This window comes from Phoxinus phoxinus (genome assembly GCF_949152265.1).
Source record: "Phoxinus phoxinus genome assembly, chromosome: 15".
NCBI classification, from domain to species: domain Eukaryota; kingdom Metazoa; phylum Chordata; class Actinopteri; order Cypriniformes; family Leuciscidae; genus Phoxinus; species Phoxinus phoxinus.
Window position 1 is genome coordinate 17,414,210 of NC_136890.1, and position 247,510 is coordinate 17,661,719.

The window sequence follows — 247,510 nt, forward strand, 5'->3', positions numbered from 1 at the left end:
ATTGGTGTGATTGTAAAGTCTGATGCAGTTTATGACCGGTGAATTATTTTAATCTTTTATTATTGTTTGCAGCTCCACAAAAGTTGTTCAAATACACCATTGACATTAAAATCAATGCTTCAAAAGAAGCCGTGATAGAGCATTTGAGGGCGTTGATTCATGGACAGAAATTCCCCATGTGTGTCAAGAAAGGCATTAAAATCTCCAGTGCAAACATCACTACAGGTAAGAGAAGTATAAGTGGAGTAATACCTTTGTGTTCATATTCACCAGAATTTTTTTTTCTTCGTATTTCCTCTAAAATCTGAATTATTTGTTTCATTTTCAGTGTGTCTCTCAAATTCGAGCAAAACTGAATGCAAGTGTGAGAATCGATACACTTGGCCCTCTGAACAATGCTCTAAACATGGCGTTTGTGGCCACAGTCAAAATTGTACGTGTGAATGCATCTCTTCTCTTCCAACTGAAGGAGCGTTCTGCCGACCACCACCTGGTAAAGAGTCTCTCTTTATTTTAAATCTAAAATGGAGATTGGTGTGATTGTAAAGTCTGATGCAGTTTATGACCGGTGTATTATTTCCATATCTTCTTAATGTTTGCAGCTCCACTAAAGTCATTCAAATACTCCATTGACATTAAAATCAATGCTTCAAATGAAGCCGTGATAGAGCATTTGAGGGCGTTGATTCGTGGACAGAAATTCCCCATTTGTGTCAAGAAAGGCATGAAAATCTCCAGTGCAAACATCACTACAGGTAAGAGAAGTATAAGTGGAATAATGCTGTTCTGTCCACATTCATCAGAATTTTTTTTCTGTATTTCCTCTAAAATCTTAATTATTTGTTTAATTTTCAGTGTTGTCACTCAAAGTCTGATGCAGTTTATGATCAGTATATTATTTTCATCTCTTCTTAATGTTTGCAGCTCCACTAAAGTCGTTCAAATACTCCATTGACATAAAAATCAATGCTTCAAATGAAGCCGTGATAGAGCATTTGAGGGCGTTGATTCGTGGAGAGAAATTCCCCATGTGTGTCAAGAAAGGCATTAAAATCTCCCGTGCAAACATCACTACAGGTAAGAGAAGTATAAGTGGAATAATACCTTTGTGTTCATATTCACCAGATTTTTTTTTTGTTTCCTCTAAAATCTTAATTATTTGTTCAATTTTCAGTGTGTCTAACAACTTCGAGCAAAACTGAATGCAAGTGTGAGAATCGATACGCTTGGCCCTCTGAACAATGCTCTAAACATGGCGTTTGTGGCAACAGTCAAAATAGTACGTGTGGATGCATCGCTTCTCTTCCAACTGAAGGAGCGTTCTGCCGACCACCACCTGGTAAAGAGTCTCTCTTTATTTTAAACCTAAGTTGGAGATTGGTGTGATTGTAAAGTCTGATGCAGTTTATGACCGGTGAATTATATTAATCTTTTATTATTGTTTGCAGCTCCACAAAAGTTGTTCAAATACACCATTGACATTAAAATCAATGCTTCAAAAGAAGCCGTGATAGAGCATTTGAGGGCGTTGATTCATGGACAGAAATTCCCCATGTGTGTCAAGAAAGGCATGAAAATCTCCAGTGCAAACATCACTACAGGTAAGAGAAGTGTAATCGGAGTAATACATTTGTGTTCACATTCACTAGAATTTTTTTTTGTGTTTCCTCTAAAATCTTAATTTTTTGTTCAATTTTCAGTGTGTCTATCAAATTCAAGCAAAACTGAGTGCAAGTGTGAGAATCGATACACTTGGCCCTCTGAACAATGCTCTAAACATGGCGTTTGTGGCCACAGTCAAAATTGTACGTGTGAATGCATCTCTTCTCTTCCAACTGAAGGAGCGTTCTGCCGACCACCACCTGGTAAAGAGTCTCTCTTTATTTTAAACCTAAAATGGAGATTGGTGTGATTGTAAAGTCTGATGCAGTTTATGACCGGTGTATTATTTCCATATCTTCTTAATGTTTGCAGCTCCACTAAAGTCATTCAAATACTCCATTGACATTAAAATCAATGCTTCAAATGAAGCCGTGATAGAGCATTTGAGGGCGTTGCTTCGTGGACAGAAATTCCCCATTTGTGTCAAGAAAGGCATGAAAATCTCCAGTGCAAACATCACTACAGGTAAGAGAAGTATAAGTGGAATAATGCTGTTCTGTCCACATTCATCAGAATTTTTTTTCTGTATTTCCTCTAAAATCTTAATTATTTGTTTTATTTTCAGTGTGTCGCTCAAAGTCTGATGCAGTTTATGACTGGTATATTATTTTCATCTCTTCTTAATGTTTGCAGCTCCACTAAAGTCGTTCAAATACTCCATTGACATTAAAATCAATGCTTCAAAAGAAGCCGTGATAGAGCATTTGAGGGCGTTGATTCGTGGACAGACATTCCCCATGTGTGTCAAGAAAGGCATGAAAATCTCCAGTGCAAACATCACTACAGGTAAGAGAAGTATAAGTGGAGTAATACCTTTGTGTTCATAAATCACCAGAATTTTTTTTTTCGTATTTCCTCTAAAATCTGAATTATTTGTTTCATTTTCAGTGTGTTTCTCAAATTCGAGCAAAACTGAATGCAAGTGTGAGCATCGATACGCTTGGCCCTCTGAACAATGCTCTAAACATGGCGTTTGTGGCCACAGTCAAAATGGTACGTGTGGATGCATCGCTTCTCTTCCAACTGAAGGAGCGTTCTGCCGACCACCACCTGGTAAAGAGTCTCTCTTTATTTCAAAACCAAGTTGACAACTGGTGTGATCATAAAGTCTAATGCAGTTTATGACTGGTATATATATTTTTTGTCTTTTCTTAATGTTTGCAGCTCCACTAAAGTCGTTCAAATACACCATTGACATTAAAATCAATGCTTCAAAAGAAGCCGTGATAGAGCATTTGAGGGCGTTGATTCGTGGACAGAAATTCCCCATGTGTGTCAAGAAAGGCATTAAAATCTCCAGTGCAAACATCACTACAGGTAAGAGAAGTATAAGCAGAGTAATACCTTTGTGTTCATATTAATCCTATAATTAATCCTCTGTGTTTCCTCCAAAATTTTAATAATTTGTTCCATTTACAGTGTGTCTCTCAAATTCGAGCAAAACTGAATGCAAGTGTGAGAATCGATACTCTTGGCCCTCTGAACAATGCTCTAAACATGGCGTTTGTGGCCACAGTCAAAATGGTACGTGTGGATGCATCGCTTCTCTTCCAACTGAAGGAGCGTTCTGCCGGCCACCACCTGGTAAAGAGTCTCTCTTTATTTTAAACCTAAGTTGGAGATTGGTGTGATTGTAAAGTCTGATGCAGTTTATGACCGGTGTATTATTTCCATATCTTCTTAATGTTTGCAGCTCCACTAAAGTCATTCAAATACACCATTGACATTAAAATCAATGCTTCAAATGAAGCCGTGATAGAGCATTTGAGGGCGTTGATTCGTGGACAGAAATTCCCCATTTGTGTCAAGAAAGGCATGAAAATCTCCAGTGCAAACATCACTACAGGTAAGAGAAGTATAAGTGGAATAATGCTGTTCTGTCCACATTCATCAGAATTTTTTTTCCGTATTTCCTCTAAAATCTTAATTATTTGTTTAATTTTCAGTGTTGTCACTCAAAGTCTGATGCAGTTTATGATCAGTATATTATTTTCATCTCTTCTTAATGTTTGCAGCTCCACTAAAGTCATTCAAATACTCCATTGACATTAAAATCAATGCTTCAAAAGAAGCCGTGATAGAGCATTTGAGGGCGTTGATTCGTGGACAGACATTTCCCATGTGTGTCAAGAAAGGCATTAAAATCTCCCGTGCAAACATCACTACAGGTAAGAGAAGTATAAGTGGAGTAATACCTTTGTGTTCATATTCACCAGATTTTTTTTTTGTTTCCTCTAAAATCTTAATTATTTGTTCAATTTTCAGTGTGTCTAACAAATTCGAGCAAAACTGAATGCAAGTGTGAGAATCGATACGCTTGGCCCTCTGAACAATGCTCTAAACATGGCGTTTGTGGCCACAGTCAAAATGGTACGTGTGGATGCATCGCTTCTCTTCCAACTGATGGAGCGTTCTGCCGGCCACCACCTGGTAAAGAGTCTCTCTTTATTTCAAAACCAAGTTGGAGATTGGTGTGATTGTAAAGTCTGATGTAGTTTATGACCGGTGTATTATTTTCGTCCCTCTTAATGTTTGCAGCTCCACTAAAGTCATTCAAATACACCATTGACATTAAAATCAATGCTTCAAAAGAAGCCGTGATAGAGCATTTGAGGGCGTTGCTTCGTGGACAGAAATTCCCCATGTGTGTCAAGAAAGGCATGAAAATCTCCAGTGCAAACATCACTACAGGTAAGAGAAGTGTAATCGGAGTAATACATTTGTGTTCACATTCTCCAGAATTTTTATTTTTTTCATGTTTCCTCTACATTTTTTATAATTTGTTCCATTTTCAGTGTGTTTCTCAAATTCGAGCAAAACTGAGTGCAAGTGTGAGAATCGATACACTTGGACCTCTGAACAATGCTCTAAACATGGCGTTTGTGGCCACAGTCAAAATGGTACGTGTGGATGCATCTCTTCTCTTCCAACTGAAGGAGCGTTCTGCCGGCCACCACCTGGTAAAGAGTCTCTCTTTATTTCAAATCCAACTTGACAACTGGTGTTATCATAAAGTCTGATGGAGTTTATTACCGGTGTATTATTTTCATCTGTTCTTAATGTTTGCAGCTCCACTAAAGTTGTTCAAATACACCATTGACATTAAAATCAATGCTTCAAAAGAAGCCGTGATAGAGCATTTGAGGGCGTTGCTTCGTGGACAGAAATTCCCCATTTGTGTCAAGAAAGGCATTAAAATCTCCAGTGCAAACATCACTACAGGTAAGAGAAGTGTAATCGGAGTAATACCTTTGTGTTCACATTCACCAGAATTTTTTTTTTTTCGTATTTCCTCTAAAATCTTAATTATTTGTTTCATTTTCAGTGTGTTTCTCAAATTCGAGCAAAACTGAATGCAAGTGTGAGAATCGATACACTTGGCCCTCTGAACAATGCTCTAAACATGGCGTTTGTGGCCACAGTCAAAATGGTACGTGTGGATGCATCGCTTCTCTTCCAACTGAAGGAGCGTTCTGCCGGCCACCACCTGGTAAAGAGTCTCTCTTTATTTCAAATCCAACTTGACAACTTGTGTGATCATAAAGTCTGATACATTTTATGACTGGTATATATATATTTTGTCTTTTCTTAATGTTTGCAGCTCCACTAAAGTCGTTCAAATACACCATTGACATTAAAATCAATGCTTCAAATGAAGCCGTGATAGAGCATTTGAGGGCGTTGATTCGTGGACAGAAATTCCCCATTTGTGTCAAGAAAGGCATGAAAATCTCCAGTGCAAACATCACTACAGGTAAGAGAAGTATAAGTGGAATAATGCTGTTCTGTCCACATTCATCAGAATTTTTTTTTCCGTATTGCCTCTAAAATCTTAATTATTTGTTTAATTTTCAGTGTGTCGCTCAAAGTCTGATGCAGTTTATGACTGGTATATTATTTTCGTCTCTTCTTAATGTTTGCAGCTCCACTAAAGTCGTTCAAATACACCATTGACATAAAAATCAATGCTTCAAATGAAGCCGTGATAGAGCATTTGAGGGCGTTGATTCGTGGAGAGAAATTCCCCATGTGTGTCAAGAAAGGCATTCAAATCTCCAGTGCAAACATCACTACAGGTAAGAGAAGTATAAGCGGAGTAATACATTTGTGTTCACATTCACCAGAATTTTTTTTTGTGTGTTTCCTTTAAAATCCTAATTTTTTGTTAAATTTTCAGTGTGTCTATCAAATTCGAGCAAAACTGAATGCAAGTGTGAGAATCGATACTCTTGGACCTCTGAACAATGCTCTAATCATGGCGTTTGTGGCCACAGTCAAAATGGTACGTGTGGATGCATCGCTTCTCTTCCAACTGAAGGAGCGTTCTGCCGACCACCACCTGGTAAAGAGTCTCTCTTTATTTCAAAACCAAGTTGACAACTGGTGTGATCATAAAGTCTGATGCAGTTTATTACTGGTATATATATTTTTTGTCTTTTCTTAATGTTTGCAGCTCCACTAAAGTCGTTCAAATACACCATTGACATTAAAATCAATGCTTCAAATGAAGCCGTGATAGAGCATTTGAGGGCGTTGATTCGTGGACAGAAATTCCTCATGTGTGTCAAGAAAGGCATGAAAATCTCCAGTGCAAACATCACTACAGGTAAGAGAAGTATAAGCAGAGTAATACCTTTGTGTTCATATTAATCCTATAATTAATCCTCTGTGTTTCCTCCAAAATTTTAATAATTTGTTCCATTTACAGTGTGTCTCTCAAATTCAAGCAAAACTGAATGCAAGTGTGAGAATCGATACTCTTGGCCCTCTGAACAATGCTCTAAACATGGCGTTTGTGGCCACAGTCAAAATGGTACGTGTGGATGCATCGCTTCTCTTCCAACTGAAGGAGCGTTCTGCCGGCCACCACCTGGTAAAGAGTCTCTCTCTTTATTTCAAATCCAACTTGACAACTTGTGTGATCATAAAGTCTGATGCATTTTATGACTGGTATATTTTTTTTTTGTCTTTTCTTAATGTTTGCAGCTCCACTAAAGTCGTTCAAATACACCATTGACATTAAAATCAATGCTTCAAATGAAGCCGTGATAGAGCATTTGAGGGCGTTGCTTCGTGGACAGAAATTCCCCATTTGTGTCAAGAAAGGCATGAAAATCTCCAGTGCAAACATCACTACAGGTAAGAGAAGTATAAGTGGAATAATGCTGTTCTGTCCACATTCACCAGATTTTTTTTTTCGTATTGCCTCTAAAATCTTAATTATTTGTTTAATTTTCAGTGTCGCTCAAAGTCTGATGCAGTTTATGACTGGTATATTATTTTCGTCTCTTCTTAATGTTTGCAGCTCCACTAAAGTCGTTCAAATACACCATTGACATAAAAATCAATGCTTCAAAAGAAGCCGTGATAGAGCATTTGAGGGCGTTGATTCGTGGACAGAAATTCCCCATGTGTGTCAAGAAAGGCATGAAAATCTCCCGTGCAAACATCACTACAGGTAAGAGAAGTATAAGCGGAGTAATACCTTTGTGTTCACATTCACCAGAATTTTTTTTTGTATGTTTCCTTTAAAATCCTAATTTTTTGTTAAATTTTCAGTGTGTCTATCAAATTCGAGCAAAACTGAATGCAAGTGTGAGAATCGATACACTTGGCCCTCTGAACAATGCTCTAAACATGGCGTTTGTGGCCACAGTCAAAATGGTACGTGTGGATGCATCTCTTCTCTTCCAACTGAAGGAGCGTTCTGCCGGCCACCACCTGGTAAAGAGTCTCTCTTTATTTCAAAACCAAGTTGACAACTTGTGTGATCATAAAGTCTGATGCAGTTTATGACTGGTATATATATATATATTGTCTTTTCTTAATGTTTGCAGCTCCACTAAAGTCGTTCAAATACACCATTGACATTAAAATCAATGCTTCAAATGAAGCCGTGATAGAGCATTTGAGGGCGTTGCTTCGTGGACAGAAATTCCCCATTTGTGTCAAGAAAGGCATGAAAATCTCCAGTGCAAACATCACTACAGGTAAGAGAAGTATAAGTGGAGTAATGCTGTTCTGTCCACATTCACCAGATTTTTTTTTTCCGTATTTCCTCTAAAATCTTAATTATTTGTTTAATTTTCAGTGTGTCGCTCAAAGTCTGATGCAGTTTATGACTGGTATATTTTTTCTGTCTTTTCTTAATGTTTGCAGCTCCACTAAAGTCGTTCAAATACACCATTGACATTAAAATCAATGCTTCAAATGAAGCCGTGATAGAGCATTTGAGGGCGTTGATTCGTGGACAGAAATTCCCCATTTGTGTCAAGAAAGGCATGAAAATCTCCAGTGCAAACATCACTACAGGTAAGAGAAGTATAAGTGGAATAATGCGTTATTCCTACATTTGAGCTGCAAAATCTTAATCTTTTCAAAATCGAGCAAAACTAAAGAAAGTCTGGTAACACTTTAGTTTAGGTCCAATTCTCACAATTAACTTGTTGCTTATTAACATGCATATTACTAGGATATTGGCTTTTTATTAGTACTTATAGAGGACATATTAATGCCTCATTCTGCATGACCATATTCTACATCCCTTAGTCACCCAATACCTAAAATTAAAAACTACCTTACTACTATTAATAAATCAGTAATTATTAGGTTAATGAGGCCAAATTTATAGTTAATAGTTAGTTAATAGTGAGAATTGTACCCTAATCTAAAATGGGACTGAAAGTGGGAAAAGTGGGACTAAAGTGGGACTGAAAAAAATCTATCCTGACAATTAGTGTGATCATAGAGTTTTTTTTGACTGGTCTATTATTTTTGTCACCCCTAGTAAAGAAGCCTCTCTATATTACTAGTCAAAACTGACATATAATGTGATCGTAAAGTGTTGTGCAGTGTGTAGCTTTTACATCCAATTACATGAAAGCCATCTGGTATTTTTTCACCTGGTTCCCATCATAAGGCTTCTCTTTCATTTCTATGTTATTTTCCACTGTTTAGATGGAACACTAATTTGACTTTTACTATTACTTTTGTTAATATTACTTGTATTTGTTTTGATAGACAGCAGTGTTTACATTGATGAATAGTATTTGACAATAAAAGTAATGTAATCAGATTAATTTCTATCTTTGCTTACCATAGGCTGTCCAATACCTCCAACCACAACCCCAAACACAAGCGTATCTTCAACATCTACACCATCAGTGCCAACAGCAAAAAGTACAGGTATTACTTTTTGCAACGAGCTTGCAACATACTCAATATGTTAATTTGTAAATTTGACTTAATTTTTGTAAAAATTTTAGTCATGTGTAATATTTACTAAAATGTACCATTTCAGAAGTGTTTTAGCAGGGTGCCCACAATGGTTACTATGTTCCCTAGTTGTTAATTGTATAATCACGTTAATTGTTTTTCTTAGACAACTGATAATTCGTGAAGAATCACAAGTGGTTTGCTAGTACATACATTTTTTCTTAATAAAATGTATAAAACTTCACATTATATTTATATGTAAATGTAAAAATCACATCAGAGCTTAAACACTCTTATCAACGTTTTCTATTACAATTTTAGGTATCGTTCTTAGACAGTGATCTATTTTTACATTTTTCTTATCTCAGTTTAAATTTGATTTTTGATTTTGTAGATGTCACAAGCCTTTCAATCCTGACACCAAGCACTAACAGTACAACAATAACAAGCGCTCCAGCGTCTACTCCAACAGTCGAAACAGCAAGTGAGTGATCATAATATTCAGTTTACATGGCATCTTTGCTAAAAAATAAAATCTTCAGAGGTATGTTTAACACTTACCTTGATTTTGTGATGTTCCCTATCTGTCAGTCACTTTGACGTTGTGTCGAGACTGACATATGAGTCACACTTGGTAGCCCCAAACACCTCTGATAATTTGAGAAAAGGCCAATGAGAATTGGCATGCAGGATTTGCATGTGCCACTCTCCCAAACGTACGGGTATAAAAGGAGATGCCGTGCATCATCTCATGAACTCACTTCGGAGCCCTGTGTATGTGTTTACAACCATCATTCATTTCATTCACATCTATACAAGGGAATCTTCTACCAAAGCTGGTGTACACAGCACATTGCGACGGTCTCTCTCCCCCCTCTCTAAGATTTCCCTAAAAGAGCAAACACAGACGGAAAACTTCTTTTTAAAGTTGCTTCCAAGCCTGTGTGTTTCTGAATGCGGTCCATACCTCTCCTCCTCGAACAGCCATGATTGCTGTCTTAAGTGTTAGGGCCGTTCCCACACCAAGACAGCTTTTGTTGATGGTTCATGTCCTCACTGAGAGAACATGACCATGGCAACATTGCGCTCACAATTCTCTTTTCTTGTTTGAGAGAGTCACCTCAGTTGCTCCTCTTCCCGGCCTTTCTGCTACGCACAACAACAGGCAGCAACAATGGAAGCCTTTCCGCCGCGTCAATCCCCACGGACCTCCAATTATTTGTCACGCACTTTCCACCCAGTCGAGGCCGCCTCCACCCTGCATGCCATGTCCATCCTGCATGTCCATCAGGCCAAAGCTCTAAAAGAGCCAGGATTTATGCAGGAATTTTGCTTGGTGACCAACTTTGCTCTCTGAGCGACGAAGGTCACGTTGGGGCTCCCGGCCAGGCAATGTCCACCATGGTGTTCAAGAAACACCATCTCTTCCGCTTAGTCATCATTCCCTAAGTCTGCAGCTCAGGCATACTGGTTGCAAGATTGTCACCTCCTCATCTGCGGCCTCGACTCACACAAAGCCCCACACAGGTCAGTGCCGCACGTTCAGGCCTGGTTAGCGTTTCCCAACCCATCATTCTGGCACAACAGGACAGCCAAACTCGGCTATGCGATTCAGTTTGCCAGGCAGCCGCCCAGGTTCAACAGTGTCCTTTTTACTTTGGTGGCAGGCAAAGATGCCCCGTCTCGACACAACGTCTTGTTCCCTCTATCAGGGAACGGAAGTTACAGTAGTAACCGAGACTTTCACTAGTTACCAGACTATCCTTAATTCTTGACCATCAAGCTTGTACTTGTTCATCAAAACCTTTGCTTTTCATAGAGTTTACTATCCCTTCAGCCCCAAACACAACTGAGAACACAACAGCCGTGACAAGTGCTCTGATGTCAAACTCAACACCAGTAACAAATACCGGTAGGTGATCCTACAAACCTCTTCGTGTAGGACAAATGTTACTGTGTGTGCAAAATCAGACTTTTTGTTTATTTCACATTATTGTTCTTATTTGTATTGCTTGTAAATGTATTGTTAAAATGGTAATTCCCCACAACAAATGCACTTACATCTCCAAATGATTTTATGATGTGAAATTAATGTAAACACAGTCAATTATGTGTTGGACAATTATGTGTTGGACTATGTGTTAAAATAGATCTGTGCATAAGTGCGAATGCAACTTATTAGACCTGCTGCTATGATGTTATCAGTAATACTCAAATGGCAATAATGCTGACAAAAAGTGAAAAACGGATCAGATCGTGAGATGTGCCTTCATAAGTGGCTGGAAACAAACTGGAGCTGACGTACATGTACTCTCTAGTTACCTCGGGCATCCTGAGATAAAGCAAATGGAAAATAATTAGCGTAGATGCTGTTCATAGCATTAAATAAAGATAAGCATGTGCATTTGATCTGATATAACTGGAGTACAAGGTTATGATATGCATTAGGTGAATGCTTAGCTAAAGAGATGTGTCTTTAATCTAGATTATAACTGTGAGACTGAGTCTGAGCCCCAAACATTATCAGGAAGGCTATTCCAGAGTTTAAGAGCCAAATGCAAAAACGCTCTCCTCCTTTATTGGACCCACTGTAAAAAATTATTCTCATTATTTGTAATCACAACTTTTTATCTTTTGTCAAATCAACTTAGATAATTAATGTAGTTCAGATAACATAATATTTTGAGTTTCTATTAATTAAACCAATCTCCATTGCATTAACTCAATTATTTAATTTCAATGAACTAACATTTTTCCCGTTATTTTAAAGGCAACCAGGTAACTTACTTTTTGTAAGTTAAACCAACAATATTTTTTTTCACAGTGTAGAATAACCCACTGAGCAACAGTTACGCTACAAAAAAATATTGTACATTTCAGAAATACTATTGTCATACTTTTAAGCCCAACCTCGTTTCAACTGAATGACACTGAAGTTTAATACGTAATATTCTATATATTTTTAAGGATCTTGAGATGTTTTAACTGGAAAACTACTGTACTAATTATGAAAATGTTTCAGCTCAGAGGTTTGTCCCCTTACAGAGCATGATGGATTGTAAGGCGATAGAAGATTGGTTAAATACACAGGACCTAACTGTTTAGGGCCTTATAGGCCAGTAGCAATATTATATATTATACATTTACACCTGTCCAGTTTCGTCTGTAATACATCTCTCAGACCACCTCCTGAAGTGGTTGTACGGAGTGATCGGATTTAAATAAAAAGCGCATAACATAACCAGGTGTAACAGTCCCATTAATGAGAGGCTTGCACGGTCTTGGGACATGCCTTAGAGGTAAAGACGAGTTAATAATATTAAGAAGAGGCTCTTCGATCTCTATAGGTAACAACTCTTTCAGTAATTTTGTGGGTATGATTTAATAAACATGTTGCTGTTTTAGATGCAATGATGAGTTTAACTCTTCCTGTCCTATAGCCTAGTTGTAAAACAGTGCAATTTTTTCTTTATAATTGAGGCTGAATCATAAAACGCTGTCAAAGGCTGTACATTACAATTGAATTTCTGATGCTTTCGATTTTATCAGTGAAGAAATTCATAAAGTCATTACTACTAAACTGTGATGGAATATTTAATTCAGTTGATGTCTGTTTATTTGATAATAGCCACTGTACTAAATAAAAGCTGACATTAATGATGTCAACATTGTTGATACTTATTAGTGGTAGAGAGAGACTGTACATGTTAAATGCATATCCTCTAAATGCAGATTTTTTCTTTGTTTTGGAGCACAAACATATTCATACTAACAGCCAGAAAATTTCAATTTTAATTTCAGGGGGACAAAATTTTACTTTAAGTTTTTAATTACATATTTAATATATGGAATGTACTTATTTTAATGGAAAAATAAACCCTCTATTCTTAGGTCAATCTACCACAACAAAACCACCAACAACTGTACAAAAAACAAATGTATCAACAGCTCCGCCACCAACAACAAAACCAATAACAACAAAGCCACCAACAGCAACACCGGCAATACCAACAACAACAACACAAATGGTTGGTAAGTACCGATTACACCAAAGGAAATCTAAAGACAACAAAATTTATTCCATTATGAATGTTATGAAAACATATACAGTTTAATGCCTTAAATTAAAAAGATTTCTGAAATGAAAATAGGGTGCTTGTGGTTTGTTGGTGCAGAGATTTTTTTTATTGAATATTGATTCATTTGATATGAATTTTCTCACTCAATTGTCTGACTGTGAATCTTAACATAGTTGAGGTAAATCTCGCAGTCACAGGAAATATCATAATCTAAGACAACCCATTTTGTGTCACTTTTGACTAAATGTTAAAGATTTGTCATTGAGCGAGATACAGAAGCATCACATAAGCCACTTTCTCTAGCAGAAACCTAATTGTAAAAAACCTGTAAATTACTTTAACGACTGGAATGAAATTTTGTATGCAACATCTTTGACAATAATCCTGAGTGAGTATAAGGACAATATTGGAATAAAATGTCTGCCATCGTTCAATCGGTTTCAACAGCTATATCTATGAGATCAATATGGTACAGATCAATATTACATTTAATAATACTTGTTTGCATCAACATTTTGTTATTGCTTTTTCTTTTTCTTTTACTCCAGTAAAACGTCAGTTATCACTGTCAATAGACGAGATTTTTGATGCTAACCTGAATAATCAGACCAGTGATAAATTCAAGAAATACAAATCCGATATTGAGAAAGCGGTAAGTGTTAAATAAAAACATCTTGTACCAAATGCAATTTGAATGAAATATAATCAATGTTCTTGTGTTAGGGTATTAATTCAGCCATATAGTAAAATGCTCATTTGTTTTACTCCAGTGTCATTTGTCAAGAGACTGTAATTAGATGAATGTAAAGAGAAAAGTGCTTGAAATGTTAACATTTATAAACAAAAACTGTAAGAACAACATTGTAATAACACTATTAAAAGAAATACATTTTTGCAATTCTGACACGGCTTTGTCTCATGTAGATCAATAGCAGCTACAAGGATGAAAAAGGTTTCATTTCTGCTATTGTCACTGGTTTTAGGTATGATATTTTTTCTCCCTAAGATTTTTGCTTTGACATGGTCATTGTACTTTTGTTAGTTCAAATGCATAATAGACATTTTCTCGTATCTTTTTGTGCTTGATCAGGCCTGGAAGTGTGATCGTAGACTTCCTTATTACGTCAGATGAGGGGATAAACATTACTGAGGAGATAAACAGCGCAATTTGCGAAAAAATGAAAGTGTTAAATTTCAAGGTTGATCCAACTTCAGTCGCTGAAACTGGTAAAAGATTATGCTGTGCTTTTTTTTGTAGAACAAATATGAAAAATTATGTCAGATATGCAAGAGACAAAAGACATGTTGTTCAATGGTATATTTGAAAATAATCTTTTTTTAAACATGTAAACACAACAGTGTTTGTAGTATATGCTTATTGAAGCTCTAACTTGTTCATATCTGTCCTTGTATCTTCCAGATAACAAAAACCTATCAAACCCAAGAGGTCCTGTTTTTCCTGAACAAAATCTACAACTCATCTGCCCTGCCACCAACTTCTCTGGAAATGTAGACTGGAAATTTCAGGGAAAAATCGTACAGAATAGCAGCCGTTATGCGTTAGATGGTCTCAACCTCACAGTCCAGAGTGTTACCATCAGAGATAACGGTGAGTCTTCGCGCCCATGGCAGATCAAAAGCTGCTGAAATATATAGTATATTATCTCAATCACAAAAGAAACAGCAACATAAATTTAGCTCCCTCTCTCTTCCTCCACTGTTGGCGCTCCTCCAGTGTGCTTCGCAGGTGTCACTCATTTGCACTCATTCCTCTGGTCTCTCTCTCACAGCTCTCTGCTTGGCACAATTCAAATAATATTTTATTTTTAATAATTACTATTAGTAATCTGTATATCCAATTCATCAACAACAACAAATCGATTTTTAAAATCATTTTTAAATGTAGCTCTACTTGAAACTTTGAATAAAAATCTGTTTGAACCATTCTCATGTTTGAAACTGAAATGAAATGCATGTCTGTTTTTGCAGGTCGTTACGAATGTGTGTACAATACAACCACAGGGCTGCATATTACTTGGGACAGGATTGACTACATTAAGCCATATCCTAGTATGCGAGTACCTACTAATAAGACATACAAATGTGAAAATAAGGTGGTTTATCTCGACTGCTGTGTGCATTCTGATTACTCCGTTCAGTGGGTGCAGGACAAAAAAATGCTGAGCAGCAGTAAGTATCAGAAATGGAAACCGCAATGGGACAATTTTATTCATTTATTTTTAATTGAAGTATGTTAGTAACCACATCTGTGATGTCTTTCGTCTGCATCTTGTATTTCCAGAAACTGATTCACTGAAATGTATTACACAACAGTTTCCTATCTTCAGTGGAAGTTCATGTGGGAAAAAAAGCACATTCACCTGCAAATTGAACAATACAGATCTACTTGAATTCTCATACAGCTCAATGGCTGTGGATCTATTTGTTAACAATCCTCTACCCCCAGGAAGTAAGTTCATTCTGGGCCGTCACTGAAATGTACAGGGTCCAGAGTCCCATAGATGTGGTGCTCGCTTTCATCCACCCACATTGACGACTCTAGACCAACATGTTATCATATTATTAACTCGTATAAAATATTATGTTTTATAAATCAGTTATTAGTATAGGCCTGTGCATAATTGTCCGCCTCTTTTCATAGCTGTCGCATGCTTTGATGAAGTGTATGGTTTTGGAACATTTGGTGATCGGCCTGCGGTGGGAGACTGTGAGAAAAATCAAGTTGGCCTCAGAGAAGGAGTGTGTCAATCCAATGGCGTTTGGAAAACTGTAAAGGACAACTGTGTTCTTCGTGTCATTTATGACCTGGAACAGGAATCAAAGGTTTGCTTTTCAGTTTTACTGCCTGCCATGTTGCTTATGTAACACCTCCGGTCCAACTCGACCCGCTCCAAACGGGACTCGAACTGGCAGGTGCGCTAACAAGTACACTAAAAACAGCAGTCTCTAGTGTCAGTCGCTAATGCGCCTCTTGAGATCAGGGGAGTGAGGTTTACACCCACAGCTCTCACTAGCTGGCCTCTGTTACACTTATAAAGCACAAGAAGTCTATTACCCATAAATCACAGTACCAGTTATTTGGTGTAAAATATTAGAGAAATACATAGTTTCACTGAGAAGAAAAAAAAAAAGTGTTGTAGAATGTTTTTTCACTCAGAAATTGCTAGTACATTTTACAAATAATTAAAAAGAATTGGCAAGTAACACATTGCATTAAATGTGAGATTCTAAAGTAAAAAGACATTTTTTTAAACTCCAATAATCATTGTTTTATTTCAAACTTCTTAAAGGTCTTTAAGTGTATCCAATTTTTGTAAATACTTGTATGTTGAGTAGATTGGAAAGACGAAATAGGGAAAGTGATATTTGTTAATGACACAATTATCGCTCAATCCCGGAATTCAGACTCCATTAGCAAAATACAGCAAAACCTTTTTTGTTGTTGTTGCTTAAACCTTTTTTTGTTTTCTTTTTCAAAAGGTTGTGGATTCTGCAACTTTATCAGAGTTTATGATTAAAGTGAAAAATGCCACCACAGTCTATATCGGAGACGCGGTTCAATCTCAAGCTACAGTTTCGACAATTGTGGGAATACTAAACAATATCGCAGCCGTCTCCCAAAGTTTTATGCTGGATGAAGTTGTGTTAACGGTAAGCTCAAATGTATTGCCGTTATACTGTTGTTACTTGCATGACTGTATTGCTGTAGTTCTATTTAGGCCACACACTAGTTGACATGAGCTTTTAAAGTGGAAGTGTCTATGAATCCACTATTTTTTATTTCATGCAGGTGTCTTTATTTAAGAAGAGAAACTTCAAAAGCTAAAAACAAGCCTATAATATGTATTTTAGGTCATCTAAATGGGATGCCTTTTAACATTTTCCAATCTTACATCATTTATCTTCCAGAATTTCCTCAATATCGTGGATGTCATTTCATCAGAGTCAGCGAAACTTGCATGGGTAGAGTTAAATTCAAATGCCGCAAGCCAAGGCGACAGCTCTCAACTCCTGAATTCCATTGAAAATGTTATAAAAGCGACATCAGACACAAATTTCAACATAAAGAGTCCATCCAACTCATTCCTGTTCAAAAAAGTAACAACATCCGTAGACTTTAGGGATGTATTGAGGCTCAACTCAACCGCTGAAATATTCATCCCAGATATTACATCCAATCGTACAAATGTTACCATCACAGCAGTGGCCTTCTCTTCCCTGGGCAACGTTATGCCTGCAAGAAATCGTACAGATAACCTAAATAAGACTGAAAATATCATCAATGGACTCATTGTTGTAGTGAAGACAAGCAAACCTATCAACAACATAGAGCTGAGCTTTGAAAAACGCAGTAATACGGTAACTCAAAACAATAATTCAGTAAATTTAGGGAACCCTCAATGTGCTTTCTGGGACTTTAACCTTTTTAATAGGACTGGAGGATGGGACTCAACAGGATGTGAGGTCATACAGATAAACGGCATTGTCACTTGTCATTGTAATCACACCACTTCATTTTCAATATTGATGTCCCCTTATTCTCCTGAAGATCTTGCCTTGTCTGTCATTACGTACGTTGGTGTTGCTATTTCGATAGCCAGCTTGGTTGTGTGCCTGATCATCGAAACGATCATTTGGAAGGAAATATCCAAAAACTCTACGTCATATATCCGGCATGTATGCTTAGTCAATATTGCTCTTTCTCTCCTGATCGCTGACATATGCTTCATTATCGCGGCTGCTATCGCAAAGCCCGGGGAGGACTACATTAACTCGTGTAGCGCTGCAGTGTTTTTCACCCACTTCTTCTACCTGGCGCTCTTCTTCTGGATGATGGTCTCAGCCTTTCTGCTCCTCTACCGCACCATCATGGTTTTCTCTCAGATTTCCACATCGGTAATGATGGCGATTGTCTTCATCGTGGGCTATGGCGCACCTCTCCTCATCTCAGTTATTACCGTCGCCTCCACCGCCGGAAGTCAACAATACGTCACACAGAATGGGACATGCTGGCTGAACTGGGACATTTCCAGGACCCTTCTGGCTTTTGTCATACCAGCTGTGGTCATTGTGGTTGTCAACATTATTGTCGTGGTTATAGTCATGGTGAAAATGCTCAGGGGAAGAGTGGGAGAGACCAACAGAGAAGAAAAGAACATCTTGGTGGTCATTCTCAGAAGTGTGGCCATTTTGACGCCCCTCTTCGGCATCACATGGGGTCTCGGATTGGGCATTGTGATACAGCCTAAAGCTTTGGCCCTCCACTACTTGTTTACAATCTTCAACTCCTTGCAGGTATAAATGATCACTTAGATAAAAGAATCGATTCATTTAAAGATATTCTTGGTTCAGTAGTGAAGCTCAATTGATCTATCTAGTGTTGATTACCGCAAAATTTCAAGCTCACCCTCAAGTTGTTCCAAACTTGTTTGTGTTTCTTTCTTCTGTTGAACACAAAAGAAGATATTTTAAAGAATTTTGGTAAACCAAAAAGTTGACGGTAGCCATTGACTTCCATAGTAGTTAAAAAAAATACTATGGAAGTCAATAGGGGCCATAACTCTCTGGTTACCAATTGTTTTTTAAATATGTTATTTTGTGTTCAACAGAAGAAAGAAATGCATACAGTTTTGGAACAACTTGAGGGTGAGTAAGTGATGACAAGTTATGTTTTTTTTGGGTGAACTACCCCTTTGACGTGATAGTGTGAAAAAATATTTTGTGCGAAGTTATATCAAGGTTTACACCTTTGTTGACATGATAACATGACAATGCTGTAAACCCTAAAAACCATAAAACAACTGCTAAAATGATCATAACTTTTTACAATCGACCGCAAGCTCGTATTCAGTTCTATCTCCTTCCAATCAACAACCGATAGATTGAGTCCCCACCCTAAAAATATATATGTTTTCATAATTCATTACACTCAGATGTCATCGCAACTTTAAAGAATTCAACATTATGCCACAAATGCTTGTACTGAACCTGGAATATTCCTTCAAAGAGTCATACATTTCACATTCAAACATTATTACAGTTTATTAGAAAACAACAACTAACTCGTATGGCCTGTTCACTGATTTCAGGGCTTCTTAATATTGGTCCTTGGATTACTGATGGACAAGAGGGTAAGAGCCGAGTTTCTTGCTTTATGAGCTGTTCTTGACATTACGTCAAAGTTTGTTTTCTGAGATGCTTTATTTTTTCCCCAAAAGGTTCGGGAGACACTTAAAGCGAGACTCGCTAGACCCACTGGACCCCGTGCCACATATGTAAACACATTTTCCTCATTTGTTTTCTTCAAGTTTTTCCATGCAAAAAACTTTATTGAAAAACACAATGCCATCTTTCCTATCACAGAGCGTTGAAGACTACAGCCACAGCAGTTCTTCCAACAGAACGACTTTCACAGATGTTTTCAACACCATTCTGAGAAGAGGGAGGAGTAAGTTGAATGTCAATGCTCTGTTGATTTCTGGTGCATATTGCCTGAACTTTTATTGTAATGATCTTATGTTTTTACAGATGCTGGGGCAAATATAGGCTCCTCACACAGCTCTCAAAGATTTCTGAACACTTAGCCGGACAGACGGCTTCATTTCCTGTCCGAATGCTTCTCTATCGCAGTGCCTCGGGCACAACTCCTTACTGAGAGTGTTTGGTTTCTGTCTAGACTTCTTTCCACAGTCCCTTCCTGAATACTACAACATGAATATTCAGTACTTTCCTGTTTTCTATTGGTCGACCAGATTGGCCAAGTTAGATTAAAAACATCTATTTTTGATCTGTACACACTGTTTTATGAAAATGGAAATTAAATTCTGGTTTCTGTTAGAACACTGTTTAGTGTACCAACACTTTATCCTTCCTCTCTCTATTAAATCCATCAATGAATATCACTTGTTTCAAATGTCATTATTAGAGGTGCTTGCCAAATCAAGCATCCTAATTATTTTTTGGGGAAATCTGATTTGAAAGTTTTCCTTTTTAGAAGAAAGAAAAACATTAATCCTACATAATAATTTTTTTATTAAAACAATAAGGCATGCTTTTCTTTTTTTCCTCAAGGAACTCACGGCATGAAAGTTCTCTATAATCCCAATTTGGTAACACTTTATAATAACTGCATGCTATGAATCATTAGTTAAGCATTAGTTAATTCATTATTTATAAAGCATTAATATAAATTAATAAGCAGTTTATGAATACAGCTATACATGCTTTATTCTTGATGTATAAGCATATATATATAATGTGTTTAATAATTGTATTTTCATACTTTATTAATTATCAGTTTGTCATTTTTAAATCATTGCATTATTTACAAACCTGTTATTTAGGAGTTGTCAGTGGTTCATAAAATAATTTAGAAAAAGCAAGTAAAAGATTAATAAACTATTTAAAGGCACATTTATACATATTTTTATTTAGACATATAGTAATGGTTACTCAGTGTGTTAGTTATAAAACATTTAGTAGTTGTCAGTTCACTTTTTGTGAGCTCATCTAAAGTGAGGACTATTTACTAGCTTTTCAGAGCTACATTTAATAAAGCATTTATTAACACGTAACATTAATAAGATGTATAAATGTGCCTTTAAATAGTTTATTAATCCTTTACTTACACTTTCTAAACGATTTTATGAACCACAGACAACTCCTAAATAACTGGTTTGTAAATAATGTAAAACTTAATTTAGATAAATCAAGAATAAAGCATTTGTAGCTGTATGTATTTACTGCTTATTAATGTATATTAATGCTTTATAAATTATGAATAAACTATTTACTAATGCTTAACTAATGATTCATAGCATGCAGTTATTATAAAGTGTTACCCACAATGTTTGAGTTTAATGTGAATAATGTTTGAGCTGAGTTTAGAAAGTTCATCTCTACATTAATACAACAGTAATTTCAAACAAAATACATTTGCATTCATTTTTTTTTATTTTAGAAGCAAATTTTATACAAATCTGTCAATAAATAAACATCTTATACAAATACATTATGGTTTAGATATTCTATTTAGCAGTATCATGCTTATAGTTGTGAAATAAATAGCCTACCTATGTGCGCTTACACAGTACATTCATTACTGAGGCAGCATATGACATTTATGGATAAACGGAAATTCATCTGATTGATAGTTCTACATGCAGTTTCTTGTAACCATTTTAAATAAAAGTAAATGATAAACAATGTTACAGTGCCCATGTTATACTAGTAGCTATAATTACAAGTATCGAGAAGCACTCGACGCATGTAATTAATATAAAATTACTTTGTTGAACAACGTGCATTTTCCAACTGTGACTGCTATTGTATTTTATTACATTAATAAGTCATTTGCGGATCATGGAGAACTTAACGTGTCACACTATGGTGGTCACACCGTGTTTATTTGCCGTTCTCGCTCTGTCCTCTAGAGGGAGCTGTGCCTCTATGTCAGTCTGGTCTGTCTTGCTTGAAGAGTTTCGTCCTTCTTCCGGTAACGTATATCTATATCATATCTAGCTCAATCAATTAAACAGAGTTCGCAGAGCCATAGTTTTTGTAGGGTGGAGATGACTTCCGACATCTGTGAGGTACAAGAAAATAATATGTAATCATCATTCATACAGTGAATCCGATATAGTTACGCAATATTGCAAATAAACAAAGTGTTACTTATATGATAAAAGACTAAACGCTGTATTCCGGATTTTACCTTTTCTGTAAGCAGAAGTACATCAGTCCAATGATGGCTACCAGTAATAAAACTACACCACAGCTAATTCCAATGAGTTCTTCCGGACTTGAAAACGTACGGCTGTCCAAAAGTAAATGTTGACAGCGCACACCACTGTACATGTCCTTGCACCTAAAGACAGTGGAAATCATGTTTGTCAGGAAGGTCTCTGGATGTAGGAATCATTTTGAACAGTATAAAAAGAGCTTGTTGACTATATAATTATTGTCCTTACACTAAAAAAAAAAAAAAAAGCCATTTTTACTCAGTATTTCCAGGTAAAATTCACAAACAGTTAAAAGGAAATAGCAGAAGTAACATGGTATTTTCTTGCAAACATAGGCCTACACCAATAATCTGCTTCATTTACATCTTCGAAAAATCTTCTCTTTTTTTTTGAAATATCCAAAGGAACATCCCATTTTGGAAATATCTACAAGGCTGTATTTACATGACAGCCACAACCCAAGCTGTGCAACTTGCTAGTTTGCTAAACAAACTTGAACCAGAAAATCAAGGGTTCATCAGGTTCAAAATGATGTGGTCTTTAATGTACGATTATAGATGAACTGGTTTTGGTGGCTGGTCTCACCGGCAGATGGGGGTTTCCAGTTCGGTGGAGTAGGAACACACACCATTGAAACAGTATCCTTCATGTTCTGGACTGCAGGGCGTTTGAATAGCCAAAACCCGTGGTTGCTCTTCACTACCTGCTGATAGACACACACACCCAGACAGTTTTACTGGATACAAGTGAAAGGATTGCGAGTTTAACTGACAGGTATTTAGACTTGTGTCCACATGCCAAAGAACACAATAACACAACAATTTAGCACCTGAAATATTAAGAACGACTACACAGGAATGAATATATAATAATTTGAACTTGTATTAATATTTCACAATATTACTGTTTTTACTTGGACTTCTTTCAAAAAAACATTAATGGTAACACTTTACAATATGGTCTATTAGTTAACATGAACTAAGAATGAACAATACTTCTTAAGCATGTATTAATCTTAGTTAATACGTGAGAAAACTGAACAGCTGTATTTTTATTAACTAAGATTAATAAACACGGTAGCCTAACAAATGTATTGTTCATTGTTAGTTCATGTTAATATATTAACTAATGAACCTTAAAGTGTTACCTCATTGATATATATATATAATATATATATATAATCTTTTTAAGGAGTACTTACCACCATGTGTTGTGTTGTATTGGAGCACATCATCTGAAATCTCCTTAGTGTCTCCAAGTCCAGAGAAGAGGACTAACACCATCAATCCAAGTACTAAAGGAGTTTTAACAATACATTGAAGTAACTATAAATGTCACCTTTATTGTCTTTAGAAAACAATACATTTGTTGTAAGATCCTAAAAAGAATATATTGGGACTCACCCTGATAGTGCAAACCCCTGTTATCCACTTGTGTCATGCTGTGGCCCGAGTACTGATTCGATTCGACAGGAGATTCTGGGTCTGCTTGGCTTTCGTCAAACTTCTGTTGCTCTCCGGATGAAAGGTGTTTCCTCACAATTTATATCATCCTAATCCTTTTGTTCGTCACTAATGGTAGCCAATCATTTGAACAGGTCGCAGGAAGTGAAAAGAATGCTGACTCTTTTAGGCATACCTGTATTGCTCTGCATCACCACTTCCTTGTCCAAAGGCAAGCAGCTTGCACAGACATGTTCTTGTTTTTCTTTCAGTGACCAAAGTATTTTCCAGCAGCTGCAAAAACAGACTCTTAGCTACTTACTGGCTTCAAGAGATATTAAAGAAAAGTCTAATAACAGATATTAAGTGTTAAATCTGTTTAACTGACTGTCATATTCCATTACCCTCCTGAACCATAATAAATAGCCAGGGGTATTCCAAAAGCATCCAATTTTTACGTTTTTCTTCTTTTACTCTGTTTTTATTAATAATTATAATTAGTAAGTAATTCATTTGTATCTTTCTAAACACTGCAGTCTACATTATATTTGACTGTTACTGGTAATTATCATATTTAGCTGTTGGACGCACACAATTGGCTAGACCCTTGGAACATCGAAAAAAAAAACATGTTTGATCATTTTAACTGAAAAGAGTAATTTATTATTTTAAAGCATTTATGTGGGAGGACACAATTTAGCAATGATTAAACGCATATTTGAATGATTTTACTTCTATCTCGCCAAATTGGATGTTATAAAGTATCAGATAAGCATGATTCTTAAAATTTTGCATAGAGATTTCTCTAACTTCTAATACAATCAAATAAAAACTATATGAAGATTTGATATGTTTGGTACATTATCCATCACAATGTTTTCACCCTATTGTTCATCTTTCAGGTTACACTTTAAAGGGAAATCATTTCATCATCATTATGCCCATCAAAGCCTTTCTTCTGCAGGACACAAAATATATTTTGAAGGATGTTGGTAACCAAACTATTTTTTTGTTATTGGCTTCCATTTTGTGGACAAAAAAAAGAAAAAACCTCCTTAAAATATCTTATTTTTAGCCAGTTTCACTGAGAATAGTCCCAGTCTAAAATGCATGTTTGACCTGTTTGACTGAAAGCAACTTGCACTCGCATATCTTAAAATATATCAGTGCCATTGTTTTGTCTCGAGATGCACATCAGTAGGTTTTTTTTCTAAGGAATGTTTTAAAAAAGCTACTTAAATCCCTTAACTGAACTAAGGCCTAATCCTGGCTTAATCTAAGATCTGAGAAACTGGGCCTTTATGTTCTACAGGTTCTACAGATACATACCGGTATACGAGTCTTACAGGTTTGAAACAACCTAAGCGTAAGGAAATGATGACATAAATGTCATTTTGGGGTGAACTATCCCTAAACTTTCCAAGCTACAAGAACAGTTTCAGTAACACTTTGTTTTAATGGTCCACTTTAGAGATTCTAACTATAAGTAACTTTGCAACTACTTGTCATCTTTTTCTACTAACTCAAACCTAGCAGTCTACTAATACTCTAAAGAGAGTTAGTTGACATGTATAGTTGTACAAACTACTTTGACATTACTTTAAATCCATTTTTATGTTTCACATCCTTTTTACAGGAAAAAATATGTCCACCTTATAAAATGTTATATGGAAGCATCAGATATATTTAATTCAATGTTTTGTTGTTTCGTTTTATTGGCAGTGTGGATGTAAATGACCCAAAATGCAAAATAAATAAATAAAGAAACTGTTCGATGACAAGAACATGCCATACAATATTTGATGGCGACACAAATTATAAATACGAGCTATATATACAAAAACACCCATTTCTGCGTAATAAACAATATGTATAAATAATCCCTTAAATAGGTAGATGAATAAATGCATATTAAATACAGCAGCATCCTTATGTTATTTGGTGCCATTTTGTGGTTCTGAATTCACATTGTTAAAATAATTTCCTGAGAAAACGTGTTAATGTCCTTTAATACCCCACGTCTCCCTCAGTGTGGACAGATTCATCCGTGGGATATATCTGGGACACCTGTTGAGCAGCCGATCAAGTGCTACCGAAACTCTAAAAGACTTCCGTCTCCACTGATGCATTGTCAGGGTGGTAACATTACACTGGCACGATAAAACCCTTTTTTTTCTCAGCAAAATAATAACACTGTAGCAAGGACAACGGCGACGAGGCATCTCTATAATCTTTTACAGATGTAAGAAAAGAATTAGGGTGTAGTTCCCGTCATAGACATGCATGGCTGCTGAGCCTGCTAAGAGCCTGTTACAGCTTGCGGATGGGCAGGGAAGGAAGACGTAGGGGAAGCTTGCAGGGGCTTGTGTTTATAAGCAAGTTATGGACAAATAATGCCAATTAAAGTATCCAGACGGTGAAGTGCTTGCATCTTGTCCACCTAATGACAGGTTTTGTGTGCGCTCAGTATGTTGGGGCATTTTTGGCAGCTGTGACTGTGTTTTTCATCACCATGGCTATGGTCATCGGGCCGACTCCTCCAGGCACAGGAGTGATGAATCCAGCCTTCTCCTTCACAGCTGATTGGAGAGACAAAAAACAAACCGCGTCTTAAATAACACTGACAACTCTGCTCAGCCAAGTATTTATTTTGTACTTCTAAGAGAGAATTAACTATAAATCGTGTTGCTAAGTACTGTAGCCAACGAACACACAATGAGCTCGAAACAGAGCCTAGAGGGATTGAGAAATATCAGATACATCAAATGACGTTCATGCAGAATTCTTCTTAATTTTAAAGGAATAAATCAGTTAAAAAATTATTCTGTCATTCCATTTCCAAGCCCATTTGACTTTCTCACTTCCTTTTGAAGGGAGCTTTGTGTGAGGAAAAGTCTGAATTATAAATGGTTATTGACAGCAAACCTTGACATCAACCATAAATCCAATTTATGGACAAATCCTTATCTTTTAAAAATCGCCTGACTCACGGTTCATAAAATTTGAATGGTTCAAATCCCATTTCCTTCACTTCAGGTGAAGACAGGTATGCACTATTTCACATGAAGCCACATACACAATCATTAAAGGGTGTGCTCGCTTAGGCAGTTACTTTATCTTTTTTTCTCTGGAAAGTGTCACTTTGGTTTTCAGTGGCATTGCATAGATGTGAAACATTTATTTGTAGTACATATTATGCACATGACAAGGTGTGGCAAAAAGAGTTGAAGTGTCGCCTACTTAAGAGTTACTACAGTTATAGTTAACAAATGATAACTTGCGTTGTTTTGTGTAAACGGAATTATGAATGAATGTACCAATATTTTAATTCTTATAGGCTATTCAAAGTTCACCCTTTTCGATAAAGTGTAAAACGTATACAGTGTAATTTCGGTCAAAACAATAACAAAAGCAGGGTTCTCTCTGTGCTTTCTTCCGTATCCGATAATCCATTGCTTTAACCCAATAAATGCCGCAGAAAAGGAAAAGAACAGCAAATCACAACTATTCCGTTTAACTGTGGCGCTACCGTATAAACACTGATGTAGAAGTAGGCGTTGATCTTCTGCAGAGGCGGTCTTTCTTCGCACTATGACGTAATAAAGAGACAAAATCTGAAACGAGGCGTCTTCTGAGCTTGGTTTCAATAAAAGCAGTTTTTGGACTAATGAGGAAGTTTTGAATTATGAAACTTACTGTGCATTCACAACACCGCCGGTGAGAGCGCCAAAGTGGCAGGAAGTCATTCATTTTCAATGTGAGCCGGTGGCGAGCTCGGCGAGGGCGGCGTGGCGCGTCTTGGACGACGAGGAGAAGTTGAAGTCAGGTCAACTTTATGATAATAAGCTATGATGCGGTTCGGCGGCAACCAATCGGAATGTAGAAGTGCTCCCCTTGAGAGGATTCCACAGAGAACGCAGCCAAGTAAACTTTGGTTCCGACTACATTAGTCCCCAAGCAAAATAGAGGAGAGGTTGATCATTTGAATTTGATAAGAAGGCGCGCAACACTATTTAAAGGCAAGATTTTCACGCTAGAACGCATGTTTTTCAGCGTGAATGCAAATAAGCCAGCAGCCATATCACCCTGTAGCCCAAGACTGGTTGCCCACTGAAGCTAAGCAGTTAGTACCTGGATGGGAGACCTCCAGAGAAAACCAGGTTGCTGCTGGAAGAGGTGTTAGTGAGGCCAGCAGGGGGCGCTCACCCTGTGGTCTGTGTGGGTCCTAAATGCCCCAGTATAGTGACGGGGACACTAAGTCATTTTAGGTCACAAATCTTTCTATTCTCACCGGGTGTGAACGCACGGTTAGGCTACATGATATTTTTTTTATTGTAGAATGACCTCTTATATGTCAAAAGATCAAGGAAAATTTGATTCCGCAATTCATGGCCCCTTTAAAGTTGCAAAAGTTCTGATGTGATTTATCGAGTTCATTTTTTACATCACAAAAAAACAGCTGTTTCAACAGTGGTGTGTAGACTTTTTAAATCCACTGTAACTGAAATAAAATAAGTTGAAATACTAAAATGACTTAAAGATAAATAGAAATATTAAATTAAAATGATAAAAGCATGTAACATGTATGCTAATGCTATAAGTAAGGAATAATTGACGACAGGCCGTTGAATTATTAGAAAAATAATGCACACCCGAGGTGGTAATGCGGTCACGACGCGAAGCGGAGTGGCCGTTACACCCTCGGGTGTGCATTATTTTTCTAATAATTCAACGGCCTGGAGTCAATTATTCCGCTTATACTACAGTTACCACACCTCGAAATATTGTTCAGATGATGAATTTCAAGACGTTTGTAAAGTTTTGGTCATTAAAACGCTCTTGTATGTAGGACTAATTCCTTGCGCATCTAAACCCATGCTCCGTTGCTAATTCCAAAACGTCATTTTAGAGTTAGTAACGGAGGTTTGAGCCGCTGATAGCAGTCTAATGCTGGACCATGGGTGCTGGACACACTTAACGACTGACACATTCTCTGACTGTGAATGCAGCAGATTTTAAACACCGCTGTGAACACAGAACGCACTGAAAACGCGTGCATGATCAGTCATATCAAATCACACTCATAACCGGCCTTACAGTAAGTGTGTCCCCGGCTTTATGCAGTTATTAATGCAGTTATGAGAGAGAGAGAAGCATGTGCGTCAATATTATTATTTATTTATTTATTAAATTCGTTTTAATTAATTCGTTCATTCTTTTTTTCTATTAGTGACAGTCGACTAGCCTAATAAATTAAACACAAAGCCCTTTTAACAAGTATAGGCCTATCAATAATGATTTATTTGCTATATTATTTGCAATAATTAGGAAAACCCTTGCAGCAGGACTATCAATTTATTTAAATATTCAGTTTAATTTTCTATTGATTATATATAGGACTATACTTTATTTATTAAAATTAAACTGCATGTTTCCATTGATTGTGAAGTTAGACATTGGAAATTGCAGATCAAGCGCATGGGGCTGCATGGTTTTTCTTGTTATGAATTGTATCCTATTTTCCGTTATTACAGTTGACTACGCGAAGTGATATGGAACTGTAATGCGGTCGAGACCTGCCGGAACTACTTTAGCCGTGCGGTTCCCTGAAAATAATTGCACACCTCAGAACGTTCGTCAACCAATCAGATTCAAGCATTCAACGGCCCTGTAGTATAATAGTATTTAAATTATACTAAGAAAAAACACAGAGCCAAATTGTAAAGCAGTCATGTGTCACATACCTTCAAAATCCACGTCCCCAACCAGACGAAGTTTACCAGTGACAGGGTCCTGCATGCGGTTGATGCCGACATCAATAACTGCAGCTCCTTCTTTTACCATATCTGCCGTTATTAAGTGAGGAACACCTGTTGTTACAAATTTAAATAGGCTGTTCAAAAAGACACATTCTCTAAAGAACACAATATTTTCTTTATCTTATTCAAATATGAATATTTATACAGTCTACATTTTTTAATAAAATACAGATCATGTTCAAACTCATTAGTTTTGTATTTTTGTAAAAATATGTGCACATCTGACTTAATATGTTTCATAACCAAAATCTAAGCAAGGGATAATAAAGTCAGCAAGTCATTATTACAAAATGAACGACAACAAAGTACAGTTCTTATCTTATCCCGAAGGCGTTTATTTTGAGATAATGACCAGCTTAATGTCCATTATCCCACGACTAATTACCAAATAAATAAATACATGGACGTAATAATAAACGAACAAATTAAACAGTTTAGTAGTAATTACACAAAAATATCTGACCGCAGAATGCAGCTATTGACCAATAAGAATCAAGTATTTTAGATGGCCGTGCAATAATATTACAAAAAAAACCTGACCTGCAGCCGCAATGACAATGTCAGCCAGACTGGCAAGTTCCTTCAGTCGTGGTAGAGGAGTGCATCTGTGAGCCATGATAACTGTGGCATCACCTGGGAGATATACACATCAGAATTAGTTCTTCATTAAATGCACTGTAGTAGGCCTTAATGTGAACATCACATACTATAACATCATAATTGTGAAGGCTTTGTTTCCTGTACATCACTCGTGTATATGTATTAAGCAAATAATTAAAAGTGCAGTCCATTTGTTTTCCACATTAATGTTCCACATTAAATTTTGTTTTAAAAGTGTCTCCTACAATAGATTTATAAGCATCAAAAGTAAAAAACAAACAAATAAAACATTACTTTTCTCATAATATACCTTGTACATCATCTTATTTCTTGAAAACGAGAGTCTGAAAACGGTTTGTCCGAAGATTCAGTCTCTTTAGACCCCTCTTTTCCACGGGCCTACACTGCTCTGATTGGTCAAATGGCCCAGTCCTAGCCAAAGAAGACCATAGGCTGCCACTATGCAAATCTGTTCCATTGTTACTTAGGTATGTAACAGGAAGTGAGAGTGGAATTTGCTAATGACTCATTTCGGCAGTTCAGAATCTATTCTTCTTTTTAGGAGACAATAACTTTGATCTTTAAAACTTTGCAGACCTTTTACATTCACAAACAGCTATATTACACACAGCATGAAAGGTATAGGCCTAATATTTGAAAAATAAAAAAATAAAAAATAAAATAATAGGAGCACTTTAATTTCTAAAAATCTTCCTAATAAAAGTTGTTGTTAAAAAAGTTAACTAGTACAATACTAATCACTTTATCTCAGTAAACCCGTTATTAAAAATCAGATTTTACTAGTAAATACTACTTTCACTAGTTAAATACTGTAGTTCTGATCTAAAATCTGACTGCCATGCACATTCCACCTATATCTAAAATCAATGTTTTAAACATTTCATTAGCATTTAATTATGTGCAGGCACCAGGAAACTCAAACCACTTCAAATTGTTTGGTTCATGACACATTATTCGCTTAAAAAAATGTGAATGGTGGCTGGTTTCTGTCCACCAGGAAGATTACGAAATTCCTAAGCAGACATTCCCAGAATGCGTAACTGTATATTACCACATAAAGCAAAAGCTTTGAAATTTGGCTAATTACAGGTTTCATTCTGTGGAATTGACTGCTACAGTACTGTGTGGAAATAAGCTTACACTGGATTACTGTATAACTAAAATCTTACATATAATGCAATGATGATCACTGTCTCACAGGACCTCATCATTAGACATATCTGCTCCAAAAAAAAGTTATTCAGGTAATCCCAATTTCACTTTTTTACTTGTAAGGCTGTGAGTCACACATAAAAAGGAAGCAAAACTTATTCAGGGCTGTTTCTCTCCTTGTGTAAAGAATTTCCTACATGTTAGAGCACACACCTACTATCAAAATGATTGATTTCACAACTCAATGGAAGCATACCTTGCATTTCACCTGTTGAAATCATCTTGCACAAGCATAACCTTAATCTTTGATATCTAAATAAATGATTCCCTTCTAGTAATTATACAGTTCCAGAAAAAAAAGCATCCGGTCTCTGACCATGTTATTGGAGATATGCCAATGCTAGTGATGATGCAATATTTAAAAAAATTCGATGACATTTTTTTTTTTTTTTACTACTACTCAAAACTATTTAAGCATAAATATGTACAATATTTTAATAATTTTTAAGGACAATGCATTGCAAAATAATAGAGATTTTTTTTTAAAAGAACGTATATTCTATAAATTCTATTTTTCACATGAAGTATTGGGTTTTAAAACCTATTATCTATTTGGTAACACTTCACAATAAATGTATCATTTGTTAACATTAGTTAATGCATTAGTTAACATACACTGTAAACCAAATAAGTTGGCAAAACTCAAAAATGTAGGTAATCAGTTACATCAACATGTTTACGTTTAATAAATGTACACTTAAAGTAAGCAGAACTGGCAGATTATTATTTTGTACTCATACATTTAAATTACTCTTAACTTAATTAGCTTACTCTTAATATTTGAGTAAGCTAATTCATACATTTAACTTAAAATGATCATGTAATCTCAACTTAAATATTATTAGTAAATATTAAATAGCTAATTCATAGAATTGATAGCATTAGCATAGCAGGGCAATTGCTGAGTATGTACAGCAATATAGAACATTTAACAAATAACTGTCCTGACAACCCCCAACCCCCATTATAACAGAAACTTCTAAATTAGCATAGCTAAACATAAACACAACTAAATTGTATAAAACATTATATAACACTTAATTTTAGCATTTACTCTTCCGTTTGGGTATCATGGCAAAGCAACCCAGTTTAAGTTAAATTTAAGTTTGTCTGCATTAAAAAAAGACACGTTCATAAAACTTTAAATGTGTCAGTTTTGTGAACTCAAAAGAAAAAGAAAGTTCTAAATAATCATAAAAGTTAATTTGCTTGAAGTAATTTGTTTAATTTAAGTTTACCCCAATCCAATTCATTATTTTGAGCATTAGGGTTTACAGAACTAACTAGAAACATATTTTTACAGCATTTATTAACCTTTGTTAATGTTAGTTAATAAAAAATAAAATTCTTCTGTGTTTGTTCATGTAAGTTCATGGTTCATTAACTATTAACAGACACAATTGTTAATAGATACTAATGTTAACAAATGAAACCTTAGTGTAAATCTAGTTTATATAATATATTATATAACTAGATGGTTAAGCACGAAAGCCGGTTAGTTTTCCATTAATGCATGAGAAGGTTATTACAGGTTACTAAAATGTCAACATTTATTTTTGATAGTAATGATGTGACTGCTTGCATCACCAGCCGCTACATCCAGGGTTCATTCTGTGAATTTGTCATTTGCAAGGATCTCACTCCCCTTCAACAAGCAAGGTGACTGGGTTGTTGGTTTATTGATCGAAATTCTGAAATCGTCACAATGACAAAACAGCTAAATAAAAACAGCTTTTTTTCAGCTTTTCGCAGAATGATCAGTTCTGTACACTGAATGATCAGTGTTTGCAGTAACTACTTGTACTTTCAAACCAAGCATGGTTGATAAATAACAATGCTACAGTCTAGTCATAAAATCTAGCTTTGAAAACAAAAAACTCATAGCAACTGGGGCATCTAGGGCTTTCTCTTGCAACCTTATATTTGGGAAATATAATTACCATATTGGTGTAATTTATTTAACTTAAAAGTTCATGAATCTTGTAACAAGAAAAATGATTGTTTATCAGGTTATCATTAAAGCCGGCATGAAATTGAAATTGGTGTAGGGTGCGTTTCAATCAGCTCACTAGCTTCCCTAGGTGGTTAATGAATCTGGACACTGGTAAGGACTGGTAAGGCTCTCTACGCATTGGGACACTGATGACTCTATTTCCAGCGATGCGTGACAACGTCCTTATTGTACATTATCACTAGTACTGGCATTATGGACATACATGTCTATGAACTGATATCTTTCTGACATTATGTTTTTATGTTATGTAAATCACTAATAAATCCTTTGCTTGTAACATATACGTGCAACATTTCACCCGTAAATAAATTATAAATGTTAGCTAGATTATGTTCATTACCTGTCTATCGATGTATGTTTATGCTGGTTTGTATGTTAAAAAAACATCTATTGCTTGTCATTATGTGTGGTGAGTTAGCTCACGTGTTTTACGCTTCAGAACTTGCGTTAAGGGAACATAGAGAGCATCGATGCTCCCTGGTTTTCATGGTGCATTGTGGGACTTTTTAGGAAGTGAACGATTCAGTCCTTAAAGTAACGGACTCCCAGATCAGTGCCCTTACTACTGAACGAGGGAGTTGATTGAGACACACCCATAGTCTTTCTTGCCTATTTTGTCATATATCCAAGTGCAATGGCTTCTTGAACAAGAAAAACTGTAGGGCAGGACTTGATTTTGTCCATGAGGAATTGATTGGATCCTTGGATTATTCGGTTTGCTATTGCTGTGACCTCATGTGAGTGACAGGTTGTCCCGGCCTCATAGTAAACACATCATCAGAGAAGAGATGTTGTTGCAAGAGGGAGGGGATGTTATTTTGATTAAATATTATGAGGACACATGAATTTAAAAATAATAATAATAATAATGTGCACCGATAAATCATTTATAATAACTACAGCAATATTCCATTAAAAAATTTATATATTGATTTCATGGTGACTTTAAGTATAATGTAATATGAATTGTGGGATGCTACTTGCGGCTTCAAAAGGGTGTAAGTCGCGCTATTTTGGTCCAATGGGGGTTTCCAGTAGCACGGGGAAGGAAACGCGTGTTCGAGTCTCTCCAGCGTTTTAAAGGAATTTTGGTTAAATAAGACACAGGTTCTCATATGCAATTATCTCGTTTTAATCTGACTCCATGAATTAAATAAAAGTTCAATGTGCAATAAGGTTATGTTTACACTTAAATAGTTACAACATGATGTAATGAGAATTTAAATCATTTGTACCCAACATAAATGTTACCTGAGAGAGAGAGAGAAAGAGAGAGAGAGAGGGAGAGAAAGAGAGAGAGCGAGAGGGAGAGGGAGAGAGCCCTCTCCCCAGCTTCGCATCCAAAGACAAGAGAGTGAAGAACATTTGCCGTCCTGTTTTGTCATCTCTCCCCCGACCATCTCCCAACACCTAGGTGTGAAATATTCAAACTGACCAATCAGACCATCACAATTTCGTCCATTGTTCCCAACCTCCGGCCCACAGGCCCATATCACTGCTATGCTGGAAATGTCTTAATGAAAAGCAGTGTCTTTGTTGCATTGAAATAATCTTGGATTATTTCCAGCCTTACAAGGGCAAGTACAATTCAAGAGTGTGTGTCCACGGCACATGTATTTATATACTCATGGGAAAACAACAATAAAAAAACACCTGTTTATCTGCAGGCAATTACAAAATAAAATTAAAGCTGCAAGCAGCCTTTCCGGGGCCAAGCCTTCCAATGGTCCCATGGGTTCAAAAAGTAGTTAAATATACTTTGCTTTCAAAACTTTAAAAGAAACTTTAATAACCAAACCATTCTTAAGTCACAGAACAATTAGAAGCAACTTTTCCACCACTTAAGGCCACAATACTTCTTGCGGTCTGTTCATGTGCCACACAGGATTCGAACCCACAAACGGAACGGTTTAGGATTCATGACACGTGGTTTAGCAACTTGCGCCACTCAGAGGACGTATACTACAAAGCTGCAGAGGAGAGGCTTCAGTGTAAGAATGAGCACACAAAAGCGGGTTAACCAGATTAGCATGCTAAGCTAGCTTAATGCTAAAGTAGCTTATGACGTGGTACATCCAATCCTGGCAAAATAGATATCCTCGGATTCGACATGACGCAAGGAATCGATAGACACCAATTTTATGATTTTGCGACAAACTGTTCACAAGTTACAGCCTCTGAACCAATGTTGGGTCGAACTTGTTAAATTTGCGACATCATAACTTTTTTTTTTCCAGTATAGCAAAAAAATCGGGGACAGTACTTCTGTGCGGCTCGGTCCGAAGATCATTTGAGCAAATTTTGGAAAATTTTGGACAAATTTTGAAGGAGGAGTAGTGAAAAAACTGTTTTACATTCGCTCCAATATGGCGGCCAGTCACATTGTTGAAAAATAGCATATGAGATATCGTTGAAATCGGCATAAGCCAAGGAATATATTGACATAAAGAAATCAAATTTCAAGCAATGTTAGCAAAAGTTATAAGCGTTTTTTCAAAAAACAATGATATCTCTGGAACACTAGGTGGCGCTGTGATCAAACTTCTCAGGTACTTTCGGGCCATGCTATTGATGATCCATACCAAATTTTATGAAGATATGTCAAATAGTTTAAAAGTTATAGCAAATTATGACAAAATTCAAAATGGCGGACACGTGGTACATCCCATCATGGCAAAATCGATATCCACGGATTCGGCATGATGCAAGGAATCCATAGATACCACAATTATGATTTTCAGACAAACTGTTCAAAAGTTATTGGCCAAAATAGCAATTTGTCATATCTCATGACCTGTAGGTGGCGCTATTCCCAACTTTGGCATTGGACCTCAGAACATGCTTCCAATAAAGTGTACCAATTTTCGTTTCGATTGATCAAACTTTGGCCGAGATACAGCCTCTTAGCCAATTTTGGGTGGACCTCTTTAAGTTTGCGACATCATAACTTTTTTTTCCCAGTATAACAAAAAAATCGGGATCAGTACTTCTATGCGGCTCAGTTCGAAGATCATTTGAGCACATGTTTGGAGAAAATTGGACAAAATTTGAAGGAGGAGTAGCAAAAAAACTGAATACTGTACATTTCAAAATGGCCACTACTGTAATGGGCGGGTTCTTATTGTAAGATATTGGTTGTGATCAGCATGATCAGTGGAATCAGGTGTACTAAGGTTCATGTCTCTAGATCAAAGGGTTCAAAAGTTATAACCATTTCAATGTTAAAATTTTGAACTGGTGGTGGCGCTATAGAGTTGGTCCTAGAGGGTCAAAAATTGGTCCAATTACTATTCATTAGCATCACTACAAGTGTGCCAAATTTCATCATTTTCCTATGTACGGTTCATAGGGCTGCCATAGACTTCCACCGGGAAGAATAATAATAATAATAATAAAACTAACGGATACAATAGGTGCCTCAGCCCCTTCGGGGCTTGGCCCCTAAATATGTAAATGACACTAATCTCACCTCCCGGCCGTTCATGGTTTCTATCCGAATGCAGAAGCATTGCAATAGGCATTCCTACATTCTTGGAGCGTCCAACAACAAGCACATTACTTCCAACTGTTTCAATGCCTGAACAAAAAAAAGAGACATACAATTTGAGTAAACATTATTAACTTACTTTTCACAAATGCCCATGTCATGTAAAACCCTAAAAATACAGATACAATTGCAAAACAATGTTTTCAAACGTGTAAGTAATGGAGTACTGTTTTTACACCTGCTGCTATCTAATGTAATCATATACAGCCCAATAACATCTCTGCTAGGGATGCAATACGAGAGGGCTGAGAAACTGACTGTATTTACATCTTGAAGACAATTTGAATCTCAATTTTATGAAAGCTGACCCGTTCTTCTGATGATTTCCCACACTGCCGCTGCTGTGGCGGGCACCATGCACCTCTGGTCCAAGCAGAGTTTCCCAATGTTTACTATGTGGAATCCATCAACATCTTTTTCTGGGGCAACAGCGTTGCATATGGCCCTCTCGTTGATGTGCTCTGAAAGAGATGCATTCAAGAAATGTATCATAATTGAGAATCTGAACCAGAAAAATTCAGCATGCTGTTTTTATTATACCAAAGGAAATAACTGTAACATTATTAGAAAGGCAACACGCACGAATAGGAATTCTCTAAATAGACTGTAATAGCACTACACTTTACATAAGATAATAACCGACAAGGGACTAAACAAAACAGGGAGTTCAAATACAAGACGAACTAAATGACTGACAGGTGAAGATCATACATAACAGAAACAAACCACAAATCACAACAATATATCAAAATAAGAGTCCTAGTCCATGACAATAACTGTAGCACTTTCACCATTTATAATTACTGACACATAATACCTGGAAGAGGGAGTTGAACCAGCAACCCACTGATGCTTTTTTCTCTGTTGAATTTGTCAATCAATTCCAACATCTCATCCTGAGACACTGATGATGGCCTGAAGATTGTACTGCTCGACATGCCTTTTAAACAAGTGCCATTAGTATGGAAGAAAATTAATGCCAAATGTATTTGAAACAAAAGCTTGTTGAATTGTACTAATAAAAAAAAAAATGCATTGCATCAACCGTGCTTGTATTAGAAGGCACCCTAATATGAATGCACCTTAAACACTCACGGTCTTCCGCACTTTCGTGACATAATGCCACTTTGACTGTCGGGAAGAAGTACCGACAGTCCCTCCAGTGCTGCGGAGCTCACACCAGTGCGGGCTCGACAAAAGTGTGCATCGAGGGTGCATATCCACTGCAAAGGGGGCGCTCGTGACGTGAGCACCCTTTTGAAACCTAAAAAGGCCCTGTCCCAAATAGCACACTTCACACTTTTGGTCTTGTGGACTTACAATGGCTGCCGCGTGCGTGTGCCGTTAAGTCCGTGAGACCGTAGATAGCACACGTACATCACGGAGACGTATATTTGATGTGCGTGTTTACATCTGGAAGACGTATTTTTTAGAGTGTTTGTTCATCTGCAATACGTCTATAGGACGTTTCCTGTCAGATGTCAAATAGACGTTTAGAATATGTCTTTAAGATGTAATGATTTAGAATGTATGTTAAACTGACATCTTAAAGATGTCTATCAGATGTTAGTAAACAGCAGATGCTTTCCAGATCAAGTGATCTTTAACAGACATCTTGCAGACGTACGTGTGCTATCTGGGTCCCATTTGTCATTTTAGGTCTCAGAAGGGTACTCACGAGCGCCCCCTTGGCAGTGGATATGCACCCTCGATGCGCACTTTTGCCGAGCCCGCACTGATGCGCTTCCTGGTGTGACGCGTGCGCGAGTTCTGGCTTAGTCTGCGCAAGCGGCGGAAAGAAAACATATGTAATTGTTTTCTTTTATGTCGGTTTAACCATCCCGGATAAGTGCAAATTAGTACCATTTCTATTAGCCGTCTTACCTACAATCTCTGTTCTGTGTAAACAATGAGTGACGTACACGCACGAGAGATCACTTCCGGCGCTTTCCGGCGCACACGTCACTCACCCGGAAGCGCGCGTGCCCTCAGATCACTTGGTCGTGGTTGTGTACAAGAGGTAAAAACAATATAAATACTGTTCGTTTTCTCACACAAACCGCTCGTTTCGTGTCTTAGGACATCAATGTGTACTTACGATGGGGAATTGTTTAATTTCGACTTCTCTGTGCATGCTCTATACCTGCATTATATGACTGACAGACAAGAACGGTTTGACCTAAAAATATAAAAATTTAAACTACTGCGGAAACAAAGACACCTACATCTTGGATGCCCTTGAGGTATGCTAAAACATACCAATTTCAAAGTGAACTATCCCTTTAAAGGAAAAAACTTTTGCTGATAATTTACTCACCCCCATGTCATCCAAGATGTCCATGTCTTTCTTTCTTCAGTCGAAAAGAAATTAAGGTTTTTGATGAAAACATTTCTCCATAATGGACGTCAATGGGCACCAAACGGTTCAAGGTCCAAATGACAGTGTCAGTGCAGCTTCAAAAGGCTTTAAACGATACCAGACGATTAATTAATAATTAAATCAATAATTTAATTAATTAAATTAATAATATTAATAAGGGTCTTATCTAGCGAAACGTTCCGTCATTTAAAAAATAAATAAAAAAGTTTAAGTTTTATAAGCACAAACGCTCGCCTTGCTCTGTTCTGTGATGCGCGTTCGTGACGTCACGTAATACGCGATTACGTTGAAAAGGTCACGCTTGACGTACCGAGTCAGTGTTTACACATGTGAGGAAGGAGGACCATATACACATATTCAAATGTCTTTGTGTCAGTTTATCGTTTAAAATGCCCATTTCGTGTGCGTATCCTGGGTGTTGTAATATTAAAAAGAAAAAGAAAAAAAGAAAATTTTCGTCAGGACAGACATTTTTTACTTTTCATAGAAGCGTGACCTTTAAAACGTAATTGCGTATTACGTGACGCCACGAACGCGCATCACAGAACAGAGCAAGGCGAGCGTTTGTGCTTATAAAACTTAAACTTTTTTATTTATTTTTTAAATGACGGAACGTTTCGCTAGATAAGACCCTTATTCATCGTCTGGTATCGTTTAAAGCCCTTTGAAGCGGCACTGACACTGTCATTTGGACCTTGAACCGTTTGGTGCCCATTGACGTCCATTATATGGAGAAATGTTTTCATCAAAAACCTTAATTTCTTTTCGACTGAAGAAAGAAAGACATGGACATCTTGGATGACATGGGGGTGAGAAAATTATCAGCAAAAGTTTTTTTAAAAGTGAACTAATCCTTTAAGTACTGGTCTTCATCAACACGCGCTTGCGCCACCTGCTGGTGAGATAGACTAACAGCAGATGGAGATCATGCATCGGTACTCTACTGCTATCCCTGCAGTTACCGGATGTGCAATGTTGAATTTTCTGTCAAATTTGAACCACTGAATTTGTGTAAGCGAATTTGTAAAAGCGAAATAAAATGGACCAAAACTTGCCTGTCGAATATAATAAGTTGTATTTTTAACCAGACCGCATATCTTGGAAGTGAAATCTGAAAGGTGAACATGGATTATTGAATTTTTAATAATGAAAATGTTTGTGAAATATTTTAATTTGAAATATTCACAGCATAAATATACGACCATGTTGAAGTTCACCCCATAAAAATGCAATGCCTATTTTTTATAAATTAGTGCAATTCAACAAGATTTTTTGTTTCAAATATATTTGACATTAATTTTTTTCCATACATTTGAAAGCAAAAAAAAAACATTAGTGAAAATATGCTTCTTCATATTGTAATGTAAAATCACAGTGACTTTATGTAACATTCTATTTTCAAACATCCAAAATTAGGAAAAGCATTAAATGCTGATACAGTTGTCTACTTTTTACAGGCTCTCAAATTCTTTATAATAAATAAAAATATAGATTCAAAAAGTTTGAGAACCACTTTAAGTTAGCCTATTTTTTTAAGATATGGCTGCAAGAGGGGAAGTTATTTTGATTATGAGGGCCCATTGAGCACGGATAAACAATTTATGATAAATATTACGTTAAAAAAATAAAAATTTATTCATTTTTATTTCATGGTGACATTAAGACTTACTGGGGCCTCCCCCTCCTGGAAAAGTCCACTTGCCCCTGGTTGAGAACCCCTGTCCCCTGCTTTAAAATGCTGAAGTTCATGTTGACTTTGTGTTTTGCTCACCAAGCAGTGAAGCCGTCCGGGTTTTGTTTCTCACATAAGTGTGGCTGGCGTGATCCTTTCCCACCAGGATAACACTCAGATGGGGTCTCCTGTTGCCTTGGGCCACTAGTTTTGCTATATCACTCTGGATTTCTTTATGGATCTGCCAAGCAAGTTCTGTCCCTGAGACCACAGTGGCAACATATCTATGTGACAAACATAACATATGTAACAATACACCGCGCAAGACACATGGTAGAGGTATCCACTAAATTAAACCCGTATTTAAAAACCTGCTTGAGTATCTGTAGTCAGTGTCTAACTATGACACCCACATGGTGGCGGAATATTCAAACGTACGAAATGTATTTGCTGAATGAATGACCTTCTGAAACAATGACTAGGCTATGCCCTGTGTGTCCTGTTTATATGGATACAGGCTAAAAAATAAAATAAAAAATAACATGATTATGTGCTGCTCGGTAAGAAAACACGCGTGCTTTGCTTATAAACGCATGCAACCTTTGTTTATCTGAACCAGGGGGGAATAGAGTCCTAACCTTTTCAGTGACTGACAAAAAGGGCTTCTCCGGTTGATTGTTTTCAGGTTAATCCATCGTTTTGATCGCCGACAATGCTGGAAATATGATGTTAATGTCTGTATTCTAATATAATTTACTGTTAATGCAGTGGAAGCTGCCATAGTAACTGATCACCTGCTCCTCCTCGCTCGCGCATCTCGACGCGTCACACTAATAACAAAACGATTTCCGGTTCTGTGTTAAAAAGGTAAAACGTCTCCAAAACACAATTTCTGCTTGTGTCAGTTTGGGATATAAAACTCCAACATCCAAATTATAATTTAATGAATGCACGTCTATAAACAATACAAGAAATTCCGTAAAATCGGATCTAAAAGCCAGCACAGATCTTTACACAGTCTGAGCGTGCAGAAAGCCAGGCATGTGATATAAAGATCGTGTGTAGCCTATATCATTTTTCTGTATAAAGATTAGAATAAATTCTAACCCAGAGTGATAAAGTTTTAAAGTGAAACTTTGTTTTGTAGATAATTTCAGTCTTAAAAGAGATTATTCAGCCTATTAATTAAACTTATATTATAAACTTAATTTATATAGGCTAGGCTAGGTTGTAAATATTTTAATCATTTGCGTGACATGGAGTAGGCTACACAATTTTAAAATTCTCCCATATTTTTAATGACTGTGGGAAACTATTGTTTTATCTAAACTTTAACTCTTTTCTTTTGTTGTCTTGCACTAGTTTTTCCTTTAGGAAATGCAAATCTGGATTGTATTATACTTGAAACTCAATAGGCCTTCAGTGTTCACTTTCCAGGCCATTTACCAAAGCATAAAACCTGGCATGGAACAAAGATTAGTAGCCTATCTTTTAAACTGTTTGTTGCTCTAAAATAAAATATGAGTGCTAAATACACAATATGTTAATGAATGATCCAGTTTTGTAAATGTATTTGACCTGTAACACTAACCCAAATGTATTGTTGCATATCGGAGCAAATTGCAATATACCCTGAAACAAGCATGTTGTGCACAGGCGTGTTATTTTAGTATTTTTGATTTTTTAAAATATATTAGTAGTTTATAGTTTATTATAGTTATTCGATTTTTTATTAATATTTTCAATCAGTTTTTATTTATATTTTCCATTTTATTTAAATTTTAGTTAAAGTTTTAGTAATTTTTTTGTGTATTTTTAAAATAGTTTTTGTTATGTCTATATATTTTTTATTAATTTTTATTTCAGTTTTTGTCAATTTAAGTTAAACTAAATTAAAATGAGAAATGTTGTCTTGTCAAAAATAAAATAAGTTCAAGTTTTTATTTAGCCTGTTTCTATTATTTCAGTTAACATTTATTTTATTTCAAGTAATAAAAAATAAATGTTATGGTTTTAGTTTCAGTTTTAGTTAATAAACCTGATGCACAAATTCATATAGGCCTAGCCGTCGCATTCTATAAGCTTGCATGACAATTAACTGTTGCAAATGCTAGGCTATACATTTTTTAATCTGTTAGTCATTTTTTTCTCTTTCATTTGATGAAACACTAACTAAGTTACTAGGTCAATGTTTTTGATGTCCAAATGCCCAACTTCTATGCCACAGACAGAAAGTGGTCGGTGAATAATGTGTTTTTGTTAAGCCCTATAGCTCTTTAGTATGCAGCCCTTGTCTTCTATGCACAGGCTTCATCAGGGTGTTTTCTAAAAGAGAATCCACTATATAAATGGAGGGAGGGGGCCAAGCTTTTTATATGACCCACTTGGATTTCACCAACATCCAGGCTATGTTCTAATTTTATGTTTGCCAAAATCATCTAAGTTTGTCCTCTTGACACTTCTGGACAATAGTTGCCCATTAATGTTTCATCGCATAAGACATTTGTTGTCTTATGATGGAAAAATCAGTCTTTAACAACTTGTGAATGTACTTATTTATTTTTGGAAATTTCAAACATATCTCTGTGACTAATATTAGTCACGGAGATATGTTTGAAATTTCCAAAAAATACATGTAAAAATAAATGGCTACCCCAGTGAATATTTCTCAGAGAAGGTTTGTTTTTGAAAGTTCTTAGAAGTGTTGACAACATATAACTGTATGCCTAAACCTAAACCTAGGCAAGGCAAGGCAAGTTTATTTATATAGCACATTTCATACACAATGGTAATTCAAAGTGCTTTACATAGAAGAAATTAAAATAATCAAAAGAAATTAGAATAATTAAAACAGTTTAAAAATAAAAAAATTAAATAAAATACAGTGCAAACAGTCGGACGCACAGTGGCACAGTGCTCATTCAGTAAATGCAAAGCTAAACAGATGTGTTTTGAGTCTGGATTTGAATGTGGCTACTGTAGGAGCACACCTGATCTCTTCTGGAAGCTGGTTCCAGCTGCGGCTGGCATAATAGCTAAAAGCGGACTCTCCTTGCTTTGAGTGAACCCTTGGTATTTCTAGCTGATGTGATCCTAATGATCTGAGTGATCTGTTGGGTTTATATTCAGTGAGCATATCTGCAATGTATTGAGGCCCTAGGCCATTAAATGATTTATATACCAGTAATAATACTTTAAAATCAATCCTAAATGTGACTGGGAGCCAGTGTAAAGACCTGAGGACTGGTGTGATGTGTTCAAATTTTCTGGTTCTGCTCAGGATCCTGGCGGCAGCGTTCTGTACGAGCTGCAACTGTCTTATGGTCTTCTTGGGAAAAACCTAATGAACATTTCTAACATTACTGCCTAAGAAAAAAAGAGATTTCATTGAATACTCATTGACCACATCTGAAAGAGAATAGTCCTACTGTTTATTATTATTGAGAAGATAAATAATAATCAAGCTAAGAAGTGTTGTTAATGTGGAAGTTAGTTTTTAATAGCCTAATATTTTTCGCCTATAAAAAAATATTTATTCTCAAAAACAAAATTATACCAAAAAAAAATATATATATACCATCATATTGCAATTTTAGTTTGGCGTGACAGAATTCAGGACAGTTTTGAACAACGTTTTTGAAATAACAACCAACAAACATTTATCAAAACCTAGACAGACAGAGCCCCGTCTCCACTGCATTGTAAAATCTGAACAACAATTGCCCCCAATAGACTTTGAAACAAAAACATCGCATGTTTGTCTATATTTGTAAACAAGCACAGTCATGTGCAGTGCTGACGGCTCGTTAACCGTTGGTATGCTCCGTGCGTCAGTCAGCACGAGACCCGGGAGGCATAGGGTTAACAGTAGCGTGAGAATGTGTGCCAGTCTTTGACAAACTTACAACTCATTCAAACGTATATGCCACGCCCTCGAACGTAGACGCGAGGGCTTGACCAATTAGAGAGAAAGAATTCTGTCGTAGATATCTGCCGATGGTCAGATGACTGAAAAAAAACTATTTAAAACTCTAATGAGCAACCTGATACAGGTTCATACACTTTCCTGGCACCTCTCAGTGAAGGGTTCATTTGTAAAACTTCCTCAGTTACTAAAGTTTGTCAAAATAATAACGAAAGTCTTTTACAGCTCTGAACACTATGGTAGAAAAATCAATAAGAATTGCAATTTGCTTATGTTTTATCCTGTGCCATTCATTCAGTGCAATAGCAGCTGCGCCCGACGAGAACGCTCACTCGAAAGGTAAGATAACTCTAAGTCTTATTTTCACTAAATAATTGCTGTTAACGGATTTTAAATAAGCGTTTAACGTTACTTCAGTGTGCAAAAATTCTTCATTGATTTATATTTTTAAGCTTTTCTGGTTACAATCATTCTCTTCGTGGACAATGGCCAACATTCACTCCGGTTTCGTTCAAACTGTTGAGAAACGCGTTTTCTCACATTCTCAAAATGATTAACTTACGTGAATGAACCTGTCAATGAAAAGAAAAAGAAAAAGTTGAATGACATGAAAGTTTAAATGTCCGCTTTCTTTGACGTCGGCGAATCACAAAAGCAAAACCCGGACAAACCACTTTCTTTCGGATGTGCCCTTTAAACAAACGCCCAGATAAGTCCACGTTTTATCAACGATCTGCGTTGTCGACCGCAGTGACTTTGTGCTGGAAATATGACAAACGACTTCGCTGCAGGAGCGGGGGATTTAAAAATAAACAAATAAAGCAATACTTTAACGTTTGTGAACAATGGACGTTTGGAATACAGGGAGTGCATTACAAAATTTGATTAAAGTGTGCCTCCGTGTTTCTGCTCGATTTTGTCAAATTACCAGATTTTATGTAAAATTACCAGATTTTATGAATGTTAAGTTAAAAGTAGGTTTTAAAAATTACCTACACACATTAACCATGGTTTTATTATAGTAAAAGTGTAGTAACCATGTTTTTTAGTGGATCAATTACCATTTGTATAGCCACAGTTTTACTACAAATACTATGGTTAGTGTATCAAAACCATGGTTAATTTGTGGTTACCATGGTTTAACTACAATAACATGTTTTTTATTTGTAGTAAAACCACTGTTAACATTCATAAGGTGTGTAATATGTACACACACACACCAAAACATAGGCTAACAACAGCAACTCTAAAACAATAGACCCCCTGTTTGTAAGCATGAGTCTTGTTCGACATTTACACAAAGACGTACAACTTCTATCACCTCACAAGGATTGTGATCATGTACAGTATGCGATTTCACCTCTGTAGCTCATTTCTAATTGGTTAAACTGATGGTGTTTCAATACTCCAGCAATTTTTCAGCCCAAGTAAGGGAAGGAAGACCATGGTTTCATCCTCTTGAAACTGCGTGGACTGTTTGTAAACTTTTAAATCCCAAATCAAGACTATTTTTGGCGTTCTTCTAAAGGTCATCTGGTTCATAGAAAACAAGTTCTGCTCTTTCTACAGTAGCTCAATTGTTCAAGCTAGTCATTAAAACGAGATGTTGTCACAAGACTTGCCATGAATGAACTCAAGCTCAACACCTTATGAAACAATTAAGCTCTTTGAAATGCCTTAAGCACTATTTTTCCAAAATTACATGTAGAGTTTAGCGATTTTACATAAACCTAATTCATCATTTTATTCATCCTTCTAGATGATGCTAAAGACAACTTCTCTATGGATCCTGACCGACTTCATGACCGAATCAAGTACAACATGCGAAAGTCTTTTGATCTTGATGATGACGGCTGTAACCTCCAACCTGGGAAAAAGGAAAGCATTGAGGAGTGTGGCTTCAATGCCACAGTCAAGACCATTCTGATCATCCACGGCTGGACGGTGAGACATTCCAGATTGTCATGTGCCTATAGTTTTAAAGGGGTGATGAACTGAGAAATCAAATTTTCCTTGAGCTTTTGACTTATAAGAGGTCATCATACTATAAGAATATCCTGTAAGTTTCAGAACTGAAATCTTCCTTGTTAGTCCATTAAAAGCTTGTATTGATCTCAGGCACAGCGTATCAAACACCGCCTCTGCAGAAGATCAACGCTTACTTCAACACTGCCTGTTTAGCCCCGCCCATAGATTCACATTATTCGCATTCGCAATACATGGAACTCATTATAATAAGCAAAACTGTTATCCAATCATAGCACTGGGCATTTACTTCCAACTCTTTAATGCGGCACGCCCATAAAAAACGGAGCTAGTTTCAGGAGCTAGGCTTAAAACCAGGGTAGAAAATAGCCTATTACTTATTCATTTTGATGTTTTTGAATGTTAAAAACCAAGCGAATGTCATAAGTTGACAACAATATAATTTTTTTTTTTAAAGCCAGTTCATGACCCCTTTAATATATTGGATTCGACTTTTAAAGATTTTGACACAAGCGTCCACAGCCTTAATCTTCAGAAGGTTCCAAATATATTTATCTTTGAAGCAATGATAGAGGTTTACCAGAAACTTTCTTTAGTGTAGCAATACATTCACTTCTCGGGTGTTAAGCGAATATTGGAATTTCACACGTGATTGCTGGATCTTTGCTGGTTTGGTAAAGGGTGTGGTATCTTTCACAGATGAGTGGCTTGTTTGAGAGCTGGATGCACAAGCTGGTGGCTGCTGTTCAGAGGCGAGAGTCTGAGGCTAATGTGGTGGTGGTCGATTGGCTGAGACTGGCCCACCAACTTTACCCTGATGCCGTCAACCATACCCACCGAGTTGGGCAGAGCGTCGCTACCCTTTTGGACTGGCTCCAGGTACGTCTATATTATACATCCCGCTGGGTTTGTTTGTTTCTCTTTGTGTGCATTTGAGAGAACTGGCAACCGTGAAAACTCTGCTTGTGGCCTTATACATTGGCTCTTTGTTGGTATTATTCATCTTTTCTTAGGACAGCAGATGTCCTGGTGAAGTACAATTTGTCTTTTCCAGATGGGCCCGTTTAGTTTTGTTGTTGTTTGAGATGTTGGGAATTAGCCCATGGCATTATGGGTGTTCTCATGGAACAATACTTATTCATGCATCAAAACTGGGTTCCTTAGACTCTGAGGAACTTTACACAGGAAAGATGCAAGCAGTGTAAATGAGCAGCTGAACATATTAACCCCCCACACACGCACACGGATGCTCCAGCTGGCTCTGAGCATGGCACCGCAATCATGTGCAAAAAGCATAATTACTTTTTTTACATCTCAAAGCTGCTCTCATCAGCCTTGTGGCGTCTAAAAAATATTTCCCTCAGATAGTCTTTTCTTTTATAGCACATTTTACATTTTGAAGGAAGTTAGACAAAGCAGGCAAATGCATGATTTATATTCAACAATATTTCCTATTAATATATGTTTTGCAGGATCTAAAAAAAAACTATTCCGAAGTTTGCCTATTGGATAGTCATTTATTTTTTAGAACATTTTACTTTCTGACTTTAGTTAGACCAAGCAAGCAAATAAATATTTGGCCTATTGCATTATAATTTGTAGAATTTTAAAATTTAGTTACATGAAACAGATATAAATGACAATTAATACAATTATATTCTATTTAATATTTATTAACATGTATGTCTATATTTGATAGGAAGAAGAGAAGCTACAGCTTGAGGACGTGCACATGATTGGATACAGTCTTGGGGCTCATGTTGCTGGGTATGCTGGAACGTTTGTAAATGGAAATATTGGACGTATAACTGGTGAGTTTTTATTTACATTTTTTTAGGACATCTTGACTTTTTGAAACAAAGCTTTGGAATTGCTTAGTCTTTTTGCACACATTGAGGCCTAGATATCTAAATTCCTGTCCTTTTTGAACAGGTTTAGATCCAGCTGGCCCCATGTTCGAGGGGACGGAGTCCCATAAGCGGCTTTCTCCGGATGACGCAGACTTTGTTGATGTCCTGCACACATATACACGGGGAGCTTTGGGAGTCAGCATTGGGATCCAGGAGCCAATTGGGCACATTGACATATACCCCAATGGTGGGGATGTACAGCCAGGCTGTTCTTTAGGAGATGTGCTAACCACTGCTGCTGCAGGAAGTAAGTACATTAGTTTTGTTGCTGTTTTGGCCATTTCCAACTCTTTTCATGGTTGCCAACCATCATTTTACCACATCTGTCTTGTCACCACGCAGACTTTGTGGAAGTCATGAAGTGTGAGCATGAGCGGGCAGTGCATCTCTTTGTGGACTCCCTCATGAACAAGGATCACGTGAGCTACGCCTTTCAATGTACCGGCCCTGATCGCTTCAAGAAGGGCATTTGTCTCAGCTGCAGGAAGAACCGCTGCAACAGCATTGGTTACAACTCCAAGAAAATGCGGAAGAGGAGAAACAGCAAGATGTACTTGAAGACTCGCGCGGACACGCCTTTTGGCGGTATGTAATTCCAGCGTCCTTTCAAAGTCACATGGTGTAATGAGTCACTTTGCTTGTTGCAATATTAAACTGGTTATTTTCTCTACAGGTTACCACTACCAGATGAAGATGCATGTGTTCGACAGGAAGAATGCAGATTCAGATCCCACTTTCTACGTCAAACTACACGGATCCCATAATGATACCAATAACCTCAGCGTAGACATGTAAGCGGCTCATGATTAAGATTATATTGCAAAAAAATATTCTCCAATTAACTGGTAAACATGTATATGGACTCTTTTGAATGTGAGGTTAAAATCTCTTTTTTCACAGTGCTGAAGGAGTTGGTCTGAACCTCACAAACACATTTCTCGTCTTCACGGAAGATGACATCGGTGACCTGCTAAAAATTTCACTTCGCTGGGAAGGTCCTTCCGATTCCTGGTCGTCCGTAATTAAACACCTCAAGTCATCATTCTGGTCCTGGTCGAGTAAACGGGACAAAAAAGTTGTGGAGGTTCGGAGGATCAGAGTTAAAGCAGGAGAAACGCAGAAGAAGTAAGTCTTGGAGCTCATTGGTTGCAAATTTGTGAAATGACTCGTTTTACACTTTAAAATGAAAAATAAAAAAAATGTATACGGTGTTCGTTAATGTTGTAATTGTTTCGTTTACAGGTTCACCTTCTGTGCTGAAAAGACTGAGATCTCGCCAGGGGAAGATATTACATTTGTGAAATGTCGTGATGGGTGGGAAGTAAAACCTAGGAAACGGTATGTATGCATGTCGACTATCCTAACCTTATGCATTATTCTCTGTGTGTGTATATATCTGTTTATATTCATTCATATTTATTTTTGCAGATTGCACTACTGAGAGGAAGCACTGTTACCCAGGGACCCAAGGTGGCACAGGGCCTGAGCACTTTTGTTTGATTTGATACACATTTGGTGGGATAAGACATAATGTCGGCTTCGGTGGATAGAACACAACTCATGCTGCTCATGGCCAGCTCAGATGGGGGATGATGGCTGGTTACTGGACTTGCTCAGGGCATTTTCTTTTTCTACCAGTGGGCTGTTTTGGATGGTTTGAGATTCTAGGTCTTCATCTTTTGATACTATTTGTATGTTTTCTATTGTTGCATTCAGAACATCCGTTTTATGGATCTCGGACTCTTCCTTAACATCGCAATGCTTGTTATATATATATTTTTGTACGTTTTTAATTTATGAAGAAAAAAGAGAAAAAAGCACTGTAAAACCAAGCTTATTTATCAACCTAATGCACACCTTGTACCAAGGCATAAATTAATTCTCTCCCAAGTTATCTGGTGACCACTTTTACATGTGTATGTGTCTGTGGATTTCAATAGACGGATTTTATGTGAATTCACAGTATTATTTAAGGTCAGAAATGGAGAGAGCCGCTCTGTTTGTCTTCGTAAAAATGTTGTACATTTTTGTGCCTTGTTTTGTACATGTTTTTGTGTAAATAATGTTTATATAAATTGTAAGAATAATAGTTTGTAATAAAATTACCTTGGATCCACTTGTCATTTATAGGTGTTATTGGTATGATGCGTTCTATTAACAAACGTGTTTTGTAAGGATGGTGTGGTATTGATACCATTCATGTTGAATGCTGAGTTGTACTTTAGCGTAAGTTTTGTATAACTAACTTACAGTAAGCTGATTTGTATTTATGCAACTTGAGTTACAAAATATGCTACAATCCAGAGTCTGCAATTTGCTTGCCTAAAGAACAGCCGCTGTGCTGGAATGATAGTGAAACATGACATAGCAACTTCAGCTTGTAAAGAATCTCATGTCATTCCAAACCGGTACGACTGACTTTTTTTCTGTGGAAGACAAAAGAAGAATTTATAAAGCTTGCTAGTTGCTCTCTGTAATTACAGTGAATGGAATGTGGGCTGAAGACATCTTCTAAAAGATTTAAAAGCATCAAATGTGCTTCACATTCAGATTCTTGCTATCCTTTTATGCAGGATTTTATTTAATCCTGCATCAGTGAGTTAAACCTGAGAATGTATCAGACTGGTTTTGTGAACTGGATCTGTCCTGAAAAGATCCAACTCAAAAGAATGATTTGTTCATGAAACAAACATTGCATTTACTATACTTTTATGGTGGTTTAGCATCCTTTTTGATACTTGAAAACTTCAGACCCCCATTCATTGAAGCCGCATGGAAAAGAACAGTGGTCGTCCAAGTTTCTTCTTCTATAGGAAATTAAAATCATGCATGTTTGGAAAAACACGAGTATTAATCCATTGTTACAATTTTCATTTTTTGTGGCCTTGGGACCAGTCCTTATTAGCTGCCATAAATACTAATATTTATTGGAAACAAAGATGAAGTTCTCAAAGTGAATTCATACCTTCACTCTAGAGGTCAAACAACAAAAAATCAAGTCAGGAATCTTGGTGTGTCTCTAGAGTCAGACCTTACCTTCAGTAGTCATGTCAAAGCACTAACTAAATCAGCATACTATCATCTGAAAAATATTGCAAGAATTAGATGCTTTGTTTCCAGTCAAGACTTTCATCACCAGCAGGGTGGATTATTGTAATGGACTCCTCACTGGCCTTCCCAAAAAGACCACAAGACAGTTGCAGCTCGTACAGAACGCTGCTGCCAGGATTCTGAGCAGAACCAGAAAATATGAACATATCACACCAGTCCTCAGGTCTTTACACTGACTCCCAGTTACATTTAGGATTGATTTTAAAGTAGTATTACTGGTATATTAATTACTTAATGGCCTAGGACCTCAATACATTGCAGATATGCTCACTGAATACAAACCCAACAGATCATTAGGATCACATCAGTACTGTATTTTATTTTTTATTCTAAACTGTTTTAATTATTCTTATTTCTGTTGATTATTTTAATTTCTTCTATGTAAAGCACTTTGAATTACCATTGTGTATGAAATGCATATATAAATAAACTTGCCTTGTCTTGCCTAATAGTATCTATTATCTATATCTATTTTTTTTTTTTAAGAATAAATAGACTAGAAGTTTCCTTCTCTTCAGAGGAGGGATCTAAAATCTTCTTGCTGTGCCGTTTGTGAGTGCTGCTTTCAGGAATGCTAAACCAGTTGAGTATTTCTGGTGAAAAACCTCTCAAAAATGTTGCAATCTTTCCACACGATTTATCAGTTACTGTGAAAGGAAAGTGTCAAAACATCAAATAAATAATTGTGAATGGGGTGATAAGAGATAGGAAATGTCTGTTATCTGACACAATGTTTTCAGTGGATAATGCTGGTACGTTACAGTAGGAACATTCTCACTGCATCTCCAAGCAAATGACGTATAATTTATATCAGAGTAAAACAATGGCTTTTCCTATATGCTAATTAGGAAACACACATGGGAAGTCGAACCCTGAACCTAACCTTAACCCATGTAGTTACCTTTAATTACCAAGTATGCACGTACTATAAAATAAAGTGGTTAAGCAATGAGAACGGTTTGGCCCAACGGTGGAAAACGGTGGGTCTCAGTTTGTTCAGTGACAACATGGTGGGGTACATTGTAACATGACCGTGACAGATTAAAATGTTATCTGATCTAATAAAAAATATGTATACAAGACCAACTAAAATATTTTCTCAATAAAATACAATTATTAACTTTTTCATATGAAATAATGCCATTTTCTTAATAATGAAAAATAAATAAATCTTTGAGTTTGACAACAAACACACCGCACAACACAGCTATACATAATCATTTCTGAACATTGACTCTCAGTCTTTATTCGCCTTTCTTCTCAAGGTTTCTCAATATAATTCATAAAAGTAATAGAATAGCATTGTTCTAAAACGTTCCCCGTCTGGGATTCAAACCTGGTCAGTGTCTTCTGCTTGTTAGCGAAGCATTAAATAATGATCTAAACTGTTAAATAACAGATTGGAGATTAAAATAATATCAGATATGATTATGATCATATGCTATGATTAAATATATGTTCAGTGATATCTTCCAAAGATTTCTGAATTTTAGTTCCATTTTTTTTCTATATGTTGATACGGCAACTGGTACATACACTAAGTTTCGTCATGCTAGCATGTGTGGAAGTATTTCAAATAAGTGTGTTACAACTAGCCTGCGTTAGTTTGTGCCCCGCTCACCCCTATGTCAGCGGTCAGACAATTTCCAGCACCCTTGAGATAAAGCTTGAACTTCCTAATGTAATTGTTGACAAAACATGCAGTGCTCGTGTGATTATGTATAGGTTATAAGCAGAACATGCTCCATGACTGTATACCCTTTGATGGCAGAGAGCAGAATGTTCCATTCAACCTTCTCCGAATGCTTTGTAACGTCATGCAGCAGGGCGTTGTGCAAACATGACAAGAGACCTCCTTGTCCAGCTGTGTGCAGCATGTGCCTAAAGCAGAACTGACCTGCCGAGAAACACACGTGTTCTCAATGACATTTTAAACCTGTGAATGTGTACACAACATATATTGATTGACTGGTCGTCGTAATGCTACTCAAACTATTCGAACATAATACACTTGGCACGTTACCTATTGCTCACTGTATGTGGGTGCAGAATTATGTATGAAGGAGATTATTGATTAATAATTATTCTTTGTGCTGTATGTATTACGTTTGATGGCTGTAATAAAGCGCACAACGAAAGGAATAGGGAAACAAAAGTGTCTTTATTAAATCTACACAGAACACTCAGGAGATGGAAGCAGAAGGATGTAACTTAACCACATAAACAATGACGACTTATCAACTTGAACGTGGGTTGTGCCTCGGCACGGCATGAATCCATTGTTTTGAGGAGAATGTGCGGATGTCAGTCACCGCCATAGTTCGAATTACGGGGGGTTATTGGGGGAATCCGACCCCCAGATGAGACTTGGACCCTTCCAAAAGGGATGAAAATAATAGTTTGGGGGGTACTTAAATTTTTTAAATAAAATATAATGTTAGCCTATCCAAAATTGTATGCATTTAAATGCAGTATTACCATCATGTAACAAATAGGCAGGGACGAAGCAGAGAGAGAACCCACATGCAAGCACTACTTTAATAATAATACAAAAAGGTAATCCAGGGCAAACAAAGAAACTCAGGACAGGAACATGGAACAGCATACAGCAATAACGACCGACAAACAACAACTGAAGTACCGAGGTTCAAATAGACTGGTTAACAAGGGGCTGATGAGGGACAGGTGTTGGTAATATGTCAAGGGAACTAATAAGTGTAACTATGGTGACAAACAAGGTACAATGCAAAACAGGAACCAACACAGGAAGTGAACACAGAAACAACGGGTTCTACCTGTGCAGGGGGCCAGAGAGGTGCGGTCTTTGAGGCCTTAATCAGGTACCTACTGCCCCTCCTCAAAATTTTCTCAGGCGTGGCGGCCATCTCGGGGGGCGAGACTCAGGCGTGGCGGCCATCTCGGGGGGCGAGACTCAGGCGTGAATGCGCTGGCGATCGGTGTAAGTACTGGAGTTACCAACAATAGAGTGGGCATGACAGGCATGCTACATTCATCCACTGGACTCCCACAGTGAAATCAGAGCCGCTTAGCTGTAACAAGTCAATGAAATGTTCAAAAGTCCAGAAAGGGTCATGCAATTGCAATAAGGAACTGAGCGGCTCGGAAAGTCCTCCACAAAAAAAGATCATGAGACATACCTCGTCCACACAGGTCAAGTGAGCCAGCTCCAAAAAGCCCATTACAATATCCTCGATGAAAACGCCTGAAAACGCTAAATTCACCTTTACTGCGCATGCGTAAAACCCCACAAAAGATCACTGAGAGGATACAGATGGAAAAATAAATAACAAAATTATTGCGCAATTCTTCTAACAGGATAATTTTATTTAGCAAAATATCTCACCATTCACTGATGCGTCCAGGTCGCACTCAGTCACCATATGAACTGAGCTAAAACGCAACTGCTCTCCTGTATGCCGCAGGACAGCAAATGTGAGTATATTTACTGTCATCTTTGCAGTAGCCTACTGTGATATGAAGTGTGTGCAAAGTAACATTTTAGAAACAGTGTAAAAGTGAATAGCACATAACAGGCACAATACCGGTAAACATGAATTCTATTGGTACAACATGGATCACATGACTAAACTTACATCATCGGTTTTAAATACCTCCGGCTTCACAGTCCACACTACAACGCGAAAACAGCATTTTCAAATGTATCTGCTTTGGAGAGCGTGTTTTCGTTGACTTAAAACGCCATCTGTGGACTGAAGGCCAAAACGGATAGAAAAATATACGTTTTCAAATGAAAACGTATTAGTGTGGACTGTGGACATGGCCTTAGACTGGTTAACAAGGGGCTGATGAGGGACAGTGTTGGTAATATAAAGGGAACTAATAAGGGTAACTATGGTGACAAACATGGTAGGCTACATTGCAAATAATATTCAGGGAATTTCAAATACAGATTAGGGGTTCTCATGTGTGTGTAAACCTATAAAATGGAGAGTGACGTCACCAGTCGAAATAGCTGTAGCCTACCCCACGAAGCTCACGGTATAATTCGAACACTGGTCACCAACGGTGTGGATACCGTCATTTGGAATCACAGATTCTACTTTTTGGAAGTAGGAAAATGTCATCTGAACAAGTTCTGACTTACCAACTAAGGGAAAAAAAGTATTGCAGTAAATCATGCTGATTTAATCTAACGATCGCTTATATCACGTCAAACCGTGCAAATACTTTGTTTTCAAATTGTTATTGTTAACAACATCAGCATTGTGTGACTATAGCCTATACATTGTGTATTAGGGCTACTTGTAGTTCAGTAGTCTACTCCATAACTGTATGAATTAAGCAAACAAGTGCGTTACTGTTACATAATTTAACCATTGAAATGGTGACACCCTTCAAAACACGGAGTTCACTTCACGCAACCTTTCAAAAGCCCTGCCGATATTAGGCTATCCTTGTTTTCGCATTAAAGTTACAGACTGCAGCTTTAACTCAACTTAAACTTATTTCAGTTTATTGCCAATGCAACATTTCTAATTTACTGTTAGTTCGAGTTTTTTCGAGTTTGAATTCGAAATTTGTATTTAATTTTATTTCAGCTTTACTTCAATTAACATAAATGTTTTTAATAGTTTTACTTTTAGTTTTAGTTAACCATAATAATCATGCTGTATCAGATAATTTAACATACATGTACAGTGGCCCCAAATTATGTTTGGAAATTTTGGCCCAATAGAAAAATCAAGACAGATGAAGGGTTATTCAAGATATTAAAGTGTCAAAAAGAAATTTCCACTCACTCACTCACTCACTCACTCACTCACTCACTCACTCACTCACTCACTCACTCACTCACTCACTCACTCACTAAAAAAGAATTCGGTAGCCCTGAAGTGGCTCTCTTATCACCTCATTAAGTTGTGAATGTGGTGATAAGTGAAAGGAAATAATCTATTATCTGACAGAGGTGTCACCTTTCTGATAAGACTGAGACATTGCATCATTCACATTAGTGTATTGTATCTCCATGTGAATTACATAATGTCAGTCTATAACTTTTGTAATCTTTATTTTATTTTATATATAATTAATTTTAGGGACATTTTCATTTAAAAGAAACAACAAGCAAAAACCCTTTACATCAAAAGCTAAATTAAATCAGTTAATTGAAATGTGTGTATTACAGTGTCTAGAGCCATCATTAGACCGGCCTAGAATAAAATATTATGAAATAGATGATGAAATGTTAGATATGAAGAATTCAACCAATTGATGAGCTTTAGAGCTCACTTTCTGAAACTGACTAAAAATACTTTTTGAGAAATCTTTCATTTCCTAAGAAGGAGATGAACTATGTCATTATTAGTATTATGATTAATATTAATATTATTAAATAAAAAATGGCCAAGTGAAAGTTAGGCAATTAAGTCTTTTGTAAAACGGATTGTTCACAAGAATAGAAAAATAGATTTTGGAATGTGGGTGTGTGAAAAAAGAACCTGAATGTCAGTATGGGTGTGAGAATTATATGGATTCCTGCACAAAATACTTGTATCCTTTGTGCCACATATAATGTTTTAAAAAAAAATATTTACTAACGAAATAATAATGTAAAAAAAAGTTAATTGTTTTAATAAAGGGAAAGTATGGTCTTTTCTTGTGAAATAGACATTTATTCAAGCATGTTTCTTCAGTTCATTGAACTCGCCTGAGTGGTTCTCGAAAACTGTGTAGAAGTGTAACAGCCATGCATCATGCTGCTTTCAATAAGTCAAGTACAAACAAGCAAATATTTAATTTCCCTTTAAACTTCTGGGAATCACAGCTGCCGTCTCCCCCTCACCAGGGCTTTTATTTGATTTTCTCTGACCTGCTTACCTATGAGCACAGCCTTAGATCTTTCAGATGGTGAAGGTTGATTATATTATCCAGCATGGTGTACATTTCAAAAGTCAATCTAAGGATATTTTGTACATTTATCATGTTTTGGGCTCCTGTATCTAAAATCTAACTTCCTGTTAACACACACTCCTTACAGTGATTATGTCAGGTAAGATTGAGTCATTATCTCACCCGGCTCTACTAACACTTCCTTATAGCACATGCATTATTATCTGCTTAGAGTTGAATTACATGCATTCATAAACAAGGTAAAAAAATAAAATTAAATTAAAGATAAGAAATGGCAAGTATCACATTAAATTAAATGTGAATTTTTTTAATAGAAAGACTGAAATAGTATTCTTGTAAAACATACTCTAATACACTGTGAAAATGATTAATAATCTATGACAACACATGTTTTTATATTGCTTTAACTCATCAAAATACGTTAAGCAATTTTCAACTTGTTTTATAAGTAAAACAAGATTCAACTAATTTTGTTTAAGTCAGATTAATGTAATGTAATTTAAATTAAAATTACTTAAAGGGTAACTGTCGCCAAAATTGAACCTAGGCTCTTTTTGTTAATCTAACTGAGTCAAACTTTCGTGTAAAAGCATAATTAGAATGGAAACACCACTTTTAAGATTGACCGTATTTTCGTTTAGCTCAAAATGCCTTTTGAATGGGAGTGCTAGGGGCACTTTGATAGCATTTTTAAAACACTAAGGCTCGACACAACATAAAACTGTGCTTGAAGTATCACCAGGGGCTCTACACATGTTTGTGTACACAAAGTTTACTAAAAAGAAAGGTTTTGTACGACTGACTTTATCAGTTAGTGTTTCCGGTGACTGGAATGTTGTCAGTTAAAAGTAGTCGATCTCTGAATGCAACGCAACGAACTGACTCCATATGAGGAAATGTCATGAAATTGAAATTCCAATGAAAAGCATGATAGACACTTAGAATGTATATGGAAATAAGCTTTAGGAGCTTTCCATCTTTACTCTCCTCATGTTACATTGCATTCAGAGGTCGACTACTTTTGACTTACAAAATTCAAGCCACCGGAAACACTGATAAAGTGAGTCAAAACCTCTCGTGGATGTGTTGCTTATGTTGCACAAGTGCCCACTACTGGCGGAACTCTTTCATGAGGTTTAAATGTAACGCACTAAGCCCTTAGAATTCACCATGGAGCTGATTTATTATTTAAACCCCATTTTACTTTGTTTTATGCACCATTTATACGCATATAAGTTGTTTGAGAAAATATCTAATATCCTGTAGAAATGTGAGCGGTTGGAGAACATTTTAAATTACCGTACACAAATGGAAAAAATATATCAATAGTATAAACTTTGTGAACACAAGATGTCTACAAGTATTATGCGATTAAATCTCAACATAATTAATATAGCATACTGTTATGCGATTAATTCTCAAAATATTTAATATATCATACATTTGAAGTGCGATCTGCAGTGACGTCACAATCAAGTTGAATTGTCGGATATACAGTAGAGCTGCTTGAAGTGTACATCAGAGTAGACTCGCTCCCTCTGTCAAAATTGAGGGGTCGAGGACCTATCCACCTAAACTTCCCTCACCCACCTGACAAAGTGGAACAAACTTCAAAATGGTGGCAATTCCCCTGAGGCGAAGTTGGCGAGTGTATAAGTGGAATGCACCCTAAAACTCCCCCTTCCCAGAATGCCGTAAACATAAACTAAACCTAAGTGGAGGGAAAGGGAAAACAGAAGAGTGGAAAGAGTGGGTGTGTTTATCTCAACTTTCAGACATACACTCGCAAACTTCCCAAAACACTTCCCCTCAGTGGAATCCCCATCGCCATTTTGAAGTGCGTTAAATTTCGCCAAGTGGAAAAAGTATATTAACATATTAATATATTTCTGATATATTTAAAATGATGACGATACAATAATAAACTATAACTGTGTTACAAAAACAGTCAGCTTAAGGTAGCTACAAGTATTAAATGCGGTTAATTGTCAAAATAATGGCAATATCTCACACTAGATTTGTGTGGGGTGGAAGTGAATTAAAGGGGTGGTAAAGTATGATTTCACTTTTCCAACTTTAGTTAGTGTGTAATGTTGCTGTTTGAGCATAAACAACATCTGCAAAGTTACAACCCTCAAAGTTCAAAGCAAAGGGAGATATTTGCTTTTAAAGAAATCGTTTTTTTAAGGACTACAACAAACGGCTGGTAGGGACTACACGACATTCCTCCGGGTTTAGTGACATCAGCAAGTCTAAAATGTATATAAACCCCGCCCCCGGGAACACACAGTTGAGGGAACAAGTCAAATATTTGTATTTGTAATATTTGTATAGTATTTTCTTACAGAAGTGAGTCAGCTCAAACTTTAGCATCCATCTTTTCACATGCAATCGAAAGTCACTCTGTGTGCATCTCACATCAGTTCCTATATGAGCGATTTATAGATTACCATGACAGAATATGCTAATTGAAGATAGTTAACGCCACATCAGCAACATAAATTCATCAACTAACCTTTCAGAGACGTCCTGTTGCATTCTACATGTTGTCTCTCCATCTTTGTCTGACTCCGTTTTGACATTAAAGACAGAACAGTTTCTGTCATTTTAGTGTGTCTGCATGAGGTAATAGAGCATCACAGTCCCGCCCACAGCCGGTGCCGGAAGTAAAAATTCAATACAATTTCTCCATAGACATTTGGGGTATAAGCCATAAAAACGTAACCATACATGGTAGACTTAAAACCAGCAACGGCTGTACTAAGCGATTGTATATGCTCATATAAACGCCAAAAGTTCATGGGGCACTAACCTTGATTTGAGATAAATGCCTTTTATTCGCGATGTCTTGGATAAGTACTTCATTACCCACAATCCTAAACAATCCCACAATCCCACAGTGATGCATCTGATTGGTGGATGTCGTGTAAACCCCGCGAAGGTCAGAGCGTTGCCATGGAAGCAGGATTCTAACAGTAGAGACCAGAGCCCGTCTCCGTCTACATTCTCTGGTAGAGACTTGAACGGACTGTTTTCTTTAGCGGAAGCCATATAAATCGTTTTTAAATCAATACATTCCTTTTTAAATTAATATTTTGTGTCAAATTATTTATTTATTTGGTAGGTAGCCATGTAATAAGCGGGATAATGTATAGCGAGTTGGTTGTTATAGCGAATACAACTCCCTTCAGGCTTCGCTTCGGGCTCATAATCCGCCTTTCGCGAGTTGTATTCGCTATAACAACCTTTACATTATCCCTTACTTATCGTTCACTTTAGATAGGCTACTGTAGCCTTCATATGGTATGAGTCATATCAAGCATTTTATGATGCCACTGTCAAAACAATATTAAGCCTAGGCATACCTCTTCATGCATTTACTGAACATTTGTGTAATAATTCATGGCAAGTTAATAAACTGAATATGACGGTCCAAGAGAGCATATGCACCGGTCCATGCATCAGACCGGTGGCGCTGTGCACTTTCTGGTTTGCTGACCATCACTTTTTAATTTTCACTTGTTGTGGATATTAAGAAAATACATTAAATGTTATTACAATTAAGGATGAACTATAACATCATGAAAATGAGCATGGACCTCAACCTGTCCTGTCAGCAGAGTGTCCTGTGTCATAAAGGGCTTTGAAATAAACACACAAACTAACGTTACACACTGACTGAACACACGTGTGTTGATGACTGAGCTGCACCATGTTGCTAACGCTATCGTTAACCGCTTTCACACACGCACACAATATATTATTATTTTTATTTACACGATTATTACTGAAATAACTGCTATTAACTACACATTTACTATATAAAATTCACTCAAAAGGCTCTTTTGCGGCTGTGGCTTCAGTCGACTTCAGTGAGGCGCGGTGGTTTATGGGATGAGTAGTTCCTTCGCTCGGAAATGAAAATATGTACACAGTCTTGTACCTTTGCCTTTTTTTGGATTTTCTCTTCGTTTTTTTACTCGAAATGATATGTTGTATGCTTATGAGTTCAGCCATAGCTGGTTATCCTCAGACATGCTCTAAAACTCTTTAGATACGGATTTTTCCAAAAGTCAATGGGAGAAATGAATGGGAAATTTACTTCCGGCACCAGAGCCCTCTCGGGCTGTGGGCGGGACTGTGATGCTCTATAGCAGCTGCTAACACACACATGAGCTCTTGAAACCCCGCCCTCTGCAGCAGCTTATTTGCATTTAAAGGGCCAGACACAAAACGGTGCGTTTTTGCAAATCCTCAAAAAGTGAAAACTTTAACATGCTATATAAAAATATCTGTGGGGTATTTTGTGCAAAAACTTCACACACACACTTCTGGGGACATCAGAAATGTATTTTACAACTTGTGAAAATGGCATTTTACCACCCCTTTAAGCACAATCTGCTGTGACACCACAATCGTGTTGCATTGTGATCTATGGATCTGCCTGAAGTATGTTGAGTAAACTCGTTCCCTCTATCAAAATCTAAGGGGTCAAGGGTCTGTCCAAAAAAACTTCCCTCACCAAATTGACAAAGTTAAACGCACTTCAGTTTCATTTTTTCTGTGGGCATATAAACTTAATAAAGCCTGAACCTCGTCGTTGGTCCATCGGTCGTACTTTTTAAACTCCATTCTTGATTCAAATGGCGAACAACTCTTACTGCACGCACAGCAACAGACTTGAAATAAAATGCTGCGTGGAGTCAACCAATCAAAACACTGCATGAACTCAACCAATTAGCATGTTCAGACAGCACCCAAGTCCCACCCCCGAAAGGAAAGTTCCTAAACTTTGAAAAAGTACTACCTTACGAACAGGGATTTTTACCCGGAACTTCATTTAGACCCTAGTCCCAGCATAAAACCCTGGGTTTTTATGCTCTAGTTTCATGTTGTCATGTAATTCCCTGTTATAGTCATGTGATCCTGCCACGTGTTCCCTTGTCTGATGTGTCATGTTTCATTGTTTCATTGTACACAGGTGTCCCTTGTCTAGTCATTCGTCCTTGTGTATTTACGCCCTCATGTTTGCCATGTGTCCTTGTTAAGTATTGTTTGTGTAAACACTGTTGGTAAGTTTTCTGTTCATGTCCATGTTTTGAGTTCATGCCACGCCATACCACGCCACGCCACGCCACGCCTTCCCACTCCTTTGTTTTATGTTTGATCACATTTTGGAAATAAACTGCACTTGGGTTCTCTACAAAATTGCCTTCAGTGGACATCCTTACATCCCTACGGTCGAAAACACACAGAGTACCACCCCAAAGTGCTAGGGAAAGTTCCTGCGGTGGAAACGGGCTTTAGTAAGATGTGTCAACATTTGAACCGCTTTAAAGGTTTTTTGTTTGTTTTGTTTTTTACATTTGTATCGTAATTTTAGATATTTGGGTAAGCTGAAACTCAATACGTTTAAAAGTGTAAATGGGAATTTCTCTCAAAAAAGTTTTGTCACTGGGGCGCAATGAATTTTGGGGTAGGATCCATCTGTTGTATTCTTAATTTCACAGGAAATGAAGGACGCATTTGGAGGCTACATTTGAAGGTGCCTTCGGATTGGGACAGCCTTTATCATACCGCGATGACGCAATTAGCGAATGCGCCCTTCAACGGTTGCAGCTTCTCAATTGGGAGACACAGCATTTGTCTAAAAGTGGATTTAAACTCAGCCCAAGGAGGAGGTACTTGAGGGAGGAGCCAGAGAGGAGGCGACGAATAAGTTAATCAAGTAAAAATATTTTAAGAAATAAAAACACTAAATACATAACTGCAGTAGGCTAACAAGTTCAAAACCATTATGTAGGCTCACTTGGGCATCATAAATGGGAAGACCCTTCTGCAGAGTGTTGACAATTCAGTCCAACTCCTTTTTAAAGATATTCCCAATCAGTTACGGCAGATTGATTAATGCAGATTGTCTGTCGTTCCTACTACTTTGAGTAATAATGAAGGATTGAGCAATATTTGATTTGCAAAATCGTTTTTTGTTGATGAACATACCCTTGTTAATGCTGATGGTAGGGAATTAGGTGCAGCATCTCATAATGTAACTCAAACTAAGTATATCATTGTGAAACATCCTGCTCAAGTGCGATGGAAATTCAGGTTGAATAACTAGTTCTTCCAATGTTTCATCATCGGACATATGATAAAATTGACGCCATCATTACTGTCTTTACAGTGTGTGCAATCACTGAGCCTTAGGAAGTCGGAAGTTCAGTTATGGTAATGGGAGTTTTTTTCCCGACAAGCGCTGTAAGCTGTAGACAAGGGATAGGCAACTTCGGCGATGGATAGCCACTGTCCTGCAGAGTTTAGCTTCAGCCCTGATAACAACTCACCTGCCTGTATCTATCTAGTAATCCTGAAAACATTGATTGCCTTGTTCAAGTGTGTTTAATTGGGGTTGGAGCTAAACTCTGCAGGACAGTGGCCCTCCAGGACCGGAGTTGCCCATCCCTGCTGTAGACCAATTGTAACCGACTGGGTCAACTGGCCAATCAGAGCAGAGCAGGCTCGTGGAAAGGCAGGGTTTAGAGAGTTTGAGAATCATTGAAAAATGTGGTGATGTGCAATGTATTATGATCAAATTAAAGTGTTTTTTGACCTTTAATGCATGTAACCTGTTTTAGGAGACTCCAAAATTAGAAAACTTTAAAATAGCATAATAGAGGCATTTTAAAATTGAGGCCTGAACATTATTTTGTAAGAGTGTAGCTCTATTGTCGGCATTTTATAAAAGGTGTTCACAATGCAAAACCTCTTACCCCTGTTACAATCTTTGTAATGAACAGCCTCTTGTAGTATCACTTTAGTTATGTACCACACCTGTGACAAGAGTCAGTAAAGGCCATTATGTTGGCAATGCATCGTTTAAAATCCTGTTACTTCATGCCTTACGAAAGCAACAATTGTCTAGATTTTATGTGCGAAACATCTTGGAATTGACTCCTAATACAGTGTTACAGAGATCTATGTGTGAGTCTGAACAATGCCAGATTCAAAACCATCTCTTTGTTCATTCAAACGAATGGAGTCTCCCAGGCTTCATAAAACTGCATTAAACTTTGTCCCATTTGTGCTGTGAGACTTTCTCATGGGAAACAAGTGGAGGACATAAAGAATGTAAAAAAAAAAAGCCTTTTGAATAGAAGATGTCTTGGAATGATTTAGATAAACAGGCCTACAATAACTATCATTAGAAACAAAACACAATTTTACCTCTTAAATGAGGTTGAAATATGGTAAAACTGCAAAGATCCAGTGGTTGTGTACTTAAAATAGATTAAAAATTAACTCTGATTAATGCGTTTAATGCATGGATCAAATGTCTAAAGTTGAATTAGAGATAATAGGAAAGTTTCAGTTCCAGGGGGTGGCAAAGAAAGTACTGATGATAAAGAAAACCCTGCTCAATCACTTTCAGTAAAGCATTTAACCATGAATACAATAGAGGCAGGTCTGTGTACTGACTATTTTTAGACTAAATGCACATGGAGTGTGTTAAATGCACATTCAAAATCATACCTACAGTAACAGAACATTTCAGGAATTTCTCAGGTATCCGTGGAATGTCTGAAAGAATCATGTGTAAAAAGAAGTCCTGATGACAAGCACTGGGTCCAGAAGTTTATTCACAATTGCTAACGCACCTTTATCGAGTGGTTTCGTGGACCATTTTGTCATTGTATTTCTTATTGATGATGAAGATGATATATACATTGTATATATCGTGTGTGTGTGTGTGTGTGTGTGTGTGTGTGTGTGTGTGTGTGTGTGTGTGTGTGTGTGTGTGTGTGTGTGTGTGTGTGTGTGTGTGTGTGTGTATAAGAAATATCTTATGAGAGAGATGGAACAATAGGTATCTTGCTCAAGAAGTTTTGGTTTTCATTCTTTGTGGCACATGCCCACGGTTGATGATCATGTAGGAGTATCCGGTAGATGATGCGATTGTCACCTTTGGTTAATCCACCTACGAAAGACCTTTTAAAAATTTGGAGGTAAAAGAAAGGCACCCTTTTCTGAAAGATTTTGTCAGAGAAAAGTCCTGCAACATTTTGGAGATGCCACCAAAGGTTTGATACTGTGTCTAATGCAATAAAACCATGTTCATATTTATATGTTTGCATGTGAATATGTTGTAGCTGTGATGGACATGTTTGTTTGACACTTTTAGAGGGTGTCGTTTTTATTATTTAGTATTATTTTGAAGAACTTTACAAAATGTGTGATTACTCTAGCTAGCATGTTTGATGAGTGTAAATGATTAAAGTGGAATGAGCTGATTTCGAGATGTGTGAAATATTTCTGTGGTTTTACTGTAATCCATGATGGAAGAGTGTGTCAGGCTGCGAGTTGGAAATCGCAACTGTGTGAAGAATTTGGGAAAAGTGTACTCAGTAATCAGAAATGCATGTATGAATTGTGAAGAAACAAATTAAATACCCTCTTAGCTCTAAATGTGAATCAGCATGGTAAGATAATAAATACAAAGATTGCCTTTCACTTTACAATGAGCCAAATAACATGATTCAGTCACATCACTCCCTTCTGAATTAACTGACTACAGCTGTGGGAGCCCATTATGGATAATAATTGCCACATGAGATGGTAAAGTAAATCACTATGAATCACGCTCAAAGCAGACACTACTCCTAGATAAGCGATGTTTGGGATTCAAATCGTTGTCTTATGACTCCTCTTTTCTTTACTGTAAATCACAAGGGCCTAAATCCCACTGAAGGAAGACTTTTCCCACAGACATCAAAGTGAGATTGCCCCTTCTCACCCTAGCGTGGCGGGACAGTGAAATACTATGGGGTTACACCAAGCTTTCTCATCTGAAAACTGGCATGGAAACCGCAGACCTCTCCAGAAAGCTCAGTTACAAGGGAACCGTTTTGCACTTGTCGGAATGTATGAACATACATACAAGTGTTTTATTGTTTTAGGAGATTTCATTGTGGAACAGTGTACAATGCGGCCTATTCTGAAGTTCTGCAGAAGTGTTTCACAAATAGACAAAGACGATAGATAGATAGATAGATAGATAGATAGATAGATAGATAGATAGATAGATAGATAGATAGATAGATAGATAGATAGATAGATAGATAGATAGATAGATAGATAGATAGATAGATCTTGGTCTGTTTTTTTTTACACACTCTGGAAATTTCAAGTAGGGAACTAAAACACTATAAAAGCCTGCAAGGCACTGCACGCCATTCGAATGAAATGATTCAAAATAAACATTCCAATCAGAATTTGGACAGATTAGATATAGATAACAGAACATATGTTTGTAGTGTCATACTGCCTATTGCCTTATGACTCACCCCCCTAAACCTCACTCCCATCCGGGTCACTGCACCAATGTAACCCCTCAGGCCCTACTCACCCCACTCTGTGCGAGCCTCGAACCCAGGCTGCAGGCATGGGAGGCGGGTGAACTAACAAGGAAGCTAAAGACACCAGTCTAGTGCCACTACAGTGCGCCTCTTGAGGTCAGGGGAGTGAGGTTCACTCGCACAGACTGGAGCCCAGCGAGTAACTACAGGCATAAGGTTTGGCATAAACGTCCTTTAGAATGTGTACATGTAGAGTTCTGTAGAACCATCCTTCATGTCCACAGAAACACATAATAACGCATGTTGGGCGCCTTCCCCTCAATTTAATTATAAAGAAAAAGTTCTGGATTCACTTAAACTGTCTTCATTTTAAAACAATAAAAACACCATAACTGAGTGCTCAGAAAAGTAATTTTTGCATAATGGTGTCAGAACTGACTGATTCACAACTGTTCAATATCACTTCCCCTGAAAAACCAGCAAGAATTAAAGAAAATCTGAATAAAGAGAAAGAGACATAGGCCTAGATGCAGCATTGGAAAGAACAAACCAAAGAGCCAAGTCATCTCCGATGTTATCTGAGACTAAACAGAGAATCTCGTCTCAGTCAGGAATATAACACAGACATTTCTAACTACTGACTTGGTGACCACCAGCTGGCCGAATGACATAAGACATGGTTACCTAGAAGAGTGAATCTGTAATGAATCAGGAGCAGTTGAGACTGTGGCATACTCATCCTTAAGAGACTTACTGTACAGTCAAATACAGATTATTCCTGAGTTCCAGTCACTCCATGAAAATGCTGAATTTAAAATATTATTTTAGTGAAGGACCTACTTCCTCTTTAGTAGCACATCATATTTATAAATGCTACAAACTAAGAGGTATTGAACACTATTAATTTGTTTTTGTTTTGCTTTGTGCAATGCTATATGTACCTAGGCGTCATGCCAATAAAGCAATATGAACTGAATTGAAGATACAAATGAAAGAATGAAAGAAAAAATGAAGGAATGAAGCAATGAAGGAAACGAAAATGTGGCTTAACAAAGCGTCTTCACGTACGTTAACAGTTTCTGTGGGTGTGAAGTGAACTGTTAAAATAGTATTTAGAAAGATAATGTGAGCTGAAAAAGGAAAATGCAGGGCGTCGATTGGTCCACAGCAGCGGCATGATTCTGCCTTGATTCTGATTGGCTGAGCGTGAGATGGTCTCACCTTAGACTGGGTTACTTCAGTTCAGTGACATTCAACAAACGTGCGTGGCTTTGCTTTTTACGAGCCGCTCTGTTTATGGAAGGATTTTCTTCGGAGAAACACGCGTCTCCTGTCACCAGAGGCTGGCGCACATATAATAGAGTTAGATTGCCGAGCTGAATTTGATCTCATCAGTTCTCAGTCTGTTGGGCAGCATTTGCCTTCTCACAGTAAATTCTGCTGAACTTGGACATTCTCGCGCAGTTGCCATGGGCCGTCCTCAGACCGGACACCTATGTCGAGGTCACCGTTAAAAACCCTCTGACCTGCTCCTAAAACAGCAGGCTGGCACATGTGTAGCACATCTGTGCAACGCGAGGAACCGCTGAGTCTGAAATTACATTTTAAATTAAAGACAGCATCAGATGTTCAGCCAATTAACGTTATGTTTGAGCAACAATATATCAATTTACTTTGACTTTTTCCGCTATAATAAATTGGATAGTGGTAATTATAAGATTAGCCTATAATTATTATTAAAACTATATATATATTATTATATATAAATTATATATAGGAGTAGTAGTAGTATTGTATTATATGGTGTTTTTAATCCCCACATGACATTTGATTGTTCTCTCCAAGACATCTATATTTCTTTCTGGAGAAATAATATTATCTGGAATAAAGAATATAATATCTGGAGTTTTCCCTGCATCTTTGCTAAATTAATCAACTTTATGTAACAGTGTATATAGTCATGAAACATCAAGCTTAAGCTGAACAAAGCCTATTGTATTTTCAGCTATTCACCCAGATTCAGACAGGAAATGACTGTTCTGACTGTGATTTTGATATACCAACACGTCCTCCTACAGAAAATACAGAAAGCAATTGGACTTTCCCCATTTCTGTTAAAAACAAGCTGTGGGTTTATCACATAGGCCTAGTCATTTTTTCATTTCACCCTCTCTCTCTGCAGTGACAATATTATTCCAAAACAATATCAGCATGTAGGCTATTGATATCACTAACAATACATCTAAAATTATTATTAATTTATTTTTATTATAATTACACAGCTCTTGCATGAAACTCTATATGGTGCAGGCTGATAGGTCTTTAACTTATTTGATAGCAATCATGTCATTGTCAAGCACAGCTGATTGGTTGCTGTTGCTTCAGTGGCCAATGAGCCAATGCTTGCTGCTCAAACATTAAAATACTTGGCATTGTTTGCTGTTATCAGTCTGCAGCACGCTTTCAGAACCCTCCCTCTTCCCCAGCTCCACCTAGATCTGCTCCGAGGGTTAATTCATGTATGTTACATGTGCAGCAGCAGCATGTATGCTCACAGCAGCATGTCTGTGAATGTATTATTATTTTTTGACTGCAGCAGCAGCATAGCAGATCTATTCCAACCCGATCTCATGACAATTCGTACATATTTTACGAGGTGGCTAATTCATACGAATTCATATGACCTCACTCGGTCAAATTCAGACGATTTTTGCTAAATCATACATATTTTACGAGTTGCCCAAATCGTATGCATTTGTACGAATGACATACCCCTGACCCCGCCCCTAAACCTACCCATCACTGGGGTTTAGACAAATTGTATGAATTCACACGAGTACGAATTGGTCGTGAGATTGCGTTGTCTATTCCGCCAAAACCAAATACATTAACATTACCATAACCATTACCATGCCAATCTCTATTACCATACCAATCTCTCCTAAGAGATGTCATGACAGCAGAATAACTTTTATAATGTAATAGTCATTGTTTCAAATAATTTTGTATTTGATATTTATTTGATTTCATGGGTAATGGAAAAATGTATTATTGTTCAGATTGATCTTTTATTTAAAGTAGTTGATGCAATTCAAGTTTTTGACATGAAGCAACATAAAGGTCCATTCTAGGGTGTAAATATTGCCCCATTCATCCCAAATTTCTGACTCTTGTTTCATTATTTTCATGACCCATTTATCTTTTCATTATTTTTAATCTGATGTTCTTTTCAAGGTAGGGCCTATAATACCAGTAATTGGGAAACATCATTTGGTGACACATGGTTATTCAGTAGGCCTATCTTTGCACAGCCTCAGACCACCCACAGTCTGTTAGTCAATAGTCTGGCTACACAAGACACCTCAAACCCTAACTTCACAGCTGGTGTCTATGGGTGAATTTGGGTCAGTGTCTTTGGTTGGTGTGCATGAGTAACCCCTTTACCATGGACTGCAAGTGATTGCAGAGTGACCTATTGCGGTAGTTGTGCGTCATCTGCTGGACAATAAATGCAACTCATTTAATATTCTCAATTTTAACAAGTTACGGTGTCATTAGTAATAGCCTACATCTTTGTTTACACAATGTGTTTTGAAAATTTTTAAAACACACAACTTGTATTCACCATAAAGAATTATTGTTTTTATTATTAGGTATTCAAAACTACAAGAAAACATAAACGAGGTACGCTATTTGTATTGAGAGTAGGCTATAGCATAGTTCAGAGTATATAATAACATGGGAAACATTGCGAGGGAAAATCGTTTTACACAATGACAATTATAGGCTCATTTATCAAATATGAGAAATTTGTTTGCAAAGTGCCCATTAGTGGTATTTAACCGAAATAATGAATAACTGTCCATAATATACAGGCTATAGTATTTTCATACAATGTTATCATCAAACACCTATCACACACCCAAGTTTTCTCGCTTTGTTCTCGCTATCTTTTCCCACATAAATTATGTTTATTAGGCTATATTTAACTTCACAACCACTTTTTTTGTGTGTGAATAAAACCAAAAATATTAGGAAAGATGGTGTTCAAATTAAAATTAGACACAAAATGAAAATCGGATGGAGAGAATAGGGCGGCTAATAAACTCAAAATAAAACAAAAGTATGCGCAAGCTCAAACGAATAAATAATAACCTTAACACAAAATAACAGCAATACCCCTACAAAATTATGTCAGGAGTATAACAAATATTGTATTGTTAAATATTAAATATAGTCCAATGAAATCCCAAGATGAAATGCCAGCTATTTATTCTGTTATTTTGACAGTGCTTTTATGTAGGCTTATTCTTAAAGACTAGGGAAGATTTAAACAAGTCAACATTTGTGGATCAAATGTTTAGCCAGTAAAAAAACACACACAAAAAAAAAACATATATGACCTTCTTCGTCATTGTTCCTGTTTAACATCTACAAAGTTCAAAACAAACTTTTCCTCAGATAACCAAACTTTATAATCCCTTTATTTTGTTATTATTTAATTAAGATAATTCATATTTTATTAAGAAAACCTAAAATATACAAGATGGCATTCAAATTACAATCAACTTACTCAAAATTACAACAGGGCCTTAGACACAAAAATAAATAATCACTTCATTCGATGACGTCATTTTAGTGCGACAGCAGCCACTGTGGATGGCGCCATCCTCCTCACAACGTGATCGCGGTGTTTAGAGGCGACTGCAAACTGTTTTCATCTCACCCGGCATTGACATATTTGCGGAAGGTACGTCAATAAGATCTTCGGCTTGAAGGGATGTTTTGGGTCTCACAACTCCTCCAGCTAAAGTAGTTCGTGATGTTAAATACTTTACTTTGGTCCGTAGGCCGACATGCACAACTTAACTTACCGAGCTACATACTAGATATTTCATATCACTGGGATGAAATCATATTCTAAAAGACTGATCATAATTCGCTTCATTTAGGCGTTATTTTAGCAAATGACAGTTGACATGTTTGCCAGTATGATTATAAGAATGATTGACATGTTTAACTTACATATAGCCTAATCTTATGCTGTTATTTTGTTATCGTAACGATGCATACACTCGAACCATTATTTATTTCACAGGTCAGGTAACGTTAATGTTTACAGTTTAAGGGGTTCATACATCAGCAGGCCGAGAAGAAGCTCTAAAACTATCATAATTATGCTGGTACAGAATGAATTCATAATGCATATAATTATATCCACATGCACGTGGACATGCATCATTCCAGATCTGTTGTGTTATTGACCTGATCTTGATGGTTCGAGGTTGATGATAACTGTGTATAATGCAATATGTCTTGGGTGAGCAACGACGTGTCTATTTCATGTTTAAATTATATTCAGTCCACGTGTAATCTGTCAGTCATTTAAATCAGGCATGGCATCAGGGATTTGACTCTAAAGTGGGTGTGTTTTCAGAGCACACATAGAGAATGTATTGACTGTTTGTGTTGTCAGACCTTTTCACTGAGAGTAACTATAGATCGATGTATCAGCCACAGTTTTAGTTATTTGATTTGAATTATTTGATTATCAGCATATGATGGTGGTAACCATGTCCATTTGGTCACTGACCAGTACGTTAGTTGTTCCTTTTCTGTCAGTTCGATGGTATTTTTATGTATGGTATTTAGTTTGACTTTTTTTTTTGTAATGAATTATAGAATATTGTGCATAAAATGTGTTAAATAAGTACATTTATTATCAGCAATTTTTGTGAATATTATTTATACTAGCCTACCTGGGGTCTAACATTTGGGGTCTGTGATTTTTTTTTTTTTACATATTTTTTTTTAAAGAAGGCGGGTTCCTACGGGGTTTGGAAAAGTATGGAAAAGTATGGAATTTGATTTGAGTAATTTCCAGGTCTGGAAAAGCTTGGAAAAAAGAAAGCAGAGTATGGAAAAATATTTGCATTTCCAGACTATTGCCCCTGTTTAGTTTTCTATTATAGAAATTATAATAATTTAATACTAATACTAATAAATCTAATACTATTTAAAATAATAATAATAAAAAAATGCTGTGCATTCACGAGTTCACACATACATGAAATCAGATATAGTGATTTATCCCCCCTTTGACTGGGATATAAAACCAGCCAAGAGTGAGGTGATGGGGTGGTGGAGGGATGCTGTGAAACTGCCATGATGGGACACGGGTGATACCGGCTTAAATCCACTTTTGGGGTGAAAATACTGACATGCCTAAGACTTTTGCACAGTAGTGTATATGATAAACTTTTTTGTGCCCTCGAGAAACTATTCACATGTGCACGTGAATTGTTTTGCATGCTTGCGCATTACAATTTCTGGTTTTATATATAACCTATGTCTACTGACACTACAGCAGAATATATAAATAACTGGCTTAAAATCATTTTTGCTGGGTGAAAATCCTAATTTTGCTTTGGAGGTCTCCTACAAAAAAACACTTTCCTTTTCTCATAATATACATTGCACATCACCACGTTTCATGATTCTCACACAGGTTCGATGATTCAGTCTCTTTAAATCCCTCCTTGTCACGAGCCTACTCTGCTGTGATTGGTCTACCACTTACAGTGCTTATCGGAAGCCCACACCACTACTAAACCTACCCTAACCTATCCATTCGTATCCTATGCACGTAAAAACTAATTCTCGCGTATAAATTGCATGGTAAAAACACAATAGGTGCTAGGTAGGGACGCATTTAGTGTGACCGGGTTGGTTACCCAGTGACTTGTAGCCGTCACGGAAGTGGGATTCAAATTCCTGATGACTCGTTTTAAGTGGTTCAAAGTCGATTCTTTCTTTTTAGATACAATAACTTAATTTATTGCATGCTCTTTCATTTTCATACCTTTGCAGAGAGCTGCATTACACATTGCATGAAAGGGAATATTTGAAAAAGCATAATAGGGGCACTTTTAATATGGTCTGAAAATCTATAGAGAAGATTTGAAATTTGAGTCTGGAAAAGTATGGAATTTTGAAATGGAAAATGTGTAGGAACCCTGAGAAGCGTTTTATGTTTAACAAGGCTACATTTATGTATAAATAAAGTATTGAAGTATTGTTATGATTGAAAATAACTTTTATATTTTCATTTAGCCTATTTTAAAATGTAATGTAATTTATTCTTGTGATGGCAAAGCTGAATTTTCCGCATCATTACTCCAGTCTTCAGTCACATGTTCCTTCAGAAATCATACTAATAATATGCTGATTTGCTGCTCAAGAAATTCTTCTTCTTCTTCTTCTTCTTCTTATTTATGTTGAAACAGTTGTCCTGCTCAATATTTTTGTGGAAACCATGATGCACGTTTTTCAGGATTTTTTTATTAATAGAAAGTCAAAAGAACACCGTTTGAAATATAAATGTTTTATTATACATTTTATTATTACTGTCACTTTTGATCAATTTAATTCATTCTGATTGAAAGTATTTTTTTTTTCAAAGCTGTAGCCTATGTATTATGCATATAGTTCCTTTTTTAGGTTACACTTTATTTCGATAGTCCACTTTAGACATTCTATTAACTATAAGTAACTTTTCAACTACATGTCAACTAACTCTCATTAGAGTATTAGTAGAGTGTAGTAGACTGTTAGGTTAGGTATTAGGGTTCAGGTTAGTAGAATAAGTTGACTTGTAGTTGCCAAGTTCCTTATAGTCAGTAGAATGTCTGTTGGGGAACCAACAAAATAAAGTGTTAGCGGATATTAAGCAGACAGTCTACTAATACTCTAATGGGAGTTAGTTGACATGTTGCTGCAAAGTTACTTATAGTTAGTAGAATGTCTAAAGTGGACTATCGAAATAAAGTGTTACCTTTTTTTTATAATTAAATTAGTTTCAAATGTCCCTTTCAAAGCATTTTATTTATTCAGAACACCGTCAATGGAGAGACATTTTGTCCCGAATTATATTGTTATGGCGTCCGCCAAGCAAGTTCTCTTGTTTTGTGGTGTGGCTTTGTAATGTTTGACATGTATAGGCTACTTCTGATCACAGCTTAAATGTCATGTCTTAAAGGCTAGTGAAATATCTATACCTCAAATGCATTTGACCGTCTGTTCAAGTGCCTGACCCCAGATTATTTGACCTTTTGTTGTTGTTGGAGTAAACAATCGTTTTCTGTGCTCTTCCCAGATCTGAACCTGCATGTAATAGTTTGCATTGTTCATTACCTGATCTAACAACGGGTATATAGTACAGGGAAGCAGACAGATTAATAAATTGGCTGTTTGCACATAGCCTAATTTTTTTCTTTCTTTTATTTGAAATCAGATGTGATTGACAGAAAGATGTAGTTGAGTCCTTACACACAAGATTGCCTGGAACGAACACATCTCAGCTGGCAACCTTCCGCTTGAAACACCTTTAAACACGCTTGCAGTGTAGTTGCACTCATCGCTCCAATAACTATGAGATTGTATTTCAAGCATTGATGCTTACAACTATATGACTTACACAATGCTTTTGAGTTCATAATTGAAAACGCACAACATCTGTGCTGTTTACCAGTAATTAAAAATAAAAATGGGAGTCATTTCTATCACAGCATGGATGTCATTTGAGTGGCTACTTTCTGTTTGTCCATGAGATGGGAAAGCTCTTAAGCCATCTGCTGTACTTTGGCATTATTTAGGACATTGAACATTGTAGGTTTTTTTGTTTTACAACAATAGGGGGCAGAGTTGCACAGCAAAGTTTTTCCAACTTGATGTTATTTAATTTTCTTTGGCTAGGATACAATAAAACAAGCCTGGGTTCATTATGCAGATTTCACTATAGCAGTGAGAATGGCTCAAGGTCAAGACTTTAGGAACAGTTGACATTGTTGTAATTTACATGAGCAGGTAAACTGCCCAATGTTCAGAAAACTCTTCCAGGTCCTGAAAATTCTTCCGTTTTCCAGCATCTTTTGCATATTTGAAATCATTTTTTCATTTAGTACTGCCCTTCAGAAGCAACAGAAGATACATAGACTAGCCTACATGTTTCCCGGAAGACAAATTAAGTACAATTTATTTACATTGATCTTCAAATTCAAAAAGTTTTCACCCCCTGGCGCTTAATGCATCGGGTTTCCTTCTTGAGCATCTGTTAATGTTTGAACTTTTTTAATAGTTGTGTTTGAGTCCCTGAAGAACATTGGGCAGTTTAACTGTTCAAGAAAAACAAGGGACAAGGTTTTTTTTTGAAGAACATTGGGCAGTTTCACCGTTCAGGACAAACAAGGAACAACCATCACAAAACAAAAAAACAGTCGTGAATCATTACGACACGCAGTATTAAGAATCATACATAAACTTTTGAACGGGGCATTTTTATAAATTCAGCTATTTTGTTGTCTTGTGGACCATATGTAAACATATTTTATGTAAAGTATCTTATTCAGGACAGTACTAAACAAAAAATAACATGCATTTTGTATGATCCCTCTTATTTTGTTAAAATTCACATTTTTACAGATTTTGCAAGGGGTTCACAAACTTTCAAGCAGCACTGTGTGTGTGTATATATATATGAATGTGCGAGTAAACTGCTGTTATTCTAAGTATTTCATAAAAGCAAAGGACTCTGGTCCTCTGGGTAGCATTGTTAACTTAGATTTTTCAAGAATCCAGTCTAATACGATGATAAATGAGCCCTATCGTGTGCTCTGTTTGTGTTTGCAGCTTTACCTAATGGACATCCAGAGCGGCAGCTCGGTGGTGCTGCAGGTTTTGACCCAGGCCACCAGTCAGGACACAGCTGTGCTCAAGCCTGCAGAGGAGCAGCTTCGCCAATGGGAGACCCAGCCTGGCTTCTACTCAGTGCTGCTGGTGAGAATCTGCTCCGTTTAGGGGGACGATACAACAAAATAACTGTCTGAATATACACTGGGAAAAAAGTGTGTTGGATTTACATGAGTTAATTATGTGCATAAGTCCAACACGAGTCAATTAAATTACGGTAACCAAATATAATTTGTTGACTTAATTTCATCATCACGGAAAGAGGTTATTTTTAAAGTGACTCCATAACGTAGTATCAAAGTGATTTTATATAGTTCCCTGACAGGATTAATTAATTGAATATCATATATTTTTATGTTAAATGATGATTTATAAGATTGTACTAGCTATATGTCCTCTTTTCCCCGGACATGTCCGGCCGGGATTTCGCAATCGCCCAAAATGTCTGGGATTCGGCTTTTGCTTTCTACAGTCGCCGTTCATTATTTTTACACGCACACCTTTTGTTTCAATCGGACTGAATTCATTCCAATTGGTGAATCTGAATTTACAAGAACGTTAAACAAGTGATCGGTTGATGTGCGTTTTAGCATTGCTAAGAAAATTCCGGTGTTTTCGTCTCGGTCGGGATCCGCGTGAAGCAGAATGCATGACCTGCAAAGCTGGCACGTACTGTACATGTCAAATAATGTAATAATGTAAACATAATGAATGGCGACTGTAAAAAACAAAAGCCGAATCCCGAACATTTTGGGCTATCTCGAAATCCCGGCCGGACATGTCCAGGAAAAAGAGGACGTATGGTCACCCTAGCTAACAATAGCACATAATAGCATGCTAAGTATTAAACGCTCCTTGAGAAAAGTAGTAATGACATACGTTGTATGATTCCACAGCCGAAGCAAATGTTCCACTCTTCTCCACAGTGAAAAACAACATTTTGTAATATAAACAGTGTAATATAAACAGTGTAATATAAACAGTGTAATATAAATGGTGTAATATAAAAATGGCTAACAATTCCAATATATGTGAACATAAACACTATTAAACACTATAATGTCTCCCCCTTTTCTCATCTTGCTCAAAAATGCATAAAATAACACTTAATTTCAACGTTTTACTCTCCTCAATAAGTCCCAAGCAAGTCTGGGAACTACAGTTCCATCAGAAATCATTTCCGATGGTTCACATTCACCCTAAATAATTTAATCTAGTAGATTGCACATTTGAGAGAATTACATAAATCGAAAGCAAAGAAATCAAGTTTAGAAGAGAGATGCAATTTTGTTGCGTAGATCGCAAATAATAAGATTGAGTGGATACGATTTGTTTTCCTATTTTTTTTTATTAAGTGTGTAGTTCAATGTTTTATGAGGCTTTTTCCTTCTTATTTCTGTGATGCATTTAAACTGGGGCTGGTGGTATGCCTAAAATTACATTTCTTGGTCATTTTAAATCAAGCAAAGCTTCTTTGCACATGAATTAAAAGTGACGTGCTGCTACAGATCTATGTATATTGACTGCTTGAGATTGATTTCAAATGTGGCTTATCCAGTCAGATTTATAATGATTTACTTTGAATCTTTTATCAAATTCAAGTGTTGCATGATGTGAAGATGATTTTGTATTGATGCCAGACAATTGTATTGATTGTCATTTGTTTGTTTTGAATAACCTTACCTGTTGTTTTGTCCAAAATTCCAAATAAAAAAATAATTAATCAAATCAAATGAAATACTTTTTAAAGTAAAGTCACTAAATTGTTTATGATATTGGTCATATCGCCCACCCCTAGAGCTAGACTCCTCCTCCTGTTTTAACCTGCCTCACGTTTTCACCGAGGGTAGAATAATGTGGCCATTCCTATTGTGCACTAACTTTTTAAATATATGTGTGTGTGTAAATATATTAGGGCTGTCACGATTCCTCGATTCACTGAGAGTACTTGATTTAAAAAAGTCATAGATTGTAATTTGCCTGTGTTGAGTAACCGACAAAATACCAGAAGTGGCGCATTTCACGGATAAGTATCCATGAACCGCATAATCAAACTGTTGTCTAAGGCTGCACGATGTATTATAGCCATTCTATAAAATATATGCGCTTTATTTACATGTGTGTAGGTTACGTGCGTCTCAGAGCAGCTCCATTCACAGTAAATGCTGCTCCACGTGAACTTATCATTTACATGTGGAGCGTTTCAAACTCAATCTCTGCATATGCTGCGTGTTTGGGTTGCTTACAACGTTCATCTGTGAACGCAATGTGTGTCATTTCATCCAATTTGTAAGGTAAATCATTTATAAACCTACACCAACAGAGGAGAATACATCAATATGTTTCTTATCTTAATATGCAAACTGTTTATGTGCATTTTTTAAATAAAAGTTTAAATCCTCGCTCTGAGTTTGCATGTTTTGATGTCCACATAATCTTGTTCAAGAAATTACATTGTAAAGAAGTGGCCAAATACTTTATTAAAGACTAAGTGAACATTTAAACGGAATGTATATGGCTAATATATTTAACGAGGATTTAATCTGCTGTAGAGTGTAACACCAGGCTGCTGGCGCCCTCTGCAGGCATTTGTTATAATACAATGTACACAAGTTGATTGTTTATATTTAGGGCCCAAGCCTTGAAAAGGCGAAGGCCCTATTGTTTTTCTTGGGATTATTATTTATTCTTCTTCTTCTTCTTTATTATTAGGGCCCAAGCCTTGAAAAGGCGAAGGCCCTATTGTTTTCCTCCGGATTATTAGGGCCCAAGCCTTGAAAAGGCGAAGGCCCTATTGTTTTCCTTCGGATTATTCTTCTTTATTATTTATTAGGGCCCAAGCCTTGAAAAGGCGAAGGCCCTATTGTTTTTCTAAGGATTATTATTTATTATTATTATTATTATTATTATTTTACTACCTTTTGGGCACTTTTGAGGGCCTTAACGTGCTCAAAAACTCTTGAAACTTTGCACAAATGTCAGAACCCGCGGCCATTAGGGCCCGACTGAAGCTGGGACCCGGGCGTGGCAGGGGGGCTCGCCAGCGCCCCCTGGAATGGGATTCAAAAACATGTCCATATCTCAAACACGCTTGCATGTAATAATATGAAACTCGGTACACGTATAGATCTCATCGGGCCGAACAACTTTCGTGCTCTAAGTTTTACGCCAGTCCAACAGGAAGTCGGTTATTATGGGCTGTATGGAAACGCATGTTCTGGCATTTGAAACACTTGTCCTAGAGAATTCATCGGATGACCACGAAACTCGGTGTGCATGAAGCCAAGACATGGAGGATGATAAATTGCGAGGGGATTTTTGATATCTCGAATGGTTTGTCCGTGGCGAGGAAACAAATTTATGGCGAATATTGGAAACAGAAAGTGTGTTATAACATCCTCATACATTTATTGATCTTGATGAAACTTCAGCAGTGTGTTCGCTGTAAGAGGCCGATCACATGGATGTGACTATTGTGAGTCAAAGTTATAGCGCCACCAACTGGCAGCAGGAAGTGTGTCACTTTCAAAATGCTTTGAAATCACCCTCTTATTTTTACCGATTTGCTTCAAACTTCATCTGTATAATGTAAACACACGGCAGATGTAGACCTGTGAAAGGATTATTGATATCTTAAATACTGTTGCCATGGCAACGCATCAAACTTTAATATTCTTTTTTAAAGATTTTGAGACTCTTAGCATACTTGAAATTGCATGAAACTCGACAGACACTTTACATTTATTGCCTAGTACACTTGTGCAAAGTTTCAGAAACGGGTGTGGTAAGGGGCTCAGTAGCGCCACCTTTAGTCAAAAATGGGGTATTAGTTTTACCTACAGTAACAAAAATCGGTATCTATATTTATCTCCCCGAGCCGGACAACTTTCTAATTTACAGTCATTAGCTCCGACCAACAGGAAGTCAGATATTTTGGTTTGAATGTGATTTGATGGGAATTTTACCAGTCTCTCTCAGTGTCTGTGTGTGTGAGAGAGGAGGGGGGCTTTATTTTAACCCTTTCTCTGCTGTGTGGGACTTCTCGGGCACTTTTGGGGCCCTTAACGTGCTCGAAAACTCTTGAAACTTTGCACAAATGTCAGAACCCGCGGCCATTAGAGCCGGACTGAAGCTGGTACCCGGGCGTGGCAGGGGGGCTCGACAGCGCCCCCTGGAACGCGGTCCGAAAACTTGGTCCATAAATCAAACACGCTTGCGTGGAATAATATAAAACTCGGTACACTTATAGATCTCATCGGTTCATATATCCTTCGTGCTCTGACTTTTTACCCCAGCCCAACAGGAAGTCGGCTATTTGACGTAGTTTAAAAAACACATGCAATGGAATTTGAAATACTCCTCCTAGAGAATTCAACCAATCACCACGAAACTCGGTGTGCATGAAGTCAAGACATGGAGAATGATAAATTGCCAGGGGATTTTTGATATCTCGAACGGTTTGGCCGTGGCGAGGAAACGAATTTATGGCGAGAAAAGAGAAACACGATGTGTTATAACGTCTTCATACATTTATTGATCTTGATGAAACTTCAGCAGTGTGTTTGTTGTAAGAGGGCGATCACATGGATGTGACTATTATGAGTCAAAGTTATAGCGCCACCAACTGGCAGCAGGAAGTGTGTTACTTTCAAGATGCTTTTGACTAAAGTGGGGGGGTTATTTTTACCTACAGTCACAAAACTCGGTATGTATTTTGTGCACATCGAGCCGGACAACTTTCTCATTTACAGTCATTAGCTCCGACCAACAGGAAGTCAGATATTTTGGTTTGAATGTGGTTTTGTCTCTCTCTGACAGAGTTCCCCCTGCCATTCTGTGTGTGTGCGTGTGCGTGTGTGTGTGTGTGTGTGTGTGTGTGTGCGTGTGTGTGTGTGCGTGTGTGTGCGTGTGTGTGTGCGTGTGTCCGTCTGTCTGTCCGTCTGATATGTGCCCTCGATGTGCACTTTTGCAGAACCCACACTGATACAAGCTCTAAAGCAGACTTCTTCTCGACAGTCAAAGCGGAGTTACGTTATTGCCCGTCGTGCACAGGAACCCTAAAGGCACCGGGGTGGCGGTTTTTATATATATATATATATATATATATATATATATATATATATATATATATATATATATATATATATATATATATATATATATATAAATAAATATAGCTGCAAGCAGCGATGGAGGGCCCTAGCCGGTGGCACCGCCACCTCGGTGCCTTTAGTGCAACTAAAGGCACCGGGGTGGCGGTGCCACCGGCTTGGGCCCGTAATCGCTGCTTGCAGCTATATTTATTTATATATATATATATATATATATATATATATATATTTAGGGCCCAAGCCTTGAAAAGGCGAAGGCCCTATTGTTTTTCTTAGGATTATTATTTATTCTTCTTCTTCTTCTTCTTCTTCTTTATTATTATTATTATTTTACTACCTTTTGGGCACTTTTGGGGGCCTTATCGTGCTCAAAAACTCTTGAAACTTTGCACAAATGTCAGAACCCGCGGCCATTAGAGCCGCGCTGAAGCTGGGACCCGGGCGTGGCAGGGGGGCTCGGCAGCGCCCCCTGGAATGGGATTCAAAAACATGTCCATATCTCAAACACGCTTGCATGTAATAATATGAAACTCGGTACACATATAGATCTCATCGGGCCGAACAACTTTCGTGCTCTAAGTTTTACGCCAGTCCAACAGGAAGTCGGCTATTATGGGCTGTATGGAAACGCATGTTCTGGCATTTGAAACACTTCTCCCAGAGAATTCATCCGATGACCACGAAACTCTGTGTGCATGAAGTCAAGACATGGAGGATGCTAAATTGCGGACGGATTTTTGATATCTCGAACGGTTTGTCCGTGGCGAGGAAACGAATTTATGATTAAAAAAGGATGCATAAAGTGTGTTATAACTTAGTTATAGTTTTACCTACAGTTACAAAACTCAGCGTGTGTATTGATCTTATCAAGCCAAACAACTTTCTAATTTACAGTCATTAGCTCCGACCAACAGAAAGTCAGATATTGTGGTTTCAATGTGAATTGTGTCTCTCTCTGTCTCTCTGGCATTCTGTGTGTGTGTGTCTGTCTGTGTGGGGTGGGGAGGGGAGGGGGGGATCTGTGTATGTGTGTGTGTGTGAGGAGGGGGGCTAGTTTAGTTTAACCCTGTCTCTGCTGTGTGCAAAATCTCGGGCACTTTAGGGATGCAACGATACCATTTTTTCAGAATCGATCCGATCCGATACCAAACATTCTGAGTATCGACCGATACCGATACCAATCCGATACCAGCACAGTTTTTTATTTTTAATCAAGTAGAATTTCTATAACTCTGTGTGTTGAACTGATAGTCACTATTTTGTGTTAAACACAATCTACTTAATACAGACAACTTCATTATAAAGAAAAACAACAAATAAAAAAAAATATGATCATAATCTGTGACAAAAATGCTATTATAAACTAGATTAGTGGATAATTCAGCAGTAAAATTTAGCCAAAAAAAAATCACAAGTGCACAATAATTGTATTAAATCTGAACATGAAAAAAACATTTAGTGGGGAACAAATATGAGACAATAAGTGTAACACTAAATTTGGTAAAACGTTACACATTGCTCTTTGTATTGTTGTAAAATACATTCATGAAAAACAAGATAACAAAAATCAAAAAGATTAATTATTTTATATATAGCCTAGGCCTACTATAAAATTGAGACATGTTTTAAATTTATAGCACAGCGGTTTAATGAGGCAGCAACATATGATAGATAGGACAGAACTAGAAATAATCGTTCATTGCGTCGCTGTATTATGATATGAAAGGCTCCAGTACAGTGCGGCACACAGCGCTTATGCGCATCGCGAGCGCAGAATGATGCGCATGAAGCAACACGAGTCACAGCGCACAGCGCGTCGATTCCGCATTGAAAAGTTCAAATCACAAAGGAAAGGCATATTGATGCGTAGTGTATTATACAGTATCTATCCATCTATGCAATAGTTTCTTTAAACAGAGCATTTTCTTTAAACAGTTTTAAATGTCAGTTACTCTGCGCGTGAAGAACAATTATAATGCTCTGACTCTACTCCAGTGTTGTGAGAGACACCCGGTAGAAAGTAACGTTAACATGATTAAGGTACAGCAATAAAGTCCAGCAAGATAAAGTTGTTTAATGCAAAACCATAGCCCTTTATCTACAGATCAAGTATAATTATAGTAACTTTGAATCATCTTGGAGAGAGTTTTTCATCGTGTTGACTCGTAACCGAACGTGACGCACTGCTTGATGCTGAATGGAGAATGACTGACAGCCGCAGCGGAGGGAAAAGTGAACGTGATCTTGAATTTAATGACTTAAATATTAATTTCTATCTCACATTATACTATATAATGGCTTCCGAACACTTATAATATAGTGCACGACAACTTTATGGTGCTTTATAATGTTTTTGTGCCTTTTGTGGGGCTTAACAATAGCACAGAATAGTATACGCACAATATCGGATTTGGATCGGCCTCGTCTGACCGATACCCGATCTGGCAAAAATGGCAATATCGGAGCCGATACCGATACTGAATATCGGATCGATGCATCCCTAACTTTTGGGGCCCTTAACGTGCTCGAAAACTCTTGAAATTTTGCACACAGGTCAGAACCCGCGGCTGAAGCTGGTACCCGGGCGTGGCAGGGGGGCTCGACAGCGCCCCCTGGAATGGGATTCAAACACTTGTCCGTATATATCAAACACGCTTGCATGTAATAATATGAAACTCGGTACACATTTAGATCTCATCGGGCCGAACAACTTTCGTGCTCTAAGTTTTACGCCAGCCCAACAGGAAGTCGGCTATTGTGGGTGGTATGAAAACGCATGCCCCTGGAATTTGAAACACTCTTTCTAGAAAATTCATCCAATCGCAACCAAACTCGGTCAGCATGACGTCAAGACATTGAGGATACTAAATTGCTGACGGATTTTTGATATCTCGAACAGTTTGGCCGTGGTGAGGAAACGAAATTATGGCGAGAAAAGAGAAACACGATGTGTTATAACGTCTTCATACATTAATTGATCTTGATGAAACTTCAGTAGCGTGTTTGTTGTAAGAGAGCGATCACATGGATGTAACTAATGTGAGTCAAAGTTATAGCGCCACCAACTGGCAGCAGGAAGTGTTACTTTTGACAAAAGTGGGGGGGTTAGTTTTACCTACACTCACAAAACTTGGTATGTATATTGTGCACATCGAGCCGGACAACTTTCTGATTTACAGTCATTAGCTCCGACCAACAGGAAGTCAGATATTTTGGTTTGAATGTGGTTTTGTCTCTCTCTGCCTCTTTCTGACAGAGTTCCCCCAGCCATTCTGTGTGTGTGTGTGTGTGTGTGTGTGTGTGTGTGTGTGTGTGTGTGTGTGTGTGTGTGTCTGTGTGGGGAGGGGAGGGAGGGCACACACACACACATAGACAGCCCCCCTGTGTGTGTCTGTGTGGGGAGGGGAGGGAGGGCACACACACAGACAGCCCCCCCTGTCTCTGTGTGTGTGGGGAGGGGGGCAGAAAGACTATTAAAACTAGGTATATTGTGCCATCTAGTGTTTTATACTATGTATACATGTGTTTTTTCTTTTAAACAAGTGTTTTAAAGTACAGTAATTTCAATGAATATATATACCACACTTCATAGGAATTTTCGGTGTTGTGTACTTACAATGGCTGCTGATTTCATGTGGCCGTTAAGTCCATGAGACTGTAGGGTGTCTTATTTTTCATTTTAGGTTTCAGAAGGGTGCTCACGCATACTTTGTGGTTGATATGTGCCCTCGATGCGCACTTTTGCAGAACCCACACTGATGCAAGCTCTAAAGCAGACTTCTTCTCGACAGTCAAAGCGGAGTTACGTTATTGCCCGTCGTGCACAGGAACCCTAAAGGCACCGGGGTGGCGGTTTTTATATATATATATATATATATATATATATATATATAAATATAGCTGCAAGCAGCGATGGAGGGCCCAAGCCGGTGGCACCGCCACCTCGGTGCCTTTAGTGCAACTAAAGGCACCGGGGTGGCGGTGCCACCGGCTTGGGCCCGTAATCGCTGCTTGCAGCTATATTTATTTATTATTATTATTATATTACTACCTTTTGGGCACTTTTGGGGGCCTTAACGTGCTCAAAAACTCTTGAAACTTTGCACAAATGTCAGAACCCGCGGCCATTAGAGCTGGACTGAAGCTGGTACCCGGGCGTGGCAGGAGGGCTCGACAGCGCCCCCTGGAACGCGGTCCGAAAACTTGGTCCATAAATCAAACACGCTTGCGTGGAATAATATGAAACTCGGTACACTTATAGATCTCATCGGTTCATATATCCTTCGTGCTCTGACTTTTTACCCCAGCCCAACAGGAAGTCGGCTATTTGGCGTAGTTTAAAAAACACATGCAATGGAATTTAAAATACTCCTCCTAGACGATTCAACCAATCACCACGAAACTCGGTGTGCATGAAGTCAAGACATGGAGGATGAAAAATTGCGAGGGGATTTTTGATATCTCGAACGCTTTGGCCGTGGCGAGGAAACAAATTTATGGCGAATATTGGAAACAGGAAGTGTGTTATAACATCCTCATACATTAATTGATCTTGATGAAACTTCAGCAGTGTGTTCGTTGTAAGAGGCCGATCACATGGATGTGACTATTGTGAGTCAAAGTTATAGCGCCACCAACTGGCAGCAGGAAGTGTGTCACTTTCAAAATGCTTTGAATTCACCCTCTTATTTTTACCCGATTTGCTTCAAACTTTATGTGTATAATGTAAACACACGGCAGATGTAGACCTGTGAAAGGATTATTGATATCTTTAATACTGTTGCCATGGCAACGCTTTAAACTTTTATATTCTTTTTGGGTGCATTTGAGGCTCTTAACATGCTTCAAATTGCATGAAACTCAACATGCATATCAGATTTATTAGGTACTAGGCATGTGTGAAGTTTCAGAAACGGGCGCGGTGGAGGGGCTCAGTAGCGCCACCTTTAGTCAAAAATGGGGTATTAGTTTTACCTACAGTAACAAAAATCGGTATTTATATTTATCTCCCCGAGCCGGACAACTTTCTAATTTACAGTCATTAGCTCCGACCAACAGGAAGTCAGATATTTTGGTTTGAATGTGATTTGATGGGAATTTTGCCAGTCTCTCTCAGTGTCTGTGTGTGTGAGAGAGGAGGGGGGCTTTATTTTAACCCTTTCTCTGCTGTGTGGGACTTCTCGGGCACTTTTGGGGCCCTTAACGTGCTCGAAAACTCTTGAAACTTTGCACCCAGGTCAGAACCTGCGGCCATTAGAGCCGGACTGAAGCTGGTACCCGGGCGTGGCAGGGGAGCTCAACAGCGCCCCCTTGAACGTGGTCCGAAAAACTTGGTCCATATATCAAACACGTTTGCATGTAATAATATGAAACTCGGTACACATATAGATTTAATCGGGCCGAACAACTTTCGTGCTCTAAGTTTTACGCCAGTCCAACAGGAAGTCGGCTATTATGGGCTGTATGAAAATGCAAGCCCCTGGAATTTGATATACTCCTCCAAGAAAAATTATCCTATCGCCACCAAACTCGGTCAGCATGAAGTCAAGACATTGAGGACGCTAAATTGCGGACGGATTTTTGATATCTCGAACGGTTTGGCCGTGGCGAGGAAACAAAGTTATGGCGAGAAAAGAAAAACACAATGTCTTATAACGTCTTCATACATTTATTGATCTTGATGAAACTTCAGCAGTGTGTTTGTTGTAAGAGGGCGATCACATGGATGTGACTATTGTGAGTCAAAGTTATAGCGCCACCAACTGGCAGCAGGAAGTGTGTTACTTTCAAGATACTTTTGACTAAAGTGGGTGGGTTATTTTTATCTAGTCACAAAACTCGGTCTGTATATTGTGCTTATCGATCCGGACAACTTTCTCATTTACAGTCATTAGCTCCGACCAACAGGAAGTCAGATATTTTGGTTTGAATGTGGTTTTGTCTCTCTCTGACAGAGTTCCCCCTGCCATTCTCTGTGTGTGTGTGTGTGTGTGTGTGTGTGTGGGGAGGGAGGGAGGGAGGGCACACACACACAGACAGCCCCCCCCTTTTCTGTGTGTGTTTGGAGGGGAGCAGAAAGACTCACACTAGAGTGCGGATCGGGCCAAATTTTTCAGTCCGAGCCCGGCCCGCGTCCGACAGAGCAGTAACCGAACCCGACCCGAGCCCGACAGGCATAAAGATATTTATGTTCGAGCCCGACCCGAGCCCGACAGTTAAAATCCCATTTTTTTCCTCATACTAATGACAATTGTACGTTTTTTTGTGTGGAAAGCCCGCTTTTATTAAGCAACTGTAGGAAGGCAATCGGAAATGTCAACAGGACAAGCGCATCAGCGCGCGGAGCAACAAGCGCTCTTAACACCTGGCGCGCGCACATTATGCACGCGTTTCGTTGTCACGGCTACATAAACAAATGTCCGCACACAGGAAGACGGATGTTATGGTAATATTTTACATGTATTTTAATCACAAAAACGAACGTTTGGATCAAGTGAAAGCATCAGGCACATCGGCTACCTACATAATAAGCTGTTTTAAATTTAAAATGTTCAATGCCTTATCGTGCTGATGTGACCGAGCCCGACCCGAACCCGAACATCATTTCTAAATATCTGTCCGAACCCGGCCCGGCCCGTCGGGTACCGGCGGGTGTCGTCGGGCTCGGGTCGGGTATCCATCCTCTAACTCACACTGATGCAAGCTCTAAAGCAGACTTCTTCTCGACAGTCAAAGCGGGGTTACGTTATTGCCCGTCGTGCACAGGAACCCGAAAGACAACGGGGTGGCGGCTTTTTATATATATATATATGTATATGTATATATATATAAATAAATATAGCTGCAAGCAGCGATGGAGGGCTCAAGCCGGTGGCAGCGCCAGCCCGGTGCCTTTAGTGTAACTAAAGGCACCAGGGTGGCGGTGCCACCGGCTTGGGCCCGTAATCGCTGCTTGCAGCTATATTTATTTATATATATATACATATATATATATATATATATTATGTGTATTATTTTATGTATTTTAACAGTGTTGTTCTATAAAACCGTTTGATTATTTGCTTTTAATACTTTATTATTATTGCCTTATTGTTATTCTATATGTATTTTAAGTCATTTTAAAGGCTATTGTTCACTTAGGTCTATTTTTATTACCACAAAAAAAAAAAAAATCGTATTAATCGTCAAAATACAGATTACTCAATTACCAAAATAATCGTTAGTGACAGCCCTAATATATATATTGTCTCAGGTACTTAAACTTTGTATTAACTATTGCCTAACTTAACATTAACATCAGTTATTTTTGTTTTTTAAACCGTCTTTTAGATCCACAGAACATGACATAAATTTTCAAATACATTAATACTACTTGCTGATGTTTGTTGTTTTCCTGCCAAAAATGATGTCATTAATGTACTTGCCAATTAAAAGGATATTTAAAAATATGAATTATACAAAAATGCTAAACTATTTTTAGAAAAAATAAAAGAAACGATTAAAGAAGAATAAAAAAAACATGGAATATTTCTTAGTAAATTATTTTATTATTAAAAGTAAAAAAAAGTTACTTTTTTAAAAAAATTTTTTACTTCAATTTGAAAAGAAAACTACCGAACTACCGGTACCTTAAAAAATAAATAAAAATTAAGTTTAATATTTTATCCTATATGATAAGACACGAAAATAAATTGTGTTGTAGAAATGACCCTTGTGGTTTTCTTTTTCGTCTTGGTCGCTGGGCCGTGACATTGAGGAAGATTTGGTTGGAGGCTCTTCTGTGCTCTGAGTCTGCACTGAGGGGTGATGGTGATCCACCTGATCTACGGGCCGGCATCCACACCAGATGGCCATTAGCTGCCATGACTCATTTTGCATCTCATGCCATGCCACTGTTTTATTTATGAGCACTTTTATTACAAAATAAGAAATTAAGCTTTTTAAAGCAATGAAGTATGCAACAGTCCTTAAGGGATGTCAAGGGCTGCCAGTGATGACAAACCAAACAACGGTGTTCTAAGTGGTCCAGGAGGGCATTGATTCTGCATACTGAACCCAAGTCATTTTCATAATAATATGCAGTTCATGCAGTTTATTTTTTTGGACTGGCACATGAGCTAATTTATTTCAAATATGCAATTAATATTTTACACTTCATACTGGTTGTAGATGAATTAGTAATGACCTTTGAGCTGCACAGAGGTTAAAGGCTTTGAATGCAGGGGGTATAATTCTGTTACATGTCATGGCCTATCTCCTTACAAACAGCCTGAGTTGTTGTTCTTATCTTTAGAGGTGAACACGTCCAGTTTTATGTAAATATGGCCACATTTCAGATGCTGAACAAAGGCAGATTTAAACCATTTTGTTGTGGAGACAGTGCTGTCCTGTAGAATTGTATTTTTTGGTTTGAGCTTTCGTTGGCAGGAGCAGCAGAAGGGTGATTCGGGACTAAGGTCTATACCAGTAAATGAAATTTCACTATTCTTGATATGATAATGACCATTCACGTTTCTCGTTTAACCCTTTATCGGCCCGCCGGATGCCACAGCCATTACATATTTAAAACAGTAATATCCTATACTAAACCTAAACTAATCTTGACAAACTATATATCATTTAAGAGCTTACAATCTCTAGTTTACATATTTGGTGACTGATCAATTTGCAACAAGAATATTTTCATACTCCTAAGGCGTGTTCAGACCTTTATTTTGAAATAGTGATGAACATGAAAAATCATGAAAGAATGGTAGAAACCTCAGTTTGTTTTCATGCCAAGAGTTCAAAAGATAGCATCCATTCAATTCTTTTAGAAAAAAAGGTCTGAAAATGTTTTGAATATAAAGAAAAAAAAAATAGATTCACCATTTTTGATGTGGCAGCGAGCTATAATGCACATACGTGTTATTTTTGTGTTTCTTAGAGGTTGAATTCATTTCAAAATCGGCCAAACTTTTGCCAAACCATCCTATGCTTCTGAATAGGATGTCTACTTCACAAATTGTATGAAAATTGTAAAAATAATGGTTCAGATCACTCAAACAACATATGGAAATGGAGGCGCCCTTATATGGGCAGTAATGTCAACTAGTGAAAAAGTTTGGTACTGCGCCCAAACAAAATCTCACTGAAAGCTTATTTTTTGAGATATCATATCAACCTAAAATTTGAAACACAACTTGTTCAGATTTTTGGCTTTGATTTTTTTTTTTTTTTTTTTTTTTTGCATTTTTAGAGTCCTCCAGGTTTTGAAAATATATATTTTATATAAAATATGAATAATAATTTTTTTAACATTGTACATTTTCATAAATTCAAACTTCTATAACTTATTTTCTGTTTAACTTCCTCAATTTATTGCACTTCTACAAAAATCTGCCAAATGTCTTCTTTAAGACCAATCTTACATCTATATTCCAAAGCATTCTTGAATTACAACCATTTAAGTTCGGAATGTGCATTTTCATGTCTATTCCAAAAAAAAGGGGAGGGGTTAAAGTTACCATGAAATCAAAACTAGCTACCATATACCTATTTTTATGTACATTTTGGGGTATCGCGTTAAAAAAGCTGGATGGAAACGCCAAGATGCACATAAAAACCGCGGTGCAAGTGCATGTCGATCCATGGGTGGAGAATGGAACGATTCGTTTTTTATTTTACCGAGAACCTTTAGACCCCTACTTACTGTGATATCAATGCTAAGCTGATAGTTTGCTAATTGAAAACACAAAGAAAGAGAAATGTTCCATTTTTATCTTGCACAACATGGTTTTGTTACTTACACTTACTTTCTTACACTTTTTCTGCTGTCCAAAAATATATGGTGACATGTATCTTGTGGAAATAGGTCAACCAGAATAAAAGAGACATTTTGTTTCTTTGATTACGATTAAAATTTTCAGTGCTTCTTTGACCCATTGGTGATGCTAGAGGGTTTGAAAGACCAACTCTAAAATTGTAATTCATCCTGCATTGATCAGGCCGTCTTCATTTCTAAATTGAGCGTGCAGTTATGAATTTGTTGGTGTAAACTGAGAGTAAAGATTGCAAAATAGTAGGCACTGTTTATCAGACTTTGAAAAAAAAAGAATAATAATTCTACATGGCCCAAGGGCAGCTTCATACTTTTGACATCCCTATTCAGGTCCAAAAAAAAAATCTTCAGGATTTGCAGAAAATCTGCTCTTGTGCAGATTCTTGTGCATTATGACTCAATCGTGTCTCTCTCTTTCAGAGAACGAGGTGTCTGTGGACCCTCAGGCGCGGCCACTACAACCACTCGTCCCCTGAGGGGGGCTCAGTAGTACCCCTGTTGTCATACACCACGGGCTATGGTTGTGTAGATGTCCTCTCAAATCCTTTAAGCCCTCACACTTGGCACAGACTTCTTCGTTAGTGAGGTTTAGCATGAAATAGGATTGCAAAGGAACGGAACCCAATCCTACGTATCGGCAGAGGTTTTCCTGCAACGATTTCTGCAGGCGTCAACTTCGACTGCAGCGCTATAAGAATGTCTGTCACGTCCCATCAGCCTCTCTTATCTGTTTGTATTTGAGCCAACCTGCTGTCACTCGGTCTGTCACCCAAAGAAATCAGCCTCATTTGTATGGATTCGCGTTTAGCTTATTTGTCTGCCCAAATGGTGCTATGTGACCTTGAGGTGAATTACTCTGAGGCGGCGAGTCAATTTTTCAGAGTCATGTTTATTTGTCAGCTGTCTGTTGATATGATATTCACCTGTCACATTTTGAAAGCAATAAGCATCCTTTTGCGTCACAGTGTCATGTAATTCGGTGCTTGTTTTTCTGAATGCAACAGACTTCTTCCTCACGGTTATCCTCGGTGAATTATTGCCCTGTGCTCATCGTCTTATGGACTGTAATCTGGCAGAGTGGAATGAGCCCTGTTCTCTGAGCAGTCGAGCGTTGAGGCTTTGGGTTATGGTGGCCCTGCGTCAGAGCCTGTTGGAGCTGCTCCCTCTTGAACGCAGCTGCTACTACATATTTATCAATGAGAATTAGCTCTCCGTGTCCTGCTTCTCGCTCCCCGCGCTCTTATATGGCATGCTGGATTAAATCCCGAAACTCACTCTACAGTGGAATAGCCTTTAATTATTCAGTGTTGGACTTCAGCCTCACTAACCTAACTTGCCTCACCTCTCCTCAGGAAATGCATGAATACGCAGTTTTTTCACATTGTCGTGTTAAAAAAAAAAGGTAAAGTCAAGTGTGTATTTTCTGCGTCACTAGAAGCACCAAATGTACTTGCAAAAAAAAAATGTAATGTATAAAACACTCAAATTTATTAAGAGACCATGGCTGTGGCGAAACCATATATTGACATATAATCATATATTCACATATAAGCATATATTGATTTTTCTCACGATAATCTGTTGATAATTTAATAATTTGTACTTGCACTGCCAACATATTAGCACCAATGTATTTTTATTTTTACTAGAAATATTTATATTGTTTCTTTGTCGAATTGTTTATTATATTTACATGTATGTGTGCGTTTGTGTATATATACCGTACTAAATTTTGGGGCCAGTTTATTTTTATTTTTTGGAAAGAAATTAACACTTTTGATCAGCAAGGATGCATTCAATTGATGAAAGATGATTTGCAGGTCTCGGTGTGAGCATAATTGACTTGCCCCAAATGTCAGAATGATTTTTAGTATATAGTGGCCTGTTGTCATTTACAGAATAAAGCATGACAATTCAAACTTTTCAGCACTTCACCCCAAAGTTTTTTTCGATTGTTTTTGGGTTTATAGGTCTAATATCTCTTTCTCTTTGATTTTGCTCAGAGCATCTTCAATAATCACTTGCTGGACGTCAATGTGAGATGGCTTGCTGTCCTTTATTTCAAGAACGGTATTGATCGCTACTGGAGAAGAGTCGCACCCCAGTAAGTACATTGGATTCTTCATCACCATTTCTAGACTTTTCTATCAAGGCTGTTACTTTAACTGAGAGTTGAGCATGATGTTATTTTCAGAGATGTCTTCATCGCCCACATAGAACCATTATCATATTTACGTCAAAGCAGCCCAGCAATATCCAAACTAATAAATGCCCATTAAGTACTCCACTGTCTAATGTAAAATTACATTGAGGGTTTTTATTACGGATTTGTGTCATAAATAAATAATTTACTGATTAAAATCCAGGTTCCATTCAAAATGATTCATTTGAAATGCATTTTGTTTTGTATATGAACAACTAGTGGTGACTAAGCCTTAATAATAGTCATATTCATTTTGCAGAACAGCATTTTGTCCTGATGTTGTAGGTTTTGGTTGTTATTTGAAATTTTAGTCTTAATTTATTCTGAAGCAATATCTTCATCAGTGTTTTAACAGGTTTTTTTTAATATGTTTAGTTGTTTACCCAAGGGTGTTATTTACCTTTATGAAGGCCAATTTTCTTAACCTTATTAAATGTATGATAATGTCAAATTAAATTTGATCTATAAATTAAACGATAATAACAAGACACTAGGGTCGTTAATCGAATGAAATAATTTACACTGCAAAATTATAACTGCAATGAATGATGTTATGAAATGAATGTAACAGTTTTGAATATACAAATAAGAAATGTTGGAAAAAATGCAATGATGCTTTTAAACATGCCAGTAGGTGGCGGCAAGTCAGTGAGTGAGTCATTGAATCATTTCTTCAACCTATTCGTTCAAAACGCTGCATCATTCAGTAACAAAACACAGCTGAGTGTTTTGAGAATGTGCAATAGTTCTGCTGGGATCTTTGTTTGGAACTATTTACGTTGGTGAAATAGAACAAGAACCGTCAATATTGTGTCTAAAATGTAAGTACTTTTTTATTGAACTATAAAATCCATGTATCATTTGCAATCATTGATAATATTCGGAAAAACAGCTCCATAGTTTAAGTTACTTAACTATATGTTGTAAATAAAACAAAATATTTAGAATTTTTACCTTAGTATGTTTCTTCTGTGAGTTTCTTTATGCGTGTTACGCTCATTTGTTTTGATTTCTCCACAAGATCCTCTCTCAAAGAGACCGGCAGCATGAGCCTCAACAGCGTGACAGAAATACACTTTCCATTATCAATCGCTGTTTACACTGAATGCAATAAAATCTGAATCATTCTCGTGTTTAGATGTTTCCCTAGTTATTGTTTGGTCACTGAAGATTTAATCAGGCTACTTGCCGAGCCCTGATTTCAATAATAGTAACGTTATTAAGTCCATAGACAACTATAAACAAACAAACAATAAAGAATTTGCAATATTGAATTAATTGTGCAGGGCTTTCACTGAGGTTGAGTTATCACCTGAGGAGCATAAATCCTCTTTGAGTGAGTGAGTGAGTGAGTGAGTGAGTGAGTGAGTGAGTGAGTGAGTGAGTGAGTGAGTGAGTGAGTGAGTAATGTACGACGCACAGGGCTTACATCAACTGTGTTGACATGAATACTCACCAAGACAGGCATTTTACACATTTCTGTGTGCATTGGACCATGTAGGCACCCAACCAAATACAAAAAAGACTCTTATGCTTGTCCTATTCCTCTTGGTGCACGTGGACAGAAAGCCTCTTGTCAGTAGGGGATTCAGTTCTCTTTCGTGGCTTTTTGGGCTTTTAATATTTATCTTTAATATCAAGCACATCATGCTCTTTACTTTACACTCATAGGATTTATTGGTATCTGCTGCAAAAGCGAAAGTACCCTGTGAAATGTTTGGAAATGTCTCTTGGCACAGCAGAGGACTCGTTTCAATGAAGGGGTGTGATCCAGTTTTCAGTTAAAATTTTTGCTGCTGTTCTACTTCTAACCATCTTTCTTTTGGCGGTTACCACAAACAAGCTGCTTTAATCTAAATGCAGGAGCTCTAGGTTAGTGTTTTGGCGTCGATTGCTGTCGTGACATTCGCGAACAGCACTGAACACACACTTTGACCGGTACAACCTGTAATATACAGTGTATTATTATTCTAAACTTTTCATTAACTTTGGAATGCTGTACATCAAAGGAACTGTAATTGACTGCTTTTTCTGCGTAAAACTGATCTCTAGTAGGGATGTACTCGAGTACTCAGATATGACAGTGACGATCCTTCATGAAAACGATGATCGCCGTGACTAAAAAATATATAATCTTTTTCTGATTGGTTATTGCGTCATTTTGGGTGGTTCCTGATGTCTGATTGGTTAACGTTTGGACAGCATGCAATCCAGACTGGCAAAATAAAGTGAAAGGATTTGAAAGTGCGCAGTAATGCCCTGGAATCATCATATTTTTTTTCAACAGGCCTACATTTTAATCAAAATCGTTTCTCGTCATAGCTTTAAAAACACACAGGGATTTCTGGAATCACTTGATGAAAGTAGAAAATAATGTTAAAGCTGCAGTCGGCAAGTCTGGCAGATTGTGGGGACTTAGCCAAAATTTTGAATGTTTACAACTCTCATGCCCCTCCCCCAGTCCCACGAGCACCCTCCCATCGAGTTTGTGCTCGTCAGTGCGTGTGCACCAGATTTTCTGTGAACGCGCCTGTCTCTTCAGCATCGATTTCTACAGGTGTTTTATTTTCCTTGGTTGTTTAGGACCTCCTAGCTGTGGTTGTTAACTGAGGAATTGGAAGCTTGCTCCAGGTGGAGGTAGAAGCGCGGGTTTTTTCTAAAACAGGCTGATTTATGTTGTTCTGTCAGAGCATAGTGTCGGTTTCAGTGAATATGATAAAAACAATCTTGCCGACTTCAGCTTTAAGTGGAAGTTGTGCAGCACCAATCTGCCATATAAATAACATCAGCCAAATAACCATATAGAAGAACACTATAGAATGTTGTGAATTCTTTAGTGTTTTAGTTGCCTGTGCTTCAGCACGTTCCAAGGATGGAGCGCATCCACAATGGGAGTGACACTTTCTGGCAAGCTCTTAACTAGTTCAAGTTTGCATTTGCATCCTGTATCTAGGATATCTTATTAAACTCATATAGGATGTTTCATATAGAACAGGCTTCAGTTTACTGTTGTACATCGACTCTTCAGCTTTGTCTCATGCAGCTGCTATTCCTTTTAGAGTTTTAATCAAAATGATTAAACCCCCATTGCAAATCAGGTTTATTGACACAATTTACAGACTTTCCGCTGTTTGCAATGAACAAAAAAAACAAAAATTATTGACATTGCTCAACACAACAATTGGTTTAAGTGCTTTCCCCAAATTGAACTGAACTTTTAATGACTTCTGCAGTCTCAAAGGGGCTGTTTACACCTGGCCACTTCATGCATTTTCTCAGATCGGATAGCTATCTGATTTGTCAAAACGATTACATTTACACCTGGTCACATAAATGTGTTTCAATTCCCAAAGATCTTCAATTCCCGCGCTATATGCAGATTTAATGGAGTGCACGTCACCGAAAGCAACCGCTATGAGCTGCATTTTATTGATCATCAGCTAAAATTTCAAAATCAAAGAGAGAGCGGCAACAGCCCTGGTAAGATCATTTAGTTTCTTTACTTTTAATGACGATAATTGTGTGTTAAGCGTCTGCGACTTACTTTCACTTTGATTTGCGATAGTTTGCTCGTTGGCTTGATGACTAGATGCTCAGCTGCTCATCTGCGGTGATACGTGCTGCAGTAGTGCCGTCATATCTGACTATAACATGACAGATATAGCCTATAACACGCTCTCACGCGTTTATTTTTTAATGTTTTTGGGAGGAGTAAAATGTACATATGTGGTTTCAACAACCAGATTCATTTACACTTGTCCAGTTTCATCTGAAATGTGGCCCACACCACCTCCTGAAGTGGTGTGAGCGATCGGATTCAAATCCGTCTCGAATGCGTTTCGGAGGGCATTTACACCTGGTCGTTTCACGATCGGATAGCTATCCGATCACAGAAAACGCATGAAGTGGCCATGTGTAAACAGCCCCAAAATGATTCAACCCCCCTGAATAGAATCCCTCACAACAGCCCAAATCTGAAAAACAGTTGTTGTCTTGAGCACACCTGATGCTACTCATCAAGGGCTTCATTAGTTGCACTAGGTGTGCTTGAGCTAGAACACATGAAAGCCAAAAGAATGGTCCAAAAAGTTAAGAAGATATTGTCACTCTTCACAAACAAGGAGCATGATACAAAAAGATAGTGAAGGCACTAAATGTTCCTAGAGACACCATTGGAAGCATAGTTTGCAAGTTCCAAGTTAAAGGAACAGTGGTTACACTACCTGGACAGGGCAGAAAAAGGAAGCCATCAATGGCTGCAACCAGATTTCTGAGAAGGCAGATTCAGAAAAAAACACAGTGACTGCAAAAGACCTGCAGCAAGACTTGGTGGCAACAGGGCACTGATGTTTCAGCTTGCACGCTTGTAGCCTACTTTTCGCATGCGGTCTCCAAGATGTACACCCCTACTGACCCAAAAGCACAAGAAAAGTCAGATTTAATTTGCTCAAAATCAAATAAATAATCCCAATAACTTTTGGGATTCTGTTCTGTGGAGGGATGAAACAAAACTGGAACTTTTCGGCCCTATGGGTCAGCGGTAGGAAGAATAATTAAGGATATGCTGAAAAAAAAAAAAACTCAGAAAATTGCCTACAGTTAAGCATGGTGAGGCTTGGTGATGCTCTGGGGCTGATTTGCATCCTCTGGCACTGGAAATCTGCAGCGTGTGGAAGGCAAGATGGATTCATTGAAGTATCAGGAAATCTGTTAGGAGAAAACGTCATGCCGTCAGTGAGGAAGCTGAAGCTTGGGTGTCATTGGTACTTCCAACAGGACAAGGATCCAAAGTATACCTCAAATTCCACCAAGGCTTGGATGTGGAAGAAGTCCTGGAAGATTCTACAGTGGCCATCAGTCACCTGACTTGAGCCCCATAAGCAATCTCTTGAAGAAGGCAGTTGATGCACACAAACCATAGAATATTATTGAACTGGAGGCCATTGCTCATGAGGAATGGGCTAAGATTCCTCAGAAACGCTGCCAGAAGCTGGTGTCTGGTTAAATATCTCGTTTGCAGCAGGTCATAACAGGAAAATGGTGTTCTACTAAGTACTAAAGATGCTTGCAGTGAAGGGGTTGAATAATTTTGAGACTTTATGTCATTAAAAGTAGCATTTTCAGTTGAATTCGGGGAAACCACTTAAAACATTTGTTGTGTTGAGCTATTTCAAATACTTATGAATCATTTTGAGTACAGCTGTAGATGTTTCTTTTTGAAAACTGTCATTATTGATAATCTAGCAGTTATTTTTCTAGTCATATTTTCTTATTTTGATGGACATATTTGCATGTCATTAGGGGCCAAGCACTGAAGGTGCGGGCACCTATTGTATCTGTTCCCGTTCTTATTCTTCTTTTTAGGGGCCAAGCACTGAAAGTGCGGAGGCACCTATTGTTTTTGTTGGCGTTCTTATTATTATTATTCTTCCGTTTCTTCCGCCATTGAAGTCTATGGCAGCCCTATGAACCGCTTGCGGGAAAGTTGATTTTATTTGACATTCTGATAGAGGACAGTCCCAACATTAAATACACCAATTTTGGTGTCTCCAACTCATTCCCTCTAGCGCCACCAACAGTCCAAAGTTTCACTCATGTCTATGCTGATAACTTTTGAACCGTAAGGGCTAGAATCAAAATTCTTTTTTCCTCTGATTCCTGAGCTCACGACGATTCGATTGCACCCTATGACGTCATTTTCCGTCATAATAGTTTTCCCGCCATTTTGAATTTTCCAAAAAACCTACTTTTTCGAACTCCTCCTAGGCCGTTGCTCCGAATTTCACGAAAATTGAACCAGATCAACTCCAGACCATGACGACAAAAAGTTATGGAATTCAAGTTGATTCGAATTACCGTTCTCGAATACCGCGCAAATAAATTTTACGTAGCGCTTGCAAAAACAGACGTAAGGCCGTATCTCCACAACGCTTTATCGGATTCAGACCAAATTTGGTACATGTCATCACAAGCATGACCTGAGGCTACATGCTGCGTTTCGGCGCAGCGCCACCTACTGGTCCGGAGATATGAAGAATTTATATTTTTGCTTATAACTTCTGAACGGTTTGTCCAAAAATCACAAAAGTGGTCTCGTTATATTCAGGGCATCGTGCTGAGTCGACTGATATCCAATTTTCCCATATCGGCCATTTTGGCTGTCGGCCATTTTGAATTATGTGCTAAAATGCTGTATTTTATGAACGCATGAACGTATCGTTACGAAACTCACTATGGGTCATCAGTACAACGCCCTAAAAGTACTCAAAAATTTATGAGACAGCGCCACCTTTTGGTCAAAAGTTATAATGAAATTTCCAAAAATGCTAATAACTTTTGAATAAATTTGCCTATAGTAATGACACTGATCTCAATAGATTCCTTGGGTTATGCTGAAAACATAGATACCAATTTTGCCATAGTCAATCAAAGTTCCTGTCCGCCATCTTTATTTTCTTTTAAAACCTACTTTTTCGAACTCCTCCTAGACCGAACGTCCGATTTTCACCAAAATCGGATCGTGTCATCTCCAGACTGTGCCGAGTAAAAGTTATGGATTTCGTGTCGATAGACAAAACCGTTTTCGTATACCGCAGTGGCAAAGTTGAGGCATGATGCCAAAATGACTATTCAGGCTTTATATCTGCAATGCCTTGACATATTGACACCAAACTTTGTATGTGTCATTGTCACTTCACTCTGACCACATCACATCAGTTTCGTAACTGCGCCACCTATTGGTCGAAAGTGATAATCATATTTTTAGTTATTGTATGTGATTTTTCAACCATTTTGCCAAAATTCATCTTCAAATGTCTTTAATTGCTCCTTGCTGCAGTGGGTCTCACACTCCCAGCCACTTTGGCATGTCTTGTCGTCTTGCTTGCGCTTGGCCCCGGTGATTGCTGCTTGCAGCTATATTTAGGGGCCAAGCACTGAAAGTGCGGAGGCACCTATTGTTTTTGTTGGCGTTCTTATTATTATTCTTCCGTTTCTTCTTCTTCTTCCGCCATTGAAGTCTATGGCAGCCCTATGAACCGCTTGCGGGAAAGTTGATTTTATTTGACATTCTGATAGAGGACAGTCCCAACATTAAATACACCAATTTTGGTGTCTCCAACTCATTCCCTCTAGCGCCACCAACAGTCCAAAGTTTCACTCATGTCTATGCTGATAACTTTTGAACCGTAAGGGCTAGAATCAAAATTCTTTTTTCCTCTGATTCCTGAGCTCACGACGATTCGATTGCACCCTATGACGTCATTTTCCGTCATAATAGTTTTCCCGCCATTTTGAATTTTCCAAAAAACCTACTTTTTCGAACTCCTCCTAGGCCGTTGCTCCGAATTTCACGAAAATTGAACCAGATCAACTCCAGACCATGACGACAAAAAGTTATGGAATTCAAGTTAATTCGAATTACTGTTCTCGAATACCGCGCAAATAAATTTTACGTAGCGCTTGCAAAAACAGACGTAAGGCCGTATCTCCACAACGCTTTATCGGATTCAGACCAAATTTGGTACATGTCATCACAAGCATGACCTGAGGCTACATGCTGCGTTTCGGCGCAGTGCCACCTACTGGTCCGGAGATATGAAGAATTTATATTTTTGCTTATAACTTCTGAACGGTTTGTCCAAAAATCACAAAAGTGGTCTCGTTAGATTCAGGGCATCGTGCTGAGTCGACTGATATCCAATTTTCCCATATCGGCCATTTTGGCTGTCGGCCATTTTGAATTATGTGCTAAAATGCTGTATTTTATGAACGCATGAACGTATCGTTACGAAACTCAGTATGGGTCATCAGTACAACGCCCTAAAAGTACTCAAAAATTTATGAGACAGCGCCACCTTTTGGTCAAAAGTTATAATGAAATTTCCAAAAATGCTAATAACTTTTGAATAAATTTGCCTATAGTAATGACACTGATCTCAATAGATTCCTTGGGTTATGCTGAAAACATAGATACCAATTTTGCCATAGTCAATCAAAGTTCCTGTCCGCCATCTTTATTTTCTTTTAAAACCTACTTTTTCGAACTCCTCCTAGACCGAACGTCCGATTTTCACCAAAATCGGATCGTGTCATCTCCAGACTGTGCCGAGTAAAAGTTATGGATTTCGTGTCGATAGACAAAACCGTTTTCGTATACCGCAGTGGCAAAGTTGAGGCATGATGCCAAAATGACTATTCAGGCTTTATATCTGCAATGCCTTGACATATTGACACCAAACTTTGTATGTGTCATTGTCACTTCACTCTGACCACATCACATCAGTTTCGTAACTGCGCCACCTATTGGTCGAAAGTGATAATCATATTTTTAGTTATTGTATGTGATTTTTCAACCATTTTGCCAAAATTCATCTTCAAATGTCTTTAATTGCTCCTTGCTGCAGTGGGTCTCACACTCCCAGCCACTTTGGCATGTCTTGTCGTCTTGCTTGCGCTTGGCCCCGGTGATTGCTGCTTGCAGCTATATTTCTTTTTCTTTTTTTTCTTTTTCTTCCGACTGGGCGTCTATGGCAGCCTATAGAACCGTTTGCGGGAAACTTATACAAATTGGCACAGTGATAGAGGACAGCCTGAACTATCACCATAGCAAATTTGGAGTCTCCAACTCATTCCCTCTAGCGCCACCAGCTGTCCAAAGTTTCACTCATGTTTATGCTAATAACTTTTGAACCACAAGGGCTAGAAACAACATTCTTTTTTCCTCTGATCCCTGAGCTCACGACGATTCGACTGCACCCTATGACGTCATTTTCCGTCATAATAGTTTTCCCGCCATTTTGAATTTTCCGAAAAACCTACTTTTTCGAACTCCTCCTAGGCCGTTGCTCCGAATTTCACGAAAAATGAACCAGATCATCTCCAGACTATGACGACCAAAAGTTATGGAATTCAAGTTGATTCGAATTACCGTTCTCGAATACCGCGCAAATAAATTTTACGTAGCGCTTGCAAAAACAGACGTAAGGCCGTATCTCCACAACGCTTTATCGGATTCAGACCAAATTTGGTACATGTCGTCACAAGCATGACCTGAGGTTACTTGCTGCGTTTTGGCGCAGCGCCACCTACTGGTCCGGAGATATGAATAATTTATGTTTTTGCTTATAACTTCTGAACGGTTTGTCCAAAAATCACAAAAGTGGTCTCGTTAGATTCAGGGCGTCGTGCTGAGTTGACTGATATTCAATTTTCCCATATCGGCCATTTTGGCTGTCGGCCATTTTGAATTATGTGCTAAAATGCTGTATTTTATGAACGCATGAACGTATCGTTACGAAACTCAGTATGGGTCATCAGTACAACGCCCTAAAAGTACTCAAAAATTTATGAGACAGCGCCACCTTTTGGTCAAAAGTTATAATGAAATTTCCAAAAATGCTAATAACTTTTGAATAAATTTGCCTATAGTAATGACACTGATCTCAATAGATTCCTTGGGTTATGCTGAAAACATAGATACCAATTTTGCCATAGTCAATCAAAGTTCCTGTCCGCCATCTTTATTTTCTTTTAAAACCTACTTTTTCGAACTCCTCCTAGACCGAACGTCCGATTTTCACCAAAATCGGATCGTGTCATCTCCAGACTGTGCCGAGTAAAAGTTATGGATTTCGTGTCGATAGACAAAACCGTTTTCGTATACCGCAGTGGCAAAGTTGAGGCATGATGCCAAAATGACTATTCAGGCTTTATATCTGCAATGCCTTGACATATTGACACCAAACTTTGTATGTGTCATTGTCACTTCACTCTGACCACATCACATCAGTTTCGTAACTGCGCCACCTATTGGTCGAAAGTGATAATCATATTTTTAGTTATTGTATGTGATTTTTCAACCATTTTGCCAAAATTCATCTTCAAATGTCTTTAATTGCTCCTTGCTGCAGTGGGTCTCACACTCCCAGCCACTTTGGCATGTCTTGTCGTCTTGCTTGCGCTTGGCCCCGGTGATTGCTGCTTGCAGCTATATTTTTATTTGTCATTTCTAATTTTCGTAACAGCGTTTAAAAAACAAAAACAACAACAACAACAAACATGCCTGCCCCTACACAAGCCCCGCCCCCTGAGTACTCATACTTGTTTTTGAGATCAATCAGTGCTCAAAGTTAAAAATGGACAAAAATGCCCTTCCCTTAATCTCTAGTGATGTGTCTAATTTTGTATTGATCATTTGTTGGTAAAGGGTGAGAGACCTGGCAAGCCACATGATTTCTGTCAAAGAGCCAGGTGTTGCTTGCAAGCCATAGGTTACCAACTGCTGTTCTAGCCTATAACTTGATCTGTTGGCAGAGGACTGCATTCAAATTTTCCGATTGGCTAACATCAGCGGGCAGTGTTCAGATTCTTTTTTTGGTCTGTGTTTACAGAGCCTGGGGCGATGTGCTGTAGAAAGTGTTGTTTCTTAGGACTCCTATTTCAGTGATTTCTGTCAGATAGTATAGAAACATTGTGTATGGTCATGGTCCTGCAAAAATACTGCTTGCAGCATTTGTAAAAGTTACATTTGTATGGTATTATTAATGTCTTCTGTATTAAGTAGGGCTCGTTATTGCCAACTACCTCACAATATTATAGATGTCATGATACAACAATATTATTGTAAGTATTATACACAAATGCATAACGATCAATGCATTGCAATTGTAATTGGATCATTATTGAAACGTGATAGAGCGTAAATGTGAGAGAACGGTTTCAGTCTCTCATACTATTCGTTCCAATTATTGGAAATGATATGCGTGAATGCATTAAAAACATTAATAAAAGGACCTGAAGTATCGATGCGGTATTGTGAGAAATAGAATTACAATGTAAGATTGTATCAGACAGCACAGTCCCAGCATCAAGTGTCCAGCATAACTGCAGCTCTTTAAAACCTCTGTGTGTGGTTGCTCTGTCGGTTTGTCCTCCGGCCTTCAGAGGTGACAGACCAGCTGATTCAGATAGACTCTTACTTTAGTGCTTCTGTCACCTGTGGCCTCCAGTGAACATCTAATTAATTTTAGGCTGTTGCCCTGCTGTAATTCACTTACTCTTCAGTCAGATTCTGGTTAGTGAGTGAACCGCTGGAGATTTCCACGCAGCTGAACAAAAGTGCTCAGTCCTCAAAGGTGCAGGTTTAAATGGTGGGATTTAGTTTCTCTCAGACATCTTAGAACAATCTGTACTGGTGTTTTAATGCTATTGTCGCTGCACTGAATTTTACATGGAAAAATACGAGTTCATAAAATATTGAATTTTTTTTTATTGCAAGTTTAGGGTCATTAAGGTTTTTGCATGTTTTTGAGAAGTCTCTTATATTCACCAAGGTTGCATTTATTTGATTAAATATTAGAGTGAAAACAGTACAATTGACCCTTCGCAGGGAGCTTGATTGACAGGTGATCTGACCCATCATACTTCGCCATCCGCCATTTTGTCCGACAAAGCAGTCAGGAGAGTTAGTAGATTAACATGGGAGGATTTGAACTTGAAAAACGGAGTGTACTGACGCCTTTCCGCGGTTAAAACAACATTCCTTCTTATGTTCATTCATGTTTATTTGATGCTATAAATGAACTAGAAGGAAGAGAAGATCGGTTCACGAGCAGCTTTAACTGATGCTCTACAGCGATCTGTCAGACACATTAAAGAGCCACAAAACGGTATTTATTAAATTTCTGTAAAAAAAACACCAAGTTTGAAAGGTGAGACTTTGTTTTAATGTTTAATATCAAAAGTAACCGAAAAGTAACCTGGTCTGTCTTGTCTGTCAGCGTGTTGTCAGCCTCCTCTCTGCTCCGCGATGTATTTTTCACTGCGTGAGAACATGGTGTGACGTGAGAGCGGCGTAGCTTGTCGGACATCGCGACAGTAACTAATGGGGGCGGGTCTTTGCGAATGGTCAATTGTGAAATATTATTATGATTAAAAATAACTTTTTTCCTCTTTGACTATATTTAAAATTTTAATTTATTCCTGTGATGGCAAAGCTGAATTTTCAGCATGATTACTCCGGTCTTCAGTGTCATATGATTTAATTGAAATATAAATATTTTTTAACATTTCAAATGTAATGATTTAATGAATCTTTGAGTAAAGGCCAGATTTAAAAATTAGCATTAGAGCGCAATTCCAAAAAAGTGCAGGTGGGAGTGGAAAGTTCTGCGGGTGATTTACTGACAACGCTCAACTTAAAGAACAGACGCTGCCGGATCATTTCCATAATGACTATCACAATCTACCAAGCGCAGCAGGAATTAGCGTTTTGGGGGGCATTAAAGGTGCTATGTGGAGTTTTTCTACTAAAATGAATCCATTTTTTTTATTGTCTGTGTGTGTGAAGGGGTTGTAGTCTCACAATAAAATGATCCTCTTAGCGGGTTTTGCTATTGCCTCTGAAAGCAAGTATTCCTATTTCTATGTGAAGTCTCCGGGTCGGATTTTCCGCGAAATCCAGTGACGTGACTGAGACCTGCATGCGCGCTCCCGAGCGTCTCGCCTCTCGCCTCGTCTATTGACTTTGCACTCAACAGCGACGACACTGCAACTTTATGACATGGAGTCTGCTAATACCAAGAAACGACCAGCACAACACAGACTCCAACACAAACTCCACATAATAAAAAATAAAATAAAAAGCTTGTAAACGTATTGGTTGCAATCTGAAACATCACCGCTAGATGCCGCTGAAAACTCCACATAGCCCCTTTAAATAATGGTAAATTGACTAGCGCAAACCTTAGTAAATCACTCCGCATGATTCATTTAAATATTCTCTTCCCATAAATTTTGTATCTGAAAGGAAAACTCCTACAAATGCTTGTGCAATAAGTCAACTGCAAAAATAACCCTGTCCATGCCTTTTCAGCGCCAATTTTTCACTGTGTGTCTTTAGTGAATCCTGACAGTTGTTTTTTAACGCCAAAAAGAGGGTTTGCGCTGGTTCAAGCTGTTAGTAAATCTGGCCCTAAAACTATTATTTTCTTTCAATATAATTATTCCTATTTATTTTTTTAATGAAACCAAACTTTCAAACACTTGAGTAATTGGACAAACCTGTTTATTTTGAAACTCTTATTACTTTCTTAATTAAAAAAAAAAAAAATTGAGCATGATATCAGTTCTAAAGTTTACAAGTTATTTTTGTGAAGCATTTAGCTTGAAAAGTCTGCTTGGGCCATCTTTATTAAAAATAAATGCCACTTGTATTGATATTTTGTATCAAATGCGATGACATTGACATTCATAAATTTTTTAATGTGTTTTTAAAAGTGTCCAAATACTTTTTGGGGCCACTGTTTTATCTCTATTTCAGAGACACTAGATTCAGTATCGACAACTTCCTTTCTACCTCTCACACTCTGTGCTTCTCTTTTTCTTCAGTGCTCTCTCAGAAGAAGAAAAGTCATCCCTCCGTGCAGGTCTCATCACTAATTTTAATGAGCCGGTCAACCAGGTTAGTGCACACACACACACACACACACACACACACACACACACACACACACACACACACACACACACACACACACACACACACACACACACACACACACACACGCCACATAAAGAGAAATGCAGTTCATTCCCTGACCATATGCTCTACCTGTCTTGTTTATGATCAGTCGACCATTAGAATGAACTACCAGACATGATTGAGTACCATTAAACTCTTCTGTTTAGTGGAGAGTCTAGTGTCAGATCAATGGGCTTGGAGTCAAAAAGTAATGTGTTGTTGAGCAATGCTGGAAGCATTGATTTTTTTGGGGCAGTTTTATTTATTGCATTAATTCAACCCTTGAGTTTGAATAGAGCCTGAATCATTATAAGAAAAGTCATTATAATAAAGAGGAGTGACATCCATGGATTTGAATCAACATCTGCTCTTGTAATAGCTTTGCCTATTTCATATTTAGATGCAGTTTTGATTAATAACTCTTGTGGTAATAGATAATGTAAGTTAAGGAGAATGAAACGTTTTGATTATTTGTTGATGTCGATTTTGAGGGAATGTGGAGGATAACACAGTCAATTATATTGACAAGTTAAAAATAGAGAAACGTATCTTTTAAACGCATTTATCATCATATTTTTTCTCATTTGCTACGTATTTTTCACTGCATTTATTTCTGTATTGGGTTTTTACTGTGCAGGGTTTTTGATGGGTTGGTATTGGACACTATTTAGTTTATTACTGGCTAATGACTGCGCTCAATTCTTGTTGTGGAGGAACGTCACATGCACATTAAAATTAATTGTAGGCTTAAAAAGTGCTTTCTTATTATAGACCATAGCTGACACTGCACTCATATCTAGAGACTTTAGTGAATGAAGAAGATGTAGTACACAAACACTGCCTTGTTATTTCCAAATTGGATGACGAAGTGGAAACAAAATGTGAAAATACAAATGTAAATGCATTTATTTATAGAAGCATGTTTCCACCAGATAATACAAAAAAGGTAATTGTGACTTTATAATCTCTCTTTTCAATTCTGACTTACTATTTACTCGCTATTGCCAGTTTGCAAGCGATTCTTACTTTTTTCTCAGAATTGTGAGATATAAACTTCTAACTTTTTTATCGCAATTGCAAGTTTATATTTCGCAATTCTGAGAAAATAGTCAGCTGATAATTCTGACTTTTTATCTTGCAATTGTGACTTTATATCGAGTTTATATCTCACTGAAATTACAATATCTGAAAAATTACAATGAGTTTTTTTTTTATACATGCATTTATTTTATCTGGTTTTTATTCGGTAGCTGAACTGGTCGTGGGACACACCACTATCAGGATTTGATTAGCAGGAAACACACATAATAGTGAAATGTATACATTAAAATGCATTTTAAGTTACTTTGAAAAAAAGTGTATGCTAAATGCATATTTGTAAAGGATTCTGTACATCATTTTGATATGTACAGAGTGTGCCACTAATTATTCCTATTATTACAAAACAGATTAATAATGGAACATTTTGTAACTTTGGTCTAATTTGCAAGTATAATCTTGGTTAGAACATTGCTGTGTAATTTGCATTGAGTGTGAGATAATCAGAACAGATTACTGTTTTGCCTAAAACATACACAAAACATGCACACGAAAACAATAGTGCAACACACACACACACACACACACACACACACACACACACACACACACGCATTAAAAAAAATAATATTATTTTGGCGTAAAAATCATTCTTATTAATATAAATATATTAACATCATAATATAAATATGTTAATAAAACATTATTATTAATTAGATTCATGACAGTTTAGGGCATTGAGGTGGATGCACCACTTCCAGTTATCAGTGGGTGATGAATGTTTTTTTGCGAACAATTCTACAATTTGAACATTTGACCTAATCCCCCTCAGTATTGAATATTTGGTTACATGTAAATATGGTGTAAGAAAATGAAATATGCAAAATGATATGTCATCTCCTTCATTTCAGCCATCATTTCAAAGAGGTTTGATTGCTTAAATTGCTGCTTTAATGGTGGTAACACTTCTGCATTTAGAGATATTGGATTAATTAATTTAATTAAAATGGTTCATTTAAATCTCATAACCGTTTGAGACATGTTTGAAAGGGCTAAATGCCCACAGGATGTGAGGACTGTTACTTCAGTAGTTATTAATTTCACATTTAAAAGAATATTGATATATAATTCGCACAGGCAGCTGTAATTGAAATCTGCTACTGGACGTGTCCTTGAAATCCCTTTAAAGTTGCTTTTGTATTGCAGATCGCCACCCAGATAGCAGTGCTGATCGCTAAAGTGGCACGCCTGGACTGTCCTCGGCAGTGGCCCGAGCTGATCCCTATTCTGCTGGAGTCTGTGAAGATTCAGGACAGTCTTCTGCAGCACAGAGCACTGCTCACATTCTATCACGTCACCAAGACTCTGGCCTCCAAACGCCTCGCCACCGATAGGAGACTCTTCCAGGATGTGAGTAGAGCCCTGCTCCTTTCCTTTCATCTGTGTTATTTTCTACCTGCTGGTCAAGGTTGTTATGTGTCGCTTTTTATTTTCTTTGTGTAAGGGGATAATTTTCAGTGAAATATTGATTAATTTTTAAACGAGTTTATGGTTAAAGAAGAAAGAGAATACAGAGTGATGCAAGAGAAATGAAACTAGTACCATGTAGGTAATTGGTTGGCTTGCACAATGGTCAAATGCGATTGACAAATCAAAATAAAGTATTTCTTAGAGTGCCGTGGAAATTTAAACATGTAACCCAAAAAGGAAATTAATTTAATGTTAAAGCATCATGGAAATTCCCAAAGTTAAAATATGACTCCAAAACCAGCTCTAAAATGTGCTTTTAAGTGAAATTAAATTCTCGTCCAGTAATCACAACTGGAAAAATTAATGAAAATGTATTTAAAATGTTTGGGAAGCCTGTTACTCTTATGGTTCCTAAATAATTTTGTTATAAAAAGGGTCATATTATCTCCATTTTCAAATTCTTGATTTTGTTTTTGGGGTCCACTAGAATAGGTTTTCATGGTTAAATGTTCAAAAATCACATTATTTTTCATAATTTTTTGCAAATGTCATGCCCGTTACCATAACTGTGGGTTTTAACACACTATGAACGCAACTCAACCAGGCCTCAGCCTTTTTCTGCTCATGGCTTTGGTGGGAGTAATTATAAATAAGGAATTTTGTGATGTGTATGTTCTCGGAAAAAAATCTCAAGACCACAACATTTCAGGGAGTTCATAAACCTGAGATATAGAATACCTGTAACTCTTTTTGACTAACTAACATTATTATTATCACTATTCATATTTATTGTTATCATTATTATTAACAACAACAACAGTAATAATTTGTTTGTTTACTATTGTAGGAATGCACCGTTCAAAATATGAACATTTTGTCCGATACCAATGAACGATAATTCTTGAAAGCCGATAACTGATATATTGGCCGATAAATCTAAATGCTCATTTTATTTTTATATCATTTTTGAGAGCCAAAAATGCCATTACAAAACCAAAATTCTCCCCAGTAAAAGCCATGTCCCAAGCACACAATTATAATGTTCTCATTATAATTTTACAGACTTGCATGTTTTACTTAACTGTATTTTCAATCAGTAATTTCAATCATATTTCAAGCAATTCAAAATCTTCATGGCTAAGTAAAAACGCACATCTGAAGTGTCTCAGCTGAAAGAAATAATCCATTATTTATCAGCTTAAATTTTTTAAATATCGTCCTATACCGATATGTCGTGCATCCCAATACTATTGTTTTAATGTATGCTTTTAATGCATGCATTCAGGTAATAAACAAATAATAATAATTACAAAATTATTAATAAAAGAAAAACACTTTGACACCATTATGTGTACATGGCCAATTAAAGAGGAATACAGGTGGCACTTAGTATTCTGTGTTTTCGGGTGTGTTTGTTGGCATTGACACCCGGATGTTATGCTGGTTTTATTCCAAAGAGCTTTCTGCTCTCTTATTATTTTCCTCTCCATTTTCCACCTCATTTTATTAGAGATCGTTTAGCAACTTTCAGTGACACGGACTATCATTCGTCATTGTACCCGCTCTACAAGCACCTGCCTCTAGAAGGCACTGTTAAGCTGCGCACATGCTCATCCTCTGCCCCAGTTCACTGAGCCTCACAGGAGATGTATGAGCACTCCTGTGTGAAACATCAGCAGATGTTTTGACTTCAAGCTGCATCACACTTTCCCCTCTCTTCTACATTTCACTGACGTTCTGACTGGCCGCTAGAATTGCGGAGATAAGACACCTGTACCATACCAAGTTGCAGGGAGACTCGTAATTTTGACAAGTGATTTATCACTGGCATTTGTTCATGTTAATGCGGGTCCTTTTTTCTCCACTAAGAAATACTTTTCATTTGACCCCTGCAAACACTTTTCTCAACGTCACAACCAGTCGACAGTGAAGAGCTTCCTCAGAACAGTGATTCCCAACCAGGAAATGATTTTGCTTTTGCTTTTTTAATCCCGTAAAGCAGAAATCACGACTTAATTAGATCTTGTTTATAAATAATTTCACTATTAATTCTTTCTCTAGCACATTTCTGCATGACTTCCCCCTGAACGCTTAAAAGCTCATGCACTTCATTAAAGAAAGAAACTACTTGGAAAGTCTTTCTTCTGTAGTATCTGTAATTATAAGTGAATTAGGCTATTGTAATATTTGCTACTTTATTATAATGAACAACAATGCTGAATAATATACTAAATTAATCTGGCTGTCTGGGTACAAGACAGAACAGTTCGGAAACGATAGCTTAAAAATCGAAATGGCTAATAAGGCCCAGCTGTCATTTTTTGGGGGTTTTACGGTCTTATTTCTCATTAGAAGAAAATTAATAAAAAAATTCTGCTGCAAATTTTCATTAAGCATAATTATTTAAAGAGATAGTTCACCCAAAAATGGCTATATTTTGAGAAATGTCTCCATATAAATGGAAAAATTATTTGAATTTCTGAATTTCTTCTGTGGAACATAAAATAACATATTTTGAAAAATGTTGGAAACCAACAGTTTTGGAGATTTTTTTTTTTTTTTTTGAACTATCCCTTTAAGGACAAAGCCATACAGGTTCGGAAGGACATATTAGCGAGTAATTGATCACAGAATTTGTATTTTTACATGAATATCACTTTAAGGCTGTGTTTGAGATGCTGTTTGGACTTTAGAGGACAGGTTACTTTTCATATAGACTCATAAAATACTGTCCATGGCTCAATGTAATAAAGTAAGATTAATGACTAGTGGGTGTGAGCAGGCTAACAAGTCGGAATTGAGTGTCCATATGGGAACTATAGTCATCATCAGCCATAGTCGTAAACAGATCTGATTTTTATTGTGTAGGCATAAGGCCCAAGTTTTTAGAGAGGAAATCCGTGACTCACTAATTCAAAATGTGCTTCAGCACATCAGTGGAGCCACTCATTATGTGGCACATATGAGTGCATGACATGACTCGACACGAGTTTTCATGACATGATGTGTCCAAAGGTGTGATTGATGGGACAAGCACTTGGATGAGAGGAGCTTGTGTGTTCGTCACATGGTTGCATGAACAGTTGGTAACATGCTCTCAAATAATTTAAAGGGGTCATGAACTGTATTTTTTTTAATTAGGATGTCCTTTGATGTCCACTTTATAATGTCATCAAGTGTTTTTCTATCAAAAAACATCCTAATTTAGAAATAATGGCTATTTTCTCTCCTGCTTTTGGTCGTCTCTTTGTAACAGTTTTGAAAGGCATGGCGCATTAAAGACTTGGAAGTAAATGCCCACTGCTGTGATCGGGTGACAGTTTTGCATAAAATAATTTTCAATATCTCCGTCATTACACACGTGGAATTGTTTTAAAAACTTGGCAACCGGTGAAATTCAGCCATAATCATTCGTGCCAGAATCTGATCCCAATTTAGAAGACAACGAACCTTCACCTCAAATCCCAAGGACACTCTAGTCTGTGACAGTGTGGAAATTAATCATCTTTATTTATATGTATTAATTATCCTCCTTATGCATTTGTGAGGTAGTTTTTACATTATATTAGTGTTAAAAAAAAGACGCTACAGAAGGGTGTTTATTTTGTTTAAACATTTGGCAACTGTGAAACATAAGCCACTTTTCCTCCGTCGGGCTGAACGGTTCTAAGAACGGTAAGGAACGGTTAAAGGAGAACTCCGGTCAATTTTAACATTGAGCTCAATTTTTTGTAAATTTAGAGTGCTATCAATACAGAGAACAACGACACAAATCGGTGTTGCCTACACCGTGTTATTCTCTTTTTAAAATGTGCACCCTATTGACTTGAATGGGGCACGTTTTAAACCTGCTTTTATCCTTTTAACATCCTTGATGGGTCTTTACAAGTGCCCAGCCATGTTGAGTGATTCCTTCAGAGTGAACATGGTGAATCTGACTGCATTAGATATGAAATATATTAATAAAAATGATGTTAATTCAACAAGCCCACATACCTGTATTTACTTCCTGTTTTCAGTCGAAGTTCACAGTAGTCGACTGTCAAGGTCACGTGCGTGATCATAGGGTAACTAAGATGATTTTTTTTACAAATCCATCAGAGCTGATATTCTCAAAACACCACACCGTCTTCGGTTGACAGCTGACAGTCTGAGTCTCCACTGTTGCTTAGTTACCTATGATCACGCGCGTGAACTCGACAATCGACTACTGTGGACTTCGACCGAAAACAGCAAGTAAATACAGGTATGTGCGCTTGTTGAATTAACATAATTTTTATTAATATCTTTAAAATCTAATGCAGTCCGATTCACCTTGTTCAATCTGAAGGAATCACTCAACATGGCTGGGCACTTGTAATGACGCATCAAGGATGTTAAGAGGATAAAAGCAGGTTTAAAACGTGCCCCATTCAAGTCAATAGGGTGCAAATTTTAAAAAGAGGATAACACGTGTAGGCAACACCGATATTTGTCGTTGTTCTCTGTATTGACAGCACTCCAAATTTACTAAAAATTGAGCTCAATGTTAAAATTGACCGGAGTTGACCGAATGTAAGCTAATAAATAACTTGAGCCTGGTACGGTACGGCACGGCACGATTACAAATAGTTCCCGGCCCAGAATTCTCAGCATGGTCACGCTAAACGCGCTGAACTGTGCTGGTAGAATGTGTGAAGTGGCGTTGCCACTCAGGATTGGTTGTCAGCCCCACAGTATAACAGCTGGGCCAGATCGGCACTAAATGGAACGGTCTATCGTTTTGTTGCTGGAGTAATCCTGTGTTTGCGTATCTCTCGTATTCACTTACCTCCTATTACATGTGCGACTAGGCTGGTGGGGCTAAAGAGGCAATGATGTAGAAGGCAGCGTTGATCCTTTCTTTTGGAGGCGGTCTTTCGTTCGCACTGACGTCATACTGAGAGAAAATCGTTGTGGTAGCTTCCGCTTGGTTTCAATGAAAGCTGTTTTTGGACTAACAAAGAAGTTTTGAGTTCTGAAACTTACACAAGATATTTTAATGACTGCTCATATGTCAAAAGAAAATTTGATTTCTCAATTCATGACCCATTAAAAATGGATTTCAGAGTTTACTTTAAATATACATGATATTGCTTGTTAACAATACAAGTTGTTGGGTCAATTAGGAGAAATATTTTCTCTCAATATCATGACATTGTTTGGATAAAAAGAGTATTTTGTATATATATTTTTTTCCTCAGCAGGGCTTCAACTCAATGACAGTTGCTGTTTTGATGTCCAGGCCACACAACAAGTATGCAAACTCTGTTTTTAAAAATGCTTGTCTCTGTTCTGAATGAGCATTTACAGAAAGAAAACATGTCTAAAGTTGTACAGTGTGGAGCTGACAGCGGTTGATATAATTGGTCTCTGAGTGCAAGGATGATATAAAAGAATAGCAGTGACAAAGCAGAGCAAAAAAATGTGAAATGTAAAGCAATATATTTTTATAGTTCGTAGTTTTTTTCTTGTTTTTTCTTTGCTTTTTAGCTGTTATGGCAATACAAACAGGGCACAGACGTGGATCAGGCTGACTGTTAGTTACACTATGTTTTTCATTAATCCGCAGTATATATTTCTATATTTATCAGTGTATCAAAGCAAATTAAATCTATATTATCAAATGGCTTGTATTTAGAATTAAATCAAGCAAAAACTTCTTGCACTTTTGCGCTTGATGTGAACAAGCCTTACAAGTGAGTCAGTGTTTTAAAGTAGTTTACAGGTACAATGATATCATGTGACATATTTTCATTATGCTTCCCATCTGGTAAGAGATATGCCATAGTAAATCCCAGAGCGCTTATCCGTAGACGTTGTGGCGCCTGAACCCCACAGCATCGTTTAATATTCAACAAGTGTTCACTTGCTTTTAGAGGCTCCTGGAGCTCAGTATAATTCTCCAGTGGTTGTGTTGTAATGAGACATGCCAGGTGCTTTGCTGTTGATAACTCCCAAGTTTGGAGGCCCAATATACCTTAAAGCTCCAGAACTGATATTTCTTATTTAGGCTAGGCACCGAACACCTGTCATGTGCATGTTTAATAATAATTGTGTGCGCATGTGACAATATTCTTCTGGAGGTGGGGATTGTATGTAAACTGCAGCTGCATGCTGTATTCCTCAATATTTGGCAACTTGGGAGCAAAGTTGCTTGTAATCTTTCTTCTAGCTAATGAAACGGCACAGAACAAGCGTCTTCTGTTAAACGCTGAAAAGTTTGCAGCGAGCCTCTGTGTATTGTCAGGAATTAGCACAAATATTCCCACCTGTCTTTGTTGAAAAGCTTCTTCAAATTGACTGTGGTCCAAAAAAATTAAGGATTTTGCGAAAGTCTGCTTGGATATAAAGATGATGGATTGGCTTTGCTCACCACACCAATGTCAGCAGTTTGTTTCAGGTAGTTTTGAGTCACTTTGTGGATTTATTTGCTAATAAACTTTAAGAAGTGAAATCTGCCTCTTTGCTGTAAAGCTACACATAGCGTGAAATTGTTTTTGAAAAATGGTGTGTGTCAACTTTCTGGTAGCCTATGTCTTTTGTCTGATGTTGTAAATTGCGTTTATTGAGTGCCAGAGTGAATTCACAACCTAAGTAAGGAATAGTAGAGATAAAATAAATCGTCATCAATGGGAGAAATCATACCAACCCTTGTGTACTATTGAAACTATCAGGTACACTGCCAGTATTTTATGTCAAACAAATTCTAAAAGTGGTGTTCGGTTTTATCAGGCATTATTCACAGTAGTATTCGGGTAAATAATAGCCTACAACAGAAATCGAATAATCAAATAGAACAACAGTCTGCATGAATTAAATACATGAGTCTTATTAAAGCTACTGAAGTTATTAATTTAAGAGCACTGATAGATTGTTTGATTAACATTGATGGCAGCAGAGCAGGTATAATAGGCTGCTGTCACTTTAAGACCGAACACATGGATCCAATATACTGATACACATCTGATTTTCTCCCAATTGTTTACGTTCACTTAAGACATAACCAACTGTTTATGTGAATATTTGCCAAGACAGGCATTTTGACATTTTTCTGTGTATTCGACCATTTAGGTCAAGAAAGTTGTAATGGGAACAGGGTGAGTTGAGTACTCTTTTATGGCTTATTTATGTGCTTTTAATAACTCTTTTTTTAATATCAAGCACATCCTGCAGTTTAGCAAGAGTAAACTGCAATCACGTTAACTGATATGGACGCCAAGTACGGATTCGTATTTATCTTATTGGAAGCACTTCTCCTATATTTGTCATATTAGTGGTGATATGCTGCTTTTGTGCCATTAAAACAAACACTGTAACTATTTTCTTTGCGCAGATAGAGCAATTAGGGAGCTTCCCAAATTTGGGAGCTGTGACATCACTTTCCACCCCATGTATTCCCAAATAGTGACTATGTATGCAGCCATCATGGACATTCGTATTGCTTATTTTATTTCTTGGCACTTGATTTTTTTTATGTTGGTATTTTTAAAAAATGTTTTTTTTTTATGAGAAAATGCTTAAATAAAACGTTGAAAGATTAATGGCAGAAGTTACGGTAGGTTAGAGGTTAACTAAAGGATTAATCGACTGGCAAGACAGATTAATCGACCATCAAAATAATCGGTAGTTACAGCCCTGGTTCTAATCATCTAATGGCACCAGAAGCAGGCAACTGTTGAACTGAACATTTACCATGGAGTATATCCATCAAGTCCCGACCAACAATTTAAAAAAAAACTTTCCCTGACCTCAATTTTGGGCGAGGGCAACTGGCACCGAACAGCTCCTCATCCTCACTGCTAGTCTTCAATGGTGATTATTTTCTCTGTCAGTTTCAGAAGTTGATGTCAGTGCTGCCACACACATTTGTTGGGAAAACTCTTGACTGTAAATCCCAACAAATGTGTGTGTAGGTGAAATGTTCAAGTTTCCATCAAGAGGCTACACTTAGTTTTTAAAGTTGACTTATTTTACTGTGCTAAATTAGTTTGCGGAGGCAGGAAATAATTAGTTTGTGCTGTTCCTTCCATCTGACCTGCAGCATGACATGAACTACTGTTTCTGTTAATGGTCATTTCATGTTTTGTTCAGTGTTCTCAATGTGCTGTGTAATGATTTGATTATGCAGAAATCTTCTAAAAACAAGACTATCATGTTATATCTTAAAAGATTAGAATAAAATGTTTCCATGGTAATTTGGTAATTACCGTACATGTAAGCACATGGTATGCTTCTCATAATATCCCTAATGTGAATATATGCACTCTCAGATGATTATTACGGCTGTACATTCACTGTGGCTTTTAGTAATTGCTGATCATTTCACCTGTTGCTAGGCTGTCTTGTCAATATAGATGCACAAATGACACACACAAAAAACCCTCACCCTCAAAAAAAATAAAATGTTTTTCACGGTCTACACATCATTTGCTCTTATGATAACTATCATTTGCCACCTGGTCTTTCCAACAGTTGCTACATTTGCAAATGGCAAATAACTATGTTGAGCCTTTTGGCAAATGTAAACAGCATTTGCAGTGTAGATCAAAATTTCAATACTAATTGTGCAGAAAAAAAGTGTTGGAAACAAATTGGAAACCTTTGGCATATTCTACAGATGGTCTTTCATCTCTAAAATGAGGATGTTGACGTCTTTCAGAACAAGAACATTTGTATTTTGCAATATATCAAATAGGAGTCTACTGATTGAGGTAGAAGAGCTATGCGCTTCTGTTGCGTTTGAAAATATGGATAATAAATGAATGTCGTGTGATTGACTTCTAAAATAATGCGGCAAAGGCACCTCTCTTGGAGATTTATTTTATAGTGTTCCAGTTCCATGTGAGGTTTATACTTGTAAAATATTTAAATACTTGAATATGTAATATTTAAATATAATTAGATTTTATTTAAAATATATATATTATTAATAGTAATGTAAGTTGATATAATTACATTATTTATTTAAAATTTAGTTTATTTACATAAGTGATTATAAGTGTAATAAGATTAATGAATGCAAAAGAGACCTCCTGAACTTTATTTGCTGGTGATCTCATATTTAGATTTTTTTTTTTTTTTTTTTCAGTCTTTTTTTGAGACACCAGATCCTTAGCAGTTCCCCTGCAATATACGCAGTTGTCTCCAATGCAGTGTGCAAAACCAGATGGGAATTTGTTATGTATGTAATTCCCAAGGTCACTTTTCAATGCATCGAAATCCTTTTTTATTGCCCTGTCCATTGTAGACAATTTCTATTACCTGCGTTCACCAACTATCCGTTCACAAGATGTTCTGCCTGTAGCGACATGTCAAGTGTGTGTTTGTGTCTTCTGCAACACTATGGCTCTTGCAGTGGTGTAAATGATGTGCCACATGTGCAAGACCAGAGTATGTCCAGGGAAATACAGTGTGCTGTGTTCACAAGATCATGTGCTGGAGGATCACTGACAGCAGATTAATATGATCCTGTTGAATTGGATTTGACAGAGGAAACAGTTCTGTGACCTTAATCGAAAGACATTGATTGCTTCTAAGAAAGTGTGTGATAAGAATATAGATGTTGTTTTTATGTGAAGTATAGCTAAATAAATATTGATGTTGTTGCCTCTTTGTGATCTTACTAGTGGAAACGTACATAACAAGCAGTATAAATACTAATGCAACACCTTTGAGTTATGATGTAATGTGTAGAAATGCACTTTCCATGTGCAGCCTAAAAGTTAACTATCACTTAATCACTCTACTTTTTGATTCTGAGATTTGTTTTCCCCCCAGAGCACTGTGGATATCATTCATGCAGTAAAATGTCCACATCCTATATAAAATGTATCGATTTCTGGATCTTAACCAATTCTAACTTTGAACCGATATCGATTCTTAAATCCCAAGAACCAATCTTTTAGTCTATGCTGTTTTCAGTTAATTAACGAACAAATATTTGTAGTGTGCCTCCCATTCAATAAATCGCAATAAACTTTGTGCTTTGTTACTTTTTATATGAAACAAAGTCTCAGCTTTCACATTTTGTCAATTGTATTATGAAATTCAATCATTAAATACAGTTTTGGAGCTCTTTAGTGTGGCCCGACAGATTGCTGTTGCCGCCTCAGATCAAGCGAAGCGGCACGTAAATGGATCATCTCTTCAGCTTTGCTAGTTCTAGCACGACATAAACATGAATGAACATCAGAAGGTATGTTGAAAGATACAGTATAACTTACCGAAATCCGTAACGTCTGTCATGTAATTTCCAATGGACACTGGTACCTTCTTCATCGTCATTCTGCACAGAGGAATAGCAGGAATAACAAGACTAAGGAAAATGTAGGTACAACAGTGACAGGGGTCACATTGTTATATAGGCAAGATTTTAATTTGATTTGTTATCATTTGTATCATTACACTGGCAAGAGTTATAAAAACAGAACACATTTAGAAAAATATGCTATCAAAATCAACAAATTATTTAAAAATAAAATCCATGCACTCAATTAGAGAAAGAGATTGTAAAATAAATACAACACCTTGTTGCCATAAAAACACTGATGCACCTTGTGATCTCTGTGACTCTCGCACTTGTCGCTGCGAGCGGGGCTGCAAATCCGCCGGTCACTGTGGTTTGCCTTTTTACATGCGGACGGAAGTGATTGGAGCTTCTCATTGTGGTGATTATTTTTCTTCAGGGAGTCAAAATGCTGCTTCACCTCCGATTTGAATAGTCACGTCAACGTTCCGCTTGCCGTCGCCATGCTACTGTTTGCCGGTGCGTGTCGACTGGCACGAAGAGAGCGAAGCAGAACGAGCGTTTTCAATTAATTCCTATGGAAGTTGAGCTTCCACTAGGAATGAACTGAAAACAGTGTGCCAGTCGACACGCACCGCCCATAACCGTTCCATAATCGCTACATCCCTACTTACCAGGCATACTAGAAACTTTCTGGCAGCTGTGTTGAGGCAAGTTGGAGCTAAACTCTGCAGGACAGTGGGTTTGGACACCCCTGCCGTAGGGCATCCCATTTGTCATTTATGGTTTCAGAAGGGTACTTGTGAGCTCCCCCATTGTTGCCGATATGCTCCCTCAAAACTCTGAGTCTGCAGCAGATTTCACCAGACAAAGTTATGTCATGAAAGTGGATTTGGTGGAAGATCGTGAGGGCTTAGGGTTCCATTTGGGACAGGGACTATGTCCTTAAGAGTTAGTTCACCTAAAAAATGTAAAAGTCATACAGGTTTGTAATAGGCTTGCTGCGATAGTCTGTGTTACCGGTGTTTTGCCGCACACCGGTTACATCACTTGCCCTTACATAAAAAAATAATTTAGTTCAGTTAGAGAACAAACACTACAATTAAAAGTTAAGTAGGCAAGGGCGTGGTTAGTTGGTACCCTCTTATGTCACAGGGCCCCACAACTTCCAATAGGAAAATTCAACTGCAGTAGGTTATACCCAAATGTCAAAAAAAAAAAAAAAAATACTTGAATCAATTAACAGCATTAATAAAGCCTCAGTCTTACAGATCATTAACTAAAAAAAAGTTGTTTTAGGGTTTAGCTACCCTTTAAAGGAGAACTCCGGTCAATTTTAACATTGAGCTCAATTTTTAGTACATTTGGAGTGCTGTCAATACAGAGAACAACGACAAAAATCGGTGTTGCCTACACTGTGTTATCCTATTTTTAAAATTTGCACCCTATTGACTTGAATGGGGCAAGTTTTAAACTTAACCAGTTCTTAGTCTTATCATCCTTGATGTGTCATTACAAGTGCCCAGTCATGTTGCTGGATTCCTTCAGAGTGAACACGAGTGAATCTGACTGCAGTAGATGTGAAAGATATGAATAAAAATTATGTTATATCCGCCAGCGCAAATACCTGTATTTAGTTCCTGTTTTCGGTCGAAGTCCAAAGTAGTCGATTGTCGAGTTCACGCGCATAGGTTTAGTTACTATGATCACGCGCGTGAACTCGACAATCGACTACTTTGGACTTCCACCGAAAACAGGAACTAAATACAGGTATTTGCGCTGGCTGAATTAACATCATTTTTATTCATATCTTAGTGAGATATGCAGTCAGATTCACTCGTGTTCACTCTGAAGGAATCACTCAACATGGCTGGGCACTTGTATGACACATCAAGGATGATAAGAGAAATAAAAGCAGGTTTTAAACTTGCCCCATTCAAGTCAATAGGGTGCAAATTTTAAAAATAGGATAACACAGTGTAGGCAACACCGATTTTTGTCGTTGTTCTCTGTATTGACAGCACTCCAAATTTACTAAAAATTGAGCTCAATGTTAAAATTGACCGGAGTTCTCCTTTAAGAAGAATAATGAACCCACCATTCAAGCAATAGCTACACCCGAATTGCCGCAAATTTTAAAGCGAAAGTAAAATGTGCACGTTCACACCGACATTCATAAGCGATTTAAAGCAACACCAAGTAGTTTTTCAACCTTCATAATATATTTCCAAGGCTCTTGTCTACATTGACTTACAATAGGTTGAATGACATGTCTGCCATAGCCTGATGGGGTCTGTATCGCTTTTACTGGCACTACGGAACTTCGGGGTTCGGGTAGTAACCCGAACACAAAAAGAACTACAATAATCGACTGCTTTACGGCATACCTCACTTCCCCCACCACCCCCCACTTCCTCAAATTAGGACGGCTGGTGTAGCGTCTGTATGTTGTTGTCACGGCCAAAGCAGCAACTAAACCGAAGGAGGCAAAGGTTGCAGGCTGAGAGTCTGTTTATTTATTTTTCTGGTGAAAGTGTCTTGCCTTGATTTTTCAAATTTGCAGATTCATCTGTGGTAGATTAATATTATAATATTGGCGATATTATACGATGCACGTATATCCCCTGGTGTAACCATGACAGATTTTACGGCAGTAGTAGAAGGCAATACTGTTTCCCAACTGTAGGGGGACCCTGAGAGCAAAAGCTACTTGGTGTTGCTTTAAAAGTGAGCTGGAAAAAGGGAAAAACACGTTGTCACACGCCGCTTAACTGGTGGGAAAATGTCCTCACTGTCACATCTTAGTATGAATGACATGAGGGTTACTAAATGATGACAGAATTGTTATTATTGGTTGTATATATTAATAGCTAGATAGAAAATGTCATTCACACATATTCATACCTGGTATAAGAGGGTTGCCAAACTCAATCCCCCCCACATCCCCCATCTCTTTTCACTGACCATTTGTTGAAAAAGAAAAACATATTTTCACACCAATTCTTTTTCACCCTGTTCGTGTAAAGTGCCATATCCTTTTGTCACACCTTTTAATACTTATAACACTATGCATCTTTTTTTTTGTGCATCCGACTTTTTGTAAAATGTACCAAAACGGGTCATACATTTTCACTTTTTATACGCCTCTCATGGGGATTCAGCCAAGAACGTTGCCATAGTGATAAGAAGGCCAAGCCCCAGTCATTGTAGATGTGTGCCTGGTCTAGGTATAGACTGCAAATTGCTTTCTTTACAACCACACTGTAACACACACCTTCTGTAATATTTTAGTAGAATATGATGCTTTTCTCCATGAAGTGCATTTTAATTAAAAAAAAATTCCTATAACAGCTGCCTTAATGATTTAATTGTACTTTCTTTCAAGTAGTCATCATTGTTGTTTCCTCCCTTGAAAATGCCATTTATCATTATACACAAAGTCATTTATTATGCAACTCATATATGTAATTAATGCTAATCATCATCTGCTATGCAAAACAGAAAACAGATTGAGTTTTTGTTCATGTCAGGCAGCTCCTCTGAAGTGCTCTTCAAGAAAAGCATTCTGTGCCGCAGTCTTTGATGACATGCTCGCGTCCTCTCTGGTGGTTTGAGAATATCTTTAAATGAACCGTGGAAGATATAACTGCTGACGTCTCACTGTCCTTAAGCTGTGAAGAAAAAAAAAAATTCTCTCTGTGCGCTGGATGATTTTGTAATGTGAACTGTATGAATCCGTTTTCTTGTGTGTTGAACACTATGTGTGTTGGTTGTTTGGTTGGCCAGTTTTTTGTGTTACAGATGCATTTTTTTGTCATGTTTCTATTTTGGCTTTCCCCATAATGGAGATTAATGTTGATGCTGTAATGCCTGAAATAAATTAGGCTTTAAAATAATAACTGCCCTTAAGAAATATTTGGGTGCTGCTGAGTGAATGTTGATCTCATTGTTTATTATTTACAAAATAAAACCCTTCGGGTTTGTAGATGATCACCCGGTCAGGATTTATTTTGAATTAACGTGCGGCTGACTGCATGTTATTCTGCAAATTACACAGCTGCTTACCAAATGAATAAATAGGCTACACGGGCATGAAATAATTTAAAAATGTTTTTAGCTTAAATAATTCAATAATTTGAATTGTACTGAATTTAACAAATACAAGCCAATACAATTAAATAACCACACATTTATTAAAAGTAACACACTAAAATTGACAGAATTTATATTAAATATCAATATATTATTCTTTATTTAATTCTTTGCAGCAGAATCAGATTTAACAGATTTATTTGACCAATTATCCAAATAATGTATAGTCTTACAAAGCTATTATTATCAGAGTATGTGAGCAAAGCGTAGCGTTTTTTGCTTTCTGACAAAAGACAAAAATTATTTTTGGCCGATAATTTTCGTCGGCTGAAATTTCGATGCGTCCTTACTCTTTAGTGCACTAAAGTTAGCATAGTGGGTGCTTCAAATCAAAGATTCACTAAAGCGGCTAAGACTTTTAGCATATCTGCCAAATATTTTGATCAAATCGTAGCTCTGTCCTATGCGAACGCCCCCTAAGCAATGGTTACAAAATGCTAATTTAGTCTCTCTGTTATTGTGCTTCTGTTTTTTTTTTCTTAGCTGGCATCAAGCATCTATAGCTTTGCCTGCTCTCTGTGGAATCATCACACGGACACATTCCTACAGCAGATCTACGCTGGAGACCAACAAAATGCTCTTAGCTCCCTGGAGCGTACTCTGCTCTCTCTGAAAGGTACACACACACACACACACACACACACACACACACACACACACACACACACACACACACACACACACACACACACACACACACACACATGGCCAGTGCTGGAACACTTATTGCTTCTTAGAAAATTTCCCAGCCTACGACTGCAGATTACAGACTTAAGCAGACTATACATGAAAGCACAGACACTGGTTGAGTTAATGTTGCAAACCACTTACTGCTCTCGCTGGATAATTTTAGTAGCTTTAAGCCCTCCGCCATCGAACATGAACAGGGAGTCAGGCTTAATCTGAAACGGTACCGCTAATTTTAATTACTGGCCTGCTTGTCAGGCAAACTCAGCAGCATCAAAGGGTTAGTTTATAATAGTTTATTGCCGTTTGTTTAGTAGTTTATATTATAGTTTATCAATTATGTCATTAATTACTAACCCTCATGTCATTCCAAACCTGTAAGACTTTCTTTCATTTTCGGAACACAAATGAAGATCTTTTTGATGAAATCTGAGAGCTCTCTGTCCCTCCATTGACAGCTACGGAACTACCACTGTGATGTTTTCTCTTAGCTCCCTGATTATTTCCCTGGTTAAAGGATAATTCCGGTATTTAACCCCCTGGGGTCGGCAATCACGCCGGCGTGATTTGCGCGTTTTTTTTCACATAGCAGCTGAATAAACTTAAAATACTCCGTCATTTGTGGTCATACAGACTTAATAAAAATGAAAAAAGAATCTGTGAGATGTCTACTTTTGTATGTGTCCACTTACAATCAAAACAAAACGTTGTGCTTTTGTAAAATAAAGAAATTAAACAGGGTGTGCTTTCTGCCTCTCCGTCTCGTGAACTTTTTTTTCTTGAGCACGTCTCTAAACATTTAAAAAACTCAGCGAATACTTGTCACACATTTGTGAGCTCTATATATTTATAATCATTTAAGTGTGTAGTTTTAAATTATCTGATTCAAAACGAAAACAAATATTCTCTGTTTAAGTAATTTGTATAAAACCAACAAGATATTCAGTTTCTCTAACCCTTCCTCATTAGTTTTAATGTGACCACACCCACACGCGCAAAACATATAGAGATGCAAATCGTCCATGTGTCGCGCGAACGCCTTGAGTCTATATTGTAGTTTGTTTTGGATGAACAAGAGTGGTGGACAAAATTTTTTTGACAATGGTTCCTCTCTCGAGTTTTTGAATATAATAGAATTGGCCATGGACCCATTTAACATTGGAGTCAATGGGCATGTCCGAAAATGTCATTAAAAACAACCTTTAACATTAGTTTTCAAAACTGTGCAACTCACCGAGTGATTAGTGATGTTAGTTGATGTTCCAGAAACAAAAAGTGTTGCGAAATACAGTTTCTGTCGTGTTTTATTCGTCATTTTGTAAAATCCCATTGAATTCTGTTGAAGGACTGAGTGCTCGTTAATATAAATGCGCTACCGGAAACGGAAAGGGGGCTGTTTACATTTGGTCGATATAGTCTTTTTGCTCGCTTCCGTTTCTCATAAGGCTAGCGAGCAGAGCAACTGTGCTCCGGGAGAGTAAGCGAAATAAACAAACAAAACCTTCATTAATTGTTACTTGTAATATGAAGTTGAACTCGACCGTGACCGTGAGTGTCCCGCGAGACATAAACATCGGTTATCGCCATCAAGTGGTCGGGAGTGTGCTAACGCTTCAGATTCAAATATTGACCGGAAGTTACACAGTTGTGAAGTGTCTGAAAAAATAGTTCCACTATAGCAAAATAAACGGATTGGAATCATATATTGCGACGATATATTGTTTATAATCATCAACGAACACCACTAACCACTCGGTGAGTTTAACAGTTTTGTAAACGAACATTATTGGCTGTTTTAATGACATTTTCGGACATGCCCATTGACTCCAATGTTAAATGGGTCCATGGCCAATTCTATTATAGTCAAAAACTCGAGAGAGGAACCATTGTCAAAAAAATGTTGTCCACCACTCTTGTTCATCCAAAACAAACCACAATATAGACTCAAGGTGTTAAATACCGGAATTATCCTTTAAATAAAGGTTTAATAATTTTTTTTTAAAAATGTTTTAAAGTTCATAAAGAGATCGTAAAACTAAATCATATGAATTGAGCGTTTTAGTCCAAATTTTCCGAAGAGACTTGATTGCTTTATATGATGAACAGATCTAGTTTAATCTTTTATTCACATATTAATATTGATCAGCGAACATAAACAGAAGCTCAACCGAACCTGCTTGACACGCGAGAACAAACCTCATTGGAGATTACGGAAGCTCAAGCGTGCTGCGTAACACACCAGATTGAACTCATTGGTTCTCGCATGTCAATTGAACATGCTTGAGCTTCCATTCACCACAATGTTAGTTGATGAATGTTTATATGTGAATAAAAGCCTAAATTAAATCTGTTCATCGTATAAAGCAATCGAGTCTCTTTAGAAAATTTGGACTAAACTGCTCAATTCATATGGATTAGTTTTATGATCCATAACTTTTTGAAGCGTCAAAGTGGTAGTTGCGTAGCTGTCAATGGAGGGACAGAAAGCTCTCCTTCATTTGTGTTCCGAAGATGAATGAAAGTCTTACGGGGTTGGTACAACATGAGGGTTAGTAAATAAAAAAAAATGTTTAAAAAAAATTACTATCCGTTTAATGTATAATAAAAATACTTTTTGTGAGAAAATAGAAGCTGTATGTTGCACCCAAACGTAGGTAAATCCCTCTAAACATATCAATCCACTACCATTCCTTTTCTAAATTTACATTTTTCAATTTTATAATAAACATGGCTATAAATTTAATTAATAATAATTCCAAGAAGTCTTTTTTTTTATTACTTTTTTATTACTTGACTTGAATTACCGGTATTACTTTATTTATATTTATACTTGTATCATTATAAGAATAGCTTTTATGTCTATTAACTGAGAGAATACATGGAATATTTGCGTATATTCCATGCGCCATATAAGCGTCACACTGCAGGAATATTTTTAAAGTGTTAGTGAAGGCAAAATATGTTTTAAAATTAAGACATCGAAAGAAATGGTAAGCAGTTTTAAAACGTGATATTCACTTTCCTATAACCATTCGTGTATATCCTAGTAAAAGTGAGTGTAATAAGTTAACTATTATATTTATTGAGCTGTAGACTAAGCATCTATGGTTGGCTTTTAGTCATTTTAGCCTCATTTAGTGTACTTGGTAATATTACTCGGTACTAGTAATTTAATTGGTAAATACAATCTTTAAGATCTAATGGTTTTGTATGGATTGTTTTGTTCCTCTTGCAGTTCTTCGGAAGCTTACGGTGCATGGATTCATTGAGCCACATAACAACATGGAAATCATGGTGAGCTCTTAAATATTACAAAAAAATACATGAAGGTGTATCATAATTCATATATGGGCCAGTCTAAAGAATTTGTGCAAACTGCTGTCCCACAAACAAAAAAACACTTAAAAAAACATTTAAGTATTCAAATCTTAGATGTTTACTAAGATCTTTCAATTATCTGTCGAAACCCACAATAATATTTAAAGTATCAGTAAGCTTAAAAATAGTGTATGTTTTCGTCCATTGGCTTTGACTGATTTTAACTACACCCCTACATTTTTGATCTGGAAATATTTCTGTTTCTGTCCTCTCTCTCATAGCTACTAGAGTGCAGATCGTGCCGATTTTTCAATCCGACAGAGCAGTAACCGAACCCGATTCGAGCCCGACAGGCATTAAGATATTTTTGTCCGAGCCCGATAGAGTTAAAATCTCATTTTCTCATACTAATGACACATGTACGTTTGTTTGTGTGGAAAGCTCGCTTTTAATAAGCTACTCTAGGAAGGCATTTGGAAATGTACAACAGATGAGCGCATCAGCGTACACGGGGCAACAAGCGCATGTGCACATTTGGCATGTGTTTCGTTGTCACAGCAACATAAACAAATTTCCACACTCAGGAAGAGGATGTTAGGGTAATATTTTACATTTATTTTAATCACAAAAACGAACCTTTGCATCAAGTGAAACAGGCCCATTGGCTATACCTACATAATAAGCTGTTTTAAATTTTAAATGTTCAATGCCTTATCGTGCTGACACGACCAAGCCCGACCCGAACCCGAACATCATTTCTAAATATCGGTACGAACCCTATCGGGTCGGGTATCCATCCTCTAAATGCTACATATTGAATATATAGGGCCAATCATTTTCCATAATGCTAATCAATAAAAAAAAGTTTTTATGTGTGTACAACAGTTCAGAACTGTGCTAGGTAACCATGTGCTGATTAGCATCTTTGAGCTAGGCTAAAAAGTATCTAATATTGTCACTACCGAAACGTGGCGAAGTTTCGGTTGATCATTGTTTTGGTAGTGACAAATAGGAACACCTAATCCTTTATTTGGGTGAAATAAACCAAATTTGAGTACAGTTATGCAAATCACTAGTATTTTAGTGTTTTGGTATGCGAGTTAAAATTCTGTATTGTGATGTGGTCGTTACCAAAACATCACTGTCACTACTGAAACATTGGATGTTTTGTCAAAAATAAAGTCAATTGAATTATCAGCTAAGATGTTTAATTAAGATGATAGTTCAATGTATATTCAAACAAACGAATCCTTAACTTTAAAATTAGTATGAAATTTTATAAATAAATGTTTATAAAATAAAAAAAATCTATATTTACAAGGTAGATGTAAACAAAACCTTAATAGGTCAATATAATCCTTCTTATTAAATTATATATTATTGTGTTTCGGTAGTGACAAATATTCCCAAGCTTTCTGAAAATACAATATGAGAATTAACTGCACAATTACTAGAAATGTGTACCTTGGATATAATACAATTTGCATACATATAACATTTGTGGGATTTTCTTTTTTTTTCAAGACGTTTCCAACTCTGACTTTGAACCAATTCTGTAGAATGGCCCATAAAATAGCAAAGAGAATAGGCATTTCAGTATTGTGGAAACAGTAGTTGTCTGCAAGTAAAAATCAACCTGAGGGTTATGAAGTTGGTGTTCTGACATTAAAAATAAATCATTGCTCATAAATGAGATGCTTATTCTCAAGTGGAAGATTGGGGTTGAGAAAAAAAAAAGGTAAATGTGAATATTTAATGCATTACATATATCCTGAGGTAGTTGTGCATAAAACATTAGAATATCCTTTTTTTAAACACAACATTTTTTGCCTTGCTTTGACACGTAAGAAATAATAGTGATTTATTTGTTCACTGTTGTATTTAAATGGGTTAAATCTCGATGTAATCTGGAAGCGAGGAGAATTCTCTGGCACTAAGCACATGCTGAAATGCAGTTAGCCTCTGCAGGAAGCCCATATGGTGCCTTCATCTCTTAATGCATCTGTGGGAGTTGCCTTATCAGAGATCATATTCAAATTACACTGTTATGATACTTCCTAAACCTTAATGAGTCTTTGAAAAAAAAATACAATTAAATTGGCAGGAAACAATGAGTCGAAGAAAAAGTTTTGTAGCTTTGTTGGTGCAGTGCATTATTTGATATAATAGATGTTACACTGAGATTTAAAATGTACTAGTCTCAAATGACAGTTAGGATTACGTCATAATACAGAAACTGTCTATATATATAATATTTGAGGGTATTTCTGTATAAGTCCTACTATGTAGGTGCATATCGAATATTCACAGTATATTCAAAATGAATATGACGTCTCCATTTCTTCCCTTTCTGCTTTTAAAGAAGATCCCAAGTTTTTTTTTTTTATTAAACCCCTGATCCTGCAGTCCATTTGTTAGACTGTCAGGACGACTACATCTTTGGAGCCTATGCAACTGACATTTTGGATTTGAGCTTATTAGTTACGGTAAAGGAAAAGATGATGGCACCATTATTGATCCCTTCTGGAGGTAAGACAACTCAAAAGAGAATATTTTCATTGAGCTTCAGCCTCTGGGTATCAATCAGCCACCAAAGCTACAGAGAAACCGTGTTCTCCCGGTAGGACAGTAGCTCTCTTGTCTCTCTAGAGTCTTTTGGACTTTAATGTCGTCTGTCAGCTCAAAGCCAGAGAGTCGCTGTCATAAAATATCCAGCTTTTCCCCAATCCTCTTCATCCCTATCAAACACAGAGCATCTTCAGTCTACCTTTGACTGATGCCCAGTGTCCGAAGTGGACTTCACAGGGTGTTCCGACACCAGTGAGTTTCTCATCACAGGGAGTTTATATGTTCGCCTCTGCAAAAGGCATAAGAAACAAGTGAACATCAGTTTATTAGATAAAAGGCAGTCGAGAAGGAAATATCGCTGGAAATATGGCCCGCCGCAGATGAGTAGCTGAGTATCTCTTCAGCAAGCCGACGTGCAAACAGAGGCAAATGAAACCGAAAGTTCATCATAATTAAAAGGAAACAGACTAAATGATCTCGCCAGTGCTGATGCCGCTCTCTCTCCTATTGCGGTCTTTAATCCTGAAATTAGCTGATGATCAATGAAATACAGCTCATAACTGTTGCTTTCACTGACGTGAACTCAAAATAAATTCAAGTTAAATCTTTGCATATAGCGTGGAAATTGAAGTTCGGATTATTATTTGTTTTACGGAAGCACATTTATGTAGCTATCAATCAGTAAAAAAAGTGACCAGGTTAAAATAGGAGTAATTCAAATGTAGCCATTTTTTTTTTCTTCTTTTTTTTTTTCTTCTAATGATTACTTCTTTATTATGATTGATTTTTTACTAATGATTACATCTAAATAAATAAATAGTGATTGTATCATATATTTATATATCATTTTATGTTGTACATTAATATTTATCTTTATTTAAATTATATAAAACCTAATGGTTATTTATATATATATATATATATATATATATATATATATATATATATATATATAAATAAATATAAATAAAATACTTCAGGTTTATACTGTAGCTACTGTTTATACTAAAGATTATTTTATACATTTATGTGAAGTATGGTATTTTATTGTATATTGCTTTTTTTATTTATACTTTAATATTTACAAAAGATTGATTTTTATATCATGGCTTCATACTTGAATGCTGTCTGTGGCGTTGCAGATTAGTTTTTTTTTTTTTTGTCAGATTGTTTCTGTCATACATGCTTCCTTGTGTGTGTGTACTGCAGCTTAAGTGATAGAGGAATTGAATGTACATTAATATGCACACAGTTGCTTTTTCACTTCATTTATACCTCTAAAGAGACAGTCAGTTATCCCATTATTTATAGTGCTAGGAGCAAATTAACTGCTGTAATTTACTGTTTGTGGTGCAGAAATTTCCATCTGCCAGGAGAGTGTTACTTTTGTCCTGTGTTGATCAAACTGGTTCCATTTATTTAACGACCGTTCTAGGATTGTATCCTGGCACGGCAGGCACTCTCTAAATCTCTCCTCCGACGCCCCACGTAAACAGCCTGTCCTTCCCCATCCTGAGTTAAGATTGCCTGGGGCTTCCTGCCAAATCTGCCTTCGACATGAAAACCTAGATGTTGTCAGCGGCATGATTTCAAAGTCGCTAACCACACCTGATACCGATGTTTCATTTGCTATCTGTGTCTCCTTCCCTAGGGCTTCCTCAATGCAGTGTTCGAGAGGCTAAAGCAGTTTCTAGAATGTTGTGAGTATTACATGTTTTTTTTTGTTTTCTAATTCCAATAGTGTAGCACCATTTTTAGGATTTTTAAGTTTTTTTTTGTGGCGTTTTTTAAAGTGTTTTCTCTTGTTTCACATACATTTGCCGTTCATTTTCTTCCATATTTTTCCATCGACATTTATGATTTATAATAATAGTCCTTTATGATCATTGCTTGTCAGACTGTACGAACATGATCCCTGCTGTAAGCTGTCAACACTGTAGGATCTCAGTTGTCATTAATGTCAACTCGCTCTGTGTTTTTACATCATCAATCTGTGACAAGTACAGTGACTTTGAGCTGCATTTACATGCAGGATAAAAAATTGTGGCTAGCAAATAAAAACAGTCTTTAGCGTTCATTTTCATCATGGCTTTTCTTAAAAGGGAAATTTTGGAAAAACTAAAATGTGTGTGTGAAGTAAAAGTGGTGGTTTGTTGTCTCAAGTCACTAATTGTGTTCTGCGCTCCTATTGGTTTTTGATTTGATGGTTGTCGTCACACTGCAGGACTAGAATTTCGTCTGATGTAAAATTTGATCGCATTGGAAATTAATCGGCTGTCTGCGAACATGTCAAACTAGCGATCAAAGACTTCCTAATTTTGGATCAGAGGAATAATTTAGGATTCACAAAATTTGTCCCAGACGGCCAAATCGTACTGTGCAAACCCGGCTTTAGTAAATCACAAGTAACTTGATGTACACTACCTTCCAAAAGTTTGGGGTTGGTAAGATAATGTTTTTGAAAAAAAGTCTTGTATGTTCACCAAGGCTGGATTTAATTAATCAAAAATACAGTAAAGACAGAAATATTGCGAAATATTATCACAATTTAAAATATTAGTTTTCTATTTGAGTATATTTTAAAATGTAATGTATTCCTGTGATGGCAAAGCTGAATTTTCAGCATAATTACTCTGGTCTTCAGTGTCACATGATCCTTCAGAAATCATTTTAATATACTGGTCCACTGCTCAAGAAGCATTCCTTATCATCAATAATTATGAATGTTTCTTATTATTATATAAAAATATAATTTTGTGTATAATAATAAGAGTGATGCAGTTTAATATTGTTCTGGAAACCGATATAATTTTTTTTCATGATTCTTTGTTGAGTAGAACATTTTAAAGAACGGCATATAGTTCAAAATTTAAATATTTTATAAAATTATAATTTTAAATGGTCACTTTTTATCTATTTTACACATCCTTGCTGAATATCACGTTTTTATTAGGCTGCTTGCATGACAGGAGTAATCGCATGTATAGATACTTGATTTTAAACATATTCAGTACTGTTCATTTCTTTGTGTAAAACTTTACAAATCACTGAGAACACCTTTTAAGACTTTCCCCCACAATTTACTGTTAGACTTGTTTTTTTTTCCAATTAAATTTTATTCAAAGCTATTCCCATTTGGAAAATAAAGTGGTGTGATATTATAGTGGAATTGGATTTAGAGGAACAACCATTTAAGGAGAAATTAACATATGATTTTGCTTGTAAGAGTTTTTAATCCTCAGCCCATCCAGAGATAGCAGCCACATTTTATGGTTACAGAGTGCATTATCTGTTATTGAGTGAAACAAAGACATTGTTCCTGTTCATTTTTGACTGTCAATTTAAGCCAAATACCCACCTACAGTTTTTTTTATCACTATTATAGGCCTAAATTTATAACAGGCTGTGCATTTGGAAATTGTACAGGTTCATTGTGCTTCAATGTTATCTGTTCTGCATTTTAATCCAAAATAATATTATAAGTAAAAAGGGTTTGTATGAAAAGTACTTTTAGATATTTCTGATTGAGAGCACAAGGTTAATTCTGATGGACTGCAATTCTTTATAGCTAAAGTATAGAGTGCATAGTCAAAGGCCAAACTCATTTTTATTTTTGAAAGATCACCTCTTCAAAGGCTCCAACTAAATTTCTGCTAAAGCAGAAGACAATAATGCCAAATCTGCATGGTTTCACCTGGAGACACTGTGCCTGCTTTTCCCAGGCTCGTCGTTGCATGAGTTATATGTCATCAGATGAGACGGAAGGAAGCTGTTATCTACTGGTGATATCACAGGCAATATGTTCTCCTGGCTGGGCCGCAGGTCAGGTTTCATTCGGCCTGTTGGTATTTCGGCGTGGATGGGAAACTTAGCTTATGAGCAAACAGAATGTGAAATATCAACTCTGGGCCAGATAAGGTCCTCCAAATAATCCAGGCTTTTTGGGTTCTATTAATTTCTTCATTTCTCTCCGCACCGAGAAATTGATGCCCAATCCCCTTGAAAGGTTACCCTGCTCTATCACACTGTATCACGCTGTCCTGAGTGTTGACTTGCAAGGAAACAGATTAGTCTCTGTCGTTTGGCTGCTGAGAGGAGTTCTTTTTTTGGTTTTCAAGTTTTTGGGCTTTCGTTTGACTGATTTAGTATCGATTGTTTCCGCCACAAAAAAAAAAAAAAAAAAAAAAAAATCATATAAATATCACAATTCTGAGAAAATAAATTCTGAATGGCAAAATACAAACTCTTAATTGTAAGATTATGGACCGGTTTCACAGGCAGGGCTTAGATTTTGCCAGGATTAGGCCTTAGTTCAGTTAGGGCATTTTATAAACATGCATTAAAAAGTAAACATTACTGGTGTGAATCTTTGAGATAAAACAATGACGCTGACATATTTTAAGATTCTTTATTCTTAAGATATGTTTCTTTCAGTTAAAACAGTTCAAACATGCATTTTAGTCCGGGACTATCTTAAACCTTGTCTGTGAAACCGGGGGTTTAACTCTCAATTGCAAGTTATAAAGTCTGAATTGCAAGACATAAACTGGTAATTCTAAGAAAAAAGTCAATTGTTAGATAAGTCACAATTACCTTTTAGATTTTTTATTCTGTGGCAGAAACAAGCTTTCATAGATTTAGACATTATGTATATTATATTATAGTATATTCGTACTGTGTGTAAAATACATTTGTTGGCACATTTCATCTTAACATGAACATTTTTATACATTTGCACGTCCTCGTGTTGTTCCAAACCTCAGTGATTTACTTACTTCTGTGCAACACATAAAGGATTTTTGGCACCTCTTTTCCATATAATGAAGGTGAATGAAGACTGAGAATGTCAAAAGCACTGTAAAAATATCATAAAAAGTAGTTCAGACACCTTGTGCGTTTAGTCTGTCTAATCAGTCTAATTTCTGAACAGATCATTCAGATACGTTTTGATCTATCATAAATGTGCTAAGAAGAGATAGATTAGATTTTCAGTGGATAACATCTTAAATTACGGTCTGTTCCTCATACAGTTGGTACTGCACACGCATCATATGGGCACCTTTTATGCTTTTTTAAATAGTGCTTTTTGTCATAGAAGTTTTAAAACAACATGAGTATGATTAAATAATGATAACATTTTATATGTTCCTTATTCATGGAAACTGAAGCATATGTTTTCTTTTGCAGGCCGGCAAGTTGGACCAGGCAGTCTTTGCAGAGAAAAGCTTGAGAAGACCATAATTTTGTTCACCAAAGTTGTAAGTCTAAAATTTCAGTCAATTAAAGGAGAACTCCGGGTTCTCTGGAGTATAACTGATCGTTATACCTTTGTGAGTACTGTCTATAGAAAAAAAAAAAGAACCGGATTGGTGCTTGCAACACGGAGCTGCTACCGCTAATGCCCAGAGCTCCCACTCAGCTAAAACGGCAGTTATGGGGGCATATTCATAAAGAGTGTTTTTGTGCCTCTTAACAGACACAAAATGCAATTAAAATGTCTGTCCAACATGAACAGGGTCCTTACATGACAACAAGATGCGTTTAGCAACTTAGCCATTGTTTAAATTCACCTAAATAGTGTTTTAGACGGCTAGCTGTAGTCTCGCGCTGAAGTCCCGTGGGAACTCCCGTTGTAGCCGGGAAAAGGTAAATAGAAGCGTGCAGGTGGAGGATCGTCGTGTGTGTGAAGATTGTGAGGCTAGTTCTTCGTCGGTATACTCGGGTTTGAATAAATAAGGACGACCATCAAACTCAAGCCTCTTCCATGTGTTCAAAATCTTCTATATTCTCCATAGTTACGTTACGAACCATTTCTTCTTCATTTGTGAGCAACTCCGATCATCACTCTTCACACACAACGCTCCTCCCGCCAGCACACTTCTATTTACCTTTTCCCGGCTACAATACAACGGGAGATCCCACGGGACTTCAGCACGAGACTACAGCTAACCGTCTAAAACACTATTTAGGTGAATTTAAACAACGGCTAAGTTGCTAAACGCATCTTGTTGTCATGTAAGGACCCTGTTCATGTTGGACAGACATTTTAATTGCATTTTGTGTCTGTTAGGAGGCACAAAAACACTCTTTATGAATATGCCCCCATAACTGCCGTTTTAGCTGAGTGGGAGCTCTGGGCATTAGCAGTAGCAGCTCCGTGTTGCAAGCACCAATCCGGTTCGTTTTTTTTTTTCTATAGACAGTACTCACAAAGGTATAACGATCAAGATTAACTTAAAAATTGCCCGGAGTCCTCCTTTAAGAGGGAAACAGAAAAAATCTGGGCACTTATACTTGAGATGTTGTGGGCCATACTGAACTCTTGAACTGTGGTTTAACTTCATGTCTAATGCTCTCTGCTAGTTGCTGGACTTCCTGGAAAATCACCCGTGGCCTTTCATCCCCCTTATTCAGCGATCGCTGGAGTTCGCAGTCAGCTACGTGTTCACCGAGGCTGGCGAGGGAGTTGTTTTTGAGCGTTTTATTGTACAGTGCATGAACCTCATCAAGATGATTGTTAAAAACGATGCCTACAAACCTGCCAAGAACATTGAAGGTAGGCAGCCAATCAGCAGCCTGCGTAATAACTTTGGCATGGCGAGCCTCCATTTTAAAGTTCTAGCTTATTCCAAATAGGAAATGGATAACAGCCTTTTAACACATCAAGGACATTTCAGAGTTGGTAGAGGGCAAAAGCGAACCAATGAGAAGTTTTCATAATGAAATCTGTCTGTTCAGTCGTGAGTAAGGTTCCCTAGATAGAGATTGAAGTAAACTGATATAAAAATGCCTCTCGTTTTATTGCCTTACTAATGGACTGTAGAAGCACATGAGACATTTTAATGAATGATCTAATATCTTATATCTTGAACATTACTATATGGATAATTGTATATTGAAGTGATGTTGCAATATGCATTCCAGACAGTAAACCAGAGTGCCTGGAGGCACATAAAATTAAGACTTCATTCTTTACACACCAAACGCTGACGGAGATCGGCAGGAGACTGGTATCCAAATACTTTCTGCTGACAGAGGAAGAACTAACCATGTGGGAAGAAGACCCAGAGAGTTTTGGTAAATGTGAATTATGAACTCAATAACATATCTAAAGCTGTGAAACTTTTTTTTTTTTTTTTTTCTGGGCTGTTTGCCATTTATTCAGAGAGAGACAGTAGAGATGGCGAGAAGAAATGATACATGAGAGAGAATCTATCTGGAATCCCAGATGAGAGCCACAGCTTTACATGTCTGCAGTATGTGCGTCAACTGCTAGGTCACATCATGACCGAATAAACAAAACTGACGTTAAGCTATTACATGTTTCAAATGAGTTCAATGAATGATATGTGAACTCTTGGATTTCCTTCCCCACATAGGGTTATTTTGGTCCGGACTAAAAAAAGAAAATAATATATTTAGTACTGGTTTGCTTAGCATTCACACTGTCCCTTTTAAGACCGAACCTAAAGATACAAAGTATTTTGCGACGGAACTTAACGACCAACGTTTTTTCTGATGCCTTTACTGAACTGTAATGGGCAACGTAGCTCCTATGATGAGGAAAAATGGGTATGCTCCAGCATTCTGTCCTTTTTAGGGTGATTTAATGTCTTTGGTTTGTGTATATTCCATTCGAACCGCACCAGTTTTATTTCGGAAGTGGACGAAGACCCATCTTTTCAGCGATCTCGTTCTGTTTGTTTGGTGCGCACCAGGATTCGGGTGGCAGAATTCACACTTATTCAAATCAACCGCATTCACAGAGCAATTTCACCAGAGTTCGGTACAGTTCACCCAAACATTTTAATTCTGTCATAATTTACTCACCCTCAAGTTGTTCCAAACTTGTATGAGTTTCTTCTGTTGAACACAAAAGAAGATATTTCGAAAAACGTCGGTAACCAGACAGTTGATTGTTGCAATTGACTTCCATAGTATTTCTTTCCTACTATGGAAGTCAATGGCTACCGTCAACTGTCTTATTACCGACGTTTTTCAAAATATCTTAGTGTTCAACAGAAGAAACTCATACAGGTTTGGAACAACTTGAGGGTGAGTAAATGATGACAGACTTTTCCTTTTGAATTGAGCTATCGCTTTAATTTAGACAAATACTGAAAATCGCCATTCTAAAATCCCATAGGACATTCTTTTCTGGGTTTTAGGGCTTCAAACTGAACCACACTGTTGCAGGTGTTTATTAATGATGACAATATATGACTCAACCTGAATTTATGAATCACTGACGTGAAAGTGGCTATGACAACAGATGTACTACCCATGAACTTGAAGTCATGAAGCTGTCCTTTTTTGTCAGTTATCCAAGCCCTCCATTGTGTCATGTCCAGAGAAGCTGAACCGTACCTGCCGTATTCATTTAACACGTGTAATTCATTTCAAGGAAATGGGCTTCACAAAGTACAGTTGGCTGTAATTTAAAATCTCTTGGTGTACTTTGCTAGTGTCATTTTCTAAGGTATATTGCCGTGGTCCAGTGATTTGTTTCTGGCGTAGGCAATGCCAGTTGTTGAATCGTCCAGGGGTCCGGCTGTCAAGGCAGCGTAATTGCGATTAATTCAGTGACTCAGCAGCAGACGGAATTGTTCTGGCCTGTTGATGACCAAAGGAACATAAGGTGACTAGAGAGGATAGAGAAGGTGACATTATTACTTTAATGACCTGCTCTTTGATTGAATCATGGGAGGAGAGAATCCTGCCACATTCATGGTGTGGAACCAGGATATGATTTCTTATAAATGCCACCTGAAGTGTAGTTCACCAAAACAACGGAAATCCTCTTATCATTTACTCACCTTTGTGTTATTCCAAATAAATAACAGTTTTTGAAGAATATCCAGGCTACTCTTTTCAATATAATGAAAATGTATGTGGACTGGGGAATGTCAAGCTCTAAAATTACAAGGAATCACCATTAAATAATCATAAACATATTCTCATTGAAATTCAGCTCACAAACTCAATGGTCCAGTCAAAATGGTTAACAGCCTTTGGAGGGGAAGATTGTCAGTGCATGATGACTAAAATTTTGCTCTGTTTGTCGCAAAGCTATTATACGGCTTTAAATGACTTGGAAGATTGTGCACAAGTAGGATGATTTTGCTTGACAGCCTCAGTCCTCCTTCAGTCCTATTATATTGAATAGAGTCGACAGGACATTCTTCAACAAAGTCATAGGGGTTTGTAATGACATGAAGATGAATAACTGGCTGAATTTTTCTTTTTGGGTGAACTATCCCTTTAAAGTGCATGATATATGTTGTGACAAGTTGTGTTTAATGTTGTTTCTTTCTTCAGCTGTGGAAGAGACAGGTGGCGACTCCTGGAAGTATAGTTTGCGGGTAAGTGATCTCTCTCTATGAAATTTACTTTGATTTCATAATGACTGATTCTAAAACTGCTTTTTGCATATGCAACATTTCCATTTGCCTGTCTTATGGTGTACTACCTTACAGAAAGATGTATTCCAAGGTCAATGGAAGTGTCAGTAAATGCAAAGCGACCGAGTTAAAAGGAATCAGGGGTCGGTCTCATTTCTATGGAATTTACATAGGGGGGCCGTGACTCTACAGGGTCATTTGTTACTGCCCTCATGCGACTTGATTTGCATTACATCTGGCTGCCTACTTAATGTGGCTTTTATGTCCTGGCTTTAAAATGACATTGGCTGAATAAACTTATAACCTCATGCGAGAGTAGCGCTTTACATCACATTTGTCAGTTACTCGCTGAAAGACGCCGCTGTGGAATCACTTCACCTTCAGGTAATTTCGAAAGGGAATGTCTTAATTATGCATTAGCTTAATTTTTTCTTGTCCTCTGAATGCAAATATTTATAAACAATATGACTCTTGCACATCAGTCTAGCAGTGGATCTCAACTCGGTGGTTACAACTCAAAAATGTGCCACATGTCAGTTATGATTGTGTTGTGGATAGAAAAAACAGTGCTTTATTCAAATAATTATTTGTAACTAAAAATAAAATTGTGTGTTAAGATAGCGAAGGTGTGTCAAGTGTAGACAGGATCGCTCATTATAATGGCTTATATTGTCTTTTGTTGCGCCGCTCGCATTTATTTAAAAACCTGCATGCATTTATTTAATTAAATAGTTTCTGATTTGATAATCGCACTTCTTATTTTGATTAATCGTACAGCATTTCTTGGTAGAAGCTAAAATCTAAAATGAAGTATTTTCTCTGTGATCATCCATATCCAGTCCAGGTACCTGCCCTTATTGATTTTGCCCTGAACCGTATTGATCATGTCAGATTTCCTGAAGGCATAGAACATATGATATGACATGTGTGGCGAATGTTGAGCTTGGCACACTTTGCAAAGGTGTGATTTTTGACCTTGTTTCCACTGGGAGGTCAGTGTCCCTGCCTGTAATATTAGTTGCTGAAGGCCACTGAGTCAGGTCTCGCACCCTGACCCCTTCTTCATTGCACACTATTGATCGTGTTGGCAAGAATGATGGATACCACAGAAAACCAGATGGTTTGCCTTCCATGTGTTTGTGTTGGTGGGTAAATGTTTGTGTTGAAATGTTGTTCCTGCATCGAATGCTCCCTCACATTTTTGTTTCTTTTTGTTTCACTCCATATCTTTACAGCCGTGCACGGAAGTTCTTTTCTTGGACATTTTCCACAACTACAGTCAAACTTTGACACCAGTACTGTTGGAGATGGTGCAGAATCTTCAAGGTTGGTTTTATTTTATGTGTTGACGAATATTACATAAACTCCATCTAGGGTTGGAAAATTGTAGCCAAATAATAAATCAAGTTGATTCTTTCAGTACTTTAAGAGTAATTGGACATTACGGTTTACTTAAATATAAGCATATTAACAAAACAATGGCAGATTTATTTATTTATTTGTTTTAATTATTTAAGGCGAGACACGGCAGGCAAAACATTTTTTTTTACTGGTCAATTTTGAGATTTGGTCTTCTTTCAGACTTGTGGTTAAAAAAGTCAGAAATACACATTTAGGTCTTTATTTTACTACACTTTGTCTGTTTGCGTCTGTAGATTTCTCATAAATTCAACAAAAGTTGGCGTTCTTAATCAACATGCTGCTCCGCGATCGCTGTCTTCTCCCTGTCATCACATAATACCGATGGAAAGCTCTCTCCTGTACAATGCTGTCGGATCCAAATATAGTCATTTCCTTTTTATCAGCAACCAATCGTGAAAGTAAAAGGGCTGAATGCGCAATCTCATTGGCTGATGATAAATCTTTAAAGCCTGTTTTCTCAAAATGACTTTTCTCTCATTCTCCAAGTCCGAAATCTCCACTCCAGTTGCAGCTACATACACCAAACTTTCCAGTCTTGTACCTAGTTATATTATGAAGACATTTACTGATGGATTTGTAAATATTCCTAGCCTGATTTATATAACATTTTATTCCAAAAAACATGGAGGAAATATTTTTTTAAGGCTATTGACAGTATATTCTGATTTACAGGATAACAAAAGTAGATATCCATAAATCCCTCTGTAATTTGTTCCCCGTCTAATATGTGAACACAATGCATAAATAATTTTTAACCTGGGTTTTTCCAATACTCAGATTTTTTTATATATATATGCAAATTAGCACATATTTAATATTGCCTACTAATTTGCATATTTAAACATTAAATTACAGAACACTTGTAATGAATTTTTTTCTCATCTTAATGTAGGTAATCAACTGGGAAAGTTTTATGGTGATATCTCCTAGTTAAAAATGTTACCCTATTCACCTGTAGTGTCTCCCCTTAATTGGATTTATTTTATTTGATGTTCAAGATAACTGATTCACTTAGTGAGTCATCAGACTGATTTAATAATGAGTATTGTGACTGGTTTTACAATCTTTTTGAAGTTTATTATATTTTTGAGATTTTGAGTATTTAAAAAGAACTAGTTCATAAGAGAATCGGACTAAAGAGTGAGTATTTTAGTGCTGTTTTGCCTCTGGATCAGTTTATGAATGTAGATGCTAAGAAACATGAACAGAATCAAGCCTATTGAAAATCATTTGGTCATTTTATAGATAAATAAATTAATTCTGCTTGATTTCCAACCCTAATTAAATCTCTGGTGGACAAACAGCTTATTGGTTTGTTTCCCAGCCTTGCCAAGCTGGTTATTCTGTTCTTTAAAAAAAAGATTTTAATGTGGCTTTGGAAAGCTAAACCAGCTCAAATACACCTATGACCTTAAGTTTTTTTTTTTTTTTTAAGCTGGGATAGATTCATTACATTTATTAACAGAGAAAAGTGAGCATTTTCATTCATGACTCCTGGCATTCAAGGACACAGTGCATAAATTAGACAAGTCAAAGCTTTGAATGTGATGATTAAAGAATCGCTGATCAAACGAAACTCACTGGTTAAATGAGCTGTCATTATGTTGTGATAATGAAAGAAATGTCACATCTGGAGCAGGAGTAGTTGAGAACATGGTGAAAAGGGATTCTTTTATAAACTGAAGGTGATTTATCACCAGTTAACACTGCAGATCCCTTTTTATCTATAGTAATTAACATGTTCGCTTCTTACGTGAAATAGTTTGAAAAGCCGTTCATGTGTGCTACAAGAGTAGGCGCTGAAATGTGTTCGGATGCCACACGGTTTTTACAAAACCTCTTTTTGAAGTGTTTCAGCATGGAAGTACTCTCATTTCTAGCTTCCTGCTGACATTAGCTTAGAGAGGCTGGGTTGACACCAAATGACACATGCCATGCCATCAGTTCTTCAAAGCTCTCTTTGTTTCCAAATGAGGGATTTTCTCTAACTTTTTTTTGTGAGGGGAAAAACTGACAAAGTCACCTGGGGTTCTACTTTAGATGTGGACTTTTTGATTATATCCTTGCAGGGCAAATGTCACCTTTATAAAGCACATCCTGCTAAGCTGAAGCGGGTCCACCGCTAGTGCTTCTCTTAGAGCCGCGTGTAGCAATTAAGCTCGCACTTTCAGACAAATACAAGGACCATCTGACAAGCGTTACGCTCTCATTGCTTTTGATCTGGTTCCCTAATTAATTAGTGAATGACTCAAATGAGCTTTCTGTGTAAATTAGTTGATTAAAATTTACTATCCTGATTAAATTAGGATGATGTGCTAACTGCTAAATGGTATTCTTATGGACATTCATATACGAATCTTTGAGTGTTTTGGCATGGAATTTAGATTTGGCACATTTTTATCATTATTACATTTCCATGTTTTACTAAATTGAAAGAGATTACACTCTTTTTTTTTTGCACATCATGTATCATTATAGTGTGAAGTCATTATAAAAACACACAATCCGATGATGATTCTCATAATGACCCCTCAGTTAATTTCCTAGTCGTGTCATTGTTTTTCTCTTGAGCATTTTCTGTGTTCTAATTATACATGGACAATAAGGAGAGTCACCCCCTCATTGTCGCTTTGGGATGGCTAATTGTGATTGGCTTAGGGAAATGGGATGAAAGTTTTAGTTGTTTGTTATTTTATTACATGCTTTGCTGCTTTTACTACTGCCTGCAAAGTGGTTAAGTCACAATTATTACAGATGTGTAAAGTGCTAGATGTTTCCAACAGGCCTAAAGCACATTGTGTGCCGGTTTGGAGGAGGGAAAAATATCACAATGCTTGCTTTCTCTCTCTCAGGCCCCAGTAACGTTGAGGACCCAGTGCAGATGCTCATGAAGGATGCAGGTACCATCATGCATTACTTACCCTTATACACAACCATCACATCAGAGACTCAAAATAGGGCAGTCAAAAAGTATTTTAAAAATGGAAATGGCAAAAAAGAGACATTTTGGTTTAAAATAAATAATAAATATTTAAAATATTTAATATTTCTGCACTAGATTCTGCACTGTTAATAAATCTAGTATTATATACACATGTATAATGTATTATACATCATATATACATATGATGCATTATACGTGTATTATACTCTTTACATGAAGGTCAGTCTAAATTAAAGACCTATATTTTTTTTTGGTTAGCTCACGAGCAGTGTAGCATACAATCTTTATTTATTTATTTTACATTTTTTTTTATAATTTATTGTGGTTGTACAGCTGCTATAGCACAAAGGTCAACTGTTGTGTTTATTGTATGTTTAATAAATATATTGATGGATATAAATATGTATTAAATTATACATTTAAGGTATACTTAATTTGTACTTTGCAATTGTTATAAGTAATATATAATATAATAAATATATTACAGTTTTGTACAAGATCAATAATTAAATGTAGTCATTCATATATATATAATATATAATATACACACACACACACGCACACACACACACTATATATATATATATATATATATATATATATATATATATATATATATATATATATATATATATAATATATGGATAGATAAGATTATTGACACTTTTTTTTTAAAACTAGATCACTAATCAAATATATGCAAAACTGACAAAGACTATGTGTACACCTTTGTACGAAAATCGAGTTTTTAACTTAAATTAAAATGTTAACCTGTGCAAAAATCAATTGTTTCTCTTTGCAGTGTACAACGCCGTTGGGTTAGCCGCTTATGAATTGTTTGACAATGTGGATTTTGATCAGTGGTTCAAGAACCAACTCCTAGGGGAGCTACAAGTCAGCCATAACAGGTATGATCTAATAAACATCATCTCCTAAAAGCCATTTATACATTCATAAACCTTCGTGAAGAACACTTGATAATGTAATGTCTGCGCAGTATGACATTTCACATCAACAAACTAAACATCTTATGCACTGTTTTCTGTAGATGAAATGGTTCTATTATTCCAGGAAGTGATGTCACTCCACAGGTGCATTCAAAGAAGCGCCTGTGTGCAGTGACGGGGTCTAACCCTCCTACAGATAAAAGACTAAAGCTTTCTCTCAGAAGTTTTTTTTATTGCATTACTCCTCTGTGAGCTCAGATAGGCAATTTATCAAAAAGAATGTGGGATGAATCCCAGCACCTTCAAGTTTCTTTCTGTTTTTCTATGATTGTTTCTAGAAATCTAGGTTGGTTACATAAAGGTGTACACATTCTAATAGCTCTATTTTTGGGGGGGATTTTTGGCCTCAGGAGTTTAAAATTGTGCAGGATAACATCAAATGCTGAATGCGGACAACCCCTGGAAAGAGCTGATATCTTTCACTTTTTCTCAAGTCTTAAGAACAGCACAAAGATATCAAGATTTAGATAAACCTCTCAGACGGGAGCCTGGATAATCTTTACACTGCGCCTCAATGACATTTACTGCCTCCTTACAATGGCAGTATTATATCAGCTGTAGTCGATGGATTGGTTAAATAATGTTCTTCTGGGAGACTCCAGCGGTGCACTTGATGAGGTCAAGAGAGTTGGGAAGATGTGTGGTATCAGATATGTAAAATAAATGTCCTGGAGAGAAAGGTGTTGAAATATTCATTGAAGGCCATGGGGGTTAAGGAAAGAAACTTTGGATTTAAAAAAAAAAAAGATAAAGAAAAGGGATTTGGACAGGACACTTCGGAAAGTGGAGCATGAGTATGTTCAGAAGTCCTGCGGAAAATGACTCGACAAACTGCTCGGTAGTTTACAGTAGTTAAACTAGTCAAACTACCCCTTCGAAGTAGTTAGATACACTACAATATTTTCTACATTTAACAATACATCCCTTGAATCTAAAACCAATAATGCATTCCTACATGAATCTCAAATGACAAACGGAGTAGGATCTATATACCATGAATAAACTCCCATGAAATCAGCCCCGTAATGTTGGGAGAAGAAGCTTCTTCCATTTCAAACCGATGGGACCAGATTGTTTGGTAACACTTTAGTTAAGGGTCCAATTCTCACTATTAACTAGTTGCTTATTAGCATACATATTAGGATATTGGCTGTTTATTAGTACTTATAAAGTACATATTAATGCATTATTCTGCATTACCATATTCTATATCCCCTAATCTTACCCAATACCTAAACTTAACAGCTACCTTACTGACTATTAATAAGCACTCATTAGGAGTTTATTGAGGCAAACGTTGTAGTTAATAGTTAGTTAATTGTGAGAATTGTACCCTAAACTAAAGTGTGATCGATTGTTTATACCCGTTGCCGAATATGCCATTCCAGGATGACACACAAGTTGGTAATATTAGGAGAAGATCCACTAATATGTTCTTTCTGTCAAAACCCTTTATCACTGAAGAATGTTTTATTAGATTGTGCTGGTTTTAATCCTGTGTAAACCTTTTTTACTCTGTTAACACTCTTGATTTTTTTTTTTTTTTACCAAAAAGAGTCAAAAACAATTTATAGCAAAAACAGATCGTAAAAACCTGATATAGTTTTACTCTAAATTTTCTTGCAGAGACTCAGATGGACCATTAAATCGTTGTTGTTTTTTTGTAATTGGTTCAACTGGCTGAATAAACAGATTCATTAGAATGAATTGCTCTCCTAAAATGCCCACTTTCCGTCACCTCACTGTATACTCTTACAAAATATAGTGACGTTGCGGCCGCAGCTCTTTACTTGAAGATGATTTTGTGCTGCTAAGAAATGTAGTTTGTTTCTACTTTTTGTTATTTACTCCCCAACACAGCTGTGCAATGCCTGATGTTGTTTTTATGTTTTGACAGTTCTGTGGGAGGACAGATACAAAATTAAAAGAGAGGTAATGAAGATTGTGACTCTACACAAAGCATAATTTGTTACTTTAGAGAGAGAGAGAGAGAGAGAGAGAGAGAGAGAGAAAGAGAAAGAGGAGAAACAGACCTTTGTTGTGGAAGATCTCATTATGATCGCATTTGAAACCATGACCGCCAGTTTCTCCTTCCATTTTGCTTTTGTACGTCTGTTTCTTTCTCCTATTGAGTAAGGAGAGTGGGATTTAAACCTAATTTGCATATTTCATAACATTGATGTTGACATTTAAAGACTCCATGAAATTAAAATTTAGGTTTTGTGGCTTTTAGATGTTTTGAAGTCATCTACACCACCGTTTAAAAGTTTGCAGTCAGTAAAAAATTTAAAGAAATTAAAAGTTGTATTCAGCAAGTATGCATTAAAATGATCAAAAGTAAATATATAGATATTTATATTGTTACCAAAGCTTTCTATAATTCTTTTGAAAGAATCTTGAAAAAAGTGACAGTTTGCACAAAAATATTACGCAGCACAACAGTTTTCAACATTGATAAGAAAGGTTTCTTGAGCAGCAAATCGGCATATTAGAGCGATTTCTGAAGGATCATGTGACACTGAAGACTGGAGTAATGATGCTGAAAATTCAGCTTTGCCATCACAGGCATAGATCACGTTTAATATGTAATTGTAATAATTCACATTATTACTGTTTATGCTGTATTTGTGATCAAATAAATCCAGCCTTGGTGAGCATAAGAGACATTTTTATATAATCAAAATCATTAAAAAATATAGCAGACTCCAAACTTTTGAACAGTAGTGTATATGCAAGCATATCTATAAATGGTAACAAGTACATTTTTTGCAGATATACACATTTTTTCCAGTAAAATGAAACAAAAATATTGATGACTCGTTCTGCACTACATCAATTTGTGAAATTAATTCTTCAAAGTGTCCTGTCCAAACTTAGTTTTAATAAAAAAAGTTTTCTGGCAGCATTTGAAGTATTTTGTAAGCGATTTCATGGGTCTTTAAGGAAAGAGAGAGGCAAAGTCATGTATTTCCAAGTTCCACATTTGTTTGTAACCATTCACGTTTTTCATTCCTGTTAGCTTGCACATAACATGCTCGAGAGTATGCTACAGACGATGTATGTGCAAATATGTGCATGTCGGTGGGCTTTTGTGTGGTGATCAGTCAACCAATCGAATGCGTTTTCATGGGCATTGAGGCGGTCTCTTGACAGAGCAAGCAACTGTACGCTTGCCACTCTTTAATCAGGCACATTTGTCACTGTCATGATGAGACAGTATGCCTGAGAAAGCCTCCGAGGGATTTTCAGAGAGACGTATGAGTAACCCTGGTGCTGCCATCTGCCATCTGTGCCTTGAGCTTTGGGATTTGACAAGTTTATATTCAGCAGGAAGTTACCAATATGCATTATACCTTGGTAATTTGTCCCCATTACATGTTATGAGAAACGCCTGCAAATTCCTTGACCTTGTGCACTTTCATTTCTCCTGACTGGCAGCCCTGCAGACCCTCCCATCGATTCATCACTTCATTTGACCCACCGTGTCACAAAGTCGAGACTCTTGCACTTTGCCTTGGCAGACAGATTATCTAAGTGCTGATCTTGTGCCTCTGGGGTCAAAATGGGCAGCTACGCTGGACAGGTGTTGCTAAAGATCGATTGGCTGGAGAAAACTTTTGCATTCGTCTTAACCATTTACAAAAACTCTGTCATGTTCTTTCTCCGCCTTTAGCGGGACATAGTGAACTAGTATCTCCCATAGATAGATTATGGCCTGGGACATTGGGGACAGTGCTGCTGCGAGGCCTGACACCTGAATAAAAGACACCGGAGTACATATAAATAGACATATGCCAGTATATTTTTTTAAAATACAACAAATGCATTTAAAAATCAAAGATGCATGGTAAATAACTCAATTAAATTATATAATAAATAACAAAAATTTGGTTGGGGTAAAATTAGTGCATTAAGTGTGTAAGGGCTGGTTATCAATGCAGATTTATGAATTCATACCCGTTCATATTCGCAAACTCTTAGATTCAGTTTTTGATTCCATACGAGTCGATTCCTATTAATGTGTGTCTATTTTAGTTCTATCGGTTTTGCTAGCAAATGTATGAAATTCTGTCTCTACTAATGTTGTATATTAATACATGGCAGTCTTTCATACTGATTCAAATGGTAACCTGTCTTTTTAAAATAGTCATTAAAATAAACAACAAAAAAAAAACGGTACGCAAGTCATTTGTTCATAAATTGGATTACACTGATTGTGTTGTATTTGTTTGATACATTAACACGAAAAGGCTCATATTGTGAGAGTCATTTGTTTGTGAATTAGACTACACTGGTCGCCTTGTATGTTTTTAATTCACTAACACAAACAGACTCATAGGCGTCTTTTTATTTTTTTGTAAATCAGGCTACACTGGTTGTATTGTATGTTTGTTTTTGCGTACAGCTCTTCTGAACCTAAAAGAGAGATTTCTTGCTGTTTGTTCGCTAACTAAAATACGTCTTTGCTACCTCCACTCTAAGAGTTCTTGGAGGCAGGCGTCCTTCCTTTGTCCTAGCTGGGTCGTGTCCTTTGGTGCACTGGAATCAGGCCAGTGCTCAGCGACCCTCGCCGCATGCCAGACTCTATCGCGTTTCAAATACATCGCAGCAGCCACACTGCAGGCGAGCTCTGAGAGCAGCAGCATGTGTGATGATGATGGTCAACGTGCGATTCGCAGCAGCATTAAATGACCTTTTCATCTCAGAGCTTCAGTGTGGCAGCTGTGGTGCCAGTTTAGCTTTGGGGGACTAAACTGTGTTGAGTGTTAAGTCCCAGATGTTACCTCATCCCAAACACACACTGAGGGTTATGATTTGACCAATTACTTATGTTTGTTATGCAGTGTGGTAAATTTGCATAGCCACCAAAATACACCAGTTCCAGTTGGATTGGATGGCCGCTACAAAATTACTGGGAAGTTAGTCGGGAATTAAAGTTTATAGAGGCATGTCTGCAATGAAAAAATGTTTTCACTCAGAAATTGGTTGTACTGTATGTTTCACAAGTAATTACAAAGAAACGGCTAGTGACACATTGAATTTCTTGTAAAACTTACTCCAATAATCTGTTTTATTCAAAATGTTGAACAATTATTTTTTACAGTGTGTGAAATGTTCAGTGCTTATTTCTTTGGGGTAAAAAGGAAATTCCACAGTGTCTTCAGAATAATACATTTTGTCTGAAATTGTCCGTATTTTTTACTTTGGATAGGCAGATTCTGCTACATCAGTATCTAAACAGCATGTAAAAACAAAAGGAATAGAAATTGGTTACTGTAATTGTCAGTCAGTTTGATCTCTTCCTGTCTTGATGGGAAATTTCTGGCCAAAATAAGCATCAAACTTGATCAGACTTTATGCTGCAAGTCAGAAGTCTGGCTCTGCAGCCCCATACTGTTTAGATGAGTGTCTATTGGCCAGAATAAGATGCATGCTTGACCAAACTATGCTGATAGGGAAATGTCTGGCTACATGAAATAATAAAAAGTTTATTTTACATAGCTCCTTTCTACAAACTCAAAGTTGCTTTGCAATAGTAATACCAATAGCGAGACCATGGGGGGCTTTGAATGTGATGAGAAGTACCTTGTATTGAATACGGAAACGAACGGGTTGCCAATGTAATCTGTGTAAAACAGGAGTAATGTGGGAGGATTTCTTGGAATGTTTGAGGACTCTGACTGCGAGGTTCTGAATATATAGGAGCTTATTTAGTGTTGTAGTGGGTATGCCAAAAAAGAGAGAATTAGAGTAATATAAGTGGGGAGTATATAAAAAAAGCATGAGCTAGGGTCTCAGTATCATTGATATTTAAGAAAGGCTGTAAACGAGCAATATTCCGGAGGTTGAAAAAGGCAGATTTGGTAAGATGAGATATGAGGATAAAAATTATACCCAGATTTTTAACAGTGGTGGAAGGTTGACTAGGAAATCAGCAATATCAATATTGTCAACACAGAGACTGGATGTAAATTGAGGAGGGACAACCAGAAGTAGATTTGTTTTATCAATGTTTAGTTTGAGAAAATTACTGGCCGAAATGGAGTTGTGGTGAAAGGACTAGTGCGTTCGAAACCAATGTAGAGCTGGGTGTCATCTGCATAGCAATGAAAGTTAAAGCCATGATGATGGATAATGTGACCTAAGGGAAGCGTATAGATAAGGACGAGTAAAGGTCCAAGAACAGAACCTTGTAGAACACCATGTGAGACAGGGGCAGTAGTGGACTTAGCCCGATGGATAGAAATGTAATGCTGACTGTCAGACTAGTAGGAAATGATCCACGACAGGACAGTTCCTGAAATACAAAGAGCAGAGAGTTGTGAGATGAGAATACTGTGAGAGATAGTGTCAAATTGACAACTCTGAGGAGTGCTCTCTCAGTGCCATGGAGAGTGCGAAAACCTGATTGGAAACATTCATAAAGGTTGTGTGATAACAAATTGTTGTATGTTGAGCAGCGACCACTTTCTCAAGCAACTTCGAGAAAAATGGAAGATGCGAAAGTGGTTTAAATTTAGCCATGTCAGGTCAAGGCCAGATTTCTTTAAGACACGGGTGACAGTACTGGTTTTGTTCCTAGGAATCAAAAACTGCAGCTAAGTAGTTTGGAGATAAGAAGTGAAATGGGCAATCCAATTACAGTTACACACATTTTAAGTAAGGCAGTAGGGGCTGGGTCGAGACGACAAGATGAAGAGTTTGATGTCTTGATTAGCTCTGGCATATAGTCTGGGGTGGGAGGATCAAAGTTAGTGAAAGTGCCAGGAGTGAAGGCAGAGAGAAGTTCCTCTGATTATATATACCATTTATTTTATCTTGGAAGAAGTGTAGGAATGACTCTCAGACCTCAGCTGAGATGCTCATGTCAGGTGCAGGTAGGTAGTAAGTTTACTGACAGTGTTTAGGGTCGAGAGGAAGCATTACTAATAAGGGCAGAGTAGTAGCTTAGCGCGCACACTTAAACTGGTTTTCCTGTAGAGGTGTTCAAGGTGACGGCCAACAGCTTTCAAGATGCAAAGTGCAGTCAGTAAACCAGGGAGATGTGTGCGTAGAATGCATTAGTCTACTTAAGGGGGGAGTGAGTATCAAGGGCAGTGGAAATGGAGGTATTATTTTAGGTAGGATATCAATAGAGCTAGTATGTTCAGTAATGGCAGATAGGCGAGTTTGTACAAATGTGGAAAACCATTACTGGAAAATCCAGTGATGGATTCACTGTGATGAGGTTATGGTAAGCTATGATGGATGGGCTGCATTTTGGCAGTCTGAAGTCCGGAGGGTCCGATTGCTCAACTAAAACTTTGCCATGGATATTCAGTTATAAATATCAGGTCTTTGTATGCTCTCAGACTTAATACTGTATGCACATGAGCAAAAGAGTGACAGTGAAATTGTTTTGCGTTCTTTTGTTTCTGTTTGTGTTTGCTTCATTTGAATGGTTTGTTTGCTCATTAGAGGTGTGTAATTGAAGAATTGCTGCTGTGTTTTGTGTATATGTGTAAGAGACGCAGCTCATTTGTGATGACTCAGCAATTTGAAAGCAGTAATGTACTTGAAACAATGTTTTCATTTCCAGTCCCCCTGCTGGAGGCCTAATTGTCATTGTAGATGACAACTTACTGTTCAGATACTTTCATCTTTTCAATGCTCAAGTGTTCAGAGACAGCCCACAAGATTCAGTCTCCTTTATAGAGCTTCGCTTCCGTCCCCTTCTTTTTGACACAGACAAGACTGAGGTTATCAGCAGTCTTTGAGTGACGTCCCCTGCCATAGTCTGTTTTGACGTGTCTGAGCTGCAGCCACTTGACGGCAGGCCTCTTTAAAATCAATCATTAACTGTGAATAGAGGCAGAGTATTATTGTCAGCACCTTTCAGGCCTACTAGAATATATTTATTTTTTATCTCTTGAAGTGATTCAAATACTAAATAGCAGAATTTGAATTCCGTGGCACCCGCACATACATACATGAACGTATGCAACTAGAGGTCATAAATAAATCACAAAATTAAATTTCCAATGCGACAGTCCTGGCTCTCTGATACATTTAATAGTCCTTTCACTAATTGCACAATGTCGGGAACTGTGTCCTCTTTTTAAAATTTTGTACAATGTGTTTTTCACAGCAATAATATGAAGATGGTCATTGGGGACCATACTGTGAAAACCCCTTGAGTCTTTCCTTTTGGGATTGACGTTTTATTTATTTTTTTGAAAGATTGAACAGAACTTTGGCAAAAACTTGCATGAAGCTGACATGGTGATTCATTAACCACTTTTAGACACTACCTCAGGCATGCATACTAACTTTATGATGCATATTACCAAACAAACAACACAAGCAACTTCCTACTACAGGGGATTTTCTTCTGGATGTGTGTGTATAATTTGTGTCCTATAGGAATTATTTCATTTGCAACACAAAGGTCTGAATTGGGTTAATTTTTCATGTTGTCAAGCTGTCATTTCAATGTAATCGAATACATAAATTACATTTAGTAGAATCACACACACACGCACGCGCGCACACACGTGCACGTACACGTATATAAAAACACTGCCGTTAAAAAGTTTGGCATCGGTACGATTTTTTATGTTTTTAAAAGAAGTCTCTTATCCTCACCAAGGCTGTATTTATTTGATTAAAAAAGCAACAACACAATTTTTTAAGATTGTTAAATATTATGACAATTTCATTTAACTGTTTTCTATTTGAATATATTTGAATGTTTTTATATATATATATATATATTTCTAATATGCTGATTTGATGCTCAAAAAACTATTATTATTATTACCAATGTTGAAAACAGTTGTAGACATTTTTTTTTCAGGATTATTTGATGAATAGAAAGTTCTATTTCATTTATTTGAAATAGAATCTTTTGAAACATTATAAACGTCTTTACTGTAACTTTTGATCCATTTATACAGTACATAACTGTTTTCAACATTGATGATAATAATATGAATAATAAACGTTTCCTGAGCAGCAATTCCACATATTAGAATGATTTCTGAAGGATCATGTGACACTGAAGACTGGAGTAATGATGCTGAAAAAAGCATCAGCTTTGCATCACAGAAATGAATTACATTTTAAAATAATGTTGTATTAAAATAGAAAACAGTCATTTTAAATGGTCAAATATTAATTTACCAATATTACTGTTTTTGTGTGTGTATTTTCAATCAAATAAATGCAGCCTTGGTGAACATAAGAGACTTCTTTTAAAAGCATTAAAAATCGTACCGATCCCAACTTTTTGAATGGCAGTGTATGTATGTGTGTGTATATGTGAAAATTATATTATATTAAAATTTTACACATTTAATATATTTTTTTTTAAATAATTTAGAGAGATTGTTTAAATGCCGGTCTAACTTTAAGGACAATTGTGTCTGTGGCTTATTGTTTGCACCTCATGCTAATTATGTGATCAACCCCTCTCGTCCTTTCCCGTATCCATTTACTTCATAACCTTGTTGCCAAACTCCAAATTAACTTCCTATTAAAAATGTATTAAAATGATTTAAAAGGAAAAAGAGGTCTCCCTGGAGACTCCTTACACTAAGTGTACAAGAAGCTAAAGTGCCTTCGGCAGCAGGCCTGTTTACCTTGATTTGCATGTTTATATGCTTTGCCGTTGAGAGTAATCATTGGTTACATGTCATTTAGCAGATGTGTTGTAGAGCAAACACAATGTTTACCTTAGAGTGGACTCATTATAACTCGCAGCTTGGCTAATATATTTGCTCTCTGTGGAGTGACCTTTATATTTAACGTAATGAGGTGCTGGTGATATTAGTATTGGTGGTTTCGGGTGCGATGCTGAAGTTTTTATCACCATTGGGCTCTAATTACTTTGTCGCTCACTGGCAAGCAGACGAAAGCAGCTTAAACCCCTGGCATGCTCACTTACTTTTTATCAACGCCACTGGCACCACAGCCTGTTTCTCTAGAGATATTTTCTTCAAAAAAAGCCTTGAAATGATGCCTCTCCGTCTCTCTTTTATTGTCTCTAGTGACCTGAGAGAACCCCAGGGCTCAGAGTCATGCCTGCTTTGCTTTTGGCAACCAATCCTGCAAGAACAGTTCATATTTTTGACTAGTATTTGGTGGAGAATGTGGATTCTTTACAAAAGCGAACACCCCTGACCCTATTATTGCAGTTTAAGTATTCTTTTGAATATCCTCTGTATTTATTATTAACATCTATAATATTTATGGGCACACATCCATAAGAAAGTTATTCTGAGACCTATAAGATAACAGCCAGCTGTAAGATGTCTGGCACGCATTTTGGAGCGAGGAGGAGAGTGAGAATTATTGACAAACATGAAACGATGTACAGATGTGTGAAAGCAACAAACTCATATTTAAAAGTTAATAGCCTACACTTTGCAATTCATCCTTTAGTCGTTAGTTGCCTTTTGTTGAGGACAAAAATGAAAGCGTTAGTAGACAGAGCAGGACAAAATGGCAAGAAAAAATGTACAGTATGTTCCAAATATTTTCAAGCGCACATGAATATTCCACAAGCTTTATGTACTTCCACAAGTACGAAAACGATCTTGATCGGGAAGTGATTCGCATTTCAGTGTGACCAATGAATGAATCTCTCAGTGATTTATGAAAATTAAACATTGATTAGGCTATTGAGTGGGCAGAAATATGAATGTGCCCATGGCTGCACTACTGTATATGCCTTTTGTAACTCTTGAATACATGTCCGAATGCACTTTTAATTGTTTAATCTCAACGTATAGAGAGATCTGTCGGCATTGTGTATGTGGAGTGCATCCAATCGCTCGTGCGCATACTTTTAAAATGATTTGCACTTTAATAAAGCAGAATGATAGGAATATTTCAGACATTTAGGACTAGTATATGCATTTTTTTTTATTTTTTAAACGAGCCCCCAGTGTTTTATTTGGTTTTCTTTCTTGCCTTTTTTTAAATGAGCATAAAGTTACTGCAAAGAAAGTTTTTGCCTTTTGAATACTAACCTCATGTAATTTTTCCTCCTGGGAACAGAAACCTTGAAGTTGTTCTGTGTTCATGGAAATGAGAACTGTTTAAGGTGTGCTGAATACAGGATTTGAAGACTAAAATACAATTTCAGGACATTATCTCCCTATTGTGTCTTACACCTGCAATTCAGAACCGTACCTTCTTAGATAAAAGAAGCTTTTTAAAAGTTAACACATTAACAGCACAATGCACAGGGAATGCTGATTTGGCTTATTTTGCTTTTCAGGTACAAGTTGATCAGACGGCGAGTGATCTGGCTGATTGGACAATGGCTCTCGGTCAAGTTCAAGCCGGATCTACGGCCCCTGCTCTATGAGGTCATCCTCAGTCTCATGCAGGACCCCGATCTTGTGGTATGTGAATCTTAAAGGGATATTTCGGCCAAAAACTAATAATCTGTCATCATTTACTCACCCTCATGTCGTTCCAATGAATTACAATGAATGTTGGCTGATGCTTTCAAGCTTAGAAAAGGACACAAGCACCATAAAAGTATCATATAACAATGTGATGTATTATATTTTTCATTGTAAAATTGTTTATTGGCCCTTGCCACGTTGATGAGAGAGGTAGCAAAGTCTTGTTCTTAAATTATGTTCTTTTCAGAAACAAAAGCTTACAAAACTGGTCTAAGCTTTAGTTCCCATTGTAATTGCACGGAAAAGAGGGACACACATTCAGTTAAATATCTACTTCCTCAAAAGAATTCATCTTAATTTCTGTATGATCTCTATTCAATAATTTCCATGATTTATAAGTATGTTAAGTATAAGAATCCCCAATCAACACTGATGACTACACACACCATACGTAGATGTGATACTATTATAGTTTTTATCAAAATGATTAGCGTTTATTTTTAAATTTGTATTTAAATTTTTTTAGTAATTTGATGTGCTTTTCAGTTTTTGTTCTTTTTAAATATTTAAATATTTTTAAAAAAATTGTTTTTTAATGCTTAAACTTATTTCAGTTATTTGCCAAGGCCACTTTTCCATTTTAAATTTTTTTTTTTTATCTAACGTTTTATTTTTATATAATTTTATTTAAAAAAAATTGTTTTAAATGTTTTTAGTTTTAGTTAACGATAATAACCCTGATGTGATGTGCACGAGAGCAATCATGATTTCCCAATGAGCATTACCAATTATTGACTTGCTTTCTTTGGATTGAAAGTCTGGACAAATCGCCCATTGGTTCCAATCAATATTGTCTTCCCCAATTAGGGATGCGTGAGGACTCTTACCCTTGTTGTGTCTCGGTACATAATGAGAGGCCATCATTAGATGCCAACGTATGAACGGTAGCATTAATCAGCATCACCAGTGGCTAATCACTAATGCGACTGCGTGACCAAAGGCACCCTACAGTCGGCAGCTTAGCCACGTTTAATTCAAAATCAATTTCATGTGCAGTTTGTGCACTGCGAGAATTTTTTTGCCGTCCAACACTTTTCTCAGCTTACAGTCATTTTGTATTAATTTGCTGTTCAATAGCCTGAGTTTTCTGATCGGATTTTTAGATATGTAGGTAAATGCAGTTAAATGCATTGACAGAATTGACCGTTCGCAAAAGCCACGCCCCTTAGTTATTGTTACTACGCCCGTCAAACAATTGAGAACCATAGCCATGGCTGGGTTTAGCTCCATACATTAAGTGATTGGTTTTGGAGTAATGCAGCAGACATATCCTCCAGGGCACGACAGAAAGTATAGACAGAATAGCACATGCACAAAACAGTTTTGTAAAATTATATATCAATCATTTTTATTTGATCATATATCATTTTACAAAACTGTTTTGCGCATGTGCTCCCGCGCGCGCTATTTCAGTCACAACACTGCAATCAGAGGACGCGCTGAAACCATCAACTCTCGATGCTGTTCTCTTCATTCATAACTCGTAGCCGACTGAGAAGGATATATTTGTGTAAATAGTTGTGCAACTGCGCGAACTTTGTTTTGAAGTTTAATGTTTGAGTTCCAGAGGAATTTGTGACTTTGTACCTGTTCAACCACATCAAATTTTCGTAATTAGTAAGTCCGTGCTCTTTCTCTTTTTTTCCTCTTGTTTGCTGACTGATGAGGGGCGCAGTTTGTACATGTTTGTACATGTAGCCTATTTTTTAATAATAGTTGCAAGCAATCATAAAATACAGCAAGTTTTAAGCCCGTGCAGACCCCACTGCCATAGGTGCATCGTTTCACTATCTTGCTGAAATCGGAATGTTTGACGGAGGTCCTTCTCCTTAGTTACAGTTGCTGAGCTAGGATTGGACGAGAACCGTTCGAGGGCGGGGTTTTTGCGAACGGTCAATTGACTGCCTGCATTTTTAGATAGGTTGGGTCCGGGCAATTAGCTTGTTTTATAGGTGTTTCATTAAGAGGGGTTAATTTGTTCAAATGAATTTATCCTGCTGACGGCATTAGCATGCTGTGCTTCATTGTCCTAGCAGTGACTTGTCAGCGTGGTGAAACTCTAAATTTCCCACCATTAAAGCACAGCTTCTACACTCATCAGAGCAGCGCTGTTGTAACACATTCAGACAGTTACTGTTTGACTTCAAATAACTAGCTGTGAGCAATGTTCCCATTATTTTACATAATCTGTAGCTCCACTTTTTGTGGAGACTGTGATGATCTATTATTGCTCAAGACTTTTCATTTGTTGAATATCCTACAGTTATTGTATTGAAGAGCTGTGCAGTCTGCACAGTTTCTTAATCGTTGGTATTTTTACTCTTTGCCGTTGCGATTCCCTCAAACTTTAAAAAATGTGTCTCGAGCTGCTTGAAAATATGTTTAGAACATCCATAATATAATCTTTTGAAGTTTTGAAGTATATGGTAAAATATATATTTATATGCTAGCAACTAGATGTCAACAATGGCTATTGGAGTTCATCACATGCATACAGATGTTTGTGAAAATCTTTTCTCGGTGGGATTATCGGAGTCTGAAAATGGAATGAAGGCTTTATCAGCTGGCAGAGTGGACGCGTTCAGTCGGTGATGGAGAGGCAGGGAAATTATCACAGAAGTGTTTTTGGGATTTCTTCAAACATTCAAGGCGAAGGACGATCCACAAATCATTTTCGTTTCCATCAACCTGATTGGAATTTTGATTGCTGCCGCTGGCTACGAAATGATGTGTTTTTAAAATGGGGGACGGTAGCATAAAATCATCCAAGCATTTTATCTACTGTAGGTTTAACTCATACTTGTTGTCCATTCCCAGCTTGATTACATTTAAATTTAAGGCATTGATTACGGCACAGTTTGCACCTCTGGTGGTGAATGTTGTTGCTGTGCAGCGCTTAGTATTAAAATGAATATGTACTAGGGGAGGACAGTAATCTTATATTGCTGTATGAACAGTTTTATATCATGGTAACTGCATAAATCACAATGGACTTATTTTTGCAAGAAATTAAATGGGGTATAGTGGGGTCCAAAAGTCTAAGACTACTAGTGAGAATGCTGCTTTATTTATATTCAATTTTATTATTGACACAATTAAAATAAACGTAATATACATTTCTTTAGATTTGTTATGTAATTTTGTTTATTATAGCAGTGTTTTTTTTATTTATTAGCTTTTATTTTTATATTTTCAGTTTTCACGTTAATTTTAGATTACATAACAAATCTAAAGAAATGTATATTAAGTTTATTTTAATTGTCAATAATAAAATTAGAATATTGCTATTCAGGTTTAATACATTTTTATTTCAGTTGTAGTTATATTTTTTTAATGTATTTCCAGTTTTAGTTTATTCATTTAGTTAATTTTAACTAATATTTATATTTTATTTGACTTTAGCTTTATTTCAATTAACAGAAATGTTTTTAATAGATGTAGTTTTAGTTAGCGATAATAGCCCTGATTTATACTGTAGGTTTAAATTACATAAACAAATTCTAGATCATCGGTGTGGATTCCATTGTATATAAAAATTAGTAATGCCTAACACATTAAGTAATACATATTTTTAATGTATAATATTTATGCAATCTGCTTTGCATTGTATACAAGCATCTCATAATAACAGATTTGTTTTACTTATTTGGGACACGTCCTATTCCGTATTTTTATATTCCATGTTGCTTCATTACTTTCAAATAGCATGTAAACAGTGTAACGCACTCCTGCTCATTGATAATCCATGTGGATATTTCTAGCATCGCGCTGTTTACGCCGTCATACTGCCCAACCCTAACCCTAACTTGTACTTATTTATTCATTGATATGTTCGTTGTATTTATGGAAGTCGGTGTGGTGTGTACCAAGGCCGTTGAGCGGCCCACTCTCTCATGTCATATCGCCTCTGCAGGCTCCACAGGCTCAGTAGAACCAGTTTAAATATTTAAGTTGTGGAGATGACAGACCATTAGCATGCTGTTCAAATGTATGAGAGCTCCCGGCCGAGCACGCTCGCTTGGGTGTTTGTGTATGTATTTACGTGCGTGCCACAGGAAATTGAAGTCAGAGACCGCGGGAACGAGGCAAACCACGCGCTCACCAAACACCATTAACTCTCTTTCAGCTGTGCAGCTGCTAGGTACGTGTGACAGGGAATCCAAATCAAGTTTACATGTTTGTTATTAGCTTATAAAACCGAGTAAAAACCCCAGCTCCATTTCACTCAGTGAACCCGTCCAGAGAGGGAATGGCAAACAAATATTATTGAACGATGGAAAGCGGGACAAACTGGGAAGGCCGATAATATATTAATTTAATGTATTTCACATTTCGTCCTAAACATGTCAGGCATAGAAATGTTGTCCCGTCTCAGGGGTGAGTCTCTATTGGCGACAGAGCAATCTGGGTGTAAAACCTGAGGCATTTATTGCCTTTCATCAGTACTACGTCTTATTTTTTAGGGGGTCTCTTGAGATGGTTTGAACAGCACCTAAGTGTTAATTTTTGGGGTCTTTCTTTTGGAGCAGCATTATTCTTCTGTTCTAGCATTAAAAAGGGACAGTTCACCCAAAAATGAAAACTGTCATCATGTACTGAGCTTTATTTCATTCCAAATGTGTATGACCTACTACACGTTTGGAACTACACGCTTTTCTATGGAACACAAAATAAGATATTTTAAACAATGTCTTTTGTGTCAATATTTTTTTTTTGTCCATGCAATGAGAGTTATTGGGGTCCAATTTTGCTGTTTAACCAATTGCAGTTTTTCCCACATAATTTTGGGACTAAAAGGGGGTAGACCTCAGAAGAAAATTGTATATTTTAAAGTTAAATGCATTAATATGGTAGCCTAGAAATCTAGACGCACCCTAGCGGCAGCAAATTTTATTTTGCAGCTGGAAAAACCAAACTCTAGTCAGGCCAATCACATCGTTTATAGAGTCGGTGGGTGGGCTTAACATAATGACGGCAGAGTTGCGACGGTTCCGCGTGAATTCCCTGCTACCGGTACTTGAAAACAAAGAATGGCTGCTGTTGCTGCTGGCGAACAGCGGTCTTTTGAAATGGCTTTGGCCGCGACTCTGGAAGACTTGGAGTTAAGCTTTTCTTTGAGAAAAGAACAAAGAGCGGCACTGAAGTCATTCTTTCTCTGACTATGTCACCTTCGTTGCTCTGGTTGGTTGTAGCGCTATCCTATTGCGTGCAGAGGGAATTTGAAAGACAACCATTTATCCCGCCCCTCGGATTGAGCCCTGCCAATGGTGTGTTCCCAAACCCAACATCCTGATGTGGGTCTGGCTTGTCAGGCTATTAATATGGTGCACTTTGGGAGCACAATTAACAATAATAATAATAATATCTTATTGGGGGGCAATCTCTTCAACCACCACCAATGTGCAGCATCCACCTGGATGATGCGACGGCAGCCATATTGCGCCAGAACGCCCACCACACACCAGCTTACTGGTGGAGAGGAGACAGTGATGAAGCCAATCAGTATATGGGGATGATTAGGAGGCCATGATAGACAGAGGCAAATTTTGGCCAGGATGGCGGGGTTACACCCCTACTCTTTTTCGAAGGACATCCTGGGATTTTTAATGACCACAGAGTGAGACCTCGGTTTTACGTCTCATCCGAAGGACGGGTCTCATCCAATTAAGTCCTCCAATCCCTGTTCAGTGACCAAATTGAAGAGAGTAAAAGGTTTTTGCATTGACTGGATTTTTTAGTTGTGGTAGTGTCTTAAGCTGGGGACACACTTAAGACTTAAAGACTAATAAAGAATACCAGTTTCAGCAGCAATCGTTCTCCCCTCCGCCATGTTTAAAGTTTATGGCCCACTTAACTCAGGAACTTGGGTATCAAAATTACCCCCAAGCTTCCCAGTGGTATATGTGTCTTGAGAGGGCAATTTTTAGCTTGTAAACTCGTATTTACGATAATTCCGATAGCACGTGAAGGCAGCATAAGCCGCACTGAAAACGCTTGAAAACATCATGAGATCATGAGCTGTCTGTGTGTAAGACACATAATTTTCATTTTTCCGGTGAGCAAACCCTTTAAATGTAACCATTATCTACAGTTAATTTTCTTATCTGTATAACTTCAACATTTTAACAAGCTTAATATTCACTTTATTGAGCCAGCAAGCAGCCGGGCACTTAACGGATAGTTTACTTTCTGTGCACATTAGCAGACTCTACCTTCGTGCTTTTCCACAAACGCTCGTCGTCTGAGCATGGTGAGCCGTCAGCGCTCTAGAGGTGCTGTCATGTCAGTGTGCAGACTCGCAGTTTGAGTCGACTTGACAGTTGCCTCGGGCCTCAAGGCTCCAGGCAAAGACAAACTACTCTTACACAGCTCCAACATCAACAACTCTGGAGATTTTACCCTCCTGCTTATAAAACAACCCATTGGTCATTTCTTGGGTTCCATTAAAGCTCCACAAGCCTTAGAAATTCATTGTAGGCCAGTCATCCACCATTAAAATAATGACATGTTGTGGTCTGTGTTGTTTTAATTTCAGTGCAAGAAGTTGCAGATTTGAACTTTGTGAGTGGCAATTTTTTAACAACCAATTAAAATGGCATTTGTTTGTCAAAATGTATGTTTACCAAGAACATTTTATTTGTCCTATCCAAGGGGTTTTGGTTAAGCACAGCTTTCAAGGACTGAGATTATAGTAAGAAATAATAAATCTTAAATAATAGATTTGAAAATATGATGGATTTTCAAATGCCTTGGCCTTTTTATATTATGTAGGAAGAGTTGAAATTGTTTCTCCAAAATGGTCTTCTTGTCCAGTATATATTCTAAAATGGTGTTGAAATATTTTTCTTGTCAGATGCTGACTCATTTGATTTGAATAGATAATTGATATTAAATTAAAACATTATTTCACAAAATTACAGTTTTTTTACTGCATTTTTCATATATAGCTTTGGTGAGACTATGCTTCTTTCAAAAGCATTACATTTTTTAAACTTTTGACCATGTTTATGTATTTATACCTAACATTAAATATTGTAATACTTTCACATTGAAACTCAAATAATGTAGAAACAATATAAAGACAGTATATTTGACCTTTTTTTGCACAATGAATGAAGTTCAATATATTTTCTGCCCTGCAAAAAAAAAAAATGTTTTTGTTTTTGAATAAATATACAGACATGAGAGCTCCAACTCTGGTGAGGTCCCTCATTTCTGAACAGGCCATACGCTGCACATTCTTCACATTACATAGACATACAGTGTTTTCCATCAAACACAGTCTTCATAATGTAATAATGAAAACAGTCTTCATAAGTCAGTCAGTTATTTTCTTTTTGCCTTTTGTTCATTGATTATTATACATTAATGACAGACAGCCGCAGGCTTATTAGGCTGCTGTCACTTTAAGACCTGAAGCACATGATGCAGATCTAACATGCATCCTATTTTCTCACAACTCTGTTCATTTAACACTTTTTAACTCCTTTAAGACTGTGCTTACCAGGATACTCGACAAAACGGGAATTTTGACATAATTTAGTTTGTTTTGGTCTGTTCAAGCAGGAAAGAGAACTCAATGCTGCAATGAAGCGGCATTCTTATGGAGCTTATATTATGACAAAATGATTTGAATTTGAATTGTGTAAATCTGAATTATTTGCAAGTGTAATCTAACAAAATTGAATTTTAGGTGGTAGTTTAAATAGTTCTGAATTTGAATTTTTTTAAATGAATATTGAACATTTGAAATTTAACAAATTGAAATGTTTTTATGGCTGAATTTTATAGACATGTATTTTCAAACAGTAATATTCAGTTTAAAAAAATTCAGATTCAAGTTTTCAAGATGAAGAAATTCAGAACTTCAAATTCAGTTTTCTAAAATTCAATGTCAAAAATTCAAGTTCAAAAATTCAGATCTGACAGAAAGTAGGTCACAGGTCATCCACAGGGAAGAGTAGATGATCTCAGAAAAGTCGAACAGAGCATTTTGGCCAATTGGGGACTGCGGAAGTTTTCCAGCGCGAACGTGGTGGTGGTTCAAGAGGTTGCCACTCTCTGACTCTTGTCATGAATCGCCCGGAGGTCTATTACATGTACGACGCAGTCTAGACCGGACGCGAACGGTGCGACGCGACCCGTGAAATCCCCAACAGCACACGGATTCCCCATCCTATTTCTGACCTAGTCCCAGCTCTTTGCAACAGTCGCTTCAAGCTGTGTTGCGTCGCGCCGCTCGCGTCCTGTCTGTGTAACTGAGGTCTAGTAGACAAGGTGGCGTTCTAATCAATTTTACACAAAATGTAGGCTACTTTAAAACAAACACCAGAGACCGCTTAGACAAATGTCCCACGTGCTGAGAACGCTAACCTAACATATAAACACAAAATCATTCATGTTTAAGAATCTTAACGTTACCTCCGGGCGATTCATGACAAGAGTGGACATTCTAAAACGCTCACGTGAAAAACGCTTAACGTGGCTCACTGTACGAAGACAGTGATATTAAAGGACCAAACTCAGTACAAATCATATTAATAAACCATACTTTGTATAAAAAATCAGATGAGCCCAGAATACCTACGCAACGCGTTTAATTGTGCGTTAAGCATTTCCTTACCATAGAAAACCGTTATAAGAAAACGCTTAACGTGGCTCACTGTACAAAGACAGTGATATAAGCACCGTACACATCATATTAATAAACCATACATGTATAAAACATCAGATGAGCCCAGAATATGAACGCAACGCGTTTAATTACGCGTTAAGCATGTTCTTACCATAGAAAACCGTTATAAGAAAACACTTAACGTGGCTTAATAAACCTTAAACCTGATTTGTTATACATAGTAGGCCTATGGTTTATTAAGGACCATTTAAGGTTTATTAAGCCACGTTAAGCGTTTTCTTATAACGGTTTTCTATGATTAGAACATGCTTAATTAAATGCGTTGCGTTCATATTCTGGGCTCATCTGATTTTTTATACAAAGTGGTTTATTAATATGATTTGTACTGAGTTTGGTCCTTTAATATCACTGTCTTCATACAGTAAGCCACGTTAAGCGTTTTCATATCGGTTTTCTATTAAGGAATTTCTATTAACGCGTTGCGTTCATATTCTGGGCTCATCTGATTTTTTATACATTGTTATTATTATGATGCGTAGGCTACTGAGTTTGGTCCTTGTCTTTGTACAGTAAGCCACGTTAAGCGTTTTCTTATCGGTTTTCTATGGTAAGGAAATGCTTAACGCGTTGCGTTCATATTCTGGGCTCATCTGATTTTTTATACATAGTATGGTTTATTAATATGATGTGTACGGTCCTTATATCACTGTCTTTGTACAGTGAGCCACGTTAAGCGTTTTCTTATAACGGTTTTCTATGGTAAGGAAATGCTTAACGCACAATTAAACGCGTTGCGTATTATTCTGGGCTCATCTGATTTTTTATACAAAGTATGGTTTATTAATATGATTTGTACTGAGTTTGGTCCTTTAATATCACTGTCTTCGTACAGTGAGCCACGTTAAGCGTTTTTCACGTGAGCGTTTTAGAATGTCCACTCTTGTCATGAATCGCCCGGAGGTAACGTTAAGATTCTTAAACATGAATGATTTTGTGTTTACGTTAGGTTAGCGTTCTCAGCACGTGGGACATTTGTCTAAGCGGTCTCTGGTGTTTGTTTTAAAGTAGCCTACATTTTGTGTAAAATTGATTAGAACGCCACCTTGTCTACTAGACCTCAGTTACACAGACAGGACGCGAGCGGCGCGACGCAACACAGCTTGAAGCGACTGTTGCAAAGAGCTGGGACTAGGTCAGAAATAGGATGGGGAATCCGTGTGCTGTTGGGGATTTCACGGGTCGCGTCGCACCGTTCGCGTCCGGTCTAGACTGCGTCGTACATGTAATAGACCTCCGGGCGATTCATGACAAGAGTCAGAGAGTGGCAACCTCTTGAACCACCACCACGTTCGCGCTGGAAAACTTCCGCAGTCCCCAATTGGCCAAAATGCTCTGTTCGACTTTTCTGAGATCATCTACTCTTCCCTGTGGATGACCTGTGACCTACTTTCTGTCAGATCTGAATTTTTGAACTTGAATTTTTGACATTGAATTTTAGAAAACTGAATTTGAAGTTCTGAATTTCTTCATCTTGAAAACTTGAATCTGAATTTTTTTAAACTGAATATTACTGTTTGAAAATACATGTCTATAAAATTCAGCCATAAAAACATTTCAATTTGTTAAATTTCAAATGTTCAATATTCATTTAAAAAAATTCAAATTCAGAACTATTTAAACTACCACCTAAAATTCAATTTTGTTAGATTACACTTGCAAATAATTCAGATTTACACAATTCAAATTCAAATCATTTTGTCATAATATAAGCTCCATACATTCTGCGCTCGGTTCTTTTTTGCATCTTATCGCACTTGAGTGGTTTAATGGCACTGTGAATCAATGATAATATGATCATATAGCACAGCTAAAGGATGACAGAAAATAATCGGATTGCGTAATTAACACGTTAATTTTGACAGCCCTAATTTATGAGATAGTTTTGGTCTGAATGGATGTCAGCTGTGGTCTTCTATTTATTGACCTCTATCCTAGGCACAACAACAAAGCTTATCAATAACACTGTATGTCTATGTAATGTGAAGAATGTGCAGCGTATGGCCTGTTCAGAAATGAGGGACCTCACCAGAGTTGGAGCTCTCATGCCTCCAGGAGCTTTCAACACAGCAGTAGATCATTTATCTTATATGTTTCAACATTGCCCGAACTCTATTATGCAAAGGAAATGAGATCGGGCTACTTCTATTTCATGGTTTGTCAGCTTGAGAAGAATAGACTAATCGCTTTCATATGCAAACACCCTCATACATATATACAGCCTGTATTTGCAAATACTGTACTGCACCTTCGCTTGCAGTGCTGTTACTAGGGGAAAACTGCCTTCTCTTTATTGTTTTGACATCTAATATGCATGAAGATAAGCCCAAAATAAGCATCGTGACGAAATAGATCGATTTGAATAAATAAATAAAAACACTTAACATTATGTGTTTAGAAGAAAAAAACAAAACAAAACAGAATTTCAACTTTTATCTTTGGATGATCACTATAAAACGTACAATTTTTTTATTTTGTGTTTATCGTTGTCCCTGATTCAGACTTTCAATACTAAACTAATTTAATTACATTTTTAAAACTATGATAATATAATTTGATATATATATATATATATATATATATATATATATATATATATATATATATATATATATATATATATATATATATATATATATATATAGAATTCTATTTATATCAAATTGATTACATTATTATAGTTATAAAATGTATTTATATTTAAAATCATTTATGACATAAATATTATATATTATTATACTATTAATATTGTTTATTTTTATGATATAATTAATAACTTTTTACAATAAGTTCCCATTTGCTGATGTGAGGTAATGCATTAACTAACATTAATGAACATTATTTGGAGTATTCATCTTTATTAATGTTAGTCAATAACAATGCAGCTATTCATAGTTCTAGCTTATTAGCTTATGTCTATTAAATAATAGCACACAAATGATTTTGATAAAGTATTTGTAATTGCTGACATTAATATTAACTAAGATTACTAAATGCATTTGAAGTATTTTCAGTAGTTCATGTTTCATGTAGTCAACGAATGCTAAAATATTACCATTTCATTTGAAATATAATTTCAATATTTTTTTTTGCCACTGATTTTTCAGCATAACTTTTGGCACATCCTTTGCCTGTAAAGTTGCGTCTCTAAAGCAAGAAGTATTTATAATTTTTTTTTTTATAGTATTTTAGAATTTCAAGTTTTCTCAAATACTTTGTATTTTATTATTGTATGTGTTCAAAACACAAAAACTATAGCCAAAACAAAACACTGTGAACTCTGACCAGTGCATGGATATGTGTTTGGGGGGGGGATTACCGTGGCAGCTGTGTCTTCAGCGATTGCTTGTGGAGACTAATAGCTATTATTCACCTAACTTCTCCATTCAGACGAGCCGAAGAAAGCAGGATTAGATGCTCATATCCATATCGAAGGCAAGCTGAGCGGGCTGATAACAGCGATGCAGGAAGACCCATACTGATGGGCCGCTCTGGTTGGCCAGGTGGCACGTGGACTCGTCCGACATCCGCAGGCAGGCATATACCTTGTTAAAGGGTTACTGTCACACAATCCCATCTCCTCGCTCATAATTCTCTCATATCTGCTGGGTGGGCGCTCTGTACTCTGGCAGGGAGCAGAGTGCTTTATTTTCAGCCGGTGTTTGATGTTTTACGCCGCGGATGCCTCTGAAAGAGAGGAGGCAGCCCTGCTTATCTCTGCTTTTAATCCTCTCTAGAATATGTAAGCCCTCCTAAACCCATTTCAATGACGATGGATTGAATTCGGTAACTGACGGTATTGTTTCTGTTAGTTACATGCTTTACAGTCTGTAGCTATGACAATGCTTAGAAAATAGCAGGTTTTTGTGCGTCTTAATTGGTTGCTTAAATACTGTAGGAGCGTAAATGGCGTGCAAGCGTGCTTCTCTTACAGTCTTCCAGCTTTAGCCTTCTACACCGTGAAAAAAATATTTTTCATTTAACTCTTTTTTTTCTTTTGTCAAATCCACTTTCATAATTAATGTGGTTCAGTTAGCATGCCATTTTGAGTTTCTGTTGATTAAACCAATCTCCTTCATTGTATTAACTAAAAATATATATTTTAATTCAATTAAAATTTTAAGCAAACAGGCAACTTTAAGTTAAACCAACTATATTTTTTAGTGTAGAGACTCACACTGACAGTTGCTGTATCTGAAATCACATACTTTTGTTCATCGAACCATAATAATTTAGTTACACTGTATTTTAAGTTATCCTTGTTACAGTGCAATTATACAATTATGGACTAATAATTATGGAGTAATATTAATTAATAACATACTTAAATGGTTATGGTTTAAATTTAGGGTTAGTTGCATATTATTATGCATAATTTACAGTTTTGTAAGATGTGTAACTAGGACACAGTGTTACCTATAATTTACACAGATGTGGTAAACGGATATAAAACAACTTGCCGATATTATATTCCACTAGAAGTGCGCAGTGCTGTTTGTGTGTGCAGAGACATTGTCCTCTGCCTGGATTTTTTCTTTTATTGTTCTAATGGTGTGCTTGGGACATTTGTGGTCTGCAGCCTTTGGCCAGTGGGCATGTTGTCTGTGTCTGAAGCTCTATGAAGCTCCGCTAAGTTAGTTGTCACGTCTCGACACAAAAACAATCTGCTGACTGCTATCTGTAACTCGACAGATTGCTTGGCATTGTAATTACGTTTTAATGATGACACGTAATTATTGTTTATTAGTGAGCTAGACTGAAGATGGCTGAACTCGCTCGCAAATTACTGCCAGTCATAACGGTTTGTTCTTATGCGGAGAAGCCCCCCCAAAATATTTAATTTATCCACTGTATTTGAAAAAATATTGCAAAAACTCGTCTTCCCACAGGTAGGTTGGGCTTTGGTTGGACTGTATGTGTTCTGATGTCAGAGACAGGGGGCGTGTCTTCTGGCAGTGTTCCAGCCTTGAGGAGGGGCCATACTGTGCATTATAAATTAATTTATTAATCAAAAATAAAGAAGCCATTTTAAATTCTATAAGTGATTTTAGGTATCACAGCATTATAATGTGCAGTAAAGTGGATATTTAATTTGAGATTTGCTAAAGATGACTTTTAACAGTGTTAAAAGTCTTAGTGTTTTAAAGATGAACTTTAATTGAACGTTAAATAAACAGCAAAGGTAATATAATGTTCACAAATAGAGGAAACGAGCATGAACAATTTAATGTACAATTTAATGTGGCTGAAAGTGAGAGTTTCCAGCATTTCTATTAACATGACAGGGCTCGTTTTTTTTTTAATATAGCAAAGCAGTTGTCAGTAAGAACGGACTTTTAATGGAAGGATTATTCAGAGACAGAGCATGTGAGCGGAGCGGTTAATACTTCCTCCTGAGCGGAGAGCGCCTTTCTGAAGATTCCGCTCCGCTCGCTCCGTCCGCTCAGCGCCGCTCGCTCAACCCAGAATGCCCTATTGTGATTTGCTAGTTCGAGAATCGGTGAATTAGCTAAAGTAATAGTGGGTTGGTTATGGAGTTGAGTGCTGACTCAAGTTTAAACACATCACAGTGCTGAGCGCGTGTTTTCCGCCGCTGGATAACTGTCCCGGGCACACCGCATGAGCCTGAAACCTAATACATTTACATTTACATTTATTCATTTAGCTGACGCTTTTATCCAAAGCGACTTACAAATGAGAGCAATAAGCAATTAAACTAGGACAACAGTATGTAAGTGCTATGACCCTTCACAGTTCAATCTAACGCATGTTTTTTATATATATATATATATATATAAAGATAGAATAGTGGAGAAAGAGTTAGTGTTACTGGATCAAGTGCTGTCGAAAATATTTCTTTGAAAATAATACTTTGTCCAAGCTAATGTTTCTAAAAGTGTCTTGAGACGTTTTTAAATAGACCGCATTACCCGCGGTTTTGGTCTATTTAAACGTTAGAACGCGCGTTTATTTTACTAATGCCAGTAAATCATCCAGCTGTGCTTTGATAAGATGTTGTTAAGTGCATTTCACCTGTGTTTACTTTTATGAGATAGTCCAGATGTGTTTTGTGAAGTTCTACATGCATTTCATCTTGTTTGTGTGTGTGTGCGCGCGCGTTTTAATTTGCCTGTTTTGCAACTGCAGTTATGTTCACGGAAATAAAATAACAAAAATCAAATATACCTTTTCAGTTATTGCATTTAATAGGCAAGTTTGCCAAAGGACTAGACATGTTTTTTTAATTAAGTTAATTTAATGCATTTTAATGAATAAAAAGAACAGACTTTTATTCAGAATCACCCCGAAATAACTTCTATTTACAATCCTAGCTACTGTAATTTATACATTTATTCAAGATATTCATGACAAAGTACAAACAGAAAGCAAGAAGAGACATTTTATGTCTGAGCGGGATTTGTTTTACCGGTGAGCGTGAGCGATTCATCAGTGGAGCGTGAGCGATTTATCAGTGGAGCGTTCGCTTGGGACGTGAGCGACTGAGTGGAGCGCACGCGCATAGAGCGGAATATTGAGCTGAGCGTCACACTGCTCCGCTTCGCTCACATGCTCTGTTCAGAGACGAATCAGACCAATCAAGTGAAGATGTCCGTCTTGTCGATTTCGGTCTTTGTCAGTTCACTACTTAATAAATGCATTGCTTCAGGCCCTTGGCTATTTCTCAGAAAATTGCTTGATCATTAAGTTTGATGTGTTGGGGAAATTTCATAATCTCCTGCTATTTCTCGTTCTAAACCTGTTTGTGGAGCGCAGCATGCTGTCCCATCAGCCTGTGTAATAGATCATTTCGAGAGGGTGTTGGGGTCTGTCATTAGCCACCTGCTTGAGTCGTACTCTTTCTGCAATCCTTGCTAAACACCCTCAGGCTCCTCTGTTATCCCGTACCGGCAAGACCTTTTAATGATGTTAATTTTGTTTTGGTTACAGGCTAACTCTCAAGATTTATATGTTGAGGAAACTTGAGTAGGCTTAGAGGTCTCTTGTCAACATGTACCACACTGATTTAAGGTGAAATTAATGGCTGTCCTTTTAAAAGAGTTCTTTGGAGGTGAAGTGTGTAAAATAGTCTTTCCTAGCCCAGTTTAATATGCAGGGGAAACTATAAGTAAGTCTCTTGCAGTGAATCAGTGAACATACTGTATTTATATGATTAAAAATAGTAGCATTGTGAAATACTATTATAATGTAAAATAACTGTCTTTCATTTTAATACATTTATGTATTAAATGTATTATGTCATTTATTCCTGTGATGCAAAGCTGAATTTTCAGCATTATTACTCCAGTCTTCAGTGTCACATGATTTTTCAGAAATCATTCTCATATGCTGATTTGCTGCTCAAGAAACATTTCTGACTATTATCAATGTTGAAAACATCTGCTTAATATTTTTGTTCAAACCGTGATATTTTTTTTTTCAGGATTCTTGGATGAACAAGGTTCAAAAGAACAGCATTTATTTTATATAGACACATATTATTTTTATATTATACATTTCAATATTGTCTCGTTTAAAAAAAAAACAACAACTTTTGAATGGTAGTGTGTATGCAAACACTTGTCAGGGTTCCTACAATGATGCAAATTAAGGGATGTTTTAAAATGCTGGAAAATGTATGAATAAAAAATGTTTTAGTTATGACAGATTTCATACATTTAATTAGGTATTTAATAAAAAAAAATCCAGTAATACATCACCAGTGGAAAAGTCATAAAAAAGAATAATCTTAAAGCCAATGAAAAATAATGGAAATGTTTATTAATATAAATGTCCTTGATATAAATTAATGAACCACTGAAAACATCTTGGAAATGCATTGGTCAGAAGGTCATTATTTCCATTACATTGGGTGTCACTAGTGGTGTGGAACATTCTCCCATTAAAATTTCATACTTCACAGCTCAGATCATGCTTCATCCATTTTTGCATAATAATGCAGTTTTTCTCTGTTTCAGGTCCGCATCGAAACGGCCACAACTCTAAAGCTGGATATCCTTTTCTCTGAGTGATGCTGAGCCTGTCGTAGTTTCCAGTCTTTACACCAGAGTGGTCATTTGTCAACTTTAATTGCATGCATTTTTAGCACACTTGTAATTAGTTTGCCTATTAACCCATAGCCATTCCCGCTTGTTTGCGTATGATTACTCGAATCACTTTCATCCTCATTCATCTTCATGTCTGATAATCAGGTGTGTATTTAAGAGGTCGTTGTGGTCATTACACTTAACTCTGCCTCACCCGTCGATGACTTCGAGTTCAGAACTGAGCAATTTTTACCGGTAAGATCGTTGTTTTGAACATTTGACATCATTACATTTCATTTATTGATTTAAAGGTCTTCACTCTTCATTAACATCTATTTTATTCCTCTTCAGTACCTGGAGTCTATTTTCGGCCTGCTGTTCCAGCTGTTGCAACAGGTCAATGAATGCGACACCAAAATGCAAGTTCTCCACGTTATTTCTTGCGTCATCGAAAGAGTCAGCATCCAGGTGAGCTTCAGTCATCAAATGATGTCATCTGAAAACTGAGGGTGCAATCTTTACCCCCTGGGGTCACATGCTTTTCTATTTAAAACGCTAGTATTTGTTGTTTTTGCACACTGAAAGACATATTGATGTCAAGTCATTACCTTACCATGCCGACTGAGGACAAGGCCACGACCTGCTTGAAAATGACCTTTTATTGCGTGAGTCTTGACTCTGAGCCATTTGAAGAATGACAGTTATATTAATCATGGTAGAATACAAAGATTCATGAATCATGATTTAAGCTTTGTTAGGTCAAACATGCATAAATTACAACGGGTCATACCGTGTAAAGTGGAAGCTTTTTGAGAAGTAATCTTCCGTATCAATTGTGTGCAGCACTGGAGTTATTAAATGTCCTCTTCAATGATTCAATGCTCCACTGTATATACTCAGCTTAAAGTTTAGTCAAATGACCAGCATTAAATATGACAGTGTTTCCACGCAGCATGTTCGTTCTTGTTTCTTTTTTTTGGTTCTCAAATCTGTGCTTTGTAACCATAGGAGAAATTCATTCTCGTTTTTTGTTGTTGTTGTAATTACGAGCTTAGAAATGTATCTTTTGACCCTTGACAGATCTGTTTGACCTTTTAGCCTCCATGTTCTGAAGAGAGAAAAAAAACACCTTTCAATCAGACTCTCTCTTGATCTTTAACTGCTTTTTTGCAAGTTCCTCATGCCACAGCTTAGCTAGTTTCAGCTTTTGTTAAAGCCTGTGTCGCTCATGGTTTCAAATCTGACCCGGCTCTCGTGTTAGCATGGAGTGCACATGTAGTGTTCTAGACAGTTTTGGGGAAATCAGATCAAATCTTTGGGAGCTATTTGAAATCTTCTAGTTTGCCCATGTATTCACAGTCCTCCCTGAAAGGAAAGTTAAATGGATTTATTAATGTCTTTTATCATGCGCCTTCTGAAACGTGATCTTTAGCATCTTTCTGACATTAGATGAATACATCGACACATTTTATGCGTCAGCAGGGTTTGAAATTAACAACCGCCAAATGCGGGTAAAAATCAACTGTGGCGGGTAACGCTGTCAAATCACTAGCCAATTTGGCGTGTTACTTATTATGTTTACTCACTTGGCTGGGGAAGTGATGCCTCTAGGCCGATCCGAAATGAAACTGGGCCGATTCTGTTATGGAGAGGTAGAAGAGAATTTATTAATCCTAAACACCTGAAGAACTAACAATATTGGAGTGAAACATATGAAAGTTTGTCGGAGTTTCTGTCTGTTCCTGTTTCTGCATATCTTTCTGAAGGATAGGAATATGTAGAATTTTGAGAAGAAAAAAATATATAGTTGTGAATATCTCTGATTATTTCAGTCCAATTTTGTGGAAAGCCTGTTTTGGCCTCAAAATAAATAAATAAATAAAGATAAAATTAGAAAGTCGCCTTGTGAGAAAGTCACACTGTGAGATATAAGATCACAATTAAAATAAATAATTAAAATCTTTTAAAGCTGTTTCGCTCTCAGAGTAAAAAAAAAAAAAACACGTTAATTGCAAAGTTATTTCTCCCAATTGCAAGATCTAAAGTTGTGTGAAATAAAGTTGCAATTAACATTTTGAGGCGGAAACGTCGTCATTAGGTTTAAATTGTTTCTGCGGCACATTTGTGTTGCTTATTTCACATGAAATGTTGTTGTGGAAACTTTGTTTTCCTTTTAACAGAAGAAAATACTGAGGTGATGAATGAAATAATATGAATATATATTAATACATAAAATATGAGGCTGGCAGAGGTTGCGTTAGATAAAAATGTACAGAATTTTAAAACCATTGATGGATAATAATTCAAAATGCTTTCTGTCGTTCTGTTGACAGATACATGTAAGGTATCTGCTCTTTTATGTTTCCCACAGTAAAGGATGCTGATAGAGGTTAGAAGTAAAGAATATAACGTTTTAGGGCACCCCTGCAAAAAATTGACTGCAAATTTTTAACACTGTATAAATGGGTCATAATATTCTTTTGAAAAATTATGTTTCAGAGAAGTTCAAAGAAAAATAGGGTAAAAACTAATAGTAATAATAATGGTGTTTATTATATAGAACTATTATTCAAAGTTATTTTTCATATTTAATTCATAATTTGACATTGACTCACTTTTTTTTTTACATAGTAAAACATTTACTATAGTATAAATTGGTCACCTACCTATATGTTTCCCTCAATAGAGGATCATCATATTTGAGTATCATTGCATTTAAAAACTCCATAACTGTAATTGTTGGTTACTGCAGTTTTAGAATCAAATGACAGCCATCATTAGAATGACCAGGTCCCACCTTCTTTAAAGTGTAATCACATTTTAGAGGCTCTTTGAAGCTGACCTGTTTTCTGATTTTTCTTTTTAATTCATCTAAAGCATCCAGGCTAAAAAAAAAAAAAGAAAGAATTTGGTTTGTTTGTGTGCTCCTTTGCAATTAAGATCAGTGCTTTACTTTCCTCCTCTCTTCTAGATTCGACCGTACGTGGGCTGCTTGGTTCAGTACCTTCCTCTTCTTTGGAAGCAGTCAGAAGAACACAACATGCTCCGCTGTGCCATTCTCACTACCCTCATCCATCTCGTACAGGTACGGCATACCCACGGGGCCAAGAAAGAAACAGATAACGAGCCTTTGAAACGGTCGGGTCGGGTGTTTAGCATTCTGTTTGTGTTTCAAGTGCTGACTTGGACGTGATGTGCGTACCACCACCGGTTTTCACCGTCGTCTTCTGTTGATATGAACAAATGCCCTCCAGCCATGCTGAGCACTTCTCTGGTTTTCTGGTTTTGCAGAAGACCTTTATTTTAGTACGAAACACTTCATCCTTTCCTGCTGTGAGTGTATGAACACACATGCGGACAGGGGCTTGTTATTGATGGGTGTATTTGAAAATTGCCACAGTGCTTCTCCATCTTCCTCCACATGGGATCCTGCAAGCTGCTCTTTTTATCCTGTCTTTTTTTTTTTTTTTTTTCCCTTCTTTTTTTTTTGCTCTATGAATCAGGAGCAGTTTCTGTGTCACTCCGGCCCCTGAGGAGATGAGTGACACTCACATTTAAACCATCCAGAGGCTGCAGTAGCTGGATATCTTGAGCTTGGTTTAACTGAGAGCTCCATTGAGCAACGCTTTGCTGATGCAGGAACACCCCTTTTCACACTTTTTGACAATTTGTGACTTTAAAAATAAAATAAAATCAATTTTGGCTAACTGGATACTGGGTTATGCATACTGCATACTGGGTTGTGACTCTTGGTGGGTACTTTTACACGACAACGATGTACTAAAAATGGCAAAGTTTTTCCTTTGTGCTTTTGCTTACAGGGACAACATTGACAAAACGATCCCTATTCACACGGACCAGCGAAAACGACTCTAAACGCTCTATTGTGCATGTCAGGCCAGTAGTTGACTGTCACTTTGTAAAGAAAAATGATGCGCCTATAGACTGAACACTTAATACACGTTAGAGATTTTACGTCACAGAGATTTGTCTGTAATATACTGTTCATTTAAATAATTATTAACATTTACATTTATTTAGTTATTTAAATACTTTATAATTAAATAATTGTTAATAATTACATTAAACAATGACTAAATATTAAATTTATATTATTAATTACCAATTGATTTGCCATTTATTAATTATATTTATTAACTAATTAATTATTTAATTATAAAAACATTTATATAATGGCACATTTAAGTTAATAATTATTAAATATAGTTATTAACAATTATTGAATAAATAAATAAATTGAATCATGGTGAATTTAAATAAGAAATCATATTGAGCAAAATGATGGATTAAATTCTCTTTATGGCAATTTTTTTTTTTTTTGCCAAAATTGTATCAAAGCATAATTGGGTCTCACATAGCCAGTGTCCACATTTTATCTTGTTTTGGCCAGAAATACACTATATGACTGACATATAAAGCAACCAACCAAAATGCTTTTTCTTTTTCTTTTTTTTTCATTATATATGGATTTGTCTGAAATATACTGTGATCATTTAATATGTTATCAATAATTATTAATTTAATATTGGAATTTTATTTATTTCTATATTGAGCAGAGCTCAGCCAAAGTCACTTCGAAGTTGTGCATGTTTGGAAGTGGAGCCGAGAGGGAAAGCTGAGCACTGAACAAGGAAGGACAGGGCACCGTATAGTTTTCGCCTTTTTTCTCTTTCGGCCAAAAGTCGAAAATGCCATTTATTTCATAGTTCATTTCATAAATATTAAACTGAGGAGAATTATTGAGCAATCATCAGCTTGAATGAGCTGGTCTTTGTGTTTGAAAGTGCTCTTTTCTTCAGTAACCACATCTTGCATATTAACTTTCTCGCTCACGTTAAAGACCCTTTTATTACATCGTCTTCAGTTCTTGTAAATCACAGGCACATGAATCAGTCTAAAAGATCGCCCAAGGCTTGGCTGAAATTTGCATACTTCCAAAAATCCGAAACTTGTGCCAGCTTAGTTGACCAGCACTCATTAATCTTTTCTTCTTTTCTTTTTTCCCCTGCTAACTCTTTAGATTTGCTTATTAAACTGCCAGCAGTCCTTCAGGAAGCTATCTTTTGTTTGCATATCTCACCACCCGCCATCAGCAGTTTGCTATTAACCTTGCATTTATTTGTGTTTTCTGTGGCCTCCTCTTCCAGCCATATGGTATCACAGCTGCTGCTCTCCAGCTTGGCACAGAATGCTGAAGAGACAATATTACCAGTCAACATTCAAAGTCAATCATCCCTAAATGGCCCCATCATGGGTCCATCCCCAAAAGCATATTTCTGACAGATGCTCCAAAATGGATGCTCTCTTTATTGCACACTTGGATTTGGATATGATTTGTTGACCTGCAGAGGCTAAATTGCCTTGGCTTGCAAAGTTGGCCGTTGTTATTGATGGAGCTTTTGTTTGGAATTTGGAATGTTTGGAAACTTTTTTGATAAACTAGAATAGTTTTGTAAACTAGTTGGAATTTTTCTTTGGTAAATGAGTCTATATCTGATTTTTGTGGTTGAATCATATTTTCATGTAATCCTGAACACTTTGACTGGTTTAGATGTGTATGCTGGAAGGTGGCTCTACCGCTACCCTAGTATCCACGTTATTTATCAAAACAGATGTGCGAGATTTATATTGTCTTTGTTGGGTGGAAACTTTGACTCTATATATGGACAGGTTCTTTAAAGTCATTATTGTGAACATTTTGAAAATGTTGGAACATATTGTCTGTAATTAGAATGGCCTGTATGGCCTGAGGCAATATGTGCACTGCATTACGTTTTCAGCAACTTACAGGTAAAAATGTAGCTATGTGGTCTCTGTTTTTTTTCATATGACCAAAATCTCATGTTAATAAAGACGATGTTCCGCACTGGTTATTTATGACAGTCTGGGATTACAATTAAGAGACTGACAATCTTTTCCACTCCTCAAATGCATAAAACATTAGCCGTTATATATATATATATATATATATATATATATATATATATATATATATATATATATATATATAGTTACTTGAGTAAAGCAAACGCTGTGCTTATTCAAAGAACCAGTTCTTTATTTACCCTTTCATTGCAAGCAAGCAGAGACGGTCCAAACTGCGTGAAGCACTTCATTAGCGATAGAGGCGGATTGGAGTTATAATGTTTGACCAACAGTTTGAGGAGCCAATTGAGTTATGACGTTCAGTCTCAAGCTGTTTTTAATACGTTTTATTGATTTGAATATTTGCAAAACCTCCAGTCAGACATAAAGGTTGACCAATAGTAATGATTTATGAAAAATAATAATAATATGGAGATACCAGTACAAGGTTTCTGCGACAATATACAGTATAAGCTTATTAGCTTATGTATTATTAGGAGTTAGGACAGAGTGTTACAGTACTGCAACTCATCGTTTAGGAAAACGCAAACCCAATTTCCTCGTCTCTTTTCTTTCATTATGGCTTTTCGTGTCTATGGTGGGTGTCCTTGGCTTCTGTTTGTTGTTTTTCATCACTGGCCCATTGACAGTAACTAAGCTTCACCTGGATCCTACGGATGGTACAGCTCTACCTTCTCTGAGCCCCCCAGAGCTCTCCATCTGTGATTTTGATGGACAGCTCCGAATCAGCAGACCGCCGAAGGCAGTCATGCCCTGAACTTAAGAGCCCTTTGTGGTGGTCTATGTGATGAGCCCTCATCAGTCAGAGGCTGAGAGGACATATCTCACCCAGGGGATAGCGAGGCTCGCTCAAGACCAGGCCCTTGAATGAACTCAGAAAACACACGACCGCTGGTGTATTCCTGATATCCCCTTACTGACACAATATCACACCTGCCGCTATTCAGACAGAAAATGATGTTTTTTTGCTCGGTTGTAAGAAACTCATTTTGGCAGCGCTCCTTATCTTGACAACCTGTTATCACATTTTTATCTGAATACAAATGTTTTTTTGTTTTTTTTGGCTGCATCTTCATTGTACAACTGTTAGGAATCTATACCACAGCTAATGTTCAGGGCTTTCACATTGTTTTATATTCATTCTGAAAAAGTTAAGTGATCGGTTTTTCCCAGGTATTATTGGTTGAAATATTGTTTTGCATTGTCCAGGGCCTGGGAGCGGAAAGCAAGAATCTGTATCCCTTCCTCCTACCGGTTATCCAGCTCAGCACAGATGTTTCGCAGCCCCCTCATGTGTACCTGCTGGAAGATGGTCTGGAGCTCTGGTAAGTCTCCAAAAATGTAACTGTGCCAAAGGTTTAAACTATGAATAAAAGTTTCAAGTCCATTTATAGGTCATTTAGCCTTTTGTACACTTTCAGTCAAAAGTCTGGACACCCCTGACTGGCTTAGAGGTTTATGTTTTAATGGTTGAAATGGTTTTGAAGACAAATATGAATTGTGCCTATACCTATGTATGAATGTCTTTTTAAAATGTTTTTTTTTTTTGGGGGGGGGGGGGGGGGGGGGACTCTTTAGTGAAATAAAAGCAGTGGACAAGTGTCAATATACAATCAGTAGCCTTTACAAAGCTTCCTTAGTGAATTGAGTTGTGCAGGTATGATGTCACTTTGTAGGCCAACTGGCAAGTTAGCTGAGCTGGTTCCCTCGACAAAAACCCAATAGGATTTTCCCATAGGCTTTGGATAATCGCTAAAAACAAGCTCTGTGATCAACAAAGGTTTATGATACTTGCACGTTTTGTCCATCAAGATAATTATCACAGATGAACTCAACTTTTATGAATTTCGAAGCCTAAATGCACTAAAGCTAAAGGTAGGCTACAAACGAACTACGACACTGTCCCATGAATTCAACGTCACCATCACTAAGCTTCCGTCAACTCTTTCAGTTTTTATCTAAAAACATTTTTTCCAGAACTTTTAAATAAGAATAGTTTTTAAGAGCACAATTATAAGCATAATGATGCTGTAAAAGCGGGCTGAACTTACCTTTTCGCCGTGATGACATTTAAACTCCTCGACACAGCCTCTGTAGTCCCATTTAGCCACTTGTTAGCAACTGCCTTTTCAAGACACATAATAGCTTAAAAAAGTCAGAGTGGGGTAATATTGATGTATTGTATGTCGTAGAATAAAACATGAAAGTGTATTGAGCTTGTTCACCACTCTATAGAACATGGCATTGGTTGAGAAGAGAGTCTGCAGAGCTGTAACAAAAACTTTTTTTAAATGTAGCCAAAATCAGATTTGAGTGTGAGCAGGTCTTGGTCCGAACTGACCCGCTTGCGCAAAAGAACAATAACAAAGACTGCACGCAACATGGAATTCTACGGAAGTAAACACAGAGGTTATTTAAGTCCCCATATACACCTTCATTTATAAGGTGATGTGCCATGGCTGGAAGCCAGCGAATTTGTGCACAGTCAATAATGAGGATACAAACTAGGGTGAAGAGAACGAGCAAAGGTTTTCTTGTTTAGGTTTTCCAAGTTTGGCTAAGCATGCTGTCACTGTAATACATTTAAGTATAACTGTTCAATGTCTCTCCACTGAATAACTTCGCTGCTCTCTTCCATATTCACTGAGTGACCAAATATCTACCGGTTTGTAAAATCTTTTGTGACTCGAGTGACTCCCGTCAACACAGAATTGTGATGAATGTCGATCTAGAGTGACATAAAAGTCGCATGAATTCTGAAAAGATCAGATTCTATTCCAGTGTTCACTGTTATAAAATAAAGAGATCTGTGTCACAAATAAGGACAAAAAAAGCTTCTTATGCCTCCAGTCTGAACATAGCCTAGTTGGAGCTGTCCCTGCTCTAGCACCCGGGGCATCGTACTTATCGTTGATATTATCAAGTTTTAATGTACCAAAGCTTTATAGTGTATACTTTATAATGTACCTACAGCAGTTTACAATAGGCTAAAAGTCAAAATGGCTACCAGGCAATATGGTTGACCTTGAATATGACTGGTCATTGTACTTCGTTTGACCTAAGGAATCTCTAGAGGTTTGACTTTAGGCCATATGATTAGAAAAGCTATTGACAATTTGAACAATTAGTACAATTTCCTAAATTTCACAGGCATCTTTAAACCCTCAGGGCATTGACTCTTCCCAGATGTTGAAAGCATTACCAAGATTCAGCCTCATATCTGTTCATATCTTCCAAATAGAAAGTAATGCTAAAATAAAGTTGTAAACCAACAGGTAGCAATATAGTACACAATATTGGACGATCGATTTAGTGGCGATTGAAAAAGACAGTATCTACAACAAAGGGGTGATAAGTTGTAAGAGAATGAAAAGTCAAACTTTTAGTGGGTCAGAGCACTCTTCTCCAGCATTGGGCTGCCATAGATCAATACAAAAAGAGGCACACACCTTTGGTAACAATAAGTAGTGTGCCCACTGTCCAAAATTGACTGGTAGTGTTTCCATTATATTCTCACTTGTCTCTGAAGTCCTTTATTTGTCTATACTCTCTATATATTCCACGTTCTGAGTATTCTAATGCTGTCTGCTCTCCATATACTGTCACAATTTTATTTTATGTCCGTGTCTATCCAGGCAATATGTATCAGCGGGATCCCATATCTGATCTGATCTCAATTCACTGCAAGAGTGGTTATATCTCATCTCATCTCACGCTTCTTCTACATAGAGACTGAATTCTGTAATATGCAGAATGAGGAATTTTATTTAATTTTATATATTTTTAGATATATACTTTTAGATTCAAGTATTTATTTTTTTCATTGCCCTAAAGACCCCAAAAGTATTTGACGTCACATTTCACCCAACGTAGTGCGTAAAAAGTTCAAATCTGTCATCAAATTCTCCAAAAACTACATGCGAGTCGTGTGGCTGTTTCACCTCTGTGCTCCACGCTGCTCAGCGATGCCAGTGGTGAGGGCAGCACAGAATAACGTGGCACGTACTCTCCTCGGGCTCTTGTGCTGTTTTGTGCGCTGTGTGTGTTCAGCTGGCCACCGTGGTGGACATAAGGATAGAACAAATTTCCAGCTTTCTGTTAGCTCTCTTCATACTGCTAACTTGCTGCTCACCGTTGTAGAAGAAAGTCAACTAGTGGTATCGACACTGCCATAGCAATTGAATCGGCCTCCTTTCAGTTCATTAGAATGGAATAAGCCACGACCTTACTGGAAGTTCGATTGAAAGACGAATTTCATAAAAATGCATGGGACATAGTGTACTTTCATTCCGATCCACAAAATGTATTACATTTCATGAAATATACGCTACTGTTAACAAGTGTATGGTCAGTGAGTTTTTTTTAGTTTTTTTAGAATTTACTATAATTATTAAGCACAGATGCATTAAATTTATCAAAAGTGTCAGTAAAGACTTTTTCATTGTTATAAAAAAATCTATTTCAAATAAATGCTGTTCTTTTTAACTTTCTATTCATCAAAGAATCTTTAAAAAAAATGTACCACGGCTTTAATAATAATAAGAAATGTTTCTTGAGCGCTAAATCAGCAAATGATTTCTGAAGGATCATGTGACACTGAAGACTGGAGTAATGACTGCTGAAAAGTCAGCTTTGCCATCACATGAATAAATTGCATTAAGTTGTAATAATATTTCTGTTTATTTTCTGATCAAATAAATGTAGCCTTGTTGAGCATCTTTCAAAAGCATTAAAAGATCTCACGACCAAACTTTTGAACACCTGTGTATGTAACGAAATACACATTTCTAGACTTTCAAGCCTTTTTAAACTCGTTTTATTTTTCTTTAAAAATAAAATTTTGCCTTTCTGCGTTCTGTTTGATATCTCAATTCATATTCTGAAATTAAGTTTATTTCAGATTTTCAACTTCAAATTGTGTATAACTGTGGAAAAAGAAGGTATTTCATTCCTTGACAGTTTTGTAATAACAAATTAACGTTATCATGTAAAATATCAAGTTTTTTTTATGGGTTGAGATTTACCCAGTTCATGACTAAGGATATGAGTGTCACATTTCTTTGTTCGAGATATTCCTAACATAAGGAATATAGCTAAAGCATTGCACTTGTATTAACTGCCCTCAATCTAAATGGGATCCCAGTTAGTGGCTGTTTCACTCCTGTCAACCACTGACACGCGTAATGCTTAAAAGATTTGTGTGACAAATTGCCTGTCCAGATGCGAATGATAGCATGAATCATTGGAGTTGGTCCTCGGAGGAACCGGGCCAGCACTTTTCTATGTAAGTGCCCCGTATTACACTTGCTGTCAAGCGACAAGACAACGCTGAGTCAGGAGAAATCTTACGCATAAATTAATTTATCTTCAGCTCCGGGTTTTGAACCGCTTGTCCTACATTCCGATCAATATTGTCCGTGATAATAAGCTCAACCCTCCTTTGTATTTATAGATTTCTTTTGTAGTGCTGTAATTCATATACGTTTTATCTTTTTCTCCTTTCTGAGTGAATTTCTTTTCTCTCTGTTCCGTCAGTCTTCTCATTCTCTTTGCTCATCTCTTTGAAGACCCCCCCCCCCCCCCCCCCACCACCACACACCCTCTCTCTCGGTTTGTTGTTCTTCCCCGCTGTCCATTTATCATTTTCTCTGAGTCACTCTATCTCTCTTGGATCAAGACAAAGAGTGTCACTCTGTACAATAACCCGACCTGCACAAAGACTCCTCTGTAGCCTCTGGATCAAATATAGCAGCACTTCAACAAATTTAGCAGCATCCATTCATTTTCTGCAATGCTTTTATAAAAGATTACCTGTTTTGTTTAAAGATGGAAGATGCTCAGCTTGAAGCCACCCTTTTTATGAATTGGTGCCATGAACGTGTTTCCATGGACACTAAAAGCATAGTTCTTTCATTGTAATATTACTATTATATTACTAAAGATAATTTTTTTTTTTTGTCTTTCCATGTCATGATGATCAAGTAACATATTTGACTAAAAAAAAAAGGTGTTGCATTTTAAATGAAGGCTGTTTAAATGGCATGATCTTTTCCTTCATTCAGGTTTGTGACTTTAGAGAACAGCCCTGCCATCACCCCTGAGCTTCTGAGGATCTTCCAGAATATGTATGCCCTACTTGGTAAGTAGATGCCTCTGAATTAATGCAGTTCACAGACTTTTCCATCTGAATTCTTTATCTCAATTTAGATAGTTGTTGACCTCAATCTTTTTTATTATTATTTAACTGTATCCACCTTTTTCCTACGCCCCATGACATTTTGCGCAAATTATGGGAGGAACGTATGGGAGTTAAACTGTAAGCAATTAGCGAAAGGTTTGCTTAATGAACGCAGCAATAAGTAACTTTGCTTTCCATTTGTTACTTAAAGCTCACTTATTAATCGCGATTAATCGCATCCAAAATAAAAGTTTGTGTTTACTTAATATATGTGTGTATGATTATTTTTTATATTTAAATACACACACATGCATGTATATATTTGAGAAATATTTGCATTTATATACTGCATATATATTTTTATATAATTTATATTATATATAAATAGAATTATTTTATATATAAATAACACATTTTTCTTAAATGTATACATGCATTGTGTGTGTATTTATATATACAAAATAATTATACACAGTACACACATATATTATGTAAACACAAACTTTTACTTAGGATTCGATTAATCGCGATTAATCGTTTCATAGCCCTACACAACAACAAAAAAACGACTAGCTTAACTAATAAAGTTAAAACATTATTAAAGGCAAGTGAACAGACAGTAAAAAGAACAAATACTGTACACCAATTACAAGCATGGATATTTACAACATAACAAAGTTACAAATAAAGTAAGGTCTAACTGTAGTATTAATTTCGGGTTCAGAAATGTAAGAATTAAATGTAAAAACACTATGTTCACTGTATACATTTAATATAGATTATTTTTTGTTTAAAGCTGTGTTTTGTTGTTTGATTAACATGACAGACAACATCAGGTTGTAAGTTGCTGTCACTTTAAGACAATATACATGCAGAGATCCAGTACAATGCATAATACACATCCGATTTCTCTCTCAACTTGTTCACTTAAGACATAACCGATTGTGTTTACGAGAATACTTGCCGAGACTGGTATTGTGACATAATTTGTGTGTATGTGTCCATCCAAGTGCATGGGGACACGAAAGAGGAATCAGTTCGGAGTTTGCACGCTATCTGAAACACGCCTCTCTGTGTGTGCGGCTGATAACAGCGCACGATACAGAATTCAATTCTCTTTTGCCTCTTCTAGTACGGGAATGGTCTTAAAATCTATTGAATGCGCAAGAAAAAACACGTTCAAATGATAACCTTTCACTCTATTGCGGTTAAACTTTGATCCGCAATTGATCCGCGAATCACATGCGTCCCGAACCGCGGGGCCTGGTCCGTACGGATCACGGATCAACAACCAATCCGTTTAACCCCTAGGATCAACCTAAAAGCCATTTTTACTGTCGAATGTCTTTTTCCTGCTGAATTTCCAGGTCAGAACTGAATTCATCCTCTTCAATTTTCTCAATTCTTGTCTGCTGAATATTAACTAGGTTGACCTCAATCCTGTAGTCTAATGAGTTTTTACAATTTCAAGTCAGATTGGTTGTCAATCAGCAGCTTACTTATTCATGTGGGTGAGCAGAGGCCAATTTCATATCTGGTTGATGGTTGTTGAGCTCTTTATTCTGCTCAGTTAGATCCCTTTAGTGGTTGTCTCTTTCACTTGTATCTTTAAGTCACTTAAATGTTATTTTGGTTGTAATAGGATTGTTTCTCAGATGTGAATACGATGATTTTCAGACCGACTGAGGCGACACAAAAAAATGCTGGTTTTGCTTCCCTGGAGTTGTATTAGAATTAGATAATTAGCGGTTTGATTGGGGCACTGTAATTAAATATGCTTGCATCACCGCCTCCTAGCCTCTGGGAAATGTCACACAGGAGTGTTCGCTGGATAGGGACCGTTCAAGCGTAAGGCCAACACCTCTCATAACCTTAGATGGTTGGAAAGATGCGTAGCCGTCGGAGTCGAGGGATGGTAGAGGTCAGTACGAGAGAGAGAATAAGAGAAAGCGTTATATTAAAGCATCTGCCGGTCCATTGAAATGCAAAGAGAGGCAGCTGATTGAAGTGATTTTTCCATTTGCATGCTCATTTCTCCTATCCTCGTCTCTTTCAGGTGCTGATGGTAATATTAGCACAAGGGCCTGTTAAGACTCAGTCTCTTTCATCCATTCTTTGGGGAGATAGTTGAGAGAGAGAAAAAAATTCTCTCCATGGAATGGAATGAGGATGGCCTCTGACCGGAAATTAGTCTGTATGATCTAGAGATTTAGAAAGTACTGGTACAAACTTGATACTGAAATAAAAAAAAATATAGCCTACCAACATTAAGCCCGGGACACACCAAGCCGACAGTTTTTTATTTTTTATTTTTATTTTTTGAGCTTAGTTTTTTTCAGTGTATTCCACACCGTTAGCTCTAGTCAGATGCTTTTTGGGGGGCCAATTCAGCATGTTGAATGCACATCAGTGCCTTCAGTTAGAGAGAACTCTGATTGGCTTTTCAGCTTTGCGAACGAGTCGGTGCACGAGAATAAAAGTGAAAGTGATGAAAGAAGTCAAGACGGTACGGTACAAACAGAAGGCTATTATACTTACTAGGCATTCAGTAATGCACAAATATATTCATAATAACTTCAGCCGACTGGAATGAGGAAAGTGATCAGCATGATTGATTTTCAAAATGGTAAGCAAGCACTGCTTTGTTTACGGTTTATATCTCCAGTCCTAGTTTCCTTTTTTGAATGGTGAAAATAGGCTATTGTTACCTGCTGATATAGACAGTTATTTCCTTACACGCAGGGACAGAACGCACATGCTAGTTGACCGTCACCATTGGACCTTTTGGTGTTTTCAAGAGCAGCTTTTTGGCCGAGACAAGAACTGACAATACAGTCAGCTTTCATCGCCACTAGTTCTTTGACGTCGGCTTGGTGTGTCCCAGGCTTAAGTCTTTCTACAGAGTTATTGGTCGTAACAAAAAAAAAATTGCCTGTTGGTGGCTTTTGAGTAGTTGGTGTTCAGAATCATGAATTTCACTGGTATTGATAATGACTACATTTTGGTATTGTGACAATCTCTGAAATCTGGTATTCATAGCAGTATGGCGTTTACAAATGCAAAGTGGGACAATAGAGGTAGAAAACGCAACTCCCTTTGACAGAATGCAAAGTTTCAGGTTGTCGCCTGCAGCCAGCACTCTTGCGATCGCAGCGCACCGTTCAGGCCGGCATATCTGCCTGGATGATGAAATCTCATCTGTGTTCTTAGCGCTGTTCGACAGGGGAGGAGAGCTCTCGCTGTGTGCCAAACAGCTCACTTCCCTCATCTCTCACTGCTCGCAGCTCCTCACCTGCTGAGGTCTGGGATGAGAGGCTCCTGCTACAGCCCTCCTGCTGACTACACTACTGTCTTTCTCTGATTCTGGAACGTGTTCGCGAGGCGGAGCTGGTTTACCGTGGCGCTGCCATTTGCTTCCTGTTACAGTGAAATGGCTTTAGCCCTTTAAGCCCTGAAGGCATTTTTAGAGTGGCATACACAAAAGTAAAGACTCATAACTCCAAAACTATAGCAAGGAGAGTCAAATTGTAGGTATCGTTTGATAGAACACTTTTAGAAAATGATTAGATTTGTAATAGAGTAACTGCTGATAAAAGACAAATACAAGTGTGCTCAAGGGAAACTTTACATATCTATCTTATTTGACATGTAGTAACTCAGGAAGGAAATAAGGTAAGAGGACAATTGTTATTCTTTTTTGTTTGTTTGGTGAAGTTCCCCTACATGTGAACGCATCTGGATAACATTTTATGGTGATAGCATACATATATGCTGCTATGTGATAGCACTTAGGAGTTAATCAAATTGGCTATATGCATTGTAAACTTCAGACTCTAAGCTTTCAAATGACACCTATTTTGTGTTGTTCATCTTTGCTCACTCCTTTGAAGGTATCCCAAGTAAAACGGCTCAATATTTAACAAAGCACATACAAAAGACCTGAACCGGAAGCGATGCGAGCTGTTTTACAGAACACGAAAGTTCTTTGAAAGTCCCCATTTCATGTAGCCTGGTCCTACCAGACTCTCGTACATTTCATTTGTACAGAGAGTCTGGCCACTCTCCATTGACAAGCGTTAACTTCCTTGAAGGCGGGTAATCTGTTGAAGTTTAAAACTATTGGATCTGCCCAGAGCCACTCTGGATCTGCCGTAACCAATCGCTAACGTTTGGTCGTGAGTCTCGTGACGTATGTCAACTCAAACTAGCGCACAACGTCATCGTTCTCAGCCACTCACTCTATTCGCTGGTTGGACCGGTAAAAAAATTTATCGGAGAAAACCCAAGAATATACTGCAAGCCCAGACGTAGTACCGAAGGAAAATTAAAATTGAGCGGTAGTACGTAGGAGGGCGGAGCCAGGCTACATTTTATGTTGTTAAGATACAACAATTTAGTTAAGGAAGTAGAGTTGCTACTTAGTTAGCTTCTACTCAGCACAGTACAATCAGGGATTGAGTTTTTGAAAAATGAAGGGAAAATTGCAGAACCTTTAACACATTTATTTATTAATTGTAATATATAATGTTCTCTGAATGGCACTATTCAGTTTGTTGGGTTGGTGCTTTACCCTGCGCCATCAGACCTGTGAACTGAAGTGACTTTTCCTTTAACCCGCATGGGGGTTAGAGCCTGTAATGGCAATGTTGACACTTGGTTTAATAAGATTTTCAAGAAATGTAATGAACTTCTCTGTTTGTGCCAGCAGAGCTTTATTAGCAGTGTAAATACTCCGACTTATTCTCACACATACTCAACAGAAATCCCATACTAAGTCAACTTAGGGCCATGAGATTGTCCTTTTAAATGCCAGAGATGGTTTGCAGCGGTTTTAATAACCTACAAAACGTCCTGCTCATTTGTATGGCTATTTCAATAGAACCGGTGAGAGTCTGAAATGCCATCGGGCTGATGCCTAAGCCAGTTTGCTTTACTTACAGCAGTTCACACAGTGGCAGGAAAGCCATTGCTTTTTCAAGAAATATGTTTCTATGGTGAGTTATTGCACTGTTACTGATGGCAGCGGTTGATGATCTTGACAGCGCTGGAATTGTCCCTCCCTCACAGTTTTATCAGACCCTGCAGTAGAAACGCTCACTGAATTGTCATTTTTTTGTTGTTGACCCCAGAAGCAAAAACCCATAGAATTTCTCAAACCAAATGTGACTTCATCTCATGGATGTTTCAACGACCCTTTGACTGACTTTTTTTCAGTGGAATAGGTGGAAGAATATTTCTCGTCTGCCAGAGTTTTAGTCTGTCTCACTTGAAACTGCTGAGCGTGCCCTTGTGTGTGTGTGTGTCTTTTTCTTCCAGGACAAGTAATGAGGCCCGCTGTTTCTGATATACTGAGAAATGATTTTCACGCTGTAGATATGCTGTTTGTCTGGATCTCATCTGATCAAGGGATGCTCTATCTGCCTCTTTGACTATCTCTTTGGTGAATCTCCTGACATTTAAAAAAAAGAAGAAGAAGTGCCTAGATGCTCTGGCTGTTAGTAGTGTTTACTGGCTGTGTCAAAGAGTCGTAGCCACAAGCCTTTAGCAAAGATCAGAAAGATGCCCGTAAGAGATGCTAGTAATGGAGCGGCATCTACATTTCATAACAATCCCTTAGAGGCAAAAATAAAGAAATCCTATTTTCTTTAAGGACTAAACTTTCAGAAGCGCCACTCGAGCAAATATCAACAAGGGCTGTGTACAAAGTCGGAATCTGTAGGACTACCACTGGTTATGTGAAAACAAAACGCATTTCCTGTTTTTAAACCTCAGGAGACACGGTTATTAATAGAGCTGTGGCATACATGCGTTTTTATGATGCATCAGTTTTTATGTCTGTCTATCTCTCTATCTTTCTATGTATCTGTCTGTCATTCTATGTATCAGTTTGTCTGTCTATCTGTCTATGTATCTATCCATCACCCATCACTTTTTCTATCTGTCTCTCTTTTCTGTCTGTCTGTCTGTCTGTCTCTTTTTCTCTCTCTATCTATCTTTCATTCATTCTGTTAATCTGCTCATAGTAGACACTTTTAATGTTAAAAAAGATTCTGTCACTTTTGATCAATTTAATGCATCCTTTCTGAATAAAATGATTCATTTCTTTAAAAAAAATGTATTTAGAAAAATTTTCTTTCTTCTCACTTTTAAACAGTAGTGTTAAAATGTTACAAAAGCTTTCCATTTCAGATAAATGCTGTTCTTTTGAACTATTCATCGAATAATCCTGAAAAAAATTGTGCATAACTGTTTTCAACATTGAGGATAATAAGAAATGTTTCTTGAGCAGCAAATCAGCATATTAGAATGATTTGTGAAGGATCATGTGACGCTGAAGACTGGAGTAATGATGCTGAAAATTCAGCTTTGATCACAGGAATAAATTACATTTTCAAATATTTTCAAATAGTAAACACTTATTTTAAATTGTATTAATATTTCACAATATTAGTTTATATATATATATATATATATATATATATATATATATATATATATATATATATATATATATATATATATATATATATATATATATATATATATATATATATATATATATATATATATATATACAGAAGACACACTTTTGGCATCCCTGCTCACAAATTTTGTTCTAAAGTGTCATCTTTCTTAATAGCCCTATTAATTCAGTAAATAATAAAACGGTTAAATTAAAGGTTAAGATCTTTACCATGTTTTTACAAAACTCTTTCAGTCTTTTTTGTTTCCTGTCACAAGATCTTATTTACTGTAAGAATAAATTTGAATGTATTAAAATATCTGTACTCTGAGAAATTTGTTCTCTGAGATTTCGTCTTGTGTGTCCTGTATGTCTATTCACAACAATAGACTCTACTGGGAGGACAGTCTATAATCATCATAACAATGATGGCAATATTTGAAAATCTGGATCAATTTAATGTCGTACTGGGAGAAATATCGTTTTTTTTTTTTTCTTATCAAAGATTTCATTTCTGAATGAAAAGATTACTGTGTTTCCTATCAGTTGAACATGCACTTATAATATGCAGAGACGAGTTTTAAAAAAACACACAAAAAACACAAACTGCCTAACATCATGCCCTTTAGCTTGTCATGAAAAGCATGAAAAAGTCATTGTGGTTTCAACACTATGTGCTTAAAAGCGCTGGCAAGGAAACAATTGAGAGTGTCACACCATACATATTGAAATGCAATTTACATAATTTTCTCTACAAAAGACATTTTTCGCACACAGGTGGAGCTCTTCACAGGGAACATCTAATTCTCTACTCCAGTTAAATTAATGTAGCATTATCATCACCTCTGTGAAAGCCGCTGGGTGCATACATAAAGCTTTTGGTCTGTTAACAGTGACAGAGTTTACAAACCCCATTAGTTTGAGTTTCTTTTATAAATGTGGCTTCATGTTGACCAGACCAGTCTTAAAACCTGACACAGATTTTCTTATGTACATTGATTTCATTGATATTTCGAATTGTTAAGCTAATATGTTTACTCCTAATGTGTTATACTGGTTATATTTGGTTCGTTGCCTCAAGCTATAGGTTAGATGTGACCTTTTTCGAAATAATTTAATGACAAAAATCCACTGAGGCTTGGGTTGGTTCTTCGAGAGGTTATATCGCTTTTCTTGATTTAATGTCAGTGGGAAAGAATGGCAGCCTTGTGAAATTTATAGAGTTGTTTATTTTGTTTCATTTTCACATCGAAATGCATTATCAGTGCCCTGCACACATCTGTTCAGCTGACAGGATTTTTCATGTTTTTGCCTTCATACCTCTGGGTGCTTTGGGCTTGGCCCTTGGCCATCTGCACACTTGAGAACTCAACAATTCTGAAGGCCTCAGCTCTTAATGTCTTAATGAAGCAAGGAACAATGGCTGAATATTAAAAGCATGTTAGCTGGCACGAGGGATGAAATTGAGATTTGTTTCACTTCGGTGCACAAGGAAGACCTTGTATCCGTCCCTCATTGTCCTTACGCATTTAAACAGTCACACAGCTTAATAGTAAGCACTATTCCGTTTTTTCTTTTCTTTTTTCCTCATGGAAATTCCACTACTACTTTTTTTAGCTATTATTGAATAGTAATAAAAAAATTATTGCAAATTGAAGCACTATATTAAATAAAGGCACTTACCTTTTTGGCATTGCAGTACGGATTGATTATGAGTGAAGTTGAATAGATTTACATTTTTCTTTATTTTAACTTCAGAAATGATGTGCTTTTGTAAAAATGTATATGATGCCTTTCCCATCCTGAAGATTGCTTTATAAATAAGATTAGAACTATGAGTAAAAACTTTATCAATTTTTTTTCTTTAATTTTAGGCATTTATTTTTAATGTTTTTTTAAGTGTCTCACGCCATGAGTTTGCCTTTAAGACATTGTGTTTTAAGTTAGTAGTTTTAGAAACATTCGGCCAGCCATTTTGTATGTGTCTGTACGCATAAAATAAATTATTAGGTGTCAGGTGAACGCGCAAGTCAGCTAGTTGTTCAGGCGAACTAGTCAGGTTTAAAATAGGTATTTGTACTTATTTCTGTTTCAGTGCTGCTAATATTTTTGGCTCATGTCTGATAATTACCTGCTCTTTTTTGTCATTTGTAATCTACGTTCAATTAAGTGTCCAGTAAACGTATAAAAGTAAATGTTTTTATACTCTTCAGATTGTTGAAGATTTTTTTTTTCACCAGTAATGCATTTTCCTTAAGATTTAAGTACTTAAAAAGAAGTTCATAGTTAAATGGTAAAGACCATTTAATTGCCATTCATGTTTCTTATAGCCTATATAAAACTGACATGAAACCAGAAAAAAAAGATTTGAATAGATTTGAATAGCAGCATGTTTAATCATGCCTTAATGGAGTGGTCATTATATTCTCAGAGGGAGCCGGGTTTAGTCAGAGGAAGATTAGCTCATAATTCTGTCTGACTGCATTAGTCCAAGAATTCCCAGCTAATTATTATATTTGAATACAAACTCCACAAATGTTCATTTTACAGTTCCCTGTGGCATCAATAATAGATTTCAGAGAATCTTAGCACTTTGTTCTTTCCCAGAAAAATCGTCTGTAATACTCATATTCATCTTTTGTGGTCCTCAATGGCATCTTTACAATAAATAACTGCAGTGAATGCAGACATTACGATTGTGATATTCTTTATTTACATTATTTAAGATTTACATTATGAGTGCCAAGTGTCACGCTTAAATTGATGTCACACTTTGCTGTCAGACATTGCCAGCTTTTTCGATCAAAAAACAAGCTTTGAAAGGGATAATGAATGGCAAGACTGTTAACAATGCATATCTGATATTCATTGTAATGTATAATATTCTCTGAATGGTGGTTGGTTGGGATAATTTAATCTGTGCAAACTGACATGGGATCAGCATTTTTCCATTATGGGCTCTAACTCCATGTGGCCTTCTGAAATGTTGACTCTTAGCTTAATAAGGTTTTCAAGAATGTAATTGACTTCTCAATTTGCGTCAGCAGAAATTAATTAGTGGTGTAAATACTCCTGCTATGGCATTAGGAATAAATGTAACACTTCAGAGTTTAGCATAAAGAAAACAAAAGCAAAAACAAAAACTATGGTAATGGTAGTGGGCAGAGATGTTGTTTTTGCCTATAATTGGTGTTATTTTTATTTATATGGGGGTGTTTTTTCAGTTTACAGCACATTTATCATGCCTTCAGGTGATTTTTATTCTTAAGTTATTACATCTAAAAAAAAAACATTTCAATATGTATTGAGTGGCAATTATTTATTAAAAAAAAAAAAAATCATAAGCGTTGATTGTCCCACAACTGTCATTTTAATTAACAGAATGCTATTAAACTATTATGAAATATGATAGAAATTGCTTTCACACAAAAAGGCCTATTTTTTTTTTTTAAATAGTTCTTGATTTTAAGTCCATGGGGCAAAAAGTGTACATAGTTGAAGAAACACCCAGGAGTTCTATTATCAGCTATGGCTTTATAGACCTTGTTCACAACAACGCCTTTTTTATGTTAAACAAGGTTGAAAGCGAGGCTGTGAGGGATGGACATCTCTCAGTGGGTTGTACTGTTATTTAATGTGTTTTTTTAATTGGTCTGCTGAAGAAACACTGCAAAAATATCTTTCTGAGAATTTTCAGTTGACAAAGAAACTCCAGTCAATATGAGCTGTGGAAAAGAATAAGTGATCTAGGAGCTTTATACAGCGGATGCCATTGGAAACACGGTAAATCTATCCCTCACAACCTCGCTTTCATACCTGTCACGGTGCTGCTCTGAATAAGGTCTATTGACGTCACTTTGACGGAAATCACAGCATCAGACCTCCACTTATATTCATTGTGCCGGTACATATATTAAATCAGATTTGTTTACCCATAATCTGAAAAGTCACTGCTGACTAATTGTGAAATGGCAGGATTATAAGCATGTTCCCTGTTGCAGATTCAAGTTCCTTTTTCCCTCCATCTTTTTTTTCTTTTTTCCAGTTGTTCAGCTCATTGTATGTCTCAGTGTAATAACAGTGCTCATAACACACTTGTTACGGTGCTCTAGAGGCTGAGCAGAGCTGCCGTTCTTCTGATGACATCGATATTCATGAACTGCACGAGATGGTATAAATTAAATTGTTTTGTACCTCATCAGCGTTAGATGTCTGCGAATCACAGCGAGGGGAACCGGGGGAGCTTCAGAAAGTATTTCATTTATTTATTGTAAAATGGGAACGATTTAAATTTTATTCAAATGATTTGAAATCCAAGCAGTCTGTGGACAGGGTTCCCATGATAGTGCGGTATGAAGAGGAAGCGTAAAGTGCTCTTGTACAGGAAATGGACCACTCAACACAGTTGAACAAATCCCATTTCTGAGAAACCAGCGGCTTTATCTGAACAGTGTCAGGGTACATATGCTTGCTTGTGTATGTGTGTATATATATATATACTATATATATATATATATAAACTGTATATATAAACTGTATATATATATATATATATATACACATACGGTCTTGTGAAAAAGAAAGGACACCCTTTAGAAATTTATGGTTTTACGTATCAGAACATAAAAGTTATCTGGTTGTTAGCCTGTTTTAAAATTAGTTAAATACAACTTCAGATGAACAGCAACCAAAAATGACATATTACACAGTGTAATTTTTTTTTTTTTGAACAAAAATAAAACAAAAATGGGAAAGCCATGGGTGACAAACTAAGTACACCCCATAATTCAATTGCTTGTAGAGCAAGTTTTAACGGCAATAACTTGAAGTAATCGTTTTCAGTATGGCTTTATCAGTCTCTCACATCGTTGTGGAGGAATTTTGTCCCGCTCTTCTTTACAACGCTGCTTCAGTTCATTGAGGTTTGCAGGCATTTGTTTATGCACAGCTCTCTTAAGGTCCCGCCACAGCATTTCAATCGGGTTGAGGTCTGGACTTTGACTGGGCCATTGCAACACCTTGATTATTTTCTTTTTCAGCCAATCTGTTGTCGATTTGTTGGTGTGCTTGGGATCATTTTCCTGTCGCATGACCTAATATCGGCCAAGCTTTAGCTGTCGGACAGATGGCCTCACATTTGAGAATATTTGAATTCTAGAATACTTTGGTATACAGTGGAGTTCATGGTCGATTCAATGACTGCAAGGTTCCCAGGTCCTGTGGCTGCAAAACAAGCCAAAAATCATCAACCCTATTTCAGCGTGATGGACAGTTGGTATGATGTGTTTGGGCTGGTTTTCGCCAATTGTGGTGCTGTGAATTATAGCCTATCTGTCCAAAGAACATTGTTCCAGAAGTCCTGTGGTTTGTTCAGATGCAACTTTGCAAACCTAAGCCGTGCTGCCATGTTCTTTTTAGAGAGAAGAGGCTTTCCCCTACTTGTCCCGTATTTTTCTAATTGTACTGCCATGAATTTAAATTGTTTAAATTTAAATTTTAAAATGTTAACTGAGGCCTGTAGATTCTGAGATGTATTTCTTGGGTGTTTTGCGACTTCTCTGAACAGTGCACGGTCTGACCTTGGGGTGAATTTGCTGGGATGTCCACTCCTGGGAAGATTGGCAACTGTCTTGAATGGTTTCCACTTGTGAATAATCTTTCTCACTGTAGAATGATGGACTTCAAATTGTTTGAAAATGGCATTTTAACCATTTCCAGATTGATGGGGAGCAACAATGGCTTCTCTAAGAACATTGCCCCAGTGTCTTTCCTCATTGGCATTGTGTTAACACACACACCTGAATGCTCTAGACCAGCACACTTCCAAAACTTCTGCTTTTATAGAGGTGATCACACTTGCTGATGATCAATTAATCAAAGGCATTTGATTAGCAGTGTCTGACTTCTACTTACCCTCTTAATTCCAATGGAATCATTAAGAGTGTACTAACTTGTCACACATGGCTTTTTCATTTTGGCCTAGTTATTGTTAAATTAATTATGACATGGTGTAATATCTTGTGTGTGTGCATGTGCGTGTGCGCGTGCGTTCGCGTGCGTGCGTGTGTGTGTGTGTGCGTGCATATATGTGTGTTTATATAAATGTCTGTCCACACAAGTGAATGGATGGATTCCTTAAAAATAGCCACTGGATTTTCACTGGCGATGTGTGTGTTTTTCTGTCCATCCTGCAGATGAAGGGGCTTGTGATGTTGCGTTTGAACTTAACCAGCTCAGAAAAGCAATTTTATCTTCAGATCATCAGATGAGGATGGCAGTAGTGCGGTGTGTGTCACCGAGAGGTTGTGCAGAATGGAGACCCTCTTGACCTTAGAAAAGTACAAAACACGCTGCGGTTCCAGGCACAATTGAAGCAGTGATTCTGCCATCTCTCATTACTGTTAACAATATAAGGGTCAGCCCATCCTAAAGCCCTTGGAATTCACCCCAAATCCTATTCAGCCTTTGAGACATTTTGCACCATTTTTTCAGCTGAGGTCAACCTTGGCTTTGTGTAAGGTCGTCTGCAAAGGGAAGCCGGGACAGTTAGCCTTCGCATTGTCCTGATTTTCACAGTAACCAACTAAAAATCATGTGGAAATATATTAAAGGCAACAAGTCAAGCTCAATAAGATCAGCTTCATCTAATTGAAAATACTGTGTCAAGGTGATTTTTGGATTCCATAGCAACGATAAGCAGTAGATGAGTGGCTTTCTCCTTGTTCATTGTTGTGCCAATGTGTATTGATATAATTATTACTGTAATTGCGGTATGATTATCTCTCTACTTAAAGCTTATTGTACTGTAACCTAGATTTATGCGCTTCACTAGCACTCCAAAAGGAAAATAGAGAAATTTGAACAAGGGCTAATCAAAATTAATTACTTAATAATTTTTAAGAAAATACTGTCAAATGTACAGTAGATGGGTTCAATAAATGCATCTAACAACATTTTGTACAAGCATTAAAGGTACAATATGTAAGATTTTTGCATTAAAATATCCCAAAATCACAAGGCCAGTGTTATATATTTTAAGTTGATTACTTACAATATCCCAAATGTTTCCAACTTTTTAAAACTCATGAGTAAATTGCGATTTTAAGCAAGCAAACGGGGCGTGTGAGCAGGGGTGAGCTGGGAGTCGCCAGTCAATGGCGTCATATCCGCGTTAACCTCGGTTTCCGCTCGTACTGCGTGGAGTCCTGGACAAATGCGGAAGTTGTAGTTGTAGCGTCTCTCAAGCAACAAACGTTAGCTTGTTTCGTGCAGTCGTTATGGAACACAATTATTCTTTACCGATTGCAGCTGGTTCTGTCGACAAAGACAAGTCGTAAAGACATAAACGTACGGGTCAATTTTTTATATTCCAAATGTAGCATTCGGTAATAGTTATGTTTATGTAAGGACAGCATAATTGCTTTAGGTTTGTGTTTAGTTTATTGACATTGTTTATCACGTCTGGTGTTTATGGCCATGTGAATAAATATAGTATGTGTTATACATAAAGATTAATCTTTTGGCAAATGATGTGGGTATGATCGAATGTACTTTTACAACAATTGTTTCGAACACGTAAAACTGCGCAGCATTATCACAACAATGAATTCGACAAATAGAGTAACATCTATGATAAACAATTTAGTATTAAACTTTACTTTACTTGCGGTTAATTAATTTTAATGAAATAAAAGCATGTCATTAAACGCAACATTTATAAAAATAGAACTTTACCTCATCCATGAACATGATTTTTCGATTCCCGTCTGACTGATTTACATCCGCGGTGGAGTTAAAAACGACAGTTCCTATCATTCCACGCTCCTGCACATCGTCATCAAGCTACGCTGTTGTTGTTGTTTGGAATGTAGCGCCCTCTAGCGGCAGAAAATCTTGCATATTGTACCTTTAACTGTTTATATATTTGTTTTATTCTTTTTCATATATATATATATATATATATATTTACACACACAAAAATATATACATGCATACATACATGCTCCTGGACAAAAAAACAATGGCTAAACACAAAGCATTTATTTACTTAACTATAAAATGAACAAAGTTTCTGCTATCTCAGAAAAACATCGAAGACAGAACGTTTTGGGCAGAATATGGGAAGTTTGATTCAGCGTGTTTCAGCAGAGTTGTGTGGAGTGATGAATCACAATGAAACACGAGTTGCATGGTGATGCTCCAGAGCGGTGTCTTTGAAAATCTGGTGAAAAATGTATTAATAAATGCATCTCTATTACAGTGAAGCATGGAGGAAGAGACTGTGTCATTGTGTATCGGTGAGCTACTTCACTGTGAAAAGTCATTTAATGCTTTGGAGAACAAGAGAATATTGCAGAATGGCTTGCTTCCCACTAATGAAAAGTTGTTATCTGAAGAGGAATGATCAAACGTTATTTTTCAACAAGATAACGCTCTTTTCCAAATTGCAAAGACAAACAAGAAGTGGCTTGAGAACATGTTTTGGTCAGAGTCCAGACTTGAACCACAAATAGTGAATATTTGGTCTTGCATTAAGCTCAGATGAACTGAGAGACATTTTTCAACTACTCGTGAACATTGAGTGGAACAACACTCACTCTTCTTTCTGTAAAAAGCTTTCTGCAAATTGGGGACGGCTCTTCTGTGCTAAGTTACTTTATCTACAGTATTTGTAGTGTAATTCCCTGACCTGTGCCAATCAGAATTAAGTATTTCACAGAGCCGTGTAATAAGTGAAGGTAATGTCTGCCGCGGCAGTTATTTTCTGTTGTCTTGTCTTCTATCTACAGGAGTGTGAGTGAGTTCACGATGAGTCAGAGTAGCAGTGTTTTAAAGTTGTCTGTGCTCCAGACTGCTGTTTTGTCATATGAAATGTAACCATTTTTCTATCTTTCCACTCACCGCTTCTTTCTCCCTCACTGCTGGTGTTCATGTTCTCTCCCAACTGTTATTTTTCTCTCAGAGATATTACTCTGTGATATTGCTTCACCCTGGTTTCATTCTTATTTTGTTTCTCTATTTCAGAACTGAGCTCGGAGAATGTGCGCACGTGCTTTCAGATCATCAATGCCTACATTTATCTCTCTGCTACAGATTTCTTACAGGTAGGAGTAAAAGCGACTTCAAATAAGAGGAAATTCAAAGAAGATGGGAATGACTGTGAACGTAACCTTATTTGCACTTTCTCAATAGATGAATGTGGAATAAATCTTAACAGACTAGTGTGTGTGTGTGTGTGTGTGTGTGTGTGTGTGCGTGTGTGTGTGATGTTTCAGTTTTAAATATCGTGTATAATCAGTGACTTCTATAGGATCATTCCTGTTTGCAGGATCTTTTAAGCTCTGTAACAAAAAAAATAAGAATACATTACTAAACGACTTTCAAACTTAGGCACTTGATAAATTCTAAGTAATTTATGTACACGACAATGAGTAAAAGAACAGGATGTGTAACATGATGTTAATAAAAAGCTAAAGGTCGCCTGTATGAGGATGGTAACATGTTAATTTAGTTCATTTAGATTTTATTTTATGGTTGGAAAAATTGACTGCACCTGTTTCTTTCATTTTATAACGGAATGAAATGTTTTAACAAACCATTATTTAAATTAAAACCAGACTAACACCACAGAACAGTTTAGAATTCATTAAATCCATTGTTAATACATAATGATGTTTTTTTTTATTTTCCCATCAAAAATGGTGTTGCTTTCTGGAGAAATTGTTATTTGTCTAATAAACTGCCTATTGTTGTTTAAATTAACTCAACAGATTAAGTGGGATATTTCTAAGATGTTTTGTTGGGATACTTGTAATGCTAAAACATTTGAAATATTTATCATAAAATATTTTTAGGAATAAATAGAAGTTCATGTCTTCTTCATAATACTTCAGTCTCTCAAACTAAAGCAGCAAAATCATTTAAAATGTTTTCACTTAATTATGATAGAAAAAAAACGAAATATTTTATCCAATATAATAATACACACAGTACATGATGTACTTCATAACAGGAAGGATTGTGCCCTGTTTTTACACACTGTTCTTCTGTGCTTCACTGTGCTTCACTGTGCTTCACACACACACACACACACTATCTCTCTCTCTCTCTTTCTCTCTCTCTCTTTAGAACTATGCTGAAGCTCTCTGCAGATCTTTCTGTGAACTTCTGAGAGACATCACCACAGAAGGGCAGGTCCAGGTTTTGAAGGTACGACTCAATCCCTAACACTCTTACGCAAACAGCCTGATCCAACCTTCCTCGCAAGGCGCTTTTGTGCTTGTCTTCTTGACGCTCGTCTTCTTGACGCTCTGTTGTGAAATGAAGTGCCCTGACACTGCTGCAGAGTAATGACTAGAGAAACCCGTTCCTCAACTCTGTCATTTTGGTTTCGAGTAGACCACAGTCAGCTCAGCTTCTTTCTTTCTTTCTTTTTTCCGAAGCCAATCTCGACTTTGCTTGCTTTGCCTTATGCACTAAAGCTCTTAGATCTGACAGAAGAGGCGCGCTCTTTGACATCGCCCTCCGTTTTTCAAACACTTCTCGTTTCCACACCAACAGTTGGGGTGGATTTCTACTTTGAAGGAACGGTGAAAGCATTATTCGCTATTTTATTAACTTATTTTCGACCATTTTAATTACTAATTTGCCATGTGACCAATCGAACCTAGCAGCCCAGATAATTATCTTGCAGGGGTCATAAGGCAAGAAGCCTGTCTGATGTGGGCTTCAAAGCGAGCGTTTTGTCCGCACTGCAGTGCCGGTCCTCTCTGGAGGTGGAGAGACAGAGTGGCTGCCAGGATGCTGCCATTACAGATAAAGCTTTTCGCTTTGGCCTCCAGCTGCTCCTTCATAGGTTAGCAGATGCTCATCGGAGACCCCAAGCCAATTTGGAGCATAAAGCGTTCTCCGCTCCCCCCACAGGAAGAGCTGGAATGCATTACCAGAGGTTTTGGATATTTGTTTTTTTTATGTTACCATTGTATTGTGACTGCATCATTGTTCTGTCATCTCTTCAGGGTATACTGTGGAACTTTTCTAATTAACTTTAATCATTTTTCTCTGTAGATCCTAAGTAGCATAGAGCGCAGGTGCACACATGTCTACGCGCTCCGCGTCTTGCGTTGTGCCAACAGGCAGCATCTTTCCACTAGAGTGAAGGCAACTTTAATTGGAAAAAACGAGCCCAAGGTTATCTGAGACATACATGTATATTTTTGACAGTTTGATAGAAAGCCTTGTTTTGTGCCTTTTGATGGTGGGAATCTGCGTGTATAAGACGTTTGTTGAAAACAACAAGTATGGTATGCGAGGTGGGAAATGCACAGCATTCTCAACTTGATTGCATTGAATCCCTGTATACAGCATTATGCTTTCAGAACCAATTAATGGTGGTCGTTTTGTCCCCAACATGTCTTATTATTTTTTTGTCTTTTACAGATTGTTTAATTATCTGATGAATAGTTTAGCATCTTTTCTTATCCCCCATAACGTTCCACTTTACATTCTTCCCACCGTGAAACTCAAAATTATATTTATATAAATCCTCTCCTCTTATATATAAATAAGCTCCGCATATGAGTTTGCTACAAACACGACTGCAAATGAGATTCGAAAGAGATGACAAATTGGAACATTAGCAGTGAACAGCTTGCATTTACAGTTCAAAAGTTTGTGGTCTGGAAGATTTTGTTAATGGTTTTGAAAAGTCTCATCACGCCAAGGCTGTATTTATTTGATCAAAAGAATACAGTAAAAACAGTAATATTGTGAAATATAAAAATTTAAACGAACTATTTGAATGTCTTGTCAAATGTAATTGATTCCTATGGTGGCAAAACAAAATTTTCCGATTTTTTTTTGTTGATTTAGGTGCTCAAAAACATTTCTGATTATTTTCAGTGTTAAAAATAGTTGTGCTATGTAAAATGTTTGTGGACGTCAGATTTCTTTGTTAAATAGAAAGTTAAAAAGAACAGTATTTATTTAAAAGTTTAATCTTTTGTAACATCATAAATGTCTTTACTACCATTTTTTTATTCAGTAAAAAAAATCTTACTGAACTTTTGAATTGTCGTGTAAATTCGGTATGTTTCTCACTCAAAGATAGCAAAAAAAATGTTTACCCTTTTTGAATCTTGAACATATAAATACCATCCAGTTTTGTTGTATGGAAAAGAGCAGCATGAACATTCTGCTTAATATCTCTCTTTTTTTTGGTACAATAATACAGCTTTGGAATGAGTAAATAACTAATTGTTCGTTGAGTGGTTGATCTGTTAACATTTAATGATTTTGTACGTATCAAACAACCTTTCAGACTTGCACCCCTCCGTTTGCTTCTCTACATGGGAACTGTTCAGAATGCATTAAAGCATCTGTGTAGGAGTGAAAGTCCCAGACGTGTGGGAAGCCATTCGATTAACCTCACAGAGGATTCCCTGCCTCCTTATACCACAGGTAGCATGTTTGGCACGTAAATCATCGGGCCCATGGACAACATCTTTGTAACTCCCTAATTAACTGTTCATTTATATTAGCAGTATATCCGGAGGCGCTACTTTCACTTTATTGATGCTTTTAATTAACACAGAGAGAAGGGGCCATCTTCTCAGTAAAATGTGTTTGGAGAGATGTCAGTTAAGTCAAATGCTAAAGGACAATGAGAGATGACAGGCCATTTAACTCTCTTACGGTGTGCACGATTCAAGGGCTATACAGTTCATGTCCTTTTATGACAGAGTCAAGAGGAACTAATTTTAAGGTACTTCTGTAAAGGGTACTCAAAAATCAGGCAGAGATGTTGCTCACCGTGTGAATAGGATTTGTCAGGCTTAAGAGGATAGTTCAGCTAAAAATTAAAAGAATTTCATCATTTACCGGTATTCACCCTCATGTTGTTGCAAATGTTTTCTTTCTGTGGAAAAAAACGACAATCTGTTCTGAACTTTTCTATTCAATTACAATGAGAACTAAAGTTTCCAAGCTTCAAAATAAACACAAAACACCATTAAAAAGTCTTTGCTGTCAGTTTTATTGATCAAAATGATTATTTTCTGTAAATAAAACTGAATGGTAGTGTAAATTCGGTATGTTCAGAAGGAAAGACTCAATAGTAAATAGGTTTGAAACGACATGAGGATGAGTAAATTAAACTAAATTGCCTTTTTAAGGAAATCTGCATGAAATTAGGGCAGCATGTCATGCTAGTTTGAATGATTTCAGTGAGGTTTAGGAAAATGTTTTTGGCCTTCTATCCGCCCTGGCCAGGACGTCTGCAGGGAACCATGTGGTAGTTTGTGATTGATTTGAAGAGCAAACTGTGCAATTGGAGCCAAGTACAAGTGTGAGCCCGTAGGGGCATACTTGGATGCTCACACACACACACTGACCACCAGCTCGCAATACTGTCAGTGCCCAGATCCTTCCTTTGAGAAACATTCTTACAGCTGCTTTTAGCAGAACTGATGTGGTTAGTGCATTTCTATATGATGGAATGTAAAAGAAATTTGAGAGGTCACGCTCTGGCAACAGTTGTAGCATGAAGTTGATTACCACAAGAAATCATTTTGACTCGTCCCTTTTTTATTTTTACAGGGTCTTGTTAATGTAAAAATAAGTACTTAATTTGCATTAAAATGTCTTAAATCCATGTTTCAAGGGTCATGTTTCAGTGAAGATTTATATTTTATTTTCGCTTGTTACTTTTTGAAATCACCAAACCGTGTCACTGTGTTGCACATGAGCGTACAATGTTTTAGAGCGGCTCGGTTCACATGTAAATGCCGGTCCACACAAACTCTACCGCTGCCTTTGCTGTGAGTTTGAGTTGCTTATAACGTGCATTTAGAACACGGCATGCTAGATTCACTTTGTTTTTTTACATTAGCGTAATCTTACAAGTTATTGTGTGCAGAGGTTTACAGAATTTCCCCTTATTTGTAATTAGAAGCGAGTTGAAAACTATTACAAACTAAGCAGTTATCTTTCTGTAGTTTTACATCAAATTTAAATTAGAATTTTAAAAAAGTGAGTGAGAGATCTTTCTCCCTTCTGAATGCCATAATCCATCTCTGTTTTTTCCACCGGCTCTCTCTTCCTCTCTGATTGGGCAGACCAAAACATAAGTCATAGAGATTTGGTAGTATCCTCCCCATCTACAACGTCACCAAGGCTCGCCCCAATCGGCCGGATGGTGGCGCTACAGTGGTAAAAAGTGCGTAATGGCTCAAGGCAGACAAAACACATCACAGATTCGATGATAAAAATTCTGTTGTTTTACATTTTTTTCTTTTCATTTTTTGAACTACTTTTGTGAATTAGTCCTGTGTTTTTTTTGTTTTTGTTTTTATCTGAACCAAACTGGTGCATAAAGATTATCTGAAGTCTGATTGTTCATAATTATTGAAAAGTAAAAATTTGAATCACTTCCATGACGGGACACTAAAACGTTTGAAGTGGGCGTTGCCACTTTATTAAGACGACTATCTTGAACGGAATGAGATAATTTCACCAAACTCGAATTTCACCCATGCGTGAAAAAGGACTCGGCGACTGGCAACTTGGTGGTTGCACAAAAACATCTATGCAACAGTCAGTCCGCCGTTGGCCAATACATTTTGAGTGGCTGTCAGAAGATTAACATAGGTCCACCTTGTTTTCACCATGAAAAAACAGTGCTGACATGGCATAGAGCAATTTACTGCTATTATTACTATTGTTAAAAACTAACAATTTCAACAAAATTATTTCCTGTATTGATCAACTTTAGGCTACAATTGTCATCAAAAGAATTAAACATATATAGAACCTAGATCAAGACGTGTTCTTATTATCTGTGCATGAAATAGTTAATGGAAGTAAATGTAAGTCAAGATGACTAAATGTAAGCGAACCTCGAAAGTGGTGTGATTCCGACAGCAGTCTGGAAAGACTTTGCCAGAATAAGCTTTCTACTCCATCATGGCAGTAATCCAGACACATCAGACACATTACTTTATACATGTTGTTTGTAGATTACCCTCTGAAGTCAGTTAAGTAAAGTTCTGCCCCATGTGCCAGGATGTTTGTGCACCAGCAGCTTGAAGAAGAAAAATGAAAACAGTGGCGCACCTTCAGGGAGCGGTTCATCCTGCATCCTGTCAAAGTGAGGGTGGAACAGGAGGTTAATGGCCTTGGGCTGCCAGGATCCCTTCTCAAGCCAATTCATAGTCTGACAACAGAATTCACACAGTTACAAGCTTCTCTTCCTCTCTTTCAGAGCGACTAGGCAATTTAAGATTATTTAAACTTATTTGGTTGTCCTCAAGGTCAGAATTGTGCAGCGGGTTTTCGATCTGATTTTGCTGGTGATGTAATATTAAGTAATATTAAACAGGGTGATTCAATATGCTTTTTATTTGGCCATTACGTTTCCTAAAGGCAATGCCTGTAGGCTTTTTCCAGACCTTCTCCTTCTCGATTCTTGAGTCTGATGGTGTTCAGAAATATTAATATAGTCCCTGTGGTTTGATTACTGCAAGAAACGAGACGTGTACCACCACCATTGTGCCCTTGAACAAGGCATATGACCCTGATGTTCTGATTGACAGATTTTTTTAATGTTTGTGGTTCCTAAGACCTCAGTACTGCAAATAACATTAGTTTGGGGATTTAAAAAAATAACATTGATTTATTTCCATTTCAAAAATCGCCATGTGGTATTGCACTAATTTTACTTTTTGCTTATAAAAACATGTAGGTTATATAGATACTGTATATTAGATGTCTGTTGTGTTCTTTGTAGTTTTATTTTATTTTATTTTTTTGCTTTTTTTTAAAGACGTGTGCATGCATTTGTTTCTATTGTGTGTGTGTATGCCCACAATTGTTCTTAAAAGCTGTATACAATAAAATACCAGTTAAAAAGTAGGTTGCTGTTTGTTTATGTCATATATTTATATATCATAAATGAAGAAAAACATTTTTGAAGAAAAACATAATACAGTAAGAGTCTTATGATTTCGCAGTGAAACATCTAACCGAGGGATTTAAAGATGAGCGTTCAAATCACTCACCACCAGATTCTTGCTTAGAAGATCCATCAGCCTTTTTACTATGATCAGACACTATTCATCATCTCTTCCAAATCTGCTCTTTAGTCCCATTTACCTGTTTTCCACAGCTTCCAAATGAGTTTGATCTTCCGCAATCCTCAAATGTTTTAACTATTTGATTTCCATCTGTTGTGTAACTCCTTGAGCACTTGGGGATTTTAGGCAATTATACTTTCCATTTATACTCATGCCCATTTTCCGTTTTTGTTGTATATTTTCTGCAGTGATCAATTCGTTTTCTTTCTATTTGCAGGTTGTTGAAATTGCCGCTAAAGTAAGTCCTATATTAGGCTCCCATGTGTTTCAGCCTCTTCTGCCAGCTGTGTTACAGGGGATTGTCGAAGGAGAAGTGAGTTTGAACACAGTATAGTCTATTACAGTATTTATCTTGCACTAACCTCATTTCAGTGAAGTTCCACTGTTTCCAGTTTTGAATGTTTGCACATACTTGTGTGTTTGACTGCAGAGGTATCCTGTGGTTATGTCTACATACCTCGGGGTGATGGGTCGGATTCTCCTGCAGAATTCAGGCTTTTTTACATCACTTCTCACTCAGATGGCTGTGGAATTCAACCAGGAGGTGAGGATGACTGCCAGGCCACCAGCATGTGCTTGCCTGATAGAGAGTGAATTGATGCAAAATACCTGTTTTTTTATTTTAGTTCATTCTTATTTTATTTTTAAGTAATAAAAATGTTTTTTTTAAGGTATTAGTTCACTGTACAACATACACACATGGCTTGACATTAACTGTGTAACTGCATCACTGCTCTCCTGCTGGTTATACTACAATACTTAGTTTGATAAAAGTGCATAATTTTTATGATTGTTTATTATGAAACAAAAGCAACAACTTTGCTTTTAGAAAAAAGGTTTTGCGTGGGAACGCAAATATCTTTGCGAGGGAACGCAAAAGTTTACCGTGGGAACGCAAATTACTTTACGAGGGAACACAAAAGTTTTGCGAGGGAACACAAAAGATTTAAAAAACAAAAACAAATTCTTCCATCATAAAGTTTTTCCACCACCACGTCCCTTTAGGGGCTCCGTAGTTTTGCTCACCAGCCACTGTGGCTAGTGGTTTTCCAAAGTTACTAGCCACTCAGCATTTTCACAGACCACAATATTGACCTCGATGCCATAAGGAAAAAATGCCATATAGATATTTTTTATATTTCCTTATAATTTGGCAGCATATTAGGCTGCTGTCACTTTAAGACCTGACACACTGATCCATTATACTGTTAAACGTGTTTTCTTTCTCAACTGTTTACGTTCACTTAAAACATAACTAACTGTGTTTACGTGAATACTTGCCAAGGCTGGCATTTTTACATTATTTATGTTTGTATTTGACTGTTTAAATGCAATAAGCAGCGGAAAATAACTCCGTTTAGTACTGAGAGGCGGCTGTATGTGCGCACATTTTGGGTGTGAACACAAAATCTGCGGGAATAAGTAAAATTATGCGCAATCCCACGCTGAAATTCAAGCTCTGTAACACCAACAATATTAATCCGTAGCAAATATAAAGGTGAGCGCGGGGAGGCGGGTGTGTGTGTCAACTTGCTGTCGGAGAGATGAGAGAGCGAGAAAGAGCAGCTGTAATCATGTTATTATCTATTCTGCAGAACATGAGTATTGGAAGCGTTTCAGATATTTCAGTGTCCATATGTATTGAAAAATCAATATTTTTCACAACACTACATTGCACTTAGTTTGTTATTTCAGATGCCTTTTTAAAAGACTTCAATTGAAAAATATATCAAATTCAACCCACCAAAGTAAGAGTGACTGCGTTACATGCCACTGCTGTATATATATTTACCTTTATGTCAAGGTCAAATAGACTAAGCAAAAAATCAACCAACAAACTAAAAATTCTCTCAAGCTTGGCCTAGTTTTCTTTCTCTGCGCAGCGTATCTTTAGTTGTGTTTGTGGGAGCTGATCTTACTGTAATTTGGTCCCAGTGGACCCGAATGCTTTGCTGAGCCGCCCACACAGAATCATTCCCTTTCAACCCTGGGCCATATCTCCCCGCTGAAAAATCGAACTCATTTGCACTATTGTAGTCTCAGCATATATCAGTATTCTCCTTAATTTCCTCAATCCCAGAAATATCTTTCCCGCAGAGACCCCTTTATTATTTACAGTCTCAGCCAAACAACTTCAAAGACGGAGGTTTTTATATATTCGGCCTGTCAGGCGGCTCGACGTACCCTAATGTTTTCCTCTTATCTTATGAAGGATGTATTAATCTTGTTTCCCAGTGTGCCTCGCTTACCTGTGCACAGCTAAATTATAAATGAGAATTATGTGAACAAGATTGTTTATCATGGCGATCTCTGCTTCCCAGGCGGACCAGCTCTTGGGGAGTATGATTGAGATGTGGGTGGACCGCATGGACAACATCACCCAGCCTGACAGGAGAAAGCTCTCTGCACTGGCGCTCCTGTCGCTTTTACCGTCTGACAACAGGTTCGTCATCTTATAAACACTGCAGGAGAACACTATTACATTTGCATGCAAATGTCTGAAGCTGATATTGTAGGTGTCATCAGCAAGCTGTACAAATGATAGCATTTATACAAATCATTTGACATTCACCTCAGAGACCAAACGAATGAAAACTCTTCATAATGGTGACTTGTCGGGAGAAATGGCATGTTGGTATTAGCTACGTCAGCAGTTCGGATGCGGGTGATGGTCCCATTATCATCCCTCTTGTCACATTGTGAGATAGCCTGTAAGTTATAGCTATTATGTTTCAAAGGTGCCATTTGCATCTAATTGAGATGTCAGGTGTTGTAAAAGGGAGTCAGTCATTTTGACTATAATATTACACGTAATTTAAGTTTCCATGCTTCATAGTTCAATTTTTTTTACTACTGATGTAATAGACCAAGAAATTGAAACGATCCAAGCAAATGTCCACCCATTTTTACTTAGCAGCACCCATTTAAAGTTAAGCAGCCAACCTCGTACTGTATGCAACCAGTATAAATGATGCAAGTATGGAGGGCAACTGTGATCATGAATCAAACTCAGGTAACACTTTATTTTAAGGTGACATAGTTACACGTTACTACATGTACGTACTTTAGTAATAACTTTAAATTATGCATAATTGGAATTGCATATGCATATAAATCTTTAGATGCCTATAACTATTTGCTGAATGGTCACGTACACGACTTGTGTGGTACGATCCGAAGTTCTGCCTAGTCAGTGCCAAGGCCAGAAGACGACCATGTAAAGAGTGACAATACAGTGCAATTTAAGTGATGTGAATATTTTCTACAAATAAAAATTCCAGATACGGCAAATACATTTTTTTACTTGGTTATTTTTTCTTACCAGTTCTTCAAAAAGTCTAGTCACAACAATAAATCAACAATGTATACAATCATAGATGAATCACAAATAACCACAATAGTTTAGAAAACATTGTGCGATAAAATTTCTAATTGGAGCCTGTACTCCATCGATTCTTGCAACAAGATGACATTGTTAGGCTCCTTATGTATCCAAATCTGTGCTTGTTTGTATTGGCTGCCTCCAGTTTTCTCTTTGTTTTGCCTCCAGCTAACACCGTGACGTACTTGTGACGTCGGCTCAAAAAGAGTCGGATTAAATAGATAGAATAAATAGTTAAAATGTCTCCTTGCTATTTTTCCTGACACATTCATAATCATTAGGCTACTTTTGTCAATGCTTTGCAGCAAGCTTTATGCGTGCCCAGGAGTGTGAGGCATGTTCTGCCCCCTAGTGGCCTTTATGAGTCTTTGAGTGTAAAAAAATCAACAAACTGAAAATATAAATATAGTTGTTTTTTTAGGTAATATGTAATGTAATGTTGTTTTTCATAATATTGGTGAAAAGAATATCGTTCAGGAACCGGTATCGAAGTCAAGGTATCGGTATCGATATCGAAAAAAATACCTAGCCCTAATTACAAGTAACTAAACCAATATAACTCTGTCACCTTAAAATAGTGTAACCAAAACAAACTTTGATTCGAAGCACATAAGTATTTGAGAATCAGAGAAAGATACAAAAGAACACATTGTGTACTAAATGTATTTTATTAGAGAATTAACTACTCATTCCATGATGCTTTGCAAATGAATGAATTAAGTCATTGATTATAAAATAAAGTATATTTAAGTTTATTGCAAAAAAGTATAATATATATAAAATATGTAAGTTGTTTGAAAGTGTAGATTATGGAAGCTTGTTTCCGCCTCTGAATAAAACATTTTAAGTAATTGCAACTTTCAATTGCGAGACTTTTTTTCTCGCAATTGCGAGTTTACTTTTCGCAATTTCGACTTTTCTCAGAATTTTGACATATAAAGTCGCAATTGTGAGTTAAAGTCAGAATTGTGAGAACTAAAGTAATAATTGCGAGAAAAAAAGTCAGAATTGCGAGAAAAATATCAGAATTGTGAGATAAACTAGCAAAGAAAAAAGTATTTGTTTCTCACAATTGCGAGCATATATTTCACAATATAATTATTTTACTTTATAAGTCACAGTTGTGAGTATATATATATATCTCGCAATTCTGACTTTTTAACTCATTGAATGCGAATGTATATCTTTATGGAGATATATTTTTATGTATTAAGGTGCAGGCACTCAATTGTCCACTCAATTGGGAATTTTCTTGTGAGGTCGAAAGATTCAGCCACACAGATTTCACAACTTGGTCTTGCAGATTTGGCGCGTTCACCAACAAAAAGCAAAAATGACTTTGTGGGAGCTGATTTTTTTCTGTTCCTTTTTGCTCTCAAAAAAATAAATTAGATGTACACATCTGCTTGAGTCACTTCTCTTCAGTCTTTTCCACTCGGCATGCATGATCCTGGCAGTGACGTTGAAACTCAAAATAGCATCAAGGGAAGTGATGCACTTAGTTACCTCCACAACACACATCTCAAATACAAGTGCAAATAATGCACTAACACACAATGAGGTGGTAATTTGCATGATATATTTTTTTTCTGGGAAACAGTGTCAAGCATTCTGCTCCGCATCACAACATATTTTTCTATGCAATGTGGCGCAGTGATTAACAAGAAATATTTAAAATGCATGTCAAAAAGGTTGCTAACCCCTGACCATTTTAAAGACCAGACAATCTGACCGGTCATATTGCTTTTGTTCCATGTGTTGGCTGTCAGGGGAAGAGAAATGGTACAGAAATTCATGATTGACGCACATTCACGTTTCTCATTACAATATTAATATTCAATCCAGCCGCTCGAAAACACTTGAGCATGTCTCTGCATGCAGGCTCATGTTTGGACCGTACAACACACTTCCTTTTCTGAAGGCCGGCCGGTCATCTACAAAATATTTCACTCTCTGGATTTATCCGACCTATCGTATGCGTCCACATTTTGTATGCATGTACAGTATCTGTCTGTATATGTGGCCATCTTGTGTTATGGAATTGCGTTCGGGCCTGTGAAATCGATTGTGGTGCAGCTGCAGGTTTGTTGTCACCTTATTTCATTGAGATTGATCTTATGGGTCATTGTTCTATGAGATCAATAATGGCATCGATACCAGAGCCCTTCGTTGTCAATCTCCCTCCCACCCAAAGAAGTGATTAACTGGCAACAATGATAGCTCCATCATGGCCTTGTTTTCCATCTGCAGTTTTCAGGGCTTTGCTGTGATATGCAGGAGAGGCTCCCCATGCGGCTTAAGCCTGAGTCTTGGGGAGGAGAGTGGGATAGACATGCATTATCACGCTTGTAGAGACAGCCTGGATCCGTGAGCGATATCTCTGAGGCTCAGGAGCACGATGTTGTTTTCTCCATTATTGCCACATCTTGCTTTCTGCTCGTATCTAAACCTGTGTCAGAAATGATCTTTTCCACTACTTTTGCAGGCAGGGTATGAATGCACGGTCATTCAATAAAAAAGCGCGATTGCAATTACGACCGCTACCATTTTTAACTGATCATGAAAGCATTATTACAACATTTTATTCAGAGGTACTGCATGAAAAGATAAGATAAAGATAAGTGCTGATTAAACATAATAATATATGATGCCTGAGCAAACAACACAAAACAGCCCTAGAACGGAATATTCAAATATAAATACACTACCGTTCAGAATTGTGGAGCGTTTCTTTATTTTTTGATTGATTGATTGATTGATTGATTGATTGATTGATTGATTGATTGATTGATTGATCGATTAAGAATGCATTCAATTAATCAAAAGTGACAGTAAAGATGTTTATAATAAATGCTGTTCTTTTGAACTTTATATTCATCAAAGTCCTGAAAAAAATATATATAATGGTATATAAAAAAAAACAAAGCAGCATGGCGGTTTTCAACATGGATAATAAAAATAAGAAATGTGTCTTGAGCCGCAAATTAGCATATTATAAATAATTTTGTGAAGGATCTTGTTACACTGAAGACTGGAGTAATGATGCTGAAGTAAATTCAGTTTTGCCATCACAGGAATAGATTACATTTAACATTTATTTAATTTGAAAATAGTTTTAAATTGTAATAATATTTTACAATAGTAAAGCTTTAATTGTAGTTTTGATCAAATAAATGCAGCCATAGTGAGCATAAGAGACTCCTTTCTAAAACATTAAGAAATGTTACCTTACTTATAAATGGTAGTTTAAAATTGATATTACAAATCATTCTTGCCTTTAATTTCACCTTCATTTCTGACCCTGATCCAAACGGTGAATTTTCTGTCGGGTGTGCCTCAAAATACTATTTTAATAATTGTGATACTACAATATTGCAATATACAGACTTATTTCATGGAGGAATTGTGCTCGGCCAGTCAACAATCATCCATATCCAGGTGCCTTTTCGTTTCTTTATACGTGTGTGTCTTGAGCGGCGCAGAGAAAATTATGAAAGCTGACTCTGAAAGGATATTTAGCTGCGCCGAGAGGCTTGCATGAAATGAGGCCCAGCATATTAATTTTCAAATGCATTCAGGCCGCTATGAATGGCATTTTCTGATCCCGCCATTACTATTCTATTTGCTGTGTTCTGACTCACTCTGAATAAACACCTGTGGGCTCGCAGCAATGCCAAAGGCACTGAATGTTTCTTCTCTGAGGTGCAATACGTCACAAACAATTTCACCCCTTAATGAAGTATAACCACGGTGATGACAGCAATGAAACGATACAGATTTGTCTCTGCTTCAGTCATTTGGAGAGCGCGGAATAAACAGATGATGATAATAATGATGTAATGATCTCTGTGCATACAGCCAGGCCAAAAAAAAAATGGGAGAGGGATATGCAGATTTGCGTTTTCATTTCTACACATGCACAAATAGAAGCGTTCAGAGTGTTTTCAACCAGCTGTCTTTGGAATAATGATGTTGGAGTTTGCCAGAACATTTCGACAGTGTAGAGCAATTCTGCTTGCTTGATTACAGTTGCAATACATATTCATAAAGAAAGCCAAGTGGATTACGTGATTTAGACCGTGGTTAATTTATCACTAATTTCAAGCAGCATAACCACAAGACATTTTTCGCAGGTAAATAGATTCAGCTTTTTCTTTCCATTCTCTGACAAGGTTTCACGTATTGCAGAACGTCTTCTAAACGATCTTTACCTAATATTTATCTTTGTTTGTTTCATCCATAACAGTATCAAGAGCAATAATCTCCCATTTTGACATGTGTCATAATTGTGCAGCTCTGTTTCAGAGGATTTTTTTTTTCTTTTTTCTTTTTTTTTACAACAAAAAAATGCAGTGTCATTGATTCATGTAAATACTTCACTTTAATAGAGAAATTATATTATAACAGTCATGACCTGTTTGTGATGCTGTTACTATGATTTCCCATTTAAAGGCACGGTAGCTAAAACACAGCCTATTCTAATTCTAAAGGTGCACACACAAAAAAAGAGTAAAAGAATATTTGATTTTGATCTTTTTTTTAAAGACTTTACAGTAGTCTTACATAAATGTAATTCTTCTGATATGTTGTCCCATAAAAAAAAAAATTCTGCTAGTTGAATTGTCCAAAAGTGCTGGATTAAACATTATTATTATTATACAGGCCTCTTTTTCAGGTCCAAACAGGGTGATAAGAAATCTTTAATATGATGCATCTGATCACTAGCAAAGCTCTTGTAGCTCTAATATTGGCGTGTTGAGATAAGATTGCCTCATACCCTGTATTATACTACAAAAAAAAGTAATATTAAAGCTTACAGCTTTAATAAATGTATAGCTGAGGTAGATATTTAGCTAGCTTTAGTGCTTGCCAGGTTTGTTTGTAGCTGACTTACATGGTGTCTTCGGGCAAAATGCTAATTGGCTTTTTTTTCAGTATATATTCTAATATATGCTTATCATGACACATTTTGAGTTATTTCACTTTTTTAGTCATCCGTTTTGAATGGTGAGACGCATGCAATATTGCGAATTTTACTTTTATGTAGTAAAAACGAATAAAACCGTAGATAAAATAGGATGTGAACACCTCGTTTTGGATTAAGGAATTCCCCAGTACTGGGGTGCAGATGGATGATGGGCAGGCACACGTCGTATCACAATCGTAATTTCATACCACCCGTCTTTCATTTCTGACCAATTTCTTGTTATTAAGTCATATCGGCTGTGCCCCTCTCCCTTAGCAGCCTCAGTACCTCATCATCTTCCAAAGCAGAGATGTGATTGCTGCTCTAGAAATGGTATCGACTAGTTCATTTCACCGAGCAGTGTGTTTGAGATTTAGGACTGACCTTCCTTATCTGGCTTTTCATTGAATGCTGCATGTGAGCAGATCCGAGGCGGAGGAAGAATCTTCACAGGGTTCTAAGTAGACAGTCGAGGGATCTTGTGTGTTCCAGATCTATGAGTGACGAATGAAGCTATTTTTTTTGTCAGGCATTGGGGGCTTATATTGAAGGCTGTGATGGAAAGGGCCAAACACAGGATATTTGGCCTGGCCACCCATTATAGAAGAGAAATGGGAAGGTCAAGACCCTAGGATGTTTTCATTCTTACAGGGATAGTTGGGATATCAGGGATAAAAGGCGTGACAATTCTGTCATTTTTTACTCACGATATATGAATGTATTTCTTCCATGGAATGCAAAAGGAGATGTTTATATCTGAATGTCAGAGCTGCTCTTTTACACCGTACATTGAAAGTGAAAGGTGACAGCAGCTGTGAATAATAAATCATATTTCAGGCAAGTACAAATCTATCATATGGCTTCAGAAGACTTGGAATATAGTGTGCAAGTCGAATGATTCAAGGTTATTATTGTTAAATAAAACTTTTAAAAACTGTAACTGTTGCCTTTGCAAGTAACTGAAATAAGTTGAAGCTCTAAAATTACTAATACATAAAAAAATAATCAAATTGTAATGTTACTCTTTTTTTTACAAAAATTACTATTAAAAAATAAAATGGAAATTACAACTGAAAAATATATATATAATTAAAAAAAGCAAATACACAAAAATAACAAACTATAATAGTATATAAATAATACTAATATAGCACTTGTTTGTGTTTTTATTTTTACTAGAGCTTCCACTGTATAGAAAAGAGCAGCTCAAGCGTTTGTCTGAACTCTGCAAAAGAACGTCATGCAGTGCGTGTTTGGAATGACATGAGGAGGATGTTAGAACATTTTTGGGTGAATTATTCCTTTTATATTCCTTCTCATATGACTGTGAAAAGGAGAGATTGTCCTTCATAAAGTGCTAACTGTTGTTACATAACAGAGCATAAAGAACATCTGCATTAAGGGGTTTAATAATCTAATGAATATCTTCACATTTATTGGCAATAACTGGCTCAGATAATGCGTTTAGATCCCTTGAGTGTAGTTTGGATTTTAACACTCAGCCAGACTGAGTACTACTACTTATATGATTGTTCCTTGCATAAAGGTTTTGTGAGTGCAAGCTATTTCCAGGCTGAAAGGGTGTTTTTTATTTTTTATTTTATTTTTTCAGACTAAAAATCTCAATACCCATGGGCAGGGATGTCGAAAGTACCGGTGCTTTGCAACCAAGTCAATGCTAAAACTTGACTTAACATTTTTTTTAACAATAGCAGTCTTTCTAAAGTTTTGCTAGGCGAGTATCAACTCCATACCCACGCGCTGTCAGACTGACAGGTGACTGCTTTTGAACACTCACATGTGTTTTTGCCTGCATACAAAGGCATTTCTTGTTCGAATTGGCTGTCTTGGTGTGGAAATAATAAAAATAAAGAAACTGAGAAATACTTTAAGGCTATGTTTTTTTTGCCATTTGTTTATACAGTACGTTTTAACTAAATGTTTTGAAAAGCGCATTACTTTCTGTTGTGGTATCGAAACTGTTTTTGAATATTGTGAAATTTCACTCCCTTTGGTTCTGACTACTAAAACTGCCACCGTGATATCCCTACTCGCAGGCTTGTGAAGACACCCTAAAACATCTTTCTGTCACAGTGGTGTCATTGCTCACAACATGGTTGTCTGAATGTTGGAACGTTGTGCTCATTCTCTGAATAACGGTTTCCCACTGCAATCATTTTTCAGCGTGATCCAGGACAAGTTCTGCGGGATCATTAACATCAGCGTGGAGGCGCTGCACGATGTTATGACGGAAGACCCTGAGACGGCTACCTTCAAAGAGTAAGTTTGATTCTCTCTTTTTGATGACACTTCTCCACAGAGGCATTTTGTCTGCTTAATGACCTGGAAAATGGTGGACAAGGGCACATGCTGTCATGGCAGGGTTTCATGAAACAAATGCTCAACGTTAAGAGAAGTGATCGTGATGTGTGTCACAATGTTTGTATTTGTTAGATTATATAGTATTATAGCAGGTTACGTGTGTGTGTGTGTGTGTGTGTGTGTGTGTGTGTGTGTGTGTGTGTGTGTGTGTGTGTGTGTGTGTGTGTGTGTGTATTAGTGCTTTCAATCGATTAACAAAAATTAACTAGATTACCGTAATCACACTTTTTTTCTGTGAGTAATTGTGACTAATCGAGATTAAAAACACTTACGCTTTTATACGGTTTTAATATATTTTATAATGTAATAATTTCACAGTTAATCACAGTTCACATTAAAGTTTAATCGCATCATTTATGAATGAAGGCTAGTATCGATACTTATACAGCTACTGATGTCTAACTGGTAGGACATATACAGAAATTTAATAAAGTTATCTAACAGTCTGTACTGCATTAATTACAAAATAAATATAGATGAATCCTTATAAAGCTACAAAATTTCCTTAAGTCAAGAGCAGTGTTTAATTTCCTGTGTTACCTTTGTTCTTTGATTAACTTTAATGACAGACAGCATTATTGGCTGCTGTCACTTTAAGACCTTGACACCCGTCTCATTTTCTCACAACTCTTCACATTCATTTAAGACTTTATTTAACTCATTTTAGACTACTCTTATGAGGATACTTGACAAAATGGACATTTTGGCATAATTGTGTTTCACTGTTCATAAAGCGTGAAAGATAACTCTATACTTGCGTGCGTTTTTGTGCGTGTTGTGTGTCACACAGACAAGATATTCACAGACAGCGTGTTCTCTTTTGTCTTGTCGCGCTTGAATGGTTTCAAAAGCATTTGCGTGAATAAGAGCGTGAACACTTATGTAATGCTAGCCAAAAGATGACAAAAAACTGATGCTGCGTTAATTGCGTTAAATAGTTTGAATGCATTAAACTTGAAAAAATGTATCACACGTGTTAACGTTGACGGCACTAATATATATATTATATATACGAGCCTCTTAATGCATTGTGTTTCCTTCCGGAGCATCAGTAAATGTTTGAACCTTTTTTAATAGTTGCGTTTGAGTCCTTCAAATGTCCTCAGTTTGAAAAGATGTATCTCAAAATCATAGTTACGGCTGGAAAGGGTTCAAATATGCAAAAGATGCTGGAAAACTGATGAATTTGCAGGACCTGGTCATCTACGTTTTGCCATTAAGTGTCATTTGAAAGTTGATCACTGTGCCACAACCCCTCTTTCATTGACTTGCGCAGTTCAATTCTCACACCTTAATAATATTTATAACTATGAGTAATGATCACCTCGTAATATAGATCTGTTTTCTGGCGCATGTGCCATAGGTTGCCGACCCCTGGTATACAGTATGTTTGTTTTATGTATACGTTTGGGTTGTGTGTACGCTGGTCATGAAATGTGAATGATGCTGTGAGATTGCAAATATTTCATGACTTCAGGATGTGGTGCTATACCCTTATGTTCATCTCCTAAGGCATTTTATCATTTCCAGGCAGGATGTATACACAACCTGCCTCATACATACTTCAGTGGGGTGTCAAAAGAGTATTCATAAATGCAGTGAGAGATTACACAGCTGCTGGAAAACGGTGGAAAAAGGCACATTTTTGAAATGAAGTGTAACATGAATGTAATTTCTCTACTTTGCACACGCGCGCCTCACGACCTTACTCACTTTCTCCGGCTGCCTGTCCTCTAGCTGCATGCTGATGAGCCACTTTGAAGAGCCGAAGCTGACAGATGACGAAGAACCCCCAACAGAACAGGACAAGAGGAAGAAACTGGTGAGTTGCACCCCGGCTCAAAGGTCACAGATGTTACCCTCGCCTATTGATGACAGATGTGGCTGTTATTGATGAGTTATAGTGGGTGTTGATTGAAATAGTACATTAAAACTGATTGAACAAATAGAATTGGCTGCATTGCTACTTCAGTTCACAAACAAAGAGGTCAAAAGGTGTTAATGTGTTGAGAAATCTCAATTTCGCATGAACAAGCTTGATGAACATCCAACTTATCCTAAGGATAAGGGTCTAAAGGTTAAATTTTCTCACGGTTCACTGTATGCTTCTGTCCTGAGGTTATGGTCCTGGGGCCGGATTCACGAAAATCCTCTTAAAGGGATGGTCCCGAGTAAAATAAACCTAGGGTCCTTTGCACCATGACCTCGAGCCAAACACCCCCCTTATTTAGAGAAATCAGCCGAATGGCTTAGTGCAGGCGATAACAGCCACAAATATGTATCTCGTAAATTGCCCCACTAATAATGTCCAGAATGGTACCAAACTTCTATATTAGTGCAAATATGTTCTGTACTCCTAAAACGAGGCATTGGAAAGTTTGTAAGTACATCGTAAGTTTATTAAAATAACACTTCCCTGATGGGTTATGCTACTGCTAAACCGGATGTTGACGTCACTTCTGTGAGTTGAGTAAAGTCAGTAAAAGTCCTGGCAGATCTCGGATCGTCATCACACTTCGTCCTTATGCTTCGTTCTCTCTGCCAGGACTTTTACTGACTTTTTGTAAATCATTTTGTGATTGTCGAACACAACTGAATGAATTCAAGGCACACATTTTCATTATGCCAAACTGGCTTTACTATAATCAAGTCTCTTTAGAATGAATGTGTGTGTGCTGCCTAAACCTTCAACAGATAAGAGAGCAAACGATCATCTAAATCTTTGCTGATTGTGCAACATCAAACCACATTTACAGTATGTAAATATCCGGTGTGTCAGAGATGAATATACGCAGGTTTTAAAGCATTTATGGTTCCTTCTCATCATTTAAGCACATTATCACTTCAAGAAAACCAATGGAAAAAAAATAATTATATATATATATATATATATATATATATATATATATATATATATATTTAGGGGTACCAAATATAATGCTGAAGAACCATTTATGTTAAATATGGTCTGAAAAATCTACAGAGGTTTGGAAATTTGAGGATGGAAAAAGTATAGAATTTTTAAATAGAAAATGTGTAGGAACCCTCCCATGAAATGACATCAGCAATGCATTCATTACAGTAATTATTCATACGTGTTAGTTAATTGTTAATGTTATTTTAATAATGAATTGGTGAATGCTAAAATTAACATTACATAAGATGAATAAATGCTGTTAGTTTATGTTAACAAATGGAAAGTTAGAAATGAGATGAACCATGGTACAAAAGTGCCATATCGTTGGTGGCAAACTGATTTGTTGTTTTGCTGCTTTTTTATGGGAACCCCCTCACCCGTAGTGTTTAGATAAAAGCTATAATGAGAGAATAAAATGCCATTGCTGTGTTTTGGAGAGAATTGTGGTGAAATCTCAGTCTGTCTTTTCCTAATGTTATTTTTTGTGTAACACCCACATGAGCATGTTTCAGCTGAGTGGGGCTCCTGATAGAAAATCTGCCAACAACAATAGCTTCCGAACAACAGTTGAACATTATCAAATTTACCATGTGAAGTGCAGTAGTTCAAAAGCCTATTCGAGCGGTTTTAAGTGAGTCATTTCTCTTAATTGTCTGTATGATAAAACGGCTCTGGTGGTTTATGATACTTTCAGCCGCTTGCTGGTTTGAAATGAAGCACATTTTTGAGCCTGCAAGTGGCAACCTTTTCTCACTGGTCTTATATGACGGTTATATATTTCTTTGTTAGAGAATGACGTGGGATGAATCTCAGTGCCCGAGTACTCGAAAATGACAGCTGTGACTAATCAAAACACAATTGCGGGGGATTCATTTTTCAGTTTTTGATGGGATACAGCATAGTTTTTGATGATATTTTGCTTTTGCGGACTGCAATTTGCATCAATACTGCACCCGGTGACATGAAGACAGAGGCCAAAGCGTTCACAGCGTTTACCCAGAGTGCTTTCTTGTGTTTTAAAACAGATAGTCAAGAGTGCAACTGAATGAAACTGAACGCAGATGCTCATTTATTGTTTTTAGACATAAACAAAAAAACAAGCCACAAGATGCACAAAAAACAAACCAGTAAGACATGATGCAACAGCCAAAGGGGCCTTTCACAAAGAACATGTGAGTTTGAAAATGTGAGATGCATGGTAGTGTAAAAATGCAGACTTTGTTTGAAACTTTTTGCACTTTAGAACATGAAGCTAAAATAGGTTATTTTCACATTATTTTTGACTGTTTTGACTGGTTTTTGTTCCTATCTTTTTTTCCAACTCTATTATTATTAATTTTGTCCAAAAAAACGCACAAGAGCAAAACAAATACAGAAGAAGAAAAAATCCCACCCCAACATAACGAACATAAAAATATAGAATTAAAACTGAATCAATAAATAACAATAAAAATAAATAAATAAAAATAGATAACATATGTTCAATTATGTATACATTAGGGGTGTAACGGTACATGTATTCGTACCGGACCGTTTCGGTACAGGACTTTCGGTACGGTGCACATGTGCACCGAATGCAATCTTTCATGTAAATTAGGCAAGTTTTGTGTGCGGAACATACGTCAATTCCGAGTTTCCACACGAACATATTAAGTGTCGGAAGTCTCCGCGTTGCACTTATTAAATCTGATTAATCGTTTTTGTGATTCAAATACATGTAAAATATTACCATAACATCTGTCTTCCTGTGTGCGGAAATTTGTTTATGTTGCTGTGACAACGAAACACGTGCAAGCGCGCCTGTGTTAAGAGCGCTGATGCGCTCATCTGTGGACATTTCCGTATGCCTTTCTGTTAAAAGCGGGCTTTCCACACAAACAAACGTACATGTGTCATTAGTATGAGAAAAAAAATTGGATTTTAACTCTCGGGTCGGGCTCGGACATAAATATCGCATAAATAAAGATCACCACATACACTCACACTCGCTTTAGCCCAGCCTCTCGCTAGCTAGCGTCATGGCCAATAACAGGAGTAGGTTGAGTCATTTTGAAGAGTTATGGTAACATGAATATAGCCTGTTTGGATGTGTCGGCGACTACACACCTGGTTCAATAGTGTTAACTTCTATATTTAATTTTTAACTTGAGGAGTGCTATGTCTTTAGAACTAGTTTCTTTAGTGTTGTGCGTGAGATGCTGCAAAATATGCTAGACGTGAGCGCAGTGATTTAACAACTTCCGTCTAGCGCATGTTTAAATAGAAAAACTAGGGAAATAACAGCGCAGTGGAATGCAGAAAAACGGCCCCAAGACATCCATTGACCAATAATTAAACGATTGCGCAGATGGACCACCTCCGATTTGTCTGTCAAGTGCTCAAGTAGATAAAATGACCAAAATATTCCTCCTAATAAGCAGTCTCACACCTACGTCCCCAAAAGACTGAAATGCTTCAAGTAGGAGGGATGAGATTGACATGTTATTATCCAAGTTGCATTAGTGGCATGATATAACCTAGACACCATGGAACTCAAATACGTTTGTTTTTTGTCCCATTTTGATGTATTTACTCAAAAAAATTGTTGCTGCCTTACACTAAGTACAATCAACTTGGATGTGTAAGTCATTTCAACTTAAATTACATTAAACTGACTTTTAAAAATAGTTGATGTTATTTTGGTGAGTTAAACCAGTGTAAAAAGATACGTTGAACATATCGATTCTATATTTTTTTTTTATCGGACACATACCTGGAACGCTTGGGCAAGGCAGTGGTATATTAAATTACGTTAGTGTTCCTGCAGAAAGTGGTAGAGTGTTCAGAGCCGTTTCGAAGGAGGACCGGAGTCCAGAGGAAACTAATCGAGGGAATGGACACAGCGAGTAATCAGTCCGCACATAACAGGCGGTGGGGTGCCCAACAGACAGTAGATAAAGTCAAAGAGATGTATTACGCTACAAATCTAGACTGACACAGGGAAGGTGTAAGTTCCCCCTGGTTAATGATGCACAAAATGGATTAAAAGGAAAAATGTTCCTTTTTTTATCACTTCTCCCAGCATGAAGCAGGTTTATACTTAAACGGTGTATTTGAAATCATTGCAGCCATTTAACCACCCAACTGTCATGATGTTACGGACAGGGTGATATTTGTGCAGTCAGTCCTGCACAAAATTGGTGCCAGCGGCTTTAGACAGGGGGACAGTTCTGAAATAAGGGCGGCGTTAACCTTGTTTAACCTTGCTTCCCAAACTGGTTAAACTGTCATTCTGTTGCAACTGATGTGTAGTGTGCATCATTGCCATTATAAAAAGAAATGGAACTGAAATGGTTTCCCCTTGGTGTGTTATAGGCATTCGGCCCTCGGACATCTTTTGTAATTTATATTAAAGCGCTATAGTTTTTGTATTTCATCCTGACTCAGTGAAAGTAAATATAGATTGTGTAATTAAGAAGATGGTTTTGCTTACACTCATTCATACTGACAAGTAGCGTCCAAGACGGCATATGGCATCTCAGGGCTATTTATTTGAAGTGAATTAGTCATTTTTTTTGATGACGTGAACAGGATAGGTTAAATATGCTTAATCTGTTATTGTTGATGCTGCCTCTTACATTAGTGTCTCTGTCATAGTCACACTCTCAATACTAAGGCTCATCCCTGCCTTCTCTCATTATTTGTTTGTATGCTTCAGGGTTTGAAGGTCAATCAAAACAAGAATACTGAATTAAAACCGTTTGCTTTTTCGGGATGCGGTATTGCATAACCCGGAACCATCTATTTAATAAGCACATTTCACTCTGATTTATTACCCGTGAATCCCAGGGTGTGCTAGATTCGGTTAACCTGTTAAATGTCTATTTATTTTTTGCTGCTTTGAGCGAAACGCTCCTAATTTCACACACTTTTAATTTTTCACTTTTCATTGCCCTGTGGTGGGGGGGTCAGGGGGTTCCTTGTTTTTGTTTGGTTTGAAAAAAATGTGATTGTTTTAAATTATTGTCTCTTGATATCGTCTGCATTCAAATGTTTTATGGCCTTGTTTAGACTTGCTGCAGAAGCCTACACTGCCATTTGGGGTCAGTAGGTTTTTTTAAAATGTTTTTTAAATGAAAGAAGTCTCTAATGCTTACCTAAGGGGCCATTCACACAGAACGCGGTTTTCCATTCCACGGCGCTTTTTTTCACAATGTTTTTCGATGTTAATGTGCTTGACGGACGTCTTTAACCATTGCCTTTGCGTCTTGGACCTTTTGCAGCATCTCATGCATGACAAGGCATTCTAAAAATGTAGCACTCATGTTAAAATAAGTTTTAAAAGACCCATCACAAGACTTTGCAGTTTTTCCCCATGCAGCATATATATTCTCTGGCTCTGTAGGCATCATTGTCCACATCATTGTCCATCACTTCTGACATTTTCAGTACGTGAGATTGTCCTTTTATGTTGTTGCATGGGCTCTTGAAGCTCCGCCCTCTTCATGTAAGCAGCTCATTTGCATTGAAAGGCACACACACAAAAACTTTTTTTGCATGCTATAAAAATTATTTCTGGGGTATTTTGAGCTAACACACTCTGGGAACATCATAGACTTATTTTACATCATGTAAAAAGGGGCAATCCAATCTCCCCTTTAAAGCTGGATTTATTTGAACAGTAATAATTAATAGAATTAAAAAAATTGTATTATGTCATTTATTCCTGTGACGGCAAAATTGAATTTTTACCATCATTACTCCAGTCTTCAGTGTCACGTAACCTTCAGAAATCATTATAGTATGCTGATTTGATGCACAATAAACATTTCTGATTATCAATGTTGATGCTGTTTAATATTTTTGTTGTAACCATGATACAATTATTTGTCCATGATACATTGATGAATAGAAAGTTAAAAAGAATATATTTTGTTGAATTATAAATGTTTTTACTTTCACTTTTAATCAATTTAAGGCATTCTTGCTGAATAAAAGTATTACTTTATATATATATATTACTGACCCCAAACTAAATGGTAATCTATATTTTCCCCCAATCATTGATTCTAACTTATTATCCAGTGGAAAGAACTTATTATTGAGAGGAATTAACCTGTGACAGGGTTTTTATTTTATTTATTTTTTATTTACATTGATGAAATTACTAACATACTATCAAATATTTTATAGCCTAGCTTGAACCTTTTTTTAGTGCAACTTTTTTTCTCCAGATCATTAATGTTAACATATTAGATGGTTGCATTAGCATATTATTATTAAGGGAATCAAAACTAAATTAGAACTCAAAACTGTGTTAGACAATCATCAGTAATGAATTCAGCTCAAGATTTCAGCGGTTTTTGCAAATCACATAAAAATACAATGATTATGAAATAATGACAGCTTTCTTCAGTCTGCCTATGAAAACTTTCCAGCCGGCCCTCATGCCGTTAGTCTAATTAGATTATTATGAGAATGTTATCATAGCATAATAGTAATATGCTAATTTGGACTGGACAGCAAGGGAGAGGAAAATGGCACATGGGAGAAAAAGACATTCACAATGCTTTGGCACAATGAAGAATAATGTTTATAGTAAGACTTGAATAGACTTTTTGTCTTTTATATATTTAGCTTTTTAATGGACCTAATGACTGTTTTGTTGGGTATCAGAGTCCTCTTGTATGACCCTTGTTAAATTACTTGAAACTTTTGTCATTTGTTTGCATACCCTTGTGTCATTCCAAAACAATATATGATGCGATTGTTTTCTGTGGAATACCAAATGAAAAACTTTGGGTTCTAGTCTTTTAAATACATAAACCAAATAAGTTGGTTTCCAATCAACATTCATTGTGGCTTTAACTTCATTTTGGATGGTTTTGTTTGTCACCGTTCTGTATTTTCTGTAGTTCCATGCAACCATTTTAAAGGTCTTTGACCTTTTCCACACCTAAATGAAGAGCTCTCAGCATGTCTGAGACAGCTTAACCTTCAGTTTGATGATAGGACCATACTGAGAACCCTCTCAAGCGTTCTCTACTCTCTTCTGTTTTCCGTGGCCACGCATTAGCGCCGCTAGCATAACAGCACTCTGTCCTCTAGAGCTGCCTCTTAGGATCGAGCAGCGCTTCTCTTTCCTCAAGTGACTGAGAGGATCGTGTCAGTGGTGCTCTGAGTCAAGTTGATAAGTGGTGTCGGACACATTTTTGCTTCATTTATTGGAAGCATCATGCAATGCTGGTCTCTTTCTTGTGTTTCTCACATTTTCAATTTACAGGGTGTGTTTAATTCATTGGTGAGTGACGAAGTCTATGGTATCCAGTAAGCAGCTCTCAGCAGAGTGTTTCCACTAGAGTCACGATTGACTCTTAATCTCAAATTGGCCCTTGGGAAGTTTTCCTGCAATTGGCAAATAAACAGTAGCTTAAAAAGCATCTGCCATGTTGTTAGTCACATGATCTACCAGCGTCATTTGCGTCGCTTCACTACCATTCATAAATCCTCACCCGTGGCCTCATGGGATCGTCGAGTGTTCATCGAACGCGCACTTCAGAATCTAGGCGGAAGTACAGTACAGCGTGGTGTGCATTTTGAAACCAGAAAAAAATAGCAATTTAGTGCAGTGAGAGCCGCTACTATTCAGTTAATGGAAAAAAACTGTAATCTGTAGCCTTTTTAAATAATAACCGGTAAACAAGTTTTATTCTAGTACACTTGTTGTAGTAACATTTTTCCTAAATCAAGCTCATATGGAGGTGTTTCTCCAGCGAATGTTGGAGATTTGTGTTTTTTCATTAGAACGGCCGCATCTGAGGCATTACGACTAACTTACAAGTTACAGAGTTTATTGTAGAAATGTGGTCGCCCAATCTTGTGTTATTTTAGAGATATATAACTGATGTATATGGCTATGACTAGACGTACAAGGTTTTGCAGACAGTGTGAGGATCCACTGGATTATTCAATCTCTTGTCTAAAGTAACCAGTATTTTTTTTCCAATCAAACCAACTTTCAGAATGGTAATGTTACAGAAGGAGTGAACAGAAACGTTAAAATACTGATTCTGTTTGGAGTGAACTTTCTTAAGCCCTGTTCTTAACTGCTATGTTTTATATATTTATAACTTAAGAGCAGTTTTAAGAAAAAGAAAAAATGATAAGAACTGCACTGCACTCACAATGACATGGATAAGTACATAATCGAATTCATAAATATTACACCATCTTAACATTTTTAAAAATACTGTACATACAGTTCTGAGAGATTAAAACAGTCTTTGTCTTGTTCACATTGAGCTTGAACTTTAAATACTCCTTTAATTTATTTTCAAGATCTGAGGTGAGTTATAGCTATAATATAACAGTACCAGTGATTTTCATTGTCATTGTATGTTGTTGTTCCAATGTTGCAGAAATTTCTATTTAAAAACCATTTGTAAAATAGAATCGTCACGTAACGCGTCACGTCTGGTTGGGGCAAAAACTTTGATTATAAATACCTGTTATCGTGTGTCGCACCGTTGCATCGCGCCTGGTTAGGACATAGTGAGATGTTTATTAAATTGCAACATAACACTAGCTGTAGCTACATAAAATACATATTACTATGACAATGTGAACAATGATCGATCATGCCCATGACGTGAAGAAGATGCAAGAAAAACAGTGTGCAAAGTAACGCTACAAGCGGTTTTTGAGCAGTTTTTTCAGCTGATCAGCAAATCTTAGACTGGAACCTAATGTACAATAAAAATATATTTTTTAAGAAATGCACTTATGTACAGTCTTACAAACGTCTTAAAAATTAATTTAGCTTCTTACGATTTTTGTGAATCCGGCCCCTGCTAAATATCACATGGTAGACTGCAATTCTGGCTCACTAAAATAAAAACTGCAAATTGTCTTGGTGGTTTAACCCTGAATGACAACTTGGAGATGAATGACAAAGCATTAGCAATTTTACTCGTTGTGCAATAAAACTGTCTCCCGGTATTGATTAGCTTTAATCCCACTGCTAATCAAATTGTCTGTTTAAGCTGAAGTCTGGCTATTAAAGCAATATTGTACACTGTAAAACAAGAGTACATCAAACAGCATCCCCTTTCGCTTCAACTGTCCTCAGAAGAGAGAAACTTCAAGTCTGACATCTTATATGCAACACTCATTTCTAAATGATTCTACCGAATTGTCTAAAACAAAGAAAACAGCAAAAATAAATAAGTAACTTACAAAAGATAGATGCTTCTCTCTTCACACATTAGAAATTGATATCACTTCTCCGAAGAGATTCACTGTCAAAATGAACTCAGTATATCATAAAATATAATCTGGATTATATTTCCCTTCCCCGCAACTGTGCTTTACAGAGGGGAAAAAGCTAATCAGGCCATTTCAAAGGTCTAGATGAAGTTAACATTCAAGATTTAACACAGTTATCTGAAATTTCTCGAGACTAAATATACCCCTGAAGCAGGAGATTATGAAAGGTCAAAATTAGCATTTTTGGCACGGCAGCAGCACAACAAAAAACTCTGCTACTACAGAAAAAAGAGATTACAGACTGAAAATAATGACTTCAACTGAAAGAAAAAGTGGATAGAACTAATTGTTTATCAATTAGGTACGTGATCGTGGGGCAAGCGGTGCCAATTTAACTTAAATTCTAAAGCTATTAAGCCTAATTATATTTCAGCATGTCTTAGAAGCATCTTTAACACAGGACGTGTATATTATATTAAAAATACTTGTTAAAAAAAATATATATATATATGAATAAGAAATTCTATAACACTTAGAAATAAAAAAAATACATCAAATAAAATGTAATAAATATAAATTGATTGTCATGACAAACATTATGCACTCTTACCTAGATTGAGGTGACAACTTAAAAAAAAAATAGTATACTATATAATATATGAATAATTAGTTAAACAAAAATTGTCACAACAAATAAAAATAAAATTAAATAAATGATGTCACATGACAAAAAATATTCACTGTTCGCTAGATTAACTTTCCCCATTCTCCCCCATACGCCATTCAGTGTTCCCCAATTGTGTTCCTGGAGGCACACCAACAGAGCACATTTTACACATCTCCCTCATTTCAACCCTCTGTTTCTGTTCTATAACTTCCTACTATATAACATGTGAAACTGGGAAAACCCTGCTAAAATATGTATTTTTTGTGATTCACTGTTTTATACATAAAATCATCCTACATAATGTTATGAACATTCTGTGAAAATATAACCTTGATATCTTTAATATTGACTGAGTAAAACCATGTCAAAGATTTGCTGAACTTTGGGCTCAGAAAATCGTATTTTTGAGAAATTCCAAAATTGTCCAAATTTTGTGTCCAAAAAGCGTGAAACGTTGAAACGAATGGGGAGGACCGTATAAGACAAGCACTTTCGTTTCAAATCAAGCATTTGAAACGAAACATCAGACACAAGTGCTTTACTACTGAAGGACATACGCAACTTTTTAATTAATAAAAACGATTATAATCACAGCTCTAGTCATCATCACAGAGACTGCCATTGATTGTCGCTCGTGTGGATTGATATTAAGGTCTGTTTGCAATTTATAATTGTAGAAAAGCTGTTTCTGAACCGAATGATACAAGAATCAGGTGTTTCTGTGCTGAAAGTAAACCCAGAGACAACTGAAATCAATCAAAGACAACTTCTGGTATTTTTTTGCGCAAAATAATAAAACGTAGTGTCAATAAAATCATTAATTTCTGTATTTATCATGTTATACATTAAAATTGCATTACTGTAAAAAGCCCTTGGTATATCTATAATTGTTTACAGCAATAAACACAAATGACCTGTTTTCATCATTTTTATGGCTATGACTACTTTGACGCTCTTAATCTCATAATTCGATTCTGCGACTTTAGCCGGGGTTTAGACAGCGAGGCGAAAACGAAAAATCCCTGGATGACCTATTACAGTATATCACCTGCCATTCATTTTCACTTAAATAGTAAAGCTTTTACGTTTGATGGCATACCTGTATCCTCGGAAAAACTCCTGAGATCCAAAAGCCAGTGCATTGCCATTGCGACTTACCTATGATGACTAGGCCATAATATTTAAATTCATGATTGGTTAACTGCTACATTAAAATTTTATTCATAAGAATGTTTTGTGAATCCATCCTCAATATTGTTGTCAGTTCAGCTTAAATGGATAAAATTTATAACACCCTCATGATTTTTTTTAAAATTCAGCATTTGTCATTGACCCCATGTTAAACATGGATACAACATTGTGAAAAGCGGTTTCCTCTCCAAAGACTTTAAGACTACAGCAGCCTTTCACTTGGAGAATTCCCTTCATTATTAAATGATCCGGTGCTGTGACACGTCTGTCAGCGGGAGATATTAAAGTCACTGGCCCGAGTAGAGCCACCCGCTACTCCTTTCCCTTCTGTGTGACCCAACAGATTAAAGAAAAGCCATTGCTTGCCCAGAACACGTAAGAAGACAATGTCGCTCACAGAAGAGGATGATGGTTGATTCTGAATGACTGAATGCACTATTTGTATGGGAAAGCGCCGCTCTCATTTAGTCCACGGCTTCTTTGAGTGACTTGATGAGGCTTAAAACTCTAATTAGAAATTCATGAAGCATGGCTCCATCTCTTTGATCCACTCCCTCATTACCAGCCCAGCAAAGTGGATGCAAAGCACACCATTAATATCATTTAGAGTCTATTTTAAGAGCCTGAGGAAGTGCAGAGTAAGCAAACGTGGGCTTAACCTTTCAGACAACTTTGTAAGGTAAGGCAGGATTTATTGGCAACTCGGGAAGTAAATTACAGCTGTCCCATCATCCCTGAAAATTTTGATCTACGTAAACAGCGAGGTTGACCTTTCCTTTTAGAAAATGGATTAATGGATTGGCTTTTAATACCTTACAGTACTAGTCAGTACAGCTATAGTGAGTGGCCGTACAATTGGCTTTGAGGTTTAAACCAAAGGGCAGAGTGTCCTGATGTAGTTTCGTTTGTGCAATACTGATACTATTTGTATGAATAAATTAATAAAAAAAATTCTTAAGACAATGAAAACATTTTAAGATCATGACTAAATTGTGAAGCTGATTAGTTAATATTGAGTCCATCCTAAATATGAATATAATCTTTATTAATAAATATTAATTTATTGAAGTAATATACATTTAGTAAATTATCAATACATCAATATTAACATAGTTATATAATATAATATAGCATAATAAAAAAGCTATAAAAATATTCGTATGGCCAATTTTTTTGGCTCATCATTATTTTGACTCCTGAAGGTCATGCTCTTATGAAATGCCTTCTAAATTGCAGAAATTGCACAAGAAAATTGAAAATTGCATGCAGATGAAGTTATGCATAATAAAAAGGTGTTGTAATCTCCATTTTGGTTATATCTGGGAGGAGACAGAATGGGGAGAAAGTTTGTATATGTAATGAATCTGGAAATCTGCATCAGAGATTTTAATGCATGGCCATTTGAATGGTCATTGATTTATATGTAACATATTAGAGACTGAGATTTTGAGATTGTGTTGGACACGAAATGGCACTGCAGTGATTGTCTGTTAGCTGAGATGTCTTTCTTTTGTGGAGTAGACACTTGATGGTTATATGAGAGAGAGACCATAATTGATAAATTATTTTCTCTAATGGCTTTTCTTTTACAAATGTAAATAAATTATTTTGTTTTTGTTGGTTTCCCTGAGACTGACCAATGACAATTCTCTTTTACGTTAGAAGTATAACTGTTGCTTAACTGTTTAAAAATCTTCTTTATCTTCTGCACCCCCACAGCCTCATCAGTACCCTTTCATGGACACCAAACCCAAAATATCTTCTTATTAATACTCTTACTACTATTGCTACTACTATTATGTGTGGAAAAAGTGTCACATTGGGCTTCATTTCTGAAAAATGAGCTGAATAATTTCCTGTGGATATGCGTAAAACTATTCTTGCTTAAATTTTTGAAATCAAATAATTGGGAAGATTTGGCACATTATTTTTCTTATGTTAGAAAGAAACTGAAAATAAATCATGACAGTTTTAATCTGATAACTCTTAGATGACAGGTGACGCTTGAAGATACCTACCTGGAGAAAATCTGTTTAAAACTCAAAGGATGGACACACCAAATATTAATTTGATTTAGTTAATAGAAGTTAGTTGTTAAATACAATCTGAGCAAAACGTTGCAAGTATACCCACAGTATACTTCACAGTATAGAGTGCTCACAGTACATGAACTTATAGGCTTTTCCTACTCTAGACATTTCTAGCTATTATCAATTTTCTCACTTCCTGACTAATTGTCTGTTTAACATATTATATTTAACATAACTTAACATTACTATTTAACAAATAGTGTTGCAATGTTCTTAATGAAAGTTATACAGTGTTACTGAGTAAATCTAGCTTTTTTTTTTTACTTGAAAGTCTATGTGGGGGATTCCCGAAAACACTGGAAAAGGAGATCAAGGGTCCAGTCAAGCTTAAATATAGATGACTGCCTTTACTTTTAAGTAAAGTTGAGATTGACTTTATTGGCATTTACACATCTGGTCTTCAAAGTTTTTGACTTTATTCAGGAAAATCCTTTAAAAGTTCATGGCGGCTCGGGCAGGATTTCTTCCAGAGGCCTCTCTGCTTTATAGTACTGGCTTGGCTCAGAATAATACTTCAAGGTTCCTTTTTGGAGTGCCTTTTTTTCCTTAAACCCATCCTTGTTTTTCAACAAAATCCTTCAATTGTTCAAGGTCCTAGTGCTTCCTGTGTCTAACTGACACTTAGGTCTCAACAATTGATGGTCTTGGAGATTTCGGTTAAGCAGAATGATCCACGTCCTACAATAAGAAACCATTTTGAGGACTTCAGGTTTCACTCCATAAACTAATTAATTTTTCTTAGAGATAAAAACACCCTATGAAATTCAGCGTCTTTCCTGTGTGAGAGCTGACAATGCTGCTTCATGTTGTCATCCGATCTGCATGTTTCGTTGCAGATGCGTGTGTTTTTTTGTGTGCATCACAATTGCATTCTAGTGATCTCATTTCATCCACTCATAAAAGAATCTTCAGTTTGTTTTTATGCTACCAATGACAATGAACATGTCTATAATCCCTCAAAGCTCATGGATGCTGCGTTGAGTGAGTGGTGGGATTTAATACCGCATTTAATTTTTTTATTTTTGGAAGCTGTCCAGTTGCAATTGATAGTATTGATTGTGTTCCAAGGAAAGCATCAATGTTCCATCGGATCACTGGAGAGATCTGATTTAGTCCATGTACAATTTTGTTTGACTTCCAAGGTCACAAGCAGCAGCATTTATCTATTGATTCCTATGTTTCAACTTTGATACTGTGACTATGAGGCCGTTCCTTAAAAGGCGCCGCATGATACACCTTTCCCCTGGTCATGGGTTAGTATTTTAGCTATTTTGACATGACCAGTTCTTCTTCTTTTTTTTCTACTATCGGGGTACAACGGGGCTAAAGAAACAAAAATGTGCTTTTTACTACTCTCGTAGTGTATGTTTGCAGAAAAAATATATACAGTATGTTTGTATTGAACATTTATGGAGCAACAGATTTTGAGTACAAATAATTCATAAAAGTGGTTTATTTTGTTTAAAAATCGTATTAAAGGAGAACTCTTTTTTTTCTCAATTTTAACATTGAGCTCAATTTTTAGTAAATTTGGAGTGCTGTCAATACAGAGAACAACGACAAAAATCGGTGTTGCCTACACCGTGTTATCCTCTTTTTAAAATTTGCACCCTATTGACTTGAATGGGGTCTAATTTTAAACCTGCTTTTATTTCTCTTGTCATCCTTGATGTGTCATTACAAGTGCCCAGCCATGTTGAGTGATTCCTTCAGAGTGAACACGAGTGAATCTGACTGCAGTAGATGTGAAAGATATTAATAAAAATGATGTTATATCAGCCAGCGCACATACCTGTATTTAGTTCCTGTTCTCGGTCTAAGTCCAAAGTAGTCGATTGTCGAGTTCACGCGCGTGATCATAGGTAACTAAACCTATGCGTGTGAACTCGATCGACTACTTTGGACTTAGACCGAAAACAGGAACTAAATACAGGTATGTGCGCTGGCTGATATAACATCATTTTTATTAATATCTTTCACATCTACTGCAGTCAGATTCACTCGTGTTCACTCTGAAGGAATCACTCAACATGGCTGGGCACTTGTATGACAAGTAAGTCATTCAAGACTTACGGCAAACTTTTGAATGATATTATATTGTTTATATACAGTAAGTGGTAATATAATAATAATACTACTGTATAAGATGCTACATTCAGTCCTCAGAGCGTACCTTTAAACTCCTCAGAAGAGCCTTGGCTTTAAAACACGGATTCATTCAGCATGTTGCATCGTGAGTCTGACTCTGAAATGTTCAAATGTCATCTGGTGTAATTGGGTTATGGTTTGTTTAGTGTATATTACTGTGTGTATTGCCAGCAGTGACAATGCAGTTCTCTGTGAAATCAATCCATTATGACTTGTAAACTCACTTGGGAAGAAAAATAAGATGCTATTAAGGCTAAATCCCTCTGGACTAAATATGTCAAGAACTCACACAGTCCATTAGGTTTAAACACGGGGAAATATTACCTCATTGTTTTCTGAGACTTCATATTTGTTTAGTATAAAATGAATATATATATATATGACTTTTACAGTACTTCACCCCAAAACATTTCCAAACATTCCTTTTGCCATTAATTGTAATAATCCAGGGAGATTATTACAATTATATCTGAGAACAATTATAAAAGAGATCTGGCCTCATCATCATCGAGTCTGTCTGGGATTACACAAAGCAACAGAAAAAACTGAGACCGACTAAACCCAGAAGAACTGTGGCAACGTCTCCAAGACACTAGAAGTTAGTGGTCGGGATCTTTCAGCGACTTCAATGCAGATTACATCAGTCAATTAAAAAACGCTAATTGAATGAAACAAGGTTTTTAACGAGAAGGTTATTTGAACTTTTCACACCATCTTGAGCGAGGCTTAACTGAAAAGCGACGTGGCGCGGGGTTACGCTGAATCGGACGCTTCACTTCATAGAGATCAATGCATTGACCAGGGCTGACACCTGTCATGTGAAATCCCCTTAACCATTGAAAAGAAGCTACTACAAAAATATTGTCAGTGCATTATATTATCAGTGCACTGACATGGCAAATTCATTTATTATTTATAAAAAAATATTACTTGACCTAGACAAAGAAAGCTATACCAGACACAGGTAATCACACTCTCTCTTGCTCTCTCTCATAATACTCTACTCAGTAATACTACACTATTAACTGAAGCAGCCCATTTTTTTGTTGCTAGTTCTAAAGTGACATTTTCGATTTCGCAACGGATGCTCGGGGTCAACTATTAACCCTCTGGTTATCTTCGGGGTCTTTTTAACCCGCAAATGAGTTTTGCTCAAATAATTTTTTTTTACTTTGTCCAAATGTTATAAAACTTTCTACGGCTCTCAACACTTTCTAGATCTACAAAAAAAAATGTAAAAAAAAATTGGAATATCTTTTTTTTATGTTAGCGTGAAAAAAAGAGTGACACTCGTTGTCTTCGGGGTCCTTGGAGACCCCAGGCAATATCATTTTGTCAACATGTCATTTTGTAACAGAATAATAGTTTTTTTTTTTTACAAATTACATTTTACTCGGTTTATTAATGTTTTTACACCACCTTTGTGCAGTTTTTGTAGGATTTATGATATATTTTAAAAATGTTTTTTTTTTTTCAATAGGTTTTTATACAAAAACAGCTTTTTATGTCAAATTCACTTTATAAAAGACCCAAATTTCTAAATTTAATTCATGGGGACAACATGGATAATTTGACATGGTTTAGTGTAAAAAATTTGCCCATATTTTGGAAAATGTAGTTTTAAAAGTAAAAAATGATCATTTTAGCCACAATATCAAACTCGTGGTCATTCGATGTTGCTCTATATCAGCTCGGTTGTGATTGTCTACGGCCGAATCAAGCCGTGACTACGAGTGTGAGAAAAATAACCATCACTTTTACCCTTTTAATCAAACGTTGAGCTGCAAACTTCCCAGACACAAGGTTCTTTGCTTCCACATCCTGCATGATGTCAGAATCATGAATAAAAAACAATCCTACACAATGATTGGGGGCTTCTGATCCTTCTGATCTGGTGGTTGGGAATCAGATGAATCGGTGATCAAACATCTCAGGGGAAGATGTGAGCACTGGGGCTAAGCTTTCTGTGCAAATGTCTCATGGAGGGTAAATGTTGAGTCTTGTGTTTTACACCAATATTATGGGGAGAGAGAGACCGTGTGTTAGACATTTGTCATATTTAACCTTTTTGGAGGATATTACAGTTTGCAGATGGTGGCATTTGAAATCATTAAATCCAAAAGTACTGCGGAAAATGACTTTTTGTTCCTCTTTTATTTTTCATATGCAGCAGGGAAGCTGCCAGAGTTAATTTAGTGTGAATTATAAGTATAATCACCAAAGATCACAGCTGGCATTGTTAATGCTCATCACATTGACAGATTTACGCTCCATGACACATCTTAATGTTTTTTTAAATAAACGTGTAATGTATTAATGCAATGTTTATGCAATATTTACAACTATAACATTGCTGTTGAGGTTTACTGAAAGCATCAAGTGCCAATACATCAATCAGCACGTGTCAAAGAGAGGGTTGAAATTACACCATCCTAAATTGACTCCCCAGCCTAAATGTTACATTTACTTAGATTTCTCCAGTCATTTGATGCATAATAGAGCCTAAAACATCAAATTAATATATAAATATATATGCAGCGATGCTAATTCTCTCTCTCTCTCTCTCTCTCTCTCTCTCTCTCTCTCTCTCTCTCTCTCTGATAACGTTACATCATTAAAAATGTAACCAATTATTAAAGACTTCACCCTCTGAAACATGATCTAATTTTAAAATTGATTACAGCTTGACTGGTTATACCCCTAAAAATATACCAGTATTTTAAAATATTTGAGTCATTTTATCAATAAATCCTATTAATGTATTGTTTTCCTGTGTATGACAGAAAGAAAGTGTGACACTGCTTTGTCTACGCGATGGAAAGCAAAGTCAATTAATGAATTCATCTTAATGAGGGTGGAGACGTCAGCCCTTTGTGTTAGCACAGTCGGGATTAGCATATAAATACTGAGAGGGAATCGATGTCTTGTATTTTCATTCCTGTCTTCAGGAGTTAAGTCACATTTGATTAAACTCGGATCAATGCCTTTTTTATTACACCAGGAAAATTCCTTCACAATTGTCTGCTGACTTGTCAATGTCTCTGTCGCCAACAAATGTGCTGAACAGATATAGATATCGAGTAGATTTGACTTATTAAAAGGGAGAAAAGAAAACAATTCTTAGGATCATGTTCCAGCATCATGTTTTGCACCTTTATTTCTTTATATCCACAAATCTTACATTGATTAGTTAAACACATTAATTTATGTTCCTCTTCGAAGAGAATTGCTCTTGGAATTGCTCCGTTTATTATTATTCTGCTTCTTCTCCGAAATGAATCGCATTTTTGAGGGCCTGAACATGCTCAGTCTCATGATGAAACTTTGCTCATGCGTCAGAACTGGCGAAAATGTACATCTGATATGGGTTTCACAATTAGGTGTGGCAAAATGGCTCGATAGCGCCACCTATAAAATGTCAACGAAGCGCCCCTCCCACTACGTTTCACGGACCACGGGCGTGTACGAAATTCGGTACATACATGTGATGTCCTAATACCTACAAAAAAGTATCTTGGTGCGAAGGTGTTTTTAATGTCCTTTGTGATTTTTTTTACCATTTTTGTCTTGTGATTTAGTGTGTTATTAAGGCCTTTGCAATGCTAAATTGCGAATACCTTGAGTTTTCATCAAAGGGCATGTCCCTGGTGGCCTGACAAATTTCAATGTTTTGCCATGAAACAGGAAGTTGCTGTAACTCAGGCAAACAATGTTCAATCTGCCCCAAACTTAGCATGCATCATGCTATAAATATGTTCAAACATGCTAGCAACACTTAGCTAAGTGCTAAAGCATGCTATTAATACTTTGGCATGCCTGGTCCAATCTTCCCCAAACTTAACATGTTTGATAAGAGTCCTGCCCTGAACACATCTACACGGCAATATTCAGCTATAGTTATATTGCTACCTGACAACAGGAAGTGACATGTTTAAAACTGTGATGCACTACTAGCAACATACTAAAATATGCCATTGAGTGTTAAACATGCTAGAAACACTTAGCTGAGTGCTAAAGCATGCTATTATCGCCATGAATCAGGACGTTGTTGTAACTCAAGCATACAATGTATAATCTGCCCCAAACTTCACATGCTTGATAAGAAACCTGGCCTGAAGACATCTGCATGCCAAAATGTAGTTATAGTCATAGTGCTAACTAGCTGGCAGCAGGAATATTGGCAAATACAACTTTGACATAGTCCTCCTATATTACCTATTTAAAGATTGTCCACCCGTGCTTTGTTTTCCTAAAGGTGTAAGGGCCCTATCATCACTGCTTGCAGCTTTAATTTTTATTTTTCTCTTATTAAAGCAGTTTTTTAACACTAGAAACACCTTGACCTTAAAAATACTTTTGTTTCAGGTTTTCATTTGTTTTTTTTAGCATATGTTTTTGTTGTTGTCATTTTTCAGACTTTTAGACATTTTATTATATGATCCATCATTCTAATGCTGTATATTGTATTTCATATATTTTTATCTGTATATGATCCCTTCTTTATGACAGCTTTAAGTGTTTTATTTCACTGCAGTTCTATGTCCTTATATTGAAGTAATCCATTCACACTTATAAACTAACTCTGCAATGGGCTTATTCTGAAATCCTAGTTCTCTAGAATATATATATTACTCTGGCATCCCATAACACACATTCTGTTCGACTTTATGAAGTGTGAGCTAGTGCTTGTTGTTCCAAGTTTAAAATAAGGCCTAAAACTACATATTTTTTACTAAAAACATAATGCTTGATTTTTTTGTGTGTGTTCATTTTATGATGTTAGTGATTTTTGCAAACCTGTGTTACCAAAATTGGGACGTATCTAAATACATTAAAACCTTGATTTGTGTTTTTATTTATTTGTTTTTATTTATTTATCTTTTATGTAATTTTCTAAATTAAGCTGTCGCACAGCATAGTTTTGGGACAAATACACATCACACTGTTCCCTTTTTTAAATAATTCCCCCCCGAGGCATACGCAAAAAAAATTTTGTATCTTGAAATTTGTGATTATGGTAAGGGCCGTGACATTTCTGTCATTTCATTGAATCGGTTGACCAATCGCAACATACATATACTGGTCCCGCCGACCAATCAGAGCACATTGCGCTTTTCAGAAAAAGGGGCTTCAGAGACGCTGGAACTAAACTGAGCGTTACTGGCAGACTGGGTAAAGAGGTGCTGCAATAATGCAAAATGTGTGAAAAAAGTGTTTTCTAACATTCAAGTATGATAACCTATTCCAGTAGACCCCAAAACCAAAATCAAGACTTTGTAAAAGGGCATAATACGGCCCCTTTAAGAACAAAATTAAAGTAATGGGGCACCAGAGTTCATTTCCTATCCTCATACTATGTTTGTTTGTTTTTCTTCCCCTATAGCTGGCTCTTGAGGACCCTGTGCACAGCGTCTCTCTTCAGCAGTTTGTCTATGAGAAGCTGAAGGCTCAGCAGATGTTGATGGGGGACCAGAGCTTCCAGGCTCTCATGGAGACGGTGGATACAGAGATTGTGCGACAGCTGCAAGAGTTTATCCAGGGCATGTAAGGATAAGACGACAGCAGACTATTAAAACCAGTCCTGAGACCAGAGATGCCAACCTTTTAATGATACCCCAGAGAAAAGAGCTTCCATATTTTTTAAACACACACTTTCTTTTGCTTCCTCAAACACACCCTTTTCAAAGTTTGAGACGGGGCAGAGAGGACATCTACTTAGACTGAAAAAGAGACACTTTAAGAATGAATTCAATATTGTGATTCAAGTTTTTGTAATGGGAAAAGAGTTTGAAAGTGCCATTTAAAGGGCCCAAGCAGTGTTTACACCGAGGCTTCATATAAAAAGTTGTAATTTTTGTATTTATGTAAAATACACTGCATGACAAAATTACTTTTTTCCCTTGGGTGGCTTTTCCCAATCACGTTTTACTCCTCAGTATATCAGGAACTACTAAAAAAGTCATTAACATTTTTGATTGAAACTATTTTCATATCAGATACACATAATGGTAAATGATGTAAATGTTAAACTTCCCATAACTATTGCTGCTAATGCTCCAACACTGCACCTCTCATATGAGGTTCACAGGAGATCAGAAGAACCAAATACATCAGTTTAATGAAACAAATGTCTATTTAAATCACAAGTACAGTGCAAATGTATGAGTGAATATTCTTACTGCCGTAGCAAGCTTTCTTTCTTTTTTTTTAAGGACACACAATACATGCGTATACATTTATAGAAATGTTTTTGGTTGAAAGTTGGATATTAAGAAGCACAGTCATACAAAAGAATGACTGTCACTGTGAAATTAATTTTGAGTCTGAATAAAAGCCTTATGCTTTAAGCCTTATTTATCCACCACTAACACATCTGTAATGACATGCATATGTTACATTGTAGCACATTTCGCTCTGTAGTTTTATTTTCAGGTATGAGCCCTATTTTTTTCATTGATGCAGCTTCAATAAAGTTCAGTACAGTCTGAAAATCTCACTTTGTTAGCTTGCTTGTATAAATCTTAAGTGTGGACATTTTCTGACTGCATGACCTAACGCCAACCAGGGACAGTCAGAGCTGAGCTTTTCAGTGTATTATTAAAAATAGCTCTAATAATGAAATAAAGCACAAAAACAAAACTAAACGCACTTGAGTAAATAGAATGAATAGTTTTGGCATGGAAGCTTCCAACGATCTCCCTTTTCCCACCATTTGAAAGCCCACACTTTCGCGCTGATGTAAATACCAGAAACAGCTCCTGGTAGCAAGATGTGTTAATCAGGTCCAATTAAATGTGGCATTTCTTGAATTACTGTTATTATTTACATCTCTCAATATCAGCCCCTGTATTTGTCAGTTTCTTGCGAGTCTGGTTACTACGTGATTTTAAAGCGGAAGTCTTAAGTGGTGCGAGTTATGTGGGGGGAAGGGGAGACTCACTAACCTTAAAGGTGCTGCATGTCTTTTTTTTTTACTGTACCAATACATAAAAATACCTTAGATATTTAGAAAACATGCTAAGTTCACATACTTGTTTCTCTGAAAAACATATTCTTCTTATTCTAGTTTAAAATGTGCGTTCCGTGTCGGAATGTCTGTTTTTGTCTGTGATTCTGCACACTGCCAATTTATCCAATAGTATTTCGACACGCAGGGTTACAAGTTGGTAGAAAACACTGTGCATTGCTGTCATGTATGCCAGCAAACAAACTGGATCTGAGATCAATCTAAAAATGTATATGACCAGAAGCATATTAAAATGCAGATGAATCAACTCATGAACTTGCAGTGTAAGGCGCATTCCATTGCCAATTGCACTCGTTCCTTTTGCGTATCCTCAATCTGGCAACCCGCGTCTGATGAGGAGGGGGTGGGAAATGACACTCCCAAATATTTAGAATTTGGACTGCAGTACCAATTTCAACCTCTAGCTGGCAATATTAAATACATTCTTTCATTTACTATTTCAGTCGCATCCGACTCTTGGTGATTCTATGGTCAATCTTCTGCTTTACGTGAGAAACTGTCCATGAATTTACTTGTCAGTGATTTTTCCAGGGTAGGTTGCCAGGTTTTTCCCCAAACCTCCCCATTACACAGCTTGGGACACACACACACACACACACACACACACACACACGCATTCCAACATATGGACATTAAGCATCTCCAATTCACCTATACTCAATGTTCTTGGATTGTGGGGGAAACAGGAGCAGAAACGGGCAGAACAAACAAACTTTACATAGAAAGGCCTCCTGGACCGGGGACCTCCTTGTGAGGCGACAGTGCTACCCACTGTGAGCCACTGTCGCCCCAATATTACATACTGCACCTTTAAAGTGTGATGTGTTTATAAAGTGGCTTTGTAGGCTAAATGGTTACTGAGATTCAAGCAAACTCTCCCCAACCACCCTCCCTTCCATTGCTAGATCACTGCCATTGTTTAATAGACCTGGCATCACAGTCCTAAACTATTAGTCTCAAACTCGACCCACGGGCCGCCCACAGTCTGTTCACTGACCGCCTGATTGCACAGAAAAATTGAGACAATCTTTTGGAAGAATTGAAGTCCATCATTCGTGGACTGGGACTGTTACACAATTGTTTGAATCAGAAATATGCAAAAACTAGCTACCGGTAAATAACTCATATTAACAAACATTTTTAAGAAAAAAATGCATGCTTATATTGACAGTATATTTATGGCCAGTAAAAAGTTTAATTTGGACCTCAAATTCATTAAAATTAATAAGATTGGCTGTCTGGATGTGTATCCATCTATGCATACAAGGATATTGTTGACTGATGTCTCATAAAACTAACATGGCATCTGTTTAATAAAGCAGAATATGGAGCTGACAGCGTACATTCACTCAGACATATCCAGTAAATGATTTCTGTTTTGGTTCTCACAGCAACTGACACATAAGTCAAAATCAAAAGCACAATAAAAACAACAGTTGAACACTGCTGTACAAAACCGACAGAAAAAAATAGACAGAAAAATTTATATAAATTTAGACTGCAATGCAATGAGGAGGAGGAGAGTATCAAAACACAAATAAGCGATTGAGCCTTATACTCTTGGGACAGTTGTAAGCCTAGGGAAAAAGAGAGATTTTTAATTCAGGTTCTGATTAAAGTAATCTGAGGGAAACCGGAAGACTATTCCACAGTTTTGGCCCAGCAATGGAAAAAGCATAGTCACCCTTCAACTTTAATCTAGATCTCGGGACCATCAACAATCTTTGCTCTGAAGACATCAGAGACCTAACGGATGTATTTGGATTTAAAAGATCACAGAGATATATAGAAGTCGATCCAGTCAGAGCTTTAAAAACAAAAAGTAACATTTTAAACTTGATTCTGTAACAGACCGGCAGCCGGTGCAAAGAGCATAATACTGGGGAGATATGATCAAATATCCGGGTCAGAAGTCTGGCAGCTGCATTTTGAATCATCTGTAGACAACTTACATTTGATTTGACTTATTATACACAGAGGATTACAAAAAAATAAGAAACTCTTAGCTTTTGATATCAGTCTTAATTGAAGAAAAAAAATGGATTTGACTACAGAACTGTTTATCAATTTTGATTGCAGAATCGAAGATAACACCCTAATTTTTCACAAAAGGTGTTGGAGTCCAGATCTCCCAAATAACAATCAGAGGTGCCTGAACGATGACCTTCGTTTTGTTCTCATTGAGAAAAATCTAATAACCAAGACTTAATATCATATACTTAAAAATGTTTTGTCATTTTTCTTAGAGAAGGTAGATTTAGGTGCCATCAGCATAAAAATGAAATGACACCTCATGCTTGGTGAAATTGGACGCCCAAAGGAATATATATATATATAACGAGAACAAAACAGGGGCCAAAATGGAGCCCTGATGAACTCCAAAATGCAGGGCAGAGCTAGATGTAGAAAAATCATCAAGACAAACTGAAAAAGTTCTGTCATCAAGATAAGTTATCAAGACAAGATAACCAGTCAAAAGCACAACCTTTGTTAAAGGCATAAAATAAGGATGCTACAGTCTATTATATTTAAGAACAGCGTCAACTAAGAAATTTGAGAACTTTTGAAAAGTCCATATATGAGGTTTCGGGTGATAAACCACACACATTGTTCATTCAACTGAAATGGAATTAGGCCTACTTCAAGACTTGAGAAAGATTCAGTCTTAAGAGTTCGATAACAGAAGCTGTTTCTGAACACGGATGCAAGTCCACCGTCCCTGCAGAGAGTCAATGGCAGTTCAAAAAAGAACAGTTGTACAAAATAACTTGTATCCCCGCATTCAGCCAAGTCTCTGTAACTAACAGAAAATCCAGTTCATTAATCGTACTAAATAAATGTCTTGTTTACAAGAGATCTTGCATTTACCAATCCAGTGCCGGTCCTCCCTATACAGGAAGTATGCAAGTTGCGTATAGGGCCCCCGAACCACTCTTGCTCTCAAAAATGATTTAATGACTAGGGCTGTGCGATTAATAGAACTTTAGTTTCACAACGCTGTTGCCCTTCCTGTGTAACATTCAAATCATGTAACGTGACTGTCGCGACAAACAGTCTCCTGCCGGACGTGCACGATACTAAAATGGACAGATACACACACACAATATTTAAAATTTTCCTTTTTCTCAAAAACGCAGTCATGTCTTAAGTGAACTTAAACAACTGGGAAGGTAACTGAGTGCTTGTCAGTAGCCTATATTAGATCTGTGCATTTGGTCTTGACTGCAGCCTAATAAACCTGCTGCTGTCTGTGATATTTAATGATAATCAAACAGCAAAAGAAAATGAGAGAATCATTCACTGAATAACTTCAGTAACTTGAATTAGAAGCCTATATTTAATTCATACGGAGAAGACCATGGAGTGTTTTATTTTATTGATTACTGAACTCAGCCAGAGGGCTGGGACCCACTAGGGGGCCTCAGTATAATGCCAAGGGGGCCGCATGGAGATTTCAAATTATTTCAAAATATGCTTGAAAAATCAATAAAAAATCAGACATTCATTTAAGAACCAAGGTTCCCACAGTCTTGGAAAACCTGCATATGTAAGGACATTTGTGTGATTCCTAGAACTGGAAAATCAAGATTAATGACATTTTAAAAAGTTGTGTAAATTTCGATAGTAAATGTATACACTATAAAGAAAGATTTTTTCAAAGTTGTAAATAAAACAAAGAATAATGGGGTAAGTTTGGCAAGACAGTATTTTAATCTCTCTACTTAAAAATTTCATGTTTAATTTAAATGCGTTACTTGCTGTTTCTTTGTAATTAATTGTGAAGTTTACTAAGAATTTCTGAGAGAAAATAGTTTCTACAACAAATTATTTTTAGTGTTTTTTTTATATTCTCTAAAATATTTAAATATAATTTGATGAGAAATTGCTATTTCTGAGTTAAAAAAATACAAATATCAGTTATTTTTTTCAATTACGGAATTTACTTTATTATTATTTTCATATACCACTCCAAATGAAAAAAAAAGAGAGGTGAAAACAAGCATCTTTTTCATTACAGCAAAAGAACCAGAAATATATTAGCCTACATGGTGGGCCTTTGAATATTGTCTTTGGCAATCGAGGGAATCAAAAAGGCTGAGAGGTGAGAATCAATGCTGCAAAATACGGTTTGCATGTTATTGTACGTACTGTATAGCAACTCATTCGGTTTTGCACATTGTATGCGATTGATGTAACAAAAAACAGTTCAGGGCAAGCTTCCTCATCGCACTGATAAGGAGACATTCTGCGTCATTACTATGAAAAAAATAATGACAAGAAATGAGGACAGATTGACTTAAGAATGTATAGGAGATCATTATGATATAATTAAATCCCCCTCTGGGCAC

General features: G+C 36.9%; 5 protein-coding genes across 6 annotated transcripts; 3 read left to right on the forward strand and 2 right to left on the reverse strand.

Moving 5' to 3' along the window:
* Positions 1-4,304: 4,304 nt before the first annotated feature.
* On the forward strand, positions 4,305-19,878 carry LOC307012240 (uncharacterized protein; the record flags this gene model as incomplete). The annotated part of the gene is made up of 31 exons (XM_079638661.1): positions 4,305-4,353; positions 4,458-4,622; positions 4,732-4,884; positions 4,988-5,152; positions 5,264-5,416; positions 5,586-5,738; positions 5,840-6,004; positions 6,116-6,268; positions 6,371-6,535; positions 6,649-6,801; positions 6,968-7,120; positions 7,222-7,386; positions 7,500-7,652; positions 7,822-7,974; positions 8,764-8,847; positions 9,272-9,361; positions 10,697-10,789; positions 12,769-12,909; positions 13,505-13,608; positions 13,881-13,939; positions 14,047-14,183; positions 14,377-14,565; positions 14,946-15,146; positions 15,259-15,426; positions 15,619-15,800; positions 16,458-16,628; positions 16,887-18,272; positions 19,067-19,108; positions 19,196-19,252; positions 19,341-19,425; positions 19,506-19,878. 31 exons carry the CDS (start codon positions 4,305-4,307, stop codon positions 19,559-19,561), a joined length of 5,343 nt encoding a protein of 1,780 aa, XP_079494787.1. The 3' UTR covers positions 19,562-19,878.
* Positions 19,879-20,909: 1,031 nt separating this feature from the next.
* Positions 20,910-23,368, reverse strand: epgn (epithelial mitogen homolog (mouse)). Of its 2 annotated transcripts, none has more exons than XM_079638105.1 (5): positions 23,122-23,368; positions 22,920-23,012; positions 22,304-22,421; positions 21,691-21,843; positions 20,910-21,561 (listed from the first exon to the last, which is right to left on the reverse strand). In XM_079638105.1, the coding sequence occupies exons 1-5, from the start codon at positions 23,156-23,158 to the stop codon at positions 21,507-21,509; spliced, it is 456 nt and encodes a 151-aa protein (XP_079494231.1). In that variant the 5' UTR covers positions 23,159-23,368; the 3' UTR covers positions 20,910-21,506. The 2 variants fall into 2 exon arrangements, with proteins under 2 accessions (XP_079494231.1, XP_079494230.1); XM_079638104.1 differs by having other exon boundaries at positions 22,304-22,424.
* A 436-nt stretch (positions 23,369-23,804) lies between these two features.
* mthfd2l (methylenetetrahydrofolate dehydrogenase (NADP+ dependent) 2 like) lies at positions 23,805-41,263 on the reverse strand. The gene is made up of 8 exons (XM_079636668.1): positions 41,064-41,263; positions 40,525-40,709; positions 37,191-37,313; positions 36,682-36,834; positions 36,296-36,403; positions 29,520-29,612; positions 28,905-29,030; positions 23,805-25,739 (listed from the first exon to the last, which is right to left on the reverse strand). The coding sequence occupies exons 1-8, from the start codon at positions 41,204-41,206 to the stop codon at positions 25,624-25,626; spliced, it is 1,047 nt and encodes a 348-aa protein (XP_079492794.1). The 5' UTR covers positions 41,207-41,263; the 3' UTR covers positions 23,805-25,623.
* A 2,953-nt stretch (positions 41,264-44,216) lies between these two features.
* On the forward strand, positions 44,217-51,098 carry lipg (lipase, endothelial). Its single transcript, XM_079636667.1, has 10 exons — positions 44,217-44,689; positions 46,110-46,294; positions 47,036-47,215; positions 48,036-48,147; positions 48,269-48,493; positions 48,589-48,831; positions 48,920-49,037; positions 49,147-49,371; positions 49,489-49,584; positions 49,675-51,098. The coding sequence occupies exons 1-10, from the start codon at positions 44,587-44,589 to the stop codon at positions 49,685-49,687; spliced, it is 1,500 nt and encodes a 499-aa protein (XP_079492793.1). The 5' UTR covers positions 44,217-44,586; the 3' UTR covers positions 49,688-51,098.
* Positions 51,099-71,209: 20,111 nt separating this feature from the next.
* ipo11 (importin 11) lies at positions 71,210-243,406 on the forward strand. The gene is made up of 30 exons (XM_079637995.1): positions 71,210-71,349; positions 76,287-76,433; positions 93,281-93,381; positions 106,870-106,942; positions 109,247-109,450; positions 124,413-124,545; positions 127,852-127,910; positions 132,154-132,202; positions 135,690-135,760; positions 136,866-137,058; positions 137,427-137,579; positions 139,821-139,864; positions 141,139-141,229; positions 144,178-144,225; positions 145,072-145,177; positions 156,540-156,666; positions 173,401-173,434; positions 173,684-173,724; positions 173,821-173,937; positions 176,441-176,554; positions 180,586-180,701; positions 185,439-185,515; positions 201,042-201,121; positions 202,146-202,226; positions 208,365-208,460; positions 208,578-208,691; positions 210,469-210,590; positions 218,680-218,775; positions 220,615-220,699; positions 241,518-243,406. Exons 2-30 carry the CDS (start codon positions 76,296-76,298, stop codon positions 241,680-241,682), a joined length of 2,928 nt encoding a protein of 975 aa, XP_079494121.1. The 5' UTR covers positions 71,210-71,349; positions 76,287-76,295; the 3' UTR covers positions 241,683-243,406.
* Positions 243,407-247,510: the final 4,104 nt, after the last annotated feature.

What these genes read in the sequence shown, in the direction of transcription:
- epgn (XM_079638104.1), bottom strand. Translation starts at nt 23,158, where the DNA reads ATGACACAAGTGGATAACAGGGGTTTGCACTATCAGG. An exon ending in ATACAACACAACACATGGTG is followed by an intron (nt 22,425 to 22,919) that starts GTAAGTACTCCT and finishes TGTGTCTATCAG; the next exon opens with CAGGTAGTGAAGAGCAACCA. An exon ending in CTGGAAACCCCCATCTGCCG is followed by an intron (nt 21,844 to 22,303) that starts GTGAGACCAGCC and finishes CACTGTCTTTAG; the next exon opens with GTGCAAGGACATGTACAGTG.
- mthfd2l (XM_079636668.1), bottom strand. Translation starts at nt 41,206, where the DNA reads ATGGCAGCTTCCACTGCATTAACAGTAAATTATATTAGAATACAGACA. An exon ending in AAACCATGAACGGCCGGGAG is followed by an intron (nt 29,613 to 36,295) that starts GTGAGATTAGTG and finishes TATATCTCCCAG; the next exon opens with GTGATGCCACAGTTATCATG. An exon ending in TGGGGACGTGGATTTTGAAG is followed by an intron (nt 25,740 to 28,904) that starts GTATGTGACACA and finishes CTCTCCAATCAG; the next exon opens with CTGTGAAGGAGAAGGCTGGA.
- lipg (XM_079636667.1), top strand. Translation starts at nt 44,587, where the DNA reads ATGGTAGAAAAATCAATAAGAATTGCAATTTGCTTATGTTTTATCCTG. An exon ending in TGATCATCCACGGCTGGACG is followed by an intron (nt 46,295 to 47,035) that starts GTGAGACATTCC and finishes TATCTTTCACAG; the next exon opens with ATGAGTGGCTTGTTTGAGAG. An exon ending in AACCACTGCTGCTGCAGGAA is followed by an intron (nt 48,494 to 48,588) that starts GTAAGTACATTA and finishes GTCACCACGCAG; the next exon opens with ACTTTGTGGAAGTCATGAAG.
- ipo11 (XM_079637995.1), top strand. Translation starts at nt 76,296, where the DNA reads ATGGACATCCAGAGCGGCAGCTCGGTGGTGCTGCAGGTTTTGACCCAG. An exon ending in GAATATGTATGCCCTACTTG is followed by an intron (nt 185,516 to 201,041) that starts GTAAGTAGATGC and finishes TCTCTATTTCAG; the next exon opens with AACTGAGCTCGGAGAATGTG. An exon ending in CTTTTACCGTCTGACAACAG is followed by an intron (nt 210,591 to 218,679) that starts GTTCGTCATCTT and finishes ATCATTTTTCAG; the next exon opens with CGTGATCCAGGACAAGTTCT.